At 40.3% G+C, this 207,009-nt stretch overlaps 15 protein-coding genes and 1 long non-coding RNA gene across 44 annotated transcripts in view; 9 read left to right on the top strand and 7 right to left on the bottom strand.

The window, feature by feature from the left end:
• spaca6 (sperm acrosome associated 6) overlaps positions 1–27,711 on the bottom strand; it is a 47,517-nt gene extending 19,806 nt beyond the window's left edge. For 2 of the 9 annotated variants that reach the window (XR_009131938.1, XM_058085680.1), the window contains exons 1-9: positions 26,837–27,094; positions 25,042–25,128; positions 23,794–23,865; positions 23,548–23,571; positions 23,380–23,457; positions 22,779–22,882; positions 20,405–20,561; positions 18,657–18,828; positions 18,445–18,532 (exon numbers count right to left, since the gene is read on the bottom strand). Coding sequence is in view for 7 of the 9 variants with exons in the window: in XM_058085680.1 (XP_057941663.1) it covers positions 18,457–18,532; positions 18,657–18,828; positions 20,405–20,561; positions 22,779–22,882; positions 23,380–23,457; positions 23,548–23,571; positions 23,794–23,865; positions 25,042–25,128; positions 26,837–27,053 (987 nt within the window). In the remaining 2 variants the exon portion in view is untranslated. The other 7 variants (XR_009131939.1, XM_058085683.1, XM_058085682.1 and 4 more) reach the window with 6 other exon arrangements.
• A 19,139-nt stretch (positions 27,712–46,850) lies between these two features.
• On the bottom strand, positions 46,851–79,409 carry LOC131137573 (uncharacterized). Its single transcript, XR_009131940.1, has 4 exons — positions 79,361–79,409; positions 72,818–72,948; positions 63,257–63,539; positions 46,851–48,465 (listed from the first exon to the last, which is right to left on the bottom strand). It is a non-coding gene; the product is annotated as an uncharacterized LOC131137573 (long non-coding RNA).
• A 532-nt stretch (positions 79,410–79,941) lies between these two features.
• si:dkey-79d12.5 (maternal B9.15 protein) lies at positions 79,942–91,360 on the top strand. The gene is made up of 5 exons (XM_058085685.1): positions 79,942–80,138; positions 86,282–86,459; positions 88,091–88,228; positions 88,325–88,640; positions 90,301–91,360. The coding sequence occupies exons 2-5, from the start codon at positions 86,287–86,289 to the stop codon at positions 90,520–90,522; spliced, it is 849 nt and encodes a 282-aa protein (XP_057941668.1). The 5' UTR covers positions 79,942–80,138; positions 86,282–86,286; the 3' UTR covers positions 90,523–91,360.
• Positions 91,361–92,214: 854 nt separating this feature from the next.
• On the top strand, positions 92,215–119,813 carry kcnn4 (potassium intermediate/small conductance calcium-activated channel, subfamily N, member 4). Of its 5 annotated transcripts, none has more exons than XR_009131887.1 (10): positions 92,722–92,809; positions 93,224–93,657; positions 97,508–97,603; positions 98,736–99,172; positions 101,292–101,427; positions 104,588–104,698; positions 115,223–115,344; positions 116,793–116,862; positions 117,810–117,950; positions 118,037–118,178. XR_009131887.1 is itself a non-coding variant. In XM_058085195.1 (10 exons), exons 2-10 carry the CDS (start codon positions 93,385–93,387, stop codon positions 118,038–118,040), a joined length of 1,416 nt encoding a protein of 471 aa, XP_057941178.1. In that variant the 5' UTR covers positions 92,722–92,809; positions 93,224–93,384; the 3' UTR covers positions 118,041–118,178. The 5 variants fall into 5 exon arrangements, 4 of the variants coding, with proteins under 4 accessions (XP_057941177.1, XP_057941178.1, XP_057941176.1 ...); XM_058085195.1 differs by having other exon boundaries at positions 117,784–117,950; XM_058085194.1 differs by lacking the exons at positions 92,722–92,809; positions 117,810–117,950 and adding an exon at positions 92,215–92,359 and having other exon boundaries at positions 118,037–119,813.
• si:dkey-79d12.4 (zinc finger protein 181) lies at positions 119,409–122,493 on the bottom strand. The gene is made up of 2 exons (XM_058085198.1): positions 122,385–122,493; positions 119,409–121,573 (listed from the first exon to the last, which is right to left on the bottom strand). Exon 2 carries the CDS (start codon positions 121,238–121,240, stop codon positions 119,909–119,911), a length of 1,332 nt encoding a protein of 443 aa, XP_057941181.1. The 5' UTR covers positions 121,241–121,573; positions 122,385–122,493; the 3' UTR covers positions 119,409–119,908.
• Positions 122,494–122,732: 239 nt separating this feature from the next.
• On the top strand, positions 122,733–130,431 carry smg9 (SMG9 nonsense mediated mRNA decay factor). The gene is made up of 13 exons (XM_058084973.1): positions 122,733–123,211; positions 123,291–123,365; positions 123,562–123,796; positions 123,885–123,982; positions 124,054–124,166; positions 125,560–125,671; positions 125,742–125,837; positions 125,921–126,006; positions 127,639–127,745; positions 127,829–127,936; positions 128,022–128,147; positions 128,212–128,359; positions 129,214–130,431. The coding sequence occupies exons 1-13, from the start codon at positions 123,065–123,067 to the stop codon at positions 129,290–129,292; spliced, it is 1,530 nt and encodes a 509-aa protein (XP_057940956.1). The 5' UTR covers positions 122,733–123,064; the 3' UTR covers positions 129,293–130,431.
• A 207-nt stretch (positions 130,432–130,638) lies between these two features.
• Positions 130,639–135,888, top strand: LOC131137263 (urokinase plasminogen activator surface receptor-like). 3 transcript variants are annotated; one of them, XM_058084983.1, is made up of 5 exons: positions 130,639–130,915; positions 131,018–131,137; positions 131,210–131,356; positions 132,701–132,811; positions 132,895–135,888. In XM_058084983.1, exons 1-5 carry the CDS (start codon positions 130,870–130,872, stop codon positions 133,092–133,094), a joined length of 624 nt encoding a protein of 207 aa, XP_057940966.1. In that variant the 5' UTR covers positions 130,639–130,869; the 3' UTR covers positions 133,095–135,888. The 3 variants fall into 3 exon arrangements, with proteins under 3 accessions (XP_057940966.1, XP_057940965.1, XP_057940968.1); XM_058084982.1 differs by having other exon boundaries at positions 130,639–131,137; XM_058084985.1 differs by lacking the exon at positions 131,018–131,137.
• LOC131137261 (myelin-associated glycoprotein-like) lies at positions 134,729–153,404 on the bottom strand. Of its 7 annotated transcripts, none has more exons than XM_058084976.1 (15): positions 153,323–153,404; positions 151,795–151,889; positions 147,307–147,361; positions 147,120–147,234; positions 142,497–142,553; positions 140,578–140,970; positions 140,143–140,439; positions 138,259–138,358; positions 138,135–138,167; positions 138,039–138,059; positions 137,937–137,978; positions 136,497–136,532; positions 135,350–135,415; positions 135,224–135,251; positions 134,729–135,132 (listed from the first exon to the last, which is right to left on the bottom strand). In XM_058084976.1, the coding sequence occupies exons 3-15, from the start codon at positions 147,349–147,351 to the stop codon at positions 135,070–135,072; spliced, it is 1,296 nt and encodes a 431-aa protein (XP_057940959.1). In that variant the 5' UTR covers positions 147,352–147,361; positions 151,795–151,889; positions 153,323–153,404; the 3' UTR covers positions 134,729–135,069. The 7 variants fall into 7 exon arrangements, with proteins under 7 accessions (XP_057940959.1, XP_057940958.1, XP_057940960.1 ...); XM_058084975.1 differs by lacking the exon at positions 153,323–153,404 and adding an exon at positions 153,103–153,273; XM_058084977.1 differs by lacking the exon at positions 153,323–153,404 and adding an exon at positions 152,431–152,496.
• Positions 148,555–155,646, top strand: LOC131137260 (sialic acid-binding Ig-like lectin 14). The gene is made up of 9 exons (XM_058084974.1): positions 148,555–148,650; positions 148,725–149,093; positions 150,100–150,387; positions 151,300–151,548; positions 151,635–151,892; positions 151,970–152,063; positions 153,956–154,030; positions 154,095–154,167; positions 155,340–155,646. The coding sequence occupies exons 1-9, from the start codon at positions 148,599–148,601 to the stop codon at positions 155,382–155,384; spliced, it is 1,503 nt and encodes a 500-aa protein (XP_057940957.1). The 5' UTR covers positions 148,555–148,598; the 3' UTR covers positions 155,385–155,646.
• A 3,122-nt stretch (positions 155,647–158,768) lies between these two features.
• On the bottom strand, positions 158,769–163,120 carry LOC131137215 (myelin-associated glycoprotein-like). 2 transcript variants are annotated; one of them, XM_058084897.1, is made up of 8 exons: positions 162,896–163,120; positions 162,435–162,812; positions 162,332–162,355; positions 162,210–162,257; positions 161,353–161,470; positions 159,777–159,851; positions 159,592–159,673; positions 158,769–159,512 (listed from the first exon to the last, which is right to left on the bottom strand). In XM_058084897.1, exons 1-8 carry the CDS (start codon positions 162,966–162,968, stop codon positions 159,426–159,428), a joined length of 885 nt encoding a protein of 294 aa, XP_057940880.1. In that variant the 5' UTR covers positions 162,969–163,120; the 3' UTR covers positions 158,769–159,425. The 2 variants fall into 2 exon arrangements, with proteins under 2 accessions (XP_057940880.1, XP_057940881.1); XM_058084898.1 differs by lacking the exon at positions 162,210–162,257.
• Positions 163,121–164,447: 1,327 nt separating this feature from the next.
• Positions 164,448–175,161, top strand: si:dkey-238d18.4 (TBC1 domain family member 15). The gene is made up of 10 exons (XM_058084005.1): positions 164,448–164,702; positions 167,934–168,119; positions 169,236–169,354; positions 170,491–170,594; positions 170,710–170,777; positions 170,884–171,030; positions 171,109–171,199; positions 172,466–172,614; positions 172,700–172,841; positions 173,812–175,161. Exons 1-10 carry the CDS (start codon positions 164,510–164,512, stop codon positions 173,978–173,980), a joined length of 1,368 nt encoding a protein of 455 aa, XP_057939988.1. The 5' UTR covers positions 164,448–164,509; the 3' UTR covers positions 173,981–175,161.
• Positions 175,162–176,342: 1,181 nt separating this feature from the next.
• hsc70 (heat shock cognate 70) lies at positions 176,343–184,624 on the top strand. Of its 2 annotated transcripts, XM_058084263.1 has the most exons (9): positions 176,343–176,485; positions 178,647–178,852; positions 178,920–179,125; positions 179,222–179,374; positions 180,494–181,049; positions 181,124–181,326; positions 182,543–182,741; positions 183,872–184,104; positions 184,192–184,623. In XM_058084263.1, exons 2-9 carry the CDS (start codon positions 178,648–178,650, stop codon positions 184,384–184,386), a joined length of 1,950 nt encoding a protein of 649 aa, XP_057940246.1. In that variant the 5' UTR covers positions 176,343–176,485; position 178,647; the 3' UTR covers positions 184,387–184,623. The 2 variants fall into 2 exon arrangements, with proteins under 2 accessions (XP_057940246.1, XP_057940247.1); XM_058084264.1 differs by lacking the exon at positions 176,343–176,485 and having other exon boundaries at positions 178,648–178,852; positions 184,192–184,624.
• Positions 184,625–186,643: 2,019 nt separating this feature from the next.
• LOC131136959 (chymotrypsin-like protease CTRL-1) lies at positions 186,644–190,756 on the top strand. The gene is made up of 7 exons (XM_058084339.1): positions 186,644–186,750; positions 186,885–186,988; positions 187,074–187,153; positions 188,100–188,181; positions 189,194–189,374; positions 189,458–189,588; positions 190,566–190,756. Exons 1-7 carry the CDS (start codon positions 186,705–186,707, stop codon positions 190,725–190,727), a joined length of 786 nt encoding a protein of 261 aa, XP_057940322.1. The 5' UTR covers positions 186,644–186,704; the 3' UTR covers positions 190,728–190,756.
• Positions 190,757–193,317: 2,561 nt separating this feature from the next.
• Positions 193,318–195,484, bottom strand: lin37 (lin-37 DREAM MuvB core complex component). Its single transcript, XM_058085581.1, has 9 exons — positions 195,109–195,484; positions 194,857–194,932; positions 194,738–194,788; positions 194,623–194,652; positions 194,444–194,529; positions 194,193–194,356; positions 193,943–194,074; positions 193,785–193,861; positions 193,318–193,613 (listed from the first exon to the last, which is right to left on the bottom strand). Exons 1-9 carry the CDS (start codon positions 195,140–195,142, stop codon positions 193,526–193,528), a joined length of 738 nt encoding a protein of 245 aa, XP_057941564.1. The 5' UTR covers positions 195,143–195,484; the 3' UTR covers positions 193,318–193,525.
• A 71-nt stretch (positions 195,485–195,555) lies between these two features.
• On the top strand, positions 195,556–203,680 carry proser3 (proline and serine rich 3). 7 transcript variants are annotated; one of them, XM_058085575.1, is made up of 14 exons: positions 195,562–195,754; positions 195,889–195,940; positions 196,164–196,275; positions 196,345–196,535; positions 196,615–196,748; positions 198,026–198,123; positions 198,241–198,326; positions 198,406–198,539; positions 199,495–199,697; positions 200,548–201,116; positions 201,198–201,375; positions 202,923–203,052; positions 203,312–203,393; positions 203,497–203,680. In XM_058085575.1, exons 2-14 carry the CDS (start codon positions 195,930–195,932, stop codon positions 203,552–203,554), a joined length of 1,986 nt encoding a protein of 661 aa, XP_057941558.1. In that variant the 5' UTR covers positions 195,562–195,754; positions 195,889–195,929; the 3' UTR covers positions 203,555–203,680. The 7 variants fall into 7 exon arrangements, with proteins under 7 accessions (XP_057941563.1, XP_057941562.1, XP_057941560.1 ...); XM_058085577.1 differs by having other exon boundaries at positions 195,560–195,940; positions 196,372–196,535; XM_058085576.1 differs by having other exon boundaries at positions 195,562–195,940; positions 198,029–198,123.
• On the bottom strand, positions 203,555–205,846 carry hspb6 (heat shock protein, alpha-crystallin-related, b6). Its single transcript, XM_058085582.1, has 4 exons — positions 205,741–205,846; positions 205,501–205,663; positions 204,028–204,150; positions 203,555–203,949 (listed from the first exon to the last, which is right to left on the bottom strand). Exons 2-4 carry the CDS (start codon positions 205,654–205,656, stop codon positions 203,791–203,793), a joined length of 438 nt encoding a protein of 145 aa, XP_057941565.1. The 5' UTR covers positions 205,657–205,663; positions 205,741–205,846; the 3' UTR covers positions 203,555–203,790.
• Positions 205,847–207,009: the final 1,163 nt, after the last annotated feature.

The raw sequence follows: 207,009 nt of genomic DNA on the forward strand, positions 1-207,009 counted from the left end.
CTTTTCACTAAAGAAATGGAAGTTTTGTTCCACACTTGAGTGTCCTTTGTTACACAAAGATGATGGATCTATACATTCTGGCATGAGGTGTGGATGTGTGGGAAAAGATCAGTGACAAGTGTAATGGAACGTGGCCGTCGCATGTGTTCCACTGGACTCCCGTTAAAATACTCAACCTGTTCAAGGTCATGGTTGAGCTGGAGCCTATCCCTGCTGACTTTGGGTAAAAGGCGGGTACACCCTGAACGCGTCACCAGGGAATTACAAGGCACATCATAAAAAAAAAGCCATTCACAGCTGTGGACAATTTAGAGTCTCCAATTAAACTACCATGGGAAAAAAATCGGGCACCTGTGGGGCATCCTCAGAGGAACACATCCACATCTGCCAACTCCACCAGTGATGTCATCATGGAGGAGTGGAAGAGGATTCCAAGAACAAGCTGTGCAGCTGTGGTGAATTCCATGTTCAGTGTAAATTCTACTCGCTTGTGTTGCCAGATATTTAGACTTATTTTCATGGTAAATCTATGCAGTTGTATATTCGTTTATGAGAGCTGCAATAGAGGTGGGACGGCGACTGTGTACAAGGGAATGCCAGAAAGGCGGGACAGGGGTGTGACTGTTAACACTCCACTGACTTCTCCCGCCTTTTTGTGTTGGAAGCGTTGGCTGCTGTCCGGCAAGTATTTTTATGGGTCACATGAGACACTAGGGGTGTTACAAGACACTCGGTTCACGGGACGAAACATATGACTGGGGTTGCTGCTGAGCATACTTTTTTTTTTTTTTTTACAAAGAATGACTATAAATAGCCTATATTGCCTAATTTTCTTCCTATTCTATATGTTCAACTTTGGATGAAGTCGAAAAGATCTATTTGTTGAGATCGCCATTAGTTCTGCTCTTAAATACTGCTCCAATACTTCTCTACAAGAGAGGAGAAATATGATCTCAGGGAAGAAGTACATTTGAAACACTTCTATGCTAGGACTACGTTAAAAAGCCATAGCATTTCAGTATGTGGAATCAAACTATGGAATGGATTGAGTAAGACCCTCAAACAATGCACAACGATGAGCCAATTCAAGAAACAATACAAGCAGTTGATGTTTGCTAAATACAAGGATGAAGAGTCTTGAACCAGGCATGATGTGCTATACATATCACTATATTGACACTTACTATGGTACCCATTATGTCATTGGATGGTCACATCACCTTGTACTTCGATACGTGACAAAAATAAAAAATAAATAAATGAAAAAATACAAATATTTTTGTATTATTTTTTAAATGAAAAATATATATTTTTTATAAAAAAATATTTTATTTAAAAAAAAAAAACTATTAGGAAAGCAGGAAGTGAACAAATGTAACTGATTGTCAAAGTACCAGATGGAGGGGTAGGATTTAATAAGCTTTGCTTCTTCCTACTCCTTTTGGACATGTGGAACTGTGAACTGATTATGTGATGCATTCAATTGTAATCTGATGCAAGTTCAAATGAAATAAAACCATTACCATTACCATTATTGCTCCGTGGTTCTACCATATCTTACTTACTATTGTGTGGAAATATGGGCTAATAACTATAAAAGCAATCTTCAAAATGTGCGAGATGTACAGCAAAAAAAGTCAGTAAGGATAATTCATAATGCCGCCTATAGAGAACATACTAACTCCTTATTTCTAAAATCACAAATACTTCAACTAGCATTTCAGTATGTGGAATCAAACTATGGAATGGAACCAGTCATGATGTGCTATACATATCACTATATTGACAGTTACTATGGTACCCATCCTCTCTTGTATAGCACATCATGACTGGTTCAAGACTCTTCATCCTTGTATTTAGCAAACATCAACTGCTTGTATTGTTTCTTGAATTGGCTCATCGTTGTGCATTGTTTGAGGGTCTTACTCAATCCATTCCATAGTTTGATTCCACATACTGAAATGCTATGGCTTTTTAACGTAGTCCTAGCATAGAAGTGTTTCAAATGTACTTCTTCCCTGAGATCATATTTCTCCTCTCTTGTAGAGAAGTATTGGATGACATTTTTAGCTAATTGGTTATTTTTAGCCTTATGCATTATTTTAGCTGTTTGAAGATGAAACTATGTGGTAAAAGTACCAGATGGAGGGGTAGGATTTAATAAGCTTTGCTTCTTCCTACTCCTTTTGGACATGTGGAACTGTGAACTGATTATGTGATGCATTCAATTGTAATCTGACGCATGTTCAAATGAAATAAAACCATTACCAAGATAAAAAGTACAGCTGCTACAATTCCCACATGTACGTGCAGGATATCACCATTCCTTCTGAGGTCAGAGCCCAAGTTGACTAGACCACCACAAGACTACCAGCGTCATACAGGACTTCCAAATACTACGCAACAGGCGTTCTCTTCCAGTGAGTCAAAACCTCTGGTGGTTGTCAAAGCAATTGTAGTTTGGCAAATGAAAACATTTAGTCGTATGAGTAAAAGTTTCTGCATTTCCTTAAAGGCCGGTGTTGGCGTGACTCATCGCCATAGTGATCGGTGATATACTGTCTTCTATGAGCACTCTGGCATCACTTCCCTTTCAGACTGTTTTCAATTAGCTTGTTCTCCCCCCACCCTGTCTGGGACTCCCTCCCTCTGACGTCAGGGAGGAACAGTTTTGGCTAGGGTACGTGCATCCCAGACCTTGAATGAGACTCTAACTAATAGAACAAAGTTCTAGTTCTACCGTTACCTTTTTGGTAATGATACCGTTGTGTGACGTGGCATGTGATAACGGCGATGTGGATTTACTGTAAAGATTATCCACTTCATACATATCAAAGATTTTTACTGCCAGTAGCAGTCCAGAAATATTAAAAAGAACAAATAGCAAAGTTCAAATATTAAAGAAAAATAAATGCATAGTATGAGAAACAATCAAAACAATTGTTGCAATTTTTGGACAATTAGGTTGAGGAAAAAGTAAAAATATCACAATAATGAAACCAAAATGACATTCATTCATTTTCTACCGCTTATCCTCACGAGGGTCACAGGCATGCTGGAGCCTATCCCAGCTGTCTTCTAGACCCTGGACTGGTGGCCAGCCAATCACAGGGCACATATCGACAAACAACCATTCACACTCACATTCATACCTATGGACAATTTGGAGTCGCTAATTAACCTAGCATGTTTTTGGAATGTGGGAGGAGTACCGGAGTACCCGGAGAAAACCCACGCATGCGCGGGGAGAACATGCAAACTCTACACATAGATGGCCGAAGGGGTGGAATCGAACCCCGGTCTCCTACCTGTGTGCTAACCACTCGACCGCCGTGCAGCCCTAACTATGGCAAAGTCCCAACGAGGTGTGCTGGAAGGTGAAGTCGGGCGCCTGGAGGCGTGTGGGAGGGGGCCCGCTGCAAAATATGACAATAAAGTCCTAATATTACAGGAAGACATGTACAAGGAGAAAGTTAGGAGAGTACAAAAAAACAAAAAAAGAGAAATAAATCATACTAATAATATACTATAATAACAAAAACACAGGCCGCACAGTGTACAAGCGGTTCGCATGTGGGCCACACAGTCAGGAGATCAGGTTTCGATTCTGCGCTTGGGCATCTCTGTGTGGAGTTTGAGTTTGCAGGTTTGTGGGTTTTCTCCGGGTATTCCGGTTTCCTCCCACATTCCAAAAAATATGCTAGGTTAATTGGCCACTCCAAATTGTCCATAGGTATGAATGTGAGTGTGAATGGTTGTTTGTCTATATGTGCCCTGTGATTGGCTGGCCTCTCGCCCCAAGACAGCTGGAATAGGCTCCCGCGACCCCCGTGAGGAAAAAGCGGTAGAAAATGAATGAATGAATGTAGACAAGAGATTGGAATATTCCTTTCTATGTATACCATTGCTTTCGGAAAGATTCCATTCGGAAAGAGAAAAACTCCTCATGTAAACATGGCTACTGTTGAAAAGTGATGAAAAGACGGTGGATCCTAAAGACAAATTCTGAGGATACCGTGGACAGCGAGAAGGATAAAGATCCGGGTGCTAAATAAGATTATGTTGCACGAATCCCAGGGCTAGCTGAGCTACTTCTGCCATGTGATGCAGAGTCAAAGTCAACAGAAGAAGATGACGACAGAGCAGATGAGGTTGGTCGTCATTTGAATTTAAATGACTCCGGTTCTGATTCACATACCCTGTTTTCATTATAAGAGTATGCATGGTTCAAATTAGTTATTTTTTGGGGGGTGAAATGTTAAAACTTCTCCATAAATTGTGTTGGTCCCGTTCTTGATTTACACTAAACTTCCACATCAGTAAGCTTCCTGAAACCCTTGCTTACATTGGCATGAGACAGACCTCATTTAATGTTTGACTTCCCCGATACCGATTGCAAAGAGGAAGTCCGACCAATGTCAAATGTCCCGGTTTCCATCAATGCTTAAAACTCAATGCCCAACCCGAAGAGCAGGCCTCTGCCATTAAGAAGTGGACTAGCTAGCAGGATGGTGGAGGACAGATATAGGATCGCAGGTGACCAAGTCAGAAGAAGACTTGGAAAAACCTGCGATACAGTGAAGCCACAAAATTGACAAAATAACAAATAAGTAACAAAATAAGAAAATACACCGGAATGCAAGGAACAACAACGGTTAGCTTATTTAAAGCGGTTTGCTTGACTATTAACTAATTCGCTACCAAAGATGTATTCATACATTTCACAAACAGGTGATGATGCAACTCCACAATAAAAAAAAGAGCTTATTTAGTGTAGTTTTAATCAGAAGTGCATTTTATATCATTTTATTAACATCTTTCCCATTGAAAAGATGGCTGGGATTGAATGAGTTAACAGTGGTTAACTTCATCCATTAACTATTTGAGTTAATGTTGAAAGCCAACGCTAAAATCGCCTGTCAGGTAAACTCAGTCAATCATATTTATATTATATTTATATTTGCCCCAGAGGCAATTAGATAATTTCACTTCAGAGCAATAAAAAAGGTGGAATCACACATAGTTCAGTTCCAAATGTGAAAATTGTAAATAGTTCATGGTCATAAAGTTGTAAATAAATCTTATTTTGATGTAAAACCAATCCTTTTTGTGTTGTTTAGATATTTGAGCTGTCACTAAAGCAAAAAAAATATGTATGTCAAGTTATGCTTGGAATATATTATTTTCACAAAATGCTGTTTTTCTGTTTTTTTGTAGTCGGGAACTAAGATTTTCCTGAAACTTACTATGTTCTACTGCTGATGCTAAAGAATGAAAAAGGTAGGAATAAACCTTTTTTCTGATGAAATCTAATCTTTCTGTGATTCTGTGTTTTTCTCCCTTTTGTAGTCGGGAACTAAGATTTTCCTGAAACTTACCCATGTTCTACTGCTGATGCTAAAGAATGGAAAAGGTAGGAACAAACCGTTTTTTTCTGATGAAAGACAGAAATTTAATCTTTTTTCTGGTAGGTTCTGTGTTTTTCTCCCTTTTGTAGTTGGGGACTAAGATTTTCCTGAAACTTACCTATGTTCTACTGCTGATGCTAAAGAACGGAAAAGGTAGGAACAAACCATTTTTTCTGATGAAAGACAGAAATCTAATCTTTCTTCTGGTAGGTTCTGTGTTTTTCTCACTTTTGTAGTCGGGAACTAAGATTTTCCTGAAACTTACCTATGTTCTACTGCTGATGCTAAAGAACGGAAAAGGTAAGAAGAAACCGTTTTTTCTGATGAAAGACAGAAATCGAATATTTCTTCTGGTAGGTTCTGTGTTTTTCTCCCTTTTGTAGTCGGGAACTAAGATTTTCCTGAAACTTACCTATGTTCTACTGCTGATGCTAAAGAACGGAAAAGGTAGGAATAAACCGTGATGAAAGACAAGACAGAAATCTAATCTTTCTTCTGGTAGGTTCTGTGTTTACATATCTGCCTTTCAAAGATCAGTCAAAATCCTCTAAAATGGCCGGTAATGAAGGGGTTGTCTTTTGAATAATGGTTGGCATTTTTTTTTTCCCCATAGAGGCATTTTGCTCCTGATTCAGATTCTTTCTATTTCCACTATGTTGTTGTGCTCCACCATAGTGGAGCATTAGAACATTTTGCATAGCGTGTTCTCAGGAGAACACGTGGCTGGTGTGGTGTGCGTCATGAAAGGCTGTATTACCAGTGGGTGTAGTTTTAAAACACCAGCATGAAACAGCTTACTTCAGTCACATTGTGCATGACGGTACCTCTGGAAAAAACACCGCAAAGAGACAATTTAGCTGCCACGCAAGACAACTAAAAGGTCCTGTGAAAATAAGCTGATGACGACAGCAGCAGTGTGTGAGTCCGAAAAAAAAAATAACACGTGTAAAAATAATCACGAGTGCCAGTTTTGAAAGAAAGCAAAACAAAAAAAAAAGTACATACTTTTTCACACCCTCTACACAAAAAAATGTTATGATTTACAGCCCTGTCAACATTAAGATCTGCTCTGAGGACTTTTTGACACTTCACTTGAATATCACACCCTTTTTCCAATTGCTGATTGCAAAAGAACAAAGTACATGGAACCATTCAGATGTTGATAATGGCGTATGCAGAGTTTACACATCCTGTTCAATGTGCATCAACAGTTACCAAGGCGACAGAGAAAGCCACTGGAAAAAACTAGAGCAATCAGCCTATGAGATGTGGCATTCAGAGTTGAGTCACGTCTGACTATATTTAGAATTTCCACTACTCCTTTTTAAGGCTCGCACACCCCTCCTTACGCTCAGATTGCACTTTCACCACCATAAGGACAATAGCAGCTACAACAATGGCTAGGTACCGTCTCCTTTTTGTCAATAAATAATTAACACACATCATATTTTGTGTATTTTCCCTTATGACTATGTTGGATATTTTCCTGTTATAAAAAAATATTCTTAAATTAAATTTTTCCTTATAAAATGGTCAATATTTTATAGTATACGACAAAAAAAATAATTTTTGTAACATTTTCTACTACTATTTTTTGTTATTACTTTTAAAAAAATGGCATTAATTAATGTACCTACAGGGACAGTGGATATTAACACATTTTTCAAAAGCCCTCCCTCTCGGTTTCTGGACACTTTTTAAAGATTATATTTTCATCTTTCATCAGAAAAAAACGTTTGTTCCTACTTTTTTTTCGTTCTTTAGTAATCAGCAGTAGAACATAAGTGAGTTTCAGTAAAATTTGGCTTTTTTTTGAAGATATATTTTAAGCAAAACTTTCGCTTTGACACAAATTTAGCCTTATATATTTAGGCAAAATGTATAAACAATGATGCCATAACATAACACAAAATAAGTTGCTTTACATTAAAATATATATTTTTTTACAAATATAACTATTTTCCAGTTTTCACCTTTGCAATTGAAATGTGTGTGCATGCATTTAATTTAACTTCAATGAGTGGTTCGATTCGAGTTCGATTACACCCTCGCCCATCTCAGTGTGGAGTTTGCATGTTCTCCCCGTGCATGCGTGGTTTTTCTCCGGGTACTCCGGTTTCCTCCCACATTCCAAAAACATGCTAGGTTAATTAGCGGTTGTTTGTTTATATGTGCCCTGTGATTGGCTGGCCACCAGACCAGGGTGTACAAAGGGTGTATGAATAAATTATTGTAAAATGCACATCTACCTCCGTGTGGCCATTTTTTTTCATCTTAAAACTGAACCAAACATGCTCTCTTTTATTGTGGAGTTGCATCATCAACTGTCTTAAAAAGTAAAAAAAGGTAGAAAAAAAATACGTATAACTCCATCTTTGGTCGGGCATGAGTTCATAATTTCGGTCAATATACCAGAATCTTTCATCTTTAGTCCCTAGTCCTAATCCAATTTACTGAAGTATATTTAACTTAATCTAATTAACCTCATAATATGGCATTTTCTTCTATTATGGAAATAATTTACTAATATTAAATTTCTTTTACATTATTTTAGTAACGCATATCACATCTTGAACCTGCACTTATTTGACATACTTTAGTCAAAAATTTTGAAACGTGGTGTTACACCATGTGTACCCCGCCTCTCGCCCAAAGACATCTGGGATAGGCTCCAGCATACCCGTGACCTGAGTGAGGATAGAAAAATGGATATTTTGTTGCTTTTTTTAAATTACACTTGTACTGCCGGTAATAAAGCATTCCAAGGTAAAATTCTATAATATACCAAAAAAATGCACGTAACATATATATGATATGTATCTGAATATAAGAAAGTAAACATATATTTATTAAAAGATAAAATGAACCTAATAAAGTAAACATACAGAGCTTACTTTTTGGAAACAACATAGGAGCTAATCTTTTCCTCCTTAAGGTTCCATGGAAACTTCTTTTATAACACAATCCCGATAACCTTCACATCACCTGCTTCTAAACAAGCAATTATTTCAATATCTTCCTCATATTTCACCATTCCTGGCATGAAAGAAACAATAACATATTCACACGTTTCATAGCTTTGAGGACTACTTCTTCCTGGTGCAATCAAACGCATGAAGGGCAAAAGGTGAGAAAACTACTAGAGAATGTTTGGAATAAAAAAAAAACAACGAAAAAAAACACACACACAAGAGAGACAGAGGGCAACAGGGTGTGGGAAGCACCCCACAGCTTGTAATGTCCCAACCTTGGCTTGGGGCGTACTAGTAAGCGTTGGATGGGTGTGGGAGTTAATGACGTTAAGTGAAGTTTGAGGCATGGGGCAATAATCGCTCACATGCGGAGTTGAAAAGGGTGAAAGGAGCTCATTCTAGCATGTTTATGTGAACTACACAATTTAGGTCAAGAGTTGTGCACATTAGACACGAATACAATCATGTATTTACTCTTCAAAAACACTCGAAACTCCACTTTTTAAAACATTCTTCATTGCCGAGAACACACACATAATCATATATTATGTAATATGTAGGGCACATGTTTTCACATTCCCATTAAGCTTGCCCTCATAGTGTCAGCTGTAAAGGTACGGCGATTAAAAAAGTATCCTTATCATATCGTTATATAAATGCATTTGAATTAGCGATTTCACCTGCACGTTAATAAATAACTCAAGCCAAAATATGCAATACACTAGATTCATGTTGATTGCTTCTGCACACATACAAAGGATTATTACTATTTTAAGCGTTTGAAATAAAAACATTTTGCATCAGCGTTGTACATGTACAAATAAGTACTTCAAAAGTTGTGTTATAATAACATAACTACACAAAAAATACAAAGAAAAAAATATCTTTATTATATATCTCAACCTGGTCCACACAGTGGCTGTTTTGGTTTGTGTGTGTATATATATATATATATATATTTATTTATTTTTTTTCTATTCTATTTTTTATTGATATTTTAAATATTTTTTATACATATATTTATATTTTATTTTTGTTTCTTTTCTAATCGCGGCAGACTTTGGGCAAGAGGCAGGATATACCCTGGACTTGTCGCCAGCCAATCACATTTCATATATTACACATATATTATTATATTATTATTATATATGAATAGTGTTGGGTCTAGAGACAGAGTGCCACTGAGGAGAAAAATACAGGAAGCAGAACTGGAGGTAGCAGAGATGAGGATACTTAGGTTCCCACTGGGAGTGACCAGGATGGATAGGATCAGGAAAAATAACAGTTGCACCACCAGTTTTCTTACATTGGGGCAACGCTACAATTTCCCTTATTTTATCCCTGATTTTCTGAAAGAAGTGAGAATAAAGCTATAAAGTTTCAAGAATAAATAATAATTTTACTAAAAGTAAGTTGTACATTTGCAAAAAAAAATCTATGAAACACTATGAAAGGGGGCACTTTGGCCTTGGGCATGTGGATGGGCCGGAGAAAACAAGGAAAAAGGCTCAGCATGCTAACTGTTCTCAACTGCTATTTTGCTGCCACATTATAAATAAAAGCTTGTCTGAAACAAGACGAAAGTTTCTGAAGCTCTAGCTATGCTCTATTCCATCCGTATGAAATGATGACACGTGATATGATTTTTTTCTCATAAATTTACAACTTCATTCTTGTATGGCCATACATCAGTATCGGACGATATCAGTGAAAAAGTGATTAAGACTTTTTATCCAAAATTTCTGACCTTTCCTCGTAAATTAATATTTTTTTATTGTAAATTTACAACAAAATTCTCAGAAATATTCTTGTAAATTTATGACTTAAATATATAATTTAATATAATATAAATAATTTAATATTTTCAATCCTCCATTGTACACAAAAAACAAAACAAAACAAAAACCGATTTCTACAAAACGTTGTAGAAGAGTCGCACAGGGACTGAGGAGGATTCCAGAATCTGGATTCTAACGCTAATAGAGGAACGTATTAACCCCCCCCCCCCCCCCCTAACAATAGCGCCCCATCTGCTTGTAGATAAATAAATCGTTTCTGTTAATGTGTTAATGTTCATTAAAGTTAAACAGTTTGTATTGAGTCAATTAAAACACAACTAAGTCTGACTGCACGTTTGTGTGCAATACTTGTGTTATGTTTTTATGACAACACACACACGCACAACTTACATAATGGTAATATATAGAGCAGGAGTCATTTTCATGCCGTGACATCAGCTTTAAGGTGTACAGCTGTACAGATACAGTATCTGTAGAGCTGCTTTATCATATTTGTACATAACTGCCTCTGTAGTACATCATTACTTCCACATTGAGTCATGAGATTTGGAAGTACTGCATTTTCAGCACCACAAGGCGCAGGCTCATTTAGTATTTAGTACTTAACACATAGATAAGGCGCATGCTAGAACATACGGTTGAAGGTCTGAGGCGGAGTCTCGAATACAGGAGCTCTTGGAGCTTTTCTGTTAATTGTCGTGGAATGATGCCAGAGTCGTGCGGACGTTAAGCGTACATATGTACGTATTCCGTCGTAATGTGCTGTACGTATTATTCTCTGATTGGTTTATCGTTGCCAGGTATTACGTCCCCCTGACAGTCAATCAAACGGAGTGCTTACCCAAGTAGCACAACATTTTTACAGATTTTGGAACTGGTATGCATCATCGATTTTTTTACAATAGGGTGCGGAATATATATCCGGTAAAAGTGAATGTGATTGTATATCAGTGTGTATCTTATGCATTGACACAACAAACTCTGTTCCTTTATCACATGATGGAGTTGTTACTCGTACATTAAAAGATATTTTAGAAGCCATTTTTTTTTCTTCCACCTTCAGATACACGTTATCTAGAAGCGCATCAGTATTATCAGTCGACGACAAAGCCAGATAACTCATGTTAACTGCGGTGTTCCACTAAGTTCCCTCCCCCAGGTGAGAGCCTTTCTCCCACATTAGCATTGCTAATAATAACAACAAGAGGTCTAACTGACTGTGCTGACACCACCTTGCACCGTTACAGGCAGTTTCTTCTGAACATAACAGGATGTTCCTAACAAGTAATGTTAGGTTGTCAATATACTCTCATCCAAAACATGGCAGCTGTTTTTTTTTTCTCTTTTATTTCCACTGAACAACACCCCTCCCCCCCACCTCAGCGCCAAAGAAAAGATGTTAATGAACAACTGGTCACAAGACAATGCTTGTAAAGACCAACTAAGAATCACTTCAGTTGACTTCCCCTCCACAACTCCAACTTGCTTATGGGATTTCTACAATGTATATTAAGGCCACATTGGGAAAAACACTGCAATTTCAAGAATAAAGTAATTAATTTACAAGAAGAAAACGTATTTATAATATATCACACTCACATTCATACCTATGTACAATTTGGACGCTAATTAACCTAGCATGTTTTTGGAATGTGGGAGGAAACCCAGGCACGCACAGGGAAAACATGCAAACTCCACACAGAGATGGCCGAGAGTGGGTTTGAACTCGGGTCTCCTAGCTGTCTGCGTGCTAACCACTCGAGCACCGTGCAGCCAAAAAGTAAACCATTCATTCATTCATTCATTTTCTACCGCTTATCCTCACGAGGGTCGCCGGGGGTGCTGGAGCCTATCCCAGCTGTCTTCAAGCGAGAGGCGGGGTACACCCTGGACTGGTGGCCAGCCAATCACAGGGCACATATAGACAAACAACCATTCACACTCACATTCATACCTATGGACAATTTGGAGTCGCCAATTAACCTAGCATGTTTTTGGAATGTGGGAGGAAACCGGAATACCCGGAGAAAACCTCCAGACTCGAGAATTGAACTCGGGTCTCCTAACTGTGAGGCCTGCGTGGTAACCACTTGCAGCCCCCAAAACATTCATTCATTTTCTACTGGTTTTCCTCACAAGGGTCGCCGGGGGTGCTGGAGCCTATCCCAGCTGTCTTCAGGCGAGAGGCGGGGTACACCCTGGACTGGTGGCCAGCCAATCACCAACCATTCACACTCACATTCATACCTATGGACAATTTGGAGTCGCCAATTAACCTAGCATGTTTTTGGAATGTGGGAGGAAACCGGAGTACCCGGAGAAAACCTCCAGACTCGAGAATTGAACTCGGGTCTCCTAACTGTGAGGCCTGCGTGGTAACCACTTGCAGCCCCCAAAACATTCATTCATTCATTCATTTTCTACTGGTTTTCCTCACGAGGGTCGCCGGGGGTGCTGGAGCCTATCCCAGCTGTCTTCAGGCGAGAGGCGGGGTACACCCTGGACTGGTGGCCAGCCAATCAAAGGGCACATATAGACAAACAACCATTCACACTCACATTCATACCTATGGACAATTTGGAGTCGCTAATTAACCTAGCATGTTTTTGGAATGTGGGAGGAAACCGGAGTACCCGGAGAAAACCTCCAGACTCGAGAATTGAACTCGGGTCTCCTAACTGTGAGGCCTGCATGCTAACCACTCGGCTTCCGTGCAGTCCCCAAAACATGTTATCATTTAATAAAAAAAAAAATGACTAGAAAATAAATGTAAATACATAAATTAATCCCAGGATGAAAATTAACTGTAATTGCCATGTCAGTTTTCTGTTTTTATCGTCTCTCTGGCCTCGCATGCAAAACCCACGCATGCACGGGGAGAACATGCAAACTCACACACACAGAGATGGCCGAGAGTGGGTTTGATGTCAGGTCTCCTAGCTGTGAGGTCTGCGAGCTAACCACTCGAGTGCCGTGCAGCCAAAAACTAAACCAAAATAAGTTAAATAAGAAAACAATGTAAACAAACAAATAAAAAAAGAGCACTGCTATGGTTACACTACCATACATCAATCAGGGGACCACGGAAAAAATACAGACGGCAATGAAAAAACACAATGTCAACATAGTAATTAAACCATACGAGAAGCTTAGGCAATTAGTAGTACACCTAAAGTCTAAAATCCAGCCAGAACAAAAATGTAACGTCATATATGAAATACCCTGATACCCAATCAACACATATAGGGGAGACAGGGAGGGAACTTTACACAAGAAAAAAGGAACATGGAACAGAATGTGAGAAAACAAAACACAAAGCAAAGCAGAACAGCACCAACTTAAATCAACTTAAAATAGAAAATCACATTATGGATTGGAATGGAGCAAACATCATTGGGACACACGACAACAAACCCCATAGATGGATCAAAGAGGTGACTGAAATTTGGAAACGTGCCTGTAGGACTATTAACCATAAACCATAAACCGGGACGAGGGGGCTTTTGTAGTCTCTCCAGACCTGAGAAATGGTCCTAAAGAAGCCGGACTGTGGATGGCGCTGTCGCCCTTGCCTTCATTGACAGGATGACAGAGGAAACATCCACATAAATCAGCTGGGATGACACGTCACAGGAACATCACGTGACCACTCTGCTAGCAGTCTTAAGAGGGTGCTACCATCTTGCACTGGAGGTCACATAAATACGTCATTCAGGTTATACATTTTTGTTCGATCCCAAATATACAGGGATCCACTGTACAGAGTTCAGTGGTATCAAAAATCTTCATGATCAATAAAGTATCTACCGCTTATCAGTAAATCACATCAGATTTCAACACATAGATATCCTTTGAGCATCCAAAGGGTATCTCCTAGCATAGATGGAAAAAAGACCACGCCTGATGACACCCATGGAACCTATTGTGACATAAGAAAGGGTTTGGCTGGTTGGTACAATATAAGCAACATCATTTATCACATGCCATTTACAGATGAACTACGGGATCATGGGTCAGCAAGTGTTGTCATTAATGCAACTTCTGGTGCAGCATGGTTTTGCACGGTTCTCTGTACCATCTTCATCGAAAGGGTTTGGTCTGCAAAATTGTCGAGCTGACTGTTTGACTAAAAGAGGGAAGTTTACTTCTTGACCTCTCAATGACGCAGGAAGGCGACCGCATTATCAAGTAATAATGGAGTTGGACAGCTGGTGTGGGCTCTGGCCACCAGCACTGCTGTAGAAAATGGATGGATGGATTCAAATGCATGAGAAAGTTTTGTTATTATTGATTTCTGTAATGGTTCCCTAAGCACAAAACAGCAATACCGTCTCATTAATATGTCAACGGGGGTGCTGGAGCCTATCCCAGCTGTCTTCAGGCGAGAGGCGGAGTACACCCTGGACTGGTGGCCAGCCAATCACAGGGCACATATAGACAAACAACCATTCACACTCACATTCATACCTATGGATAATTTGGAGTCGCTAATTAACCTAGCATGTTTTTGGAATGTGGGAGGAAACTGGAGTACCCGGAGAAAACCCACGCATGCACGAGTAGAACATGCAAACTCCACACAGAGATGGCCGAGGATGGAATTGAACCCTGGTCTCGACCGCCGTGCAGCCCCCATGCATACTCATCTATCAGTAAATGGTTTTCAATGCTTTTTATATCCCAAATATTGTATTGTATGTATTGTATACATTCTAATACATACCCGCTGCTGTTGTTTCAAAAAATACCCCCCCTCGCCAAAATCATGTGTAATCGGATCCTCCATTTCACAATCACAACTGATTCAGAGAGAAAAACGCGTCTAGCTGAGTGGGTGTTTTCTAAAAATATTGTGAAATGACTTACAATAATTCTACTTCAGATGAAATTCATACAGTAGTGATGCAGTACTATAATTTTGCTACTTCCATGTGATCGCACTTTATGTTGTTCTTCATTGGAACGACGTGCAGACGTGGTAAGACAGCATTACCGTAGCACCCTGACAATTTTACTTCATTGTGTGGATTATCAAGTTTATTCATTATTTAAATGTATTTATCTTTACTGGACAAAACTGAACTCCAAACTGAAACCAACAAAAATGCAACAAAATGGAGAGAAGTCGAGCAAACAAGCGTGTCTGTTATGATTTCAGTGGAGCTGTCCAATGCCGGACCCTGCACACGGTGCAGCGACTCACAGATGTGCACGATCAGTCTACAAAAAGCGACAACTGGTTCTGGGAAATATTAACAGGCAAGGAGACGATTTTAAGTGGCAGCATCGGCGACGAAAACAAAGAACAAAACAATGAACCAATGAATGTCCATGTGGCGAATTGAAAACAGCCGCACACAGCAGCACACCACACAAAATGAAAGCCCGCCCAACTGTTTGAGAAGTAAAGGGCTGCACAGCGGTAAGTGGTTAGCACGCAGGCCTCACAGCTAGGAGACCCCAAGTTCAATTCCACCCTCAGCCCACATTCCAAAAACATGCTAGGTTAATTGGCGACTCCAAATTGTCCATAGGTATGAATGCGAGTGTGAATGGTTGTTTATCTATATGTGCCCTGTGATTGGCTGGCCACCAGTCCAGGGTGTACCCCGCCTCTCGCCCGAAGACAGCTGGGATAGGCTCCAGCACCCCTGTGACCCTTGTGAAGAAAAGTGATAAAAAACGAATAAATGATCTATGTAAAGATGCCGCAAGACAAAACAGAACAGCAGGTGCAAAACCACTGATAACGTTCAAGAACAGGAAATGTTTTTTGGTGAAAACACCAAAACATTATTTGGGACAGATGTAACCATCGAGGAGTCAGAATGACAGGAAAAGTATGGAAAGTGCAGGCAAAAAAAAAAAAAACATGGTGTCTGAAGTGGTATGGTATGGTCATGTGTGGCTGATAATGTCGGCGCTCACTAATGTTTATTGCTGAAACGGTAGCCGACAATGCTAACAAGATTAATTGTGAGGTGTAAAGAGCCATACTCAGAAAGAAACTGAAAGAATAATTGGATAGTGACCCTAATCATACCATAAAAACAACTCCAGACTTTCAACTCAAATTGAAAATATGATTAAGAGACTTAGCAGTGTTAGGTTTCCATGGAGATAATCTCATACTTTTTAAAGAGCTAGTTTTTCAAGTTCATGTAAAAGGTATAAGATTTAATTTTTAAATCTTGACGAGTGGTTAGCGCACAGACCTCACAGCGAAGAGACGCAAGTTCAATCCCACCCTCGGCCATCCCCGGGTACTCCGGTTTCCTCCCACATTCCAAGAACATGCTAGGTTAATTGGCGACTCCAAATTGTCCATAGGTATGAATGTGAGTGTGAATGGTTGTTTGTCTATATGTGCCCTGTGATTGGCTGGCCACCACTCCATGGTGTATAAATGAATTACTGTAAAATGTACATCTGCCGCCGTGTGGCTATTTTTTTTTTCCATCTAAAAACTGAACCAAACATGCTTTCTTCTATTGTGAAGTTGCATCATCAACTGTCTTGTCCCAAAACAAAAAAAAGTAAAAGATCAGCAAGCGGTGCGGTAGAAAAAAATACATATAACTCCATCTTTGGTCGGGCATGAGTTCAAAATTTCGGTCAATATACCAGAATCTTTCATCTTTAGTACCTAGTCCTAATCCAATTTACTGAAGTATATTTAATTAAATCTAATTAACTTCATAATATGACATTTTCTTCTATTATGGAAATAATATTTACTAATATTAAATTTCTTTTACATTATTTTGGTAAAACATATCACATCTTGAACCTGCACTTCTTTGCCATACTTTACTACTAAAATTTTGAAACGTGGTATTACACCATATGTACCCCGCCTCTCGCCCAAAGACATCTGGGATAGGCTCCAGCATACCCGTGACCTGAGTGAGGATAGAAAAATGGATGGATGGATATTTTGTTTCTTTTATACAGAAAAATTACACTTGACACATACTGTCACTGGCTGGCGACCAGTCCGGGGTGTAACCCGCCTCTCGCCCGAAGACAGCTGGGATAGGCTCCAGCACCCCCGTGACCCTCATGAGGATAAGCGGTAGAAAATGAATGAAACTAAGTTTTATGCACATCTATATTCCAACTACATCTTCTCCATTTACCGTCCCTCTAAAAATAATAAAATAAAATAGGCAATTTCAGCAGGTTTAGTTAAAGGGGAACTGCACTTTTTGGGGGAATATTGCCCATCATCCACAATCCTTATGTCATCGGCAACAATCACTACTGATCACTACTCATCCACCATACGTATTAATATCTATATTATACTTTATCTAAACCAGTTAACCTCTAAATGTCATCTTAAAGCTCACAGTTCAATCAATCACACCTTAAATGACCACTGTCCAAACAGCAATGATGAATATGAACAGGGAACAATAACGCCACACACAAAGTCAACAAGTAACTAATCATATTAATCAAATTCAAGTGTCGTTATGTATCATTGTCATTACATTTACAGTTTTCCATGATGACCACAACACAACAGCCTTGAATGGATGTAAATATTATGTAACATAATTACTACTTGACCTGACCACAAAGGCCCTCTGACACAATCATTGTCAGGGGAGAGGCATATTTATCACAAAAAACTTTGCCTTTTGTGATAAATATGTCAGCAAATATAAAGTCTAAACATCTACAATGTCACACATTCTATAGAAGATAAAATGTGTTGGGCAAATATGTCTACTCTCCTCAGTGATTCACTTCTCAGCATCCATACATGCTGAGGACCACGGCCTTAATGAGATAACGACATGATTCAATGCAGGCTCAAGTGTGTTGTTATAGTGGTTGTTGCTGCCTTCTTGTGGCCAAAAAGAGATACTGCAGGGAAAATAGACAATACAGTTGTATTATTTCTACCGCGTTGAATTATGCAAATATAATTTTTACTAAAACTTTTAGAAGCGATGTGCTCAAAAACAATATCCATAAATGAAAATTATCCTAGACTGAAAATATTTAATATTATTATTAAATATACAATATTATATATATACAATATTTAATAATATTTATTAAATATACATTATATATATTAATATACAATATTTAATAATAATGTATAATATTTCTAATCAATATAATCTGTGAGTGCATGCTGAATTTCCCATTGAGATGTTACTGTTATCAACCTTGATATGTACAAACACTGCTGCGAGATTGATTGTTTCCCTCTGGTGGTGAAAAGGATGAACTACAGCCTCTTCATACCTGTCTCTCTCATCATCCTAAATCCTCAATTCCGCTGGTACGCTCATTGCCATTTGTTCTCTCCGCTTTTGATAACAAAAACAGTGTGCTGAAAGCGTCAAAGAAAAAGATTAGGACATGGAAGCTACTAAAAAGTGTGACAAAGAACAAAAAGGTGCATGTTGACTTGTCGTTTAAGTTCCTTTAATATGCAAATAATAGCCTGGTCTTACCCCAAGGAGAGGATTAGGAGGAGCAGCAAAGATGTAAAGCAGATGGCAATGAGCACGATTGACGGAAGGGGCTGAGGAGCAACAGACTCCATGTGTAACCTCCCTCCTGGGAGCAGAGACAGCTCAAATATCTCCTGCAGCTCAGAATGGCCTTCCACAACGTGGGGGGTCACTTGAAGAAGGAAAACAGTCACAGTAAGAAACATACAGGGATGAAGTACAAGTCGCATGCGAAAAGGACTACTGGGTAAATGATACAAATACAAATATTAGCGATTGTATACATTTATCTTGCTACTGAGTTACTTTGGCCTGCATTTGTTCAGCATAAACTCCAATATGGCCTCGTTTCTGTAACGCTCCATCAGTATTTATGGAGCAATAGCGATATTGTAGGTACTTTCTTCCTACAGCTGTCAAACTTTACAACCACCACTGCTCCTAATAGACTTCTACACCGCTATGTACATCAGTGCAATACTTTGTTTTTTATATTCAGCATAGTTACTCCTGACTCCATTCATTTTCTACCGCTTTTCCTCACGAGGGTCGCGGGGGGTGATGGAGCCTATCCCAGCTGTCTTTGGGCGAGAGGCGGGGTACACCCTGGACTGGTGGCCAGCCAATCACAGGGCACATATAGACAAACAACCATTCACACTCACATTCATACCTATGGACAATTTGGAGTTGCCAATTAACCTAGCATGTTTTTGGAATGTGGGAGGAAACCGGAGTACCCGGAGAAAACCCACGCATGCACGGGGAGAACATGCAAACTCCACACAGAGATGGCCGAGGGCGGAAATGAACCCTGGCCTCCTAGCTGTGAGGTCTGCACGCTAACCACTCGACCGCCGTGCAGCCCTAAATTATTATTTAGGCGATTTACTGTTTACGCTGTACATTGTTGTTCATATTTTATGTCATCTATTTATTTTCCACATTATTATTATTTATTATTATACGGGAGCCAGGCAACAACATTTCTTTGGCAATTTCACTGCTGTGTTATTGTGCAATGACAATAAAGGAAGTCCATCTAAGTGAAGTATTTCTATAATGCCTCATATTAACTCACTAGCAATCATCTCATTTCATATTATCTGCAAACTGTATTTGTATATAACTGGGTAAAATTGTTGATTTGTTAATACTTGGGTTGTTTATATTGTTTATTTTTTATATTGTGTATTTTGTACTGCTTAACTGATTCTGTGCTCTTGCTGCTGTGCAATGCAAATTTCCCCACTGAGGGACGAATAAAGGCATATCTTATCTTATTTGCATATGGCACACATATCCAGGTACTAGACAGTACGTGAACTTGTTTCATTCAATGATTACACTTCACAGCGCATCCAGTAGTGGTCAGTGGCGGTAAGTGGTTCTGAAAGTGCTGGAACGTCTTAACTTGACAAGGCCAAGCTCTATTAACCTCCAGTTAGTAATCACGGTTGACTTTGGCAGCATAAGAAAGGATTTGTTTGACAGCGAGCATCGGACGGACTGATACACAGAACATTGGCATTTTTAACTCGAGTTTCTTTTGGAGCCATTTCTGAAGAGATGCAAATTCCAAGATCATTGGTACAAACAATTGTACTCGATATGTCCGAGTCACCACAACCAATTCAAACAAATTCTACCAGTTCCTAGAGTCAGCCATCTGCTGCGAGTACATTCTGCTGATTTTTAACAATATCACATCAACGTGGAATTAGAACCGCATGTTCAGAACTAAGTACCTGTGATATAGTAGTACAGCCTGACAATAGAGGATTTCTTGGAGTAGATCTCACACTGGTAGGTGCCCTGATGATGCATCCTGGTCGATGGGATGGAATAAAGCTTGTCCTCCCCGACTGTAATTTGCTCAAACTTGTCTATGTCCTGAGTTTCCACCTGCCAAAGAACAACACTTTACTGTAGTGTCTGCTCCGCAATTGCGAGCAAAAAGCCTTGCAAGTATATGTTTGAATCAGGGGCAAGTGGGGCAGTGACCCACTCGACGGCTACAGGTATAGCTGTTTGAATAATCTTGTATCACAAGCACTTTTGTGTTGCTTTTGGAGCAATTTCCTGTTCCTGCTGACGGGATGGCGTCTGCTTCCTAAGGTTGCCACAGGAACAGAATACTATGTCTAGTATTGCACCCACAAGGCCAAAACAAATTCTGGCATATGGCGATAAAGTCTGGTGAGAGTAGGGCTGTGAATAATAAATAATAATAATAATAATAATAATAATAATAATAATAATAATAATAATAATAATAATAATAATAATAATAATAATAATAATAATAATACTCCGGTTTCCTCCCACATTCCAAAAACCTGCTAGGTTAATCGGCGACTCCAAATTGTCCATAGGTATGAATGTGAGTGTGAATGGTTGTTTGTCTATATGTGCCCTGTGATTGGCTGGCCACCAGTCCAGGGTGTACCCCGCCTCTCGCCTGAAGACAGCTGGGATAGGCTCCAGCACGCCTCTGAACCTCGTGAGGATAAGCGGTAGAAAATGAATGAATGAATAATAATAATAATATAATTTCCATCCATCATCCATCCATTTCTGTATCGCTTATTCTCACGATTTACAATTCACTGCATCACTGTACAAGCTACAGAGTTCCAAGTGTGAGTGAAAAAAAGTTGCTGCTTATACACTGGAAATTACGGTAATACTTGCCTGAATTCATTTATTAAGTGTAATTAATCTGATTAAAAATAGTAATATTTGGCAGCCCTAACTGTAACACAAGCCCAGGAGGCAAATGCAAATATAAGTTGCCAGTAGTAAAGACAAATAGGATTACACTTGATTTCGTTGAAATGTGGAACTGACACACGTCGGCGAGCCCAGAACGCAGGGAGCAGGACCCAAAAGCAGGTCAAATGTTTATTTTGAATAACTGCTGCCATGCAGCGTCAAAGCGCGATAATGCCATTTCCAATGCTCTGACAAAGAATGACGCCACTGGCTGAACTAAATATAGGGAAACTGACATTACCAGCAGGTGCATGTAATCAGGAGTAGAAGTAAAAAAGCACCACACAGGATCACACGTAGGAAACACTACAAAATAAAGGCATGAAACGGGAACATAAAACTGACCTGCAAACTGACATTTATGATGTCATATAATTAGGTTGGCTGCACGGCGGACGAGTGGTTAGCCCCCAGACCTCACAGCGAGGAGACCAGGGTTCAATTCCACCCTCGGCCATCTCTGTGTGGAGTTTGCATGTTCTTGCATGTGTGGGTTTTCTCCGGTTTCCTCCCACATTCCAAAAACATGCTTGGTTAATTGGCAACTCCAAATTGTCCATAGGTATGAATGTGAGTGTGAATGGTTGTTTGTCTATATGTGCCCTGGGATTGGCTGGCGATCAGGTTTCCATGGAGATAATCTAATACTTTTTACAGAGCTAGTTTTTCAAGTTCATGGAAAAGGTATACGAAGGTGTAAAGTTTTATGAGGCTGCACGGCGGACGAGTGGTTAGCGCAGACCTCACAGCTAGGAGACCCGAGTTCAATCCCAACCTCGGCCATCTCCTCGGTTTCCTCCCACATTCCAAAAACATGCTAAGTTAATTGGCGACTCCAAATTGTCCATAGGTATGAATGTGAGTGTGAATGGTTGTTTGTCTATATGTGCCCTGTGATTGGCTGGCCACCAGTCCAGGGTGTACCCCGCCTCTCGCCCGAAGACAGCTGGGATAGGCTCCAGCACCCCCCGCAACTCTCGTGAGGATAAACGATAGAAAATGAATGAATGAATGAATAATTAGGTTGCGCAGAATTTCATCTCCAACAATAACAATTATTGTTTTTACAGTTAGTAATGTTTTTACTTGTATGACGAAATATGATGAAAGTGAGCATGGGATTTTTCAAAATCCGAACAAATTGTAAATGGGGTGTCCCAAAAGGACGACGTCTGACCTTTTTGTGTTTCCACTGCAATTTAACGAACACCATCTCGCTTAAAAACACAAGTTAGGATGTGATATGAACAAGAGTGGAGTCAGTATGAGAAAGTGCTGCATATTGTTTATATCAAAGTCAACGAGCACACATTTGAAAAAGTGCCCTACCCAATAGAGGTCACCTACCTGCTCTGCAAACCTCCATATTATCTCAGTACTGCTGGGCAACGGAAATTGCACGTTGCACCACATTTGGGTCGGGGTGTTCTCTGCTGCCGTTATTCTCTCAACTGAAACAACAACAACAACATCATCATCATCATCATATGGGAACCCAATAAACCACAAATGCTGCAGATACAATCCACAGCGGGCAAACCTTTACAGACTGAGCCCTTCTTAATGATATAACTTGAGGCGAGTCTCTGAGGAGCGGAGTCAAAGTGAACAGTAACTGTGCTGTATGGGCTTGAGACGATGCCAGTGTGTGGGAGTCAACTTGTCACCTTGCATAAAGAAGCCGAGGGCTTAAAAGTGGAACCTTGGAGGCTATGTGCAAAAGATATAATGTGCGGAAATAAAACCTTGCCTTCAGTCTCTTTCTCCAAATCCTGACTTTGTGCTAAGAGCATTTGAAGGATCAAAAGCGGAGCATTTCCAGGATCAAGGGTGCTTGTGAGAGTGAAATCAGACTTATGTAAGAATGTGTCAAGCTTGGATTGCTGCTGCTTCCCGCCCCCCCCCAGTGAGTTAAAAATGGTGATATAACATCTTGGGAGAATCTCACCTGGACAGTCAAGTTGGAATGAACAGGAATCATACATGCAACTAATACAGTCGTAAACTTCGCCTTGCATTTGAAAACCTGGCAGAAACAACGCGGCATTACAACACAAACAATTATCGTGAGACATTCTGCAAAGTGAAGGTTTTTAAGAGGATAAAATGCACTAACCACACGGGGGGATGCATCCAGTGACTGAAACAAAAGGACACACAGTTCACTGGGATTAGCACAGTAAGTATTCACAAGTTGCTCAACCTGACGGCTTCTCGTCTCCTCCACAGTGCATGAAAAGCTGTGATAACATAACTAGCCTATTACAGTGAGAGCACAGAGATCAGAGGGAGCTATAATGACTCAATGTGGGCTTCGCCACGGAGGGGAAGATGAAGGGAAGGGGCGGAGACCGCGTCTCACCTCGAGGCAGTTTGGAGGCTGCGGCGATGAAATTGTCTGCTGCTGTCTGCAACTTCTCCTCATACACTGTGTCTGATGGGCCCAGAGGAAGACACACACATCTGCCTCAACGTTTCTAATACTGTGAAATTGTGAGCTGACATAATTCAGATGCCTAAAATAGCATTTACAAGCAATGATCCAATATCATTAAGGAGTAATGATTGAATATTATTTTAAGAGCAGTCATTATGGGGTAATGTTCAAATGTTATTCAAGAATAATGTTTACATATCATCGAGGAGTGATGTAAAAATGTTACAAAGAGTCACTCAATTGTCATTTAGGAACAATGTTATTCGAGCACAGTGGTACCACAAGATCTTGCGAGATCAAAACGTGATGAGATTTTGCCTTCATAACTCACAAATAATATATAAATAATAATAATAATTTGACCAAACTCTATATTTTGTCATGTGGATGTGTGTCTTGTTTTCCTCCCGAGGGTTAAGTCTATGCACTGGTTTCAGCATTTGGATGCTGCTTGCAAGATATACCGAGGGGGGGGCGCTGCTCTTTAATGCAGTTGAAAAGTCAGCATTTCCAGAAATGCTCCAAAAGTATTATGGAAAAATAAATGAGAAATAAATGGTAAAAATGCACAAGCGGTAAAAAATTAATGAATGAATGAATGAATGTAAATGGGAGTGGTTAATGCGCAGGCCACACAGCTCGGAGACCCGAGTTCGATTCCACCCTCGGCCATCTCTATGTGGAGTTTGCATGTTCTCCCTGTGCATGCATGGGTTTTCTCCGGGTACTCCGGTTTCCTCCCACATTCCAAAAACATGCTAGGTTAATTGGCCAAATTGTCCATAGGTATGAATGTGAGTGTGAATGGTTGTTTGTCTATATGTGCCCTGTGATTGGCTGGCCACCAGTCCAGGGTGTACCCCGCCTCTCGCCCGAAGACAGCTGGGATAGGCTCCAGCACTACATGCGACTCTTGTGAGGATAAGCAGTAGAAAATGAATGTATTGAATGGATGAATGGGCACATATAGACAAACAACCATTCACACTCACATTCATACCTATGGACAATTTGGAGTCGCTAATTAACAATTCATATTAATTTACAGTGTGATTTATTATTCATTAACTTATTTTTTTATCATGATAATAAATTTGAGAAATTAGAAATCTCGTCACGTTTTAATGACCCGAGAACTTTGTGGCACGAGATTTCGTGACACCCCAACATTACCGTAAGTTTTTTTATTTTTAAACTCCTTCAATAGGGGCTGGATCTGTGCTTGCATGATCTTCTTCAGTTGACTGTCAGAGCCTTTGCCTGTTATCACAAACACAGAAGCAACATTTTAAAAAGGTGAAATCTGTCATGACAAAACCTCAAAGCATCCTGCTTTTGACTTCTGGGGCCTTTGGGGGGGGGGTGTAGGTATATGTATTTTTCAGAAAAAGTATAAAAGTGTAAAAATCCATCCAAATGTCACATTGATAACACACTACGAGATTCCACTACTTTGTTGCTATTCTTGCATGCATTGGTTGCATCCAACCTGTGATGGCACAGGTCAACAAATAGTTTGTCCACCCAAGGTCACCCCGCCATGATCCTAGCCAATCTACACAGGTGCGTACACACGCTAATGTAAACACCGCACACCCCCATTGCGATTTCCAAGTAGCCACTTCAGTCGTAGTGCTGCTCAAATTATTCTTGTTCCCATGTCCACCGGGTTCTCATTAAATGGTGACGCATATCTTCAAATGAGTTACACATTTTGTTACACACAAGTCCATTTACAGTGGGAAAGGTTCCCAAAATAGCCCACAATAAGTCAAGCATAGCACACAGGCCACACAGCTAAAAAACCCAAGTTTGATTCCACCATGCGTGGGTTTTCTCCGGGTACTCCGGTTTCCTCCCACATTACAAAAACATGCTAGGTTAATTGGCGACTCCAAATTGTCCATAGGTATGAATGTGAGTGTGAATGGTTGTTTGTCTATATGTGCCCTGTGATTGGCTGGCCACCAGTCCAGGGTGTACCCCGCCTCTCGCGCGAAGAGTCTCACGGTTGGCTTCTTCTGTTCCTTCTATTGTTAGTGGAAATGGCGGTGAGCAAATAGCTCACAGGGTTAGCTTAGTTTGCTAGCCATGTAATGCCATGACCACATCAGGACAAAAAAAAAAAGACTACAACGCTCAAACCTGCAGTTCCTCTTAAAGAGCCAGGCTTGGCCTTCTGTCACTGCATTCATTCCTAAAATTGCACACAATAAAATCCACAAAAAGAACGAGTCAGCGAAAACTGAACGGTGAGAGAGCAAGGGAACACTGTATTCCACCCAGGACACCCAGCCTATTCATGGATCACACACCAATTGGCCACACCATACTGACACTGACAGGTTTTCGGGCCGGACCCAAACCCAAGTAACACAGTTTGGCACAGATTTGTGAACGATGTATAGACGTTTTATTTTATTTTTTTAAATTCGGCTCCTTAAAAATGGGAACAAAAACAAATGTGTTGTGTTTATATTTTCGTTGAATGTATTTATAATATTTTATAATATAGTACAAAAAACAAATGAGTCAGTATGGTGACTGCTTATTAGCCTTTTCTACTTTTCTGACCTATAAATGTAGTTAGAATGTTGTATTCTCGTATTAAACGATGCCAAAGTTTCAGATAATGAGGTTTGCGCATTTGGAAGTGAGCCCTGAAAAAAGTTTGGGATGGCTCAAAACGCTCATTTTGAAAAGGCGTGGTAAAAAAGCCCCTTTGTGATGTCACCGAGGGGCGGCCTTCCTTATATGGTTCAGAGTCAGGAAGAACTTTGGGCGTGTGACCAATCACAGCAGAGTGGGCATGACCAGAGGCGGGACGTCAAAATTAACACAGACGGGAAATACATCTGGAATAAGTGTAGCTGCTCTACAGGAGACCACAACTCAATACAAAGGGTCGAAAAATGACCATAATAGGTAGCTTTTAAGATTGTGGGTTTGTGTTTAATGAAAACCTTACCTACTCTGCCGGCCTCTATCACTTGGGGGTTGTCGGTGAAAAGACGTTTCAGTGTTGCGAAGCAATTGTCGAGATTAATTAGGTTGTGTTCGGTCATCATGTAGCCCAGACACATGCTAGTACTTTCTTCTACAGTGATAAAACAGTCAAAGCAGCCAAGAGACGGTTGGAAAACAAGAGTAAAACACAGCGAAGACAAAGCAAACAAAAAAGCCATTTGTGCCAAGTGTATCAAATTGAAATAACATATATATATTTAAACATTTTAACACTCTTACCTCGTCGTATACGTTGCCGACGGACGTTTGCGCGAGGCCTGTGTGACGTCATCGTGACGACACTAAGTGATGCGTTCATTTGCGTTTTGCCGGTTTGGAATTCAAAAGCTTCATCGTGAGGATAAACGGTAAAAAAATGAATGAATGAATGAATTTTGTATTTTAAAACTTGCAGAAATATTGATTTACTTTACAAAAGTATGGCCCCCTACTCGGATTGTGATACATTGTAGAAATTAAATTCAACAAACAAATGGAAAAATAAAGCAAAAAGGCTGAAAATGGACACAAAATAGAAAATATAAATGTGGTCCCCTGCATCTTTTGATTTTTCAGTAAGTGGCACTTGGTGGAAAATATTTGATCACCCCTGGTTTATGCTGTCAGAAGGACATGAATTTAACTTTATTTTGTGGTTGCATTGCGTCATATTGAGAGCTAACTTCAAAACACACACAATATTAGATGCAGCCCTTGGTGTGATGCATTGCAGGTCCCCACAACCTCAGTCAAACATATTGTTCATAATGCAACAACATCATACTTACAGGTATTTGTAGTACTTGTCCCTTTCACTTGCTGAACCATGAAACTAAAATATTACACTTATTATGCAGTTAGTATAATTAATTAATTCATTCATTTTCTGCCACTTTTCCTCACAAGGGTCGCGGAGGTGCTGGAGCCTATCCCAGCTGTCTTCGGGCGGGGGTACACCCTGGACTGGTCGCCAGCCAATCACAGGGCACATATAGACAAACAACCATTCACACTCACATTCATACTTATGGACAATTTGGAATGTGGGAGGAAACCGGAGTACCCGGAGAAAACCCAAGCATGCACGGGGAGAACATGCAAACTCCACACAGAGATGGTCGAGGGTGAAGGGTGGAATTGAACCCTGGTCTCCTAGCTGTGAGGTCTGCGTGCTAACCACTCGACCGCCGTGCCATTAACAATTCATTTTCCTCCAAAATCAGACTTTTTAAAAAAAATCAAAATCCAATTGTCCGTCCATTTTGTTGACTACTTGTCCTGACTTGAAAGCTTGAATTTTTGTCCTTTATTTTTTTGCCATGACCCTCATTCCAGTGTGTCTGTGTACCTAATAAAGTGACCTGTGATGCACATGTGTGTTGAACACGTACAATAATTAAGAAGGTTGCATCCACGTACCTCCCTCACGCCTTTTGTCTTGCTCTGGTCCTTATTTCCCCACTCCCTCAATGCGCCAGTTTTGCTGCAGAGCAGAGATGGCGTGAGCCATGGATGGGGAGGGGTGTTGGGGGGGGGGGGTGTTGTACAGAAAGAGTGTTTAAATGCTGATGTACACATTGGTAGGAGGCGGGGGAAGCGTGTCAATATGAACACCCCGAGAGAAATAATGTCCTGAAGTCTTAACTGTTGGTAAAGAAAGAAGTCAATAAGCAACAGCAAGCAGAGGCAAAGAACATGATTGCAGGTGAAGGTGAACGAATGAGGTAAAATTGTGTGTGTGTGTGTGTGTGGGGGGGGGGGGGGGGGGGGGGGAGAAAAATGCTTAAGAGACAATGGAGGAATAAATAAAAAAAAAAGTGGCTGCAGGGAAGAAAGTGGAAGAGGTGAGTGAGGCCACAAGTGACAAAAGGGAGGAGGGAGAAAAAGGGGGGGGGGGGCAGCAGGCAGGACTACAAATCAAGCCGGCTGCCTCATCACATCCTGTACCCCCCCCCCCCCCCCACTTGTCTCCCATCATCCTCCCCCTGCCTCACTCCTGGCGCGTCTCCATGGCAACCAGACAGGGTGCCTAATACACCAACTTAATATATTTCCAGTGGCAGGGTGAGCGGGCTACTAATGCCTTCATCGGTCTCCGCGCAGACAAGCCAATCAATATTAGACAAAAGTCTGCTGCAGGACTGCCAAAGTTTGCAAGCGCACAGGGAAAATCCCAAATGTGTGTGTGTGTGTGTGTGTGTGTGAGACAGCGAGGGAGGAGGTGGGAGTGTTCAGTCTGCCTACTATGCCTGCTGCTGCCAAGGGCACTTTGATTGAATCTCCTTATGTACAACATTGACAAGAACCCAAAATGTGATTATTCACACATTTGTAAAACACAACATTTTTTTTTCATTAGCCCGTAAGACATAAAAAAAGCATGTAATAAAAACACTGTCAAACAGCTTCTTTGGTGGCCTTTAAAATATAAAAGAATAAACTATTTCACACATTTTACTGACACATCAGAGTATCTTGTATCTTTTTTCTGCTTATGTTGACAAGTATAGCGGGGTCTCGACCCTTGGCTGTCTTCCTTGAGCCCCCCCATCCGATTGAGGGCGTAAGTCACAAAGCCAGCCAATAGGGTCAGCCCCCTATAAGAAGCTGTGTGCTGCAAGGAGGCGCCATTGTCGTTTTTCGCCTCGTCCATCACGGAACAGATGATCCAAAACGAGCGACATTTGCAGACATAACGTGTCATATTTTTCTTAGCTCTTTTTCCAAATATTTTTTAACAGCGGTATTTCAGTCGGAGGTGTTTCATTTTCATCCCTCTATGACTGACCGCACTGATGAAGTCTAATCTGACATATCCATTATTATTATTATCTTCTATTCTGTTTACTTGCTTTATTCAACTTCACTCTTCTGTAAAGTGTCTTTGAGTATTTTTGAAAAGCGCTATACAAATAAAATGTATTATTATTATTATTTGTATTCGTATTACTGACACGTACGGCAAATAAAAGCACGCCGTCGGAGCAGCTGTTGAAACTGAATGCAGCCCTGTTCCCGAGGACCTCACCTGTGACCTGCTTTGACCTCACAGGTTAAGGGTCTCAGGGACAGAGGGGCATACTTGGAAATGAATACACACCACCCATGATTCGATTGGAACGACAGGAACAAAAAAAAAAAAAAATCATAACAACATATATATATCGGCCCTCCAACGGTCGTCGCTGTGTGCCGAGACAAAGACATGACCTCATCTCACATTTTGGATTCTGCGGCACCAACCCGTCTCGTGGTTTGCTGCAGCTCCGGGAGATTCGAAAATGACTTCAAGTGAGCCGTCTTCATGTCATATGCATTTGGCTTGGCAGGGGGGGGAACTAATACGTTTCACAGAAGAGCACAAATAAACACAGCATTAGTGACATGTTGCAGACAAAGCGCAATCAAATCAAGAGCAACAATTCAATTAAAAGCGCGGTTAAACGCCTCAAACAGTCATTTACTGACATATTACGGGCGTCTAACAAACGATCGGTGAGGTGAAATGGTTATAGTCACCATACTTACCTCACGGAAAAAAAAAAAAGTACATAGCTGGTAAATCGCTCCACAGTTGCCTGGAAAGAAAATGTCACTTAAAATGAAGGATTTCTCTTTCATGTCATATCAAATTAAAAAAAAAAATGCCTGGGTCTGAGCAATTTAATCGGTCCAATTAAAACCGACCCCCCCCCCACTGGTAGACTGACTTAAGTGGGGAAAACAGGTTTCCTAGTGTGTTAAAAAGCACATTAACACAGTTAATTGGCACGGGTGGGAAAATGAAGGTGCAGCATGTACCAGGTGGACTTTTTTGTGCCCCCCCCCCCCACCCCCCCCATGTGTGATTTCGTTTTCCTTCTTGGTTTGAAGTGACAGCTACATCGCAAAGTTACCTGTGTGGTACGGACGGTGGGTGAAATATTTCATTCACGTTCACGAAACAAGTCAATGAGAACGAATGGCACACATCCCCCCCCCCCCCCCCCACTACTGCGTCTTGTACCACATCAACAGTCTTTGCCCATTGAAATGCTTTTGACAGCTGCTCATTTGAGTCATTCACCTGTCAAGAGTGGGAAAGCGTCTATAATGAGCGTTTTCCAATCACGTTTACAAACGAGGCGTTCGCAGCAGGCGTGTTCAGTGCGTACATAGCGGCGCCGTCAACAAATAAACAAGCTACTTTCAGAATTGTGTAATAATGATAAAATGATTACCTTATATTTTGGCTTGTCCTTTCCGAGGACTGGATTCGATGCTCCGCAGACGGTCAGCCCAGCGTAGCCCAGGTAGCTCACATAGACGAATATTGATTGCGTTATATCGTATTGTTGTTGTGTGTCTGCCTACCTGACAAACATCCGTGCAACCGCCGCAACCTTTTGTCTCTGCAGGGCTGTCGCCAACGCTGCTGCTGCACTGGGAAGAGAAAAAAAAAAAAACGACAAAGAGAGAGCACGCTTGCTTACAAACCAACAAAGTATCCAACAACGTGGAGGCAACGCACTCGCACGGATATTCCTTTACCCTCCATGTTGCATTCAGGGTCGCCACACACAGTCTCTTTTTCGTTGGTTGCAATCATAAGTGTTCTCGCCTTCTTTTTCTGCTTCACTCTTTCTAGACGTCGTCCCTGCATGTCCCTCGTTTTCCTCTCATGTTCTTCTAGCCTCACGTCTGCACAAGCTCAGCACCCCCCCAATGCACACACATACACACACACACACACACACCAGTCTGTCAGCTACTTGCATGTGTGTGTGTGTGAGACAGAGAGATAGAAGGGCGGGAATACGAGTGCAACGAGTGCACAGATGTGTGTGTTTGTGTGCGACCGAGGAAAAGAGAGGGCGCGTGCACGTGTGTGAGAACGATGGGAGAGGGGGGGTGGGGTTTTGGTGGCAAAGAGGCTAGCTAGAAAGTGGGGATGGAGGGGGAGGGTCAGAATCCTCTAATAGGATGAGGAGAGAAAAGAGAGAGAAAATATGAAGCCCAGGAGTGTGGTGAACCTGAGAGCCGACATTTGATGCCTCCTTCTACGCGTACGCCAATCATGACGCCATCGTGGCATTGATTAGAGAGGCTCGTCACTAGCTGAAGCCGACGTATGTGGTAAACAGTGCGGCATCAAACATGTTAAACATCTAATGACGTGTGTTCATTCATTCATTTTCTACCGCTTTTTCCTTGCGGGGGTTGCTGGAGCCTATCCCAGCTGTCTTCGGGCGAGAGGCGGGGTACACCCTGGACTGGTGGCCAGCCAATCACAGGGCACATATAGACAAACAACCATTCACACTCACATTCATACCTATGGACAATTTGGAGTCGCCAATTAACCTAGCATGTTTTTGGAATGTGGGAGGAAACCGGAGTACCCGGAGAAAACCCACGTATGCACGGGGAAAACATGCAAACTCCACACAGAGATGGCCGAAGGTGGAATCGAACTCGGGTCTCCTAGCTGTGTGGCCTGTGCGCTAACCCAGATGTATTCCTGTTGTGTTCGAAACTACTACTAACTACTACATAGTACTTCCATGCCCATACTATCCACACTCCATACTGCATACTGCAATCCAATGGCCAATTAACCTAGCATGTTTTTGGAATGTGGGAGGAAACCGGAGTACCCACGCATGGGGAGAACATGCAACTCCACACAGAGATGCCCAAGCGGGGATTCGAACCCAGATCTTCCCAATCTGCATACTGTTTGGCCACCGTGCAGCCTGTGATCACAATTCATTACTGGAATTACAACATGCAAACAATGTGGATTCTGAAGATGAGAAGATGACGACAGGTAGCTGGGACGAGCCAGCGGCCTGCAGGGCTAGTGAGAATGAGGTGGAGGCGGCCCCCACAACGCGCGAGCCCCTGACTCCCATTTATGTGTTCTAATAATCATCATTATCATGCATAAGTATGTGAGGCATATATAGGGTTTGATGCTGGATTGAGCTTGTTAGCATCTGTGTTGGTCAACAATGGCAATGTGGAAGTGGTAAATGTTTAGTTTCTTACTTTGTCCTTTTCCCCCACTTTATTTGAAATAATGTCTTATATATATTTCTTTACACACACACACACACACACACACATATATATATATATATATTTATATACAGTACATATCCTATATAATAAATACATGGAGGCAAACCAGTTAGCCATGGCATGTCTGACATGATAGAGTAAAAAAAAAGAAAAGTTCTCCCATTGTGTGTGGAAGTGGTAAATGTTTAGTTTCTTACTTTGTCCTTTACCCCCACTTTATTTGAAATAATTTCTTATATATATTTCTTTACACACACACACACACACACACACACACACACACACACACACACACACACACACACACACACACACACACACACACACACACACACACACACACACACACACACACACACACACACACACACACACACACACACACACACACACACACATATATATATCCACATAATTTTCTATATAATAAATACATGGAGGCAAACCAGTTAGCCATGGCATGTCTGATATGATAAAAAGTAAAAAAAAAGTTCTCCCATTGTGTGTGGAAGTGGTAAATGTTTAGTTTCTTACTTTGTCCTTTTCCCCCACTTTATTTGAAATAATTTCTTATATATATTTCTTTACATATATATATATATATATATATATATATATATATATATATATATATGTATACACACACACATAATTTCCTATATAATAAATACATGGAGGCAAACCAGTTAGCTCACTAGCATGCTATGCTTAAGGCCATGACGGTCTCTTGTGTCGCTGCAGTCATCCGTTAGGTGTGTATAAAGAATAATAGGAGTGTAAATGTGACGATAGAAGTGTTATTGGATATCTGCGGGGCTCTGATAATGGTAAAAAAACATATTTTGAAAGTCATAAACAGATTTTCTATTTTCTACCGACAAAAAAAAAACAATTTATTATCATTTAATCCTACTTCAAGAAATTGTGCACAAAAAAAATGTTTGCAAAAAAATTGCAAACAGTTGCGATAATGACATTTTCAGATACTACAATAACCATGTGAAATGATATCACTGTAGCGTTTCATTCCAAACTGTGAGCAATGTCCTAAACGGCGTTATAATTGGAACTGATTTCAGTTCCTACTATTTTGCAAAGAATCGACTGTGGTCGACCCATTAATTAATTTGTGAAAAAACTCACTTTTGTATGCATTCAAAAAAAAAAAAGGTCAGTTTAGTATTTTAGCAAAGCATTTATTCCGCTTCGGTTTCAGCTGTTGGGAGTCTGACACTTTAATATCGCAGAGAGCTGTTGGACTCAAAAGGTAAAAAGGATTCACGTGGCCTTGAGGGAGTTAAGAGAAAAATGACAGTAAATCTAATTTAGACGCTCCGACTGGAAGATTGTTCACTTGGGTGAGGAAACAAACTTGATCTTTTAATGGCTCAAGAGTGTTCCGAACCCGTAACATATACACCGTGTCAGACTTTAATGGCTGAACGGATTATTCATTCATTCATTTTCTACGGCTTTTTCCTCACGAGGTGCTGGAGCCTATCCCAGCTGTCTTCGGGCGAGAGGCGAGGTACACCCTGGACTGGTGGCCAGCCAATCACAGGGCACATATAGACAAACAACCATTCACACTCACATTCATACCTATGGACAATTTGGAGTCGCTAATTAACCTAGCATGTTTTTGGAATGTGGGAGGACCCGGAGAAAACCCACACATGCACGGGAAGAACATGCAAACTCCACACAGAGATGTGTGAATCGAACCCCGGTCCTCCTAGCTGTGAGGTCCTGCGCGCTAACCACGAGACCGCCGTGCCGTGCTGAACGGATTAAATCTTTCTTTTGTTTTGTTGGCATTAAGGTCAGTGATGAACAAAATAACCATACCCCCCCCCCCCCCCCCCCACACACACACACACAGCAAACCGAGCTTTAGGGAGGATGTTAAAAAGGGAGAGCAGACATTGAATCAATTAAGACAAACTCATCTTCACCTCCGTTCAAAAGGCTTTTTCAGATGCAGATCTCATACATATGCATGTTCCACGGCGCCAACCTTTTATCCCACCCTGAAATGTAGGTTAGAAAAACAACATGAATCTACACATTCATAATGCCGATGAATATTCACGCCAGACATTTTTAGATATATATATGTATATATATATATTGTGTGAGTTCATCTGCGTTCATCTTTTGTCTCATTCTCAGTTTGGGTGGATACATGTCTTATGACACGTCAGTCCACATCGGAAACAAAATAGGAAAGCACTTTGCACAGAAGATGAGGTCCCCAGAAATACGTTCTTGTGAAGAATCATCATTAGATCCTCCACTGAAGACGCCGTATACACAAGTGCGCAATATTTGTGCAATATTCGCCATGTGCGCGTCCTCATGACATTGTCGCCACATCATGGCTTCGCAAGATTGCGGCTATCATGGGAGCCATTTTGTCCGGTTCTCCGTGGTTGGGAGCATAACCCACGGGTGTCACATCGAGAATGCGACAGGCAGGTGTGTGTGTGTGTCTGTGTGTATCGATGTGTGTGTTTTGCGGCTGCGCTCTTGCAGTGCCACTGAGACAAAGCATCGGGAGTGCTCCATAGGGATGACATCATCAGTCTGGGATGGTGTCTGCCTTGTGTGTCTGTCTCAGGGTCGGGATGCACTCGTTTTGCCATTTCATCCCCCCCCCCCCCCCCCCCCCCCCTCCATAAATTGTAGACGGCACAGCTTATGTAAAAAGATCACGTGTATGTTTGTGTATGTGAAAGTGGAACGCTTTGTTGCAAACTTGGAAAAAAGCACATATAAAGAATGTAAAACGTGAAACGGATGCAAAATGACTAAATATTGTCGCTGTTTGTGCAAATCGACACCCTCCGCCATGCTCATTATTATGCTTGTCCCCACACGCCTCGCCGCCACCGTCAGGTGTTCATCTGTCTCTTCTGGCAGGAGAGCGGCGTGCTGCTGCAGGGATGATAAAGACGACTGGCGGTTGCCGAATCAGCACTATTCTTATATAGATGCCCCCCTTTTTTCTACGAGGTGGGGAGGGGAGACGGCTATAATGCACTGCAGTCGGCACGTACTGCAAGCTGACAAACCGAGGAAGCAGGAAGAGGAGGAGGAGGAGCAGGAGAAAAGGTTATTGGGTTTGAAAACGGAATAAATTAGCACCAATGAGAGTCAGCGAGGTTTCCGGGACCGGGGCAAAAGCCTCATGTGGCACGACGGCGACCGTAATAACAAAGTCAACTGACAAGGCCACTCTACCTGCAGTGCTAATAATGAAAACGACTCCACGGTAATGATATACCGCCGGCGCACAAGGACTAGCAATATCACTAGTTAGGCCGTATATAATATATATAGCTGGTGTCATGTTATGGGATAAAAAAAAAGGGAAGCTCAGTGTCCAAGTTGCTCCTATCGGACCAACAACCAGACAAGGTGTTCCACATGACTCGCTGCTCGGTCCACAGATAATTTAAAAATATGCTAGTGGTTTGGACTGCAGTGCGGAGGCTACCACTGGGCCCGACGGGAATAACATGGCATGTCCGACATGATAGAGTAAAAAAAAAGAAAAGTTCTCCCATTGTGTGTGGAAGTGGTAAATGTTTAGTTTCTTACTTTGTCCTTTTCACCCACTTTATTTGAAATTATTTCTTATATATATTTCTTTACATATATATATATATACATATATATATACATAATTTCCTATATAATAAATACATGGAGGCAAACCAGTTAGCCATGGCATGTCCGACATGATAGAGTAAAAAAAAAAGAAAAGTTCTCCCATTGTGTGTGGAAGTGGTAAATGTTTAGTTTCTTACTTTGTCCTTTTCACCCACTTTATTTGAAATAATTTCTTATATATATTTCTTTACATATATATATATACATAATTTCCTATATAATAAATACATGGAGGCAAACCAGTTAGCCATGGCATGTCCAACATGATAGAGTAAAAAAAAAGAAAAGTTCTCCCATTGTGTGTGGAAGTGGTAAATGTTTAGTTTCTTACTTTGTCCTTTTCACCCACTTTATTTGAAATAATTTCTTATATATATTTCTTTACATATATATATACATAATTTCCTATATAATAAATACATGGAGGCAAACCAGTTAGCCATGGCATGTCCGACATGATAGAGTAAAAAAAAAAGAAAAGTTCTCCCATTGTGTGTGGAAGTGGTAAATGTTTAGTTTCTTACTTTGTCCTTTTCACCCACTTTATTTGAAATAATTTCTTATATACATTTCTTTACACACACACACATATATATATATATATATGGTTTGGACTGCTGCGCGGAGGCTCCCACTGGGCCCGAAGGGAATAAACAGACGCCACATTACGTACAGATGAATCACATCATTATCCACAAGGCTACATATACGCTCACAGTGTAACAACATACTTACCTCTTGGCCGGGGGTACATTTAGACGTGGCAAGAAGTGACACCGCAGGGAAAGCTAGAAGGTTGTACAGTTATCTCCGTGCTGTTTATTAAGCGAAACCATACAACCAACTACCTCACGCTGCAGAGCACAGACTGTCGAGCTGCTCCCCCCCCCCCACCCAGACAAGATCTGCGTGTGTGTGTGTGTGTCTGTCTGGATACTCTACACCAGGGGTCTCAAACTCAATTTACCTGGGGGCCACTGGAGCTAGGGTCTGGGCAAGGCTGGGACGCATCAGGTTCCCCCCCCCCCAAAAAAACGCATTTATTAAAAACAGAAAACTATACAAACTTTTTCAATGATTTGGTTCCGATTTTCTACAATAAAAGCTCTGATAAAACATTCCACTGTTCTCAAATATCTTAATTTTTATTTTTCTGCACAAAATAAGATGAAAAATAAATAAACAAATCAAGAATCAAGAAAATCAATCAATCAGTAATAAATAAATATAATAATAATAAAATGGCAAATAATAAAAACTTAAGAAACCACATATAGTTGGTGGGTAGACAAATTATTTTTTTCAGATTAAAATGAACAAAGCATTATTAGAGCCCTGTAGACATGACAAAACACGACTATAGACACATTTATACTTTTTTTTATTTACAACATATTGTGCAACTGCAGGGTCTTGACACACATGCTAACTCGCAAACTAGAGAGCTAGCGACCTAAACGGTAGCCTCCAAGTTATTTCCTTTAAACTTAAATAGCCAAAAACTTACCACTTCCACACAGATAGGGAGGATAACTATTAACAGTTATTTAACCTTTAACATGAACATTAATCAAACGTAATAATTTTTTTCTGGGTACATGATACCATACAGCATCCATATCAAACTTGCGCGGGCCGCACTAATATTAAACTTTCATATCAAGGCGGGGGCCTCAAACTAGTGTCCTGTGGGCCACATTTGGCCCACAGGCCGCATGTTTGAGACCCCTGCTCTACACTATCTTCTTAATGCTTCGTTTCAGCCCACCAGCATGCAAGTTCCACATTTGAATTGCTTTCATGCATCTTTTGTAGAATAAAGAAGAATAAAGGTTTATTTTTTTTCTTAATCCTGCATCACACAGCAAAGTGTATGTGGTTCGCATGTCTGCCTTGCAGACAAGTGGTTCTGGGTTTGAATCTCAGCATGTTCTCCCCATGCTTGCTTGGGTTTATTCTGGCTTTCGCGTTCGCTCGGGACCCTAAATATACCTCACACACTTATTAAACACATTTAAAATCTAAATTGCATAAGTACTCACCGCTAATGAATGAAAATGTAAACATGCTCAATAAACAGAGTGGTGTCATGGTGTAGCCTTCAGCCTTGTCATCAAGCTAGCGCTGGATGCTAGCAGGATATAACAGGCGTTGCTCCAAGATGCGGCTACATAATCCGCACTGCTTGGATATGACTTACGATCATATATTAAATTGTGTTGACTGTCAAAACAAGCGCTTCTGTAGCCAGACATATGTTTGCGTCTCACAGCACACAACTATGATACGTTCAAGGACTAACGAACAAAGGCAAGATCTCAAGGCTTGAGGAAAATAAACATTATCAGTGAAGCATAAAGACAATAAACATACAAAAATTTTGGGCTATTTAAAGGGAAGCTGCACTTTTTGGGGGAATTTTGCCCATCATTCAAAATCCTTATGTGAAACATGAACATAAATTTCCTACTCTTTTCTGTGAGGTAAAGCCCCCACCAAAAAAAAAACAAAAAATGGCAAAAATGTTCCATTTATATAAGGCACTTGTATACTATTAACCAAGCTACAGCAATATTAGTAGCTAAATTCCTTCTACATTTGGTGCTAAATAATTGACTATCGATATATTGCCCAGCCCGATTAGCAGCACGAAAAACTACAGTAAACCTCGGATATATCGGATTCAATTGTTCCCACTGGTTTTCTCTGATATAAGCGAAATCCGTTATATGCGTATACCGGAAAATGTCCGTTTTACGCATATATCGGATTTATATCCGGTATATGCGTAAATCAGATTTTATCCGTTATAAAAAGGCACTTCCTTGACTATGTTTCCAATGTACCTGGACGTGCAGGCAACGCTGCAAACGCTGCAAATGACGTCGTATAGCGGCCTGTCACGATTCGGCGAATCGGAGCACCACGATGCGGCCATCCGATATATGCGAGGGAAATTTATTGGAAATGCATTGGAATGGGACTGGAGATTTTGTTCCTTATAGGCGAAATCCGTTATAAAAAATCCGATATATGCAATAAATTTTTATTGGAAATGCATTACAGAAAAATTGGTTCTTTTTTATCTGTCCGTTGTGAGCGAATTTCCGATTTATCCGAGTCCGATATATCCGAGGTTTACTGTATTTCTATATTTGTCTAGCGGACTAAGATGACGCCTAGCTAGTCATTCGTGTCAGCGTCACTCACAAACGGAAGCATGGATATCTAACGCTCTTTGCTGCGAAGAATTAACAAGATGCTCGTTTGCTGTCAGGGTTTTTTTTACCACACGACTTCTTGTGCTGGAAGACACAGCCATCGCTGAAGTAGGCTAAAGCAAATGCTTGATGTGAAATCAATCCGCGAGGAAAGACGTTTCTGTAATGTACATGCATGTATATTAAACAATAAAACGCTGTTAGAGGTTTTTGGAGGGCTTTGTAGTTGAAATAGTGTATCCCAATGACGTGCATTGTTAGCTCGCTCATATTAACTTGTTTTCTGCCGTTGTAATGCACAGTAAAGGGAAAGAAATCGAAGATTGGAGTGAATGATGGGCAAAATTCCCCCCAAAAATGCAGTTCCCTTTCAACAGCAATACATGTACGCTACACATTACACATTATTATAATGTATTTATGAATTATTACTGACAGGGATTTGTTGTATGTGGAAGAAATGGGCTATTTTTGAAGAAAAGAATTCAATTGATCCACTGCACCTCTGAATTCAATCCATTTGCATCATGCTCACAAAAAAAGGCAGAAATGATCCGATGGAGAAGTTCAACAACGATGACTAAAACACACATTTACAACTCCTCTGCAGGTGAAAATACTACAAAGGCATTGTCTCCATGTTCATTCATGGGATTCTAATGTATTTGTAAGGATTTGTTGCCCTCTACTGGTGACTGTGCCAATTTCCACTCTCACTGTGTTCCTTGCTATTATTTCAATGCCACAATAAAATGACTTAGACTGTTTTGACAAGTAGATAGTTTCTCATTATAATGGTATTTGAGAATTTAACTGTAATTTGGAAACCAATTTGGAAACCAAGCAAACCTTTTGCGATAAAAGAGCCTTTTAGGTAAACATATGTTGGTTATTCCAAGCCAAGGACCAGTTTCAACGAAATATGTTATTGTATGAAGAATATAAAAGTAAGCAATAAGACTCCAGTATCCCCTATTAGAGCAAATCTCAGTGGGCCTTTTGATAGACGGATGAATGGATGGGTAAACAGATCAGGCTAGATCACTGTGTCACTATAGCAACTATTCTGACGTTCACAAAGATCCCCCAAAATCAATACGTTTTCAGAGAAGTTCTGCGACAGCGGAGCCGGAGTGACCGACATACCAGAGCTGACAGCAAGACGTGAAGAGATGACAGCAGTTTTGACAGACACCAATTAAGAGCCCTGAAGACCTGTCAGTCTGGAGCAATTAACTTGAACAAGACTGATGAGTGCTGCAGTGTCATTTGTGTTTGGTTCGGTGAACACTATGACACAAATATATTTTCAATGCAAAGTTTGCAGCCAAATAGAGCGGTGTGTGGGAGTGCTGCGCTATTTTGCATGAAAAGATATCAACAGTTTTGTTACACTTGAACCTAGTACTGAAGTATGTAGTTTATATTGTGAAAAGTATGGTTGGCCTTTTTATTTTATTCATTCATTCATTCATTTTCTACCTCTTTTTCCTAATGAGGGTCGCGGCGGTGCTGGAGCCTATCCCAGCTGTCTTCGGGCGAGAGGCAGGGTACACCCTGGACTGGTGGACAATTTGGAACATGCAAACTCCACACAGAGATGCCCGAGTGGGGGGTTCGAACCTGGGTCTCCTAGCTGTGCGCCAACCACTCGGTCACCGTGTAGGCTACTGACTGAATATTAATTCATTTATTCATTTTCAATAAGGGTCACGGGGGTGCTGGAGCCTATCCCAGCTGTCTTCGGGCGAGAGGCAGGGTACACCCTGGACTGGTCGCCAGCCAATCACAGGGCACATATAGACAAACAACCATTCACACTCACATTCATACCTATGGACCATTTGGAGTCGCTAATTAACCTAGCATGTTTTTGGAATGTGGGAGGAAACGGGAGTACCCAGAGAAAACCCACGCATGCACGGGGAGAACATGCAAACTCCACACAGAGATGGCCGAGGTTGGAATTGAACCGTGGTCTCCTTGCTGTGAGGCCTGCGCGCTAACCACTCGACCACCGTGCTGCCCCTTTTTATTTTATTCATTCATTCATCTTCTACCGCTTTTTCCTCATGAGGTCGCGGGGGTGCTGGAGCTTATCCCAGCTGTCTTCGAGCGAGAGGCGGGGTACACCCTGGACTGGTCGCCAGCCAATCACAGGGCACATATAGACAAACAACCATTCACACTCACATTCATACCTATGGACAATTTGGAGTCGCTAATTAACCTAGCATGTTGGGTGGAATTGAACCCTGGTATCCTAGCTGCGAGGCCGGCGTGCTAACCACTCGACCACCGTGCTGCCCCTTTTTATTTTATGATAAAAAAAATAAACTGCTGTGACACGGGAAAGGGTTAGTATTAAATACGACTCGTTTGCGTACATGTTGAATTGTGTAACTGTAAACATGCAATGTTACTTCAATGTAACCTTGTTTGAAATTCATGTTTTAAATCAGCCAAACCACTACCATCACTATCGCCACACTCTGACCTCCTGTCCTTCCCCACCACTCACCACTCGAGTCCTCACGAGTCCCTATTGCCCGCCTCTTACCCTTTTAGCCACCCTCCATCAGCAGTTCCCCAGCCACGCCAGCCTTTTTATAGCCTCAACTCTCCTCTTTCCTTATTTCACCGCCGTACGTTCACAGTCAAATCACGCAGAAATGCAGCGTAATTGTGCCTGTGTCAGCTGTCCTTCCTTGCCTGTTTTGGAAAAAGAGAAACGGTCTATTCTAAATCGCTGGTGACACAAGTTGGTCCGTCGCTCCGTACAGAATGGATAGAAATGACAAATGGCGAGCGCTGCTTTGATGCTGCGGGTTTGTAGTGGTAATGAAGGGAATGTGATGGAATAGTTCAAAAGGAGCATTCTATAAGATAAGATGAATACGCATAACAAAGGAAGTACTTTTCACTATTAAACATCTGTCATCGCTCTCCATTCTAACAGTTCAGGAAGTGTGACAACACGCTGCACGCTCCTTTTCTTAAGGCTATTACACCAATATGGCAAAAAGGAGTGTTGCCATGGGAACCTTTTGCCTGGCAACCCAAACAGCCTGGCAACTAGCCAAAGTGTTGCCAAGGCACAGATGTGAATGTGTGCATGCTGAGTTGCAGGTGTGACTGGCATTTCTTAGCCCCTCCCCTTCAAACGTTCCTCCGACCTGAGAGGAAAATGCACCTATAGGGAAATTAACCGCATTAAGTGGTGAGAATGCATGTGACCTATGAGAAAACAAGTTCGACCACTTTGTGTATTTGACCTTGAAATAACCCTCAAGGAAAACAAAAATGTGACCGTGATCTTAGCTGTCATGCAGCCTGATATCATGTTTGATATCAAATTTGTATTCATTCATTCGTCCTCACGAGGGTCGCGGGGGTGCTGGAGCCTATCCCAGCTGTCTTAGACAAACAACCATTCACACTCACATTCATACCTATGGACAATTTGGAGTCGCTAATTAACCTAGCATGTTTTTGGAATGTGGGAGGAAACTGGAGTACCAGAGAACATGCAAACTCCACACAGAGATGGCCGAGGGTGGAATCGAACTCGGGTCTCATAGCTGTGTGGCCTGCGCGCTAATCACTCGTCCCGCCGTGCAGTCCAAAATTTGGATTCAAGCACAAAAAAACTAAGGCTGTGTTCGAAACTACTACTAACTACTACATACTTCCATGCCCATACTATCCACACTCCATACTGCATACCCAATCCATCAGACAGTATGCAAAGCGTACTACATAACCCACAATGCATTGCACTCCTAGCCGAGCCGAAATTGACAGACTCAAGCTGATTTCACTTTTGCTCTCATTCATTCATTCATTCATTTTCTACCGCTTTTCCTCATGAGGGTCGCAGGGGGTGCTGGAGCCTATCCCAGCTGTCTTCGGGCGAGAGGCGGGGTACACCCTGGACTGGTCGCCAGCCAATCACAGGGCACATATAGACAAACAACCATTCACACTCACATTTATACCTATGGACAATTTGGAGTCGCTAATTAACCTAGCATGTTTTTGGAATGTGGGAGGAAACCGGAGTACCCGGAGAAAACCCACGCATGCACGGGGAGAACATGCAAACTCCACACAGAGATGGCCGAGGGTGGAATTGAACCCTGGTCTCCTAGCTGTGAGGTCTGCGCTAACCATTCGACCGCCGTGCCGCCTCACTTTTGCTCTAATCTCTTTAAATAAATAACTTTATTGAGATTTTTTTTTTATCAGACAAGAAAGTGGCCGTTTAGATCCCGAGTGTGCCATTTATTTGTCCAAATACCAACTGTTTACAATTTCATTCGGACAAATTCGGCTAGATTTAAGCTAGCCAAAATGAGTAACGCACTTCCGGTTATTTTCACAAAATAAAACACCCCCTTACTTTTCTCATACAAAAAAACATATAGTGATAAATCACTGCTTTTACTTTGAAAACAAGAAGAGAACCAACTTGCAATATGTCCTGCTTGACACCGCCGTTTGGTCCAATCCAATCCAATCCACTTTATTTATATAGCACATTTTATAAACAGAGTTTCCAAAGTGCTGCACAGACTAGTAAAAATAAAAAGTAATAATCCAAAACTAAAAGATCATTTAAGAAATAAAATAGTAAAAATAGATATTAAAATATTAAAAACAAGAAACAAAACAATAAAAGTATAAAAAAATAAAACCAATTACAATAAAAACGAAGAACTAAAAGACACAGGACCATATGACTCACTCCGAGTTAAAAGCCAGCGAATAAAAGTGGGTTTTAAAACGGGACTTAAAGCTTTCGATGTTGTCCATACGTTTTATTTTTTTTTCGCGATGACGTCACGTTGCATCCTGGGTAATTTGAGTGTGAGAAGTAAGCTAATGATACATACTCAATATTTCTGGCGAATGCAGTATGCATCCGGGAACTTCTCGCATACTAAAGTTAGTATGAGTAGTAGGTGAAGTATGCGGTTTCGAACACAGCCTAATTCAGGAAGCGATGTATGCCAGTTCCTTACCAAGCTTTGAGGTTTCATAAAGTGCCTTTCATAGAAAAATAAGCTGATCATTCCACCTTGCGAATAATAGCAGCACTGCTCTAACCACATAGTGAACACAAACATTCTAACAGAGCTCTTATTTACCGAACCTTCCTCTGCAGCTCTTAAACAAACAAACCGTGGTGTCTCTGTTGAAGCCAAGCTAAACACTTTATAATGACACACAGTGTGATGCACCGAGGAGCTGACCCAGAGTAAAAACATGATGTGTATATCTAATAACTTCGAAAAGTGCCTTTTTTTGGAAACTGAGCCGCCACATGTGCTTTCACTTATTAGTTTGATTAGCCCTGTGGGCTGCTGTGCTACGCTTGGCTGCCATCCTCGTGACCCTGCACCTGCTTGGGGGTGTGGCCTCTGTAAACGTAGCTACGCCCACCGTTAGTTGAGTCGAATTGTGTGCGAATATAGACAAACAACCATTCACACTCACATTCATACCTATGGACAATTTGGAGTCGCCAATTAACCTAGCATGTTTTTGGAATGTGCGAGGAAACCGGAGTACTCGGGGAAAAAACCCACACAGAGATGGCCAAGGGTGGAATCGAACTCAGGTCTTCTAGCTGTGTGGCCTGCGCGCTAACCACTCACCCGCCAAAGAATATTTCATTCATTCATTCATTCATTTTCTACCGCTTTTTCCTCACGAGGGTCGTGGGGGATGCTGGAGCCTATCCCAGCTGTCTATGGGCGAGAGGCGGGGTACACCCTGGACTGGTGGCCAGCCAATCACAGGGCACATATAGACAAACAACCATTCACACTCACATTCATACCTATGGACAATTTGGAGTCGCCAATTAACCGAGCATGTTTTTGGAATGTGGGAGGAAACCGGAGAAAACCCACGCATGCACAGGGAGAACATGCAAACTCCACACAGAGATGGCTGAGGGTGGAATCGAACCCTGGTCTCCTAGCTGTGAGGTCTGCGCGCTAACCACTAGATCGCCGTGCCGCTGTGCGAATATATATTACGATATAAAATGTATTATTGATAGATTTATATCTTGCCCTGCGATTGGCTAGTGGTCAGTCCAGGGTGTACCCCGCCTCTCGCCTAATGTTAGCTAGGATAGGCTCCAGCACCCCCCGCGACCCTCGAGAGGAAAAGCGGTAGAAAATAAATGAATGAATATATATTATGATATCATAAAATGTATTATTGATAGGTTGATATCTTGCCCTGCGATTGGCTAGCGGCCAGTCCAGGGTGCACCCCGCCTCTTGCCTAAAGTTAGCTAGGATAGGCTCCAGCATACCCCTGCTACCCTAATGAACATAATCAGCATACATGAGCATTTCATCATCTTTAGCCTTAATAATCATTGTTGCCGCAGTCGACTCTTCTCTTATGATGTTCAATTCCACTTTCATGCTGTGGGCTTTATTTTTCCCTGGCACACCGCTATTGAAGAAGCAATGTTATTCTTTAAGGACACACAACGGTGTGCGGCTGTGAGTAGTTCTCGAGCGAGTCTTGCATTCCACCACCGTCTGTACGACCTTGCAATATTAAATGTCAAGTACTGTAATATTTTTTGAATAATTTAAAATAAACGTCAGAGGTTTCACGAGTGTGGATATGAAGTGAATATCCAGCCTTGATGCTGAAATTTAGACCGTTTAGTCCTTTTAGTAACCCCCGACTGGGAACATACTGTTTCCTGTGTCTGTAGCTTTAATGCTAATTAGCTGTGGAGTTTGCATGTGCATGCGTGGGTTTTCTCCGGGTACTCCGGTTTCCTCCCACATTCCAAAAACATGCTAGGTTAATTGGCGACTCCAAATTGTCCATAGGTCTGAATGTGAGTGTGAATGGTTGTTTGTCTATATGTGCCCTGTGATTGGCTGGCTACCAGTCCAGGGTGTACCCCGCCTCTCGCCTGAAGACAGCTGCGATAGGCTTCAGCATGCCCGCGACCCTCGTGAGGATAAGCGGTCCAGAAAATGGATGCATGGATGGATGGATGTCTATGCATGTCTGGCAGTTTGAGTTGCCCTCGTTGACTTCCCCTAAGGGGAATGAATATCCACCACCATCGCAAAAGTGTTGTTCCATGTCTCTGAAAAGCTGAAGTGAACTTGTTGAGTAACTAAAACTAAACTGAATTTAAAATAACATGCCAACATCTAAACAAGGCTTCTTATGTGTATAATAATAATAATTAGTAAGAAGCAGTGTCACGTGACACATTCATCTAGTTGTGGAACCGCGATTGCTTGGACTGAAGGTACTTTCCACTGAAAACTTCCACTCCTCCCACAGCCGTTTTCCCTCAGCTCTTCAAGTGGCCTGCACATGATGTCGGAAATGACATCATACTAAGTGCCTAAGGGAAGTCAATGAGGGCAACTCAAACTGCTAATGGAATGCAGCCCATGTCTTAAAGAAAGGTGCCATTATTGAATGTCACCCCCTTTATTTACATATACACTGTATATACTGCTTATCCTCACTAGGGTGACTATGCTGGAGCCTATCCCAGCTGACTCCGGGCGAGAGGCGGGGTACTCCCTAGACTGGTGGCCAGCCAATCACAGGGCACATATAGACAAACAACCATTCACACTCACATTCATTGAACAATTTAGAGTCACCAATTAGCCTAGCATGTTTTTTGGAATGTGGGAGGAAACCGGAGTACCCGGAGAAAACCCACGCATGCACGGGGAGAACATGCAAACTCCACACAGAAATGGCCGAGGGTGGAATCGAACTCGGGTCTCCGAGCTGTGTGGCCTGCGCATTAACCACTCCCATGTGGGAGGAAACTGGAGTACCCGGAGAAAACCCACAAACGCACATGCTAACCACACGGCAGAAAGTGCAACAACATAACTTAAAGGGGACCTATTATGCTAATTTTCGTCGCTTTGTATTGACTCCTATAGAGCAAAAACTTACCACTTCCACACGTATAGGGAGGATGACTCTTAACCTTTAACTATGACTATTTAACCTTTAACATGAACATTAATCAAACGTAATAATTTTTTCTGGGTACATGATACCATATGGCATCCATATCAAACTTGCGGGGGGCTGCACTAACATTAAACTTTCATATCAAGGCGGGGGCCTCAATGTAGTGTCCTGTGGGCCACATTTGGCCCGCGGGCCGTGTGTTTGAGACCCCTGAAAAAATGCAAGAGATCGTTCTTTGATTTATGGCCAACTTACATTGTTTTGTGGAATTTGTTCATGTGGGCTTTATGGTGTCATGTTCGCTAACAAGGAACAGACAGTGGTGGTGATGAACACAAAGCTGGACCACATACATGTGTAGTGTCTTTGTACATAGGCATGGGGCTTTGTGTGCGTGTGAATGATGATATGTGTACATAAACGTTCACATACATGATTAAATCCTTCCATTCAAAAGCCACTGCCTGCTACGTCTTTGAAGTTGCTCTAAGCCATTGTCTCTCATGTGCACTTAGAAGAGACGGATAGGAACAGGAAATGCTGATAGATCACATATATAATATCAAAATGGCGTTACCGGTCTCTTTGTGGTTCAAGTGCAGCAGGTGTCCTTCAGGCTGGAGGAGGAGAGCCACTAAAATGGACGCACACACACACACACAGAAAGAGAGGTCATTAGGAAGCCATGTGAATAAAAGGCCTGTTTAAACCAAGAGGTCAAAGGTTCACGTCTTCAAGTCACTGGACAAGACCATGACTGGGCTAAAAGCTGCTCAGATAACAGCGTCTTAAAGCGCAGCATTATTATCATCTTTGGAGGATTGCAGCATAATCTATAAAGCTTATTATCATGTAGAGAGCAGCTCATCTACAGATCCACGTTCATCACTAAGTTCAGCACAAGTTCAGGCTTCCGTCTCTCTGTAGCCTTTGGACACATTGTTGAGCAGGATGTCAAATTATATAAAAGTTCAATCTGTCGTAAGTGATAACAATAAAATACAATGGAACCTTGGTTAGCATCATTAATCTGTTCCAAAAGTTCAGACTCAAACCAAAACGTATCAGTTTTTAACATGTCAGCAAAGAACTACAGCGTCAACTGCTGATGACATCATAATCACAATGCTAGCAGGAATATCTTGTGATCAAAAACAACTGTCGTTAGTGTACAATTTGGCACAAACCGGAAAATGTACATTTTTGTTGATGTAAACCAAAAAATATACTCACTAACTAAGGTTCCACGATAGAGAAAATACAGAGAATAATGAAAAAGGTGGTAAATTATAAATTCAACATGACACAGGGCTCCAGACTGCGACTAAATTTGATTTATTTACCAAATTTGATGTACTTGTGCATGTGTGACCATTTATATGTGTTCGGTATGAAGCTGACAAGGGATGCCTTTGTCCTTTAATAATAATAATGATAATATTCATTCATTCATTCATTAATAATGATAATAATAACGATAATAATAATGATGATAATAATGATAATGATAATACTACTACTACTACTACTAATAATAATAATAGATTAGAGTATTAATAGCACTTTTCAAAGTGCCCAAAGCTATTCATTCAATCTTCAGTCACACACTGGTGGTGCTAATCTACATTTGTAGCGTAAGCTGCGTTTGGCCAATTATTTTCGATGACTTTTATTCATTCATTCATTCATTTTCTACCTTTTTCTACCCTTTTGAGGGTCATACGGTCACTTTTTCTCAATGGGTGGAGGCGGGGCTGCGAGCATACACACAGAGAGCAGCACAGTGTCATGCAGTATAAATGAAATTCATTCATTCATTTTCTACCGCTTATCCTCACGAGGGTCGCGGGGGTGCTGGAGACTATCCCAGCTGTCTTCGGGCGAGAGGCGGGGTACACCCTGGACTGGTAGCCAGCCAATCACAGGGCACATATAGACAAACAACCATTCACACTCACATTCATACCTATGGACAATTTGGAGTCGCCAATTAACCTAGCATGTTTTTGGAATGTGGGAGGAAACCGGGGAAAAAACCCACACAGAGATGGCCGAGGGTGGAATCGAACTCGGGTCTCCTAGTTGTGTGGCCTGCGCGCTAACCACTCACCCGCCAAAGAATATTTCATTCATTCATTCATTCATTTTCTACCGCTTTTCCTCACGAGGGTCGCGGGGGTGCTGGAGCCTATCCCAGCTGTTTTCGGGCAAGAGGTGGGGTACACCCTGGACTGGTCGCCAGCCAATCACAGGGCACATATAGACAAACAACCATTCACACTCACATTCATACCTATGAACAATTTGGAGTCGTCAATTAACCTAGCATGTTTTTGGAATGTGTGAGGAAACCGGAGTACCCGGAGAAAAAAACCCACACAGAGATGGCCGAGGGTGGAATCGAACTCGGGTCTCCTAGTTGTGTGGCCTGTGCGCTAACCACTCTTCCGCCAAAGAATATTTGCTTCCTAAAATTTGAAGTTAGGGGCCACTGTCTGGAGCCTTTTTGTTCCTTTTTGATTTAGTATTCATATAAATGCAACACATTCTCCAACAAGCTGGCTGTTTACTGTTGGGAAATCATATAGGCTTTCATTTCATACAGTCACGGCTTGACGACAGCTGGGAGGACGTGGCTGCTGGCAACACACACACACACATTTTCTGTGGTGTAAATAGTGTGTGGTGTGTTTAATTCGCAATATGCCCAAGCCATTTAAATGGGCAAAGCGGTGCAACAGCTCTAAGTGCTAAGCCTTCTGCTCCGGTCCGACAAATACAACTTCAAAAGAAGCAGCCAAAAAAGCTTTAGCTGTCCCGACTACACAATGAGCATAATAACTCCCCTGCCCGCTGGGAGCTCCAGCCTAGTTCATTTAGCCGAGGCGGGCGAGCGCTGCCATGTCTTGTGCACATGTGTCTTTGTTCCACCGCCAGCCTCTCGGAGGCAACCCCACCTTTTGCTGGCTACAAAGCGGATATATAGAGGAACCTTTTGGACCTCAATTTTACAGAGGAAATGCTCCCCCCTCTCCCTCCCTTCTATTTGCCCCCCTCACATGTAATGCCTGATTGACCACAGCACCCCTTAAAGAGGTCAAAGGGCAGACAAAACAGTCTGGTGTCATGGCAACCTGTGTGCCACCAACCAGAATGGTAGGGGGGGGGGTTCAAATGAGCTGTCAGTTAAGCCTTTTAAGAATGCTGCCTTGTGTTTAGACTAGTGTGTGTGTGTGTGTAGTCCAGAAAGACACACGCATAATGCACCTGCACCATGAAAAGGTCCCTTCAAATCTGTGCTCCGGAATAATGAAGTCAAATCCCGCAGATTGATGCGGGCGCCTATAGAAGTATCATTGCGTTTGCCTCTTGTGCAAGTGTGTGTGTGGGTTTTTTTTTTGTGATACACTCCTTGATAAGAGCTTCTTTGTGACCACTCAATGCAGTGGCAGTGTGTCTGCGATTGGGTGGAGGAGGGCGGCCTTTACGGATAAATGGGAAAGCAAATGGATTCAGATCAATACTTAGCTGAGAGAGGGTGACTGGGGTTGAGGGTGGAGAGAGTGGAGCGGTGGTGTGTCGAAAAAGAGGGGGGGTTGCAGTGGGACTGATTAATCATTCCTGTATTGTGAATGATTTTCTGTTAAAGGAGGTGAGTCCGACTCTGAAATATGCGTGTGTACGCTACAGTCCTCATTGAGCGTGCACAGCAATCAATTAGTCTCGGACTTCCCGATGGTCGTTGGTTCCGCTTTGCTCGAAAAACTCTTTACAATCTCGGTACGGTGTTTGTAAATTCAGCACAATTACCCACACAAATAGCTTCATCAGCTATACTAAGTTTTTTTCTTTTAATATTGTTTTCACCGTTGAACAGGAACAAGGAAGAGAGGGGGGGCAAACAGGAAATCCCCCTGTGAGGAGCTAATGAGGAGCTGACGAGCAAGCAGACATAACAGAGCGCTGGGGTGTGGGCACGAGGGGGGGGGGGGGGCAGCGAGGTTAACGTTAGCTCTGACATCAACCCTTCTGGCGGCAACGTGCACACACCTGGGCCAAAATGCAAGCACAACATGATGTTTTATGTGCTATTAAAAGATACACAACTTACAACGGTAAAGTCGTGAAATCAGCATGTTTTTCGTCTCAAGTTGTTGAGTGGTTGACTGGGGGTCGGGGGGTACCATTAAATGAATAAAACCTCCACTCAATGTTACCTTGAACTTGAACAATGAGCCTGGTGTTTGTGCTGGGGCCACTTCCTGACCTTTCCATCCCCTGCACGGAGGCAGCCGACCGCGGCCTCTCCTTTTCATCTTACAGATGTTGACCCCCTTCCAACCCTAAAAGGACCAAAGAACTTTCGAAAAGAGGGCAGCTTCTATTTCCTACTAGCTCATGACACTTGCAAAGATTTGTTTGGGATGCTCTGTAAATAGAATACGTCTTATGTTTATATAATGAGACTTAACTTCCTCCGGTTGATTGATAGTGAGACTGAGCTGTGGTACAAAGGTGACGTGGAGGTCACCATAGTTGTATGAAAGAACACACAGCAGACCTCCGCCAAGGCTTAAACATGCTTTAAAATTAACATGAACCACCGGTATTTTGGCAAAAATACATTTTTATGAGGAAAATAAAATCTCAAATATGCAAATGAAGTGAATGCCGAACTGTGACCAGACGGGGATCTACCGAATTCTGACTGAAATGTGAAAAACTGCTGCAACAAATGTGCAACAAATCATGCTGACTGTTTTGTGTATGCTCATTCATATGTGTTGTACTTAAAGTAGTAATTACAAGTACAAAAAATATACTTCAAATAGGAAAACTCTATATTACTTAACATGCAAGTATTCTTACGGCAAGGCATAAAGTGCATTATGTTTATGTTTCGACACAGTAATCTCTTGTTTATTATGGATAATTGGTTCCATAACTGTGAATTATGAATGGAATATTTTGGAGTTATGTTGTTAAAAACGTGTTTACAATCTTCTAAATAGTTCTTTTTAACATTATTAAAGCCCTCTATACATGAAATAACACAATTTTACATTGGTATTATCCAATATAGTAGATATAATCAGAGAATAACAGAAATAAATACAATTCGTGCTAATGTGTGTTCTGGTGATAGCAGGGGAGCAGAATGGGTGGCGGACAGGAAGTGACGTAGGAGGTTCAGAGTTGAGTTTTGTTGTGGATTATTATTATAATTATTATGGATGCCGGATATTTGCTCTTTTGCCATAAACCGATATATATATCGTGTATCTAAAACAATGAAACGTTGTTGGAGGACTTTATAGGCAGAAGAGGTGAATCCCCGGTATGTGCATTGTTAGCTGCCGCGTGCTAGCAGTTTTTCAATATTTACAATGTACAAAAAAGGGAAAGACGTGTGTTCATGTCTCAAATAGGATTGTCGATGATATTCGCCCAGTTCTCCTTGAATGTATGTGGAAAACTTGTTTACAATCTTCTAAATAGTTCTTTTTAACATTATTAAAGCCCTCTGTAGTTGAAATAACACCAATTTAGTCGCCTTTACATTGGTATTATCCAATATAGTAGATATAATCAGAGAATAACAGACAAATACAAGATAAATACAATTCGTGCTCATGTGTGTTCTGGTGATAGCAGGGGAGCAGAATGGGTGGCGGACAGGAAGTGACGTCGGAAGTTCAGAGTTGAGTTTTGTTGTGGACTATTATTATTATGGATGCCGGATATTTGCTTTTTTGACGAAAACCGATATACACATCGTGTATCTAAAGCTTTTGGAACGCTTTATATGCAGGAGAAGTGAAACCCCAGTGTGTGCATTATTAGCTGCTACATGCTAGCAGTTTTTCAATATTTAGAATGTACAAAAAAGGAAAGACATGTGTTCATGTCTCAAATAGGATTGTCGATGATATTCGCCCAAAAGTGCAGTTCTCCTTGAATGTATGTCCAATTTGTTAAAGGAAAACTGTAAACAATGGTAATGGTAATGGTAAACAGAATATTCCCTGTACTTAAACCATCAAATGAGCACTGATGAAGATACTCTACAACCTTCTTGGTGGAGGCCATGATTCACAGAGCACATAACGACTGCGATAAACTCATTCACAGTTGACTTCTTTCTGCCTCCATCTTTCTTTGCACTAGCCACCTCCTCCTCCTCCTCCATGTCTGGCACCACAGTGGTGGCACACCAGCAGCCGACACTTCCTCTGCCATGGGAGAGACTGTGTTTCACATAATGAATAATTCAGTGTACACATTGCTGCAGCTGATGTTAGGAACTACTTGATCTATTAACATTAATCTCACTATCGATGTATAATTTAAATACATCAATCTGACGTACAGTCAGTTGGAATTTGCAATTCTGACCAAAGCAAAAATAGCATAACAGCCAAACGACGACATTATTATGTGCTATGGATAAGTTTGAATGGTTCAATTCTGCCTGGGGTGATAGGTGATACAGCGTCCAGCTTCAAAAACATGCAAGTTCCAAGTTATTTGGAGACATTGAATTGCCCGTAGGTGAATTTACATGTGAATGCTCGTCTGTGTCCTAATGCCAGCTTTTGTCACTAACTGGTAATCTGTCCGTGGTATAATCCGTCTCTAGAAACCCGGTGTCAGCTGGTATAGCCTCCAGCCCACTGCAAACCCCAGTACAGGGTAAGCATTATAGTAAGCAAATGTGCCACAAAAGAATACTCATTACCTCAAGCAATTGGCTCAATTAGCCTGTATGACGACAGCGCACAGCAAGGACAAATGGTAAATGGACTCCATTTATAGAGTGCCTTTCTACTTTCAAGGAACCCAATGAGCTTTTTTTTTTTTTTTTACAATGTCACCTCATTCACACAATGATGCCGTATGGTGTCATGGAAGAAAAAGAAAATGGCTCATTCACTCGCTGATGATGTCGCATTTGAAGCCACTGGGGGTTTCAGTATCTAGCTCAAATATATATAATATATAGCGCTGTTGGGGGGGGGGGCTCCAAATTGCAACCGGCGTTTGAAATATGACAACTAATGGCCTGACTAATGTGTTTATACCCCTCTGCAAAATAGATCCAACAAAGAAAGTTTTTTACAAAGATGGTGAGAAACAGTCATGAAATAACTCTAGTTGTCCCTCAATCAAGAAGAAAGTTAGGTTAAAAGTTCATTTGGCTCCACTGAGCCTATGGAAGAGTACCCTCAACCCGGATCTTTTAACAGCAGGGGTCTCAAACACGCGGCCCGTGGGCCAAATGTGGCCCGCAGAACACTAGTTTGAGGCCCCCGCCTTGATATGAAAGTTCAATGTTAGTGCGGCCCGCGCAAGTTTGATATGGATGCTGTATGGTATCATGTACCCAGAAAAAATTATTACGTTTGATTAATGTTCATGTTAAAGGTTAAATAACTGTTAATAGTTATCCTCCCTATCTGTGTGGAAGTGGTAATTTTTTGGCTATTTAAGTTTAAAGGAGATAACTTGAAGGCTACCGCTTAGGTCGCTAGCTCTCTAGTTTGCGAGTTAGCATGTGTCACAAGACCCTGCAGTTGCGCAATATGCTGTAAATCGGGGGTCTCAAACACGCGGCCCGCGGGCCAAATGTGGCCCGCAGGACACTAGTTTGAGGCCCCCACCTTGATATGAAAGTTTAATGTTAGTGCGGCCCGCGCAAGTTTGATATGGATGCTGTATGGTATCATGTACCCAGAAAAAATTATTACGTTTGATTCATGTACATTTAAAGGTTAAATAACTGTTAGTAGTTATCCTCCCTATCTGTGTGGAAGTGGTAAGTTTTTGGCTATTTAAGTTTAAAGGAAATAACTTGAAGGCTACCGTTTAGGTCGCTAGCTCTCTAGTTTGCGAGTTAGCATGTGTCTCAAGACCCTGCAGTTGCGCAATATGTTGTAAATAAAGAGTATAAATGTGACTATAGTCGTGTTTTGCCATGTCTACAGGGCTCTAATAATGCTTTGTTCATTTTAATCTGAAAAAAATAATTTGTCTACCCACCAACTATATGTGGTTTCTTAAGTTTTTATTATTTGCTGTTTTATTATTATTATTATATTTATTTATTACCGATTGATTTTCTTTATTCTTGATTTGTTCATTTATTTTTCATCTTATTTTGTGTAGAAAAATAAAAAGTAAGATATTTGAGAACAGTGGAATGTTTTATCAGAGCTTTTCTTGTAGAAAATCGGAACCAAAGCAAAGTTTATTCATTTTTCTGTTTTTAATAAATACGTTTTTTTTGTTTTTTTTTGGAAAACCTGATGCGGCCCAGTCCAGTGGCCCCCAAGTAAATTGAGTTTGAGACCCCTGTTTTACACTGACCATCATATCCAACAACATGAAAATCCGAGCCCCCAACACAATCATCCTCTCTTAGAAAAACATCCACTATTTATATCCAGAGGATGGTACAACGCTTTAACAGCTGTGACACTAAAATATCTGTCAGACAGAGCAAGAGAGGGAATGGGTGATGCTAAGGATGACTGGAGACGGAGAAAGAGAAAAAAAAAGCCATACATCAAGAACAAGACAAGGCATCACGCCAATAAAGGAGGAGACCTAACACAAAAAGCACTGATGGGAGGGTGGTGCAAAAAGACAAAAACAATCAATCACAGTCACCGCTGACTTCCAAAACTTTGCAACCATCTGCAGATATGAATACACACATCATGACCTCTGCCTCTAGCTATGCATGAAGCTCCCACTCATATCACTTTCTCAATATTCATTACTTGAAGTAAAACTTGGTGGAATAATGTGCAAGTGTAGATCTTGTGAATATTTTGATATACATAAACTCAGGCCGGGCGGCACGGCGGTCGAGTGGTTAGCGAGCAGATCTCACAGCTAGGAGACCAGGGTTCAATTCCACCCTCGGCCATCTCTGTGTGGAGTTTGCATGTTTATGTTATGTTTTATGTTTTATGTTATGTTATATGTTATGTTATGTTGTTTTATGTTATGTCATGTTTTATGTTTCCTCCCACATTCCAAAAACATGCTAGGTTAATTAGCGACTCCAAATTGTCCATAGGTATGAATGTGAATGTGAATGGCTGTTTGTCTATATGTGCCCTGTGATTGGCTGGCGACCAGTCCGGGGGTGTACCCCGCCTCTCGCCCGAAAACACCTGGGATAGGCTCCAGCACCCTCGCGACCCTCGTGAGGAAAAGCGGCAGAAAATGAATGAATGAATATTCTTTGGTGGCCGAGTGGTTAAGCCGCAGGTCACACAGCTAGGAGACCCGAGTTCGATTCCACCCTCGGCCATCTCTGTGTGGAGTTTGCATGTTCTCCCCGTGCATGCGTGGGTTTTCTCCGGGTACTCCGGTTTCCTCCCACATTCCAAAAACATGCTAGGTTAATTAGCGACTCCAAATTGTCCATAGGTATGAATGTGAGTGTGAATGGTTGTTTGTCTATATGTGCCCTGTGATTGGCTGGCGACCAGTCCAGGGTGTACCCCGCCTCTCGCCCGAAGACAGCTGGGATAGGCTCCAGCACCCCCTGCGACCCTTGTGAGGATAAGCAGTAGAAAATGAATGAATGAATGAATAAACTCAGGACATTTAAATGCAGCATGGATGGGAAGGAGGAGAAATTTAATATATTAAAAAAAAAAATCTATTCAAATTCAGTTATTTTCCAGCAACATAAGGGTTACAGAAACTGCGCAAGGCACATGACGCAAACATCTGGCACTGAAAACACTGACTTTAATGAATGTCATGTCTGCAAGAGTCCCTCATTCATAAGCGGGTGATCAAGACTGATGGAAGTTGTCGATTTTTTTTTTTTTAGAAATAATTACCCGTAAATGGAGAGTTGCTTTTCGAAAGCAGACAGGACATAATGTCCCTGAGTGTTGGTGGGTGGGGACAGTATCCATCCCTTCATCATAGTTGTGCAGCACGTCTGAGCCAAAGGGAATCGAAGGACAATGTTGCCGCAGTCAGGTGCATAACACCCCTTTCTAGTGACACCACAGTGATACCGAGATGTTGGGCTTAAAAGGGGGGAAGTGGAGATTAGGTTTAGATTCTTAAACTTAAGAATGGTAAAAATGCTAGTTTCCCTGCCAAGATATTCTAACACCATGTAGATTGTGGACAATTCGCCTATTTGTCACAGCCGCCTGATTCACAATGACAGGCACAAACGGATGCTGAGTTAACCCGTTTGAGGATTAAGGCCATTTATCAACTGACATAAAAAGATTTAAGTCCTGCTCCCAGACTGATTTAATTTCACCAGGAGGAGGATGTTTCATACCTGCCAACATGTCATTGATAAGATTATATTATTTCTCATGAAAGGTATAAAAATATTAAATCCTATTTAGTTCGTCTAATTTAGAAACTTCATGTACAATATTTTGGAATTATTATCACATAAACACAGGTTTATGAGAACAGATGATGATTTCGGAATGGCTGAAAGACTGTCGCCAACATTCGAGTATATTGCCGCTTCCTGTTTTAAGTATACAAGCTATGGCGACATAACACATGCACACACATTAGTTATGTTGGTTGTCAACTAATAACAGCAATTTGATAAAGTTTAGCTACTGCTGAGAGCAACAATTACTCAATTATCCATTAATCAAGTATTTAGGCATTTGATTAATTGTTTTTTTATTTAAAATTGTAAATACATTCTGATTTCAGCCTATAAAATGTGATTTTTTTTTGCATTTCCTTAGTCAGTCACGAAAGCGGACCTATATATTATATTTGTGTTTTAACCAAAACAAGACAGCTATCATAGCGTTTGGTTCAAAGGGATTTGGTCTGGGGGTTAACCGATTATTCGATCAATCAAAAACCAGCTTCAAATAAATGAATTAGGAAAATAATTATTAGTTGCAGCCCAAATACTAACGTTAACCGGTAGTGCATTTCCAGCCTATAATAACCACACAATGACTCCAAATTGTCGGTTGCGTCTCTGAGACTCCTTTTGTGTATGTGCATGCGTCACAGACGTGGATGAGACAGCGCCAAGTGTCAGCCATGGGACCCAGTTCGAATGACAATATACAACAATTTTTATTTTTTTAATTCAATAATTTTGAATGATATACGTAGACATTTTTTGTACAATCTGTACTTTAACCCACAATTGGTAGTAAGGATCGACCGATACATTGGCCAGGCCGATATATCGGACCGATATTTGTGTTCTTTACTTGAATCGGTATTGGCCGATACGTGCGTGGTTTCGCCGATATATTTTTCCGCCGCATGATTTACAGACAGGCATCCGCCGGGCAGCTATGTGTTGCCGGAGGACCCTGCAACACACGTTTTGCACATGGTTGAATATTTATTCCTTTTAAAAATCTGTTTAAATATGTGTTTAAGAAAGCTGAATCCTACTGTGTTAAGTGTTTACATTTCAATAAATATTTGTGTAAATATTTGAGACCTGGAATATTTGTTATCATTGTAATTTTTTCATATAAATTGAGGGAACAAAAGCAGCATCGGCCACAAATATCGGCCCAAGCAAAATCGGCCATCGGCGAAGGGTGATGGAAAAAAATCGGTATCGGCATCAGCCGGAAAAAAACCATATCGGTCGATCCCTAATTGGTAGCATACAGTATGCTAGCCATTGGTGGTGTGTATTTGTGTATATATCGGGCGAGAGGCGGGGTACACCCTGGATTGGTCGCCAGCCAATCACAGGGCACATATAGACAAACAACCATTCACACTCACATTCATACCTATGGACAATTTGGAGTCGCCAATTAACCTAGCATGTTTTTGGAATGTGGGAGGAAAACGGAGTACCCGGAGAAAACCCACGCATGCACGGGGAGAACATGCAAACTCCACACAGAGATGCCCGAGGGTGGAATTGAACCCTGGTCTCCTAGCTGTGAGGTCTGCACACTAACCACTAGACCACCGTGCCGCCTAAACTGTATACAGTATAATAATATTAATTCCTTCACTACCGTCTTTTATGTTATTTTGTGCACAAAGAGGTGATGATGCAACTCCACAATAGAAGAGGGCATGTTGGTGCAGTTTTATACCACAAAAAAAAAACGTCCACAATGTGGCGGAAGTGCATTTTATTAGACCTCGGCATGCATCTTTGCCTTGTAAAAAAAGCGTCTTGCAGCAACCAGGAAGTGAACAGGCTCGGAGCCGTGTTACACAAAGAAGGTTACGTATTGAAGAGAAATTTCAACGCATGCAGACGCTGTTGTAAATGTGAAAATTGTGGGAAATAGTTTGTGGTGTTACAGAATATTTGTCATTTTGTTGTGTGGTTTGTTTGTATATATGGCTAAATTTGAGTCAAAGTGAAAGTTATGCTTGAAATGTATATTATATTATGTATATTGTAAGTGATATTTTTCTGAAACTTACCTATGTTCTACTGCTGATTACTAAAGAACGAGAAAAGGTAGAAACACACATTTTTTTTCTGATGCCTTCTGAATGCCTTGAAAAATCAGTCAAAACCATCACAAATAGCTTCAACTATATATATATAATATAATATAATTTTCTGTATGGATTTGGTACCAATGACAAATCCTTTGAATAAAATCTGTAGTATATTTTGCAGGATTTGGTGGTAGTACATCAAGCTGTTAGTTAAGCTGAGATTTTATTTTATGTTAATTACCACTCAAACTATTAGTAGGAAAGCCCTGTGGGTATTCAAATGGAACTCTTCCAGTGCAGCCTCATTCATTCCTACAGAAGAGACACAAACATTGATGCAACTGGAACATGTCGTCCAGGGAGAACAGTGCTCACTCAGAATGGGAGAACGTCAGTACATCCATCCATATTGGATGGTCACATGGTGCAACGATTTCTCTGTACTGGATGCTGCCAGCAATTGTAATGTTGACACATTAATATGGAGGGAAATATAGCATGACAGACCTGTTACTGTTCTCCATGTGTTTAAAAGAACAAATTATTTTGCATCATGTTTTTACATTCAATGATGGTATGGCTCTCTTTTTGCGTGTTTATGTTCTATCAGCATGTTGCGATATGTTAAACAGGTGGAGTTTATGTGCTTATCATAAGTAAAGTCTGCTAGTTTTGGGTCATAAGAATAGAAGAATAATGTGTAATTTATACGTATATACACATATATAATATTTACACACACATGTGTATGTTATGTATTATATAACATAACATATCATAGGATAACATAACATATAACATGCTGCTTCTGCTGTGTGGCGCTACTGTTGTGTTCATGTTGTGTAAAAATGTGCTTACTTGTGCAAATGTATGTTGAGGTTTTTTAACAGTCCCGCACTGTGCTCCTCTATAAGGAGTTTAGTTTGGAATAAGTATTTTTTCCCTCCCCTCTTTTTGCCCCCCTTCCTGTCCTGTCTACCTCTTATCTCACTGTATAGTATATGTATGAACGTTTTATATGTATGAACGGATGAAAAGGAAATCTGAAATTTCCCCTTGTGGGGACTAATAAAGGCTTGCATGACCAGCTAAATGTACAGCAGTGCCTCAGTCTGTTATAACTTTATTTAACTTAATTCAAACGTTTTAATTACATGTCATTACACATAATTTGCTACTGTGTTGGGAAATCTTTAGCCATGAATACATATGAGCCTCAATTAAGGACAAGACTAACGACAGGTAACGTTTAGATCAAATGTGTGCATATTAATGAGGTCCAATTAGTTACCAAGCATGGATACTAACAGCATTTTTGAACTATGGCCACCTCATTAGGGCTCTTGATATTGATTTGGTAATTCATGAATTATTTAATCCATTTATCCGTGCAATCCATCCAACGGGTAAATCTGTCTGTCCCTTTGAGTGAAGAATTGGGGTTCAATGAAAAATGACTCAAAACAGAAAAAAGACGGCTAGCGGAGGCTGACCTAAGTATTACAGTAAACCTCGGATATATCGGATTCAATTGTTCCCACTGGTTTTGTCCGATATAAGCGAAATCCGTTATATGCGTATACCGGAAAATGTCCGTTTTACGCATATATCGGATTTATATCCGGTATATGCGTAAAAATATAAAAAGGCACTTCATTGACTATGTTTCCAATGTACCTGGACGCGCAGGCAACGCTGCAAACGCTGCAAATGACGTCGTATAGCGGCCTGTCACGATTCGGCGAATCGGAGCGCCATGATGCGGCCATCCGATATATGCGAGGGAAATTTAATGGAAATGCATTGGAACGGGACTGGAGATTTTGTCTGAAATAGGCGAAATCCGTTATAAAAAATCCGATATATGCAATGAATTTTTATTGGAAATGCATTACAGAAAAATCGGTTCTTTTTTATCTGTCCGTTGTGAGCAAATTTCCGATATATCCGAGTCCGATATATCCGAGGTTTACTGTATTACCAGGTTAAAATGGATGAAATTATATTATACCTCTATGACAATGTGATTCCTCATTTAATTAAACCACAAATATGCTGTTGCTCTTCCGTTTTGCCGCATTTCATCATGTATGGTTATTTACTATCTCCGAGTACTAATATCTAGGGCAATTTGAAAGCTTTTGATTATGAATCGATAAGACCATCAGCATATTTTCTGCCCTCTGCTTGAACGACACTCCCTGGCAGCGAGACAAGCACGGCATAGTTGTCAATTTGCATGCAGTCACACTGAGGTTCAAGGCCTGAGAGCTGCAATGAGGTCTCCATGGAGATGGGCAGGCTTGTTAAGAGCGTCAATTGAATGAGGATGTATCACAGGCCCCGGCGGGCACATTGGAGGCTGGGAACACACAGGGGGGGGATGATGTGAGAGGAGTATGGATGCAATCATACAGGTACTCAGAAGAGCACTGAGTGTTTTATGAAAGCCCAAATGAATGGTAAGGCAAAGTTGAGTGTGGGATGTCTCATTTGTGTGTGTGGGGGGGGGTTGGGGTGTGGGGGCATCGTGGTGAAATTATTCTTTCTTTGAAAAAGTTACATAAAACCTGAAACCCACGAATGTAGGCTAACAAATACCCACTCGGTGTCAGAATTCACAGTCATAAATATATTCTATAAGTGTAATATATGTAGGCTAACTACCTCACCCCCTGCCTTCCTTGCTATTTAGCGACCATGTTGAGCCCTGGAGTCTACCTTTGCTATAGTGCGCTCACTTTCTCACTACATCAAGATCATAATCTGCGAATAAGAAGAAAAAATCTATGCTATGAATTTGGTAGAAGTGAAGAAGCAGGGAAAACATTAAATATGGATTGGGAAGCACGGAAAATTACAAAATTATCCACAAGAGACGTCACAGAATAATAGGTGCGCATTTACTTTTCTTGCCAAATAACTTGCAGAACAAAATCAATTCAACTTTTTTTTTTTCTTACCTTGTCCCGCGTTTCTTTCAACAACTTGATTCCTCTCACTTGACCCACTCTTGGAGTTTTTGTGGCGTCCCTCTGAACTCGCAGGCTCGCATTTCTGCCTCCCTTCACGTCTTCGTCACATTTTATCTGCCGTGAGGGGAGCAGGCAATGCGGATGAAGTCACAGGCGGGCAAAACGAGGTGGTGCCGGGACAGCATGTGCCGCTGCAGCTGTGCAGAACCGGTTCCTCTGTTGTGTAAAGGAGGACGCAAAGGAGGTCTTGGGGAGGTGCAGAGATCTGGAGCTGTGAAATGGGAAGGAGGGAGAAGGCATCAATCGCCATGTGTGTATCTATATATGTATGTTTGTGTGTGTGTGTGTGTGTGTGTGCATGAAGGGCAGGAATGACGGAGAAGCAAGAGGGAGGGGACGGCGATTTAGAGAAAGGAAGGTGGGAGGGAATATGTGGAGAGAGGGAAAGGGGAGGAGACAGAATTTCTCCATTTTCCTGTTCACATTTTTTGAATTTCCCCCCCCTTTTTTTGTGTTGAGTTGATCCTTATACTATACTAAGTACATAATCAACAAGTCATTATTACTCCTTTTTGCTGTGGTTTCTCTCGGTTTGTATTCTCCTTTGTCAGAGACAGCTGTGTCTTTAAGCTTGTGCACTTGAACTCCCGAGTGCTTTTCTTTCTCGGTGTACTTCCCCTCCGCTGGCCCCCCAGCATACAGGAAAGACACTCAGCTTGCTAGAGTGTGTGTGTGTGTGTGTGTGTGTGGGAGAGGCAGATAGAGAGAAAGCACTGAGGAGCAAAAAGGGGCAGAGGGAAGAAATGCAGATGGGGGGAAGGGGAAAGGTTTGTAAATGGTGCCTTCAGTGTCACCATGTACAGGCATTTTTTTTCCAAATGAATTCCAACATAAAGCAGAACCAAATCTGTCCTCATCAGAACATGTGTTCTTTTGCTATTTTAAGAGCCGCATGAATATTAATGACACGCCTTAATGTGTTTTGAGGATCGCTGCTGAAATATTGATTTTTGCGAGGAATAAAGTGTGTTTGTAGCATCATCATAAAGCAAGAAAAGTGCAAGGTTAATGTCAAGACTGCTGGAACCGATCCGCGTAAAGTCGCCATAGCAACTGCTGACATACAGCCTGACAAGTTTCACAATAACATATTCTTTTTTGTGCTTTGTGGCGCATTTTTTTTTTTGCTTTTATGCATTCATCTTTCTTTCTTTTAAAAAGGAAAGCAAGTCGGCCCACCCGTTTACCTTGAGTGATTTCATTGTGGATCAAGCAGAAAGAGAGAAGGAAGCCAGTCAGGAGATCTGGAAAGATTCAGTGGGAGGCCAACAAGGGCAGACTGTAAACTGAACCACCCAGCACCTCTCCTCTTGCACAGGCTTGCATGTGTCCAATTGTTCTGCTTTACACACGTGTCTCAGCTGAGAGACATATTTTGCATAAACCCTCACAATGTACAGTAAGCGGGAATATTAAACAACTCAACGAGAATAGCGCATTATTTTCTCATGAGGATCGATCTTATTCTGCATATAAAATATGGCAATGTCTTGTGAGTATTTAAGATAAGATAAGATATGCCTTTATTCGTCCCTCAGTGGGGAAATTTGAATTGCACAGAATCAGTTAAGCAGTACAAAAATACACAATGTAGAAAAATAAACAATAGAAACAACCCAAGTATTAACAAAATCAACAGTTTTTCCCAGAGTTATATACAAATACAGTATGTAGAGATCTTGCTAGTGAGTTAATATGAGGCATTATGGAAATACTTAAATACATAGAACTTAGTATATTGCATTTAGAGCCCTTAGTATTGCACATGGAGGTTGATCAGATATTGCACAGTGAATGTGGTCTGTTTTTATTATTTCATATAAAACCTGCAAGGATGAGCTTATAGTGTGAAAATTCAGCTCAGTTGTGAAAGAATCTGAAGAATTTCTGCCTTATGTGTAAAATTGGAGACCTGCTAACCCGGAGGAAATTTTACCCCTCCATACCTTTGAATGTAAAGCTTGGGGGGGGGGGTGACATGCAGTACAGTGTTAATACAGGTTGCTCATTAAAAAGAGAAGCATACTTTTTGTTCAAAAATATTTTTTTTGCCGCTTTATTAACTGAAAAACATTTGTGGTCACAGGGCACATACAGACAAACAACCATTCACACTCACATTCATACCTATGGACAATTTGGAGTCGCCAATTAACCTAGCATGTTTTTGGAATGTGGGAGGAAACCGGAATACCCGGAGAAAACACACGCATGCACGGGGTGAACATGCAAACTCCACACAGAGATGGCCGAGAGTGGAATTGAACCCTGATCTCCTAGCTGTGAGGTCTGCGTGCTAACCACTAGACCGCCGTGCCGCCCCCTACAGTAATCCTCCATCTCATTCATTCATTCATTCAGCAAAGCACAACATATCTTTAATGTATTTGACTATCTAGAACTGCTTTGCCTCTCTATGGAAGGACAGCAGTGACAAGCACCTTCTCGTATGACATTTCTCTATATGTTATTGTCTGATTAGCAAGAATAATGTCACATTTACATTAGAAAGTCACGGTTTCTAATCACTGTTTCTGCAACATTATGACAAACCAAAACCTGCCATGATTCTCAAACGGTAGAGTGGCAGCACTTAGGTTTCTGCCCTGTATTTGATCAGGAAATGTGTTTTTTATTTAAGAAAATTTTAAAAACAATTCATATACAAAATACTTGGATTTCTTGAATTCAGTGGTGTCTCTCGCCTTCTTTATTAAAATGGTGGCACGCACAACTTTCTAGGGTCCCATGGCGGGTTGTTTAGTTTAGTTTAGTTCTGTGACAACGCGCAGGCCTCACAGCTAGGAGACCCGAGTTCAATCCCACCTTTGGCCATCTCTGTGTAGAGTTTGCATGTTCTCCCCGTGCATGCGTGGGTTTTCTCTGGGTACTCCGGTTTCCTCCCACATTCCAAAAACATGCTAGGTTAATTGGCGACTCCAAATTGTCCATAGGTATGAATGTGAGTGTGAATGGTTGTTTGTCTATATGTGCCCTGTGATTGGCTGGCCACCAGTCCAGGGTGTACACCGCCTCTCGCCCAATGACAGCTGGGATAGACTCCAGCACCCCCCACAACCTTTGTGAGGATAAGCAGTTGAAAATGAATGAATGAACAAAAATGTCTGTTCTTGATGTTGACTTTCTCCTCTGATTTAAGAGCAAAATTTGCAAAAAAGTGACTAGGGATGTCGATACTGAATTATTAACCTGATATCAGCATAAAAATGGTAAATCGGTTGATATCATATCAGATTTTGCATGTTCTCCCCGTGCATCCAGTCCAGGATGTACCCTGCCTCTCGCCGCAAGACAGCTGGGATAGGCTCCAGCACCCCCCACAACCCTCGTGAGGATAAGCGGTAGAAAATGAATGAATGAATGATTTCTACAATGTGACAGACGCCATGAAAAAAAGCCACATGCCGCCACTGACCCCGGGGGTAATAGGGTCAGTGTTGCGCCTGTGACGAGACGTCAACTCTGTGTGTAAGCACAAGTCTCGTACATTATTTAGCTTGTTAGCTTCCCGTCGCAAGTGAAGTATGGCAATCTGTCTAAACTGAAGAGCCACTGTGAGAGCCAGAGGTACAATGCCACCTGTGTTTAAGGGTAATCAACAATGCTGGGACTGGAGTGTGAAGTGAACATTTGAGACTCACTCATCCTGCTGTGTTGTGTTGAAAGCAATGTCACACATGTCATTTTCTGACTGGTGGCATGCTGGGTCACATAGTTGGAGTAATACCCTGCTATGCTGGCCTGGGTATGAAAGGCAAAGGGAAATAAAAGCCAGATCTCAAGATGAAGGCACTAAAAACACGACTAAAGTACTAGTTGACAGTTTGAAATGAAATCTGCAACCCAACTTTTATTTCCCCGATCTAATTCATCATTATATTAATGTGTCAATTTATTTTTACACTTAACATTTAAGAAAGGCTTCACAGTGGATGAGTGGTTAGCATGTTGGCCACACATTGTGTGCGTGGGTTTTCTCCGGGTACTCCGGTTTCCTCCCACATTCCAAAAACATGCTAGGTTAATTAGCGACTCCAAATTGTCCATAGGTATGAATGTGAGTGTGAATGGTTGTTTGTCTATAGTATGTGTTCTGTGATTGGCTGGCGACCAGTCTAGAGTGTACCCCGTCTCTCACCCAAATACAGCTGGGATAGACTCCAGCACACCCGTGACCCTAGTGAGTATAAGTGGCATAGAAAAAGGATTGGATGGATGTTACATTCATTCATTCATTCATTCATTTTCTACCGCTTTTCCTCACGAGGGTCGCGGTAATAATAATAATACATTTTTTTACATAATAATACGCTTTTCAAAATACTCAAAGACACTTTATAGAAGAATGGCGTTGAATAAAAACAGATAAACAGAGTAAAAGATACATTAAAATTCAACATTCATTCGTTAATACACAGTTAAAACATGAGTAAAAGCGGGGCGGGGGCAACCATTCACACTCACATTCATACCTATGGACAATTTGAAGCCGCTAATTAACCTAGCATGTTTTTGGAATGTGGGAGGAAACCGGAGTACCCGGAGAAAACCCACGCATGCACGGGGAGAACATGCAAACTCCACACAGAGATGGCCGAGGGTGGAATTGAACCCTGGTCTCCTAGCTGTGAGCGAATAAAATGGCTCTTTTCATAGTAAAGGTTGCCGACCCCTAATATAAAGTACACACAGTATTTATTCATTCATTCATTTTCTACCGCTTTTCCTCACAAGGGTCGCCGGGGGTGCTGGAGCCTATCCCAGCTGTCAGAGGTGGGGTTCATTCATATGGTCAATTTGGAGTCGCTAATTAACCTAGCATGTTTTTGGAATGTGGGAGGAGAAAACCTACGCATGCACGGGGAGAACATGCAAACTCCACACAGAGATGGCTGAGTGTGGACTTGAACCCTGGTCTCCTAGCTGTGAGGTCTGCGCCCGAACCACTCGACTGCCGTGCAGCCTGATGTTACATTAAAGAATTTATTCATTCATTTTCTACTGCTTTTTCCTCACAAGGGTCGCGGGGGTGCTGGAGCCTATCCCAGCTGTCTTCGGGCGAGAGGCGGGGTACACCCTGGACTGGTGGCCAGCCAATCACAGGGCACATATAGACAAACAACCATTCACACTCACATTCATACCTATGGACAATTTGGAGTCGCTAATTAACCTAGCATGTTTTTGGAATGTGGGAGGAAACCGGAGTACCCGGAGAAAACCCACGCATGCACGGGGAGAACATGCAAACTCCACACAGAGATAGCCGAGGGTGGAATCGAACTTGGGTCTCCTAGCTGTGAGGTCTGCGCCCGAACCACTCGACTGCCATGCAGCCCGATGTTACATTTAAGAATTCATTCATTCATTCATTTATTCATTTTCTACCGCTTTTCCTCACGAGGGTTGCGGGGGTGCTGGAGCCTAACCCAGCTGTCTTCGGGCGAGATGCAGGGTATACCCTGGACTGGTGGCCAGCCAATCACAGGGCACATATAGACAAACAACCATTCACACTCACATTCATACCTATGGACAATTTGGAGTCGCTAATTAACCTAGCATGTTTTTGGAATGTGGGAGGAAACCGGAGTACCCGGAGAAAACCCACGCATGCACAGGGAGAACATGCAAACTCCACACAGAGATGGCCGAGGGTGGAATTGAACCCTGGTCCATTTAAGAATTCAATTTACACATTTTATGATGACATCAGTGTGATCCTGAAACAGTATGTACATTAGAGAAATAGGTTTGAAATGTGAAAAATTTGGAAAATGAAACATTCCGAAATGGATTGTGTTGTGACTGAAGAAGTTCCATTGTGTGTGACATTTGCCAAAGAAGTAAGTGCTCTTTGGTTGGAGCCTCCGGTGTCTTAGCTGGTTGTCATCCCTCAAGATGAGATTTACTCTTTGCATGCAGAATGTTTTGACACTGTGTTCTTTTCATGGTTGTTATGTCTATTTCCCTCCTCCACTTTGAAGTTGAGGGGAACTGTAATGTATTCTGCATTTTGATGGCACCGAAGCAAGCAGTGGGAATGAAATATAGGCAATTAAAAAAGCCACAAGCCACATTCCACCGAGTGAGAAAGGGCCTGTTTGCTGATTTAAAGCGATATTGGAGTTGATTTAAGGTGACATTATCTGCTGAGAAAACAGCTTTACATTAGATTTACATTCTGGGAATCTCAAACATTATTAACTAATTCTATGGAAAAAAGGCCCTGATTTGTGGCTCCCAGTGGATTTATTTCAAGACAATTGGCAATGTTTACTATAGAGGACAATTTATTTTGTTGTTTTACCAATATCACTTCACAGGATTTTTTTTTTCAAAGTAAAGCAGCTAAAACTGAAACACTATCTACTTCATTAACAACAAGCTACGATGGATGTTCAAGACAATGGGCATTTATCTACAGTTTTAAATGCAGCAGTTTGTACTTTTACGCAAAGGCTTAAAGTCCCTCAGAAGAGACTTTGGACAACTGTTTGGACAATTGGCTTAAGTGTCTACTTTGTCATGTAAACCACCATACACACGGCTTCAGACTAACTTTTCTTTAAGAAGAAGTGCAAGCAGAAAATGTAGGTGCGCACAACAGCATCGACTTGCAAAAGTAAATATTCACATTTCCTCTTATTTTCACTGTATTACTGATACCGTAAATACTTGAACAATACATGGAAACTGTCATCTCCAACCACCCTGTTTATGTCTCGGGGCTTCTGCGAGGCCTCTTCTAGTGGCATCATGTACATCTTAAAATGGAAACCATGTCATAACATGTGTATTTATTACTCCTTCGATATTTACTCCGGGCCAAGAAACCACCAGCATGTCATCAGACTTAAGAGCTTAATCATTATCATTATATATTTTGTTCAAAAGTACTTTCAAAAGCTATGATAAAAAAAACGTCAGTATACTACAAAACAGTATAAATTCAGCATCAAAAGGAAAAGGGAGGTGAACTGAACCATTATGAATAATTAGGGGTGTCAAATGTAGTGCGTTAACGGCAGTAACTCATTTATTTCATTAATTCTGTTCAAATTTTTAGCATCATTAACACCGCCACTCTTTAATAACTTTATTCAGACATGAACACATCAACAGCAGTGGAACTCCAACACCTTAAACGTATCTCCAACTCACAAACGAAATTCTAGTCAATGACACATCCTCATGAGCACTAGACGACAGGGAGGTGCGTTCACTGATGCTCGGAAAAATCACAAAAACGTCTTTATTGTGCATGTATGTGTGGTCTAAATAAACTGAAAGACAAAGAAAAGCAGTATCTCTCAGTAACGCAAATAGCTAAATAACTCAAACAGTGGGGCGGGCGCCCCTGGGGGCGCGGGGAATTGTCGGGGGGTGCAAAAGGCTTTCATTTTAACTCACACTCCACATCAGCTGGCGAGCTATTGTTAGCTCAGTAGCTACCTTTTGGAGACCCCTGTGATACACTCACAACTAGCGTTAGTTAGCATGTACTCCATGAAACTGGGACAAAAAGAAGATCCTAACTAACTGCATATGTTGGAAATATAAAATGTCACTGTGGTAAAAAAAAAAAGTCACATTTTGAGTCCAAAGACCATAGGCTAGGTGGAATACCCAAGCAAGCTAGCTAGCTGCCACCAGGCAAAATGTGTAAAAAAACGGCAATGAGTTCAAAAAGTGTGTGATTACACACGCTAACATTGATAGGCTTAGTCTGTGCCTCCACTGACTATTTTTAAGGTAATAGGGGATAGTCTGTGATCCTCGTCACATGCGCGAGTAGCTAAAAAATTTACTTGCAATGTCTCAAATTTTTGTCGCAAAATGCGACCATTTAGTCACAGTATGGAGCCCTGGTACAAGTAACTCAATCGCTACCAAAAACTTATTTATATGTTCTTTTCAACCCCGACCGCTCACTCCCAAAAACGTATTAATAAGTCTTTTATGTTTTTTAAGAGGTGATGATGCAACTCCACAATAGAAGAGAGCATATTTGGTGCAGTTTTAAGCTGGAAAAAATGACCACAAAGTGGCAGAAGTGCATTTCGTAAGAACTTGGGCCTGCATCGCTCCCATTGAAATACACACTGCACAGGAAGTGAAAAGGCATCTCGTCGTGACATTTTCACGCATGTACATGCATGTACGCACGCACGCGTCTTTCAGTTGCAAATAGTTCATGGTGCTATATTTGTGGAACATTTTTTATTTTTATGTAAAACAACCATTTTTGCTGTTGTTTATTTGTGTCAAAGTGAAAGTTAAGTTTGAAATGTATCTTTTCACAAAAATCCTTTTTTCTCCCTTTTTTGTTGGGAACTGATATTTTGGACTAGTGGTTAGCGCACACACCTCACAGCTAGGAGACCAGGGTTTAATTTCATTTGAACATGCATCAGATTACAATTGAATGCATCACATAATCAGTTCACAGTTCCACATGTCCAAAAGGAGTAGGAAGAAGCAAAGCTTATTAAATCCTACCCCTCCATCTGGTACTTTTACAATCAGTAACTGTTACATTTGTTTACTTCCTGCTTTCCTAATATAGTTTAAGTTTTATTTTTTTATTAATTTTTAAAATTATTTTTATTTTTTGTCACGGGTGGAACGGTGGACTAGTGGTTATCGCGCAGACCTCACAGCTAGGAGACCAGGGTTCAATTCCACCCTCGGCCATCTCTGTGTGGAGTTTGCATGTTCTCCCCGTGCATGCGTGGGTTTTGTCCGGGTACTCCGGTTTCCTCCCACATTCCAGAAACATGCTAGGTTAATTAGCGACTCCAAATTGTCCATAGGTATGAATGTGAGTGTGAATGGTTGTTTGTCTATATGTGCCCTGTGATTGGCTGGCCACCAGTCCAGGGTGTACCCTGCCTCTCGCCCGAAGACAGCTGGGATAGGCTCCAGCGCCCCCCGCGACCCTCGTGAGGAAAAAGCGGTAGAAAATGAATGAATGAATGAATGAATGAATGATATTTTGCTGAAACTCTACTACTGATTACTACAGTGTGGAAAAAGGTACAAACAAGCTTTTTTTTCTGATGAAAGATGAGAGTCTAGTCCCTCGTTTGATATATACCATGTTTATACACTTAACCCAAGACCGCAATAATCTGTGTACCTTGAAAAATCTGTCAAAATCATCAAAAATGGCATGGAATGAGTTAATAAAGATTGCAGTTAGATCCTGTGCTTAACTCATTCACTTTACATATGTTACGAGTAAAATTGGTTGAAATGTTTAAATCTGAGGTTTTACTAGATAATAAAAATAAGTCTCAGTCCTACTGAATACTTAGAAAATGTGTACTTTCTCAATAAGAAGTAAGGGCAATGGTCTAATGCATTGCAAATACAAATACGTATCGATCCAGAGAAGGAAGAAGGAGAGGAGGAGGAGGGAGGATGATAAAGGTCAAAGAAGGTGTTAGCTTCATTTGTCCATACCTTCTTTAGGAAGGCACAATGCTGTACCCATTTGACCACATTAGTCGGAACCATAGTGGAGGGACTGGAGGGCACAATGACACACTTGTCCAGACAGACACACGAGTCCCGAGCTCAAGGACGGTCATTACCTAAGGAAAAAAGAGGCAGCATGTGGGTTAGGGTAAGGAATGCTTACACTGGTGCTGATCTTGAAATGGCCTGACCGATCGATGGCATTAAAGCTGCCTGTGAACGAGAGAAATCAATATGTTTTTAGAGGCAAAGCGGGCTGCATGTGGCGTATGCGTGTGGCCTACATCGATGGCTCCAGACACAAATCGAGGCTGTTTGCTTGAAGGTCTAAAGCCTATCAAGGTTTGGGGGAAATATGTTGAACGCACAGTTGCAACGGTTTTGATTGTCCCTTGCTGGCAGCATGTGTGTGAGCTGCATAATTGCCGCACCGAAGGGGATTCAGTCGAGCGAGGTGACGTGCAGGTTTGGAAAACAAGAAAAGAAATACACAAATAAATCAAATGACCCTTGACTCTTGAATTGCTTGTTTAAAGACGCTGTGATGCAATCACCCTTACAGCTAGAGAGCTGCATCCTGTGGCTCAGTTCAAGTGATGGAGGCAGGATGCTAATGTAAACAAACGGAAACTAAACTAACATTAGCTACAGACACAACATCTTATGCAAATATCTTTATTTTCTCATTTTCAGCTTGAAATAATCATGGTTAGTAGTAATTAGGCATGAATGAAACATTTAATTCTGACCTCCCTTATTTCCCAGACATTAAATAAAACATAAAACAATAAACAATATAAACTGTAGTTTGTATAACATTTTAAAATGGGCTATAGACCTATATATGTTATATATAGACACCCAAAATTAATAAAAGTACATTTAGTATATAAATTATATTTTAGATATAAGTTTAAAAACAAAAAATGTACACTGAAATATTGGTTATTATTAAATACAATGCACTTAGGATACATGTTACACACTTTTAGCCAGATTCAATTTGTGACAAGACTCAAGTGTGCCCTCTAGTGGACGCAGAGAGCTTCTCAGTGTGACGGTGGTTCAAACCCAACCTTTATTGAGCCCAGGCACATATTTTAGATTAAGAAAAACTCACAGTTCACCACCAAAAATGTTAATAAAGCAGCACATATAGACAAACAACCATTCACACTCACATTCATACCTATGGACAATTTGGAGTTGCCACTTAGCCTAACATATTTTGGAATGTGGGAGGAAACGGGAGTACCTGGAGAAAACCCACACATTCCCAATCAAGAGCATGCTCCCAGTAATTTATTCTCAGGCCATGGGTTATGGGTCATTGAGGCCCATGATAAAAACATCACTTGGGGCCAACCCAAAAAACTGACTTTCTATTTTCTAGGGCCCCCGTCAGTCATGGGGCCTTAGCAAACCTGCCAACCATGAAGACATTTTGCGCACGGGGAGAGCATGCAAACTCCACGTGCCCAAGTGGAGATTCGAACCCAGGTCTTCCCAATCTCCCGACTGTGTGGCCTACATTGCCACCGTGTGGCCACAAGTAACTCCAATGTCCAAAATATGTTCAAATTCTACTGCGGTATGCAAAACCACATTTTTTTCATTCATTCATTTTCTACCACTTATCCTCACAAGGGTCACGGGCGTGCTGGAGCCTATCCCAGCTGTCTTGGGGTGAGAGGCGGGGTACACGCCGGACTGGTGGCCAGCCAATCACAGGGCACATATAGACAAACAACCATTCACACTCACATTCATACCTATGGACGATTTGGAGTCGCCAATTAACCTAGCACGGGGAGAACATGCAAACTCCACACAGAGATGGCCGAGGGTGGAATTGAACTCGGGTCTCGTAGCTGTGAGGCCTGCATGCTAACCACTCTACCGCCATGCAGCCCGATCTTGAAAAAGAGTAAAAAGTATTGGTATCCACATTGGTAAATAATATGTCAGTTTGCTAGCGGTATCACACTCATATTCATACCTATGGACAATTTGGAGTCGCCAATTAACTTAGCATGTTTTTGGAATGTGGGAGGAAACCGGAGTACCCGGAGAGAACATGCAAATTCCACACAGAGATGGCCGAGGGTGGGATTGAACTCAGTTCTCCTAACTGTGAGTTCTGCGTGCTAACCACTAGACTGCCGTGCATTTTTTTTGTTAATAAAAATTAAATTATACATATTATGCATGTGATAATTGTACATAAACGAATGTATTAACCAATTTCATATGGTGAAATATTACCCTCGTCTACCCAAACCATACATGAGCGTCGTAACAACAAGTGGGTGGTTACGGTTTAATTTCTTTCAACATGCATACAAGTTACATTGGAATGCATTGCATATTACAATTCACAGTCCCACATGTCCGAGTAAGAAGAAGCTAAGCTTATTTTATCCTCCCCCCATCTGTTTTACATTGATTGCAATGCATTTGTTCACTTCCTGTATTCCAAATGCAGGAATTTAAAGTTCTTGTTAAAAACGATGAAGCAAAATGCGTTGCAATGAGATTATTCATATAGATCAGGGGTCTCAAACTCAATTTACCTAAGGGCCACTGGAGCTAAGGTCTGGGTGAGGTTGGGCCGCATCAGGGTTTAAAAAAAACAAAAATAATTTTTTTATTTACAGTTTTATTCCAAATAATTTCCTGCATTCTTTTTTACCCAGCGTCATAATCCTGTAGCTTCACCGCTAATCCAATGTCGGAGTTGTTGTTGGACCATTGACAGCGTCTTATTTATTGATTTGGACAAAACAAACAGCCTGGAGGTAGCTAACCCAAGCTAGCAGGTCTTCCCGGTAAGAAGCGTTGGAACCGGCCTCCAGAGTGTATCATGGTATGGGCGGGGCAAAATGGCCTCAGTTGTGCTGTCATTTTTGGGTACATGATACCATACGGCATCCATATCAAACTCGCGTGGGACGCATTGACATAAAAATTTTAAAAAATCAAGGCGAGGGCCTCAAACTAGCATCCTGTGGGCCGCATTTGGCTCGCGGGCCGCAAGTTTGAGACCCATGATATAGATACTCCATTCATCTCGCTATCTATCAATCTATCCATGTGTTTGGCTGGAGACCAGTCCACATAGAGAAACAACCACTGACACCTATGGACAATTTAGCTTAACATACATATTTTGGAATGTGGGAGGAAACAGGATACCTGGAGAAAACCCACACATTCCCAATCTAGAGCATGCTCCCAGTAATTTATTCTCAGGCCATGGTGTCATCAACGCCCATGATGAAAACATCACTTGGGGCCTCCCACAAAAACTGACTTATGACTCTCTATTTTCGAGGACCCTTGTCAGTCATGGGGCCTTAGCAAAACCTGCCAACTATGAAGACATTTTATGAGCGCTATTTTCCGGTTATTATTATCAACATTTCATCTTATTCTTGTTACTACATCAGACCTGTCAGTGTTGAAGGAATGCTAAAGAAAAACAAATCAGAGGATGCAATGCGTTGGGGGGGGGGGGGGCACATAAAATTTCTTCAAGGTTGACAGGTCTGATAATGTAACAAGAAAAACTGCAATGTTGATACAAATACCACAAAGTTTTGTCTGTCCTCTTGACAAGTCGTATTCACACAGTAAGACGTGTGCAACATGCACACAAATGCAACAAAATGTGTCGTGAAGTAAACAAGCAGTGAAAAATCTGTACACGTTGGCAGGTCTAAATTGTGCCTTTTGCTCCATTGTTCTAGTTTTATTTTTTTTTTTGGCTTTTGTTTGGGTTTGATTTGAGTTCAAACTAGGGCTGTCAAATTCTAAAAATTTGCAATCAGATTAATACTGGTTTTCAAATTAATCATGATTAATCACTACATTGCATTATGTCTGAAATATGCCCATTTTTACTGTATTTTATTGAAAGAAAGCTAAATTATAGGGAAGGGTTATATTTGTATTTACTAACAGATGTTAGTGGCTGTCGAGTGGTTAGCACACAGGCCTCACAGCTAGGAGACCCGAGTTCAATTCCACCCTCGGCCATCTCTGTGTGGAGTTTGCATGTTCTCCCTGTGCATGCGTGGGTTTTCTCCAGGTACTCCGGTTTCCTCCCACATTCCAAAAACATGCTAGGTTAATTAGCGACTCCAAATTGTCCATAGGTATGAATGTGAGTGTGAATGGTTATTTGTCTATATGTGCCCTGTGATTGGCTGGCGACCAGTCCAGGGTGTACCCCGCCTCTCGCCCGAAGACAGCTGGGATAGGCTCCAGCACCCCCCGGTACCCTCGTGAGGAAAAAGCGGTAGAAAATGAATGAATGAATGAATGAATGAATATTTGAATCAGACTTGAACTGTGTTACTATGAGCAAAGAGGGGTTGCATTTAAAGACATCTACTGAGTGAATTTCCGAGCGTACTTAAATGCAACAAATTGTACTTCTGCATTAATAGTTACAATGACAGAAATAACTTTCAGTTTATTTAGATCACACTTAATAAAGACACTTTATGTATTTTATGTGCCCTGTGATTGGCTGGAGAACAGTCCAGGGTGTACCCCGCCTCTCGCCCGAAGACAGGCTCCAGCACCCCCGTGCCCCTCGTGAGGATAAGCGGTAGAAAATGAATGACTGAACATTGAGGATGTTGAATTTAAGTCTTTGTGAGTTGTGTCTTTAATGATGTAATCTCCAATATTTGTCCAGTTCTTTGATGTCAACAAGTACTTTTGCCTTCCTCCTGTCCGCCATTAAACTTGATGTAGATTTTGCAGTCGGCGCTCCAAAGTGCCTGGAATTCTCCCCTGGTTCCTTAAATCTTGTGCCTTCTTTTGTCGGATGTTCATTGTTTCTTTCAGTTTCCTCCTCTGCCTTGTTGTTCCTGTTGTTGAACTTTATGATGATGACAGGTGTTGCGTTGTTATTGTTATTCCTGCCAAAACATTGGCATCAATGCCGTTGACCACCACTTTTTAATGCGGAATGTTGGCAACCTGTTGCTGTGTTGCAGCAACATCTTGTCCTCCTACGTTGTCAGCTGCTCTGGCCACTTTGTTCATATGCGTCGACTACGCCGAATCACCCACTCTACACGTCCTTTGCGTCATAGTGCGATCCTTGTCATCATTTTGCCTCTATAAAGCTTCCATTTTACTTCCACTCCGTCCATATCTTTCAACAGTGATGCCTTTTCATTAGGGATTTCATGTTTTATTTAGTTTTCACCACATTTAGCTCCTTTCTTATATGATTCAACATCACAATTATCTCCAGTTCCAGGCTTCCTTCCCCTGTAGTTGTGGGTCCAGCAACAAGCAGACGCTCTTTTTCTACGCATTAACAAGCTTGTGGTGTCAGTGAACGCATCTGCAGTTATAGTCGAGATCCATGGGCAGGAAAAGTGCCAAAATTGTAAAAAAATTTATAGGCGCAGAGCTAAAAAAAAATAAAAAAATTGCTGAGTACGATTTAAGAAAACTGGTTATGCTTGATAATTTTTTCATGTTAGGTTTTGTTGTGATATTATCCTTATAAATCTAAATATTTATGCATTAGTTTTCGATAAAATTTATGTTAATTTCTCGGCCATCTCTGTGTGGAGTTTGCATGTCATGTTTTCACACAGCTGAAGTTTGTCTATATGTGTCCTGTGATTGGCTGGCCACCAGTACAAGGTGTATTCTCCACATTATTATTTATTATTTATTATTACATGTGAGCCAGGCAACGGCAACGGCATTTCGTTGGCAATTTCACTGCTGTGTTATTGTGCAATGACAATAAAGAAAGTCTATGTCTACCCCGCCTCTCACCCAAAGGCAGCTGGGATAGGCTCCAGCACCCCCTGCAACACTCGTGAGGAAAAGCAGTAGAAAATGAATGAATGAATGAATGAAAATTGTATATAAGACATTTTATGAGGTTTTAATGGAATTTTAAACATTTTAATGCCTTAAATTCTAATTATTGGACACTGCGGATACCCTGTCATATGTCCCTTATCCTCCTTAGGGTCACGTTGTTGCTGGAACCTATCCCAGCTGTCTTCAGGCGAGAGGTGGGGTACACACTGGACTGTTTGCCAGCCAATCGCAAGGCACATATAGACAAACAACCATTCACAGTCATATTCCATTGTGTGGAAATTTCCATTATATAATGACATTGCAATGCTATTGCGTCATACTAAATTGTGTCAATTTAATTAAGCCAGTTGCCGTTTTAATTGCGTCATCTACTAAGATTTGAAGCGAACATAGGGATAAAGTAGTTTCAGGTGTGGCCAAAAACTTTCATACAATCAACACAATTAAGTAACAAAGACAAACCCGCTGAGATGAAGTAAACCTAATGTCGTTTTTAACTGTATACCGCACGAGGCATCATTGCAAGGCATATATGCTAGCATATATGAAGAATTTCAAGTATGCTAACTCTATACTTGAACTTAAGCCACTTTCTTGCCTGTTTCTTGATTACATAAATAGCATTCTTAACAGACAAATAAAATACTTTTATATAATACTTACAAAATATTAGCGGACAGTCGAGAGGACAGTTGCAACCAGTTAGCAGAAGGTGGGCATGTCGTTACAAATAATATGATACGGATACCAGGAACCCAATGTCGTTGATTGATGCTAGCGAGAGTGATGCGGCCGAAATTATTCGGTTCTTTTCACAAATGTCTGTTTATTTTTTGTTGTGTTGTTCTTACTGTTACTTACTGAGCCAATTGTTTTTACTTTAGTTTAGTTATTTTGCAATACTGTAGTTTTTTGTGCAAACAATTCAAAAATACGGTAATTATTATTTTTATTATTATTCAAAAATATTTAAAACATGTTTTGTCAATAAAATATATGTACTGTACATTCCGTTTTGCTCAACACTGACACACAATTTACGCAAAATCACAAAAATGATTCAATAATCTTGTAATTTTTCAACTAAAAAGTACCCGAGTACCGGTCATTTGGAGTATCGGATTGAAACAAACATTTTCAGTATCGCCCTCATACCAGCAACCAACAGATCGCCTTCTCTTGCAGTTACCTGCCGGACCTTATATGGTGCGACGTGGGCGTGGCTAAGCAAGGGCTTCGTCAGCGCCTGTTCACGACTGTCGTGGCCAGGAAGTGAGTCACACTGACGGTAATGTTGCGTTTGGGTTGCACACAAGGCGAGTAGAAGGAAGCAACATGTGCTGAGTACAATAACTCCAACTCATCAGCACAGCGAGTTAGACTACGGCGACGAGAACACACGACGAAGACCGGATATCCACACGGATCATTCTATTAACCGGTCAGTTATGGTGCTTCTGTTAACATGTTGCTTTAGGTACTTAATTTGCTTTCTTTCATGATGGCATTTAAAGTGTTATTATTGTTTAAAATGGAAAGCGACTTAAAAAAACCCATAACGGTTTAACGTACGTTGGCAGTTTATTATCTTTGATGCTTTGTTGCTAAAACAGTGCAGCCTTATGATGAAGTGCTAACGACTGTTAAGTTTTCACCTCCTGGGGGGTTTCCGCGTCGTTGTCATTAAAACAAAATGTAATATTTCACTTTCTGCTTTGTCGAAACTAAATAGAAGAAGTATAAAATGTATTTTTATCGCCTTTGTTGAGAAAGGTCTCACCGTTAGAGACACGTGTTGTGTCGCTGTTGCTTTGTTGTTGTTGTTATTGTATCTCCTTTTGTTTGACGCGTCTCGAGACTGCAGTGGTGTCCAAAGTGCGGCTCCAGGGGGCACGTGTGGCATGTAGGTTTTTTTTTGGTCCTCAACACGTGGTTATAAAATCTACAATCAAATAAAAATAACCCGTTGTTGAAATGTTGCTACTAATAACACTAAGCCTGTTATTGTAATAATAATAATAACAGGCTTTATCACCTCTACCATAAAGCTGCTAACTCCCGTGCGTATGTAGAATTTAAAAATTCCAAAAAATATCAAAATGGCCCCTGCATTCTGTCTGTTAAAAACAGTTAGTGCCACACTTTGTAATGATGCAACTGGACTGTAAAAACCGACGTGATTTGGAAGAAGTGGGTTCACGCTGAGCACATATCAGATACACGAACATGTGATATTGCGCTTGTGTCATAATAATACCTTTGTCGCCTTTAACAGAGCTGAGACGGAGCTTGTTAACTAATTAGCATATATATTGGGTCAACCTTTTCTAGAAAAAAACAAGAAAACGCAAAGGGTTTGGGTCCATTTTGATAATGTTTCAACAGGCTAAAAAGCAACCCAAATACTAAATTATATGTATATTTAAATAAAACACAGACTGCACGTCAGACTGTGTGGTAGTACTATTGCTATTTATATTAACATTTAGTTTTTCTTCATATATTAAGATTGCTGTTGAATTAAACTCAAAGTAAGTTGAATTAAACTCACTTTGAACACCAAAGCTTTACATGATGTGTGTTTAGAGGAAGCTGCGTTATATACAAAGTAAAATGTCTTTGAAATAGGTTACTGGCGAGTAAACAACGTCTGAATTTTTGGGAAAACATTTTTTTTGTTTGGGTCAACCACTGCATTCCTTTGATTACATCAAAGAAATTGCAATTTTTCATATTATCTGTATCTCACTGTAAAACCAGTGATGTTATTTTAGTCTTCAGATTGCCTGTGACATACATTTTCACAAGTAATAAATACATTTCAAGCATTTAAGGTAAAGCTACTCGGTAAACTTTCTTAAATGGCTTATTTTATCAGATTATTTCTACTAGAGCAGGGGTCTCAAACTCAATTTACTTGGGGGCCACTGGAGCTAGGGTCTGGGTGAGACTGGGCCGCATCAGGTTTTCCAAAAAAAAAACGCATTTATTAAAAACAGAAAAATGAATAAACTTTGCTTTGGTTCCGATTTTCTACAAGAAAAGCTCTGATAAAACATTCCACTGTTCTCAAATATCTTACTTTTTATTTTTCTACACAAAATAAAAAAACAAAAAAAACAAATCAAGAATAAAGAAAATTAATCAGTAATAAATAAATAAATATTATAATAATACTAAAACGGCAAATAATAAAAACTTAAGAAACCACATATAGTTGGTGGGTAGACAAATTATTTTTTTCAGATTAAAATGAACAAAGCATTATTAGAGCCCTGTAGACATGACAAAACACGACTATAGTCACATTTATACTCTTTTTATTTACAACATATTGCGCAACTGCAGAGTCTTGAGACACATGCTAACTCGCAAACTAGAGATCTAGCGACCTAAACGGTAGCCTTCAAGTTATTTCCTTTAAACTTAAATAGCCTGAAAAACTTACCACTTCCGCACGGATAGGGAGGATAACTATTAACAGTTATTTAACCTTTAACATGAACATTAATCAAACGTAATAGTTTTTTCTGGGTACGTACCATACAGCATCCATATCAAACTTGCGCGGGCCGCACTAATATTAAACTTTCATATCAAGGCGGGGGCCTCAAACTAGTGTCCTGCAGGCCACGTGTTTGAGACCCCTGTACTAGAGCCTGGCTGTAATGGGATCTTTGTGGCCAGTACTGGTATTGGTGATAACAGTTATATCCGCCAATATATGAAATAAGAGCATTGATACACAAGATATACCCAAATATGGTTCAACACAAAGAAGCAGAAGGCTATTATTACATGGAGGAACTTTAATGTATGTGTTACCCAAATTGCACACTACAGATGTTGCATTCAACACCTTTTGTGAAGTGCCTCCACACCTTACTCACTAGTTAATAAAAACGTTAAAAAGTTGACTACAAAGAAAATAAGAAAATAATCAGTACCAGTTCCTCAGTCGGAGGAAAATACTGCCTCAAATGTTTTGGTGTGGAATTGTACTACTGTACGTTATATAAATAGATCAACGTGGTCAAAAGGGACGACGTAATAATTATGGGCTTGCTCAGTAATGCAAGCCCCATAGACTACTGCTCAACTCTCCCTGTGGCTAAATGCTAATTGCTAGCATGTTAGCATTTAAGCTAATTTACTCATGTCTAAAGGCAAATACACACATGGCATGATGTAGGAAGGTTATAGGACAACCTTGGCACTTTCTAAACTTGAGGCCGTCTTGCTAGGTGCTAGCATGATGACTGTTAGCATGTTAGCATTTTAGCTAATTTACTCATTTCTAAAGGCAAATAGACACATGGCATGATGTGGGGACACTATGGGACTGCATCAACGTTTTCGGTACTTGAGGCTGTTTTGCTCGGTGCTAGAACGGTAGCCGTTGGCGCACCGGGCCCGAGGTTCACAGCACAGATGGCAAGCCCATCAAAATTTCCGCTGGAATTTTCTAGTAATTGAGCCTTTTATTCTAAGTCAACTGCCTCTTTGTGCTAACCTGTATACTCCCTGGCTATGCATGCTCTTTGCAGTGTGTCGTTTACTCACCTAAAGTGAATCCAAGGGACGTTAAAGACACAGTTCTAACCACACACTCTAAAAATCCTTTGTCAGCCACAACATTTTATCTGTTTTCTGTTCCATTACTGCAACTCTAGGACATATTCAAGTACAAGGTTACATTTATCTGAAACTTGAGAAGCCAGGGAATGAAACAAGTTAAATATCAGCGTTAGGACAAAGTGACAGGCCAGGTATGTGTGACAAGATGAACAAGCCAGCGCTGGAATGGGCTTATTTAAGTTTGCTGAGTGGCGCAAAACAAGCTTATATAACTGGAAGAGCAACAACAACCTGGAAAACGACACTTGTGACTTGATCCCATTTACCTAATAATGAGCCGCAGGGGGAAAGTTTTTTGTTTTTTTTCCTCATCATCCTAGCAAAAATGAGACATGAAGCGCGGTTCATGTGAAGGTCAAGTACCAATTGTTGTTTTTTTTAGTGAATGAATAGAAGTAATGAGTTAATTAAAGTAAGAATGCTTAACCTTTGGAGATGCCTGTCAGACACGTAATGGAGAAAACAGGGAGGTGTTTATTTGCATTCTGTAGCTGTTACATATTCTTTGAACATTTACAATGTTACATTGGTTTTTGTTATGAATTTGTTCCACAAGGTCTAACGAAAACCAAAATGCTAGAAAATCAGTTTCTTGGGCCCCATGGCGGGTTGTTCAGTTCAGTTCAGTTCAGTTCAGTTCAGTTCAGTTCAGTTCAGTTCAGTTCAGTTCAGTTCAGTTCAGTTCAGTTCAGTTCAGTTCAGTTCAGTTTAGTTTAGTTTAGTTCAGTTTAGTTCAGTTCAGTTCAGTTCAGTTCAGTTCAGTGACAATGCGCAGACCTCACAACAATGAGACCAGGGTTCAATCCCATCCTCAGCCATCTCTGTGTGGAATTTGCATGTTCTCCCCGTTTATGTTATGTTTTATGTTATGTTTTGTCATGTTTTATGTCATGTTTTATGTCATGTTTTTCATGTTTTTTGTTATGTTATGTTTTATTATGTTTTTATGTTGTGTTTTATGTTGTTATGTTATGTTATAGTATGTTTTTGTTATGTTATGTTTTATGTTGTTATTACGTTTTTTGTTATGTTATGTTTTATGTTATGATTTATGTTGTTATCTTGTTATATTGTTTTTGTTATGTTATGTTTTATGTTATGTTTTATGTTATATTGTTATATTATGTTTTTGTTATGTTATGTTATGTTTTATGCTGTTTTATGTTAGTTTTATGTTATGTTATGTTATGTTACCTATATATATATATAGGTGTGTAATTTATATATACACATATACATCATATTCTCCCCGTGCATGCGTGGGTTTTCTCCGGGTACTCCGGTTTCCTCCCACATTCCAAAAACATGCTAAGTAAATTGGCGACTCCAAATTGTCCATAGGTATGAATGTGAGTGTGAATGGTTGTTTGTCTATATGTGCTGTGATTGGCTGGCCACCAGTCCAGGGTGTACCCCGCCTCTCGCCCGAAGACAGCTGGGATAGGCTTCAGCAACCCCCGCGACTCTCGTGAGGATAAGCAGTAGAAAATGAATGAATGAGTTCAGTGACAACTTCTATAGCGCCTTGTTTGAGCAATCAAATCCACAGAGTAATGCAGTACAGGGCAAACTAGTTTGTCCTGTGCAATATTGAATGATAAAGTTTGAGTTTACGAAAACCTAGGCAATGAAAACTGGGTCAGGTAGATTATACTGAGTAGCTAGAGCCTTTCTAATAGGTTTAATTTCTGTTTCTATGGTTATCATCATACTTTTCCACAGTGTGCTGAAGTCACAAGATTTGTGAGAACTTGTGATAGTGGTTTGACTTTTGAGTCCTATTTTGTTGAGCTTTGAAGGTTCCACTGTCTATTTAGTCTCCTCATGAACACTAAAGCATTAGCAGCATGTTGCAAAGGCCCAATAACCAAGAGACCTCAAGGTGTGACATTCTGTCAGGCACATCAGCAAAGGATTAGTGGTTCTCAGACAGTTCGCAGCCCAGTTGGAGTTCGCCTTGGCCTTTCTCGTCAACGTACTCCTCTATCCCCGGTCAGGCTGACACTGGCGCCCTCCTCAAACGGACGCTATCAGAAGATAAACAGCTTGCTCAGTATGCAGGTCATAATACTTGTGTGTGTTGTTTGCTCTTATTCAAGCTTCCTTTTGCCAAGGCTCATTTGCGTCTGTTCTTTCACATTGCAAATGCAATCTAGTGAGCGAATGATCGATATGGTCAAATATATATTTTTTTATTGTAGTTATCATTTGCAGTGGTGTAGCCATACTAGTATAATTTCATTCATTCATTTTCTACCGCTTATCCTCACGAGGGTCGCGGGGGGTGCTGGAGCCTATCCCAGCTGTCTATGGGCGAGAGGCGGGGTACACCCTGGACTGGTGGCCAGCCAATCACAGGGCACATATAGACAAACAACCATTCACACTCACATTCATACCTATGGACAATTTGGAGTTGCCAATTAACCTAGCATGTTTTTGGAATGTGGGAGGAAACCGGAGTACCCGGAGAAAACCCACGCATACACGGGGAGAACATGCAAACTCCACACAGAGATGGCCGAGGGTGGAATTGAACCCTGGTCTCCTAGCTGTGAGGTCTGCGCGCTAGCCACTCGAACACCGTGCCGACTAGTATAATTTGTACCTTGAAAATGAACATCAACACAATATTACAAACCAAACAGTCCTGGCTGTGATACACTGCAGTACTGGTAAACTAATAATGGTCTGTCAATCAAAATTGGGCATCTTCATGAAGGCATCAGACTGTATGTTAAGCCCAAAGGTAATATGAAATTCATCATGGGCAACTGCAGGGACACTTTGTATCGCGGATAATAGCTGTTACTCCTCCACGCTGCCCTAAAGCTGCTGTCACCACAGAATATAATAATTTTGTACATGCAGTCAGTCTGTCGACACATCGTCATAAAAGCAGTTAAAGTTGACAAGTGAAAGTGATTTCTCCTTTGTATCCGCCAGGCGCCATGAAGAGAGAGGTGAAGGCCGGAGTCGACTTCCTGAAACGTCTGGCTGTAGCACGTGGCAAACTTGATGAAGCAAAAGCGCAAGTGTTTGCAGAGAAGCTGCAGAAACTTTTATTGGAAAAGTTTGAGGAGCACTGGTACCCTGACTCCCCAAGCAAAGGACAGGCGTTCAGGTTAGTGAACACTTCCGGGAATTATTTGAATACAATATGAATGCTTTTCAATAAAAAATAAATAACAGGTGATGCAGAGGAATATTGCATGTATCTGGGAGGAGAGTTTATTCAAATATATATACAAAAAGACGCTCTTGGAGGTGCACATTCTGTTTTATTTTCGACTCAGCAGCCAGGACAGACGCACAATTTTTTTTCATTTCTATGTTACATTAAATCTTGCAATTTTCCTCTTCGCCATCACAAAATAATAAAATGACAGAATGGAATGGAATGGCCTTTATTGTCATTATACAAAATGTACAACGAGATTGGAGAGCTTCTCCTTTCAGTGCAGTAGTCAAGTAAAAAAAAAAAAGTATACAAAAGTAGAGTAAAAAAGACAATTTAACAAGATATATACAAGATATCCAAAATATACACATAGTATTGCACAGGAGCATATGCAGGAGCAGACATATTGCAGATATATTAATTTTAGTGCAATGATAAATAGGTCATAGTGCAAATAATGACTGGTGTATACAGGTGAGTAAAGTCACATATGAGTGAATTGTATTGGGTTGTTAAATAAATAAATACGATTGAGGTAGTAACAGAGGCAGTGATGGAAATATTGCACATTTGCATTACGCTAATACAAAACACAACACTAAGCTATTGTAAAATTCAAAATTAAAACTCAAATTTTCTGCTATTGTGGCATGTAAAGTATCAATTTTGACATTATAGGAACGTTCGACCATACTATTTAGTCCTTGCTTCTCTTGGTACACTGTTAAGCTAGAGATTAAATGAGGAGCAAGCATTACTGGTTATGGTAGACCAGGGGTCTCAAACTCAATTTACCTGGGGGCCACTGGAGCTAGGGTCTGGGCAAGGCTGGGCCGCGTCAGGTTTTCCAAAAAAAAAAAAAAAAGGCATTTATTAAAAACAGAAAAATATACAAACTTTTTCAGTCCTTTGGTTCCGATTTTCTACAATAAAAGCTCTGATAAAACATTCCACTGTTCTCAAATATCTTAATTTTTATTTTTCTGCACAAAATAAGATGAAAAATAAACAAATCAAGAATAAAGAAAATCATAAATAAATATAATAATAATAAAACGGCAAATAATAAAAACTTAAGAAACCACATATAGTTGGTGGGTAGACAAATTATTTTTTTCAGATTAAAATGAACAAAGCATTATTAGAGCCCTGTAGACATGACAAAACACGACTATAGTCACATTTATACTTTTTTTTTCATTTACAACATATTGCGCAACTGCAGGGTCTTGAGACACATGCTAACTCGCAAACTAGAGAACTAGCGACCTAAACGGTAGCCTTCAAGTTATTTCCTTTAAACTTAAATAGCCAAAAACTTACCACTTCCACACGGATAGGGAGGATAACTATTAACAGTTATTTAACCTTTAACATGAACATTAATCAAATGTAATAATTTTTTCTGAGTACTTGATACCATACAGCATCCATATCAAACTTGCATATCAAGGCGGGGGCCTCAAACTAGTGTCCTGCGGGCCACGTGTTTGAGACCCCTCTGGTAGACAATCCAAGATTCGGACACCTCGATAAGAACGTTTAAAAAAAACGTACGTTTCTTTGTGTTGCAGATGTATCCGGATAAATAACAGAATACCCTATGACGAGGCGCTCCTCAAGGCATGTGAGGAGAGTGAGCTCACACCCAGTGATCTCAGTCTTCCCCCGGAGGTCACCGTGTGGATCGACCCACTGGAGGTGTGCGCGAGGTGAGTCACCGTCTGAGATGCAACATGACACATGATGAATCAAAGCCGGTAAGAATGTTCTTTATGTAAAATAATCCTCCCCCTTCCCGACCACAGATCCGGAGAGAATAGCCGGCCATTCACAATAGCCAGTTTCAACGATAACGAAGAGCAAGAGGAGGGTGGTGCGAAGGAAGGAAACGAGGTCCAGGCGAACCTCGACACTTCAGATTATCACTCTGCGACTTCATCTGACTGCGGTTCTGCTGCATCGAGCGACACAGAGGAGGAGGCAAAGGATGGCGAGACAGAAGGAGAGGCAAAAAAAGAGAAGAAAGTCGAGAAGCACGAAGCGGGGAGTGACGTCACAATAACGATGGTGCCCAGGATTCGGATTCGCCAGCAACATAAAGTCAAATATGGCAAAATTGTGGTAAGTTGTGTTTTCTTTATGTGGCAAACAAAACAACTAGGATCTGTTTTAACCGGTCATTGCAATTATTGAAAAAAATGGGTACAATGCGGCCCTGTGATTGGCTGGCGACCAGTCCAGGGTGTACCCCGCCTCTCGCCTGAAAGACAGCTGGGATAGGCTCCAGCACCCCTGCGACCCTCATGAGGAAAAAGCAGTAGAAAATGAATGAATGAATGAATCTGTTTCAGTACATTCACTTTTTATAGGAATCAGTTATAAAGGAATATTGGCGCTAAAAATGACTCAGCTCTTCTGTCCCCCCCCCTCCGTTCACCGCCATGTTCAACAATAAACGTAAAAGTGATGTCAAATGTTCATTTAGCAATTACATTTCATGTTGTTTTCTGCATGTAAAACTAATTACTATGACCATATTCTAATGTCATGACATCTCCTATACTACAGAACTACTACTAATTGTTTAAATCCTGTGCCGCTCGCGGGTCTGTGAGGAAATGGGAACTCTTTCTTTGGCCGCAGAGCTATAAAGGAACTCACGACGAGCTTGTCATTTGGAAATCGCAGGAGACCATTACTAAATATAACAGTCTCACTGTGTCATCTTAGAGGAAAGAAAATATCATCTAAAAATATCTTTTTTAAAAAAATATCTAAAATCATCACACAGTAACTTAACACTTAAAAAGGGAGCTAAGAAATACACAAGAGAAGTACACAGCTTTTTTGGGTCACCCTCCACTCTTTCAATCTGTGTGTCCATAGACTCTGTAGCGCCACCAACTGGTGGAAATGTATATCTGCCGTAACTTCCTTCCACATGGTCGGGTCATGCCGAAATTTTTTCTGTTGGTTTGGGGTACCCTCCGGTCCGTTATCATGTGGGCGCGTAGACTCTATACCGCCACCCACTGGTGGAAATGTATATCTGCCACAAGTACCTACCACATGTTCATCTCAAATTTTTGATGCCAGTTTCGTGGCCGCATACCCGCCTTGCTACCGGTGTCGCCCCCTTCTGGCAGAAAATTGTAAGTGCCAAAATTGTAACTCCGTACGACTTATCCGATCACCCTGTATTTTTGTACGGCGTGTGTGTGCGCCCGTCCACTCGTGCGCGTACCCCCGACATGCGCGTACCCCCGAGCGCGTCGGGGTGCTTGAGCCCGCTCATCACTGCAGTGTTAATTTTAAATGTTTTTATTTTTGGCTTGTGTTTTTCTCAGACTTTGGAATAGACTAATGATGGCAGCCGAGGTTCTACTTTGTAATCACTTCAACTGTTGTCAGGAATACACAAATTTTTACTCATATTTTACTTCTTATATTTACTTTTACCATACTCGGCGAAAAATTACTAGAGCATACAGTGACTGTCTTTCTATTCATTGTAAGGACTAGAAATCAATTAATTTTGCCTTTAAACTTAATTGATGTCACCCTAGTATGTTTCAAAAAGTATTTTTTCTAAAATTTTCACAAGATGCTGCTTTAGTGTATGAAAATGAGATGCATATATCATTTTTATTTTGTGTCTCAATGTGGGGATTCATAGACGTCTTTATTATTGGAGACAAGAATCAAGAGTTTTTATTTGTATCTACATTTATGGACATTGATGCAACTGAATTAATATCTTGGATTTTTTCCCGCTCTTCAGGCTCCAGCGAACCCGCAGTATTTCTTCCACCCGGCACCAGTTTGGCCCCACCCGTACAAACACAACGCGCCGGTGTTCCTCACTGCAGTTTGCGCACCCACAGTTCCACCACCCCCACCTCCACCCCAGCAAGTCCTTGGCTACTACATCTTACCGCAGCCACCTCCACAGTTTGTCCTTTCTCACGCCCCTACACAGTCGTGGGCATCTGTGAGGGGTTAGACAGCCGCACCGGGCCCCCCACCTACCCCCGCTCCCCCGGATGCAGCTCAGCTAGAAACAGAAGTCAAACGTTTCCATTACTGTCACATGTTGTTCCAGAAGTTATTACTTGCACATTGTGTATTTGTTTAGCCTTCTTTTTTTGGATTTATTTGCATTTCTTCCGTTTGGTATCAATGAAATATTCTCAGCACAGGTACTACTGATACTAAGTTCTGAACAAATGTTTATGGGACCTGTTTAAATCTGCACTGCTAATGTTCACACATTAAGAGGCAACAATCACTCGGTGCCTGTACAAGCTCAGGAAATCTCTGCAATACACTTTATGCCAAATAGTCTTTTTCAGGTGGTAGATTTTTTTTTCTAGTAATCCACTGTGCACACATCAGTTATTAATCCTTGTAAAATGTGATTGGGGTTTTAATCTCTTGTATTTACACTATCTGTATAGTAAGATTTTTTTTTAACTAAGTAGCCTGTAAATAATAACAAAATTGAATATGTAAAACAGACTGATTTTCACTTTTTAATATTGCTACTTATAAAATTGTATTTGGCTACTATTGAAGTGTCACAGAAATATTAGATTGTATAGTTATTTCAGTAACAGTAGCTGCTGTATATTGCTAATATGTGTATCAAAATTAAGATATTTTTACTGTAAATTATTATTTGAGCTACGAAATGATACTTTTTTTTATAAAGAGGTGCCCACTGATTTCCATATGCTGTGATTAATGTTTTAATATATTTTATTTACTGCCTATGCAGCAATGTGTTTGTTTCACTTGAATCTTTTTTCTATTTGGAAATTCTGTCTTCAAGGATTAAATTTAAAACTCCAAAGAAGTTTCCTTTTGTCTTTTTTACTCCCCTAATAATGCGATCCAATTCAATACGGTTTTCTCCGGGTACTCCGGTTTCCTCTCACATTCCAAAAACATGCTAACTTAATTGGCGACTCCAAATTGTCCATAGGTATGAATGTGAGTGTGAATGGTTGTTTGTCTATATGTGCCCTGTGATTGGCTGGCGACCAGTCCAGGGTGTACCCCGCCTCTCGCCTAAGTCAGCTGGGATAGGTTCCAACCTACCCTTGTGACCTGAACGAGGATAAATGACATAGAAAATGAATCAAAGGTTTTATTAGGTTATAGTGTCCTCATAAATCGAAATATTTTAAGACCTTTCAAAAAGGTACAGTATCTTAAAAAAGTGAGTACAACCCACACTTTTCTGCCACCCTTTATTCCGGAAAATATTTCATGTTGATTAAATGCAAAATTTAATTCTAAAGTTAATTGCGGTGATTTTACTCACCTGAAAATGTTTACAAATGCTAATGATATGCAAATTTGACGATGACGCCATCTACGCCAATAGCTAGTTTTCTTACTGAAAAGTTGGCAACAATGCTCCTGTCAGTCGACAGTCCTAGTGAAAAAGTGCTGCCAGTGCCAAATAAAATTAACTTTGAGTCAAAAAGGTAAAGTGAAAGGGGATTCCAAAGAAAATGGTATCAATATGTGACACTTTGTAACAGGCTGTGTTAGACCTACCCGGTCTACGAAGGCCACACTTCCTGGTTGTGTCACGTGGTCTGATGTTTACCCTGACGTCATGACAGAATATCTGCAATCTTGAGTTAAGAGTATATAATAAGTAGTAACGTGACCAAAGTGAAGGCGAACAAACAAAATTGACATTATAAATGCAAATTTATTACCTTTTTAATGTATGTATAATGTTTAATGATGACAATGGAGACACAAACTGCGCATGTGCTGCAGGTTGCCGCCTTCTTCACTGGGCAAAAATGGCGACACAACTTTGGGTGGGTATACTATGTGCCTTTTGTAAATGATCGACGTTTGCTACATGTGTAATGAGTTGTCCGCGGCCGCATTCTTGTTCAGTTGGATACACACCTTATTGCTTACAAGTGTGTCGCCATTTTTCCAAAGTAAAGAAGGCGGCACCTGTGGCACATGCGCAGTTTGTATCTCATAATTTCGACCTTTTTATCTCACAGTTATAACATTTTGTGTCATAATTTTGACTATCTTATTTCATAATTATGACTTACCATTGGGGTAACCTTTTTTCAGTGGCGGAAATAAAAATAATTTCATTTTCCCTTATTTTTCTCAAGCGGCTGCGAGGTTGAAAATATTGGAGCGTACCATTTGCTATCAATTAAATCTTCCCTCCACTAGAGGTCACTGTGGAGCTGCTGTTGAAACTTTAACACTGAAGCGACACATAACAGCGAGTTAACCGGCAGGTGTGTCCAAAAGCTATCATTAGTGTGTTTTATTAAGTGTTTTATTTTGTTCTTCAAGACGAAATATATGTCACATATACAGTGATGTACTTTGTTTAAATATCTTCAAAGTAGCTTTGGCGTTTATTCATTACGGTTTATGGCCTAGGTTAGCTTACTTGTGAGCAACTTGGGGTACAGGCTTGAACATCAACGTCCATAACTGTGTTGTTTTGAACTTAATTTGTTTAAAAGGTGGGGAAAATAACAAGTGGCGTGTTTTGGAGTGACTTTCTGACGTATGCTGCGTAAATCCTGCATAACGCAGCACGCCCATAAATGAGAACGCATGCAAATACGATAAGATAACACAGTCACTGCTATGTGTGTGCGTGTGTAAACAACATCGATGCCGCGCCTCTTGTCTTTCTACAGGCTTACTGTTGGACACACACGTCTTCCAGGAGTCTGTGAAACGAGATGAGGACTTTGAACGCATCATGACATTATGACTGGAGGCCACCACGCCGTACGAAGATCACCATCATCGGGGTCCGACGACAAGTAGGAGCGGCCTCCTCATTTGTGCTCTGGAGATGGAGATGACCAAGCGCGCCATGCAAGTCAACTCCAAGGTGGACTGTGGGATCAACAGAAACGGCGGGGAAACTGCTGAGGTGTCCGTGCCTGTGTCTCTTCCAGTGAAGAGGACGGCTCACATGGAAGGAGACGACCTGTACAGACTGCGGGGCAGAAAGTTCTTGTTGGAGGACAAAAAGCGGCTGTGCGCGCTGTCTTTGGGTGCAGCTCTGTTCGGAATACTGCTCATGATCATCCATACTGAGATGTGTCCCTTCCTCTATACACCGGTATGTGCATCTACTATTTATTATGTTCAAGTCCAACCAATAGTTTACTTATGAAAACATGCATACATAAACATAGCAGACCAGGTAAAAATGATCATGCCTATTAACATTGTTAAGAGTACTGTAAGTTAACAATGTTTACATGTAAAATACCTGAGAAAAGTATATAAAAACCTACTGAAAAATACATGGTAGTTTACAGACTAGTTTAATGTATTATCCTATCTGGCCTGACTGATGTGCAACCGCGCCTCCAGTCTTTGAGCATCAACTAATGAAGCTGAGATAGGACTAGATTCAGACTAGAGCTGTCCTATCTAGTCTGACTGGTGTGTGTCCCACATAGTCTTTGATCATGAACTGATTAAGCCCAGATAGGACTAGATTCAGACGAGAGCTGTCCTATCTAGTCTGACTGATGTGTGTCCCACTTAGTCTTTGAGCATCAACTAGACTAGAGATGTCCTATCTAGTCTGACTGGCGTGTGCCCCCCAGTCTTTGAGCATCAACTAATGAAGCTGAGATAGGACTAGATTCAGACTCAAGCTGTCCTATCCAGTCTGACTGGTGTGTGTCCCACCTAGTCTTTGAGCATCAACAAGACTAGAGCTGTCCTATCTAGTCTCACTGGTGTGTGTCACACCTAGTCTATTCAGCATGAACTACACTAGAGCTGTCCTATCTAGTCTGACTGATGTGTGTCCCACTTAGTCTTTGAGCATCAACTAGACTAGAGATGTCCTACCTGGTCTGACTGGCATGTGTTCCACCTAGCATTTCAGCATGAACTGATTAAGCCTAGATAGGACTGGATTCAGACTAGAGCTGTCCTATCTAGTCTCACTGGTGTGTGTCACACCTAGTCGTTTCAGCATGAACTAGACTAGAGCTGTCCTATCTAGTCTGATTGATGTGTGTCTCACCTAGTCTTTTAGCATCAACTGATTAAGCCTAGATAGGATTGGATTCAGACTAGAGCTGTCCTATCTAGTCTGACTGATGTGTGTCCCACTTAGTCTGTGAGCATCAACTAGACTAGAGCTGTCCTATCTAGTCTGACTGGCGTGTGTTCCACCTAGCCTTTGAGCATGAACTGATAGTCCCAGATAGGACTGGACTCAGACTAGAGCTGTCCTATCTAGTCTCACTGGTATGTGTCACACTTAGTCTTTTCAGCATAAACTAGACTAGAGCTGTCCTATCTAATCTGAATGGTGTTTGTCACACCTAGTCTTTTCAGCATGAACTAGACTAGAGCTGTCCTATCTAGTCTGAATGATGTTTGTCACACCTAGTCTTTTTAGCATGAACTAGACTAGAGCTGTCCTATCTAGTCTGAATGGTGTTTGTCACACCTAGTCTTTTCAGCATGAACTAGACTAGAGCTGTCTTATCTAGTCTGAATGGTGTTTGTCGCACCTAGTCTTTTCAGCATGAACTAGACTAGAACTGTCCTATCTAGTCTGAATGGTGTTTGTCACACCTAGTCTTTCCAGCATGAACTAGACTAGAGCTGTCCTATCTAGTCTTTGAGCATCAACTGATGAAGCCTGAGAGGCGAAACCCTAAGACAACCTGAATGGTCCAGTTGTGATGAAGTGAATGCCCTGAGAGTAGACACATTTTATTTAGAAGTTAACAGCAGCAACACAACACTATCTCTTTTTTTTAGTTTTTTTTCCATTATTACTACTACAAGTAGTAACAATGACTGTCGAATCATTTCTTTTTATATTTAGTTTCTAATAGTACTGTAATGGATGCAGAAAACCTCCCACTCTGTTTCTTGTCATAACAACTTCCTTTCTAACGAGCAGACAGCATGAGCCCTGCGTCACCTGCGCAGGGTCTTTGATTAGCGAGTCCACTTCCAGACGCACAACGTCATGCCATTAACATGCAGATCTCAGAAGATAACAAAGGCAGGCTCCATCATGGAAACATCTTCCCATCATGCAGGAACATTAGATCACCTTGATGTGAAGCTCATGCCAAATTATGAGTGATTGTAATACTGCATGCAATATATAACAATTGTCTGCATTGCGCTTTACATTACGTACATGCACTGTTATGGTCTTGAGTGTGTCCCTTCCCCAGTTATAAGCCTTTTAGCCATTCATAATCATTATACTAAGTAATGCATTGATTGCTTTTGTTTTTTTAAAACCACTTCAAATGCATTAATGCTGCAGGGTAAGAGTGAGCAGAAGGCCTATTAAAGTTAATGGCAGCATACTAAAGTTATATTTTAAGCCCAACTCTAATGGTTATGCACGAAAATAGGGCTATTTTTGGACCATTTTTCCACATTTTGCCTTTTTCCCCTGAAGCGAGATTACCCTCAGAATACTTAAGGTGAACTTTCCGCATCATTTAGTGTATAATGTGACTGTTTGCATGGGCGGTCTGGAAGTCAGTGTATGTTGTGTTTAGGTTGTTGGAGGGACTTGGAGGTATAATCTTTCATTTTAGGTGTGTTTTTGTTGAGATTCATATAAATCACATATAAGAAACAAAAGTAATTACATAAATGGTCCTATAATTCCCTAAATAAAAAACTGTACTGCATTGGACCGCAATAGGGTGTAATTTGCAGTATGTCAGCATTCAATACACCAGATGCATGTAACTTTGTTTGGCGTGCATTTATTTATTACATTACGAACCAACCAGACAAGAACCTTTGCATTGGATTTTCATTACGTTTTCCTCTCGCAGTGCCCGGGATGGGCCGACCTTCTGATTTTGATGTCTCATCTCGAGACTCTGAGAAACAATCTGTGTGAAGGTTAACCCAAAATGAAGCTCACCGGGCTCGAAATGACTATTTCCAACAGGAAAACATTACAACAACACTTTTAGAAAGCTGGCAGGAAACATGCTGTTGATCTCTAAGTTGGATGGAATGTGGTGAAATGTTCAGCCTCTTGTGGAGTCTTTCTAATTAGAACCCTGACGGAATACAGACACCGTGTGCATGTGCTATGGCAGAAACAGGAGGAAAAAGGCGTGGGATGCCAATGGCCGTCCACCGTAGCACCCAAATGCTCAAGTTTCCTCAATGTTGAATGATTGTAATGACCTATATTTAACTGTAAATTGCATTTAAGTACACTTCACATCAGAACTTCCACTGACGGTAATGAGAGAAGAAGGTGGTATGGAGTCTTATATGGATGTGTGTATATTTAAGCTCTGAATGGAAGTTATAGACCCATGGTAAATACATCAGTAATGGTAATGGTTTTATTTATAACATGCATCAGGTTACAACTGAATGCATCACATAATCAGTTCACAGTTCCACATGTCCAAAAGGAGTAGGAAGAAGCAAAGCTTATTAAATCCTACCCCTCCATCTGGTACTTTTACAATGAGTAACTGTTACATTTGTTCACTTCCTGCTTTCATAATATAGTTTAAGGTTTTTTTTTTTTTAAATTAATTTTAATTTTAATTTTAATTTTAATTTTAATTTTAATTTTAATTTTAATTTTAATTTTAATTTTAATTTTAATTTTAATTTTAATTTTAATTTTAATTTTAATTTTAATTTTAATTTTAATTTTAATTTTAATTTTAATTTTAATTTTAATTTGTTCGATTCTCTGCTTGTGTGGAGTTTGCATGCGTGGGTTTTTGAAATTAATTGGCGACTCCAAATTGTCCATAGGTATGAATGTGAGTGTGAATGGTTGTTTGCCTATATGTGCACTCACGCAAAGTCAGCTTGAGGATAAGCGGCATAGAAAATAGATTGATGGATATTATATTGGATTGACATGACTTGAGAGAAATCAGATCTTTGCTGTCTTTTCACAAGACTGTTTCTTTTCTTCTTCCCAGGGTTCAACCATTGCCTTATTCATCAACTGTTCCATCAGTCTGTCTACTGGGTGTCTCCTCATCTTAATCATAGCGTTCCATTATAAGGACATCAGGGTGAGTTTGCCGGATTTCACTCTGTGTCTGATACTTTGGATTCCTTCTCAACGCTGGTTTGATTTCTGTACATCGCCATAGCAACTTGCTTTCACGAGGATTGTTAAATGTCTCGGTCCACAGAGGGTAGTCTCAACACCAATTATCTTTTTTTTTTTTTTTTAAACCATATTTATATATATTTAAGCAACCCCTGGTGAAAAGACTTAGGCACATTGTTTGGAGCTTCAACATTTTTCCAGTCCACATTGTGTGCGAACTCAATACACAAAGTTAATTGCTTGAAATTAAACAGAATAAACACTCTCTCATCACTCTAATGTTCACAGCATGCATGTCCAATTATGCGCTTTACAAAAGAAAAACCGCAGAAGGTCATACGCCCTGAACTATACTGCATGACAGTGTTTTGAAAATGTGCTTAGAAGGGATAGGTGCGATATAAGGGGGGGAGGGGGGGTCCTTGCACATGCAAAGAAGAGATAAGGACAAGCGGGACAAACAGTAAGAGTGTCAAACATGTGTAGCTTACTATGCCACAATGTATATTCACAATATTCAGGATTACCCAACAATATTATTATAGGAAATCTTCAATTTCTTATTTTATGTAATGGCGTTGACCCCTTGGAGTTGGATTGACTTGAAAGTCTCACACAGCTCCTCGCACTATACAAAAAAGCAAACTCCGTTGGGAGTAATGCATTATGGGTAGTAGGTATAATGGCTGCTGTTTGTTATTTTATGATTACTAGCCAATGTACCTTTTGAGTGTTAAGGTGCTGCGTGATGATAATAGTGATTATAGAGTCAGAATCCAAGCTCATCATGAGTTCACTTATAGCTTGTTATTCATTCATTCATTAATTTTCTACCGCTTTTCCTCACAAGGGTCATGGGGGGTGCTGGAGCCTATCCCAGCTCTCCTTATTATTATAAGATTGCTCGATCTCGCCTCCAAACAAACAAGAGGGTTCAGTCTGTGCATTGGTTTCAGCAGGTTGCCGCCATTTTTTCAGCCATACAGTCCCTGTGGGTGGTGGTGATATATTGCAATATATTATTTTTGTCAAAAATTTTCATTTTTTTCTGTCCCTAACAGCTCTTCCAATAATTTCTCCATGTCTTTCAGCTTTTCATCACAGACCACAACCAGGTGGACTGGCGCATTGCCATGACCAGCCACAGGATCTTTGTCATCACGCTTGAGCTATTGGTCTGTGCTATCCATCCCGTCGGCACCTACTGGGAGGTGTGCCTTCACTGCAACTCCTCTTCCTCATCTCCACTGTGTGATTCTGACCATAAGAGTAAGACTTTGGTGGATTTGGAGCTGCTTCTGTCAGTGCTGATGTTCCTGCGCTTGTACCTGGTGCACAGAGCCGTGTTACTGCACAGCAAAGTGCTGCTGAGCGCCTCCTATAGGAGCATCGGTTCGCTCAACAATATCAACTTTACCTTTCGCTTCGTACTCAAGGTACTGATGAACAAGTACCCTGCACGCACCCTGCTCGTCTTCATCCTCTTCTTCTGGCTCACAGCATCCTGGATGCTGACACTGTGTGAGAGGTATGGAACACATGTTTATATTCTAACAAATACACGTGGCCTGAACTTAACGTTTTGCAGCCGTAACCCACGGTCACATGAAGGTCAACGTTACTTTACGTTCTTTTTGCCACTCGCTTTGCTTCCCGGGCAAACACAGCCTCATTTATGTCTTAAAGGGGAACTGCCGGTTTTTGGGGAATTTTGGCCATCATCCACAATCCTTACATGAAACATGAACACATATTTATTTCCCTTTTCTGTGCATTAAAACACGAGACAAGTTAATTTCAGCAAGCTTACAATACTGTCATTGGGATACACCTATTTCGAATACTATGAAGCATCGTTTGAAGTACACTGATGATAAGATGTAATAGTTGCAGTATCTTGCCGTATTTTGATGATTTAAAACACGACCGAAACTTCTTTCCTCGGCCCACTGATACTAGCTAGCTAGCTAACTAGCTAAATGCTAGTCTCAGCATCATTCGCAGACGAAAGAGTGGATACCTAGCTCTCGATTTTGCTACAAAGACTCAACAAGAGGTTGCACGGCTGTCGAGTGGTTAGCGCGCAGACCTCACAGCTAGACGCGGGTTCAATTCCACCCATTCTGGGATATGAACGAATCAGAGGTAAAATTGTCCAACTTGTCCATTGGTATGAATTCCGAAAATTTTCACCTGGCCCCCCCATTGGTCAAAGTGGGCCCTTGAATGACATCAGACCACAACTGTCAACATTTCTATTTCAAAATATGATTTATCAGGAAATTTTGGAATGACCAGACCATTTTTTTTCTACCAGCTGCTTATAATTATCTGAAACTCTGATGCAAAACGGCTACTGTTCATGATTTCTGCAAATCAAAACAAAAGACCAGCATAATCAAGAAAGCAGTCAATGAAATTAAGTTGAATGGTTGTTTGTCTATATGTGCCCTGTGATTGGCTGGTCACCAGTCCAGGGTGTACCCCGACTCTCGCCCAAAGACAGCTGGGATAGGCTCCAGCACCCCCCACGACCCTTGTGAGGATAAGCGGTAGAAAATGAATGGATGTCATACTGGGTAACACAAGTGTTAAGGTGACTATAGGGGTGTTATGTCATCTAGGGGGCTCTAATCTGAAAACAAGCAGGACATTTAAGAATCATGAATAATATATGCGGAACATAAAATATTGGCTGCACAGTGGTTGAGTTGTTAGGGCGCAAGCCACACAGCTAGGAGACCTGAGTTTGATTCCACCCTCAGCCATCTCTGTGTGGAGTTCGCATGTTCTTGTGTCAATAGGTATGAATGTGAGTGTGAATGGTTGTTTGTCTATATGTGCCCTCGTCCGAAGACAGCTGGGATAGGCTCCAGCACCTTCGCGACCCTCGTGAGGATAAGCGGTAGAAAATGAATGAATGAATAACGTGAGATACTGTTGGGTCCATAACTCTCTTTTTATGATAATAAAAAAATCTTATCATCTCACAGAGTGCAAACATTTCATCATAAATAAACAACCATTATTTTAAAGTTTCACAAAGTTTGAACGGCACTCATGCACCTCTTGAGAGTTCAGTTTTTTCAGTTTTTTTTCTAGTATTTCAGCCGTTGTTGGGAATTTAGCTACTTTTAAAGTTCCCTAAAGTCAGGAACAGACTACTTCTCTCTGCCTCTCACCTGAAGACAGCTGGGATAGGCTCCAGCACCCATGAGTGCATGAATTTTGGTTGACATTGACAGACTTTGGTGTTGTTATATGTACCATTTTCTTCTAGTGTCCGGCCCCACACATGCACGAACCCTCCTGTGATGCTTTGTTTAACATTCCTCTTTAAACCTTGATGGTCTATTTGACTTGTCACACTTTTTTGATCAGCTCTCATTCTTGAGCCAATTTGTTCTTCGACGTGTTTCAGCCTTACTGCAGGGTTGAGCATTTCAATTTGTTCAAAATAAATGAAATAAGATCTAATTTACTTTGACAAGACGACTAAACTGTTTGGAATCGGTTGTGATGAGAACACTTTCTGTTGAAGTTCCACCAAGTTTGCATTGCAACCATGAACCATGCAGTAAATACAGAAGATGGAAAAAAATCCACTGTAATTTGTCAACTGTTGCTTTTTCCGTCATCCCGTGCAGGCAGACGCAAGGGTCCACCGATCACATGGAAACAGCCTTGTGGCTCATCGCCATCACCTTCCTCACGGTGGGCTACGGCGACGTGGCACCCCATACTCGTTGTGGCAAGTCGGTGTGTCTCTTCACTGGAGTCATGGTAACTTTCTTTCATACAAAGATGAAGGATTAAGTTCAGAGATGCCTTATCTGAGTTTCACTTGTGCTGAACAATGTTTCTTTTGTGGCCAACCAGCTTGATAAGAAGCACATACAGGATGTTCCGTCGTGTGTAAAATGTTGATGTCATTAAGATCTGTTTTGCTGTGCTGGCACACGGAGAAAGGAGCAGTATACCTCATGTGTAATAACATGGAGGAGACTGAGTGATGTTCTAACGTTCTAATGTATTGCTTGTTGCCCAGAAAGCTTGGAGCAGGTGCAGGAGTCTCATTAAGAGTTACAGGAAATAACAGTGCTGTTAGGCAATCCATGTTGCCATCTTCATTGTATTCTTGAGGGAACATATTTGTAGTGGTACCAGGCATTAAAATTAACAAGAAATTGAAGAAACAAGGCCGTTTTTAATTTATTTTATTGTATTTATTCATCTGGCACACATTTTTTTCAAAATTAATTCAAGGAACGTTTCTGTGTGGACAGGGATTAAAAGAGATCGTAAGTGTTGTCGTTGTTGCTGTTGAGAGAACTAACATAAGTATGTGTATAAATGCGCCGGGAAAATACATTTCGGCAAGATACTGCAACTATTACATGTTATCATGATTGTATGTGTTAATGCACATTGTGTACTGTATATCAAACGATGCAACGTTGTTAGAGGTTTTTTCAGAGGGATTCATAGTGGAAATAGTTGTATCTCAATGGCAGCATTGTAAGCTAGCTGAAATTAACTAGTTTTCCTGTGTTATAATTAGGGATTTATAAGTTATTGACTTTTTTGCCGAAAATCAATATGCCGATTTTAGCATTGATTTTCATGATCGGGAAAAAAATCCGAGACCGATATCAATTTTTATGCTGATATCTGTCCGATAATTATCGGTACCGTAATAAGGGACAATTTGGGGGAAAATGTTTTTTGAACAATTTGTTCAAGAATATATGCTTCTTTGAAAAAAAACAACACAAAGCAGCTTCCTGTTTAACATGAAAAGGCAGAATTACATTTAAAATTAAAATTGTCCTGAAAATTGTCCCTTATTACCCTGCTTTGTTTTACGGTACTGATTATTATATTATATTATATTATATTATATTATATTATATTATATTATATTATATTATATTATATTATATTATATTATATTATATTATATTATATTATATTATATTATATTATATTATATTATATTATATTATATTATTTTAAATATTATATATAATATAAGGCTCCAGCACCCCCCGCGACCCTTGTGAGGAAAAGCGGTAGAAAATGAATGAATGAATATAATATATTATATATATATAATTAATAACAATTATATTAATAATAATTTTATGATTATATTATATTATAAAATATTTTTAAATATTATATATAATATACATTATATATATAATAAATATTAATTATATTAATAATAATTATAATATCATATAATTTTATTTAATTATCAGACATCCCTAGTTATAATGCACAGAAAAGGGAAAGAAATATGTGTTCATGTTTCACATAAGGATTGTGGATGATGGGCAAAATTCCCCAGTGTTCATAGTATTCTTCAGGGAACATATTTGTCGTGGTACCAGCCATTAAAATGAACAAGAAATTGAAGAAATAAGGCCGTTTTTATTTTTTATTGTATTTATTAATTGGATACGATTCGATTTTTTTTTCAAAATAAATTCTAGGAATATTTCCGTGTGCACAGGGATTAAAAGAGCGTCTCAGGGCGGTGGCTTAGCATAAAACAAATAGAGTAAAAGGTCAACATTGAGTAAGGAGTGACCTCCACTGTGTTATGATGTGTTGTGGGAATGGTTCTGGCTGAGACACCTCAGTAGCACAGTGGAAAACAATCTTTTCTATGCCTCCATCTCCCCTTGCTTATTATAAGCTTCTCCCCTTATAAGGCAAAGCTTTCCATCCCATCCATTTTTAGGTGCTTTTATTGCCATTGGCAGCACCACAACAAGAGGGGTGCGCCAACCTGTGCCCACCACTAAAGATAAATGTCTTTTTCCCAGTGGAGCGTTGGTGGGAGCCAGTGTGACTGGAGCACTGATTACACCTGCGAGATGGAGGAAAGTGCTGAGTCAGCGCTTAAGGAATGTTACGTCATGACTCATTCCCTTGGGTTTGACAAAATAAAAGCTTGTAGTGTACTAATATATACAAAGAAAAGTATTTTCACACCTGATCTCTACACCTACAGGAAGGGAGGGATCGACTGATATGTTTTTGATACAGATTTTTTTCTATTACCGATTTTGCTTGGGCCGATATTTGTGGCCGATACTGCTTTTACTCCCTCAATTTACATGAAAAAAATGACACTAGCCACGTATACATGGACCCAAATATTCCAATTCCATTCGGGTTATTTGCTCAAACGGAAAGAATGTAACCTTTGTATACACCTCATTCCGAAAGAAAAGACAGCTGGGATAGGCTCCAGCACCACCCCGCAACCCTCATGAGGATAAGCTGTAGAAAATTAATGAATGAATACAAGATATCTGTGATTTTATTCTCGGTCATCCCAAAAGTGTTTGGTTCGGACTCTCGCATTCAAGCACCTCTTTATGGATTTTGCTTTGTGCAAAGAAAGTATTTTATTATCTCAAAGAAATATATATATAAGATGTCGAAAATGCTTGACTTGGAATCCAAAACACTTCCTTCATGCTGGATCTTACTCTTTCCTTTCTTTTTCTGATGCAGTCTGAAGAGAAAAAAGGTAAAACATGTTTTTGTTATTATTTGTCGTGGTCATGGGTTCCAGCAGTGCATCCACAGTGTGTGTATGTTTGTGTTTCTGTCTGTGTGTGTGTGTGTGTGTGTGTGTATTTTTGTTTTGTGGTCCATCTTAATCTTCTCCATCATTCTGTCATCTGATGCCCAGCAATAGCAGCAAACTATTCTCAGAGGAAACCTGCACTATTATAGTAGTGCCAAACAGTCTTGTGTTTAACTGCGGAACCCTCTGTGTAAATACAAGGTTATGATTTATTGGACAAAACCATAAGAGGTATGAATAGGAGCATCAGTTCTGTGTCGTCGGGTCACTCCGCTGTATGTATTTGTTGAGGATACAGGCGGAGTATGTTACTAATGGACAAAATTTGTGTTTCAGGGTGTAGCCTGCACTGCCATGCTGGTCGCCGTGGTAACCAAGAAGCTGGCATTGAATAAAGGAGAGAAGCATGTGCACTTTTTTATGCTGGACATCCAGATTTCCAAAGGGGTAGGTGTTGTTTTAACACATGTGTTCGTCAAAAAAAATATATATATGCAGTTAGTACCAAAAAAAAATCCCCTAAAATTTTGTGATAACCTAGGATTTATTGATGCTTATTTTTGTTCCATTTTTTTGGCCATCCATTCAAATAAAATCAACTAATTACCTAAAAATGTCATCCAATACTTCTCTACAAGAGGAGAAATATGATCTGAGGGAAGAACTACATTATAATAAAAAATTAAAAATTAAAAATTAAAAATTAAAAATTAAATATTAACTATTAAATATTAAATATTAAATATTAAATATTAAATATTAAATATTAAATATTAAATATTAAATATTAAATATTAAATATTAAATATTAAATATTAAATATTAAATATTAAATATTAAAAAATAAATAAAATAATATTTTATTATTATTATTATTTGTTATTAATTTATTTAATAAAATAAAAACAAAAAAATGAAACTATATTAGGAAAGCAGGAAGTGAACAAATGTAACAGTTACTGATTGTAAAAGTACCAGATGTAGGGGTAGGATTTAATAAGCTTTGCTTCTTCCTACTCCTTTTGGACATGTGGAACTGTGAACTGATTATGGGATGCATTCAATTGTAATCTGATGCATGTTCAAATGAAATAAAACCATTACCATTACCATTACTAATATCTATGTTGTAAACACTTCAAAACCAGTCCTTTTCCTTTGTTCCCAATATTTCTTTCAACCATATAGTGGAAGAAGAGGATGGAAGCTTGACTAATTTCCACGTGTCATGTGCAGTGTTTTGTTTTGTATTTATTTTTAGCCCCCCCGCCAACCTCTTTACAGCCTTTTCAAGGCGTCAAACAGGGGAAATCATCGTTTGTCCGGAAAGCAGCTTGTGTCAGTTCAGGACGGTAGCGATGGGCAGGAAACTGCTAGTGCATGAATGCTTTTCTGTGTACGTGTGTGCGGGCATGTGTGTGTTTATGTAATTGTAGCGCTGCTGTTGTGAAGACAAAGATGATGACAAATTTCACTGCGGGGGCTTCTGTTATACACATTAGGGTATTGCACGTCCGCGTACACTGAAGAGGGTAAAGCCAGGCGGGAATGTAGTTTGGGTGAATTTCTAGGAAATTAATGTTGGCAAACATTCAGTGTCTGCTTGCCCATAGGAAGGAGGAAGGTGTTTGATAAATAAACTCTTACAAAGAAACAGTGTGCTCAAGCTAATATGATCGCTTTAAAGAAATTGTGCTTCTAGAATCTTAGTTGTGATTTATAATTTTGAAATTTATGATTTGATTTAGAATTGTAGGGCTGTAAGTAACAGTGACAGTTAATTGGTTCCAGACCTGGGCGTGATAAGGGAATGTCTTTATAAATAAAATAATTTTATTATAGGTAGTTCCAGCATAGAAAACCTGTTTACGACCTGAATACTGTTTTTAACCTTATTAGAGCCTTCTAGACATGAACTAACACCCCTATAGTCACCTTTACACCAGTATTATCCAGTGTAGTAGGCATAATAGGACTAAATAAACCATTTGAGATATAAACGGGCCTGCACGGTGGAGAGTGGTTAGCGCACAGGCCTCACAGCTAGGAGACCCGAGTTCAATTCCACCCTCAGCCATCTCTGTGTGGAGTTCTCCCGTGCATGCGTGGGTTTTACTCCGGTTTTGTTGTGGAAAAAATTTCTATCATCCTAAGTAGGATAGAGAATGCCTGAAATAAATACATAACTCTGGCAGTTTTTATTACCTTTGCAAAACAAAGGGGTCAGACAACACACAGTACGCATGGCGGTCTGTAGGTGTCTGGCCAAGAGTGGTCTCTTGGCGGGAACTTTTATACTCCATAGCATGCAAATGAATTACATTACAAGAGAAAAGAGACATTCTGGTCACTCCCCCGATGCCACCCTCATGTATGGGGGTTAGTCTACACACCCTTTCTTCTGGCACGGTTTGTCACACCCATGCGAGGTAACCCCCTAGGGTCAACCATTTGGTGGGACATCCTGATGTCCCCTTGTCCCATGAAGGTAAAGCTTTGATCAAAGAATGACCTCCTCCGACACTGCCCCTAACCCCAGGTTACAGATAGCCTCCTGCTGTGCCACCATCTTTGAAGGGACAGCAGGATGTGCTCGGATGCAAATGTTGAAGCGCCACAAAAGGCCGTAAAGTAATTCAAACAATGTGTAACCTATGTATACCTGTGAAATATAAATTTTCCCATCACACTCCTCCCTTTTGATTATTAATTAATCACAAATTACAGTACATTTACAGATAAACAAACATCAGACCGGGGTTGTCAGTAAATTAATTATCGTGAAAGTTAGGAATGTGGAAAACCGTGTTATAATGTGTTCAATTGTTACGATAGATGCTGGAGGTGTTGATCGACAGTCAGTTCAATTTGATATTTGGTGTCTGCCATGTGATTGGTTGGCAGACCGTGCATCCTCTTGCCCAAAGTCAACCGGGATAGGCTCCAGCCTACCCGCGATCCCAATGAGAATCCAAATTATGTCGAAGTCCTTGTGCCTCTGTTGATGGCTTGCTGTTGTTCTATTGTGTTGTATTCAATCAGTCAGTCAGCCAGCCAATCCTCTTGATTGAAGCACTTGTTCTTCGGTTGCCGGAGCTTGCGGTGCAAACTCGTGAACTCCATCCAAACACGCAGTTGAGACGGTTGAGTGCGTCATGGACATTTCTTTTGTTCTGGTTGTAGTTGTAGTCCTCTAGTGTTTCTGCCTTGACCGATCTGTGTACAGGTCTCTCATTTGACCACGCTGACAGTGGAGTCTTCCCTCTGCTGGAACTCCAACACGTCCTCTCCATGGCCCCCAGGGCCAACAGATGTCAGGTCACTCGACACCCACCAAGAACATAGAAAGAAATTAATGAGCAACACAACATTTTACATCTACGCCATACATGTCAGATGTGTTCTCTACATATGACTAATCTCGAGAGCAGAAGGCAACCATCATGTAGTGTCTGACTGAATACGACACTTTGTTCATATTTTGGCCATTGACGTTGATTGTAAATGAGCCTTAAAATTTTCTAATCGTCAGGAGAAAGCCCACGTAAGCATGAGGAGAACATGAAACTCCACACAGAAAGGTTCTCAAACCTTCTTGCTGTGAGACAGCAGTGCTAACCACTCTGCCATCATGTCACCAATATCGATTTTAACTTTAATTTTAACATCCACCCTCTGCATTTAAGTTTTTGCCAAACAATACAAGGTTTCACTGAATTTAAACCAACACACCCTCTGGTCTCTGCCTGAATTTGCATTGTCACACTGTAGTAGTGTTCCTTGCTCACAGCTGGAAATTTGGGTTTCAAAGAACCATTTGACACATTGGCACTATGGAAGGCAAAGTACCGAATACAGTAATATAGAAAAAGAAAAACAAGATACAGTAACTTACCAAAATCTTCAGCATGTTGTACAATCCATGGAGTGTCAATGCCACTGCTGATCACTGATCATTATCAACCTTTAATGTTAGAACTCATACCTTACCTTTGTTTCACTCACTTTGGTTTTGGAGAAACCAATTTTAGCAAAAAATAATATATCATGTCCAATTCTTAACGATGATTATTCAACAAAATGACAATCTCCCCCCTTTTGACACATGTATTTCCCATGTGTCAACTTCCAAAAGCATTGGCAGTTCCCTGTAAAGTCAAATGATGGTTATCTTTTTTATACATCTGCAAACAGTAATCTGTGAAGCAGGACACATCAAACAAAGTTCAACAATTCAAACTCTGGATCCTGAAGAAGTGTCCTGTGGAACAAACTGAAGTTAAAACGATGACACACCCTGCCAGGTGTGTGAATGACCTCAAGTGTTACAGTGTTAATGTTAGTACATGTTAGTACTGTTAAACAGTTTTAAACAAAAAAGATGTCATGTTTCGGCCACATATGACATTTGTCTTCTCCTCCTCCAGGAGAATGTGCTTTCCTAATGTGGAACAATGAAGGTTAGGCTGGAATAGTTCATAGTAGTTTATGTCTTCCCACAACACAAGAACAACCCTGAAAGAACAATTAACACATTTAAATTTCAGTCAATTAAAATTTTTGTCACAGTCCACTGTCCCCCATGAAGAACCCTGCTGTCAGTGTGTCGCACTCATAGTCGTCATGTCAGGATGTCATTTGCAACACTTAAAAGGTCCAAATTCCTTTGAAAGTCGGATTGTCCTAATTTACAAGGCCTTTTTCATAATAGCTAATTTTTAGATGAAGGTTCTGCATACTCTGAATGAACTATACATTTTAGCAGATTTAATTTATGCCTATTGATGCTAAAAGAGCAGAACAGCCTAATGTGTTCTTTGCATGTGTCTATTAGTAAACTAATCATTGGGTTTGTTCTGTATTGCAATACATTTGTTTCCTTTTTCCAAAGTGATGGTCAGGGATGGCTTCAGCCTCACACTCACACAGACAAACAAGACAACACAACAATGAAAAACCAGCTGGACAGTCCTTTCTGAGTGTATTTTTGCCGAAAACACTTTTCAAAAAATCCAATTGCGGACTGTAATAAATTAACAAATTGTTTTTGCATTCCCAATCGAATGTAAAATAGCATGCTTGTACAAAAAAGGCCCACATTATTCCATTTGTCACTGTGTCTCTTTTAGATAGAGACCCATGAGGAATGGAATCATGACGTCAAAAAAAAAAAAAAAAAAACACAGTACCTGAGTAACCCAAATGTGCATCAAGGCAGCACTTATGCCCAGAACAAAATATTTGTGAGATAAACATTCCCTAAGCAGCTATCCCTATGTCAATATCTTTTATCAAATTTCTCATCACCATAGAAAGGTATGATGTGCATTGAAGACCTTGCAGAGCATCAATTTGCATAAATTGTGTGTGTGTGTGTGTGTGTGTGTGTGCGTGCGTGCGTGTGAGAAAGTACATTCTTAACCTCCTCCACCAGTTGAGCACTCATGTCACCAGTTTGCATCTTCCTTTGATATGCATACAGCTGATTGGCATCTTGCTTCACCAAAGTGTGAACATCAGGGTCAGTGTCAGTTTTTAAAGCTTCACCTCCATCTGAATTAGAAAATAGGCCATTTGGTCCTTTGCACCATATGCCAACAAACTTAATTTTTGAAGTTGAATTTTCTCTTAAACAGAAAATCCAATGGTGACTTGTCTTTGGTCCACTTCACCTGATTGGCCAACGAAGTTAACATAATTGCCATTCAACTTTGGAGAGGTTAGGAATTTGTCACTCTTAGTAAGTGTGTTTCATCAGAAAGGAAAAGAAATAACCTTGCCATATTTTGTATACTACGTCTTCTTATAGCATATTCTAAAAGAGAGAAGTAGATCATATTCTACATAGTTATCAGCAAGAGGGGCTTATTTAAGCCAAGACTCTAAACAAAAGGAAGAAAAGGACAGAGCATATAGATGTGTATGTGTGTGTGTGTGTGTTACTGTCAACTTCAGTATCATCCTTGGCATCAGATGAGTCAGAGTAGGCATGATCCCATCACGCCCCACCTCCTTGCTTCCTTCCACCATGTTTGTTAAGAAAGTCCTCCATCAAGTCTTTGGTCCAAAGTCTCCTTTGCTGCACATGCCAGGGTCATATTGCTGTCCCAGTCTCTTCTCTGGATGTCCTCCTTGCAGATGGCCATTTGTTGCCACCCATTGATTCTGGTACATGGCTTGTCCTTGCATCAAAGGTGTGATCCATCCGGTCAAAAGTGAGATCCATCCAGTTCTAATTCGGCCACATTCCGCTTTAGTGGCTGGTGATGTGATTGTCGTCACCGTGAACACCATGTCAGCAAACATCTTCAGAACTCTTCAGTGGTCAGGGAAAGTGGGACAACTTCACTAAACACAAGCAGGGCTGTTATGGCCTCCCCACACGCCTTCCTTACACCATTGTCCCACTCATGGTCTCCACCGTCAGTCACAGGATACTTGCTAAGCATCCATTTGGATACGAGCGACAATGCATGTCTGGAAGGGATCGTTTGCAGTTAGAACACAGCTCATGTGATGTATCTTCTTCAGGTCTTGGTGAAGATGAAACTGGACATAATGGCATGGCTGATGATATTGGACTCATCGCGCATGTTGTTGTATCAGGATGTTGTTGTCAGGTTGTTGGCAGAGCAAGGGTGGAGGTGTGCGATCAAGATCATGGTCCACTCTGAGACACTGAGGCACTGTAGGAGAAAAAGAAGGAAGACCTATTCTGAGAAGTCTTGTCTGTTCTTTTCATGTCAGTGTGTGTTGCAGATCTTCATCATCTATGTAACGATCATCATTACAAGTCTTAGCTGCAAGCAGTGCTCTCTGCTCTCAATGGTTTTTAGCCTTTTTCATTTTTTTTCCCCCAAAGAGTCCATGCCCTAAACACAATTCTTGAATGCTCTTTGTTTTTCTCTCAAATAATATTTTTTCTTTTAAACAATGCAATGTGATGTTTTCCCTTATAACCATTATTCCCAACAAAAATCTCACCTATTTTTGTTTTGTTCTATTTTGTTTAACTCACTTTCTCTTGTTCTCAAAAGTTCCCCATATTAGTGTTTTTTTTTTTATGCATGCTTTCCTCATTTTTTTTCCTTTACCTATAGTTGCTTGTTTACCAGATTTCCCATATTTACAGATGTCACTCGGTTGTGCACAATTCCCTTAAGACAAGGTCGTCACCCCAAATCCGTGTTGTTCCTTCGGCACAATCCACGACAAAGCCGAGCTGTATCCAATGAATAATGCGTAATCCACTCTTTATCACTTCAAGATTTTGTTCGCATTAATGTATATCCAATATACAATTGTGCTCACTCCTATTCTCTAATCTATTACTATCTATTAATCTATTACTGAGGTCTCATTAGCACAAAACAGCTACAAGCGCAACTCACTCTTTGTTGTTACAGAGGTCTTGTTCGCCCAATGGTGCGCGACTCACTCACACATTTTTTGGTTTCTTTTTTATATTATTGAGGTCTTGTCCGCCCATACCATGCGTAACTCACTCAATGTTGTTACTGAGCTCTTATTAGCATGAAAGTATACCCAGTATACTCTGATACGCGATTCACTCATGTTCCAGAGATCTTATCCATACCGACAAGTGACGAAATGTGCATATGGGAAACACTACAACACTTACATATAAACATGCAACTAATGCTCAAATATAGTAATTATTTCAGGATTCTCACCATCAAAAAAACGTAGTTCCACTCTTGATAAGAGATTCCAGTGGTGATGGTCTGGAGTCCTGGATGGTCAGCCCTGAAAATCTCTGAATGTCACTGACAGAGAGGCTGGAGGAAAAAATTAATTCCAGGATGATCAGTCGCTGTCCGCCACAGGTCCAGATCCAATCAGCCAAGGAATCCCACTTCTGACACCAAATTGTTGTGGAAAAAATTTCTATCATCCTAAGTAGGATAGAGAATGCCTGAAATAAATACATAACTCTGGCAGTTTTTATTACCTTTGCAAAACAAAGGGGTCAGACAACACACAGTACGCATGGCGGTCTGTAGGTGTCTGGCCAAGAGTGGTCTCTTGGCGGGAACTTTTATACTCCATAGCATGCAAATGAATTACATTACAAGAGAAAAGAGACATTCTGGTCACTCCCCCGATGCCACCCTCATGTATGGGGGTTAGTCTACACACCCTTTCTTCTGGCACGGTTTGTCACACCCATGCGAGGTAACCCCCTAGGGTCAACCATTTGGTGGGACATCCTGATGTCCCCTTGTCCCATGAAGGTAAAGCTTTGATCAAAGAATGACCTCCTCCGACACTGCCCCTAACCCCAGGTTACAGATAGCCTCCTGCTGTGCCACCATCTTTGAAGGGACAGCAGGATGTGCTCGGATGCAAATGTTGAAGCGCCACAAAAGGCCGTAAAGTAATTCAAACAATGTGTAACCTATGTATACCTGTGAAATATAAATTTTCCCATCACAGTTTCCTCCCACATTCCAAAAACATGCTAGGTTAATTGGTGACTCCAAATTGTCCATAGGTATGAATGTGAGTGTGAATGGTTGTTTGTCTATATGTGCCCTGTGATTGGCTGGCCACCAGTCCAGGGTGTACCCCGCCTCTCGCCCCAAGACAGCTGGGACAAGGCTCCAGCACCCCCGCAAACCTGGTGAGGATAAGCGAAGAATGAATCAATGAATTAATATTTTTGTCGTTAGAGCATAGAAAACCTGTTTACGACCTGAATACTGTTTTTAACTTTATTAGAGCCCTCTAGACATGAATTAACACCCCTATAGTCACCTTTACACTGGTATTATCCAGTGTAGTAGGCATAATAGAACTAAATAAGCCATTTGAGATACAAACAGGGCTGCACGGCGGACGTGGTTAGCGCGCAGACCTCAGAGCTATGAGACCCAAGTTCAATTCCACCCTCGGCTATTTCTGTGTGGAGTTCTCTCCGGGTACTCCGGTTTCCTCCCACATTCCAAAAACATGCTAGGTTAATTAGCGACTCCAAATTGTCCATAGGTATGAATGTGAGTGTGAATGGTTGTTTGTTTATATGTGCCCTGTGATTGGCTGGCGTCCAGTCAACCAGGTTCAATTCTTTCTGTTTGAGCAAATAAACCAAATGCAATTGGAATATTTCAGTCCATGTATACGTGGCTATTGTTGCTTGATTGCAAAATATCTTGAGGAGGCTGTCGGAGAAGCAAACATACTCTGCTGAACTACCCAGCATGCTTTGTGGGTATTTGGAAACAACAGGTTTTGACTTACATTTTATGTTTAGCACTTAGTTGTCATTTGTCACCTACGTAGTAGTAGTAGTAGTAGATTTATATGATGTGTTTTTGTTTTGTTGCACCGTGAGCAAGTATGTCGTTCTGTTGACCTAATTAATGATGACCCAAACACAACAATTAGTGGTTTGGTCCACAGTGATGTTAGTGATGTGTGTGATGCCTAAAGCATCATAATAATAGTCTTCATGGATGGTAGTTGACATTTTTAAATGAAGGATACATTGAACACAAAAATAGTTATCAATTAATTGGATTATCGATTAATCATCGGTCCATTGATCAATTATTGCAGCTCTAGAAAAGAGCTAGAGAAATAAAATTACTTTGACCGGACTTGAATGGACTTGATTTACACGCAGTGCCTGATGACGGTACATGCGCTGCTTTGGAGGATACAACCATTTCCTCTCCTCCAGTGGCTGCATCCTGTCACAAGGTGCATCTTTACACATTGCTCACTGCGTGTTTTGGTCTGTGTGTGTGTGTGTGTGTGTGTGCATCCTTCGGAGGTGCGGTTTAAGAGCGCAGATTTACCCTGATGGGAACAAGGGAAGACACCTGGATGTGAACGTTCTATTAATAACCCTCGCAGTGGGGCCGGCGTGACATCACAGGGCTGCTACAGTGATTTGGGCAGGAAGACAAACACACATGAATAGAATCAAAGAGAAACGGGCAAAATGTGATGCAAGCGCTGGCAACATTGCTTCAGCTGGAGATGGATGGCACTATTTTATATATAATACAGAAAGAAATTGGGTAATGTACATTTTCTGGAGGCTCCAGCACCCCCGCGACCCGAGTGAGGATAAGCGGTAGAGAATGAATGAATGAAAAATTGCAGGCTGTACGGCGGTTGAGTGGGCAGGCCTCACAGCTAGGAGACCCGGGTTCAATTCCACCCTCGGCCATCGCTGTGTTCTCCCCGTGCATGCGTGGGTTTTCTCCGGGTACTCCGGTTTCCTCCCACATTCCAAAAACATGCTAGGTTAATTGGCGACTCCAAACCTATGGACAGGTATGAATGTGAGTGTAAATGGTTGTTTGTCTATATGTGCCCTGTGATTGGCTGGCGACCAGTCCAGGGTGTACCCCGCCTCTTGCCCGAAGACAGCTGGGATAGGCTCCAGCACCCCCGTGACCCTCATGAGGACTAGCGGTAGAAAATGAATGAATGAATGTATGTTTTTATGAACCTGAATACCCGATCCGCTGCACGGCCTCACAGCTAGGAGACCCGAGTTCAATTCCACCCTCAGGCATCTCTGTGTGGAGTTTGCATGTTCTCCCCATGCATGCGTGTTTTTTCTCCTCCCACATTCCAAAAACATGCTAGGTTAATTAGCGACTCCAAATTGTCCATAGATATGAATGTGAGTGTGAATGGTTGTTTGTCTATATCAGGGGTGGGCAAACTATGACCCGGGGGCCACACCCGGCCCGCCAAGTGTTTAAATACGGCCCGTATTCCAAAGTATTTGAATGAGTCAAACACTAACCTGTCAATCAGTCAATCATTCATGTTTTTGCACTGTGTCAATGGCGGCACAAACAAGTGTAAAATACTATTGAAATATTCATTGACAAACACACATTAATGTTACCAAACAGTCCATACAGTACATTTCATATACTAATCAGTAATAAATATCAACATCCTCTTGTTGCCCCACTTATTGTGCAGATCCGCCATGCTGCTGCTAATGTGCTGCGTGAGTGCTGGCTGCTACACCGAGCCAACTTGACAAAGGGAAGCCGTGGGGAACACCGTCGACACCAGCGATGTCTCCTGGAGGCCATCAGAGTGTATGTAACAGCCTCATGTGCACTTCATGGCTCATTAACATAGCGTAGCTTAGATGTATACGCTATACATCACCTACTCTGAAGGCATTAAAAAGACTCAGAACAGATCTTGTTCCAGGAGGAACGGCTTGGCCAAAGATGGGGTGATCAGCACCGATGAAATACCACTACTACCCAATTATCAGTATGGAAAAGGTTATGAAGCCATTTCTAAAGCTTTGGGACTCCAGCAAACCACAGTGAGAGCCCCTATCCACAAATAACAAAAACATGGAACACTACTTCTACTCCCTGTACTACCCAATTATCAGTATGGAAAAGGTTATAAAGCCATTACTAAGGCTTTGGGACTCCAGCAAACCACAGTGAGAGCCACTATCCACAAATAACGAAAACATGGAACATGACCTCTACTCCCTATACTACCCAATTATCAATATGGAAAAGGTTATAAAGCCATTACTAAGGCTTTGGGACTCCAGCAAACCACAGTGAGAGCCACTATCAACACAACATAAAACATGGAACACTACTTCTACTCCCTGTACTACCCAATTGTCAGTATGGAAAAGGTTATAAAGCCATTTCTAAAGCTTTGGGACTCCAGCAAACCACAGTGAGAGCCACTATCCACAAATAACGAAAACATGGAACACTGGTGAACCTTCCGAGGAGAAAAACAAAATGACCCCAAGGGCACAGTGAGAACTCATCCAAGAAGTCACAAAAGACCCCACAACAACATCCAAAGAACTGCAGGCCTCACTTGCTTCAATTAAGGTCAGAGTTCATGACTCTGGCAAAAACGGCCTGCATAGCAGAATTCCATGACAAAAACCACTGCTGAACAAATTAAGACTCAACATCATAGCAGCAGTAAAATATGGTGGTGGTAGTGTGATGGTCTGGGGCTGTTTTCCTGCTCCAGGACCTGGAACACTTGATAAATGATAAATGAAACCGTTAACAGCTAATACGGTATGCGTATACTGGTACACTACGCTTGAGTACCATCTGGTGGCTCAAATGTGACACGACACGATGATTTTTGAATGACAATCTTAATTATGGAATATCGGTCTATAATTAATTACACAATTATCCCATTATCCCATTATATCTGGTGTAAACATAACACTGCAGTTTAGAAAAAGGACCTGGAAGACTTGCTGTGATACATAGAACAAAAAATGTCCGGCCATCTGTTGGTGACCTCAAGCTGAAACCAATTTGGGTTCTTCAGCAGGACAATGATCCAAAACCCACCAGCAAGTCCACCTCTGAATGACCTAGTCCAAGTCCTGACCTGAATCCTATTGAGATGCTGTGGCCTGACCTTAAAAAGGCACTTGGAAAAGCCTCCAATGTGTCTGAATGACAACAATTCTGCAAAGTTGAGCGTCATTCATGACACCGTGATCAATTCCACATTCATTTGTTCCCAACAGATTTCGCCACCTGCGTCTCAAACAAAGAAAACTGCGGGATTACGTCAGCGAGATGGTGGACCTCCCAAAGGTAAACTGTTGTTTCTTCATTTCATCACTAAGACTAACTAACTCTTGATCAAATCCTTCCATGACCGATGTTACTACTCACTCATTGCAGCTTTGTTCAGTATTAAATAAATCTAGAAGCTGCATTTAGCAATTAATTAATTCTTAACCTGGGGTTATGCCCTGGACTGGTGGCCAGCCAATCACAGGGCACATATAGACAAACAACCATTCACACTCACATTCATACCTATGGACAATTTGGAGTCGCTAATTAACCTAGCATGTTTTTGGAATGTGGGAGGAAACCGGAGTACCCGGAGAAAACCCACGCATGCACGGGGAGAACATGCAAACTCCACACAGAGATAGCCGAGGGTGGAATTGAACTATGGTCTCCGAGCTGTGAGGCCTGTGCGGTAACCACTCGCTCACCGTGCAGCTGTAGTAGGATTCTTTATTTATAAATCAAATATTTTTATATGGCTGCACGGCGATCAAGTGGTTAGCGCACAGACCTCACAGCAAGGAGACCAGGGTTCAATTCCACCTTCAACCATCTCTGTGTGGAGTTTGCATGTTCTCCCCGTGCATATGGCTGGCCACCAGTCCAGGGTGTACCCCGCCTCTCGCCCGAAGACAGCTGGGATAGGCTCCAGCACCCACTGTGACCCTTGTGAGGAAAAGCAGTAGAAAATAAATGAATATTTTCATAGTTCGAACCTTGTTTACGATCTTTTCCATACACAGTAAAAAGTTTTTAACATTATTAGAGCACTCTATACATGAAATAACACCCCTATAGTCACATTTACGCTTATAATACCCAGAAAATTAGAGAGTGAAGCTGTGAAATTCAAACCATAACATGGCAAGAGATGAGTGTACTACAGTACAAGAGCAGTTATTTCAGACGTGTGTTCGGTGTACCATACTGGACCAGATGCAGATGATCATGTGTGACCTCAGCGCCAATTGGAATAACTCCTATCGGGAGCTGGAGCAGCGTATCCTCTCCATGGAGCAGAAGCTTGAGGAGCTGAGTCGCTGCTTCCAACAGACCTCGGAGCTGCTGTCTCAGGTCTTACGTCACCGCAACCCGGAGATCAGGTAAACAAAGCTCACAACCGCCCCCCCCGTGGTTGAGGCTGTGCTCAGATCAGCGCAGGAGCATCACGTCCTTCTTTTCTGTGCAGGTGACACCTCCATCCACACGCTTCACAAAGTACCTGCGGCGCTTTCGTCCATCGATATCTACAAGCGGTGAGCTACTACGTCAAGATGCTGCCACCATTTGGAGAACCAGGTTCCTAGGAGCTCATGGTGGGCGTCCAGCACCAATCATGATTGTGCAATCGGACAAAATGAGCTTGTGGAAGGACCAAAGTACAACAACTTTTTCATATACACTGTCAAGCTTCAGGGCTTGTACTTTTAGTCATTATTTAAACACTTTTCCTCCACTAGTGCCTTATTCCTGGGGAATAAGATGTTTTATTTGAAGCTTCTTGCAATATTTCCTCCGTATAAGTAACCTTGCTAGTTTCATGAAAGCTTTATAGTAGCTTATTTTCAAAAGTATGAATCAATCCTTCTAGCAAAACCCACAAAAAGAGGACAGAAAACATCTCTAACGTAAAGCCAAAATTATGGGATTCAGGAAGTTTGGACAACTGGTTTTGCAAGCTGGCCGCATCTCAGTGACCCAACAGCTCTATCTAGTGGAAATCCAAGGAATTAAAATAACTCGCATTGTAATAAAATCAGGATATATCATCATTCATGGTATACAGGTGCAGCTAACAAATAGAATATATTTTGAATAGTAATTTATTTCAGTAGTTCAATTAAAAATTGTGTGACATATTTCAATAATGCACTTATTAATCATGTTGATTTATAATATAATCATAATAATAATAATCAATATATTTAAAAAAAAATTAGGAATCTCAAATTCTGGAACTTTGGACAACTGGTTGCAAGCTGGCCGCATCTCAATGACCCAAGAGCACCATCTAGTGGAAATTAAAGGAATTAAAATAACCCACATTGTAATAAAATCAGGATATATCATCATTCATGATATACAGGTGCAGCTAATAAATAGAGTATCTTTTGAATAGTAATTTATTTCAGTAATTCAATTACAAATTGTGTGACATATTTCAAAAATGCACTTCTTAATCATGTTAATTTTAATGTAATTATAATCAATATATTAAAAAAATGAGGAATCTCAAATTCAGGAAGTTTGGACAACTGGTTGCAAGCTGGCCGTATCTCAGTGACCCAACAGCGCCATCTAGTGGAAATCCAAGTAATTAAAATAACACATTGTAATAAAATCAGGATATATCATTCATGATATACAGGTGCAGCTAACAAATAGAATATCTTTTGAATAGTAATTTATTTCAGTAATTCAAGTAAAATTTGTGTGACATATTTAAAAAATGCACTTAATTATGTTGATTATAATATAATCATAATCGGAATAATTATAACATAATATAATATATATTACATATAATTATAATATAATCATAATTATAATCAATATATTAAAAAAATAGGTATATTAAATGTGAAAAATTGTCAAACTGCTCAGCAAATGTAGAAAAAACTTTAATTTGGATCAAACTCCTGAACTCAAGTAACTTTTGCACAATATTCCAATTTCTTAAGATGCGCTTGTTTGAGCAGGTTATCTCACAAGCCAAAACAAAAAACAAAAAATTGCCAGACATCAGTGATACCTCATTGGAAAATAAGCACTTTGTAAGAAAACTGTACAAACTCTTTCTCCAAAAGGACAAACTGGAACCTTGTTGTGCTTTAAAAACGTAATACTGACACAAAAAAAGGTGACATTTCTTGTATTCTTATATGTTGTGAAAAGAACTTGGAACTTTGGAAGCCTGTTTACTGTTGTATCTTTTGCACTTGAATAAAAACCTGTGCTGAACATTATTGGATGTAAAAGCTATGTGCGTTAACTTAGTAGTACTTGAACACAACAGTAGCAATGAAATAAGTTTTGGTTTGACACTTTGCACTTGTGTTTGTCATTTCCCCCTTTTTGTTTTCAAATATCTACTTTTCACGTTGTTTACAAGTTGATGCCATATATAAGCGGAGGGCCTATAAAAGAGTCGTCCACAGCCGCATTCAAACGGCATTCTGCACTTTGTTCGATGTTTGTTATTCCATGTTTTGCCCTTCAAGTGTTTGGCTAAGTGTTTGGCTCCGGTGAAAGTGTTTCCGCAGTTGACGCAGATGTAGCTCTTGGCTTCAGCGTGCTGCACGCAATGCCGTAGGAGGTACAAGCGGTGCTTGAACGCCCGGCCGCACTGACACCGATGCGATCGGAGGCCACGGTGGAGGTAGCGGTGGCTGATGGCGAGGGAGGGCTGCCTCAGTATGGTGCCGCATTGCCTGCACGGGTGAGGGGCTTTGGAGCGCCAGCCTTTGTTCATACGCCGCGTTAAAGCCAACTCCTGGCTGTGGTTCTCGAACACGGCTAGAATACCAGGGTCCGGTTGGGTTCCACTTTCTTGTCCTGATGCGACGTGAGAAGCGGTGGAAGCGTTTGTCTGCCCCCCGACGGAGATCTTACCGTTAATCACATGCTTGATCACACGAGGGTTGCTGTTTAAGACCACAGAAGACTCGGCGCTGCTAGCGACCACTCTGGGGACATTCGGCACCACTTTTTTCTCAGTCAGCCCCGACGGGTTGGTAATGATGCACAACTTGGTGCTGACCACCGACGTGTGCGCTCTTGTGACGTGATTTAGTAAACTCTTCTCATTAACGAAGAAAGATTTGCATATAGCGCAGGCTTTGGGCATGGACTCGGAACAAAAGTAGATCCAACGTGAGCTGCATCCCCCGGGACACGGGTGTTGATGCCGGGAATCCCTGTGAGTGAACACCCGCCCACAGCTGTCACAGGAGCATAGAGGGATGTAGTGTTCCGTGAGAGACGACTCGTTGGGAAAAAGCGCATTACAACGCGAACACGTATATTTGACTCTCACGCCGCTACAATGAAGCAGATGCAACTTCATGGACCTGAAGGGCCCACGGCCACAGTCTTTACACATAGAGAGCTTGTTACTCTGCAGGGTGGTGGGTTTGGTTATACTGGGAGATGCACTGTCGGTGGCGTCGTCGCAGGAATCTGTTGAACTCGAGTCTGATTCCGCGTCGTTGAGGTAACTGTCAGTGGTTTCGGCCAAAGCGGCGCCGTTGTTATTGTCCTCATTCTCCGACGCGGTGCTCGTCGATTCATCTGAGCTGACTTCATCCGACTCGATGGGCTTTCCCAGATCCCAGGCGTCCAATGTGTACTCCACGCTGTGTCCGGATGTCTCCGGCCTCTCCGCCGGCTGCATGTCTGACTTGTCTGAGTTTGAGTTTGAGCTTAAACAATACGACTCCACATGCTTGTTCAACTCCCATACACTGCTAAACACATTAGAGCACTTTTTAACACGCAGGCGGCAAGTGCACGTTGTCCAAGTGGGAGGACAGCGACGTCAGATGTTCTGAAGGTCACCTTGCAGATGTGGTAGGTAGCTGTGATGTTGTGGCTCGCGTAGTGGGACATTAAGTTGTTCAAGCTGTGGAATTGTTTACCGCATTCCCAACATTTGGCTTTGCAATCATCGGGATCCTCCTCGGGCATCGCTGATCCAGTACTCAGACATTTCCAACTCTGGGATAATCTAAAAAAACACAAATAATATGCGTATTAATCCAAGCATAAGGGAAAAGTTGTGTTATATTTGGGATCAAACAAAGTACAGTTAAAGGATTTTCTATGGGAATATATATTTCTGTAATGAAATCCAAACTAATAACAATTGCAAATATTTACATTTTCCACTTATACATCAGAATAGTAGTCATACACTTATTAAAAATAAAGTTATTCAACACAAAAATTATAAAGGTAATTGGGTCATTTTAGGTATACTGTGGAACGCTACACAAACATGCCACTAGGGGGCAGTCGTCCCCATGTGTTGTGCTTACACGCTACGGATCGCCATAAAAGCGTTTGTGTGCCAGAATATTCAGCTGTGTTGTATAAATCACCGTACACAAACTATATCAAATTAACTTAAACAATAATTAAAACCGCGTAGCAGATTGACATCTTGCTCATTCTGCATCTTTGCAGGAAGCCCTTTTTTCGGGAGTACACCTTTGCATTTGAGCTATCAACATGGACAACTAGCAACAATCAAAACTTCAATGTTACGGTCCCCTTTCGACAAATACTGAGTGATTAATTATTAGTAGTGAAATAAGACGAAACGCTGCAGCAGACAACTAGGTGTCTGTTTAGTGCAGGTTGTTTCATTATTGAACATAATGCATCTGACAATTAGCCAACAAACTATTAACTTGTAGCTGGTAATTTACGACTAGGAATTAAACAGCTTCTATATACGTTTTGTGCCTGAACTGAGCGGGAATCTGGTGCACCTCGCTCGTTAAAGAAAGGTCCCATTATTAAAGAAAAGCCCTTACATTGAAACATTTGTGGACACCGTGATGTTGATGATGGCGTCCTCATCGTAGTCTTTCAAACCGGAAGAATAGCGCATACATTTCCCAAAATGCACCGGACGGGTATTATTTTAAGAAATTAATCAGGCGTTTAATTTTAATTATTTAACAAAAAATATGCATTTACGATAACTAAAATATCTCTCTTTACTTCAATACGAAGTGAATGTTAAATAATAAAAAACTCTCGTGTTTAAATTTGACCGAATTGAGACGGAACTGTTGAGAGTTTCTGTTTCATGACGACTAGATTTAGTGGACACAAGTTGCGTTTGATATGTATAAACGTGGAATATTAAACGGGTGGGGTTTTCTATTACAACGCCATTGCTGGAAAACGGTCGACGCCGTATGTCACGACAAACGCCACATAAATAGCTAGCAAACATTACAATTGTTTGAGTTGACGAAACAAACCTAGTGTTTTTTTCATTATATTCATAAAGGCAGGCAACGTTATGAGCATATTTATATTTGGCGAGAGAATGTTTATCGTTTTGGAAATATTTTGGAGACGGTGAAAGTTGTCTTTATTTTGCTATTCTTGTTCGGCGGAACCGAGGTGGCTGTAGCTAGCTTGCTGACAACCGAAGTAGACCGCAGTGTTAAATTGTATATATATTGCTAAACAATTCGCAAATATGTCAGAATCTGGCCACAGTCAACCTGGAATGTATGGACCAGGGCGCCGGAGAAGGCGACGCCGTGGTGACCGGGAAGTTGGACCTCCAGGCCAGAATCTATCCGGTCCTAGTCGTGATCGCGAATACCAACCGAAGGAACGAAGGGTACGATTGAAAATCAAGCTATTACTAATGCATCATCGTTGCTGCTTATTTAACTGTATGATTTACTTTTGTTTTGGAGGACGGGAGTGAGGACCCACTAGGTCTTCTCATTCAGAAGACCCCCATCATTCTGGCAAAGCCCCCAGGGGAGAGGGTAATAATATTCATCCATTCACGACGCTATATGGTATTTTCTATAGGACTTTTTCTATTTTTCTTTAGTGGAAGAAGGACTCTTTTGATAGTCAAGGTTGAAGACCCCTGTGTCAACCACTAGTACACTGTGCAGCTGACATGATTTCATACCTGTCATGTCACAAATTTGTTATATTTATTGTTGCATTTTAAAGGCCAAGCCATCACAGAGTACACCCGGCAGCGGAGCTCCGGTTCTTGAGAAGCCAATCATGTTAATGAAAGCTCGGGACGACGGAGTCAAACCGGCAACTCCTCCAGAAGCGACACCTCAGCCTTCAGGGCCTGGGCCTTCTAAAGCGGAGCGGGAAGGCCAGCGACCCACGCAGCCTGTTTACCAGATTCAAAACCGAGGAATGAGTGCTTCTGCATCGAGCAGCGCCGTGGATCGTGGGTCATTGTTGATTTTGCACAGCAAAGCAAATCCCAGTTATGATAATAGAAAAAAATAAATATGAATTTCTTGTTTTGATTGCAGCCTTGGTTGGCCAGTCTAAACTCCTCCCACCAGAGAAGATGAAGCACAGCATCAGACTGGTGGATGAACAAATGAACTGGTGTGACAGCGCCATGGAAGTAAGTAGCGGATTGTTTTGTCGGGATATTTAATTTCTGGCATACACAGTCAATATTTTACTTTTTTGCAGTACCTGCGGGATCAAACAGATATGCTTGTGGTGGGAGTCATTGGTCTGCAGGGAACTGGGAAATCAACAGTCATGTCACTGCTATCAGCCAACACCCCTGAAGAAGACCAAAGGTATATTTGTAGATGTTTTTATTTAAGAAACACAGGGACAGTGTATATTAATAATAATATGCAATATTAAAGGCAAAAATGGGAAATAATATTCGTTATACGCACATATGTTAGTTACTGGGCTCCTTTCTAGCTTGTGGAAGACTGCTTCCATTGCATTTCTTTGTCATTAGTTTTGTTCTGTCCGGATTTGCACTGGTGCTTGTATATGCAAAAATTCCAATATTTACCAACTGTAATGTAGTAATAATACAACAATAATTTGGCATTATTTTGGCAAAAAAAAACAAACCAAAAACAGCACTTGTATTTACTGGAGATAATTGGAATTTACAGGTTTGTCACAAAATGATGGACATGCTGTGCTTTTTGTTTTAAAGGACGGTGGTCTAGTGGTTAGTGCGCAAACCTCACAGCTAGGAGACCAGGGTTCAATTCCACCCTCGGCCATCTCTGTGTGGAGTTTGCATGTTCTCCCTGTGCATGTGTGGGTTTTCTCCGGGTACTCCGGTTTCCTCCCACATTCCAAAAACATGCTAGGTTAATTGGCGACCCTCGTGAGGAAAAGCGGTAGAAAATGAATGAATGAGTTACAAAGTTACGATGCAATGTTCTTCTTCACCTACAACTTGATGATACTCTTCATCGACACGGAGGAGCACTGCAGCTAAACCAGTATCACATTTTAAAAAATATATTCTTCTGGCTTCCAACATTGTAAAAACATTTGAAACCAGATCATGTATGGGTTTGGGGTGGTGTGAACAAAAAAGACGTGTTTTTTAGAAGACATTGTTCTCAGGTGAGAACGGTGGCACAGAGTTTCACATTGCACATTTGGCATGATGCCTTCATCCTGTCATCACTGGATTAAAAGTCTTCCCACACAGCAGTCTTTGGTGACCAAAGGCATGACAGGGAGCGTGAAATGTCTTGTGTTATTTGTCAGTATACAAGTGGTGCCCAAAGTGTCCCATTTGTGACCTGCAGCTCGTGGTACTTTCTAAAAGAAATGCCATTGAACAAGAAAAACAACAGAAATAAGTGGAGAAATTATTAAAATTGAATGCATCCCATAATCAGTTCACAGTTCCACATGTCCAAAAGGAGTAGGAAGAAGCAAAGCTTATTAAATCCTACCCCTCCATCTGGTACTTTTACAATCAGTAACTGTTACATTTGTTCACTTCCTGCTTTCCTAAGTTTTTTTATTAAATTATAATAAAAATAAAAATATTATTTTATTATATTTTAAATAATACAATTATTTAAAATAATTTTATTATTATAATAATAAAAAATATTATTTTATTATTATTATTTTTTTTTTTTATTTACATTTTTTATCACAAACATACAGGTTTGGGAATAAGCCACGTGTTTGCATCCACAGGAGTTATGTATTTCGAGTCCAGACCCAAGAGATGAAGGAACGCGGTGGAAACCAGAGCACAGGGATCGACTTCTTCATCACTCAGGAGAGGGTCATCTTCTTGGACACGCAGGTGGGAAGACTATTTGGCATGTCTTTTTAATTATTGTGGTTCTTATCCTCTTATGGGTGTGTCTTCATAGCCAATGCTCAGCCCCTCCATTTTGGACCACCTTATCAACAACGACCGCAAGTTGCCCCCGGAATACAACCTCCCTTATACTTATGTGGAGATGCAGGTCAGCTTGTCATACATCACAAGACCACCAAATTAAAAATGAGCTGTCCTGTTTTAACGCTTCCTTTTTTAACCTCGCCGCAGTCTCTTCAGATAGCCGCTTTCCTGTTTACAGTGTGCCATGTGGTCATTGTGGTCCAAGACTGGTTCACCGATATAAACCTCTACAGGTGGGTGCTTGTTTATATGAGAGACGGTGAGCGGCGACAAATAAGCGGAGACAATATAACCCAAAACCTCCCACAGGAATGTTGGGCATTTCTCTTTTGTAGCGTGAGAGGATATTTGTCTCCTGCGCTTTCATAAGCTCAAAAATGCTCCCACCGTTGGTCGAAAGGACGACACACATGGGCAAATCCAGGCTTGTTGAGAACAACCTGCAAAGAACCCATCTAACCTGTGCTATTAATTGTTTAGCGTGGCTGCTATGCTCTAACTGTCGTATAGTATGTCGCAAGACACCCGTCCTTCACCTTGGACTTCTTATGGTAGAAAACAACCATGCAACCAAGTTGGTGTAGGCAACACTCAATTATCCTGATACTCAATTATGTTGCCGCTTGACAGATATTTAGACAGTAATGGTTGTGTTCTGCGGCTGCACGGCGTGGAGACCCGAGTTCAATTCCACCCTCGGCCATCTATGTGTGGGGTTTGCATGTTTGCATTCTCCGGGTACTCCGGTTTCCTCCCACATTCCAAAAACATGCTAGGTTAATTAGCGACTCCAAATTGTCCATAGGTATGAATGTGAGTGTGAATGGTTGTTTGTCTATATGTGCCCTGTGATTGGCTGGCGACCAGTCAACCAGGTTCAATTCTTTCCGTTTGAGCAAATAAAGCGAATGCAATTGGAATATTTCAGTCCATGTATACGTGGCTATTGTTGCTTGATTGCAAAATATCTTGAGGAGGCTGTCAGAGAAGCAAACATATTCTGCTGAACTACCCAGCATGCTTTGCGGGTATTTGGAAACAACAGGTTTTAACTTACATTTTGTTTAGCACTTAGTTGTCATTTGTCACCTACGTAGTAGTAGTAGTAGTAGTAGATTTATATGATGTGTTTTTGTTTTGTTGCACCGTGAGCAAGTATGTCGTTCTGTTGACCTAATTAATGATGACCCAAACACAACAATTAGTGGTTAGTGGTGTACCCCGCCTCTCGCCTGAAGACAGGTGGGATAGGCTCCAGCACCCCCGCGACGCTTATGAGGAAAAGCGGTAGAAAATGAATGAATGAAAAACAGAATGGGCTGCGCGGTGGAAAGTGGTTAGCGCACAGACCTCACAGCTAGGAGACCAGAATTCAATTCCACCCTCGGCCATCTCTGTGTGGAGTTTGCATGTTCTCCCCGTGCATGCGTGGGTTTTCTCCGGGTACTCCGGTTTCCTCCCAGACCTCACAGGTAGGAGACCAGAGTTCAATTCCACCCTCAGCCATCTCTGTATGGAGTTTGCATGTTCTCCCCGTGCATGTGTGGGTTTTCTCCGGCTACTCTGGTTTCCTCCCACATTCCAAAAACATGCTAGGTTAATTGGCGACTCCAAATTGTCCATAGGTATGAATGTGAGTGTGAATGGTTGTTTGTCTATATGTGCCCTGTGATTGGCTGGCCACCAGCCTCTGGCCCCAAGACCCTCGTGAGGAAAAAGCGGTACAAAATGAATGAATGAATGTTGTGCTTTGGATGTTTTTCATGTTTGAAATAAAGAGAAAAAAAAACAAAAAAAATGTAGAACACTCCATTAATTGAAAAAACTGTGTTATTGTTATTATTGTGTTTGTTTTTGGAGGGTAGGTTTCTTCAGACGGCTGAGATGCTTAAACCTTCCACTCCATCTGCAAGCCATGACAGCACAGGCTCTTCCAGCAATGATGACGGCGCAGAATACTACCCACACATAGGTGTGACTTTTGAACCCACTTCCACAGTACATAAAAGAGCTTTAATTAATATGAATAAAGCCTCTCTGCTCTCCTGCACGCAGTGTTCCTTCAGAATAAAAGCAGGCGGGAGGACTTCTGTCCAAGGAATCTGAAGGATATGCACATGGTGGTGGACAAATTAATGGCTCATTCTCATCTCAAATACAAAGGTTCAAACACTTGTCTTTAATTGCTTTGTGTTTAGGAAGGTATAACTGTAGATACAAGAGACCGCTTATGACAAAATGTCTCCAGGTTCCTTGTCCATGCTGGACTGCAATGTGTTTCCCGGTCTGGGCCAGAACTATCTGACAACAGAAGTCAACATGTTCCTGCTTCCCATGCAGGACGGCGATGGCGATGATGGTCTCACCAAAGCAGGTGAGATCAAGCTGTGGTATTTCCTGCAGACTATGAACTCCATCAAATGTGTGTTTTCTTTCAGGGTCCACCATGACGTATCCGCTGTTCTCCTTGCTCCCGGGGTACAAAGGCCACCCTACCTTCTCTACTATGGTGTCCAAGCTGCGCAGCCAAATACTAGCCATGCCGCGCTGTCAGCTGTCACACACCATCCTTACTGAGAAGAACTGGTGTGTAAACATCCATTTTGTTTTATGTCCTACCCGGATCGGATCACTTCCGCTATTGATTCCACTTCTTTATGCATATGGGGTATAGTTTTATCCAAAATGTAGCAGCCAAGTGTGTTCAAAGTGCACAGGAAACTTGTGCATGACAAGCATCACACTTAACTACATCGTCTGATTACTGCTACAAGGTGGAGTCGAACACCGTTGTGGCCGGACAGACATTCATTAATTTTCTACCGCTTTTCCTCACGAGGGTCGCGGGGGTGCTGGAGCCTATCCCAGCTGTCTTTGGGCGAGAGGCGGGGTACACCCTGGACTGGTGGCCAGCCAATCACAGGGCACATATAGACAAACAACCATTCACACTCACATTCATACCTATGGACAATTTGGTGTCGCCAATTAACCTAGCATGTTTTTGGAATGTGGGAGGAAACCGGAGTACCCGGAGAAAACCCACGCATGCACGGGGAGAACATGCAAACTCCACACAGGGATGGCAGAGGGTGGATTTGAACCCTGGTCTCCTAGCTGTGAGGTCTGCGCGCTAACCACTAGACCACCGTGCCGCCCAGGAGCAGACATATTGCAGATATATTAATTTTAGTGCAATGATAAATGGGTCATAGTGCAAATAATGACTGGTGTATACAGGTGAGTAAAGTCACATATGATTGTATTGTATTGGGTTGTTAAATAACAACTAATAAGGTGGCATCGAACACCGTTGTGGCCGGACAGACACAGACTCCGGAATCGACTGCTTGTATCGGGATGCCAATATTGGAAGATTTGAGATGCAGGCCAATATAACCTAAAATTAATCCTTTGTATTTGACTTTGTGTTTCTATAGGTTTCACTATGCGGCTCGGATCTGGGATGGCGTCAAAAAATCCTCCGCTCTCTCCGAATACAGCCGCTTGCTCTGCTAGCACTGTAGCCTTCCTGCTTGTCCAGCAGTGAAACACTTCCAAATGAAAGGAAATACGTCTGTGGAAAAACCCAAGCAGAGGTGGCAGAAAGAAAAAGCCACCTTGGGGATTTTGACAGGGAACGTGAAACGTTTGGTGATGCCTGGCAGCCGTATTCCTGGAAATTGCAGTAAAGTTCTCGGGGGGGGGGGGCTGTACGCCATGCACGTCAACAATGGGAGACGAGAGTGAAGCGGTTGTGTGGGCATGTTTAAACATGATGGGATCACGTTAGTAGGACCTGTGTGACCGATGCCATGTCACGTCATGAGAAATACTTCAATACAGTATATGTACTTAGCATTGGCTATTATACACTGTAGTCAGTGTAGTATTTTCCACAGGACTTCAATCTATGGCATCGGCATCATTGCCTAACTTTTATAATTATCCATGACTTATTTGCATGTTTTAGGAATGTTTTTCATTAAGCGTTAAGACAGGTGTCCAAAGTTTGTCCCGTGGGCCATTTATGTCCCATCTTAAAAAAAAAAATAGTACAAATAGAAAAAAAGCAGTGATTTTACAAATAAACATGGGTCAGTTTAATTTTTTTTTTTTAAGTGGTCCCCTCATCCTTTGATTTTTGGTTGGGAAAAATCCCTGCATTAAGATTTCGCACTTTGTTCTGCGGTTTTTGAACGCACCACAGTACAGTTTTGAGAGACATGTTCAAGCTACCGAACACACACATCTATACCTTTGCCTCTCCACCGGTTAAAACAACAGAAATAGAAACACGTAGAAAGCTCACCGCCACGCAGCGCTTCAATGCACACGCCGCCATCTTGTGTAGCACAATTTGGCAGCAGTTTATAAGTATACATAGGTAGTTTACAGCCGCACAGTCGAACAATTTCATGCCTTATTGTGTCCAGAATTTCAGAAACCATGAGTAAAAACATTGAAAGTCGCTAACGAACAAGTTTGTGCTACACAAGATGGCGGACTCACGGCGATAAAAGCCTCATGAGTTTTCTACATAATGTAGTTCTGTGGTTAAAACAGAATAGTCTACAAAACTGATATACGTTTCTAGTTCCCTTTTTTTATTTTTAATATTTCAAAGTGTCTAATAATTGGCTAATAAATACAGTGACCATTTGGCTAAGTTTGCTACTATAAAGGAATAGATGGGAAACACTGATTATGCCACTTCCCATTCTATAATGTTCAATACCATAGTAGCACACCTTTTGTGTGTTTGTAATAGCATCCACAAATATAAAGTGAATGTCATGCATGACACAACACCCAAACATTTGTCGGTGGGATACCTTACGGTGCTCTACAATCATGCAATTATTAAATTTGTTGAAAATGATGGCATAAATGTCTGATTTTGAGGCTTTTTCATACATTGCATGAAGGTGTAGGGGGTGCAAAACTGCCTGTGGAGATGGAACTTTTTTCTTTTTAAGTCTGCAAGATTGAAGGAGTGGTCTATGGATGAAAAACTCCTCCCTGGATGAGTACTTAAAGGTGAAACAGATCCACTGGGAAAAATCTGGAGCTTCCCATTGAGCGAGAGAAAGACAATGCATCACCTCCTGCTAATCTTTGGGATTTTTCACCTCCCTAAAGGCAAGTTATTTTTGTAATTTGTAATTTTATTTTTAAAAATGTTTAGTATTTTTTGTGCAAGTAGTACCCTATTAATATTTAAGACTGAACTTTTCCCCCCAGTTGCCACCCTAGAGTGTTATGAGTGTGCCGCTGGAAGCTCAGGCTCCTGCATTGACACGACAAAAGAGTGCCCCCCACTGGCGGATCAGTGTGGTACACTCAGACTAATCGTATACGGCGGTATGTTATCAACTTGTACGTAAAGTAACTATTATGTATACTAACAACTAACCCTTTACATTTTTGTGGTAGGCGACGCAGTGATTGCAGACGTCAATGGCAAAAGCTGCACTTTTTCCGATCACTGTGCAGACGTCTCAGTCAATTTCGGCACCACCAGAACCATCTTCACCAACAAGTGTTGCACTACGGACCTGTGCAACAGTCTACCCGCACCCGGTAACACATTTTTGTTGCTTACGGAAAGGTTGTTACTGTAATTCTGGCGCAGGAAACCGGTTCTTGAACTTGGAAACTTCCGTTACAATTGTTTACATTTGTAGCCATCTTTTTTTTTTCTGATACTTCCTGTTTCCACAGTTTTAACTCGAACAATGAAACGATGGCGCCCCCGTGCGGGCAATATGAAAAGGTGTCTGTTTACAAGCCTGAGACGTGTCACGTGGGGATGTTTTAAACATAACGTCACAGTTGATAAATCCTAAACATTACAGTTACCTCCAAGTTAAATATGTTTTAATAAATTATCTAGAAATTGGATCAACATAGCAGATTATTTTTAAAATGTAGTTAAATTATTTAATATTTTTTTTATTTTTGTAAATTTCTGAATAAAGTTGGACAAGTCACAAATTTACATTTTATTATCAAATTTTGTGGATAAATTTGCCACTTTATTCTCATAAATGTTTATTCTGGAAATATCAATTTTTTTGTCCTTTTTTGGCCTTCGTAAAATATGTATAAAATACTTCAAGTCATAAATTTAAGAATTTATAATCAAAATGTCAGATTATTTGTTTTTATGTGGCTGTAAGACTAATGCAGTTACCTCCAAGTAACTGCATTATTAAAGAAATATGTTTTAAGAAATTATCTAAAAATTGGATCAAAACAGCAAATTATTTTATAATTTTTTTTATATTTTTGTAAATTTCTGAATAAAGTTAGAAAAGTCATGAATTTACATTTTATTCTTAAATTCTGGGGGTAATTCTTCCACTTTATTCTCATAAATGTTTATTCTTGTAATTATATGACTTTATTCTGGACATATCATTTTTTTCATTGTGGCCTTAATAAAATATGTAAAAAAAAATACTTCAAGTCATAAATTTAAGTCAGATTGTTTGCATTTATGTGGCGCTAATACTCTGTTGTAGCAAATGCTACCACATAACATTTTTTTCCATGCAATGAAACAAAAAAAGGATTTGAAATTGAAAAATAATTTGTAAACCAAAATAATACATTTGAAGAATAAGTTGTTTTTTTTTTAATATTTCTACCAGTCAAAAAAATTTCTCTTGAAACTACATTTTGGTTATTTCCTGTTTTGGTTTGCATTTCTACAGCATTGAAAATGGCTTCCTGTCCTTTGCTGTGCAGCTACACAACCCCACACAGGTCGCTCATGGGGGGCCTCAGTGCTGGACTGCTCATACTTTATGAGCAGGTGTGCAGCTCCCCTGCAAGTCCCCTGTGCGATATATCCCTGGGTTTGCACCGCTGTACAGCTAATGGAACAGCATTCTCATCCTCCATCTTGATTGTGTCCTACAGATACGAGCAAGTCCAGGCCCAATGGTAACAAATGCTTCAGCTGTAAAGGGCTGCAGTGCACCGCCTCTCTAGACTGTCAAGGCAATGAGCACTACTGCGTCACAGCGACTGGTAAGTGACCTACAAAGCTCGCTTGCACTCTTCAAAAAAAAAAAAAACCCAAAAAACCCCACACACGTCACCTTCTTTCTCAGTGGACGTGAAGGGCCAAAGGAGAACCATGAGGGGCTGTGCCTCCAAGCAAATGTGCTCTAATACCCAACAAGTGGCAGCACTCATAGGAGCCCAAGTCACCTGCTGTGAGGGCGACTACTGTAACCGTGGTAACACACTGGGAGGCGCTGGGCTCCTCCTACTGGCAGCACCGCTGCTCTCCTTGGCCATGTTAGCTTAACCGCAGCCACTTTTAGTAGGCATCACACTGAATGGACAGCATCAACTGTTTAGCTTACACTTTTTTGCTAGTTTTCCTTCTTTGGTTTTTATTATAGTGTATTTCAGCTTTATTCTCTTCTGTTGTTATTTAGGGCGGCAATGAAGTTATTTCATGAATTGCATTAAATGTTTTGGTGTAATTAACGTGTACGCAATGTTATGATGGCGGACGGAATCACAGTGGAGCGTCCACACACACTCACTCCCACTCTTTTCTGATTTCATTCTGACCTGAACACGTCAACAACGGTGGAAGCCCGTCATAATTATCAGATGAAAAGTCAAAATTATCAGATGAAAAGTCAAAATAATCAGATAAAAATTATGAACAAACAATTATGAGAAAAAGTCAACTACGAGATAAAAAGTCAAAATTATGAGATAAAGTCAAAATTATGAGATAAAAAGTTCAAATTATGAGCTAAAAGGTTTTGAAAAAATTATGAGATAAAAAGTCAACTATGCGATACAGTCAAAATTATGAGTCAAAATTATGAGCTAAAAAGTTTTGAGAAAATCATGAGATAAAAAAATTATGAGATAAAAAGTCAACTATGAGATACAGTCAAAGTATGAGATAAAAAGTTTTGACAAAATTGAGATAAAAAATTATGAGATAAAAAGTCAACTATGAGATACAGTCAAATTATGAGAAAAAAGTCAAAATTATGAGATACAGTCAACATAATGAAAGTCAAAATTATGAAATAAAAGTCAAGAGATAAGAAAGTCAAAATTATGAGCTAAAAAGTTGAAATTATGACCTAAAAAGTCAACTATGAGTCAAAATTCTGAGATAAAAAGTCAAAATTATGAGATACAGTCAACATAATGAGTCAAAATTATGAGCTAAAAAGTCAACTATGAGAGTCAAAATTCTGAGATTAAAAGTCAAAATTCTGAGATAGTCAACATAATGAGTCAAAACTATGAGCTAAAAAGTTGAAATTATGATCTAAAAAGTTATGAGAAAATTATGAGATAAAAAAATTATGAGATAAAAAGTCAACTATGAGATACAGTCAAAATTAAGAGATAAAGTCACAATTATGACCTGAAAAGTTTTGAGAAAATTATGAGATAAAAAGTCAACTATGAGATACAGTCGACATAATGAAAAAGTCAAAATTATGAAATAAAAGTCATGAGATAAGAAAGTCAAAATTCTGAGATAAAAAGTCAAAATTCTGAGATACAGTCAACATAATGAGTCGAAATTCTGAGCTAAAAAGTCAACTATGAGAGTCAAAATTCTGAGATTAAAAATCAAAATTCTGAGTTACAGTCAACATAATGAGAAAGTCAAAATTATGAAATAAAAGTCATGAGATAAGAAAGTCAAAATCATGAAATAAAAGTAATGAGTTAAAGTCGAAATTATGAGCTAAAAAGTCGAAATTATGAGATAAAAAGTCAACTATTAGATACAGTCAAAATTATGAGATACAAACTGCGCATGTACCACAGGTATATCTGATCATTTAGACTTTTTATCTCATCATTTTGACTTTATTATGTTTTTTTTCTTTCAGTGGTGGAAACCACCGTAAACAGCAGTACAATTCCACAATAAAACACCTCTACAGTCATGGAAAAACGATTAGACCATTCTTGATTCTTGATCCATTTGAATGCCTGGCACCACTAAAAGTACATTTGTTTGGATAGATATAACAATGATAACAAAAATAGCTAATAAGAATTACATTCAGATGATATCCAGCATGGTTTTTTTTGATAATAACCAAAATCATAACTCATTCTCAGTTCCTGTTTTCTTACTTTCTCATCAGCAACTTTTATTTGAACTCATGGGTTTTTGTTTTGCAAAAACAGAAGTATTTCCATGACTTCCATCATTTTAGCTTGATAGGACACAATGCGAGTACTCCATACTTATGTGTGATTATGATCATGAAGTAGGAGTAGTTTCCTCAGCAGTTCCCATACACGTTGAGTTCTGCTGTATTTTCATAATCGTCAGCATCAGTCATATCCTGTGATGAATTTATGAGTTATTAGCGTCACCAAAATGGATGGTGTGTTTTCATTAGGAATACAATACAACATTGCTACAAATACTAGTACCTCTTTGTGATGGTAGGATTTTGGCAGGCTGTTTCATCACAACAGGAAGATGGAAAGAACAGTTAAAAAAAAAAATATCTATATTTTTTTTTGGTGTCACTTTTCTGTCGTGTTCATGGGTTTTACCTCCTTGGAGACGGTAAAAAAGGTTTGCAGAACTTGGCTCCAGCACCAGCTTTGGAACTACTGGACCTGTAGAGAACATTGATGGGACTTTACTATCTGATTGCTTAAATTGATTGAAGTCTTAAAGTAAAGAAGTCAAGTCTAAGTCAAGTCATAGGCTTGAAATTGTCAAGTTCTTACAAGTCATCAGCACTGTTTAGTATGAGGGTGTATTAGGGCCGCGTTGGGGGGGAAAAAATACGATTTTGAGAATAAAAGTCATCAATTTACGACTCGTTTCTTCTAAACTTTTCATGACTATTTTTAAGTCGTAAATTCACGACTTAAAAATATAAATGTACAAGCAACAAGTTGTCAATTGATGAGAATAAAGCTGTAAATCTATTAGAATTTACACATAAAAAGTCATAAATCTATGATAAAAATGTACAATAACTTTGAGAATAAAATCAAAGAAATACGTTTATGAGACAAAAGTCGTAAATTTACAAGAATAAAGTCATACATTTACGAGAAAAGAAACACAATTTACAACAATTTCAAATAAAGTCAATCATTTTGGAGAATACATTTTTAAAAATAAAGTCATACATCTATGACTTTATTCTAAATTTACAAATTTGTTTTGTAATAAATAAAGTCATAGATGTATGACTTTATTCTTAAATTTTCAAAAATTCATAAATTTTTTACTTTTCTCAAAAAAGTTGCCAATTTACGAGAAAAGTCCAAAAAATTTACAAATTTGTTGTCTTGTAAAAGTTGTACATTTACGAGAAAAGTCAAAAATTTATGAGAATATCTCATAAATGTGCAACATTTACAAGAAAACAAATTTGTAATTTATTTTTTTTACTTTTCTCGTAAATTGACATTTATGAGAATAAAGTCATAAATGTATGACTTTAAATTTGTTTTGTTTTTGTGTAAAAAAGTCATTAATTTCCGTAAAAAAATTTTTTTATTTCATTTATTCTCAAAAATACTTTTTTTTTTCAATGTCACCCTAATATTCCGTCGTAGTTTAGCTATAGTATTTTCATTCATACTAAAGTTAAAGACATATTCATAGTCATTGATGTCAAAGTCCAAGTCGAGTCCAAAGTTATAAAAAAGCCAAGTCATTTTCTTCCGTTTTCATACTTACAAGTGATTCAAAGCAACGTGTTCTTCTCTTGGCCTGCTGTAATGGATAATAACTATTAATTATTATTAATAATAATTATTATTTATTATTAACATATGAATAATTAAGAAAGCATGAAATTGTATTAGAAATGAATTAACGTTCAACTGCAGCTCAGATTTGATGTTCTGCACCCATAAGGTTATTTCCCAATCTGACATAAATGAGAAAAAGAAAACGGATTTCCGTAGCATTATCATAAAAACAGAACAGAAACTATTGAAATTAGGCATAATTATAAATACTGTATACGTTTTTGCATGATTGTCACACGGAACATGAATTCTGCAGTTGGCCAATCATCCAAAAAAAAAAAAATGAAGTCTTTGAAGTGGCCTAGTGAATGTGAAAGCCTCCATTATGGCTGAATTACAACAATTCTGCAAAGTTGCCGTAAGAGACTCATTGCAAGTTACCACAAACGCTTGATTGCAGTTGAGACGCTGTGGTATGACCTTAAAAAGACGCTTCATGCTGGAAAAGCCTCCAATGTGTCTGAATGACAACAATTCTGCAATTCTTACAATGCTCTAAGAGACTCATTGCAAGCTATCGCAAACACTTGATTGCAGTTGAGACGCTGTGGTATGACCTTAAAAAGACACTTCATGCTGGAAAAGCCTCCAATGTGTCTGAATGACAACAATTCTGCAATTCTTACAATGCTGTAAGAGACTCGTTGCAAGTTATCACAAACACTTGATTGCAGTTGATATGCTGTGGTATGACCTTACAAAGACGCTTCATGCTGGAAAAGCCTCCAATGTGTCTGAATGACAACAATTCTGCAATTCTTACAATGCTCTAAGAGACTCATTGCAAGCTATCGCAAACACTTGATTGCAGTTGAGACGCTGTGGTATGACCTTAAAAAGACACTTAATGCTGGAAAAGCCTCCAATGTGTCTGAATGACAACAATTCTGCAATTCTTACAATGCTCTAAGAGACTCATTGCAAGCTATCGCAAACACTTGATTGCAGTTGAGATGCTGTGGTATAACCTTAAAAAGACGCTTCATGCTGGAAAAGCCTCCAATGTGTCTGAATGACAACAATTCTGCAATTCTTACAATGCTGTAAGAGACTCATTGCAAGTTATCGCAAACACTTGATTGCAGTTGAGACGCTGTGGTATGACCTTAAAAAGACGCTTCATGCTGGAAAAGCCTCCAATGTGTCAATGTTACAATGCTGTAAGAGACTCATTGCAAGTTATCACAAACACTTGATTGCAGTTGTTGCTGCTAATGCTGGCCCAACCAGTTGTGAAATGTAGGCAGGTTTTGGAGTGTTTTTTTCTCCTTTAATAATAAAACGTTTCATTTAAAAACCAAATTTTGTGTTCAGTTGTGTTGTCATTGACTAATATTTGATTTGTTTGATGATGTGTACGTCTTACCTTTGATTGGCACGGGCTGGCTCCGAACGCTCAGACCGAATCCTGAAAATTAGAAGAATTTAAATAAGAAGATAAAAACCTTCCCATGGCAAAGTATCTCACCTACGAGACCACGTGAACAGTCTGCTCCGCGTGCAAAAAAAAAATAAAAATCATAATTTGTGTCAGCATTTCCAATCAAACCTGATCAATACTCACCTGTCCTGATATTGAAGTTCTGCAATGCGCCTCCTTCAGCAGAGCAAAGTGAGAAAAATTATTTTTTATTGAAGACTGAATTTACTGTACTAATAATGACTGCATCATTTCTATAATGACTCACTTATATTTTTTCAGCATCAGCATGCAGACGCCTCCAAAGATCACAGTGGTCCCAACCCCCACTACTGTAGGAACGATGATGTGGTGATGGCTTTCTTTGCCTGAAAATTCATTTTTATTCTTTTATTCTCCAGAAAGAAGCTGCCTGCTTTATTTAAAAAAAAATCAACACACAATTGGAACAAAAATGTTCCAATTTCAACCTGAAGCAAATATTTCTGGAAAAACAGACAGTCAACCGTCAAAGAAAAGCATATTTTTTTCAGTATTGAAAAGGTTAAAAATCTGTTTTAAAAAAATTTGGGCCTCCAGCCAACCACAGTGAGAGTCATAATTCAGAAATGGTCAAAACATGGAACAGTGCTGAACCTTCCCAGGAGTAGGAGGCCAACCAAATCATCCAAGAGGTCACGAAAGACCCCACAACAACAATCAAAGAACTGCAGGCTTCACTTACATCGGTTAAGATCAGTGTTCATGACTCCACCATAAGAAAGAAATGAACAAAAGTTCTTTTCAGAAAAAGAACATCATACCAACAGTAAAATATGGTGGTGGTAGTGTGATGGTCTTGCTTCAGGACCTGGAAGACTTCATGTAAGATAAATGGAACCATGAATTCTGCTGTCTAGCAAAAAATCCTGAAGGAGAAAGCTCGGTCATCTGTTGGTGACCTCAGGCTAAAAACCATCTTGGGTTCTTCAACAGGACAATGATCCAAAACACACCAGCAAGTCCACCTCTGAATGGCTGAAGAAAAAAAGTCCAAGTCCTGACCCTAATCCTATTGAGATGCTGTTGTATGACCTTAAGAAAAAGCCTCCAATTTGTCTGAATGACAACAATTCTGCAATTCTTACAATGCTGTAAGAGACTCATTGCAAGTTATCACAAACAATTGATTGCAGTTGAGATGCTGTGGTATGACCTTAGCCTCCAATGTGTCTGAATGACAACAATTCTGCAATGCTTACAATGCTGTAAGAGACTCATTGCAAGTTATCACAAACACTTGATTGCAGTTGAGATGTTGTGGTATGACCTTAGCCTCCAATGTGTCTGAATGATAACAATTCTGCAATTCTTACAATGCTATAAGAGACTCATTGCAAGTTATCACAAACACTTGATTGCAGTTGAGATGCTGTGGTATGACCTTAGCCTCCAATGTGTCTGAATGACAACAATTCTGCAATTCTTACAATGCTGTAAGAGACTCATTGCAAGTTATCACAAACACTTGATTGCAGTTGAGATGCTGTGGTATGACCTTAGCCTCCAATGTGTCTGAATGATAACAATTCTGCAATTCTTACAATTTTATAAGAGACTCATTGCAAGTTATCACAAACACTTGATTGCAGTTAAGATGCTGTGGTATGACCTTAGCCTCCAATGTGTCTGAATGATAACAATTCTGCAATTCTTACAATGCTGTAAGAGACTCATTGCAAGTTATCACAAACACTTGATTGCAGTTGAGATGCTGTGGTATGACCTTAGCCTCCAATGTGTCTGAATGACAACAATTCTGCAATTCTTACAAAGCTGTAAGAGACTCATTGCAAGTTATCACAAACACTTGATTGCAGTTGAGATGCTGTGGTATGACCTTAGCCTCCAATGTGTCTGAATGACAACAATTCTGCAATTCTTACAATGCTGTAAGAGACTCATTGCAAGTTATCACAAACACTTGATTGCAGTTGAGATGCTGTGGTATGACCTTAGCCTCCAATGTGTCTGAATGACAACAATTCTGCAATTCTTACAATGCTGTAAGAGACTCATTGCAAGTTATCACAAACACTTGATTGCAGTTGTTGCTGCTAACAGATTGAACAATATCTTGCCAACAGAACGGAATAATTTAACTTTGACTCACGTTTTACAAAAAGAGTGAACATATTAGAGGATGTCTTCTGTCCGTAAAACACGGCAGTGCAGGTCACCTCAGCATGGTCGTCCGTGGACTTCGGAATGATAGTCAGGATGGACTGAACCTCCCAAAAACCGGCGTGAACTTCTTTGTGTATGGTCATGACGTCACGTGATGTGCCCATGCTCCACGTTACCGTGGGTACATGGGTGGGGCACGTATGGCTCACTGAACAGCTGACGATGTAGGGATGACCTTGGATGGCCGTGGTCCTGTGAGTCAAAGTGGGTTTTGGAGGTTCGGCTGTAAAGTCATTCAAACAGATGAGATTAATTATTATTATCATATTAGCTCGTGTTATTATATGCTATTCTGTAATGGACTAATCCGCGACCATTACAACAGAACTGGTGTAGATGTGTGACATCTTTAGTGACTTACATAGCATTTTCAAGGTCACACAATCCTCCTTAAAGGAGAATTTGTCGGGGGTGTCCTTGTCGTCTTCTGTCCTTGCTAGTTCAAGGCGGAAACAGAAAGGACCGTTGTCCGAGTCTTTGATTTGAGTGATTTCCAAGCTGCAGTTCCCCTCACCCAATTGTCCCAACAACTGAGTACGATCCTGAAAGCCTTCTAATATCTTGGTCCTGTCAAAGTGGAAGAAGCGTTGGTCTTGTTGACTTAAGCGATGCCATATCCCCCTGAGTCTAGAGGTGGGGAGCTGTTCTTTAGGATGGCTGAATGAACATGGTAGAACCACACAGGAAGATACCAGGGCGTCAATGTTCCTCACAACAGTGGCCGTCCATTTGCCGCTAAAAGCAGTATCAGTCGCTGTAAGAGGACAGTTCAAGATGGAGGAATGCATTTTGAAAAAGTCTCATTGATAGGATTTAACCTCTTGAGCCCGACCCCAGAAACCAGATTCCAGATTTCAGAAATTTGAATGGAAGACGTCACAAGAAGGGATCTATCCTAGGGAAAGCGTATTTTTTTTCTGGTTGAAGTCCTTTCATTATAACACCAAACAATAGGCTGACATCAAAAGCAGCATTTTATTTTATTTCATCTGAAACAAAGATATGAGCAGAAAACAGAAAGTCAAGACTCATACGTACTCCGACTCATAAATGATTATTTTTGCACTTTTATGTCTTCACGTCCAGTAGGTTTTAGTAGAAAAGTTACTGAGGAACTAAGGTGCACACATTTAGAGTAGTTATTGAGGAAATAATGAGTAGAGTAGTTATGGAGGAAATATGGCCCATACATTTAGAGTAGTTGTTGATGAACTAATGAGTAGAGTAGATACGAAGGAAATATGTCCCATACATTTAGAGTAGTTACAGAGGAAATAAGGCGCACACATTTAGAGTAGTTATTGAGGAACTGAGTAGAGTAGTTACGGAGGAAATAAGGCACACACATTTAGAGTAGTTATTGAGGAACTAATGAGTAGAGTAGTTACTGAGGAACTAAGGCCCCTAAAGCAGTAACTCAGGAGCCAACGAGGAACTAATGAGTAGAGTAGTAGGCACATCCATTCAGAGTAGTTACTGAGGAACTCATGGAAAACTAATGAGCAGGATAGTTGAGGAACAAAGGCACATACATTTAGAGTAGTTACAGAGGAACTAATGAGTAGAGTCGTTACTGAGGAAATATGTCCCATACATTTAGAGTAGTTACAGAGGAAATAAGGCGCACACATTTAGAGTAGTTATTGAGGAACTGAGTAGAGTAGTTATGGAGGAAATATGGCCCATACATTTAGAGTAGTTATTGAGGAACTGAGTAGAGTAGTTACGGAGGAAATAAGGCGCACACATTTAGAGTAGCTATTGAGGAACTAATGAGTAGAGTAGTTACTGAGGAACTAAGGCCCCTAAAGCAGTAACTCAGGAGCCAATGAGGAACTAATGAGTAGAGTAGTAGGCACATCCATTCAGAGTAGTTACTGAGGAACTCATGGAAAACTAATGAGCAGGATAGTTGAGGAACAAAGGCACATACATTTAGAGTAGTTACAGAGGAACTAATGAGTAGAGTCGTTACTGAGGAACTAAGGCTACATGCATGTGGCTTAGTTAATCAGTAACTCCTCTACTCAGTTTTTCATTAGTTCCTCTGTAACTACTCTAAACGTGCTTTAAAGGAGTAGTTACTGAGGAACTAAGGTACATATATTTAGAGTAGTTATCGAGGAACTAAGGTGTAGAGTACTTACTTCCCGAGGAACTAAGGCACATATGTTTAGAGTAGTTACAGAGGAACTAAGGTACATATTTAGAGTAGTTACCGAGGTATCAGGCTCAAGAGGTTAGTATTAGTATACTACAAGCAATGGAAGACTGGCTTACCTGCTAACAGCAGAAACATCAGAATCCTTCCTTCATTGCCCATCCTTCTGTATCCAGCTGCAAGAACAATTGAACACACACGATCTCTGTAAAATTTCTTCTCATAATACTATAACTTTATTTCCATAATATTTTGACTTTACTCACATATTTTTCCCCCCACCTAATTTTCCATTATTTTGCTTTGTTTCTTTGTCACATTAAAAGTTCATTTTCTTTAATATTTCAATATATTCTTTCCTATCTTCTTATATGATCTCTGTAAATGTTCTTCTCATAATATTATGACTTTATTTCCATAATATTTTGACTTTACTTACAACCTAATTTTCCATTGTTTTGCTTTGTTTCTTTGTCACATTAAAAGTTCATTTTCTTTAATATTTTCAACTCTGTGCTACTGAAATTACATTATATTAGTTCTTAGTTTTACTTTATTTTTATTTTATTTTTATAGTTTATTCTCAGATTTGTTCACTTTTTTCTCCTCATATTCAACATTATTCTCCTGTTTTTTTTTATATATTTTTGTTGTTTTGATTTTCCAACTATTTCAACTTTGTTCTTGTAATTGTTCCTCGTAATTCTGACGTCATTCTTATAACATTGTAGCATTTTCTGCAACCTAATTTTCCAAAAATGATATTTTTTTTTTGTTGTTTTGTGTGTTTTACGTAACATTATGAGATGAATAAAATAACATCTGAAGAAAATGGAATATAATGGAATTCAGTGAGGTTAAACAAAGACCAAATTATTTTAGTTAGTAATAAATCTTTTGTTAAATGACTTACCTCTTGCTGATCAATTGTAATTTATTGTCACTTCTTTTCTTTCATCAATGAAATTGTAGTCAGTGAAGGTAACACATGCTCCCATGTGCATCAGTGCTTTAAATAGGTTTAAATATAAGAACTGAAGGGAGAAGTCATGATGCAAATGATGGGTGGTTTCAATTCTTATGCATCAGCAAACATTTGTGTTCTTGCTTTTTTTTTTAGACTACTTTTACGGCCACATTGTCATGACGCTAAATCAGGGGTGTCCAAACTTTATCCAACGAGGGCCACGTCCTGAAAAATGAAATTAAATGATGCAAGGGCCGCTTGGATATTTTTTTGTAGGATATTTCGTAAGGATTTCTTAATTGTGTTGCCTTTTTCTTTCCTTTTAGATCTTGTGACTTCCTGAGAGGACGGTGCAACGAGGCGCACCTGTAGCCACTTAGAGTGGTATTAGAGTGGTATTTAGCCACCTGGCTACAGGGGGAGGATATGGGATCGTACCGCTTTGTCTGCATGGTATCTGGCTAGTTTGTGTTTGTAGTCCTTGGTTCTGCTCCAGCGCCAGCCTAGTATTTTGTATGCCTGTCCCCTGTCCTCCTATATAGCACCTCATGGCACCGTCCTGGTCACCTTGAAATTCTCTTTTGTTCCTATGTTGTCAATTCTTAGTTGAATTGGTCATTTGACATGTTAGTGGTTGACTTACGGTGCCTTTTTATTTTTTGCTACTCAGTTTGTAATGGTAATGGTTTTCTTTCATTTGAACATGCATCAGATTACAATTGAATGCATCCCATAATCAGTTCACTTCCTGTCCTCTACACATCTATCTGGCCACCCGCCTGGAGGGAACACATTTACACACAAGCAAGAGTTTTACTGAGGTCTTGAATGCCTTAGTTAGTCTTATTTTGGAAAATACAAGCATTTAAAACTGCTGCAGGAAGTACGCTGTCAGATAAACAATAAGGAACTGCTAAGGTGTGAGTCTACATTAAATTATTTATGTCTTATTTTGTCTGATTATGGTAATGGTTTCATTTCATTTGAACATGCATCAGATTACAATTGAATGCATCACATAATCAATTCACAGTTCCACATGTCCAAAAGGAGTAGGAAGAAGCAAAGCTTATTAAATCCTACCCCTCCATCTGGTACTTTTACAATCAGTAACTGTTACATTTGTTCACTTCCTGCTTTCATAATATAGTTAATTATTATTTTTTTAATTATTATTTTTGTCACGTACCGAAGTACGAGGTGATATTTTTTTGCTCATTAAAAGAATGTTATTTTTTTGCACTCAAACTGCGTGGAGTGGCTTTGCGTCTGGGAAGTTGTATTAATCTCCTATTCTATTATATCTATTAAGGCCTACTAGTATCAACTTTGGCATTTGCTATTTTCCTCATGTTTTTATTTTCTAATTATTTTTTATTCATTTTTTATATTTTTCTATATAATGTCATTATGACTTTATTCTTGTAAACTTACAGCTGTTTTCTCCATTTCTGCTGCTGTTTGTTTTTACATTTTCCAGCTATTTCAACTTTCTTCTTGTCAATTTTATTTTTGTAATATTACTTCATTCTTTTTCTACCACTAGGTGTCAGTAATTGTCGGATGAGACCAACACGTGAAGTGATCGCCAGAATAGGCATCTAATATGTCTTATTTTCTTTGCTTATGGTAATGGTAAAGGTTTTATTTCAGTTGAACATGCATCAGATTACAATTGAATGCATCCCATAATCAGTTCACAGTTCCACATGTCCAAAAGGAGTAGGAAGAAGCAAAGCTTTTTAAATCCTACCCCTCCATCTGGTACTTTTACAAGCAGTAACTGTTACATTTGTTCACTTCCTGCTTTCCTAATATAGTTTGAGTTTTTTTTTTATTTTATTTATTTTTTATCACGTACCGAAGTACGAGGTGATATGACCATACATACGTCTACTATATTGGTATATGTATTTATAACTGTATTTATAAGATCAAACGCAGGTTTTCTCTGCCATAACTCCTACATAAATTCCCCTAAAATACACTTTGAACATGTAATTATGTGTATTAATGTCTCAATAGATGACATCAGGGAAGAAAAAAAAAACATTAGCTTGTGTTGACTTCAATGAAAGTTTACGAAAGGTGTTCCAGGTTGACAATCAGCCGCGAAAAAAAACAGAAGTACAAAACGAGATTAGAGAAGATTAACAAAAACATGAACTGATTTCACAGCCAAAAGTCACTCAGAAGGAACCAAATTGTTATGAAACCCTGACAAATTGCATCTTCTAATAATTAGTATCAATGAAGCTCAGTTAAGATGTTTTTGATTGATTGGCTTCTTGATTAACATCCATTCATCAGCAGTGATTAACTTGTATTGTTCCTGCCATGATTAATCTGCCAATGAATGTCTACTTTGATGATGATGATGCCTTTAGGTTTATTTAAAAAATGGGAAGACGGGAAGAGAAGCACCCTCTGACTCTGGCATTGGAAAGTCAAGAGAGGTGAGCGAGGACGCTTTCTGGTAATATCGTCTGCCTTTAACGTTTTGTTGTTATTAATACTTGTTCAATACTTCATTCTCAGATGGGTAACTTAGCAACCAGTCCGAGGCGACTCTCTCGGAGAGGCTTGAAAGAAGACACCGTCAAATTGGAGGATTTCTTGACGCAATACGAGGAGGATCTCTGGAGCGCCAAAACAAAGCAACAAAGTCTCTCTGTGAAAAAACTCAATTGGACTAGCGGTATTCCTTACGTTCACCTCGCTCTGCAGGAGGAGGACGAGGAGGACCTTTCTTATCCCAACTGCAGTGAAATACTGAACCCTGCTTTTGTTGGAGACCGTGACAATCCATGATGCAACAGGAGAGGTTTTTGTCAGCACAGGAAGCACCACAGTGTACTGTAGGTGTGACAAACGAACACGAGGGAGGGGGTGTTTTTTTTTTTTTGTTAAATGAAAGCGAAAGAGCAGAGTGGGCTTTTTGGTTTTCTTGTTCATGAAATATTTGTGCATTGTATGATTTGAGAAAAGGAAATCAGTTTCATATTCATTCAAGTCATGTTATTGGACTGTACAATTCTAACTGTATGACTATGGAAATGATGTGGACAAATACATTCCCTTGAGCAAATTACGCTGTTTGTCATTATTTATCTATGTATTGTTCAGTAAGGCCACATATGAGTGACAATATCACTCTTGTTTTGAGTGTTTGTATCACCATATGATAAATAGACTGGTGGCCAGCCAATCACAGGGCACATATAGACAAACAACCATTCACACTCACATTCATACCTATGGACAATTTGAACGGTGAGAACATGTAAACTCCATACAGAGATGGCCGAGGGTGGGATTGAACTTGGGTCTATAGCTGTGAGGTCTGCGCGCTAACCACTCTACCGCCGTGCAACCCCGCAATAAATATTTTACAATAAAAATAATTTAAAAAATAATATTTGCAAAAATTAGTCATATTTTTAACCACCTCTCATGCCCCACCTGCAGTACCACCACGGCCCACCAGGGGACCAATAGGTTCACTTCATTGTGAAGTGCTTTGGGTGCCTCGAAAAGTGCTATAAGATCTAATCCATTATCATTATTATTATAAATGGAGCCTCAAATGTTCACTGGCTTTATAAGGGATTCTCATTTTAAAATGTAAACTGAATTAACAAATTTTGAATCGGCATTTGCAATAAAAGTGACTGCTACAATTATTTGATTCGATTCAGCTCCAGAACCCTCCCCTTCTCTCTTCATTGACTAACTCTTCAATGGCCGTGTGGAGGTGGTTCACATCTACTGGTACCTTGGAGTGCATGTAGATGAGAAACTGGACTGGACCGCCAGAGCCATCTGTAGTTCTTCAGAAGCCTGGCTAGCGCCCTCTTGACCTCTATGGAGGCTCTGTCATCGGCACTGATCTGTGGCAGAGCAGGTTTAAGTCGTAAATACTTATTAAACATCTTACAAGTGTACAATGTATCGGTACTCACCACTAATGAACGATGGTAACACGAGCCCTCACAGTCGAAAGTCATGCTTCCGTAGCTAAACAAACACACAGCTATGGTGAGTTCAATGAATAACCGATGAATAAAGTGCAAAATCGCAACACTGGAAAAAAACAAAACACTGTCAAAGTGGCATCAAGACATAAACATTTTAGCATTTTATCTGTATTATCAAACATTACCAACTTATGGTGAATGAGATGTGTTTTTCCCAGAATATTTGCGTATTTTCAGAGTACAATAAAAAATATTACTAATACCGAATGTGTAGCGGTCCACTGTAAATAACTAAATACAACTAAAATACAGCAAAGAACTGAAAGCTGTTTGCAGAGCAATACTGTCATCTAGTGGTGTCTTATAGGTACTGCGGGAGTTCACAAGTGCGTGGTGTGTAAGAAGTGTGTTTATGTAGGCATGTAATATTTTGAGAGCATGCTGAGAAGCTCGCGTTTTATCAGTTGACCTCACACAGTGAATAACACGACGCCATATTGTACGCCAACCGTAAATGTACGCACACCGAAGCCAAATTTTTGTGTAAATTTTCGACATAGATGTTGTTAGGTTCCCCTGTACTGAATAATAGTCAAAATATTATCTACTTCCAGTCAAAGAAAATGCATAACTTTCATAGTCATAACTTAATAGAAATAGTGTAAAGTTGTGGTGATATGTTTTTTTTGTTTTTTTTATGAATAATAAGATCCACACAGCACAATTGAGGAAGTCACAGGGACCAAAATAAAACTTCCATTTGTCAAGAAGGAAATGACACCAAGAGTGTGCACGCAGTGGTAAAAAGATAATAAACTGTGGTCAATAAAATGATCAAAATGATCCAAACTTTGAGTTGAAGTTAGACTGTATTTGTTGAAAGTGGGCTGCATGTAGATATTTATTATAGTTATTCAAATAGCTATTTGTATTTCATGTCCAATGTGCAAAATGATGCCTTTTTTACAATACATCCATATCTAAGCAGCTATATCTGATTAGAATGAACCTTTTAAAAAAAGTGTAAAATATTGTTTTATCAAAATTCCTATTCATTTCAGCAGCTAAAGGATACATTTAACTGTGTTTGCCAGTCACGACTGTACTATTTTGTTTGAAAATATGCCAAAATATATTAATTTACAATGACAAATGACATAGAAGGCTGGGGATGTTTTGACATGATGTGCTGAAGTCATCCTTTCACACTTGGGGGTTGTTCTAGCGGTTCCAGGAAGTGTCTCTGACTGTCTTTGCAAGTCACATCACAAGCGAACATGATGCATACTGTAAATATCGCTCTTTTACTTTGCTTCTTTTTCTCTAAAGGTATGATTCACTTTCTTCATTTCTTTGTTATTTTATGATTTTGAAAAAAAACAGTACTTTTGTTTGTGTTTCAGTTTCAATCATATGCACTGAAGCATCTTCCTGGACCATTGATTTGCCATCGACAGTCCAAGGACTCCCTGGATCCTGTGTGGTGATTCCTTGCTCCTTTAATTATCCCAATCCAAAGAGGCCAGTCAAGGAATTCACCGGGCTTTGGTTTGATGGAGGAAATCACCTAGCGTATCACCCCGCCGGTGCTACGGTCGTACAGCAGTATCAGGGTCGAATTGAAATGGTGGGAGACATCAGAGCCAAGAACTGCTCATTTAAGATTGACCCTCTTCGACAAAGCGACAAAGGTCCTTTTCATTTCAGGGTAGAAATGGAAGACTTTGAACAGTTTTCCTACATAGGCGACACTGTCTCCATCGCAATGATACGTGAGTAAGCGTTTTGACTTTTTTCATTTGTCTTTAAACCGTTACTCGGTGCCAACAATACAGTGGGAACGCCAAAGCCGGATGAGTTTCCGGAAAGTCAATGAACTCATTCCAGTTTCTTAAGTTTTCGGTCCATTTTTAACTGTAGACGCATGGCAGACATGTAATGCAATACATGTCTGAACGTTTGTGGGCGGGTTTAAGAGCTAATATGCTAATAATACAGAAAATAGTCATACAAAGATATGCTTGCTGACTGTATTGTTTTAAATAATGGCCCATAGTTCCCAAATTGATATCCTTTTACATAACATTTGATGTAATTATCGTTGTAGTTGCACATCGAATCGTTTACCACACATAGATTTACCCCACTTATAGATAAAAATAAATTCTATCTGAGATTAAATGTGATTAACTGTAAGTTAACTATGGACAAACTGCGATTAATCACAATCAAATATTTTAATCGATTGACAGCCCTAGTATTTACACATCTTGAAAGTTGGGTATGTACTATTAAAGGCATCAAAGAATGTTGACTAGCTAATTGACAAACTTGTGCTGTGCTGCTATTTTCTAAATACTGTTTTTACCATTATTAGAGCCCTCTAGACATGAAATAACACCCCTATAATAAACGTTATACTCTTATTATTCTTTGTTTACAAAGAATTCCGTGAAAGTGAGTGCCCAAACCCAGCAGCCTACGCGTTGCTGACTCACTGTCCATGCCACGGCAAAAAAACCTGCCATGGGGCTAAAGAAGTTCCTCCTCAGTTAGCCGTTGTGGGTGTACATTGGCTTGTTGAATAGGGGATAAAAGAGGAAGAGGATTAAAAAGGAAAATTTGAATTTTCAATGTCGTGGTTAGGCCAGCAGAGAAGGCTTTGCTGGCCTTGATTGCACACCACTGTCACTAATTAGTTTGTAATGTTCTTCATTATATACAAGAGGAATAAAAATGTAGTGTTTTTGTATGCATTCTTGTACTGTATGTTCCCAGGTCAACTAAGTCCTATCAATTTAACTGTGAAGGAAGTCATGGCCGGTCCATATGTGACTGCATCCTGTTCTGTCACTCATTCATGTCCCGCCTCTCCTCCGGTCTTCGTCTGGAGTCACGATGGACAAGAACATTATGGAACACAAGCTCTGGACAATGGCCAATGGGAAGCTACATCCACATTAACTTTTCCTATCCGTACTAGTAATAACAACATGCCTTTGGAATGTGCTGTAACATACAAGGGAGGACAGAAGCAGAAAGTATCCAAGATCATAAACATCAAATGTAAGTATATTTTGTTTTTCGGTGGGGGTGGTGTGGGGGGGGCTCCAGAAAGCTTCGCTAAGTGATATGGTCCAAGACATTTATATGCACACACATGCAAAGTCAGACTAAATAAAGCTCAGACATTCTCAGAGGCAGCATGTCCAGTCACTCTCAATGACACATCCGAGTCAGACAGGAAAAACTGAGTCTACGGGGAGGAGATTTAAGGAGACGAGATTTTAACATCACTTAATACAATAAAAAATATATGACGACACAGTAGATTGAAATTAAATTAATAATGTAATTTATAGTGGCTGCGCGGTGTAAAGTGGGTAGCACGCAGACCTCACTGCTAGGAGACCAGGGTTCAATTCCACCCTAGGCCATCTCTGTGTGGAGTTTGCATGTTCTCCCCGTGCATGCGTGGGTTTTCTCCGGGTTTCCTCCCACATTCCAAAAACATGCTAGGTTAATTAGCGACTCCAAATTGTCCATAGATATGAATGTGAGTGTGAATGGTTGTTTGTCTATATGTGCCCTGTGATTGGCTGGCCACCAGTCCAGGGTGTACCCCGCCTCTCCCCCGAAGACAGCTGGGATAGGTTCCAGCACCGCCCGCGACCCTCATGAGGATAAGCAGTAGAAAATGAATGAATTTCATTCATACTACATGACACTCTGCTGCTCTCTGTGTGTATTCTCGCAGCCCCGCCTCCACCCATTGAGAAAAAGTGACCGTATGACCCACAAAAGGGCTCACTCTGTTCATGCCGTTGTTCTACGGAACAAACAATGCACAGAGTGAACTCTCTTCCTGGATATTAATATGTCCCCATTTCTTGGCTTGTACAATAATTAAGAATCTATTTACCTTATCACTTTGCAAATTAAGACACGGTGTGAGCAGTTTTCTGTGTGTCTATTCAGATGCCCCTAAGGATGTCAAAGTGGAATACAAAACAGGCATAAAGGAGGGAGAGGTTGTGCATCTGATATGCAGCTGTGACGCTAACCCTCCTGCCAGCTATGAGTGGCACGATGACCACAGTGCTGAAGTGTACAAGGGGAGGCTTTTCTTGCTGCCGAATGTCTCCAGACACATAGGCATCCTGTACTGTACCGCCGTCAACAAAATGGGAAAAGCGAAATCAGGACCTGTGCAGCTTGATGTATCATGTATGTATATAAACACATTTGATGATGATTCAATTGGGCTGGGTGTAAATGCTCTGACTTTTGTGTGTGTGTTTTTTTTTTTATAGACGCCCCTGAGATTAAGAATATGTCTTCTTGCTCCTCGGAGCGGGATATGGTGAAGTGTGTTTGCATTGCGGAGTCCAACCCCCCCAGCAGCATCCACTTTGTACTTCCTAACGGCACCGTCCTACCAAAAGCCAAGATAGAGATACAAAAGTCAGTTACCACCGGGACTCTACAGGCACATTTTCCTTCCTTTGGTTTTGTCTCCTGTGTGGTGAACAACAGCGTAGGCAGTGCTAGCACCACCATCACGTTACCTGGTAACAGGATGGAAGAAAGTTTGAAATCATTATTTTGAACAGTATGACCCAATAATGTTTTGTGTTTGTTTTTACAGGCAAGATGCTGTCTCTGTATATTTACATTATTAGCACAGCTGGAGCGGTTGCAGTGATGGTGATAATCGTTATAATATTGGTGGTACAAAAACAGTAAGTTACTGTAAATTTATATGTTTATATTGGATGCAAATGTTCTGGAATGTGTCTTAGAGTTGAAAACATCATCATAAAAAGTCTTCACTTCAATGAGTATCTAGAACAGGGGGTCTCAAACACAGAAATAGAAAGCTCACACCCGGACACAACACACAGAGCGCCGCCGCCATCTTGTGTAGCACAACTTGGCAGCAGTGTATCGGCATATACATATATATAGGTAGTTTACAGCCGCACAGTAGGGCAATTTCATGACTTATCGCGTCCAGAATTTCACAAACTATCAGTAAAAACGTCGAAAGTCGCAAACGAATAAGGTTGTGCTACACAAGATGGCGGACTCCCGGCGACAAAAACGTACGGCTCATATATTAAGTTTCTACTTAATGTAGTTCTGTGGTCTCAAACCCGCCGCCATCACTTCAATCACTAGGAGTGCTTCCGGTTTCCCAGCCTGCCTTGCGGTCGCTTGTTTCGTTAAACATTGCTAAAATCATAATAGGTGAAAGTAACACAATGCATTCTCTCGGTATAACATTTCTCTTGGGTGTATTTAAACTATAATTTTTCTTTTTTTTAATTTAACAACAGGTAACTTTATACAGAATGATAAAATGGTAATAATGTAAACTATACTAAGCCTGGAAAAAATAAAGTACCGCTAGTGGTACACGGGCTCCATCTAGTGGTAGGCAGGAACACTAGCGATTCTTTTTTTTAATTCACAGTCCTTATGTGAAACATGACTACATATTTATTTCCATTTTCTGTACATTCTAGCGAGAGAAAACGAGCTAATTTAATGTAGAAAACAACGGACGTCATGGGGAAGACCTATTTTGACGCCAAAGCCCTCACAAAAAACTATTGTAGCAGCTAACATAAAAAAAAACTATTGTTATCTGGCGGACTAACACTACACGACGCGTTGCTAGTCTCAGCATCATTCACAGACGGAAGAGTGGATACCGAGCTCTCAAATTTGCTACAAAGACTCAACATGATGCTCGTTTGCCGTCAGCATTTTTTTTACCTGAGGAATCGAACACAAGGAGAGCGGACGTCGTAAGTGTTGTCACTGTATCTATGCCACTGTTGTTGATGGAACTATAGCATAAGTATGTGTATCAATGCGCCTCGGAAAGAAGTTTCGGTAGTGTTTTAAATAATCAAAATACAGCAAGATACTGTAACTAGTACATGTTATCATTAGTGTACGTGTTAAAGGTGACATATTATGCTCATTATTTTACCCTTTGTATTGAGTTGTGGTCCCCCATAGAGCAGCTACACACAACAACCTGCACAAAAAACGTGTATTTTCTTTGTGTGATTTGTTCTTCCTGCCAAAAAAAGGTCTGTTTTAATGTATTATCATGCCCACTACGCTGTGATTGGTCACACCTCAAAGTACTTCCTAACTATGAACCATATAAGGAAATTCCGCCCATTTGTGACGTCACGGTTTTTTAACACATTATTTCAAACCGAGAATTTTTAGGGCTCACTTCCAAATGCACAGACCTCATTATCTGAAACTTTACATATTATTGTATATTACATATTATTGTTATATCCTCGTTTAACACGAGAATATAACATTCTAACTACATTTATAGGTCAGAAAATTGGAAAAAGAATAATAATAAATATGTTACTTGCAAAGCAAAATATGTTTATACTGGTACTTGGGGTAAACAATACCAGAATCATCATCCTATGGGAATTAGAACACCTTTGAAGTTTAGCAGTGTCCTTCAACTGGTTGTGTTTGACTTTGGTGAACCCACAAAAAATCAGCAAGCTGTGTAATTTATTTCATATATATAAACTCATATAAAACTCTGATAGTGTTTCCGTGTTCCTCTGTTTTTTTGGCCTACTAGTGGGCGAACAACCAACGTGCCTGCTATGGAGGCCCAGAAACCAATGACCCCCCTTCAAACGGTGTCAGAAGCAAGGTATAAACATTTTAATTATAAATCTGTAATTGATTATTTGATGATTTGTGTGCATCTGAATCAGTCCTGTCAGGAAATCTGTGGAGGCTAACCACAGAAGCATGTACAGTGATCACACCTACGGAAACATGACGGAGGTGAGAAACTTTGTTATGATTTATTTGAATCATTGTGAACTAAGAGTGTCACGAGACACCCGACTCAGGAGAAAGAGATGAATTTTAAGAAAGGCACAATAAAAAAAAACATTGACGGACAAACAAACTATGATAATATGAATAATAATTCATAATTCTCAGCTGCACAGCGGTCGAGTGGTTAGCACGCAGACCTCACAACTAGGAGACCAGGGTTCAATTCCACCCTCGGCCATCTCTGTGTGGAGTTTGCATGTTCCTCCCGTGCATGCGTGGGTTTTTTCCGGGTACTCCGGTTTCCTCCCACATTCCAAAAACATGCTAGGTTAATTGGCGACTCCAAATTGTCCATAGGTGTCAAGTGTCGAGGCCAAAAATGCATAATTCGGTAGAAAAAAACATACATAAGTCGCATTGGAGTATAAGTCGCATTTTTTTTAATGAATAGAATATGAATTGAATAGACTAGCGGTTAGCAGCGCCTCGTGTTAGCTGCTACAATAATAATATCGCTCTAGCTTGGTTAATATATAATATATACCGTATTTTCTGGACTATAAGTCACTCCGGAGTATAAGTCTCACAAAACCAAAAATGCATAATTAGGTAGAAAAAAAACATACATAAGTCGCACTGGAGTATAAGTCGCATTTTTTTGATATGAATAGAATATGAATTGAATAAACTAGCGGTTAGCAGCGCCTCGTGTTAGCTGCTACAATAATAATATCGCTCTAGCTTGGTTAATATATAATATATACCATATTTTCTGGACTATAAGTCGCACTGGAGTATAAGTCGCATTTTTCGCGGGTAATTTATTTTACAAACTACTTGACCAAAACAGACATTACGTCCTCTTGGAAGGCAAGTTCTAACATTAATAAAAGAATAGAGAACAGGCTGAATAGGTGTAAGATATGCTAACACAATGCTTATTCAGCTACACAAAAAATAAACATGAACAGAAAAGGTGTCCAGTGTTTATGTAACATAAACACTTTTTTCATTTATAAGTCGCTCTGGAGTATAAGTCACAGTAACAGCCAACCTATAAAAAAAGTGCGACTTATAGTCCGGAAAACGGTATAACAAAGCCATACTTCTCGGTCTGACTTCTGGTTTGGCTTGGTGACGAGAAATGTCGGAATTAACCTTTCTTTTCCTCACAGGTTGGGTGGACTACAGACTCTAATGCAGTTTACGCCAACATGTAAAATGGACTCTTGAGGAATGACTTGGAGTATCATTGTAGGATTCCTACTCATGTTGACGAATATTTGTACAAATATGATGGTATATAATGATGGTATGATTATATGAGATATGAGCCTCTTTGAATACCCGGAAAAGCACTATGTGATAATGTTATTATTATTATTATTTGTAACTGCTGTACTTATGTTCCTTATTTGTTTGTAGGCTGTATCATTATGAATCTAATATAATCAATATTTTGACAGTTCTTAATTAAAACCTTACCGGCACACACTCATTGTGAGCACTCTTGAGCTTCAACACTCTCAGAAGATGTTCTTGAGTGCAGCCCAGTGGGGGATAATGGGTGGGCGGGGTTAAGCGCTGTATGATAGAAGTGACTCAAAGTGCACTCTGAGTCACTTCACTTTTAAACAGAGGAATTCTGCAGAATGTCAACTTCCAGTCATAGCCATAAATAAGACATAGGTTACGGACGGCATTACCTTTGACCTGTAAGGCACGTTAGATCCCGCCTATGTAAAATCATTACATTGCTTTTGATATTGTCTAGTCGGTGCTAATCTTTTACTTTTCATTCATTCATTCATTTTCTACCTCTTTTCTTCACGAGGGTCGCGGGGTGTGCTGGAGCCTATCCCAGCTGTCTTCAGGCGAGAGGCAGGGTACACCCTGGACTGGTGGCCAGCCAATCACAGGGCACATATAGTAGACAAACAACCATTCACACTCACATTCATACCTATGGACAATTTGGAGTCGCTAATTAACCTAGCATGTTTTTGGAATGTGGGAGGAAACCGGAAAACTTCGATTTACTTTTTAAAGGGGATCTGTTATACTCATTTTCGGCCCTTTGTATTGAGTTGTGGACTCCTATAGAGCAGCTACACAAAATAACCAGCACAGAAAGCTTTCTAGATCTTTCAGAATCTGCACCTATTCTAGCTGTGTTTCCTTGGATTTCCTGATCCAGGAAACCCCAATCAGTTGTTTGCCCTGAATGAAACATTTTTGTTTTGCGATGGCCGAGGGTGGAATTGAACTCTTTTACTTTTTTTTTTTTTTCATAAATTATACTACTTTTCACTCATTTATTCTCCAACTCACTGTCACTCTTTAACATGCAGCATCCCTTCTCTTTCCTTATCTAATATATGATAATCAGCTACAATATGGTCCATGTAGGACTTTCACACCCAAAAACAAGAAATTCAATCCACTTTAATCTCCCCTCTGTGAGGGAGCTGCCAATACTCCCTCACTAGCCACGTTTACATGAGTTTTTCGCTTTCCGAATGACCTTTCCGAAAGCAATAGTATACATGGGAAAGGAATATTCCAATGGCGTGTCTACATGCGCCGCTATAATCAACCAGAATAGTCAATGGGGCATGCGCAGTAAAGCGTAAACACCAACATCACGTGATACCGACTTCCTCCAGTTTTTCTTTCACTTGTTGGAATAACTCCGTATTGCCAGTTTTTACTTTGTCCAGTCTTGAAATTTAGTTTGAATCAAAAAAAACTTTCCGCAGCAGTCCAGTGCCGATTGCTCACCTCCATTTTTAAAACTGAAGAAGGTCTGGAGCTGCGTGTTACGTCATATCTCAGCATTCGCTGAAAGAACGCACCCGGGAACAGGAAAAGATAAAGTTCAATCTTGCTAATATTTTATAATTAAACTCGGCACATGTTTTATATAGATATGTATTTTCTTTTTTAATAAAACTGGACTTGTGAATGGCGTATAGAAGGGTTTAGATTCTGTTCCACAGATAGCGCTAATGCACACGAAAGCTGCTTGCCAACCGCCAATAAACAACAGAAGAAGAAAGAACGCAGTCTGACAACTTTCCGTTTGAGCAAATACAAGATACCTCAATCGGATTGGGATTGAAAGGAATATTCCACCTCTGGGAATCCCATTATATATTCATTCAGATTGGCACTTTTCTTTCGGAATGAGGTGTATACAAAGGTTACATTCTTTCTGTTTGAGCAAATAACCCGAATGGAATTGGAATATTTGGGTCCATGTATACGTGGCTATTGATCAGGTGTATGCCCCACCTACACACTGTCATATTTCCTATTTGTTTATATAGCTGGCTTCTGACATTCTGGTTAGTACTTTATTATATTTGTTTGCCATTTAAGTTGTTTAATTGTCACTTTAGTTAGTTTTTCATATGGAAGTCATTGGTTTTGTTCCTAATTTCTCATCAGTTTCTCCTTCCTTTGAGGTGATTGGTCGGGGCACAAGCATGGAGGCGGGCCCATGTGAGTGCAGGCCAGAGGCATATTATCACCTTGATTGGACTCTCCCAAGTGTCACCTGGAGGAGGGGGTGGGTTAACTGTGTAGTTTCTGCGTAAAGGTAGTTAAATGTAATATAGTGGTTAAAATGTATACAGAAATTGGAACTTAAGTGTGGTAATATTGAAAAGCTTTCGTAATCTAAAGGAAGGGTGTTGAAAGTGTAAATATGGTACCTTTTAGATAAATTGCATCACCCTCTCGTTGGGGAATTATGGTTGGCCTTTCACTGGTAAAAGGGGCTGGGTGAATTGTTGGGAAGGAGGCTTGTTGTGTGTGCTGGGGGGTCGGAGGGGATAATACTGCTGGACTGTCTCATGAAATGAACTTGAAGAGTGCTCAAACCCGTGGTCTGGTGTGCGTTTCAGACTAAGAGGCCATTTTTACAACTAAAATCTTACACCCCCAAATGTTCCTTATATAAATATAATGTCACATCCGAAGAAAGCAAAAGAGCAGAAGTGTGCTCATGACACAGGAAGTGAGTTGGCAAACCTATTGACATATTGTGCAAGGCTAAGAAGGCGACGCCCCAAATGGGGTTTTTTTTTTCTTCCTGTAAACTCATATAGCTCTCCACTTGTGACAAGTATTACAGACACCGGGGCGTTACAGTCCAAGCAAAACCCTTCCAGAACAAAAGTAGTGACATTTTTCTTGGTTTAGGTCACTAATGAAGAAAAAGTCAGAAGTGCAGATTGGCTGTAATTTCCAATATAATGTACAATATTGGGTCAAAGTATGCAAAATAAGGCAAAGACTGTAGTTTATCAGAATGTACAGCATGTCTACAAGCAACCGGTTCAACCTGAAAGCCTGTATGCACATTCCAGTATATTTTAATATGTCGCCAATTAACCTAGCAATATTTTTGGAATGTGGGAGGAAAACCGGAATACCCGGAGAAAACCCATGCAAACTCCACACAGATTCAAACCCAGATTCTGACTGACTGATCTGTGGCCAACATGCTAACCACTCGGTCACCTTTTTTTTTTTTTATGAAAATGCTGGCGGATTAGTTTATACCAGAGAAGTCGCTTAATTACTCAGATTGCCCAGGTTTTATCCTTGATCTGGATATTTATTTTTTTTTTCAAACAGAAAAACACCATCATCTCGTACTTCGGTACAAGGTACATTATTTAAAAAAAAAACCAAACAAAACTTTAAACTCTATTATGGAAAGCAGGAAGTGAACAAATGTAACAGTTACTGCATCAGATTACAATTGAATGCATCCCATAATCAGTTCACAGTTCCACATGTCCAAAAGAAGTAGGAAGAAGCAAAGATTATTAAATCCTACCCCTCCATCTGGTACTTTTACAATCAGTAACTGTTACATTTGTTCACTTCCTGCTTTCCTAATATAGTTTAAGTTTTTTTTTTTTTTGCACCTCGTTTTAGAGGGCTTCATAGTCGAAATCGGTGTGTCCCAATGATATGCATTGTTAGCTAGCTCATATTAACTTGTTTTCTTGTGTTATAATGCACAGAAAAGGGAAATGTGTTCATGTTTCACATTAGGATTGGGAATGATCTGCAAAGTTCCATCATTCCCACATCCATTACATTCTGACATTATAGTTCCGATCTTACATCTATTATTATTTATTATTATTTTTAACAAAATCACAAATTTCACACAAAAAACTATTAGCTCTATTTAGGAATTGCTGACAACAACAAATGGAATGAATAGAGTTTGACTTTTTTTGCTATTCATAGTGGTCTACATTTGCATATATACTCTCTTTATGACCCCGTTCCTGATCCACTTCTGGTTTCAGCTGACCTGTAGGGTGCTGCAAAGACAGAGGTCAACTTAGCCGCAGTTAAGGAACAATAATCAAATGAGGGGGGCGAAAGCCGTAGCAATCCTACCTGCATGTTAATGTAAACAGGTTCATCTATGACCTTCACATCTGAAAGCTTTTTGTTATCTTTTTTCTGGCAATTTTCTTTTCTGGTAAAAGAACGAGAACGCTTATGAGTCACAAAACAACACATGCATTAAGTCATGGAAAGTATTGGTTGTATGGTTGTCTTTTTTTTGCCATGAGACTTACCTTGTGGCTTGGTTTGATGAGGCTCTGCTGAAATTTGCATAATATCCAGAGCACTCCCTCACTAAAGATTGTGACCTGAAAAAAAACAATAAGATTTACTTCATTTTCTGTCTGTCTGTTACATTTAATTAAGGTTTTATGTTGTACAACTTTGAGTAAAAAATACACAACTGGTCCTAGTGCCGCACATTTGACACCCCTGATCTGAATAAAGGATGTTAAAGAAAAAATATGCTGACCTATTTCCACCTTTCTGAAACATAAATATTGTTGTAAACAAAGCCAAAGTTACAAATAATAAGGTTTGCGCATGTGGAAGTGAGCCCTGAAAGAAGTTTGGAATGGCTCTGAACACTTGGGTGTGAGATCTGGACGTGTTTATGTGGGCATGCCCAGATATGCTGTACAAGCTGCCCCCCTCTGATTCGCTCTGTGTACTTTTTTTAGCAAAAAAATGTTTCATTCAGGGCAAACAACTGGTTGGGGTTTCCTAGATCAGGAAATCCAAGGAAACACAGCTAGAATAGGTGCAGATTCTGAAAGATCTAGAAAGCTTTCTGTGCTGGTTATTGTGTCGAGCTGCTCTATAGGAGTCTACAACTCAATACCAAGGGACGAAAATGAGTATAACAGATCCTCTTTAAAAAGTAAATCGAAGTTTTCCGGTTTCCTCCCACATTCCAAAAACATGCTAGGTTAATTACCGACTCCAAATTGTCCATAGGTATGAATGTGAGTGTGAATGGTTGTTTGTCTATATGTGCCCTGTGATTGGCTGGCCACCAGTCCAGGGTGTACCCCGCCTCTCGCCCCAAGACAGCTGCGACCCTCGTGAGGATAAGCGGTAGAAAATGAATGCCTTTTTTTGTATTTTGTATTCATGCTACAGTTCATAAAGACGTTATGATGGCAACAGTTTGATCCTGGACCCAATGATTTGACTTTACATTATTTTCTCTGGGAAGATTTGTTTTGAAATTCAAACAACTTGGAAGTCAACCAGCCTCAGGTAATTCATTGTGGCCAACCTTGGAGGTGTCACTGTGGATCCGGAATTAGACTTAACATCTCAAAGAGTCATACAATTTGGAGTTCAACCACAACAGTGCTTCAAAAGTCAACCCAAACTTTGAGTTCAAACATCATCATGTGAAACAACTCATTTTTGAGTTACCTGTAATTAAGACAACATATTCATTCATTTATTCATTTTCTACCGCTGGAGCCTTTCCCAGTTGTCTTCTGACTGGTCGCCAACCAATCACAGGGCACATATAGACAAACAACCATTCACACTCACATTCATACCTATGGACAATTTGGAGATGACAACATATTTGTTATGCAATTGGAACAACTTGGACGTTAACCAGCATTTTGGAGTTGATTGTGTCCAGATTTGGATATGATTCCACTGTAGTTAGATGGAGCGACAGGTAGATATATAGATAGGTAGATACAGCCTTACAATTGAACGCATCAAAAAGTCATACAATTCAACCATAACCATTGTTTTCATTCACTGTCTAGCTAGTTAAGATGTTATGATGGAACCAATAATAATAATAATAATCACCTGGATTGTTTTCTCCAAACCACAAACCCAGCAGCAGATGCAAGAAGAATGAAAAGTGCAGCCAATGGTACAAAGATGGCAATGTTCAATGTTTGGGATATCTGCCCGGTCACCGGCTCTGTCAAGAAAATATAATAATAAATATTATTATTATTACAGTAAACCTCAGATATATCGGATTCAATTGTTCCCACTGGTTTTGTCCGATATAAGTGAAATCCGTTATATGCGTATACCGGAAAATGTCAGTTTTACGCATATATCGGATTTATATCCGGTATATGCGTAAATCGGATTTTATCCGTTATAAAAAGGCACTTCCTTGACTATGTTTCCAATGTAATACCTGGACTGGGCAATGAAAAGAGATGTAAGGTAATGAGAATTTAACTTTATTGGACTCTGAGCATAACAAATTGTTAATTAAGCTAGGCCCTGTTACGCCCGTCAGGCCTACGTTATTTCCAATAGTGAGGTTAAGATCTCATTCACTTCTGTGCTAGTATTATTGACGTCACTCACTTTTATATTTGTCCTAAATCTGGAGCCAGGAGAAAGACAATAGCCAGTGACATCAACAAGATTAGCATAACGATGCAGCCATCCGATATATGCGAGGGAAATTTAATGGAAATGCATTGGAACGGGACTGGAGATTTTGTCCGAAATAGGCGAAATCCGTTATAAAAAATCCGATATATGCAATGAATTTTTATTGGAAATGCATTACAGAAAAATCGGTTCTTTTTTATCTGTCCGTTGTGAGCGAATTTCCGATATATCCGAGTCCGATATATCCGAGGTTTACTGTATTACCAGTGTTTTCTTAAAGGAAATAACCAAATGCATACACTTACGTTCTGTTCCTTCCATGTCAGGTATAAGTGCCGTTGTCAGGGCAGTGACTACAAAAATGACATTTCCAACGATCATAATGATGATTTTGCGGAATCCTCTGAAAAACATTGACTAATCTTACCTGCTTTATCAAGGACGCCTTTGCCTATGGGAGAAATTGTTGTCAAATTCACTGAAGTGCGCTTCTGAGATATGATGATACATTTATAATTCTTAATACTTACCAGACACAGATATAGTGACAATGTTTTTCCCAAAAGTGTAGTTATTGGTCTTGCCGATAATTCTCAAGTAAATACGTAGTTGGTTGTTCATGAAATGTGAAATTCTAAGGGTGCAGTTCTTTGGTTGCCCGTTTCTTTGTCCGAGGAGCTCGGTCTTTCCTTGGTACTCCTTGAGCACAAATGTGCGATTGGGGTGAAAAATAAACGCGTTTCCATCCCTGTCATAAGTATTAAATGTACTCCTCACTGGTACTTTCCAGAAAAGCTGAATATTTTCATGGTATTCCTGTGGCGGGACACTGAACGTACATGGTATGGTCACACTTTTGCCTCTTTCTGCTGTGAAGCTTCGAGTCACGTTCACACCCCATGTTTCTCCTAGACATTACAAAAAAACACACAACTTCATTGAAGGTGTAACATCAGTGCGATGTGCAGAATCCAAAACAAACACTACTAACCTTTTGAATTAGTAACCAGGATCAGAATCAGAACGAGCTGAAACCAAGGTTGTCGATGATCCATCAAAGACATTCCAGTGGTGAAAGTGACAACAATGCACCTTGTTGAAATTTGTCATAAATACTATCTTACTACTACAAAATGCTAACTTAGTAAAGAGGAGCCGGGAGATGTTAGTGTTGGTGGATCCTTACACTCATATGAAATTCTTGGGTGTTTCCTCTTGCTTTGCAGCGGTGAATTAAGAAATAAAGGAAGTTGGAACGTTCACTTTCTTTTTAAGGTTCAGGGCACTCGAAGACAGATGAAAATGTGTCAAAACAACTAATACATGTTTGGGGGGGGTGGGGGTGGGAAAGACTTTTCTGTAGTGCTTTATTGAACATGGTTTAGTAACATAAAGTAAAAAAAAAAAAAAAAAGGACCCTGAATGAGACAACTTGGATCCATGTGATTGATCTCAGTTCATCAATCACTGAACATTAAACATTAAAAAAGCATAATGAGGTACACAAAAAATATACAATCTAATCAGTAACTTGAACCACCAAATGATATTCTAGCTATTTGGTAATGGTAATGTTTTTATTTCATTTGAACTTGCATCAGATTACAATTGAATGCATCACATAATCAGTTCACAGTTCCACATGTCCAAAAAATGGTAATGGTAATGGTAATGGTAATGGTAATGGTAATGGTAATGGTAATGGTAATGGTAATGGTAATGGTAATGGTAATGGTAATGGTAATGGTAATAGTAATGGTAATGGTAATGGTTTTATTTCATTTGAACATGCATCAGATTACAATTGAATGCATCCCATAATCAGTTCACAGTTCCACATGTCCCAAAAAAATTGGTAAAGGTAATGTAATTGTAATGGTAATGGTAATGGTAATGGTAATGGTAATGGTAGTGGTTTTATTTAATTTGAACATGCATCAATTGAATGCATCCCATAATCAGTTCACAGTTCCACATGTCCAAAAGGAGTAGGAAGAAGCGAAGCTTATTAAATCCTACCCCTCCATCTGGTACTTTTACAATCAGTAACTGTTACATTTGTTCACTTCCTGCTTTCCTAATATGATTTCTTCTTTTTTTTTTAGAACAGTGGAATGTTTTATCAGAGCTTTTCTTGTCGAAAATTGGAACCAAAGCAAAGTTTTTTTTATTTTTTTGTTTTTAATAAATGCGTTTTTTTTTTTTTTTTGGAAAACCTGATGCGGCCCAGTCTCACCCAGACCCGAGATCCAGTGGCCCCCAAGTAAATTGAGTTTGAGACCCCTGCTATAAAGGGTTAACTTTGACTTTATCTTGTATTGATAAACGTCTGGTGTTAGTTCAGTAAACCACTAGGTGGGGGAAGATATTGACAAATCCAAAATGCACTTTGAGTCCTGACTCCACCAGAAAGAGGACCAAGTGGGACCCCCAAGGTGCAGTCTCGTGACGTCCCCGTGAGACCACAAAGCAGAAACAGGATTCGGATCTGGAAGTCACTCTCTGATGCTTCCAACCACCCGAAGAGAAGTTTGTGAGCTTCCTGATGGATGACATCTTCCATTCTAATAGCGGAAGGGTGCGGGTGTGACAGCTGCAATCCCGGATGGAGAGACTAACTTCAGCTGGGGAGGAGAGCAGCCCGGCCGGGCAGGAGCTGCCGCGTGTCGGCTCCCGGAGGAGGCTGGCCGGCGTCAGCTCTCCCGATCTAGCCGCCGCGCGGCTCACTCTCCCCGGGGTCATGGACGCCGAGGGGAGGGTGGACGAGTGTCGCCTGAGGATGCACATTTTTAAAAACGGTATGGATCATCCTGTCATGATGATGATGATGATGATAATGATTTTTTTAAGTCACTGCAATCATACAAACTATCACTATTACCGAGCACAATCAATTATGCAATTCCAACTCATTAGTGAAGGTTCTACAACGGTACCCAAACCCTTACCTCATTCATTCATTCATTCATTTTCTACCACTTTTCCTCACGAGGGTCACAGGGGTGCTGGAGCCTATCCCAGCTCCCTTACCTCATAATAGCAAAAATGTTTCATATCTGTTATTTAACATGAACAGGATAATCTAGTGTATTTAGACATAGGTATAATATATTAAATACATAAAAACAAAGAGCGGGTTGCACGGTAGAAAGTGGTTAGCGCGCAGACCTCACAGCTAGGAGACCCGAGTTCAATTCCACCCTCGGCCATCTCTGTGTGGAGTTTGCATGTTCTCCCCGTGCATGCGTGGGTTTTCTCCGGGTACTCCCACATTCCAAGAACATTCATTCATTTTCTACCGCTTTTCCTCACGAGGGTCACAGGGGTGCTGGAGCCTATCCCAGCTCCCTTACCTCATATTAGCAAAAAAAATTCATATCTGTTATTTAACATGAACAGGATAATCTGGTGTATTTAGACATAGGTATAATATATTAGAGACATAAAAACAAAGAGTGGGCTGCACGGTGCACGGTGACCCGAGTTCAATTCCACCCTCGACCATCTCTGTGTGGAGTTTGCATGGTCTCCTAGCTGTGAGGTCTGCGCGCTAACCACAAGACCGCCGTGCAGCCATTCCAAAAACAGCTCGGTTAATTGGTGACTCCAAATTGTCCATAGGTATGAATGTGAGTGTGAATGGTTGTTTGTCTATATGTGCTGGGCCGAGGGTGGAATCAAACTCGGGTCTCCTAGCTGTGTGGCTTGCTCCCTAACCACTCATCCACCCTTCAGCCAAGATTTTATGTTCCGCCTATATTAATCATGATTCTTAACTGTCCTGCTTGTTTTCAGATTAGAGCCCCCTAGATGACATAACACCCCTATAGTCACCTTAACACCTGTGTTACCCAGTATGACATCCATTCATTTTCTACTGCTTATCCTCACGAGGGTCGTGGGGGTTGCTGGAGCCTATCCCGGCTGTCTTCGGGCTAGAAGCGGGGTACACCCTTGACTGGTCGCCAGCCAATCACAGGGCACATATAGACAAAGAGTATCCGGAGAACATGCAAACTCCACACAGAGATGGCTGAGGGTGGAATTGAACTAGGTTCCCTAGCTGTGTGGTTTGCGCCCAAACCACTCAACCACCGTACAGCCAATATTTTATGTTCTGGGCTGGCGACCAGTCCAGGGTGTACTGAAGACAGCTGTGATAGGCTCCAGCACCCCCTGCGACCCTCATGAGGATAAGCTGTAGAAAACAAAACAAAGAGTTGCTTCTAATCACATGCGCTGTGGTTATGTGGTTGTTCCTGAACTGGAAGTCAAGTGATGCTCTTCCCAAACCGCTAGGCCTGACATTGAAGTACACAGTGAGCAGCCCTTAAGCAAAGAATTCCAACGTGAGCGTGACCATAAAACAAAAACTACCATTTCGAGAGCTGACTTAGACTTAGACTAAAAGTCACATGATCTTGAACAAAGATGTTCAGTGAAGTGTATGTGAGGATTAGTGTGTGATCGCCGCCAATGTGATGTCACTATTCCTAAAATTTCAATCCTAAATGGAGCGTGAATGTTTCTTTAAGACCTCTTTGACCTTCATGCACATTCCAAGGCTGAAGATTAAAGAAGCTATTGCGTAACATATTGTTTCAAATCCCCTGGAAGCAGAGCAAAGGTCAATAAATTTGCTTTGATTTGCCACGTTATTGATTCCATTCATAACACAGTGAGACAGGTTTGCATGTCTGCCTCACAGACTGGTATACTGGTATAAGACCAGTCCAGAGTGGCATAGGCTCCAGTTTATCCCTAAAGATGATAAGCGGCATAGAAAATGAATGAATGATACACATACTTATGCTAGTTTCGTTAGGATTATGGAAAAATTATGCGCACAATTTTAGTGCAGTTCCCCTTTAATGAACTAAAAAAGGTTTTTGTGCCTGTTTTGTACATCATGTAATTGAAATGTATAATAAATTCATTTTTAAAATAAAAAATATATAATTACTATTATGTAAATGTTTTGACATACTGTATAACTGTATCACTTTTTAAAACTTTCCCATTTTTTTCAATGACTGTATCATAAAGGGTTTATTATATATGATAAATGTATTTTTAAAATTTAAATGTGGGGCTGCACGGTGGTCGAGTGCCTCACAGCCTGGTATACTGGTATAAGACCAGTCCAGAGTGGGATATTCTCCAGTTTATCCCAAAAGACGATAAGCGGCATAGAAAATGAATGAATGATACACATACTTATGCTAGTTTCGTCAGCATCAGCAGCATAAATACAGCAACAACACTTACGATGGCTGTATCTTCCAGCACAAAAGTGCGTTCCGGTTCTCAGGTACAAAATACTGACAAAAAACAAGCATCTTGTTGAGTCTTTGTTGCGAAATTGAGAGCTAGGTGATGCTGAGATGAACGGTTAGCGAGGCGTTGTGTTAGTCCGTCAGATGAAAATAGTTTTTCATGTTAGGTGCTACAATAATAATATCGATGTAGCTTGGTTAATATACATATCAGTTATGCAAATGGAACACTGGCATTTTTCTTTGGTTATTTCCCATAACGTTCGTCATTAGCAAGCTAATATTAACTAATTTTCTTATGCTAGAATGCACAAAAATGTGTGTTCATGTTGTACATTAGGATTATGGAAAAATTATGCGCAAAATTTTATTGCAGTTCCCCTTTAATGAACTAAAAAAGGTTTTTGTGCCTTTTTTGTACATCATGTAATTGAAATTATATCCATGTTTTAATGTTAATCAAGAAAAATTTATAATAAATGCATTTTTAAAATGAAAAATATATAATTACTATTATGTAAATGTTTTGATATACTGTATAACTGTATGACTTTTTAAAACTTTCCTATTTTTTCAATGACTGTATCATAAAGGGTTTATGATACATGATGAATGTCCTGTGATTGCCTGGTGACCAGTCCAGAGTGGGATAGGCTCCAGTTTATCCCTAACGACGATAAGCGGCATAGAAAATAAATGAATGATTGGTGTAAAATGTGTCTAAGCTCACAGTTGGTTCCAATCCATGTCCAGGTGGGGTGTCTCCAACTGAACGTGGCCTGGCGTGGCGATTCTTGTTCGGGATGTACCCCTGCAGCTCTTCTGCTCTGGAGCGACCTCTGCTGCTGGAGCAGCTGGCTGTACGTTACCAAGTCATGAAGAGAAAATGGCAGAGTGTCCTGCCTTCGACTGTAAAGATGCACCTCAATGGCACGGATGGTAAAGACCGTTAGTTAGTAATACGTTAATAATACGTTAGTAATACCGTTAATAATAATAAATTCATTGTAGACTAAATGTGGGAATGAGAATCAGCTGCTGTGAGGCCTGTGTGCTAACCGCTTGTCCACTGTGCAGCTCACAACGGAAATCCAATCCACTTTATTTATATAGCACATTTTATAAACAGTTTCCAAAGTGCTGCACAGAATAGTAAAATAAAAGGTAATAATAAAATACAATAAATAAAAGGTACAAGTTGAATTTAATCCAAAACTAAAAGATCATTTAAGAAATAAAATAGTAAAATAGATATTAAAATATTAAAAACAAGAAGCAAAGCAATAAAAGTATAAAACATAAAACCAATTAAAATAAAAAGAAAGAACTAAAAGACACAGAAACACAGAAACAATAATCCAGAATAAAAATGCCAGAGCCTATCCCAGCTGTCTTCGGGCAAGAGGCGGGTACACCCTGGACTGGTCAGCCAATCACAGGGCACATATAGACAAACAACCATTCACACTCACATTCATACCAATGGACAATTTGGAGTCGCTAATTAACCTAGCATGTTTTTTGGAATGTGGGAGGAAACCGGAATACCTGGAGAAAACCCACGCATGCACGGGATGAACATGCAAACGAGGGTGGAATTGAACCCTGGTCTCCTAGCTGTGTGGTCTGCACACTAACCACCTTTTTCTCATCTTCTTTTCAGTTTAAAGGGATTGCTATCCCAAATGAAAGTTACTTTAACTCAATGTTCTCAATGTTGAGTACTATAAATTTGTACATGTTGGCAACTCATGTCAAATGTATGTGTATGTATGCGTGTGTACCTCAGATGGCTCAATGGCGACTCTTGGCCGAAATCGGCTGCGATAGGCTCCATTTAACCTGTGACCCTAATCAGGACATGTGGTATAGACTGGCTTGTTATTGCATAACATTATTTTAGATGTGGAAATGATTTCATATCATTTTATGGTCATTTACTGCTCTCTTGTGACGGTGTGAGATTTCTATACATGAATAAACTAATACAAAATAGTTTTAACCTGATTTGTTGACATGGTCTGGTCTTATCCTCCAACTTTGTCTCCCCCGTAGCTGAGCTGGTTGCTGCTGTCGGCTACTTTGACCGGAGGCAGGCCCTGATCCACCAGCAGGCCCAGAACCAGACTGACGAGGTCCAAGATAGGCTGCTATTCTTGGAGCTTCAAGCTCAGGTTTGTTTGAAAAGCACCTGATTTAATAGAAACGATTCATTGCTTGTTTTCAGATTAGAGCCCCCTAGATGACATAACACCCCTATAGTCACCTTAACACCTATGTTACCCAGTATGACATCCATTCATTTTCTACCGCTTATCCTCACGAGGTTTGCGGGGGTGCTGGAGCCTATCCCAGCTGTCTTCGGGTGAGAGGCAAGGTACACCCTGGACTGGTTGCCAGCCAATCACAGGGCACATATAGACAAAGACTATCTAGAGAACATGCAAACTCCACACAGAGATGGCTAGGGTGGAATCGAACTCGGGTCCCCTAGCTGTGTGGCTTGCGACCAAAGAGTCACATTAACACCTATGTTACCCAGTATGACATCCATTCATTTTCTACCACTTATACCCACGAGGGTTGCGGGGGTGCTGGAGCCTATCCCAACTGTCTTCGGGCTCGAAGCGGGGTACACACTGGACTGGTGGCCAGCCAATCACAGGGCACTTGGAGACAAAGAGTATCCGGAGAACATGCAAACTCCACACAGAGATGGCTAGGGTTGAATCGAACTTGGGTCTCCTAGCTGTGTAGCTTGCACCCTAACCACTCATCCACCGTGCAGCCAAGATTTTATGCTCCGCATATATTATTCATGATTCTTAAGTGCCCTGCTTGTTTTCAGATTAGAGCCCCCTAGATGACATAACACCCCTATAGTCACCTTAACACCTGTGTTACACAGTATGACATCCATTAATTTTCTACCGCTTATCCTCACGAGGGTTGCGGGGGTGCTGGAGCCTATCCCAGCTGTCTTTGGGTGAGAGGTGGGGTACACTCTGGACTGGTCGGCAGCCAATCACAGGGCACATATAGACAAACAACCATTCACACTCACATTTATACCTATAGACAATTTGGAGTCGCCAATTAACCTAGCATGTTTTTGGAATGTGGGAGAAAATCGGAATACCCGGAGAAAACCCACAAATGCACAGGGAGAACATGCAAACTCCACACAGAGGGTGAAATCGAACTTGGGTCTCCTAGCTGTGTGGCTTGCGCCCTAACCACTCAACCACCGTGCAGCCAAGATTTTATGTTTCGCATATATTATTCAGGATTTTTAACTGCTTGTTTTCAGATATTGTTTGAACGTGTTACATTTGACAAGGAAGAGCTGCAGGAATCCATCCGTATCATTGATAAAGACGTTCCCAGGACTACTAGAGATCTAGGCTACTACCAGTACGGACTTTTTTATGTGAATATTTGTTATTACCAAATAAGTTGACAAAATTTTTCTCATAATTGTAGCATGGTTGCATCGGTGAACCAATGTGGTTTTCGCTATTGTTTCTAGAGGTGAAGGTTCAGGGAATCTGTTGGTGTTGAGGGATATTCTCATCACGTATGCTGCTTTCCATCCAGGTAAACATATATAAACAATAAGTACTTCTTACTTAGGCATAAGTAATACTTACATACTTGGGCTCTATGGTAAGCATCGGTCAGCAGTATGTGTTGTGTAATTCAGACGTGAGTTACGCCCAGGGAATGAACGACCTGTGCAGCCGATTCCTGGAGGTTCTTGATTCCGAAGTGGACAGCTTCTGGAGTTTTTCCTGCTACATGGAGAAATTTTCCAAGGATTTCCGAGCAGATGGCCTGTATAGAAAAATAGGTAGGATATTTGAGTGCATGTATAGTTTGTTATTATGATGTGAAGTACAGTAAAAAAAAAATAAGATGTGTCTTTAAGAGTTGGAGGCAGCTCTGTTAAAAGAATTGGACCCTGAGCTTCATGTCCACTTGGTGACGGACAGCATGGAGAGCTTCACCTTCTGTCACAGGTATCCGATCTTTGGTCGTATTTCAGCAAAAAAGCGTTTTTAAAGATTCATTCATTCATTTTCGAGGGTCGCAGAGGGTGCTGGAGCCTATCCCAGCTGTCTTCCCAGCTGTCTGGACTGGTGGCCAGCCAATCACAGGGCACATATAGGCAAACAACCATTCACACTCACATTCATACCTATGGACAATTTGGAGTCGCTAATTAACCTAGCATGTTTTTGGAATGTGGGAGGAAACCGGAGTACCCGGAGAAAACCCACGCATGCACGTGGAGAACATGCAAACTCCACACAGAGATGGCCGAGGGTGGAATCAAACTTGGGTGAGGCCTGCACGCTAACCACTTGTCCATCGTGCAGCCACAATATGAACTATGAACATTAAAACATTGGATATCAAAAGTATGTTAACTCCTCCTTGTTTTCTTCTCTGACGACCTAATTGATATATGCTACCCAGCATGCCTTGCGGCAGGAATATATAATATATAACATTCATACCCATGGACGATTTGGAGTGGCCAATTAACCTTGCATGTTTTTGGAATGTGGGAGGAAACCGGAGTACCCGGAGAAAACCCACGCATGCACGGGGAGAACATGCAAACTCCACACAGAGATGACCGAGAGTGGAATTGAACTCGGGTCTCCTAGCTGTGAGGCCTGTGTGCTAACCACTTGTCCACCGTGCAGCTCACAACAGAAACAATAATCCAGAATAAAAATCCCTAATAAAAACACGGCAGGCTGAACCCCACTATGAACATCACTTCCTGTCCGCCACTTGCCAACTCCTCGAGGAAATACATTTATAGTAACACACACAAGCATGAGTCTTATTTACAGTATGTCTTGAATGGCTTATTTTTTTTGTTGTTTTGTCATACTGGGTCAATATGTGCCCTGTGATTGGCTGGCCACCAGTCCAGGGTGTACCCCACCTCTCGATCAAAGACAGCTGGGATAGGCTCCAGCACCCCTCAGGACCCTCGTGAGGATAAGCGGTAGAAAATGAATGAATGTGATACTGGGTAATACGAGTGTTAAGGTGACTATAGGGGTGTTATATCGTCTAGTGGGCTCTAATAATAAATTTGTAATAATATATATTTTTTGCCTTTTTCTCATCTTATTTTTAGTTGAAAGGGACGGCTATCCCAAATGAAAGGGACTTTAACTCAGCGGTTCTCAATGTTGAGTACTATAAATTTGTACACATTGGCAACTCATGTCAACTGTATGGATATGTATGCGTGTGTACCTCAGATGGTTACTGCTAGGCTTCCAGAGAGAGTTCGAACACACCGATGCTCTTCGTTTATTCGAGATCTTGAGTTGTGACCATCTGGAGCTCATTTCCCAGCAAGTAGACCGAGCCCGTTGTCAAGAAAGGATTGCACAAACAAACTGCAAAGGTGAAAATGACATGAATAATCATAAAACAAATAATATGAATATATATATATTTTATATACAGGCATGTTTTTGCCTTGACTTCAGATGACGAGTGCGAGTCACAGCTGCAGGCCATCAACACAGACTTCACCTTCGAGTTGTTCATCTGTGCAGCCATCCTGCTGGACCACAAAGAGACTCTGCTGCAATGTCGAGATGAAGTCCAGCTGATTCAGTTCACAAGCAGGTTGGGATTGTGTTTAAATATTATTAATATTAAATATTCAATATGATTCATTACAGAATTAGGCACACAATAAAAGGGGTTCTATACTATTCATTCATTCATTTTCTGCCGCTTATCTTATCTTTTTGCTAACTTTTTTTGCTAACTTAATTTTACTAATTTTTATTTTTATTTTTATTTTTATTTTTATTTTTATTTTTATTTTTATTTTTATTTTTATTTTTATTTTTATTTTTATTTTTATTTTTATTTTTATTTTTATTTTTATTTTTATTTTTATTTTTATTTTTATTTTTATTTTTATTTTTATTTTTATTTTTTAGATTTATATTTTAATTTACTAATACTAATACAAAAAACTGTTGTTTTTTTTTATGGTAATTTTTTTTTCCTTGTTATAATCTGACATTTTGGTCTTCATTTATCTATTTATACAATAACACAACTTTCTTCATGTACACTTTTTTCTTTTAATGTTATGACTTTATTCCCATATTATAACTTTCTTGCCAACCCAATTTTTTCCAAAAATTATTTTATTTTGTTGTATTTGTTCATCATACTGTAATGTTACTTTTCTTTAATAATTGATCTTTCTACTACCAAAATGACATTATTTTTTACTCATAATCATAAGTTTATTATTACAGTATATGGACAATTTGGAGTCGCCAATTAACCTAGCATGTTTTTGGAATGTGGGAGGAAACCGGAGTACCCGGAGAAAACCCACATTTTTTCCAGGGGAGCCCGAGACCTACCTCGCTGTGACTGCTCCTCTCTTCTGGCCACTTCACAGACAAATTAGCATCTTACCCATAACAAATCACAAGCCAACAGGAGAAGAATGCAGATTTACCCCGTACATGACTAGAGATTTATGTCATATGTCATTTTATGTGTGTGTAGCCTTTATGTATGTATGTATGTATGTATGTATGTGTGTGAGAGACTTCTGCTCTTTGTGCAGCCTTCAGGGAACACTGGACTTGAACAGCACGTTAAAGAAAGCAGAGCATCACTTCTTCAACTACTGCAAACGCTGCGCTTGGGACTCCATGAACAGCCACTGCAGAGCACACAAAAGCAAAGAAGAGGACTTTCTATATCAGCTCCGTTGTTTATTTGTTTTACGATGAGACACACTATTCCAACCCCTGACACCTTTCTTATATACATATGTTTTTTATTCTTTGTGTACTCCTAAGGGAAATATTGTATGAACGTGGACCAACGACCACATTTTTGGTTCTCAGGATATCATTCATTCATTTTCTACCGCTTATCCCCACGAGGGGCTAGAGGTGGGGTACACCCTGGACTGGTGGCCAGCCAATCACAGGGCACATATAGACAAACAACCATTCACACTCACATTCATACCTATGGACAATTTGGAGTCGCCAATTAACCTAGCATGTTTTTGGAATGTGGGAATGTGGATTGTGGGAGGAAACCGGAGTACCCGGAGAAAACCCACGCATGCACGGGGAGAACATGCAAACTCTACACAGAGATGGCCGAGGGTGGAATTGAACCCATGTCTCCTAGCTATGAGGTCCGTGCGCTGAATCATATTTTTTTCCAAGTCGCTGAACGTGTGGTCAGCTTCCCCCCACATCCTATTTCATCCATCGTCTATTTTCTATGCCACTTATCCTCACTCGGGTCGTGTATATGCTGGAGCCTATCCCAGCTTTCTTTGCTCAAGAGGCGGGGTACACCCTGGAGTGGTCGCCAGCCAATCACAGGCACATATAGACAAATGTACCCCATAAAAACTAAAAAATTAAATTAAATTGAACCCCCAAGGAATTTGTGGTAGGTTCCCCCCTCCTCCCAGGCCAGAAAAGAATCATTTTATCAACCAAAAAGAACCAGAAAATGATCCTCGTATCTCAGAATGAACTGTTATGCAATATTTTACTAGTGGAATCTGACAGGCAACAGGTGTTGCCTCCTACTCAAGTTATATTTACCATGACTTATGTAACAGGTTGCCAGACGGAAGCTGCAGGGAGCAAAAGGAAATGTATTCCTGGATGGGCACATACTGTATGCTTGGCACATACTGTATGCTTTTCTACAGTTAAGGTCAACATCAATTCATTAATTACACAGCCAAAGTCAGTTTTTATTTGTTTATTTGTTTTGGCTGGATATGATACAAGACACTAGCAGGTATAAAGCATTCTATATATAGTGTATGTATTGATAATACATTTTAAACACATGAACCCTTTTTCTCCAGTTCTGATGCTTTGTTGTAAAGGTCTGATCCCCTCTTGGTGAGCTTGGGTATGTATATATCTTCCATCAAATTCAGTCAAAGTCATGAATTTATTCTGCAGTGCATAAAAACATGTTGCGTTTGACTTGTTTGTAAATCCAGCACTGCTGTTTGTATATTTCAATAAAGTTTTTTAAATTTTAAATCTTAACTTTTTCTCTATGAAAGGATACCTTTTTACTTCCCATAGGACATTACTGTGTATTTTATTGTCTTATTAGCAAGAATACATTCTAGATATAATAAATGTTTCTGCAACATGATATTATTGGTGACGTGTTGACAAATGAACTGGCAGGTGTCATGGTCCAATTCTGTTGATGATGATGATGATGATGATGATGTGACTCAGGCGGTAGGCGGTGCTTGGGCACGAAGCTGAGAAGCGAGTCATAGTGGCTTTGGTTTTCTTCCCCAAATGGAATTTGATCAGAAAATGTGCATTTTTTACAATTTAAAATGTTACAAATGATTGGAATCATACAGAAAATACAATTATAATACAGTTCAATTTATTTCGTGTTTTTTTTAAATATTAATCATCAAACATTATTGGCTAGCTTAAGAAATATGAGATTGATTAATTACAATTAGTCCAAAGACTGTTTTAATTTTTCATCTTATCAAGCCATTTTGGCCTTAAACTATTGCATGATTTGGGCTGCACAGTGGACAAGTGGTTAGCGCACAGACCTCACAGCTAGTAGACCCGAGTTCAATTCCATCCTCTGGCATCTCTGTGTGGTGTTTGCATGTTCTCCCCATGTTCTCCGGGTACTCCGGTTTCCTCCCACATTCCAAAAAACATGCTAGGTTAATTGGCGACTCCAAATTGTCCATAGGTATGAATGTGAGTGTGAATGGTTGTTTGTCTATATGTGATCTGTGATTGGCTGGCCACCAGTCCAGGGTGTACCCCGCCTCTCGCCCGAAGACAGCTTGGATAGGCTCCTGCACCCCCGCAACCTTTGTGAGGATAAGCAGTAGAAAATGAATGAATATTCCTATGGAAAAGTGAAAAGTCAGCAACTCGGAAGTCAACTAATGAAACGGATTGTGCTCTACTTTGGAGGTTCCACCTTGTCCTAATACTTTTGTTCGTATTGTGCAAGTCACCCGCACAGCCTTATTTTGGAAAGTCAGCGAGTAGAGAAACATGGATCTAGAACTTTCTGGGGTCACCTGACACCCCTGCGTAGCGCTCTATATACACCGGATGAGCACATGCACCCATCCTCTGTAATCTGCCTGCCAGGACGGAGAAAGGATCTCTGGAGAGGAAGCCGGGTGTCGCTGGTCGGAGGAAAAAAGACACAATTTAGTCTCTATTAAACATTCTTGACAACAGAAGAAGGTAACAAGGCTTCTCGCTGTGCTGCAGGGTGTCTGGCATGCTGCTTTGCAAACCTAACTGTCAAGTTTGAGAGCTTTTTGGTGAAGGCTTAAAGCAGTCTAGGTCAGTAGTCATAGGCTGTATTAAATATATTCATGTATTTCATGGTTTATTTTATCGTTTGGAAATTCTTCCCTAACGTCATGAAAAAGCGTTTTTGACACACACAATTCCTTTCAATGCTGGTGCTATTTATAGTAACTGCAAGGTATTTGGATCCAGCTGTCGGAATACACACACAGCGATCACTGATCTAGGGTTGGTACTACTTTCCCAAGATAGCATTAAATGAAGGAGGAGTGATTACTGTGTATCAAAAATCAAACTTGGACAGTAGCATGAAGTTCCTAAATTCGGAATAATGTTCAATTTTGCCATTAAACAATAAGTAGTCAGAAAAAAATTATTTTCTTTAGTTTTCTGAAGCTGCTGTGCCTTTATTTGCTATTTTCTGTATGATCATTTTACTCTTATATAACCTTATTCCACATACTGTATACATTTAAGTCGCATTTTATGATTACAGTTTTCAGTTGATGCTTATTTTCAGTCTCTATTGTCATCAGGTGGATCACAAAATCAAATAACTAATTAGGTCGAAAAACATTGGCATTAACAGGTGCGGCTGCAGGCAACCTCCTGATGTCAATTTAGATTACAACATTTGTGCTGTTGCTGTTGCTATACTGCTGCGCTGCGCGGTACACTGTATTTGCTAATAAACAATGCATTTTCCTTTCTGCTTTCTCATGCACTACAGATCATTATAACAGATAAAAATGAAGTTATTTTGATTTTTTTTTTCAAATTTAAGAAATAACAGCCACTCTCTTATTATGGCCTGCTTCCATAATAAGAGAGTAATCGTGATAAGTAATAATGATAATGAGAAAATAATAATGAGAATATCAGCATCATCATCTGAGGTTTTCATTTGGAGTGACCAGAATGGATAGCATCAGGAAGGAGTACATCAGGCCTGCTTCCATAATAAGAAAGCAATCATGATAAGTAATAATGATAATAATGAGAAAATAATAATGAGAATATCAGCATCATCATCTGAGGTTCTCATTGGGAGTGACTTGGATGGATAGGTTCAGGAAGGAGTACATCAGGCCTGTTTCCGTAATAAAAGAGTAATCATGATAAGTAATAATGATAATAATAAGAAAATAATAATGAAAATATCAGCATCATCATCTGAGGTTCTCATTGGGAGTGACCAGGATGGATAGGATCAGGAAGGAGTACATCAGGCCTGCTTCCATAATAAGAGCGTAATCATGATAAGTAATAATGATAATAATGAGGAAATAATAATGAGAACCTCAGCATCATCATCTAGGGTTCTAATTGGGAGTGACCAGGATGGATAGGATCAGGAAGGAGTACATTAGGCCTGCTTCCATAATAAGAGAGTAATCATGATAAGTAATAATGATAATAATGAGAAAATAATAATGAGAACCTCAGCATCATCATCTGAGGATCTCATTGGGAGTGACCAGGATGGATAGGATCAGGAAGGAGTACATTAGGCCTGCTTCCATAATAAGAGAGTAATCATGATAAGTAATGATGATAATAATGAGAAAATAATAATGAGAACCTCAGCATCATCATCTGAGGATCTCATTGGGAGTGACCAGGATGGATAGGATCAGGAAGAAGTACATCAGGCCTGCTTCCATAATAAGAGAGTAATCATGATAAGTAATAATGATAATAATGAGAAAATAATCATGAGAATATCAGCATCATCATCTGAGGTTCTCATTGGGAGTGACCAGGATGGATAGGATCAGGAACGAGTCCATCAGAGGTACATTACATGTTTGAGGCCTTGGAGATAAGGCCAGACTGAGATGGTTGGATGGTTGGAGGCGATTGATTTGCTGTGACGACCCCTCAAGGGCCCAAAAAGAAAGAATAATCATCACACCTACAATTGTAGCATTTACAATATTATCATTATCATCACTGCAAAGAGTTATGACACAAGTTTGTTTATTGAAGCACTGCTCTGTACTAAATATGAAATCTATTGTCTTGGATAGTATGTACTAGACCGGTTACATGCACTATGTACTACAACAACTATCTTATTTGGTTTACTTAGGATGTCTAAAGGACCCGCTGTCGGCATTGATCTTGGCACCACATACTCCTGTGTGGGCATCTTCCAGCATGGCAAAGTGGAGATCATTGCCAACGATCAAGGAAACAGGACTACGCCCAGCTATGTGGCCTTCACAGACACCGAGAGACTGATTGGTGATGCAGCCAAGAACCAAGTGGCCATGAACCCGACTAATACCGTGTTTGGTAAATATCCAGTACCAAACGATTCAAACGAATCATTCTCCTATGACTAAATATGCTCTGTGTACAGATGCTAAGCGTTTGATCGGTCGTAAGTTTGACGATACCGTGGTGCAAGCCGACATGAAGCATTGGCCCTTCAAGGTTGTCAATGACTCATCTAAACCCAAGATGGAGGTCGAATACAAGGGGGAGATCAAGACCTTCTTCCCTGAGGAAATTTCCTCGATGGTCCTCACCAAGATGAAGGAGATCTCCGAAGCCTATCTTGGCAAGGTAGAAATATGCCTGCATAAAAAGAACCTGATCTCCCCAAATCACACCATATATTCAATGTCTGAATATATATGGTGAACTCTTTCTATATTCTAGTCTGTGACCAATGCCGTCATCACAGTTCCTGCTTACTTCAACGACTCCCAACGTCAAGCCACCAAAGACGCTGGGGCCATCGCAGGGCTCAATGTGCTGCGTATCATCAACGAACCCACCGCAGCTGCCATTGCTTACGGTTTGGACAAAAAGGTAAACATCTTATACTGTAATATAAGCAGTGATGGGAATAACAGTGTTTTACTTTTTTCATTAATATTAAAAATATTTAACCGATTTCATAACTAATCTGCAGCGCAGTGAAAGTATGAGAGTGTTGCAGAGTGACAAGGGAGGGGGTGAGATAACCACATAAACAATGAAGATTGGCTAAGGTTTTAGTAAAATTGCTTCTTCAGCCAATCAGAGAACTTGAGTGGGCGGGTGTTTTGAGCACATAAGCAATGAGAATTGGCTAAGGTTTAGTAAGATTGCGTCTTCAGCCAATCAGAGAACTTACATGGGCGGGTGTTTAACGAGCGAGAGATGGCGAGTCAGGAAGACGCTAGTGAGTAAGATTTCGTCCTCAGCCAATCAGAGAACTTGGATGGGCGGGGGTTTAGCGCACATAAGCAATGAGAATTGGCTAAGGTTTAGTAAGATTGCGTCTTCAGCCAATCAGAGAACTTACATGAGCGGGTGTTTAGTGCGAAAGATGGCGAGTCAGGAAGACGCTAGTGAGTAAGATTTCGTCCTCAGCCAATCAGACAACTTAGATGGGCGGGGTTTAGAGCACATAAGCAATGAGGATTGGCTCGGATTTGAGTAAAATTGCGTCTTCAGCCAATCAGAGAACCCAAGTGGGCGGGTGTCTAAAGCACATAAGCAATGAGGATTGGCTCAGGTTTCAGTAAATTTGCGTCTTCAGCCAATCAGGGAACTTGGGCGGGTGTTTAGAGCACGTCCAAAGTGGGCGAGATGGCGAGTCAGGAAGACGCTAGTGAGAAGACCGCGTTTGCCAAATGGAAGTACAGATACTACTTTAACCTCGTTGATATCAAAGGTAAAATGTACATTATGTCCCCGAAAAAAACTTTGTCCAGGTCTTGTGTTAGCAACTCAAACCTACAGAAACACCTGTCGACTGCAATAAATGCAATTCACTGTAATGGTACCCGTCTTTGCTGTGTGTGTGTGTGGGGGGGGTAGTTACTCTTACTGGTAACTAGTTACTTTTGTAGTGGAGTAACTCAGTAACAGTTACTTTTTTGAGAAATAACTAGTAACTATAGCTAATTAGGTTCTAATAATTCCCATGTGTATTCATTTCAGGTTGGTAGTGAGCGCAACGTCCTTATTTTTGACCTGGGAGGAGGCACTTTCGATGTGTCCATCCTGACCATCGAGGATGGCATCTTCGAGGTCAAGTCCACTGCTGGTGACACCCACTTGGGTGGTGAGGACTTTGACAACAGGATGGTCAATCACTTCATTAATGAGTTCAAGCGCAAGTTCAAAAAGGACATCAACAACAACAAACGAGCCGTGCGTCGTCTCCGTACCGCCTGCGAACGCGCCAAGCGCACCCTCTCCAGCAGCACCCAGGCCAGCATTGAGATTGATTCCCTCTACGAGGGAACTGACTTCTACACTTCCATCACTAGAGCTCGTTTTGAGGAACTCAATGCAGACCTTTTCCGTGGAACCCTGGAGCCTGTGGAAAAGGCACTCCGAGATGCAAAGATGGACAAGGCCCAAATCCATGATATTGTTCTGGTGGGTGGCTCGACTCGTATCCCCAAGATTCAAAAGCTCCTGCAGGATTTCTTTAATGGCCGTGAGCTCAATAAGAGCATCAACCCTGACGAGGCTGTGGCCTACGGAGCAGGTGATTAACATAAAATTTTTTGCAAAACTGCCATAATTTTCCTGTGTTTTGAATTTTCAAACTCTCTTTCTCAGCTGTTCAGGCGGCCATCTTGGCTGGTGATAAGTCTGAGAACGTACAGGACCTGCTCCTGCTGGATGTCACACCCCTGTCCCTGGGAATTGAGACCGCTGGAGGAGTAATGACCGTCCTTATCAAAAGGAACACCACCATTCCCACAAAGCAAACCCAGACCTTTACCACCTATTCCGACAACCAGCCTGGTGTGCTCATTCAGGTGACGCCAGTGTTCAAATCCTTTTCTACTGTATTTTCCGGACTATAAGTCGCACTTTTTTTCATAGGTTGGATGGCTGTTCCTGCGACTTATACTCCAGAGCGACTTATAAATGAAAAAAGTGTTTATGTTACATAAACACTGGACACCTTTTCTGTTTTGGTTAAGTAGTTTGGAAAATAAATTACCCACAAAAAATGCGACTTATACTCCAGTGCGACTTATATAAGTTTTTTTCCTACCTAATTATGTATTTTTGGCCTTGTGCGACTTATAGTCCAGAAAATATGGTAAATTACTTTCCCTTTTAGGAGCTTTTCGTAAAATGTAAGTACTATATTTTCTGGACTATAAGTCACACTTTTTTTCATAGGTTGGCTGTTCCTGCGACTTATACTCTAGAGCGACTTATAACTGAAAAAAGTGTTTATGTTACATAAACACTGGACACCTTTTCTGTTCATGTTTATTTTTTGTGTAGCTGAATAACCGTTGTGTTAGCATATCTTACACCTATTCAGCCTGTTCTCTATTCTTTTATTAATGTTAGAATTTCCCTTTCAAGAGGACGTAATGTTTTGGTTAAGTAGTTTGTAAAATAAATTACCCACAAAAAATGCGACTTATACTCCAGTGCGACTTATATATGTTTTTTTCAGACCTAATTATGCATTTTTGGCCTTGTGCAACTTATACTCCGGAGCGACTTATAGTCCAGAAAATATGGTAAATTACTTTCCCTTTAAGGAGCTTTTCGTAAAATATAAGTACTGTATTTTCCGGACTACAAGTCCCACTTTTTTCATAGGTTGGCTGTTCCTGTGACTTATACTCCAGAGCGACTTATAAATGAAAAAAACTGTTTATGTTACATAAACACTGGACACATTTTCTGTTCATGCTTATTTTTTGTGTAGTTGAATAACCATTGTGTTAGCATATCCTACACCTATTCAGCCTGTTCTCTATTATTTTATTAATGTTAGAACTTGCCTTCCAAAAGAACGTAATATCTGTTTTGGTTAAGTAGTTTGTAAAATAAATTACCTACAAAAAATGCGACTTGTACTCCAGTGCGACTTATGTATGTTTTTTTTCTACCTAATTATGCATATTTGGCCTTGTGCAACTTATACTCCTTAGCGACTTATAGTCCAGAAAATATGGTATTTAAGATCATGTCCTTTAAGGTAATGTGTATCGCAATTTATTTCAGGTTTATGAAGGTGAACGAGCCATGACGAAGGATAATAATATCCTGGGCAAGTTTGAGTTAACCGGTATCCCGCCTGCTCCCAGAGGGGTCCCACAAATCGAGGTGACGTTTGACATCGACGCTAACGGCATTCTCAATGTGTCTGCTGTGGACAAAAGCACCGGAAAAGAGAACAAGATCACCATTACCAACGACAAAGGTGCAGTCAATCTTCTCATATGCGTCGTAATCTTCTCAAAAAGAGATGCTGTCCTCTAGTAAAACTGTCTTGGTAAAATTGGTTCTCAATCAGAAATCACTCTGCACTCTTTATTGCTCTCTGGTTCTACCATAGCTTACTTATTGTGTGGAAATATGGGATAATAACTATAAAAGCAATCTTCACTCACTAAATGTACTGCAAAAAAGGTCAGTAAGGATAATTCATAATGCCGCCTACAGAGAACATACTAACTCCTTATTTCTAAAATCACAAATACTTCAACTTGCTGATATAGTTCATCTTCAAACAGCTAAAATAATGCATAAGGCTAAAAATAACCAATTAGCTAAAAATGTCATCCAATACTTCTCTACAAGAGAGGAGAAATATGATCTCAGGGAAGAACTACATTTGAAACACTTCTATGCTCGGACTACGTTAAAAAGCCATAGCATTTCAGTATGTGGAATCAAACTATGGAATGGATTGAGTAAGACCCTCAAACAATGCACAACGATGAGCCAATTCAAGAAACAATACAAGCAGTTGATGTTTGCTAAATACAAGGATGAAGAGTCTTGAACCAGTCATGATGTGCTATACATATCACTATATTGACACTTACGATGGTACACATTATGTTATTGTATAGTCATATCACATTGTACTTGGGTACGTGACAAAAATAAAATTAAAAAAATGTTTTTTTTTAATAAAAAAAAAACGTAAACTATATTAGGAAAGCAGGAAGTGGACAAATGTAACAGTTACTGATTGTAAAAGTACCAGATGGAGGGGTAGGATTTACAGTATTGACAGTTGCTATGGTACCCATTATGTCATTGTATGGTCATATCACCTTGGCACGTGATTTAAAAAAAACAAACAAAAAAAACTTAAACTATATTAGGAAAGCAGGAAGTGAACAAATGTTACAGTTACTGATTGTCAAAGTACCAGATGGAAGGGTAGGATTTAATAAGCTTTGCTTCTTCCTACTCCTTTTGGACATGTGGAACTGTGAACTGATTATGTGATGCATTCAATTGTAATCTGATGCATGTTCAAATGAAATAAAACCATTACCATTACCAAATACCAACTAAACAACTTCATTTCCGCCACAGGACGACTGAGCAAAGAGGACATTGAACGCATGGTGCATGAAGCCGAGCAGTTCAAGGCTGAAGATGACATCCAGAGGGAAAAGGTCACGGCGAAGAACTCCCTGGAGTCTCTGGCCTTCAACTTAAAGAGCACTGTCGAGGACGAGAAGCTCCAAGATAAGATCAGCCCTGAGGATAAAAAGACCATCATTGACAAGTGCAATGAGGTCATTTCATGGTTGGATCGGAACCAGGTAAATAGGAACAAACTTTTATTTACCTTTTGACTAGAAGACTAGCAATCCACTTATTTTTTTCTTATTGCTTCTTCTGCTATTTAGACGGCAGAGAAAGAAGAGTACGATCACCAGCAGAAAGAACTAGAGAAGGTGTCCAACCCGATCATGTCCAAGCTTTACCAAGGGGGTATGCCGGAAGGAATGGCAGGCGGGATGCCAGGGGGGATGCCTGGCGGTTTCCCTGGTGGGGCTGGAGGAGGCTCATCCTCTGGCCCAACTATCGAGGAGGTCGACTAAAGAAAATATTGTCTTACGGCTGCTTTCATCAATAAAAAAGCAAATGGTGAAAATGCTGTCCAATGAAAAACGTGTATCTCCATGCATGTTTTTTCTTTGAGGACACATTAGTTTAAACCATTACTTCAAATTAAGTATAAACCCAAATCAAATTGTTGTCTTAATGATCCAGTGATGTTATAAAAATCATACTTCCTGGAATAAATGTCAGTAAAAAAATCAATCATAACAATCTGACTTACACTACTGGTGTTTTCTGTGTTTACTGTCTTTTTTTTATTTCAATAGTGTAAATACATTTTAATGTAATAATCTTTAAATGGGACCTATTATGCTTTTTTTTCCGACTATTCTGACCTATAAATGCAGTTAGAATGTTGTATTCTCATATTAAACGATGCCAAAGTTTCAGATAATGAAGTTTGGGATGGCTCAAAACGCTCAGTTTCAGAAGGCGTGGAAAAACTGCCCCTTTGTGATGTCACAGAGGAGCGGACTTCCTTATATGGGTGTGGCTGTAAGGCAGATAATCTCTGCCTGAGTCAAAGCTCTGCTTCTGTGTTTACATTCTCATATTAAACGATGCCAAAGTTTCAGATAATGAAGTTTGGGATGACTCAAAACGCTCAGTTTCAGAAGGCGTGGTAAAACTCTCCCTTTGTGATGTCACAGAGGAGCAACTTCCTTATATGGGTAAGGCTGTAAGGCAGATAAGATCTCTGCCCGAGCCAAAGCTCTGCTTCTGTGTTTACATTGCTAGCAATAGCTCATAAGGTAAAGCCACATTTGTGTTCAATTCCTAAAGACGGCACCATCAGGCACAAGTGGTTTTAATTTATTTATTTTTTTAAATTTTCATTTCACACTGGACTGAATGTTTGTAAACATAGGCCAGTATGCAGCTGGACTAGCCGACTTTTTTACTTGGTCAAGTGGAAGAGTCAGAAAAGCAAGCAGTAAGCAAAAGTTTATCAGTATCCTAGCTGTGTTTATTTTTTATTTTAAGTCACAGAGCAAAAGCGGTTGTCTGTGCAGCATTATAGAATGTGCATAAAGGGAGCGGAGTTGCTAATAGCTATTTTTAGAGCCACAATTAGTGGCTCTACCACAGTTTGTTAAACACTTGTAGTCCCGCAAAGCACATTAAACGTTACCGATGCCATAGAAAGCCAAATGCTAAAATGCTAAAGCTCCTTACCATTGAGAGACATCTTGAAGTAACCTCTTAACTTGAGAAACTTGGGACTGTCCAGTCTCTACTTTCGGATTGGATTCTGGATCCAACACATATGGTTGTATGTTAAAAGCCGACATTTTAAAATGATAAATCGCCGTTTATTATCAACTCCTATAAAGTTTTGTTCGCAGCTAACGGCACGAACTGGGAGTCCTTTTCAGCACTCTGGAGAGTGACCAACCCTAGCGGAGTGGGGGGACCTGGAGGTCGGCCGTGGGTGGAATAAATATAAAACAGACCGTTTTCGCGGGAAGAAATACAGCTGAATATGTGCAGATTCTGGAAGAATTAGAAAGCTTTTTGTGCTGGTTATTGTGTGTAGCTGCTCTATAGGAGTCCACAACTCATACATATACTACATATACATATCCACAAAGTTGCTAGTACTGAAAATGTTTTACTTTATGAGTATAAAAAATCTATTTCGGAATTCGTTTAGCATTTTTTGCACTCATTACTATTCCCATATACATACGTAGAATGTTGCACGGCGGACCAGTGCATAGCTCGCAGACAGACAGCTAGGAGACCAGGGTTCAATTCCACCATCGGCCATCTATGTGTAGAGTTTGCATGTTCTCCCCGTGCATGTGTGGGTTTTTTCCGGGTACTCCGGTTTCCTCCCACATTCCAAAAACATGCTAGGTTAATTAGCGACTCCAAATTGTCCATAGGTATGAATGTGAGTGTGAATGGTTGTTTGTCTATATGTGCCCTGTGATTGGCTGGCCACCAGTCCAGGGTGTACCCCGCCTCTCGCCTGAAGACAGCTGGGATAGACTCCAGCATTGGCTCTGCAATGAATGTTTTAGCACAAATATACATACACTACATTATGTATTATTTATATTTAGAATAATAGAATAATACAATCCACTCTTGACAGTGTCAAGGGTAGAATTTTTGCTACAGTTCTTGTATGCTCCTGTCCATAACTGAGACTTATCTGCAGGTGTTCCGTTCCCAGACCTATCACACCTGAACACATGGATCTCATGGTCAGTGTGCAACAGGCACTTATAAAAGCCAAGGTCCCACACAGCTGAGGCTTAGGGACGTGAATCACAGCCCAGACATAGCCATGTTGTTGCTCATCAGTTGTTTTGCACTTGTTGCCTCTGCACTGGGTGAGTCACATGCACTCCTTCTGCGGTCACTCATGTGTCGGACGCTTCGGGTTGAATTTCCCAGCACATATACAGACTGTGATGCTAGATTTGAGATATTTTTGTACTTATATAACGGTGTCATTGGGTGTCAGGATGCGGAAGGCCTTCAATCCCTCCCAAAGTCAGCGGATTCAACAAGATCGTAAACGGAGAGACGGCTGTGCCTGGCTCCTGGCCTTGGCAGGTCTCACTTCAGGTATCCTCAAGAACCACTCCTCCAGCGCACAAACATTTTTCACCATTCCAAGATGTGCTAAAAATAGATATTCTCTCTTTCTTAGGATGGTAGGGGATTCCACTTCTGCGGCGGATCCCTCATTAACCAGAACTGGGTTGTTACTGCCGCTCACTGCCGTGTGTCGTAAGTAAAAGTCCATTGGGTGTATCAATCACCTCACAAGGGTTGCATGGGGTGCTGGAGCCTATCCTAGCTGTGTAGCCTGTGTGCTAACCACTGGTGGCCAGCCAATCACAGGGCACATATAGACAAACAACCATTCACACTCACATTCACACCTATGGACAATTTGGAGTCGCCAATTAACCTAGCATGTTTTTGGAATGTGGGAGGAAACCGGAGTACCCGGAGAAAAGCCACGCATGCACAGGGAGAACATGCAAACTCCACACAGAGATACCCCAGCGTGGAATCGAACTCGGGTCTTCTAGCTGTGTGGCCTGTGTGCTAACCACTCGAACGCCATGCAGCCCAAAACTAATTCATTCATTCATTCATTTTCTACCGCTTATCTTCACGAGGGTTGCAGGGGGTGCTGGAGCTTATCCCAGCTGTCATCCGGCGAGAGGCGGGGTACACCCTGGACTGGTGGCCAGCCAATCACAGGGCACATATAGACAAACAACCATTCACACTCACATTCATACCTATATGGACAATTTGGAGTCGCTAATTAACCTAGCATGTTTTTTTTGGAATGTGGGAGGAAATCGGAGTACCCGGAGAAAACCCACGCATGCACGGGGAGAACATGCAAACTCCACACAGAGATACCCCAGGGTGGAATCGAACTCGGGTCACTCAACCGCCAGGCATCCCAAAACTCAAACATACAACACAAAAAATTGTGGTTAGAAAACTTTACAATTGGACCAAAATCAACTATGTCAACACAACTTCTTAAGTTCTGTTTGCCGGACTTGTCATAATGTGCACAGCAACTTGTTGCCGGGGAGATTTCAAAGGGCACAATCATAACTGCCCCATAGACCAATAAAAGGTTATTAGTTGCTGGACACTACGGTACTGCTGATTATGTGCATGTGAATCTATTCTGTATTTTCTCCAGTCCCAGAAGCCACCGTGTCATCCTGGGTGAGCACGACCGTCAATCTAACTCAGAGCAAATCCAAGTCAAGACTATCTCCAGGGTAGGTTCTTACACACAATGAATTAATGGTAATGGTTTTATTTCATTTGAACATGCATCAGATTGCAATTGAATGCATCACATAATCAGTTCACAGTTCCACATGTCCAAAAGGAGTAGGAAGAAGCAAAGCTTATTAAATCCTACCCCTCCATCTGGTACTTACAATCAGTAACTGTTTGATTTGTTCACTTCCTGCTTTCCTAATATAATTTAAGTTTTTTTTTCAATAAAAAAATATTTTTTAAAATAAAAAAATATTTTTTTTATTTTAAAACATTTTTAAAAATAAAAAAAAAATTTATTTTTATTTTTTCATTCATTTTTTTTTATTTTTGTCACGTACCGAAGTACAAGGGGATATGACCATCCAATGACATAATGTGTACCATAGTAAGTGTCAATATAGTGATATGTATAGCACATCATGACTGGTTCAAGACTCTTCATCCTTGTATTTAGCAAACATCAACTGCTTGTATTGTTTCTTGAATTGGCTCATCGTTGTGCATTGTTTGAGGGTCTTACTCAATCCATTCCATAGTTTGATTCCACATACTGAAATGCTATGGCTTTTTAACGTAGTCCTAGCATAGAAGTGTTTCAAATGTACTTCTTCCCTGAGATCCTATTTCTCCTCTCTTGTAGAGAAGTATTGGATGACATTTTTAGCTAATTGGTTATTTTTAGCCTTATGCATTATTTTAGCTGTTTGAAGATGAACTATATCAGCAAGTTGAAGTATTTGTGATTTTAGAAATAAGGAGTTAGTATGTTCTCTGTAGGCGGCATTATGAATTATCCTTACTGGCCTTTTTTGCAGTACATTTAGTGAGTGAAGGTTGCTTTTATAGTTATTATCCCATATTTTAAGGTAACACAATAAGGTCTTTCACCAAGGTCTTGCAATGAGCAACTATTTTTGTAAATTTGTCCGCAATTTCACAGATTTATGAACAATACTGAATCCATAGCACAACAAGGATGCTTTATTTGTCGCTTCTCCCATCCAGGCCATCTCCCATCCCTACTACAACTCCCAGAACTTCAACAATGACATCACCCTTCTGAAGCTGTCCTCCCCAGTGCAAATCACCAGAACCGTGTCGCCTGTGTGCTTGGCCAGCTCCAGTACCAACATCCCCTCTGGAACCAGGTGTGCCACCTCTGGATGGGGCAGGACAGGCCAAACTTGTGAGTCACAAAAAAAACATGCATACATATTATAAAATACAAAACACAACACAAATTAATTACTTTTTGCTTCTTGTTCCCAGCGAGCCCTCGTTACCTCCAGCAGACGTACTTGCCTTTGCTCAGCCCAGCTCAGTGTAAGCAGTACTGGGGTAACTACAGAATCAGTGATGCTATGATCTGCGCTGGTGCTTCTGGAGTCTCCTCCTGTCAGGTAACTGAAAACGCAACGCTTCGCGATGAACACGAGGGGAATATATTCAAAAATGAAGCTGCACTGAGTAGACCAATCTTAATGGGCTAATTCATGTATACATTATTAACATTTTTTTTAATTTAATTGTAATTAATTCATTAATTAATTGGGCGGCACGGCGGTCGAGTGGTTAGCGTGCAGACCTCACAGCTAGGAGACCAGGGTTCAATTCCACCCTCGGCCATGTCTCTGTGTGGAGTTTGCATGTTCTCTCCGTGCATGCGTGGGTTTTCTCCGGGTACTCCGGTTTCCTCCCACATTCCAAAAACATGCTAGGTTAATTGGCAACTCCAAATTGTCCATATGTATGAATGTGAGTGTGAATGGTTGTTTGTCTATATGTGCCCTGTGATTGGCTGGCCACCAGTCCAGGGTGTACCCGTGCCTCTCGCCTGAAGACAGCTGGGATAGGCTCCAGCACCCCCGCAACCGTAGAAAAGGAATGAGGAATAAGCGGTAGAAAAGGAATGAATGAATATTCCAATGAATATTCTAATGAATATTCTAATGAATATTCTAATGAATATTCTAATTCATCCTCAAATCTGTACAGATACGATATCCAAATACGTATGTATGTATCTCTCCGACCACTGTGTAAAACTCCATAGATATGAATGTGATTGTGAATGGTTGTTTGTCTATATGTGCCCTGTGATTGGCTGGCCACCAGTCCAGGGTGTACCCCGCCTCTCGCCCAAAGACAGCTGGGATAGGCTCCAGCACCCCCTGCAACCCTTGTGAGGAAAAGCGGTAGAAAATGAATGAATGAATAATTAATTAATTAATCTATTTTTTTTTATTAATTAAAAAAATATTTAAAAAAAATGAAAAATCAAAAAATGCTTTTAAATAATTATTTCGTCAAGTAATGTCATATCAAAATATTGTTTAAGATGTCTAAAGTATTTCATGTCCGATGCAAACCTTTTTAGGGTGACTCTGGTGGCCCCCTGGTGTGCCAGAACGGTGGCGTTTGGTCCCTTGTGGGTATTGTGTCCTGGGGCACCTCCAACTGCAACGTACGCGCTCCTGCTGTGTATGCTCGCGTGTCCTACCTGCGTAGCTGGATCGACAGGACCATCGCCTCCAATTAAAATGCATCATATTACAATTGGAAGTTTCACACTTGTTTCTTGTGTTTCTGTTTGTTCATCTGTTCAAGCCTTACTTCAGTTTGGCCGAATCAATGGGAAACACCCTAAAATGATGACGCATATTTATTAGGGATGTCCGATATGGCGATATTGTCAAATTGTCAATTTGCGATACCGATATCAACCAATACCGATATATGTAACATAACATATCTCCACATACGTATTGTGGACAGCATTTTTTTAATATCGGTTTTCATGATCTAGAAAAATCCAATACAGATCGACTGATATCGACTGATATCGCATTATATGATATCAGGTCGATAATTATTATTGGTACCAATGATCATCAAACATCCCTAATATTTATATTTCACAATATACTAATTCAAGGCTGCACAGTGGTAAAGTGGTTATCGCGCAGACCTCACAGCTAGAAGCCCCGAGTTCAATCCCACCCTCGGCCATCTCTGTGTGGAGTTTGCATGTTCTCCCCGTGCATGCGTGGGTTTTCTCCGGGTACTCCGGTTTCCTCCCACATTCCAAAAAGGTTTCTTTATGTGGGCATGCCCAGATACGCTGTAAAGCTGCCCCCCCAACCCCCCCCCCCCCCCCCCCCCCCCCGGCTCTGATTCGCTTTGTGTACTTTTTTAGCAACAAAAATGTTTCATTCAGGGCAAACAACTGGTTGCGGTTTCCTGGATCAGGAAATCCAAGGAAACACAGCTAGAATAGGTGCAGATTTTGAAAGATCTAGAAAGCTTTCTGTGCTGGTTATTTTGTGTAGCTGCTCTATAGAGTCCACAACTCAATACAAAGGGCCGAAAATGAGTATAACAGATCCCGTTTATAAAAAGTAAATCTAAATTTATTATCAGGTGAAACGTCAACAAATCTTTCTCCGGGTTCTCCGGTTTCCTCCCACATTCCAAAAACATGCTAGGTTAATTGGCGACTCCAAATTGTCCATAGGTATGAATGTGAGTGTGAATGGTTGTTTGTCTATATGTGCCCTGTGATTGGCTGGCCACCAGTCCAGGGTGTACTCCGTTTCTCGCCTGAAGACAGCTGGGATAGGCTCCAGCAAACCCTGAAGACAGCTGGGATAGGCTCCAGCACCCCTGCAACCCTTGTGAGGATAAGCGGTAGAAAATGAATGAATTAATATCTCAAATATCTTTGAGGTGATTGGTCAGGGCACAAGCATGGAGGCGGGCCCATGTGAGTGCAGGCCAGAGGCATATAATCACCTTGATTGGACTCTCCCAAGTATCACCTGGAGGAGGGGGTGGGTTAACTGAGTAGTTTCTAGGTAAAGGTAGTTAAATGTAATATAGTGGTTAAAATGTATACAGAAATTGGAACTTAAGCGTGGTAATATTGAAAAGCTTTTGTAATCTAAAGGAAGGGTGTTGAAAGTGTAAATATGGTACCTTTTAGATAAATTGCATCACCCTCTCATTGGGGAATTATGGTTGGCCTTTCACTGGTAAAAGGGGCTGGGTGAATTGTTGGGGAGGAGGCTTGTTGTGTGTGCTGGGGGAAGTACTGCTGGACTGTCTGGTGACATAAACTTGAAGAGGTCTCAAGTCAAGTGGTTTGGTGTGCGTTTCAGAGGCTATGGCTATCCCGGGCTAGTAAGAAGCCATTTTTACAACTAAAATCTTACATGTCACTTTTGTAAGATACTGTAACTAATCCATCTTGCTGTCAAAGTACTTTGTGAGATTGTAATGTATTTTGAGTGCCTGTTGTTCTATATACAGTAAACCTTGGATATATCGGACTCGGATATATCGGAAATTCGCTCACAACGGACAGATAAAAAAGAACCGATTTTTCTGTAATGCATTTCCAATAAAAATTCATTGCATATATCGGATTTTTTATAAAGGATTTCGCCTATTTCGGACAAAATCTCCAGTCCCGTTCCAATGCATTTCCATTAAATTTCCCTCGCATATATCGGATGGCCGCATCGTTATGCTAATCTTGTTGATGTCACTGGCTATTGTCTTTCTCCTGGCTCCAGATTTAGGACAAATATAAAAGTGAGTGACGTCAATAATACTAGCACAGCAGTGAATGAGATCTTAACCTCACTATTGGAAATAACGTAGGCCTGACGGGCGTAACAGGGCCTAGCTTAATTAACAATTTGTTATGCTCAGAGTCCAATAAAGTTAAATTCTCATTACCTTACGTCTCTTTTCATTGCCCAGTCCAGGTACATTGGAAACATAGTCAAGGAAGTGCCTTTTTATAACGGATAAATTCCGATTTACGCATATACCGGATATAAATCCGATATATGCGTAAAACGGACATTTTCCGGTATACGCATATAACGGATTTCGCTTATATCGGACAAAACCAGTGGGAACAATTGAATCCGATATATCCGAGGTTTACTGTAGAAGTAAATATAATATGTAGCTTAAATTCAGGGGACATTTTGATTGGAATCCATATGGAAGTTTGACAAACATTTGATACACATAACAATAAGTTATTATTCTAAAACACTGACTACATGTAGTGTTATAATGTAGTGGAAACAAGTCTCAGAGTGCAGAAAATTTCCACCAATTCCCAATTTTATTCATCCAAATTCAAACACTGCGATCAAACTGTTCCATACCAAATACTCCCATTGAGTAAACTGCTGCACTGCATAGAAAATATGGTATATTTAAGGCTTAAGGTTCTATTGTGGATGGAAGTTGAATTTCAGACGGACGCACCAATCACACACTGCATAGCGTCCATCCTCATGTGAGTACTTTGATTGTAAACTAGTGATCGTAGAGCTCCTTCATCTCCTTCAAGATCTTGATGCTTTCGCTGTAACGCAACTGATTCTTGTTGGAGCATTCTTTCCATCTACATAAAAACAAACCAAAAAAAAAAGTGTTATTTTTATTTTTGACACAATTATGTAAAGAAAACAAGTCTTTATTATCAGGTTTAGTAGCTTCAGAACAGAATCAGACTCGGGTTGGCATTGCGGATTAACAAACGGAGCATTCAAATGACCTTTTGAGAGTCACATACTTTTGCCTGATCTTTTTCCAACGCTCCATGTGGTCACATATGATGGATCCTGATGCAGGCGGCATTGAATCTGCTAACTGCAAAAATTGAGAACATGTTAACGCCGACTGGCTTGTGTGCAGCACATGAAATTTAACGTGCTAACATATAAAAAGAACCTTGGTGACAGAGGGCTTTTCTGTAGGTGGTATCCTAAGATTGACAGGTTCACCAGAGAAGCTGACGGGACACGCTGTCGGAGGCGGGAGTCTGTACACGTTTTGTTCTTTGCCATTGATCATGTCTGGGGCCTGCAAATACACAATTTAGTCATAAAGCGGCAAATGAGGTCTACTCGTCTGTGTTTTATTCAAATTTAATAAGAATTCCTCCCATGGGAAACCAACCGAAATGGAACTATCTCCTCACCTCTTCCTCTAGATTGACTTGTGGAGATCTTGCGGCTCCTTCATTGCGCTCTCGAACTGAGGGATTATTTCTCATCCAGGCACGACAAATAGGATAAAGAGGTGTGCTGGCATTGAACTGAGCTAAGTCCACACTACGATCAAACAGCTTGATAATGTAAGCATCTGGCGAAGAGAAAGTGGGAAAAAATTATGGTATCACGGTAAATTTTTTTTGCTTCTTAAAAGAAGGCAAGAAAAAATAGCAATTACTTTGTCTGTGTGTATTGCTCTCTGATATGGTTTCTTCGATCTCTTTTCGCTTCTTCCGTCGATGTTGTGAGAATCGTGCTGATGGTCTGCCAATATTGAAATAATGGGAGAGACTTAAATTTGCAACAGAAAAAGGTACACAATGGATATACTGTGTAAAGAGTATGCAGACTATTTACCTTTTCCCAGCAGAAGATGGGGACAATTCCCTAAAAGAAGAGAATGAATACACTCATATATTATACTAATATTCATTATTTTTATACCAATATTCATCTTGCATTTTGCACTTACTTGTTTATTGAGTCCAATGACATTTTTCCAGCATCACCCTCATTTTGATCCCTGGTCAAAATGTACTTTAGTTAGCTAGCATGGGAAGCACTTTGCATGGTTTACATTACAGTACTAACCTTTTGTTTTCAGCCTTCTCTACCAGACCTTTTAAAATGGCATCCAGTCGGCTACGAGCAGCTGTTCCGTCCATATCTACAAGGAAAACAGGCTTCAGATAAGGCATTTATACTTGGGTGAAATAAGGGAGTACCATGACGTGTATAATCGTCTTCCGGTATGTACAGTATATTCATACCACAGTACATGAACTGAAGTAACATGGTAATAAAGTGTAATGTGTATGTGTGTAACGCTATGCTGTATCTTACCTTGCCGCTCGGTCTTTATCTTGACGTGATGCATTATATGCTTAATGGAAGTTAAATTAAAAAATTTAAATAGACAATCCAACGCCCGGATCAGCTGCTGTTTAGCTAGTGGTCTCTTTCAAACAGCTAGCAAGTCACAACATTAGCTTCAATCTACGACGATGGTTCGCGACACAATAGTATCCGGACGTTTCCCAATGCTACCGAAGCCACCACATTACATTATACATTATATCCAAATGCAAAAAAACGTTTGTATTTTTATTTGGTAATTAAAACACCGACGTCCATAAACTAAGACAGAACGCTAAGCATTTTTAGCCTTAGCCTTCGAAGAGACTTTCCTCTTCCGCGCGCTGCCCCGCTCCTGTTTGCTGATTGGTTCATTGGGGAAAAATACAGTCTCTATGATTGGATAACTTCTACGTCTATCATTACAAGTCCATTGTCTATTGGTTGTCCCTCTTCAAGCGAGAAGGACCGGTAGTTTGTTTTTTTGAAGAGAACGTTGCTGTAGTCAAACATGACAGCCATGGCGTTTTAAAACCCAGAATTATTTAACTCGAATACTTAAAAGGCACTGGTTTGAAAACTGCACGGGAAACAACATCCCGGTTTACGTACAGTTTGTGGTCTACAAGAGAGAGTGAGTAACTTGGCCGAAGTTACTCTACAGACCAGTATAAATCGCCTCGTCTCTCAACTCCACTAAATCCATTTATTGGGATTATAAAGGATGTTATGTTTTCCCTTTGTTGGAACATTTTCTGCTTTGCACAGCGTTTGCCCACCTGTTGTGAATAGTGACATCATCATCTGAGATGAAATCCAGGTAAGCTTAAAAGAGACTGCAATTGTGTTATGTCCATACTTATGGTAATGGTAATGGTTTAATTTCATTTGAACATGCACCAGATTACAATTGAATGCATCACATAATCAGTTCACGGTTCCACATGTCCAAAAGGAGTAGGAAGAAGCAAAGCTTATTAAATCCTACCCCTCCATCTCGTACTTAAGTCACAATAAGTGATTTTTGTGTTGTTTTAATCTAGAAACTCTGTAATGACAAAGCCGAACGCCCCCCGACCAGCCTTATCTACAGAGGGGAAGGCGTCCTTCAGTCAATCTCGCCCAAAAGCCTTCCCTAACAAAAAGAACAAATCGGTAACTTCAATGTCAATATCGATTCCCTAAGATATGCTGGAGCTCCTTCATTGTTTGACTTCTTTGCAGAGTTTGATTCCTATACGTTCCCACCAGCAAAACAATCAAAAAGCTCCCATGCCTGAGAAACACAAGGAGGAATGGACTGCCAAAAAAGGACATGATTTATCTCCAAACCAACCAGACATGGATATACCTATCATGGTATCTCCAAGGGATCAAACATCTACAGTTTTCTCCCAGGATTATGTAGTGTCAAAGTACGATTCATAGACAATTATGTTGATTTATTATTTACATTGAATAACACTGATTTTTAATCAGCGCTTCTTTTCACAGGTATATCGATCGCTTTCGCTATGGACAGCCGATGAGTCGAGAGGAGCGGCAGCGGATGTCCTCAGTCCCTGAAGGGTGGAGGTCTTCCTCATCTTTACCACCCAGTTCCACAGCAACTAAAACCTCACACAAAGGTACCTTATAACGAATCCACAATTAATCGATTGTTGGAAATTGATCGATTAATTGCATGGTGTTAGACAAAATGGAGTCTACCACTACCTATCAGCTAAAATCCATCCATCTATTTTCTATCACTTATCTTCACTAGGGTGGGCTTAAATTGAATACAAATTTATTTCAAGTATTTATTATTGTTCATTTGTCCATTTCATTATTCCTTTATATGTATTTCACATTGTTTTATGCATGTTAAACTATAATTATTCTCTATACGGTGGAGACATTGAAAGGGTGAAGGAAAATACATTTCTGGGGATCACAATAGATGAAAATATAAGCTGGAAACCTCATATTACAAATATACAACATAAGGTGGCAAGAAACATTTCAATATTGAACAAAGCAAAATCACTCCACACTCTTTATTGCTCTCTTGTTCTACCATCTTACGTATTGTGTGGAAATATGGGCTAATAACTATAAAAGCAATCTTCACTCGCTAAATGTACTGCAGAAAAAGTCAGTAAGGATAATTCATAATGCCGCCTATAGAGAACATACTAACTCCTTATTTCTAAAATCGCTAATACTTAAACTTGCTGATATAGTTCATCTTCAAACAGCTAAAATAATGCATAAGGCTAAAAATAACCAATTAGCTAAAAATGTCATCCAATACTTCTCTACAAGAGAGGAGAAATATGATCTCAGGGAAGAACTACATTTGATACACTTCTATGCTAGGACTACGTTAAAAAGCCATAGCATTTCAGTATGTGGAATAAAAAAATAATAATAATAATTATTTTTAAAAAAATAATTTCTCATAAAATTAAAAATATATTTTTTTATTAAAAAAACTTAATCTATATTAGGAAAGCAGGAAGTGAACAAATGTAACAGTTACTGATCATAAAAGTACCAGATGGAGGGGTAGGATTTAATAAGCTTTGCTTCTTCCTACTCCTTTTGGACATGTGGAACTGTGAACTGATTATGGGATGCATTCAATTGTAATCTGATGCATGTTCAAATGAAATGATACCATTAGCATTACCATTACCTATAAAGAGTTAATTAGTTGGTTATTAGTTGGATTTACATTATTTCTTGTTCGAAAAATGGCTTCCGGTTTCATACAATTAGTTTTTTGTCATATACCCTTTTTGAATGAAAACCAGGGTACTGTACCTCTCCATATGTAACTGCCCGTCTCTAGTACATTTCCCTGCGTTGTTATGGTCATTAAATGTGAAAAATGTGCTGTATTATTTCCTACACCTCAAAGAAGACCAGAGACGAGACCCCTCCAGTACATTAAGAAGTCAGCTAGATGATGACTTCAATTCCTCATTGTGTATAGGAGACCACAATATGGATACATATGTGAGTTTACTGTAATTCAATGACAATTTTGTTGGCAATAGATTTATTTGCTTACTTTTTTGATGGAATATCCAGGTGACATTTTTTTTTTTTGAGAAACATCTCCCATCTCCCCAGGTTTTATCTGACACCTCTCAGAGTGAATTTGAGGACACCGAGCTACTTCACCTGCAAGAAAAGGCCAGCATGCTTCTGCAGAGAGGGTTCGCAGAGAAACTTTTAACAGTTTAATAGTACGGTAATTCTTCAGTTGAATTTTAATTTGTGTGTTTTTTTTAACAGTGACAGTATTCTCAGGAATGGATTGATACCTGTCACTTCAGATGGCCTGGGAAGATCACCTCTCTCTGCTCCTGTCAGTATAGCTGAGCCGGTGTACAGACCTTTGATTAACACCACATTAACATCTATGACTGGTAAGATATGAAATATAGCAGCCATTTTATTGAATTTGACAGTTTCCTTCTTGTGTAAACTTGTAGACCGTGAATGTCCACATAACACCGCTATGCAATTAATCACACATCACATATCATCCGGAGTCCGACGAAGGCCCGCACACAACGAAAGTTCCTCCTGCACGAAAAGTGCCAAATAGTGTCTGCATGCTCCCAAATTCATACTGAGGCGGTACTCATCCCCAAATTTTGCACACACTTGCAAGTATGCACCGGCAGAGGCGTGGGTTCACCCTGGACTGGTGGCCAGCCAATCACAGGGCACATATAGACAAACAACCATTCACACTCGCATTCATACCTATGGACAATTTGGAGTCGCCAATTAACCTAGCATGTTTTTGGAATGTGGGAGGAAACCGGAGTACCCGGAAGAAAACCCACGCATTCAGGGGGAGAACATGCAAACTCCACACAGAGATGGCTGAGGGTGGAATTGAACTCTGGGCTTCTAGCTGTGAGCTCTGCGCTCTAACCACTTTTAAGCAAATAACAAATAACAGCATCTCTCCAATTATCTCCCATTCTGTTTGTGTTTGGGGGAAATGAACATGAATCTTTAATTATTTGATTAATCTAATTAATCTAATTTGCATTAATTGTGTTCTGTCTTGGAGCTTAAGTATCCAAATGATCTTTTTTATGTGTTACAATGTAAACTTTATTAACTCATTCACTACCAGAGATGTAGTTTATACATCTTTTACTTTTTTTTTGCGCAAGAGGTACAAAGAGGTGATGATGCAACTCTACAATAGAAGAGAGCATGTTTGGTGAAATTTCCCATTGGAATCCATGCGCCGCAGCAACCAGGAAGTGAAAAAAGGCATCTCGCCGCATTGCGCAATGAAGGCGCGTATGAGATTGAATGTCTGGGATTGAATGAGCTAATTATATATATTTGTCTTTGCAGCAATGCCCCTCCAAAGGTACACCGTCACTCCCTCAATAGCGCCCCCTGTACGCCCAGAAGAGGACATCCTTTTCCAGTGGCGTCTACGCAGAAAGATGGAACAGGCCAACGAGCAGTGTCAGTCACAGCAACACTCTGCACGTCTTGCCTCTCCTTTCCACGCCGGTCTACCCTCGTCCTCGGTAAATGTGCAGCCTTCCAAGGTAGGAGTCGCTTCACTGGACAGTCCATTAGGTACATCCGCACAACCTAAACCAGGATGGCCCGACTAAAGACTAAAATTAGAAATGGTGCACATTCTCTGAACCATATTTATTAAAATATATCATATATTGCCATAACATCAAAATACAATGGAAACTAAAGAAAAAGTTCAGTCAGTCAGTACTGACTTCTTCAAGTGTCACTGAACAATTTTGCTATTTTGTTGTCATTACACTAATTATGTATTTTCCTGAGAACGCTATTTGTTTGCGGTCGTTTAATGAACATAAACACATCGTGTGTCCAGCCTTATGGTGGTGATGTTAGCACATGGGTGATTTTGAGTAGTAATAATAGTAGTAGTGGCTGCACGGCGGTCCAGTGGTTAGCGTGCAGACCTCGCAGCTAGGAGACGAGGGTTCAATTCCACCCTCGGTCATCTCTGTGTGGACTTTGTGGGTTTGCGTACTCCTGTTTCCTCCCACATTCCAAAAACATGCTAGGTTAATTGAAAACCCACGCATGCACGGGGAGAACATGCAAACTCCACACATGCCGAGGGTGGAATTGAACCCTGGTCTCCTAGCTGTGAGATCTGCGCACGAACCACACGTCCACCGTGCAGCCCTCAATAGCACTCATCATACATAAATTGAAAAATGTACAGTTAATCCGTGTCACTCATGGATGATTGGCAACATAAATCGGCAATAAAAAAAACGGCAATCAATATGAATACAAGCTTTTTAAAGACATAATTTTCATTACAGTGCTTGTACTGGATATAATGTCTTTATCTTTTCATTACAAAAAAAGTCACCACTTTCCTTTTCCTTTCATAATTTATAGCAACAGCAAATTATTCAGTGCCCCGAACCCACACAAGAAGCTCCTCTCAAGGCAGAAGCACACAGACATCTCCCATCACCTGCATTTCCTGTGTCTGATTCTTCAGTCGTCCATCCACAGTCCCTTCCTCATGTTCCTGCGCATATGCATCTACTCTGTGATCTGCTTCCTTGTCCTTCACGGTCTCAAGGAAATTCACACAACCTAGAAGAAACACAAGTCTCTGGGAACACTTACATGGAGGAACCTGCTCATAGACATATTCCATCACCTCCTCCTGGTCTTTCTAAACCTATAGAAGTGGGTTGGATTTGTAGACCTATGAATGAAGCTAATCTTTGTAGTTCTGTAGGTGGCTGTATAGATAAAACGTGTCCTGCTAGACCTTCAGAAGGTGGAAGTTCTTCGAGAGTGATAGAAGAAAAGAGTCACACGAGGCCCAGAGAAGGAGGTTGTCTTGAGAACTATGGAATGACAGAAATGGCAGCAATAGAAAAACAGACAAAGCAATTGGGAGATGGTCAGAAGAAGACAGAGGGTACCATCAGAAAACAGAAGAAGTTGACAAGGTAAACTATAGAGACGTACACGATGATATACGTGATCACCAGCTATGTCATGTCAACTGAATGCTTCATCTGTACCTGCAGAAGTATTAAACCTAGCGAACATGCTAATGGGTCTACCTCCATAAGCAAGAGTTCTGCGCACCAGAAACCTCCGAAAAAGAACAAGTCACGAATGGAACAGCAGCAGCAGCAGGAGAAACATAAAGAAAAGGACAATCATACGCCACCGTCTTCTCCAGTTCAGCAGGCCTTAGGACAGGTCAGTATGCGATCATTGTGAACATTTTGTTTTCCACTTTATAGGGCCAGATAATCAGTGCTGCACGGTGGTCGAGTGGTTAGCGTGCAGACCTCACATCTAGGAGACCCGAGTTCAATTCCACCCTCGGCCATCTCTGTGTCGAGTTTGCATGTTCTCCTTGTGCATGCAAAAAAAAAAATTATTATGAGATCCCCCAAGATGACATAACACCCCTATAGTCACCTTAACACCCGTATTACCCAGTATCACATTCATTCATTTTCTACCGCTTATCCTCACGAGGGTCGCAGGGGGGCTGGAGCCTATCCCAGCTGTCTTTGATCAAGAGGTGGCGTACACCCTTGACTAGTCACCAGCCAATCACAGGGCACATATTGACCCAGTATGACATAACAAAATAAGCCATAAGCCATTCAAGACATACTGTAAATAAGACTCATGCTTGTGTGTGTTACTAGAAATGTGTTCCCTCAGGGAGTTTAGCGAGTGGCGGACAGGAAGTGACGTTCAGAGTTGAGTTTCAGCTTTCCGTGGGTGATGGCCACAACAGGACCCTGTGTTTTTATTAGGGATTTTTATTCTGGATTATTGTTTCTGTTCTGAGCTGCACAGCGGAGAAGTGGTTAGCACACAGGCCTCACACCTAGGAGACCCGAGTTCAATCCCACCCTGACCCTGACTATGTTCTCCCCGTGCATGCGTGGGTTTTCTCCGGGTACTCCGGTTTCCTCCCACATTCCAAAAACATGCTAGGTTAATTGGCAACTCCAAATTGTCCATAGGTATGAATGTGAGTGTGAATGGTTGTTTGTCTATATGTGCCCTGTGATTGGCTGGCCACCATTCCAGGGTGTACCCCGCCTCTCGCCCAAAGACAGCTGGGATAGGCTCCAGCATCCCCTGCGACCCTCGTGAGGATAAGCAGTAGAAAGTGAATGAATGAATGAATGTCATACTGTGTAATATGGGTGTTAAGGTGACTATAGGGGTGTTATGTCATCTAGGGGGCTCTAATAAGACCTAACAAGAATGAGGCAGTTGAAGGGTAGGTTAATTGGCGACTCCAAATTGTCCATAGGTATGAATGTGAGTGTGAATGGTTGTTTGTCTATATGTGCCCTGTGATTGGCTGGCCACCAGTCCAGGGTGTACCCCACCTCTCGCCCGAAGACAGCTGGGATAGTCTCCAGCATAGCCACGACCCTCGTGAGGATAAGCGGTATAGAAAATGGATGGATAGCCCCAAACATGCCCTATTCTATTGTGGAGTTGCATCATCATGCATTTTTGCCTTTAGTGCAAAAAAAACGTAACAGACCTATGAATACGTCTTTGGAAGCAAGCATAAAACCTCTTTGGTAGCAAACCAACATATCGATCTGGGCTGATGGACGCTGTTGCTTGGTTTCATCCACATTCTGTGATGGATGTTTTGGGGTGTGAGTGGGAACTTAAAAGTTAAATGTAATAAATAAACAAGTAGTCCATATTTATCGTGCACCCCCAATATTAACCATAACGGTGTTTTAATTCGACCGTGACAGGTTGTTTCAGAGGTCCTCTTCCCACCAACGGATGCTTCTCCTGCACAAGTTGCAGCTGTCCCGTCGCTCCCAACACCTTCTCACACCTCCTCTTTGGAGGTCATGTCCCAGCTGCTCCAAGAGGCCGAAGGTGAGCCGGTCATGGGGAGTTGGGGTCACATGGTGGGGGTTAATATAGAGCGGTCAACCTTTAACCCGCTCTTAATTATTATAATATAATCTGACACATGAGCCTCCTGCATTCCAAAATAGTTTAGTGCCTCAGTAATAGATTTAATTAGAGAAATGAATACCAGCGCTTTTTTGGAGCATTTTTATTATATATGGCTGTCTCTTTATTAATGAATTTAAATAATTATATTCTATTTTTCTTTGGGTTTTTTTGTCAGATTCTGATGAGAAAGAGTTTGAAGACGATCCTTTACTACAAGTCCTTCGCACGCAGAGAAAGTGGGTGATGGAGCAGATGAGGTAAAATTAAATTTTAAATATTTTAAATATATTTTCATAAATGTAGCTCATCCATAAAACAACCTCAATTCATAATGAGCAATCATGTATTTATTTCTTACAGTGAAGTGGACTCCATGTTGCACAAATTCGTGGAAAAGCAAAAAGTTTCTCAAACGTGATTATTTTTTATTTTTTACAAGGAAGCATTTTGTACTTTATTACAGAAATACAGTTACAATAAAATATTTTCACATATAGGTGTATTATTCACATCACAAATTAAATTGCGGACTCCATATTTACAACATGTGTATTATTATTTATGAAACATTTTTGGAAGGATGATGCGTAATTTTAGAGCAGTATTTACAAACGTCACACACCGGAGAAGATGACGGACTTAATAGTTATTGGATTAGGTCCGAGATGTGGACTTCTCAGTGTCTAGCAAAGGTGCCGATATGATGAGGATGCCATCTGGAGATACCGCTGATTCCAAAGCCATGGTGTCCACTCCCTTTGGAATTCGATAGCGACGGTTAAACTGCCGTGTTGTTAACCCTGGACCGTCCTTCTAAAATAAAAAATAAAAAAATACATAAAAAGTGATGAAGTGTGTGGAATATAACTCTAAAAGCAGCAATAAACCAACCTTTTTTTCTTCATGTCTTCCCTGTACCTCTACAAAATCTCCTATGACTTTGACCAGCAGATCTTCGGGGTTAAAATGTTTGACATCCACTTGTACAGTAAATCCACTATCGTCGCAAGTTGCCTGCCAACATATGACATAATTAAATCAATGAAAATGTAACCTTCCTATAATAAAACATAAATAAAGTAAAAACCTGCACAGAAAACAATTATACAATAATAATATTTGACATAAAAATATAAAAATCTAGAAATTATGAGTGAAAAATCCCTCAAGTGCTTCCGATTATCCAATTTAGTACACCAACACATTTACCTCAGCAGCATATGACATAATTAAATCAATGAAAATGTAACCTTCCTAAAATAAAATATAAATAAAGTAAAAACCTGCACAGAAAACAAGTATATCATAATAAGATTTGACATAAAAATCTAGAAATTATTCGTGAAAAATCCCTCTAATGCAGGGGTCTCAAACATGCGGCCCGTGGGCCAAATGTGGCCCGCAGGACACTAGTTTGAGGCCCCCGCCTTGATACGAAAGTTTAATGTTAGTGCGGCCCGCGCAAGTTTGATATGGATGCTGTATGGTATCATGTACCCAGAAAAAATGATTACGTTTGATTAATGTTCATGTTAAAGGTTAAATAACTGTTAATAGTTATCCTCCCTATCCGTGTGGAAGTGGTAAGTTTGTGGCTATTTAAGTTTAAAGGAAATGACTTGAAGGCTACCGTTTAGGTCGCTAGCTCTCTAGTTTGCGAGTTAGCATGTGTCTCAAGACCCTGCAGTTGCGCAATATGTTGTAAATAAAAAGAGTATAAATGTGACTATAGTCGTGTTTTGTCATGTCTACAGGGCTCTAATAATGCTTTGTTCATTTTAATCTGAAAAAAATAATTTGTCTACCCACCAACTATATGAGGTTTCTTAAGTTTTTATTTGCCGTTTTATTATTATTATATTTATTTATTACTGATTGATTGATTTTCTTTATTCTTGATTTGTTTATTTATTTTTCATCTTATTTTGTGTAGAAAAATAAAAAGATATTTGAGAACAGTGGAATGTTTTATCAGAGCTTTTCTTGTAGAAAATCGAAACCAAAGCAAAGTTTATTCATTTTTCTGTTTTTAATAAATGCGTTTTTTTTTTTGTAAAACCTGATGCGGCCCAGTCTCGCCCAGACCCTCGCTCCAGTGGCCCCCAAGTAAATTTGAGTTTGAGACACCCTGCTCTAGTGCTTCCGATTATCCAATTTAGTAAACTAACACATTTACCTCAGCAGCATATGACATAATTAAATCAATGAAAATGTAACCTTCCTATAATAAAATATAAATAAAGTAAAAATCTGCACAGAAAACAAGTATATCATAATAACATTTGACATAAAAATATAAAAATTCTTAGTGAAAAATCCCTCTAGTGCTTCCGATTATCCAATTTAGTACACCGACACATTTACCTCAGCAGCGCTGGTGCTATCAATATCCGGAACTAGCAGTTTGGGCGTCCATTTATATTGTCCATAAGTCCCATTCAGACGAGGAAAAAGAGGAGGTAAAAGCTTCTCCCATTGGATGCCACCAATTGGGATAGTGGGCGGTAGTATGAAATCCATTTGAAATCTGTTAAAAATTAAAATGTATGAAAAATATAAAGTCAGTTTTGTCAAAAGAACATCAGAGCACAAGCACAAGCCTACCTTGCTCTTCAGTAGACTGTCCAAGTATCAAGTGTTCCTCCTGCTGAATGTGACTCCAGGCCCGCTGAGCGAACGGTGGCTTTATAGGAGTTGCATAATATGTTGAGGAATGCATAGGGGCACCTTGCTTCTGTTATGTTCTCATCATGTGTACCCTTGTAGCGGGACAGTTTGTTTTGGGACTGAAGCAGCTGTCACCGGCTTATTGGTGAATGAATGTGGACATCGTTTATCCGTGTCGGATCCGACTGTTTCTTCTGTCGGGGGATAATTATGCTGTTGTTATGAACAAAACCTCTACGGTTAAGCCACTAGACCAAACGTTTTTTTTTTCCAGATAGCCAAAAATAAGTTCAAAAGACATAGTGATGATGGCTATGCGTGACCAATAAAGCCAGACAAGTGATGGGGACGGCATGGGGGCGTGTCAAACACATGCCAGCGCACGTGTCCCGCCCATTAATTCAATGTACAAAGTCAAAACATTCTTGTGTTATTATCACAAAGCCTTTTGTTGTCATAGCTTAGAATAGGATTCTGATGAGTAAATGTACTTATGATGGAGAATGTTTTCACCATTGATTATTATCACATAACAGGTGGTAGTCTTATTTCAATATTATGACTACACTTTATGGTAATTAACTGTCAGTGTTTATACTGTCATCTCTGTGTGGAGTTTGCATGTTCTCCCCGTGCATGCATGGGTTTTCTCCGGGTACTCCGGTTTCCTCCCACATTCCAAAAACATGCTAGGTTAATTGGCGACTCCAAATTGTCCATAGGTATGAATGTGAGTGTGAATGGTTGTTTGTCTATATGTGCCCTGTGATTGGCTGGCTGGCGACCAGTCCAGGGTGTACCCCGCCTCTCGCCCGAAGACAGCTGGGATAGGCTCCAGCACCCCCGCAAGGATAAGCGATAGAAAATGAATTAATTAATATATTTTATTATAGGAAGGTTACATTTTCATTGATTTAATTATGTCATGCTGCTGAGGTAAATATGTTGTTGGTGTACTAAATTGGATAATCAGAAGCACTAGAGGGATTTTTCACTAATAATTTCTAGATTTTTATATTTTTATGTCAAATATTATTATTGTATACTTGTTTTCTGTGCAGGTTTTTACTTTATTTATGTTTTATTAAGGCGGCACGGCGGTCGTGTGGTTAGCGCGCAGACCTCACAGCTCGGAGACCAGGGTTCAATTCCACCCTTGGCCATCTCTGTGTGGAGTTTGCATGTTCTCCCCGTGCATGCGTAGGT

The sequence above is a fragment of the Doryrhamphus excisus genome, chromosome 10 (assembly GCF_030265055.1).
Source record: "Doryrhamphus excisus isolate RoL2022-K1 chromosome 10, RoL_Dexc_1.0, whole genome shotgun sequence".
NCBI lineage: Eukaryota > Metazoa > Chordata > Actinopteri > Syngnathiformes > Syngnathidae > Doryrhamphus > Doryrhamphus excisus.

Excerpts from the sequence above, each read along its gene's own strand:
- si:dkey-79d12.5 (XM_058085685.1), top strand. The coding sequence starts at position 86,287 with ATGAAGAGAGAGGTGAAGGCCGGAGTCGACTTCCTGAAACGTCTGGCT. Across the intron at positions 86,460-88,090 it reads AGCAAAGGACAGGCGTTCAG|ATGTATCCGGATAAATAACA; the intron begins GTTAGTGAACAC and ends TTTGTGTTGCAG. Across the intron at positions 88,641-90,300 it reads TCAAATATGGCAAAATTGTG|GCTCCAGCGAACCCGCAGTA; the intron begins GTAAGTTGTGTT and ends CCCGCTCTTCAG.
- kcnn4 (XM_058085194.1), top strand. The coding sequence starts at position 93,385 with ATGGAGATGACCAAGCGCGCCATGCAAGTCAACTCCAAGGTGGACTGT. Across the intron at positions 93,658-97,507 it reads GTCCCTTCCTCTATACACCG|GGTTCAACCATTGCCTTATT; the intron begins GTATGTGCATCT and ends TCTTCTTCCCAG. Across the intron at positions 101,428-104,587 it reads GTCTCTTCACTGGAGTCATG|GGTGTAGCCTGCACTGCCAT; the intron begins GTAACTTTCTTT and ends TTTGTGTTTCAG.
- si:dkey-79d12.4 (XM_058085198.1), bottom strand. The coding sequence starts at position 121,240 with ATGCAGCCGGCGGAGAGGCCGGAGACATCCGGACACAGCGTGGAGTAC.
- smg9 (XM_058084973.1), top strand. The coding sequence starts at position 123,065 with ATGTCAGAATCTGGCCACAGTCAACCTGGAATGTATGGACCAGGGCGC. Across the intron at positions 124,167-125,559 it reads ACCCCTGAAGAAGACCAAAG|GAGTTATGTATTTCGAGTCC; the intron begins GTATATTTGTAG and ends TTGCATCCACAG. Across the intron at positions 126,007-127,638 it reads ACCGATATAAACCTCTACAG|GTTTCTTCAGACGGCTGAGA; the intron begins GTGGGTGCTTGT and ends TTTGGAGGGTAG.
- LOC131137263 (XM_058084982.1), top strand. The coding sequence starts at position 130,954 with ATGTTTAGTATTTTTTGTGCAAGTAGTACCCTATTAATATTTAAGACT. Across the intron at positions 131,138-131,209 it reads CAGACTAATCGTATACGGCG|GCGACGCAGTGATTGCAGAC; the intron begins GTATGTTATCAA and ends TTTTTGTGGTAG. Across the intron at positions 131,357-132,700 it reads CAACAGTCTACCCGCACCCG|ATACGAGCAAGTCCAGGCCC; the intron begins GTAACACATTTT and ends TGTGTCCTACAG.
- LOC131137261 (XM_058084976.1), bottom strand. The coding sequence starts at position 147,351 with ATGACTTTCGACTGTGAGGGCTCGTGTTACCATCGTTCATTAGTG. Across the intron at positions 135,416-136,496 it reads CACGTTGCTTTGAATCACTT|GTCCAGTAGTTCCAAAGCTG; the intron begins GTAAGTATGAAA and ends TGTTCTCTACAG. Across the intron at positions 135,252-135,349 it reads TTTTTACCGTCTCCAAGGAG|CCTGCCAAAATCCTACCATC; the intron begins GTAAAACCCATG and ends GTGATGAAACAG.
- LOC131137260 (XM_058084974.1), top strand. The coding sequence starts at position 148,599 with ATGATGCATACTGTAAATATCGCTCTTTTACTTTGCTTCTTTTTCTCT. Across the intron at positions 149,094-150,099 it reads TGTCTCCATCGCAATGATAC|GTCAACTAAGTCCTATCAAT; the intron begins GTGAGTAAGCGT and ends GTATGTTCCCAG. Across the intron at positions 151,893-151,969 it reads CACCACCATCACGTTACCTG|GCAAGATGCTGTCTCTGTAT; the intron begins GTAACAGGATGG and ends TTGTTTTTACAG.
- LOC131137215 (XM_058084897.1), bottom strand. The coding sequence starts at position 162,968 with ATGTCTTTGATGGATCATCGACAACCTTGGTTTCAGCTCGTTCTGATT. Across the intron at positions 162,813-162,895 it reads CCTGGTTACTAATTCAAAAG|GAGAAACATGGGGTGTGAAC; the intron begins GTTAGTAGTGTT and ends TGTAATGTCTAG. Across the intron at positions 159,513-159,591 it reads CTGTTTACATTAACATGCAG|CACCCTACAGGTCAGCTGAA; the intron begins GTAGGATTGCTA and ends CTGTCTTTGCAG.
- si:dkey-238d18.4 (XM_058084005.1), top strand. The coding sequence starts at position 164,510 with ATGGAGAGACTAACTTCAGCTGGGGAGGAGAGCAGCCCGGCCGGGCAG. Across the intron at positions 170,778-170,883 it reads GTATGCTGCTTTCCATCCAG|ACGTGAGTTACGCCCAGGGA; the intron begins GTAAACATATAT and ends TGTGTAATTCAG. Across the intron at positions 172,842-173,811 it reads CTGATTCAGTTCACAAGCAG|CCTTCAGGGAACACTGGACT; the intron begins GTTGGGATTGTG and ends CTCTTTGTGCAG.
- hsc70 (XM_058084263.1), top strand. The coding sequence starts at position 178,648 with ATGTCTAAAGGACCCGCTGTCGGCATTGATCTTGGCACCACATACTCC. Across the intron at positions 181,050-181,123 it reads GGCTGTGGCCTACGGAGCAG|CTGTTCAGGCGGCCATCTTG; the intron begins GTGATTAACATA and ends TCTCTTTCTCAG. Across the intron at positions 182,742-183,871 it reads CACCATTACCAACGACAAAG|GACGACTGAGCAAAGAGGAC; the intron begins GTGCAGTCAATC and ends TTTCCGCCACAG.
- LOC131136959 (XM_058084339.1), top strand. The coding sequence starts at position 186,705 with ATGTTGTTGCTCATCAGTTGTTTTGCACTTGTTGCCTCTGCACTGG. Across the intron at positions 186,751-186,884 it reads ACTTGTTGCCTCTGCACTGG|GATGCGGAAGGCCTTCAATC; the intron begins GTGAGTCACATG and ends ATTGGGTGTCAG. Across the intron at positions 186,989-187,073 it reads CTTGGCAGGTCTCACTTCAG|GATGGTAGGGGATTCCACTT; the intron begins GTATCCTCAAGA and ends TCTCTTTCTTAG.
- lin37 (XM_058085581.1), bottom strand. The coding sequence starts at position 195,142 with ATGCATCACGTCAAGATAAAGACCGAGCGGCAAG. Across the intron at positions 194,357-194,443 it reads GAGCAATACACACAGACAAA|ATGCTTACATTATCAAGCTG; the intron begins GTAATTGCTATT and ends TCTCTTCGCCAG. Across the intron at positions 193,862-193,942 it reads AAAAGCCCTCTGTCACCAAG|TTAGCAGATTCAATGCCGCC; the intron begins GTTCTTTTTATA and ends CAATTTTTGCAG.
- proser3 (XM_058085575.1), top strand. Across the intron at positions 196,276-196,344 it reads CTAACAAAAAGAACAAATCG|AGTTTGATTCCTATACGTTC; the intron begins GTAACTTCAATG and ends ACTTCTTTGCAG. Across the intron at positions 198,124-198,240 it reads ACCACAATATGGATACATAT|GTTTTATCTGACACCTCTCA; the intron begins GTGAGTTTACTG and ends CCATCTCCCCAG.
- hspb6 (XM_058085582.1), bottom strand. The coding sequence starts at position 205,656 with ATGGATTTCATACTACCGCCCACTATCCCAATTGGTGGCATCCAATGG. Across the intron at positions 204,151-205,500 it reads ATAGCACCAGCGCTGCTGAG|GCAACTTGCGACGATAGTGG; the intron begins GTAAATGTGTCG and ends ATATGTTGGCAG. Across the intron at positions 203,950-204,027 it reads GAAGACATGAAGAAAAAAAG|AAGGACGGTCCAGGGTTAAC; the intron begins GTTGGTTTATTG and ends TTTTTATTTTAG.